The sequence below is a fragment of the Oreochromis aureus genome, linkage group 15 (assembly GCF_013358895.1).
Source record: "Oreochromis aureus strain Israel breed Guangdong linkage group 15, ZZ_aureus, whole genome shotgun sequence".
NCBI classification, from domain to species: domain Eukaryota; kingdom Metazoa; phylum Chordata; class Actinopteri; order Cichliformes; family Cichlidae; genus Oreochromis; species Oreochromis aureus.
Window position 1 is genome coordinate 15,283,041 of NC_052956.1, and position 284,751 is coordinate 15,567,791.

A 284,751-nucleotide genomic window follows, 5' to 3' on the forward strand; every position below is an offset into this window, starting at 1 on the left:
TGATGATGATGATGAATGAAGACATTAGAAGAGCAGACATAAATTTAATCTATACCGTGTATGGACTGATATAACTAGATTTAGAGGTACATGCAAACATATATGATATATACGTTATAGCTGATTCCATACGATTTTTCTTCTTCTTTTTCTTCTTCTCTTCTTCTTCTCAAAACCTAGTGCTTATATCAAGTGGCTTGAAGATTATGGTGTATAGTGCAAATATCACTTATTGCAATCTCAGATTGTTTGTCTGAAGCAGATTTAAGAAAATGGTTACAGATGTCTTAATATGATTCTTTGTAACTCTAAACTTTAACCTCAACTCGTGCATCATTTGAGGCCTTCATCACCCAAATGAGTCTTTACACAACTTTTTCCACCTGTGCACTCTCACTCACTGAGACCTTGAAACCAGTAAAGATGTTAAAAAAAATAAAGATAACATTGAAAAACAGAAAACTATTTACATTTATGGAACAAAATGTAAGTTGCATGTCATGTTGTTTTAAGCCAAGGCTAAGGTGGAGTAAAGGACTTTTTAGAGTTACTATAACAGGAAAAGTGAAAAATGTGGCTATGAAAGATAGTGAAGATTAAATATAAAGTGACTTATATGGGTAAAATAAATTTCACTAATGTACACTTAACAGATTTTTACAGATTTTTTGTGTCCCTCTTTCTGTTTTTGTAGAGCTTGAATTACTGTCAGCATCGCTGCCAATTTGAGTTTTTTGGGGGGGATGCTCACTCGGCGGAAGATATTTTTTTAATTTGATCATATAGTTGAGTTATTCATCTTGTCAGGGGAGTAGCTTTGCAACGAAGCAAGGTTTTGTCAGGCAGAAGAAGTGTGTGCATCCCTGAGAGCTGGGACCAACTGGCTGTTGCCATGGATACTTGGTGCTGACACCACAAGAACTGTGTAGGTTTGTTGAAGATATAATTAATAACAAAGGATTAGAGGCAAAGGTAGCATGGGGCTCAGTATGAGAAACCTCATCACACAGTTACTATAATTGGCACCCTTTCCGTGTGTGTGTGTCTGTCCGTGTATTTGTGTGGACACCGCAACAAAAGTTCTTGAAAAAAAAATAACAGTAGCACCCTCATTCTCTGCTGTCGCATTTATCTTCTTGACAAGCAATTTGCTCTAAATATGTTCCCTTGGTTTGAGTTTCAGAATGTTTTTTGGAAAGTAATTTATTTGTACCTGCATTACCGTGATTGGTCCATTGATGCATATCCTGGAGATCCTGGAACATTTATTAGACATAATTAGATAATTGATATGTTTTTATGATACCATGGCTTTCACATCGATGTGCAGAATCTTAAATATGGAACATGTTTACAAGGAGTAATGTACAGACTTAATGAAGGCAAAAGGCTTTATAACAATATGAATCAATGGATACTGAAAAGAAAGAAAGAAAGAAAGAAAGAAAGAAACAAAGAAAGGATTTGTTAATCTGTAATTTTTCTATCATGTTAGCTGCAGCTTTTATTGCATTTTTCAGAAACTACAGTCATCCTAATATCCTAATCATGTCTTTTCTTCTTAGATAGGCTTATTTAATATAAAAGATTTTCAGACCACAGGAGTGTGTCTAAAGTTACATCTTGGAGTGGCCATGATTTTCCCTATCATATATACCACTGGAGTAGTGCTTCTTGGGACTTAACACATTTCATGCTTAAACTTCAGGTTTAATAAAACAGGTGCAGGTTGCACAGAAACTATGAGAAATCACTTGGTTAATCGAATGTCATAAGTTCAACCAACTGTTTTGCTAACACAACACTTTCATTTTTCAGTGAAATTTCAGTCTTCAGTTGTCTCCAGCATTTCAGTAAAAGTCGCCACGAAACCACTGGCTTACCCATCCAAGCTACTTTTCCATTTTACATTACTGAGCAGTTTACTTAATTTATTTGTTATGTTTAGCTAATACTTAAAACCGTTTGACCCTTTTTTCTTGCAGTTTCAGTTGTTAATATAATAGCCAACAGTCCACAATTTCACAAATTTATTAATTATAACAATCTCAATGATTTACCTATGCTGTTATCTTGCAGTTTTAGAGAGCAGTTTAACTCCTAGCCATATTTTAGCAAAAATAATTAATGGCTTGTAATTCATAATTTTAATTAGCTTCTGTAGCTTCTTAAAGTGTCTACCCCAATGATTGTATACAGTGCATGATTCATCAAGTATGTTTAGCTACCACTTTCATTGCTTATTTATACTATTAGCTGATAGTTTTTTACTATTAGCTATACCTGTAGCTGGTGATTTTAGCCATATATTATATATTCCCTTTATGACCTTTCCTGTGCCTGTTTTTTGAGGCTTTTGGTCTTTCCTGTGACTTATTTCTACAATCTTCAACTGAATAAGCAGATAAATAAACAGAAATGACAGCAGTGAGTTGTCCCTACTATTTTAATTGAAGAAAAAAAGATAAATTAATAGTCTAAACAAGACAGACTTATATAGCAAGCACTGAAGTGACTTGTTATAAAACACTGGGTGATATAATTTCCTTGTGCAGTAATGAGCTACAAATATATTCTGTCCAAACAAATCCTGTATATTTTGGTACTAGAGTGAGGACACTTTCAAACTGCAGGAATCATTTTTTTAACAGCCATTACAAGAAAGCTAAAAAAAATCCCCTTACTGTTTGAAGATGCCATGCATAGATAAGCCATTTAAAAGAAAAGCAGATATGGTCGTAGGATGTGCTACACATAAGAGTTTGGATAATTTTAGAGCTTCTTCTTACCAGAAATATGCCAAAGGCAGGAAATCCCACACCATATCAATAAAAATGTCAGAGGCCTGTAAAGAGCAAAGGGTGCACATAGGGGTCACTAAACTTGCACATCAGGTGCATCATAGGAGGTGTTAAGTAGGTTTTTTCAGTGATATAAGCACTCAGAAAGTGTAAAAAAAAATTTGCAACAAAAGTAGCTATTAGCAGATATATTATTTTAGTGAGTTTTTTCAGTGATTCTTTCAATTGGCTAGCAAAAGTTGCAAAAACGGTGAGAAATGTGATCACAGTAATTCCTTAATATTCTGTGAATCTGCAAAATAGTAAAATTGTTAAAAGGAAAAAGCAGCTTATCTTCACATTTGAGAACTGCAATTATGGAATGTTTGACATTTTTACATGAAAAATGACTCAACAATTGTACTCACGCTCATTGTCAGGTAACTACTATAAACTACTGGCAAAGCAGTGCCTTTTTGTTTTCATTTACTTTTCAAAGCTGTCATATCATTGTAATAGGCTGAAACATATAGTGTTCCCTGCTAAAATGTACTTAGGCAAAAGTATTGTGGCATGAAACTAAAGTAGTTAAAAATGGTACTCAAGTGGATTACTGTGAATGTACTTTCACCACTTTTTCTGTAAATACAATTATAGTGTGAGTTTGTGGTGATGAAGTTCGGATTTCTGCAGGTGGCGCTCACTTCTTCGTCTGTTCACCCGTGAAGATGGTCAGCACTTGCGATAACAGCTCAGTGAATCTGCTGCACGATGCCACGCTCACCATTTGCTGTGTGACTGAGTTTGTGGGACACAGTAAGTTTTGTGGCATTATTTGTTGAAAGAAGACTGTCGTATAATAATCGCATGTATTGAGGTCATCTGGTCCCCCTCCTCAGAAGCATTACGCTTCTTATGGAAACATAATGCAGAGTGCATACACTCTCACGCAAAGCTATAGACGGAGATGTTGTTAATCTACAGTATTCACATGAGGAATGTAGCTTTGCAGAACAAACTTTGATCAGGTGCAGAACTTTTGGTGGATACCTTTTAAAGATTGCTGTTGTCTATGCTAACACACTGCCTGTTTGAAACAGATGCTCATCACCCTTGTGATATGCATTATGTGTTTCTGTAATTGCTGCCTGACTAGTGTTATTGCAGACCTAACTGTGTGTTCTGCAGGGATCCCAGGAAACCTATTTCTACACCTCCAGAATGAGCTGGCTCTTATTCAATTTAGCCTATTCTCATTTGATTGCACAGTGTGGTTCTCTAAAAGCGACCCCACAGGTCCGGAGGCATTGACAAGTGTCTCTGCATGAGATGGATAACTGAAGCCACATCGGCACACTGTTTCCTCCTTTTGGCCTTTCATGAGTGCACCTGTTAGATATTATCGGCAGGCTCACCTAAGATACAAAACACAGTTAGGAAGCTCTAGGCCTGAGCGTCTAATACACATATCTAATGATGGGAAGAGTTTAAACGATTCTCTGAAAATGCTTTGAATGATTTGAAATCAATCACTCATCACAGTGTTGCTTTGAAAATCCAAGGGGGACAGAGAGGGAGTGAGCTTGGTGATAGCATGCCGCTTTAAGACTTCCTCAGGAGCTATTAATTCACTGGCACATTATATCAGTTTGTAGGGTAAAAACATTAAATAGTGCAGAGTGGAAATAAAAGATTTGCTTTTCTTCTAGCATTTTAGATTTATCTGGTCCGAGTGAATGGCCCGCTCTTTGTCTCTGACGTCTTTGATGCATGTACCCTGCATTTCTTTTTCATGTAATTGAGTTACAAGTTAAACTGGCTTTTGTCATCTTGAGAAGCATCACACTTGTTTCTCGTCCAACCAGTGTTTAGCGTGAGGTTGCGTGGGCAGAAGGGAGAGCAGTATTAGATCAGCCGTAGTAACAGATGAACGGCGTACAGTCATAGTACTTCATGGTCAGTGCTGATCAGCTGTGGCATTTAGACTGCTCTCCGGGCTTAGTAGAGGACACAGAGTGTGGTCCCGGCAGGGGCTCAACCCAGCCAGGCAGCAACACAACTAGCCGGCAAGGGAAAGCAGAGTGCAACTAGTGAGCAAGGAAGCATCACCAATTATCTCCACCTCTGCGCTTGTAGCAGGAATCCATTTCAGCACCATTACCTCTGGGCAGCCATGGGCTGACAGTCTCTCCCGTCAGGGCGATAGTTCTAAATTGGCTCCCACCCCTCTCCTCCTCCAGAGATTGAAAAGAGATTATTAAAGACATTCATCATAGAAGAAGCCTGAGCCTGTCTGGAAAGTCTGAAAATGGTGAGAAATGGCAGCACAATGGAGAAGGCCTGAAGAAAGAGGGGGAAAGAGGGATGGAGCAGGAAGGAAATGATGAGGAGATATGTCTTTGCTGAAGGCTAGGTGCTCCTAGGAGACAGGGTGGTCCCATGGGTAAATCCGATGGGATGCAGCAGTAGACGGGGTGTGGGGCCCAAGTCTGAGGGAACACATGCGAACAGCAGGCCACCCAGTCATGGCTAAAACCCTACATATCGGATGCAGCACTAATGATACCCCTTGAGACCGTAACAGTCTGGCTACAGCACAACAAGATGCTCCATAACAATCTGGCTACAGCACAGTGTATTATTTCTGTCTGATCCAAGTTGAAATCTTGGAGAAAGACTTTGCAAGCTGGACAAGCTGAAGGTCTGCTGTTGTTGTAAGCTCAGACATTAATTTACATCACAATGCCTTTGACTATTAAAACACTTATGATCATTCCAGCCAAGAAGACAACCACATGTTAAAAATAACGTGTCCTGCCCTGTGTCCTAGCCTTGAACGTGTATTGTAAGACAAATTTTCAGACCAACTTTGTGAACTTTAATGCAGTGCTTTATATCTGTCAAACACTCACTTGCCAGTCTTTACACTCCACCCATGCACAGACTAACAGAGGTGTTATTGATGTAGTTATATAACCACCTGAATATTGATGAACATTACAGCTACAGTATACCCATAAGAATACATGCTCCAATATTGGAAAGCTGTCCTCATGACACAGATTGCATGCATATCAGAAAATGATTAACCTGAGAGTTAGAAGACAATGAAGTGCAACAACAAAATGTGAAGAAGTGAATTTAAAGAGGAATTCTGACAGCAGCAGTGTGACAGCACACAAATGTGCATATTTTACTCTATACATATGCGGACAATTTTAAAATTGCATTTGGTAATAATAAAAAAAAAGAAACTCCACTTTTGGATTTATTCACTACAAGTACAGGTGAGGAAGAGGGTGCAGGCAGGGTCGAAATGAGTGTCAGGGGAGATTTGTGACTGAACGATACAAGAAAGAGTGTAAGGGAGGGTTTACAAGAGGGTAGTGAGACCTGCTGTGAGGAATGGTTTTGAGATGGGGGCAATAACAAAAACATAGGAGGTGGAACTTGAGGTGAAAAAGTTGAAGATGCTAAGACTTGGACAGGATGGGAAATGAGCATATCAGGGGGCCTGTTTTATGCTGAGGGTACAGGACAATTCCACTACACTGAGGGGTCAATGATCGGCCCCATACCACAGAATATTGGATATAATTTTGATTTGAGTAACTTTTATTTGATGTACTTTGGTTGATCTTCTGTCTCTCTCCATGAAATGAAAATTACCATAAATATTAGACACTGTTTATTTCTTTGGATGTGAGCTTATTTAAAAATTCAACAGGGTATCAAATAACTATTCCCCCCACTGCAAATAATCTTTGTAATAGAAACGACTTTCAGCTGCTCCTTTGTCACATATTTGATTCTGCAGAGTTTTACACCAGATTCCCTTCAGAAGTACAAACCCTCAAATTTCTGCAGTCTGCTTTTGATGTAGTAGAGTCCCATTTAACACGACTTGAGTTGATATTAAATACAGGCAAATCCAAGTTAATGATGTTCTTAAATAACAAAAAGTTGTTGTCAAAAAGTTCCTAAGATTAAAATCATTTAAGGGTTTAAAACTGAAATAGTTAAGTATTCAGGGATCGTAGATCAGAATTTCTCATTTAAAACTGACATTAAAAGTATTGAAATTTAAATTTCTTTTTTAGAAATAAAACTTTTTTCCCTCTACAGTTGAGGAAAGACTTGGATACTGTCTACCAATGTTCCCTCTAATTTTTCACGTGTCTGAGCGAACACACAAACTCCCTGAGCGATCCCTTGGACCACTGTGAGCGACATCAGACGTGTGCACTGTGGTCACGCCGGCATCTAATCCATCCAAGTTACATGGTTTATTAAAATAATCAAATTACAGCATTTACATTTATGTTAGACTACTTTTAATTAACTGCTTTAGCCCACTTACAATGAAAATGTAAAAAACTCTTGTTCATGACCTGTGTATTATGTTAACACTATTGGAAGTAAAAATAAACTCCAATTTTGAAAACACAACTTTCTTTCTTTTTAAAAAGAAGCTCTGACTTGTATTATGAGTCTGTGGTCTGGGAGAGAGTCCTGTAACTCTCTGTCTGCAAAATATAGTATATAATGACCAGTGCTGGGCAATTAATTATATAGTTACTTCTTCAAAAAAGTAACTCAGTTTGGCAAACAACAAAGATTTTTGCAGCTATTTTTTTTAAATGCAGCCAAGGCATTTTTAAACAAACATTTCAAACTATTTACAGAACAATCAGCTGTTCTGCATCAAATCTGATGCCACACAAATTATTTGTGCCACTCCAAAAAATAATTTCTGTCCCCTATGAGATAAAGGAGAACAACAGTCTGATACCTGCAGGCCTGACAACAGGAGATGTATCACTCCTGTAACACCTGTAACATTCAGTACTCGCCTCATTGTTCTGACACACACAGCAAAACTACACTACACACTAACTACACAAGATTTGCGCTAAACGTCTCAAATCTCTCACATCTCAGAACACCGCCGTCACTCCTAAAACTTCCCCCCGTTTCTTAACAACTAGATGCCACGTTGCCATATCATTTTTTTGATTGGTCGACATGGTACTTTTTTGGACGAATAGGAAAGGGAGAGGGGGGTGGAGTTTGCTTTTGCTCACAGGCGGAGAGTGCTTTCGAGCCTTTTTTCTTATAAAACGCCGTTTTTACCGTTCATTCCCGCAGTAAATATAAACAACAACAGTATTCAGGAAGAAAACCAAACATTGCATATTTTTCTTTTAATCACAACTCTGGTTTTACGTGGCCTATCAACACAATTTAAAAACTGGTATAAAGTCCACACTTTTTCCGTCAATTGTTCCGTCTGTCCTGCTGACATCTCCAATGGTTGTACACGTTGTCAGTAACGTGGCTTCACTCCACATCAGCCACGCCGCTTTGTCAGCTAAAAGACCGGTGTCAGCACATAAGGACGCTGTCATAGCCTGTCAACCACGTTGATTAGCTGCGTATATACGAATGTAAATCGCATCATTGGCTGGACTATGGGATAAGGTGGCATCGTTCTAATCCCATACCGGAGCAGCCAGTCACTTACTGACTAACACTGCAAAACAGAATTGTTAAAGTATTAATTTTAATTTCAATTCAGGTAAAAATTTTTTGTGCGCAACACAGATTTTCTGTGCGCAGAGACCGTGCCAGCAGTGTGCAATTGCGCACGTGCGCAGCTTAGAGGGACAGTGTCTACCACTGTGCCTGTAACTACATTTTTATTGATGACTGTGGACACTGTGTCCATGATATACCATGCCTTTCTCACTATGACAGCTGGTAAACTGGAGTTTAGGTTAGCTTAGCATAAAGACAGCATCTAGCTCTGTTTATAGTTTAACACTATGAATATCTCAGAGCATTTGGCTTGGCTCAGTTGGATAATTAACAGGCTGCATCTGGCCACTGAGAAGTAGAGAAGACAAGAAACCCCTGTAAAACAACAAATTAGTACATTTATTAAGCTAAAGCTTGTTACGCTAATAAATTAAGCTAATCCCTTAGTTGAGGTTTCTGTCTTTGTAGCTACTTCATCCCTTTGTAAGACTTTATACTCCACTCCACTCTGCTTGCAACTTTTATTAATACTTAAAATTTGCATTATTATTATTACCAGGGACCACAGGCAGATGCAGTCAAGCTGTAGCCAACAGCTGTATGGTAGCTAACTAAAACGATCCTCGTGTGTTTTTTGGTGCATTTTTAATATAGTTAGATTCCTCTTCATTCACCTTTAGTAAAAGCCTGCTGCAGTTTTGATAATGGAAATTCTTGCATGTTATTTCCTGTTAGTGACCAGTAATTAGCAGGCATTTGAATCTATGTTATATGGATGCTTTGCTAATGTTAGTTGATGGTAAAAGCCATAAAGCTAAAATCAGGACTTTGGAATGCAGGTCCTTCTTCTAACATACACTATGGGATATACACATAACACAGAGACATTTGAGAGGTATCGATTGAATAAAACAGTATAATTGCAAACTGTAAAACAATTTCTAAAGTTCACTTGCTTACTTTTGGTATTATTCCGTAACAGACAAGTCAAATTCCAACTTGTTATTTCTCTTAGAATTTCTTAATGATTACGGCTATTCTTTTAATGAGATATTAATGAGATCCCAGCAATCAATTACTCGACAAGCCCGTCTAGTCTGTGTGTGTGTGTGTCAGCTGCCATGTGCTCTGTTGGATCAATTCTCTTCTACAACCACTGACCTGGAAAAAGCTGAAAAAGCTTTGCCTGCTCTGCTATCAATAGACAGTCTAATTAAGACCAGCACTGTCTGCTCAAATAGTAAAGACACTTGCTAGGATTGTATGAAAATTCCCTGTCAGTAAACCTAAACCTGGAGCTTCTGCAGATTAACTGTGACTCTCACTGTATTTGACTGTGGCCTCAGACTCTGGATGCCCTTGCCTGTCATAGCAGGGAGTTAGCCTGGCACTGAAGGAGGCCATCTGTTCAGCCTAGAGTGAAATGTATTGGATCACTGTAAGGTTGCTTGCACAATAGTGAGGCAGGATTGGGTTAGAACTCTTTAAAATTGGAGCTATCCATTGGACCATGGATCATCTGCCATTTAAAACAATTAGAGAGAGGACACATCTGTATAGACTGGACTTAAGCCAATGGATGGGACAAGCAGCAAAGCCTGCTCCCTCTCTCAGAGAGGCACAGCAAAGAAGGGCCAGCATTTCTCAAAGTCATGGGCCCCCTTGAGTCCGGCTACCCCCATGTTCAATGGTGATCAAGTCTGGCTGGAGGAGCTGATAGACCCTGCTTCTAACCAGTCCTCTCCCAGTCAGCCATCTAGCCCCAGCGATCCAAGCAGCAGTCCAGGAGGCAGCAGGAGTAGCAGTGACGGCACTGACAGCCTGCACAGTTGGAACTCTGGGGTGACCTGCATCCTGCACAAGTCTATCAAGAAGCAGAGCCAGGAAGCTTTTCAGACTCGGCTCAGAGGAGACAGAGAGTGGGAGAAGCTTGCAGCAGTCCCTTCTACCAGGCCTCATGGCAGAGGACATCCACAGGCAGAGCAGGGAGGAGACAGCCACAGCAGAAATCTGCATCAAGGGAGGGGCTCTGTACTTTCACACACCAGCTCTAAGAGCGGAAAACTACAGTGTGTACTGGAGGAAAAGATTGAAGCCAAACTGAAGTTTTCGCAGTTCCTGGATGAGGTGACGTCTAATGTGCTTGACCCAAACAGCATGCAGGCATTTGGAAAACCAGCATCTCCCTCTGGCTTCACCAATACAAATGCTGATCAGCCTCAAGCAGAGATCCACGTGGTGAGCCCCAGGCTACCCTGCTCAATGGCCCAGCAGCAAGGCCCTTTAGCCGAGCAGAAGACTCCGGAAGAGCGGACTTCTCCTGACCTGGTAGAAAAAAAGTATCTGGAGACGGACATCGACACTGTAAGGAAGGGCGATGAGCTGCACGACCTGGAGATAAAAGCAGACACACCAGAACAAATAGATGAGAAATATGTGATTCCACCTCCTCCAGAGTTCCGTCAAGGATTTAAGATGAAGAGTCACTTTCCTGAGTTTCACTATGACTTCCCCAGATACCCCTACAGATCTATCTCTCTGCCCAGGGGCATCAACATGGTGAGTGATGAAAGTCTTCCCAGTCTTTAATCAAAGCCAGGCCTCTGAACATATGTTGTGATTGGAACGGAAATTGTTCCTCTCAGTTTTTGAAGAGATGTCTGAGTAAATCAAGCCTTTGTATGCTCTGAGTGAGCCATTCCTGATTTTTCTGCTCTATTATTAAGAGCGTAAAGAGCTCAAGTAAACACGGGCATGTCAAAGAGTTACAATGTCTTTGTCTAGTGCAGTCTGTGGGGTTTTGTTTGAATAATCCAAGAAGCAGTTGCATATAAAATGAATGCTAGAAAAATAAATAAAACAATAAATTATTAAAGCCAGAGTTATGGGGAGAAAATATAAAAAGAAACTTTTATAGCCCCACTACAGAACTTTGTTATCGATATCTGAACCAGAAAGCCATTCATATACTTGACATTCCTGCCTTTATCCAATTTTACAGTCTGTATATTATATAGAGGCCTAGTTGCATACACATATAAGATAAAACGAAAGATACAATAGTCATTCCAGCTTTTTGCCCACTTGAGGGCAGTAGAAATGAACTGCAAACACCACACAGACACCTTAAATGTTGTTGAGTTTCTGACCTCCAACCTATGCGCTAATTTTAGCTCTGATTTGCTCTCCACCATGCTGCTTGATGAAGCACCAATGTGATTATTTGACTCATATGCAGTTTTTTTTCGGGCTTTTTATTATTTTGCCGAAAGGAACACTGGGATAAAAGCAAAACATTTAAAGTTATGACCACTGAAACACCTCTAGGTCTAAAAGAAGTTCGAGCTTTGGGCGATGATTCTCTCAGAGTCTTACACAGAGTCTTTCAGTTTACTGCTAATTATAAAAATATGGTTTATGATTTAAAGCCTCTGCAATCGACTTGGGTTCGCCCAAGTCAAGCCCTTCAAAGTTGTCACCTCACTGGTGATTATTGAACCTAGAATATGTAGTCAGAAAGCAGACAAACCATGTCATCCTGGTGATGACATTTTGAGTGTTCCACGCAAGTTCTGCTGAGCTAAAGCTTCCAATTAATAGTAAAACATTTGGAGCAAGAATGAGCTGTGGGTGTACGATTTCTCCTGCTGACCCACATAGACATCCTCAGCTGATTCAATAGACTGGGTATGCTGATGTCTGTAAGTTTGCACAGGAGCACAGCTTCATGCTGACCAGTAAGCAGACTTTTATGGGACTCCTCATTAGCATTCTACCCATTAGCAACTCCTCCACACAAACAATTTGAACTGAACAATGCTGTCATTTACTGACTCAGCCCACTCACTCGCATTTATTTTGTGACATCCATCATTTACTCAGTTTGAAACATAACCTTGCTAAAATGAAAGCAGCGAACCTTGTTGCACAACTGTTTCCTTCTCAAGTAGCAACCAGTGTTTCCACTGGCTTACACCACTACAGTGCATTACACAGGAGGACAAGCCTAAGGGCTCAATCAGCAATTACTACAACCAGCGAGGGTATTTTTGCAGTCTCAGCATGACATCCATGTCAGTGGTGGATGATGAGGATGATGAAGCACCTGGCTAAGGTTACCTAGTTGCTAAATGTGCACCGCTTTGCAGACTAGGAACCGTGCAAGCTTATTGTTTTACATCTCCGGGTTTGGGGTCTGTTTTTTTTTAGCAGTTCTCACCCCCAAAAAACAAAACATACTTGACAGATCTTCAAACTCTGTGTCGCTCCCATTTAATAATAAAGGAGAAGACCACATTGCCTTAATTTATTGTCTGATTAAAATTCAGCCTTTGCCGTCACCTTAGCAACTGCTTGAAAAAAGGTGGGTGGTGTGTGGGGGCTGAGAGGCAGGCATGTGAGCCTGTTGGCGTTCATCTCAGTGTGAGTGTCTGTGTGTCGCTGCAAAGTTTCATCTCCTCACACAAGTCCTTGTACTTGTAACGAAACATTCTTTGCACTTGACCTTCTGCTGTGCACACACACACACACACACACACTCACACACTGAACACGCATTCCCCCCACCCCCCGCTTTAAGGTGTGTTTTGTTTGTACTCTGACTCAAATAATCTCTTCGCAACGACTGCTTCCTTCATTAATTACAGGGGATAAATATGGATGAACCTCTCCTCTAAGTGCAGATGGTAAAATCTGCTTTCTAGCATTTGTCAAATTATGAAACATGATAACATAACAGCATGGATACCACCCTCGATCGGGCCTAAATTTGAATGGAGATGGGGGAATATTCTCAAATCGATGCATAATTCATCGCTCTCGGAAAAAGAAAAAAAGCAGCCGATTCATATAAAACCTAGTCTCCTTAACAGCCAGGGACTTGAGATGTAAGATTCAACAGATTGAACCACCTGTTCCCCCCACTCTCCACCCCCCCACCTCCCCCTTGTTTCCCCTTCTTTCTATGTCTCTCTCCACATCCTCCTCCCTCTCTTTCCCTCTTTGCTCCTTCTCTCCGATTCAGCACCTCGACAGAGATACTGAGTCGCTGCCAGTATCCCTCATGGGGGGGCTTGCCATGTATCTGCAGTCTGGCTGCAATGGAGGTTTTCACTCTCCCTCCCTCCCTTCTTCCCCTTTTCCTTCGCCTCGCTTTCTCACTCTCTCCTCTCGCACTCCCGGTATGGTACGATTGTTCTCTTCTCACCTCAAGTGAGCGCAGATGTACACATCCGGGCGCAGTCTGATGAGCGTTGCATGGGGTTTCTCACTAGTAAGGGAAAAGGGAAGAGGAGTAGATGAGGGAGCACGGATGTGAGTGGGGGGGGGAAATGTGGGGACATAAACAAACACATAGGGAAACAGAGAGAGTGTGCTTGCTGAATATGTATGTTTCTTTTCTCGTTCTTTCTTTTTCTTTTCTTTTTTTTGTGGAGGGTGTTTGTGCTGCAACGGTGCTCCACTTGGCAGCTTCTGGGCCAGTTTGATGGGTCCGCTCCACTAACATGCTGTCATTTCCTTTAGATGCCTGACGAAGTGATGAACAACATAGACACCATCAGGTAAGCTTCACCCTCTCCCTCTCTCCCTCTCCCTCCTTTTTCTGCACATATCTTTCAGCACTCCATCATCACGCCCCCACGTTCTCCCTGTCTTCTTCCTTTAAGCTCCTTCCCTCCCACTCTTCCTGTCTCTCTCTCGCTGTCTTTCTACTCTTGCACAGTCTCTCCCTCACTCCCTCTTGTCTTTCCTCCTGGCTCAGCTGCTGCCGCTGCTGCTGCTGCTGCTGGAGTGGCGAGGTGCTAGTGGCGGCGACAGTTTTAGTGGTGGAGGAGGAGGTGGTGGGGTGGGCGCATGTGTTGGGGGTTTTCTCCGAGCTTTAAGGGAAAGCTGGGTAAACCAATCCAGATAGCATATAGAGAGGGGGTTTTCTCCATCCCCGGCGAGGCTCCGGCAGCAGGATTTTTATCTCTCGGTCTTCAGGATGAAGCTCTGCGCGAGCGGAAGGTACTGCTTCACTGTTTGCATCTTTGATTTGGATTACAAAGCTGCTTTTGGTTGCGTGTGAATATGTGTGTTTGTGTGCTCATCTGTACGTGATGTGGCTGCACTTGCCATGTCAGTTCGTGCTCTCTGTTTACTGATGCAGTGCTGTTAGGAATGATGTCTCTTCTCTGATACTTTGTCAAAGATAAAAGGGTGTATTTTGCAGAAGAAGGCTGACACGGTTCCATGCGGGGAACCTCTTGGCTGGAAATTCGCTGCAGTGACTATGGCGTTACTGTAAAAGCTTTTTCCCCAACAGATCAATCAGGAGGTTTTTTTTTAAATTTTTTTTTATTTTAAATAATCTTGAATCTTTTAAGGTTCCCAAAATGTCCATCCACGACTGTTACACATTGGTTTCTGTGTGATTTTTGGACTGTCACCTGTCGGAATGCACCTGTAACACTGATTAATTACTCTGCATGATAACGCTGTTTTGCCACCATGAATACTTAAGCAAGAGCAGCTCTGATCTGTATGTGTTTAAACAAGCCTGGCAGTCAAAAAAACACAAACGTGAGCGCGTGCTGGTGTAGACAGACTTTAATGAGCTCATTACAAAATTGCAGGTGCTCGCCCACTTTTCTGATTTAAGTATTTCAGAAAAATTAGAGCAGCAGAGGAAACATGACGAGATGCAGGGGCCACCCCCCCCCACCTCCCACTCTCTGCTTTGTACCTCACTGGCCTACAGTAGACATGTTTTAATTAATACTAGTACTAATGAACCATTATTAATCCGGCTCAGATGAAAACAGATCCCAAGCTTTTCCTTTTGTGTTAGATTACCGATGGTGTTATTACGATTTCAGGAAGATTACAGTTTAAAAGCCATTTAACCAGGCGACGAGGGGTAATTAATCTTGACGGGGTGTTTCTCTAATAGGAGGCATCAATTGTCCTCACCTCTGTGTCACAGCTTTAATTGAATTATAGCAGCTGTGCCGAAATAAGAGGGGGGTAGCCCCGTGTCTATTCTGCTCGCTCTTTGCATAGGAAACCAGGTCACCTGTAGCCTATAAGCAAGCTGTGATGGGGTTAAAGAGAAATCAGGACCCACCTGAGAGTCTGACCCTACCTCTTCATCTTCCCCCCCTCCACCATATCTGCGAGATGCCTTCGAGTCTAAATGATGAAATGTCCTGAAATCTCTCACACTCCGTTGCTCCTGCTCTCTCTCACTCGCTCTTCCTCTTTCGCAATCCCTGTCCCTCTCTTGTCCGGGCTCATGTGTCGGGGCCCTGGAGGTGGAGATGTAAATTTTGCATGGCGACACATTGGAGCTCCAACGCAGAGGAGACCTCGGGTGGATTAAACAGATTTAAAGTTTCAAGGAGTTTTAAAAAAAAATCGTCGTCAGAATACTCTAGCGGATGAATAACAGTGTGAAGGGTTTTATTTTAAACATAAGATTGATACCGCTTTTTAAAAAGCATGATTGACAGCCAAAGATTGAGCAAAATTATTATGCCGCTGTCTTGGTGAGTGGTGATGGAAGTGATGTCCTTGAGAGGCAGTAAAACAAAAGTCTGGGTTAGTTTTTAGATTTTTAGGATGCTGATTGATGACATTTTTTTTCTTCCTTCAATAATTCCATCAAACCCACTGTGACTGGATATAATTTCAGAATAATGTATGCACATTAAGTACCCTCATTATACAGGAAGAGAAGGCGATTAAAAGGTGCTTCACACTGTTAAGTTTCAGAATGTATCCTGCACTTTACATCTTGGTCTCTTTAAGCCTGTTTTTAAGTAGATCTTTTTAGATATATACAGATTAAAGAAAGAACAACATAACGTGTCATGAAGAGGCCAGATAAGAGCTTAAATGCTCACTGGGATATGAGCTATAAATAGGCACTCACTCATTTGATGTGTTAATGATGGTGGTGGAGAGAGTTATCCAACACGTGACCTGCCAGGTGTTCACTTGGCTTGAGCTCTGGTGACTTTGAAGACCACAGATCTTTTTTTTAGTCATTAAGTCATTCAGTGACCCTTCATGCCCTAAAGGGAGGGATCTGTATTCATTATGTTTCTGCACTATTGTTTTTTGTTTTCTTTTAAAAGAGCATTTTGGCATTTTGGGGAAGCACCCTTAATCACTGCCTCAGTTAGTCCGCTATAATGTCTCGGCCTCAATCTGAAGGTAAACCAAATCTTCCTACTCCTCTGAAGCTCACTAATTAACATGTCCCGTCTTGTTCGTTTAATCTGTACAAAAGCCAAACGTGAAACAGCAGCTTGTAGTTTTTATAGCTTGGTTATTCCACAGCTCAAACAAACACGATACATGTCAATTATTGAGCTTCATTCGTGCTGCTTTGTGGATTTTGTTGCTTGCGACAGAGCCACGCTGCCTGTTTCCTAATCCAGACTGGCTGCCAGTGGTATGAGAGTGATATCAGTTTTCTCATCTAATTCTTGGCAAGAACACAAATAAAAGGCTCTCCCGAAGTCTTGAACTGCCGTTTAATTTTAACTTAAATTTGCCAACTGGAAGGTTTTTCTCTGCTCGTTCACATGGTAGTCGCTGTTTGTGCTGTGTTTCAGTTAATACTGTTTCTATTTGATGCTAATAATACATGTAGAATACTGGACTCTATTATAAATGAGTCAAATGGCCATGTTTATGTTGTAGCAAAGGCACCTGTCAGCGTCTGGGATGTGGTCGCAGGTTAGTGAACACTTTTCAAAGTCGACATGGTGGATAAATGGTGCAGAAATGGGGCAAGGTGAACACCAGAGTGACTCCGACAAGGGCAAGATTGTTTGCGTTGAAACATTTCCAGAACAGTGATGGCAGGTTGTGGGAGTCAGAGGAGTGACAAAAAGATCTGCTGCTTGTGATCATATTCATATGTGTATTCATAGTTTTCACACAATATTACATCGCTATAGGAACGCCTACATAGAGGACAAATAGGAGCTTTCCCCGTTTGTTCTGCCAGCTGTTAACTTGGATGCACTTGGAAGTCCCTCAGTCCAGTTTCTTTCTCGCAGTGGCCATTTTGTACCAATCCATCCTTTTCCATAGCAACTCTTGTTTCGTTTAAACTGGTTTATTTCATAGAGATGTCGTCCATTAATGGACATAAGTCTCAAAATACTGTATGAGACAGAAACATGACAGATTTTAGCAAAATGGCTAGTTTACATCCTTAGTCCCAAGGCAGATAACCAAAAATATAGCCTACTATATGCAAGACAACAATGGTATTTAGAGTGAGTGAGATAAATCTAAAAAAACAAAACAAAACTTGTTATCAAGCTGTTCAAAAATATTACTACTAATACCCATAAACTGGATCAGCGTGAGATACACTATATGGATACAATCTCTTGTCCATATAGGAGCAACATCTTTTAATCGTTGAATTCAGGTTTTCAGTCTCAGGTATATAAAATCAAGCATGTGGTCATGTAGTCTGCCTTTACAACCATTGGTGAATGAATGAGTTTCGTTTGTGAAAGCGCTCACTGAATTCAAGCGTAGTACTGTAATAGGATGCCACCATTGTGGCATATTCCACGATCAACTGTTAGTGGTATTAATGCAAAGTTGAACCACAAAGCAGTAGACCACGGTCATCACCAAACCTCCTCTGGCATTAACATCAGCATAAAAACTGTGCACTGGGAGCTTTGTGGTATAACTGAGCAGCTCCTTTAGGTATAATGTGTATGTGTACTTTTTTCCACATAGTGTTCCTCCTTCCCCCTCCAAACAGCAACATTATTGACCCATCCAGCTCCAAAATAAACAGAACTGTCTGTACTTTTGTGCACTTCCATCCTGTTGGCAGTCTGAGGAATTCTCCACAATAAACACATATAAAACGCTGCCAAAATGAAGCTCTGGCTGGGACCTCACTGTGGTGGGTGCTGTTTATTGATCGCAGATACATAAAACTTGCAGTATATTTACATAGCTTTGTTTTTCTCCTTCTCAGAAATGACTATTTGTGGCTTGAAACAGCTGGAAAATTAACAGGCTTTTGTTGCAATTCTATGGAGTGTCCCATAAGTCAGAATGGTGAAAACTACGAAGACCTCAGGGCACCTTCAGATTCCCTGAGCTGTTCCGAAAGGGGAGTTTTGGCTGATCATTATAGATAGAGAGATGTTAGAGCAACAGAGAGGACGTGTTTGAAAGCGGCGTGGGAGAGAGGCTGCTCTGAAGAGGCGAGAACTTAGTTTTGACCTGCTGAAGTGGACAGTGTTGCTCTGACAGACTGATGCTCTCCACTGTCCTCTGTGGTCTGACCAGTCAGCCTCTCTCTCCCACACTGTCTGTAGGTCTCTCCATCCTGAAGCTCTGAGAGCTCCCCCGGGGGGCCATTAAGCCTATCTTATTATCTTAACCCCATTATTTCTCCTCCCCTTTGCCTTCTTCAGCACCAGCGGTCAGGTTGTGCTGGTCAGATTTATTCCTCATTGTGATGAAGCCTGCCTAATATGACAGCGGCTATAACTCAATTTTTTTGTAATTTGACTTGAATTGGACATTTACATAGTAATCTGCATTGTAGGTCAGTTTGTGGTCAATGGAAGTGACACCACTTTAATGAATTTTAAAGCGAGAGTTAGATTTTTTTCTGAACAGAAGCCACTGTGAATACCAATGACAAAGAATGGTAATGCTAAATTATAGCCGGTGAATGAGCTAAAATAGTGTTTAGCGCAGAACTATAATGCTAAACTTGTGTATTATTAGTAGAAGTGAGGTAAAGCGTCTATAAGCATCTATATAAACATGGATATAGCCACTGTGGTAAAGCATACTCTACTTTATGTTAACTTGAACCCTAATTCTGAGTTTACTTGTATTCAGTAAAGTGTGGAACTGGAGATTAAGGGGACAAACCCATCAGTGAAGTGTTTACTGAGGTCATAGAGCAACAGAGCTCGAAGTGTTTTTTGTAACCAGAGGGGTCGTGTCCTGCTGGCCATTAGAAAGAGTGCTTCAAGCCACTTCCACCTTGAGTTAATTTTCAGACCCAGAAATCTGTTTTTTATATACAGTCTATAAAAATACAGCAGTATTCACCAAATGGTTGCTAACCTTTGCATAACCCCTGCATAAGAGTTGTTTGTAATGCTTTTCATTTGCAAGGGAAGGAGTTTTGGATAAAATTCTCAAACCTGTGTTTTTAGAAGTTGCTGGTGTCACATAGATAAGTACAAGGTTTCTGTTCTTACCATATGATGGAAGTTTGATAGCCAGACAGCAGGCAAAAGCTGAGGCAACAAAATTCAACAACACAAGCAGCTGTGAAGCTTATTATCAAATAGGCTAATTTGAAGGATTTCTAAAAAAGGTGCATGTAAGATGAATTGCCAGGCTAAAAATGACGCCAGCCATCGGGACATTGCACTGGATCTTTTGGTTCCTCTGGGTTGTGATTTTGGGCTCTATGGCTTGTTCTGTCACGTCTCATGGGTGCTTGATTGGATTGATTGGATCTTCAGCTGCTTTCTCAAAGCAGTATCAAATCCTGCTGTTTTGTCAGATGTTTCTGGTATCACAGAGATACATGCAAGCTTACCTTTCTTACTACTAGATATAAGATGTAAAATCCGGCAGTGAGCACAAGTCATCAAGACGCTGAGGCAAAAAAAATTATAAATCCCTTTTTTTGTTTTTTACCCTTTCCATAAAAATAGGGCAAGCGTACTTTACACTACATGAATACGTGACACCACTCTGAGACCTGTAGGGGTTTTCCGTCATGCCGGGCATCAGGATATTGCACCAGATCTTTTGGTTCCTGTGCGCTGAAAGGGTGGCTTGTTGGCTTGTTGGGTGATCAAATTGGATTAGGTTCTGGATCTGTTCCTGTCCCTTCTTGAGCAGTTTTTTGCAACTTGATGGGGTATCTTATCTGTCATCGTTCACTTAACCTCTCTGTGCTTAAAATGTTGCGGCTGATTGGCATATAAAATGAACACAACATATAAAAAACATGTTTTTGTACTAATTGTAGGAATCATGCAAGATTTTAAGATACACAGCTCCAGATGAGATGTCAGTTCAGTGGCTGTGGGCTAAATATCTAGTTAGCATGCCTATGAAAATAGCAGACGCCATGTAAAATCCCAATCTGTTAAAAGTCTGACACAAACTCATGACTGCACAAGAGGTTACATTGCTGTTGGACAGATACAATTGTAGAACCCATCTTCTCAAATCAAATAAATGCATTTCTTAAAATGTTGAACTGTTATTCGAAACCTTCTTTTTTAGCCAAGCCATAAAGGATTTAAAAGCCAAACTGCAGGGACCTTTGTAATAAAGAGTATCAACCTGTGAGAGTTTAGGAGAAAATTAAACAGATAAATTAAAGCTTTTCAAGCAAATGTCTGCAGCTTGTTTGCCTCGGTCAAGCCGGAGGTCACAGATTACCCTTGTTTTCTTTCCAAGCCACTACATTAATGGGGCTATGCTGGAAAGTTATTAGTGCTATATTGTGTCTTCCCAATATAGTGCCTCTCTGTTTATTTTAAAAGATCCATTCATGCATCCCTGAGTTGAGGCTTTTTAGGCAGCCTCTTGAGAGTTATGGATGGACCAGTAAGTACATCTGAGCCACTTTCTATATGTGTATAAGTGCACGAGGTAAATGCTGAGGAAACACACACACACACATACACGCACAGAAACACAGAGCACTACACTGCAGGCTAGATATGCAGAGGTTGTTCCTTTGTTGCATCTAATCACTACCTGTCCGTTCGAGCACCACTCGTAAACAACATGCTGCGATGGTGGGTGGCGTGCTGTGCGTGTGTGTGTGTGTATACACATGTGTGCACGTGCATCCATGTGTGTTTGTGTCTGTTCTATTTTTAATGAGCTGAACCCGTTTGAAAGACGCTTGTGTTTTTCCATCCCGTCTGCTTTTGGTTGTGGTTGCAAACGTGGCAAACACTGGCCTTGTTTTTTGCACCACAACAGCATTTTCACAGCTGTATTTTTTTCTCTTTCCAACCAGCAAAATAAATAAATAAATGGATAAAAATGAAAAGACTGTGGACAGAAATGCTTTTATTTATTTATTTATTTTCTGCTCTCATCCTTTCTGGGAAAATTTAAATTGTGAAAGTAATTCAGAACCACTGAGATGGAACGAAGTAATCAGCGGGAAAACTTTGGTTTCAACTTGTGAAAGAGTTCAAAAGTTGTTTTTTTTTGTGAGAGGGTGTATTCTGGGTCGAGAAAGTCGTGATCTCAGCGTCTTTGCTAGGACACCTCTCGGTAGGCTTCACTGGCACTATGAATATCTTGTCTGAAGGATGAGCTCATTTTTTTTGTAGAGCAGCATGTTTTTATGTTTTTAATGCGCTCTGTGTGTGGGTTTGTTTTTTAGGAACGTGTAGGTCATTGTTTTTGCCACTCTGAGGCTCCTAGCTTGAATTTTATCTTTGTTTTTTTTTTATTTCTATTTGCAAATTTGAAAACTATTTCTGTAGTTCCTCAAGGTGAAGGAAGTATTTGCAAAGTCAGTTTATTGATCTGTGTCATGTATTGTGTTGTTTGCCAGCAGGATTCTGTAAAAACTGCAAAGCCATTAAATAAAACTTGATCAAGACTTGAAGCATGGGCAAGAATAGAAGCAGTTCAGTTCTGGAGTGGATTTGATCACGCTCTTTAAAATGGCAAAGTAGAAAAATGTCCGTGGCCGAGGATGTGGCTTCTGATTTTTTAAAAATTTATTTTGCATTCAAATATCAAATTTTTGATTCGGACATGGAAAACAAATTTCCTCCAGGGACTGCCCTAATTGCACTCAGTCAAAAGCACAATAAGCCTCCGTAAACCCAACATACCTACCTGACCACTTCATTAGGTACACCATTCAACTGCTCATTAACAGCCAATCAGATGGCAGCAGCTCGAGCTTTTACGTTTGCAGGAATGGGGTGAAGCTGAAGTTGAAACAGAATCAGAAAGGGGAAGAAAGAGGGTTTCAATGTGACATGGTTGTTCATATCAGCTGGACTTAGTATTTCAGAAGCTGCTGATCTACTAGGATCTACTGAGAATGATCCAAAAATGAGAAACAAAATCACCACCAGCAGCCTAAAACGTTGATACAAGGCAGGATGGATCCATGCTTTCATGGTGTTTACAACAAATTCTGACCCTACCATCGTACAACATTTCCTAATCTTCTAATGGCCATGTCTACATGAATACATGCATTGAGTTTCTGCCAAAAGAGTGGCTGGCAAGATACTTGCATTAACAAGCAGCTGAACAGGTATACATAATGAAGTGACAGCCGAGGGTATTTTGTGTTTATATATTCCCTGAACAAAAATGCTGTGGGGAGGCTTGAATAATTAGGGAATCACAAATGAGTGGTATGCTGAAAACAATACTCTGGTAGGGAAAGCGTTAATGTATTAAGTGGTAGAGGCACTCTTGGAAGATAAATAAACAGATAACATTCAAACCAGTTCTCTAGCTTTGCATTTCATCATTATACCGGTGCCTGTATCAAACCCTCTTTTTAACGCGGTGCCATTTTCTACGTCTAAATGTCTGCCTGCAGCTTATTCTGTGGTTGATGTTGGACTCTGTTGTCTGTGTTCACTCCTTCAGTTTTGGCAGAACAGAACTGTTTGTATTTGGGATCGGCGAGCCTCCATCACCTCTTCCGCTCATTCTAAAATCCTCTCGGGATGTTGTCGTGATTTCACACTCCCCTGTGCCGGGTGCCATCAGCAGCACATGAAATCCGTTCAGCGGGTCATTATCCCCTGCTGCCGCTAATGATGTTGGTAGTTGCTGTGAAACTACTTAGGTGTCTGCTCCCGAGTTAATCAATGCAGGACCGAGAAACAGCTAAGACATAAACCCACACACACACTGACAGAATAGCACCCTAATTTGAAAGCTGATTTTTGTCTGTGAGGTGGTTGAGTCATACTGTACATGCCATTGGACTGAGTGACTACTGCAGGTTGTTAATCCGAAGGCACAGGGGCCAGAAAGAGCATCATCTCTGCCTTCTTTCCCTGCTGCTGGATGAGTCAGCCACTCGGGTTCCCCCGCTCTAATGCTGAGGTCTGGGCCTGTGATAAGGGTTTTTCCTGAGAGCCAATCTTGCTGAAAGGTAGACGCGATCAGGAAGCCAGAAAGGAAGAAAGAGATCAACGGAAGAGGCAAGGAAAAGGAGAGGAAGGAGGTAAAGAAATGATGACTTTTCAGCAGAGACTTCACACCCGCTCTCTTTGCTTTTCCTTTGTAATTTGGCAAAGCTCGCTTCCTCTTTAATGTCTTTGGCTTTATTGTAAATACTCTGGCTAGCAACCCCCTCCTACAAACACACACACACACACACACACACACACACACACACACACACACACACACACACACACCCCTCTGCTTTTCCATCTCCCTCATTCCACAACTTTAATGCCCTCCTCCTCTTTTACCACCTCCCTCTTCCTCTTCTTTTCAATGCTCTCGAATGTCAGCGTGGCACGAGTGGGTGGCAGGCACCGCCATCCGAACGAGCCCCTTGTAAGGTTTTGCTGCAGTGTGAGGATGGGCACAAGGAAGACGAAGAAGCAAGCAAGCGAGTGAATGAGCGAGGGTGCTGCGTGCGCGGTTGTGCGTTGGCGGTTTGACAGCGGACACCTGATGGGGCCTGAGACGTGTCGCTAACAGCTGTCCTTTTTCACTTTTATGGCAGACAGCGTTGCTTTAATTCAAGCCTGGGAGAAGGAGGTTGAATAGGCAGAGCTTGTGCCGCAGAGTAAACACAGGCACGCACACATACGAACGCACAAGCAGGAACACACCTAGACTTATAGATGCAAACAAATGTGTACGTATGCGTACGGACAATCAAGCGTTCACCTGCATGGATAAACTCACAGATTTCTGCCACTTTAATGCTCTCAAATACATGCTCGCACCTGCCAAATCTTAAACACACACACACACGCGCGCACACATATTCGAAGCTGGTATGACTCAGAGGGGAGCAGCTGGAGTGAAGGCTCCAGTGGCGGTAGTGAGCTGTCACCATCTGGAGGAGTACATGTCTCCCTGCCTTCTCAGCCAGTAGCAGAAGTCACCTCCCAACAACTGGGCATTAGTAGATCAACATGTTTCTTTATTTCATAATACGTGTATATGTGTACATAGTATCAGTGGGTACAACACCCCAAACATGAGCTGTAACCCGCTGCAGTCCCATCCACAGTCGGTCATTGCTTCCTTCCCGGATGGTCAGCCCACTGCTCGGATCAGAGGAGCTTTGATCAAGCTTTGACAGCCTGTCTCATTCAATAACATGCGCCATTTGTCTGTGTGCTGAAGGCTGCACCTGTGCTGCGGACGCCACCAAGACGCAGAGGACTGGAGGGACGGAGGAAATATTTATACAAGAGACTTTCAGTCTTTCAGGCTTGTCAAACTCCTTCATTCACACTGCCTGGATGTGTCAGCTCCTCTTCTTTGTGTTTGGACATATACGAGATGAAGACACTGAGTCTGCAAGGGATGTTTGTTTTTACTGATGAGTCTGATATCCGCCTGTCACAGGAGACTTTCCTCCACCACTAGCGACACGAAACAAGTCTATGTCCTGCCAGGACCCAGAAGCAGTTTTTTTTAACCTTCAACAGATTTTGTCTAATGGCTTCTGACCACAAGCAAAGGGATTCAGCATTAAATACAATATTTAGGAATGTAGAAAAGGTTTGTGAACATTTGTGTTCTTTAAAAAGATATAGACAAATGTTTCAAACATTTCATTTTTTGTATGAAGGCAGTTGTGGGGGTTGTTTGCTTATGTTCCAGAGTGCTTTCAAAATTTCATCAAACCACACTCACACAGTGTGTGAGTGATGAGGCAGCTTAGTGCTTCTTTGTGTGTTTTTCCATGTCAAACTGTTAACATTTTTTCTTTTAATATACAGCATTTGTGGACACAAAAGAATACTTCTCATTCAAAATCAGGTTTTCAGTTCCCCAAATGTTCCCTAAACTGAGTGGGGGGAACCTAGATTTAAGAAGAAAATGCAGACAAGCTGTTTGTGGGAGCCTTTAATTTAAGAAATAAAAATATACACAGAATGTACTCACCGGGCGCTTTATTAGGTACATCTTAATATTAATTGGTTGGACGCTCTTAAATCTTTGTGGCACAGATTCAACAAGGTGCTGGAAACATTCCTTCACTGGTACTAAGGGGCCCAAAGTGTGCCAAGAAAACATTGTCTACACCGTTACACCACCAGCCTGAATCATGCAAGGCGGGATGGATCCATGCAGTACGCCAAAATCTGATCCTACCATCTGAACGTCACTTTAGTAATCGAGATTCATAGACCAGGGAATGTTTTTCCAAGCTTCTGTTGTCCAGTTTTAATGAGCAAGTATGAATTATAGCCTCAGTTTCCTGTTCTTAGTTGACAGGAGTGGCACCCAGTATGGTCTTCTGCTACTATAACACATCTGTTTAAAGGTTTGATCAGTAGTTTGTTTATAGATGCTCTTCTGCATACCTTTGTTTAATGAGTGATTGTTGCCTTTGCATCACAGTCAACAAATGTTGTCAAATGCTTTCTCTTTAAACCCTAGAGATGGGTTTGTGGGAAAATCCCAGCAGATCAGCAGTTTCTGAAACACTCTAACCCAGTATCCTGGCAAAGCATGTAATAGACCCACTAGTCCATCCTATGAATGTCACGCTTTACTTCTAGGCATGAAATGGACAGGCATGCTTAAGTTGCAGTACCTTTCAGTGCCAGCAGAGGGCGATAATGTATTTAAAGGCAACATAAAAACAGTCATGGACGAACTTTTAATGAAACACATTTACACGTAAACACTTATCAGCCATGTAGCTTAATATTACGTGGAATAGAAGGAGCCTGGATTGTACTTCATACCTTCTTTGGTCAGTTTAACTTGTTGGCTTTAAATAAACTATCGCCCTCTACTGGTACTACAATTTAATTCCATTTCACACCTAGGAGAGGCAAAGCGTGGCATCCACATGATGGTCCAGCAGGTCTATTACATGCTTTGCTGTGATATTGGGTTGATGACTCAGAAAACCCTGCCACAACAACAACTAACTTATGTTCATAGTACCTTAAATTACCTTTCTTCCTCATTCTGATGCTCAATTTGAACATCAGCAGGTCATCTTGACTGTGTCTACATGCATAACTACAATGATCTGCTGCCATGTGATTGATTAGATATTTGAGTTAATGAGTGTTCAAACCAATGCAACTAACAAAGTGGCCGGTGAGCGTATATATTGCCTCTCCTTTAATGGATTCCTCTCATATGGTAGCTGAACTTTGCTGGAAAGCTGAAAGGAATCCCTTGCTCTTTATGTCTGAAGGACTGAGTCCAAAGCTTGACATTTACGGCTGATGTCTCAGACAGTTTTACTTCTCATTTTCACTTCCGCTGTTTCTTTGCAGGAAACGCTGTGCACCGTCAGTGGAAGAAGTAAGACAAAAATGGTCTTTACTCTGAATTTAGTGCCTTGAATTTAAGGAAACGGGACAAAACTCGTGGGATATTTGCTATTAAAGTGTCCACATTATGCTTAATGGGATTTCCATGTCATTTAGTCTTCTACACAGGGGTTTGCACAGTTAAAAAGACAAAAGTCAACACCAAATAGAGTAATTCTCACCCACAAAGAAAAGCTATTGAAGTCCTTCTTATGCCTCATTTGTAGTCCAGACTTTTCCAGACTTTCTGTTACTCATCTACATAACAGTGGTATAAGAGTGGCTAGTTTTGGCACATATTTTCCAAAATATCTCAGCCATGAGCAAAGCACACCAAATGTTCTGGTGTCGGGTACAAAGAGTGAACGCAAGAATCTTCACGGCATCTGAAGACCCAGTGAATTATTTTCATTTTGATGCAATATCTGGAGGGGAAAGTTACAAACGTTGCTATGTGTGCTCTGTGCTCAAAAGGGGTTTTATGTAGAATGAGAGAAAGCGAAAGTGGGATCATAGCAAATTCGGCTTTTTGGGGGGAGAGGCCTTAAATAGACTGGAGCTAAAGAGCATTTCAGACAGAAGGTGAGAAGAGGAGGTGCAGCATGTGAGAAAAATTATGAGAAAAATAATGCATTTATTTTATTTATTTATTTTTAGTAGCAGACCCCCTGCTTGTCCTGCTTGACTTGTCCTTACTAAAAGTTGCCATCCTGTCTGTTTGCTTTGTTTGGCAGGGTCAACACAGATAGATCACTCACTAATTCCAGACTTAGCTGGTCTCCTTTGGAAAACTAACATAAATGCTGTCTCCCTGTGGTCAAGCCCTTTAAACACATGAGAGGGAAGGAACACAGACAAACCATGAAAAAGATATACATTGGCAAAACCGCCTTAAAAGTCCCCCGAAATGGCGGCAAACATCCGAAAAAGAGGTAAGAGTGAACGTCTCAGACGCCATCTTTCCATCCATCCTCGTTTTTTATCTGTTTGTCCGTTCATCCGCCCACGAGGTGTCTCCTCTCGCCATCCAGAGGTGCTAAAGCAGCCTCATCCCGCCTCTCCAAGCCCAGAAGTCACGCTGCCTCGTCATCTCATCTCGCTGGAATGAAAACACTCATTATGTCTGACTCAGCTCCCGTTCACCGAGGAGGTCACTAATGGGGGATTTAACATCCCTGGAGCTACTTCACATTAACTCATCCTCTACCAAACAACAAACACCTGTTTTCCCCTGGTGATTCCAACCAATCACAGAGAAGCATGAGGCGAGGAGGTGGGGGCTGCTCGGATAATGCGGCACTCAAATGTCACTCAGTCATTTGAGACATTCATTGAATCACTCTGTGGGCAGGTTTTCTCTACTCACTGACACAGTTCCATAAAACATAAACACTATCCCACATTCAGTCTGAAGTTAAACTGAAGCTAGAAGTTATTTAGTATTTAGCATTTTTGTATTTACAGTTGAGTAAATGCAGACTGGAGCTGTGCTCGAAGCAGGATACTCAATCTGAGTGCATAAAAAAAGCACAACTTACCTAACATGAGAAAAAATAAGTTCTAAATTTGATAAGATATTATGTTGCTTTGCTAAAAAAAGTGGAAATGAATAATTCAGATGCTCAGTTTTTCATGAAATAAAACTTAATTGGTTTAAAAAAAGAAGAAATCCATATCTGATACAGAGGAATCAGAATATATGAGAATATGAGCACTGAATTATGTGCTCATATTGCTTTTCTTTAGGAAAAACAAAACATTGTGAGTTTGTGCAAGGATCTAGCTGCATTTATTTGTGGCAGAGAAGAGAAGAAAAGGTAGAAGTGAGGTGATATTTACAGAGCCACAAAGTCTACGTGCAGAGGAGATAGGGTGGATGGATGGGTTGACAAAACACTGGACTTTAAGACAGTAAACTGTATTCAGCTTTTATTATTGTAACATTGGACAGTGGTGGTATTCAATGTTAATCCACCTATGCTTCACTGACACAGGCCTTGAGCTCCTGGCAACCTCTGGTTACTAGGGCAAAATTAATATTCTCCAGCCAGTTGCTGAGTGCTTGTTGACCAGATGAAAGCTGCACCAAAGAGAGCGCTGCACCACAAACCTTGCTGTGATTGCTGTGTTGACCACATGTAACATGCTGACTTGTCTGCAAACACCCTCCGAATAATCGCCAAGTGGTAGTGAAGCTAAAAACATGATACACAAACCAGAAAAAGACACCATTCCCCTTCAAAATAAAACCACTGCCTTACTGCTCCAACCAACACATTTCAAAAAGTGCAACTCTGAGCAGCTTTTGAAAGCAAATGCAAGGAGGTTTTTGGTACAGCTGGCTAAGAATTACACATTTTTCTCTAGCGACCTGTAGTTGCCAGGGGTTACCAACTGGTCTATAGTCCTGTGTGACTGGGTTCTTATTTAGTATCCTTATTCTTATTCCCCTGAACCACACAGCTGTTGTAACACTTCTATCTAGGTCAGAGGATAGGAACACAATATGGTCATTCAACCCTTTGAAATGAGGTAGCTGCTAAAAAAAATGACACTAATGCACAAATGATGGCTTTTAACCATAAAAAACACTTTTCAGTACACAAATAGTGGTCCATAATACCAGGTGTAATAATAATGGTCTATAGTGGCCTATAATAGTGCTCATGAGTCACCTTTTTTAGTTCAGTTCAATGATTTTTTTTCCTAAGCTAAGTGTGGATATACCAAACATCGCTACTTTAACCAAAGAAGTCATGCGCATCAAGTTTAATCATGTGAAACATCATGTCGTCCTCTGTGTCCATGTCTCCTGCACATATCTGGTGCATCTGTGTTGTAATTTGCCTTTAAATGGGAAATTAAAAGAGACATTTGGACAAAACCACTGAGAAATGATAGAGCGGAAATATTCATTTATACCCAATGAGGTTCCGTATGAAGTCTGGTTTGACCTGTTCTACTTTTCATCTTATCGATTGCAGAAAGATTATCACGCATGCTAATTAGATTAAACTGGGTGATACCTTATTTTAGTGTCCTGAAAAACAAAATCCCTCAAAGGAACCTGTCCCTGTTCTTTTTTTTCGATGTCCCTGAGCCCTCGACTCCCTGAATCTATGATTTCGTTAAATAGTGAGAAAAAGAGACAAAGAGAGGAAGTGACAAGAGCGTCGTGACCACATCTCCATCCACTCTGCTATCTGTTATCCGGTCTCAGATAGAGTCATTACCCTCCTTCCTCCATCTGTCCGTCAATATGAGGTCCATTAAGCCCCACCGTGCACATTCAGATCCATCAAGGCAACAGACATTTCCTCCTTTCCCACTCACACTTGCCCTTTTATTAGATTGAAGCTCAGGTAATGCACATACTCTAAAAATAGTCATCATTGTGCTGTCTTCCTGTATTACATGTGGGGAATATCGTCGTTTTGTAAATCTGAGCCTTTGGGGTCTATTCGCATGACATATTAGATTTCATTGTCTCATGTTTCATCACTGATTAAAACCTCTTTTTTTCTCCATTGGGCCTGTATTACTTTCTGATGAGGTTTCTGTGATGTGCTGCAGAGCTTTAATACTGAAAAAGATTGACTAATGCTCTAATGTCTTAAAAAGCTCTGTATCCTTACTTACCCCAGCCTGGATTCTTAATTAGAGATCTGTGTTTTGATCCCATGTTTTCCTCGCACCACGCACTTTTGCAAACAAGTTTTCTACTTTTATCACCCTCTCATGACGCTCCCATCATAACTGCACAGCCATTCAGGGGTGCATTAAAAAGATCTGTAGACTACTTAGATAAGCATGCACTCAAGTTAGGAGCCTGTTTCCTCCATCATGTGCTCTGAACCCATGTGTGTGTGTATGTGTGTGTGTGTGTAGCTCATTGCTGGAGCAGAAGGAGGACTTACGGAAAAGACTTAACTACACAACACACAAGCTGGAGCTACTGCAGAGCGAATTTGACTCCACGCGGCAGTACCTGGAGACGGAGCTGCGCAGAGCACAGGAGGAGCTGGACAAGTTTACTGATAAACTGCGCAGGTAGGCCCCTCAGTATGAACTGTACAACACCCAGGGGGCAAAGATGGTGGCAGTGTGGCACAGAAGGTTTCACAAATTGTTTGTGGACTTTGTTTGCAGTCAACATTTCTCATTTTCAGAAAATTAAGATTCTCTTTTTTTTTCTCCACTCGTGAGAGCAAACATGAGCAGAGAGAATAAAAGACAATAACAACACAGCTCTGTCACAGGAATGTAAACAGCAACAGCAAATGTTTTACATCCCGTCTTTTTCACAAATGCTCTGTGGTGGATAGTGCTTGCACTGGACTTTCCACATTCAGCACTTACCCATGGGTATCCGCAGTTAGCCAGGCTGGAGTTCTGGTCCACTGAACACAAGCTTAAAACTGAGGAAAGATAAAATATACTGAGGGAGCTGTAGGAGAAGCCCATTATAGCCCAAACAACACAAGAAGTACGTAGCAGTTGTTTTAGTGGACTTTTTATGAAGTGTGAGATCAAACTTTTTATTTTATTTATTGAGCAGGAAAAAGTTAGGCCTGTTGGCATTAAACTGGCCTGACTAAAACAGGGTTAGCACAGGTTTCTGTTCTGCAGAACAATAATAGGAACAATCATAATAATATACAAATGTATTCTTCAATCAAATACTGTTTATAAGTCTGTATAAATCAAGGATGTCAAACTCATTTTACATCGGTGGCCAGCTGGCCTCCCTTTTTTGTCAGTGTAGGGAAGTTAAACTGTAATCTCTTTAATCCCTGTAAAATCTCAATACAAGAAAAAGAAGCAGAATTTCTATAATACATCTTAGTTTTACTACATGATAAAAAAAAATGCTGTTCTATTTAATTAAAGAAATCTATCAGCATGAGTCTTTGGGTTTAAACTGTGAAAAATAAATATTAAATTTCAGAAGAAGCTCTGGATGCTCATGGTCTAGACCAGGGGGCCCTAATCCCAGTCCACAAGGGCCGGTGTCCCTGCAGGTTTTAGATGTGTCTTTGATCCATCACAGCTGATTTAAATGGATAAATTACCTTCTCAACATGCCTTGAAGTTCTCCAGAGGTCTGGTAATGAACTAATCATGTGATTCAGGTGTGTTGACCCAGGGTGAGATCTAAAACCTGCAGGGACACCGGCCCTCGCGGACTGGGGACCCCTGGTCTAGACTGTCCTGTAGTAATAAAGAGGAAAGTTGTTATTAATTCCCAGAAAATTCCCTGTTTTTTTATTTATTCTTTTTATTGTGGAAACATTGTAAAAAACTGAAATTGAAACTGAATAGTAGGTAGTAAAAAAAAATTGGATTTTTTTCTATTGTTTAATTGTGTAATTATTACTTTATTACACTGTTGTATGTGAATTGCTGTGGGGGAGGTCTTTATCAGTAGGACAAATTGTAAAATGTGAAAATACAGTTAGAAGTCCAAAATCTATGCCCTCATTCACATTTTCCAAAGACATGCAGTGAGCTGGATTGGTGTCTTTGGCGGGTCGATTCTGGCCCCCGGGCCTTATGTTTGACACCCCTGATATAAAGCATAATACAGGACACAATGATAAACTGAATGCTAAACAAATAATATATCAGTTTTAAGCGGAGCATGGTTATTCTGTCACCTAAAGGGAAATACACAAAATAAAGAGATCAAATTAGACGTTGGCAGCAGATTATTAAACTCTTTCCAGAAAAGTGTCACCAAACTCACTGCTTCCTTTCCAAATTCATTTCCTCTTTCTCTTTCAAGAAGAGAAAGAGGAAATGATGATACTTGGAAATTTGGGTTCCTAAACCTTTTGAGCTTATGTCAGCATTTGACAGATGCATTTAACGCCGCATCATTGGTGGTGTAACACAGTGCTACGCAAAACAATGTTACTTTTGAAGATTAGTCATATTTAAATAGTCAGGGCCCAAGAATGGCACACTGCAGTGTGCCTTTAAAGTACTGCTCAGCTCAAATGTGTTTTGCTTGGATGTTTGACATTTACTGTACATGATGATGAACAATCAAACTATGTGTCAGAAGTCTACAATAATACTTTAAAATTCCACTTCAGGGTGATTGCTTATACAAAAATACGGATGGGTGGACGAGCCTATGTTCAGCATCAGACTTCTAAGCTGAAACACAGCTGTACCAGGTGTTAGGATTAATTGGAAAAGCCACCCTATGAATAACAGAAGGTGCAGTGGCCACCCTCAGAAAATGGCGTCGCTTACGCTTCGCCGTTTCCAACTTGGCGCCAGGATAATAATATACGTTGCCAAAGAACATGAAAAGAAGCCTGATGAATATTGGCAGCACATTCTTTGGTCAGAAGAGACCAAAATAAATTTGTTTGGATCAGATGGGGTCCGGATTGTTTGGTGTGGACCTGGCCAAGACGAGTGACTGCACACAGTGCAGATCACGAGAAAGAGAAGTGGGAGGGTACTAATACGAGGCTACGAGACAGAAAAACTTCCAGGCAAGATGAGCTGCATAGATGGTGCTATAACTTTCCCAAAAATCTAAGAATGTGAGGATATTTCCAGAAATGGCTACAAAAGGCTTTTAATGTAAAAAGCTGAAAATGACTGAATACAGAGATTGACAAAATTCCTCTTTACACTTGTTTAAAACAACTAAAAAACAATCTGAATTCTGCTTTTGTTTTATCTAAAACGTGTAGGATTCGTCTCATCTTGACTACTCTAAATATAGCACTTCATTCATGTGCCTAAGGAAAAATGTTTAATACTGCATCACTGTTTAAGGAGTAGACATATGAGGTGATTTTCTGAAACCACTTATGATCCACTCCAGAAAGTATACCAATGTGATGTAAACAGAAAATACCCGGAGACTCAAACATAGTGAAATAATAAAGATTATATGTCTACCATGAGCGTTCTAGATTTTATGTGAGAACCAAAGCGGGCTGAAGCTATTATTAATCTCTCTTCAATATCGAAATGCACGTATTGAGGGGGTCTTAAAGTCATTATATTAGAGATCATCATCCAATTAAGATCTAAGAATTTAATTGCACAAGTCAATTGTACCACAAGTGTTTGAGAGATCTGCAAATTATGCAGTGCTGCAGTGCAGTGTTTCTTATCTGGGTAACTCGCAATAAATTACCTCCTGGAAGGTATTTTTTCTATTATCTTCACCTGCTGTTTACACGAGTTTTTACTTATGGTATCTTAACTGATCAAAAACAAATGCCAGTTTGTGTTTTAAATAGATTTCATAGATTTTATAATCCAACACTTTAGTATGTGTTTATACCTGATAGAGTGCATGGTTTCCTCTGGACATGATGTAAGTGTGAAAGGCCACACAAGCGTCTGAGTCTGGTGTTGAGGAATTGCTGTCCAATTCCTGGATGGGTGAAGGCTGCTGTTGTGCAGTGGTCATTGGTTGTAGCTGTTTCTGATGATCACGTCAACACGGCGTGTCTCAGGCATCCTCAACAGGAGCCATACTGGGACTAAATGCTGGCCAAAGAAGTGTCTGAATATACCACTGATACAGAAAGCCCTACTCTGTGCAGTGTACAGGTTAGAGCACCTCATCTCGGTACATCTGTCCAGTTAGATTTCCACCAAGAACCATCAGATTGGTGACGGTGCTGATATCACTCAGTAAAAAACAAAAACAACAAAAAGCAATTATGGCGCTGACTCAAAACCAATTCCCCAAACTAATCACAGTATCTGCTTTGGTGGTGATTAGACAGATTTAAAACAAAGATAATAAAATTAGTTTCATGACATAAACCTTGCTTTTATGCTAGTATTAAAATGAAAAAAGGAGTTGCATTTTTATATTTGAGGTACTTTTTAGAAACCCCGAGAGGTGTAATTATAAAATATAATCAAAACGTCAGCTTTTTCCCTTCATTTTAATTACGTTGACATCCTCGGGCTGGGGTCCTCTGTCAGTCATAGTGGAGCTGCGGCTCAATATTTATTACTGGTGCCCAAAATCTTTCCATATATGTTACCATGCCTTGTGGGAAAAAAAAATCCCTGTATTACGAGACATATGACGTGTTATTCAGCTTTGAATTGTGCAGTGCATTGCTGAGCCTGCCAATCTGCTTATTTCCAGTTTGCAGAAGTCTTCGGCTGCTACTGTTTATGTTCAGTCTATTACCTGCAAGTGAGCGCTGTTGTTTATTGTGTCACTTAGAATACAAAGTAGCTACTCAGCACTGCAGAGGATCAACCAGGATCTGGAGGAGAAGATCCACAGAAATGTGAGTATCTGAACAGGTGTCTGTGTGTTTTAAACCCTGTGTACATGCTGTACAATAAGCTCTCAGGTTTGCGGTCAACTATTTGCAGTATTTGTAGACAGAAAAGAAGCAAGTAGGCAAGCCATGAGATTTAGCGATGATACAGAGCACTTGGTGAGCTAGTTTGAATATGAATGCCCTTCTGTTGGTACCACTGACGTTAATTATGGTTTATTACAATTGGCTGTCCTCCTTCCAACAGCAGAGTGATAGCAAACCCATTGTTCCTCAGTGCTCTGCACCTCACTTCATTTGTCAGACATTGCTTTTTTTTGCTGGTGGAAAGATATAATTAACTAGTCTGCCGGAGAACACTGTATGACCATCAGGTGTCTTCGCTGTTGAATAGACAGCTGAAAATGCTCGTCGAATGGGTTTGTTACAGCACAAGATAATAATCATTGCTGTCGCCATCATTTTGATGACAATGTGAGATACCAAGTACAGGTAATAAAGAGCTGAAGGTCACCCAGCTTTTTGTGTAAAGAAAATTGGTGATTTTTAAAATAAAGGCTGGCAGCCTTTTTTTTTTAGAAGTGTTCTCATCAGCTGTTATTGATTCATTTCACGTACACTCTCCTCAAGGGTGAGAGAGGTGCTGAGTAAGTCTCTCTGTAATCGTAAAGCTTGTTTACTCCTGAGGTGCCACAAACCCATCTGACCCCTTGGCCCTGCACAACTACAGAGAACGTAATTACAAGACTGATAAACACTGTGATATAGTTTGAGTCTGTTAAACTTTTCAAAGAGGCGGAACTACTGTACGCTCAGGCATTTTAATTACAGCTTCCACAAACCCAAAGCCCTTGGCCAAAATACATTTTACTGACAGGTGATGAAGCTAACGGAAACTCTGCTTTTAAAAAAATGCAATCAAAAAATGAAGATTTAACTATATGGAAGCTCAGTTTACTGACATTAAAGTTTCCCATTCATCAACAGTAGCTAAGAAATAAGTGTATATAATAAACTGCTGTCATATTCAGCTGTAAGCAATATGGATTAGGTGTGACAGTTGAAAAATAGGATGCAGGAGACAGAAGTAGAAACCAAAGCAAGCATTTAATCTAAAAAGTCCAAATTAAAATATCCAGAAATGCTTAGGTTGGGAAACACAAAGAAAAGCTACTGAGTTAAATGGACAACACAACAAAGGACAAAGGAACACTCTGGGAATATATACATGTGAGGTATGTGGAAATAGAAGGGGAACTAAAGACAGCTGAAGACAATCAAGACAGCAACCACGAAAAGTAAAACTAAACAAGATAAAGTAGAGCAACAGACAAGCACAAGCAAAAGGGAATTAAAACAGCAACACTCAGAACAGAAAGCAGTTACAACTGGCACCAAAATCCAAAAGAGTTACGTGAAAGGCTAAATATATATAAAATTGCCAATATAAACAGTACCGACGACCTAGATCTCAAAAGAAAATTAGAAAGATCTAACCAAAATTTTCTGTTTATGTTTATCGGGTTCATATTTGAATTAAAAACATGCAAGAATCAATTTTGAAAGTTTGTCTGAAAGGTCTCTTATAAACGATCTATTCTATAAATTCTATAAATTTAATTCCTAAAAAAAACACACAAAAAAGAATTACACAGAGGAAAGTACTTTAAAGTAATCTTTAAATCCCTGTTTTGTCATTGTCAGTCACAGCACCACGACGATGAAAAGCGTGCTCTGAGCAGAGAGATCATCGTCCTCAACAACCACCTGATGGAGGCAAAGCTCACCATCGAGAAGCTTCAAGAAGACAATGTAAGTAAAGCAGTGCAGCATTCAACTCTGCAGAACCAGATGATGAGTATGAAGTTATTGTTTGAGGCAAATAAAAAATGTGTGCTTCCATACATTCCATTCATTACATTGATTTTTTAATTTTTTTTATTTTAGTATTACAAGCTATCGGGGAGGGGGGGCAGTTTGGGGTTTTCATACTCTTGCCCAGTGACACTATGATATGCAAACTGGAGCAAGAAAGGGAGCTGCAGATCCCCAAATTAGCAAGCTCAGTAGTAAGATGACCTTGTTGCATTAAAGTTCAAAATGGACTCATGATTTTACTGTTCCATCACACTGTTGTTGTTATAAAATGAAAAAAAAAATATGACTGGTAGGCTCTAACTTTGATTTATAGGCAGCGGGAACATCAATGGATAACTTCAAAGTTGTTGGGGTTTTTTTTTTTAAATTTTGTTTGTATTATTATACATTTGGTCACTAGGGGTCGTAACCTCATGAATTATGGCATTTATAGAGGAAGTGATTCATTCATTCAGGTAGGTATCCCACTAAGGAAACTCAACACTTTTTACCATGTTCTCTTATGCTCAACTGGGACAAGAACTACATGTTGTGTCTGACAAATAATAAAGAACAGAAATGTTTGGTGTGTTACTGGAAAGCTGTTATGCATTTAAATACATAAACTTAGACAGATATTAGCATATCAACAAAAAAGATGGGATTTACCAGTGTGAGTGATGCAACTTTGCACTGACTAAAGGATAAAAGAAACAGCAATAAAGAGCTGAAGACTCAGCTCAGTGAAGTTATGTAATGAAGATTTCTTTGTCTCCAGGAACAAATGGCAGATAAACTACCAAAAACTAACATGCAAAATTAAAGCTACAAGGAGTGATGATAGGGCCCTAACACCTTTGGGGATATGGAGATGTGCTGCTATTGCTGCAGTTGACACTTTTCTTGCAGTCGTGACAGCATTAATCCCTTGACAAACTAGTTGCTTACAACAGCCTGTGCCCTCTAGTTGGTGTTAGATTACATCCACTAATAATATTTGACATTACATGTGTGGAACGCACAATGAAAACATGATCCTCCGATGATGCTTTCAGACAATGCTGATTTCCTTTTGCCATAAGGTGGTGTACAGTGTGCATTGTTCTGTGGCGAATGATCAGAATTTTTCACATATCCTTAAATGTAAACTCAAAGGCTTTGTAATTTAGCATGGCCAAGATCTTTGGACTGAACTTTGGCTACCAAGGGCTTTGATTGCTAGCATTTTGCTATGGTTGCCTGTAGTTGCATGGAAGATGCTGACTTGTTTGCAAACACTTGCTCATTACATACCAGGCAGTTGTAAGACTTGAAAAATGAACTGCAAACCAGAAAAGGTGAACATTCACGTTCTAAATAAAAGTTGTACCTTCTCAAACATCTTGGCTGCAGCACTATGGCACAACTTTGACTTTAAAAATGAAGGTTTGCCTTTTCTGGTTTGTATTGTATTTTTCACAGTTTCGCTACAGCTCTGAAACTAGTTGAAGAGTGTTTGCAGATAAGTTGGCATCTTCCATGCAATTAATGGGCAACCATGACAATCTGCTAGCAACCAAAAATTTTCTACGTCTTGTTATGCGTGTGCACAATTTAATGTTGTAATTTCAAGGGGGGGGGTCCCAAGCATGTTTAGGACTTCAAATAAGCAGTTAAATAATAAGTTTTGTGTTTCTGAAGAAGGAAAGTAAGTCTTGGGAGAATAGAGTTTAAGCAGTATTGATCCAAAAGAGACCAGAAATTTAGCTGGACAGGAAAGTTTTAATATTCATTCTCTGTTCTTTCCTTTGATTGTGGCCATTTTGTACCTCTGCAGGAAATGTACAGAAAGGACTGTAACCTGGCTGCTCAGCTTCTGCAGTGCAACAAGTCTCTTTACAGGGCCCAACTCTCAGAGGTGAGCTGTGCACTCACTTTTACAGGCTTGAAACCCGATTTTTCCAGTGCTCTTTATCCTTTGTAAACATACATTTTATATGTTCCTCAGTTTTAGTGAGGCCTCCGTCTAATCCCTGGTAGTTTGAATAGAATGTATTTAAATTCTTTCTTCACAAAAATCGCATACAACCAAGCTTAAGAACTGTATGAGCTTCAGGCTTTCTTGCACTGACATTTGATGTGAACCCAGAAAGACAGAAAAAACTGTAATTTTTGAATTCAGCGGTAGCCGGGTAAAAGAAAAAGCTTTGATAAAAGCTAAGGGGGAGGAGAGGTCTGAATGAGGTGTTTCTTCAGCAGCACTAAGCTGAATTTTCAGCTGATGACATGAGATGAGCGAAGAAAAATTTGCTGTCTTGACTGTAACATGAAGGTCATCTTGCCCTTTGTGAGCCAGAAAAGATAAGTCTTCCCGAAGCGATGAGTACTGTAGGTCACTGGAGGAAGGACAGAGAGCGAAGAATTAAAGCTTCATGGTTTTTTTTCTTTAAATAACCTTCACCTGAGCGAGATGAAAGAGGCAAGTTTTCAAAAAGTCGATGGCTCTGAGTTTAAAAGACTTTTTTAGCTAGATGCAATCTGGACATATACTATAGAACTATCTATCCTGTACACAGTGACTATGCATTGAAGGACATGAACCACAGCTTGATTTACAAATTTTTCTTTTAAGTATAGCAAATCAGCATTAACATCTTCCTTTATAACAAATCAGATTTTTACCTTATTTCTATCCAAACTACAGTGATGTGCATTTACCATATATCATGCGAGAAATATTTAGTTTAGTAAACATAACTGACTTCTGCTTTTTCTCAAATGGAGTCCATTTGGCAGATCATTTGAAGGCCTGACAATAAAAAGTTGCAATAGCACATACAATCAGATCCATAGGTATTTGGACAATGACAATGAATTCTTGTCATTTTGCCTCTGTACAGCACCACAGTGGAAGCTAAATCAAACAAGCAAGATGTGAATAAAGTGCAGACTTTCAGCTTTAATTCAAGGGCTTTAACAAAAGTATTGCATTAGCTTTTTTAGGAATTATACTAATTTTATGGATAATGGTCCAGTTTTATATACTCAAGTATTTTGACAATTAACTGCATCTAGTTTTATGTCTAGATTAAGCCTATTTTCTTGTTCATTCATGACAATTAAGTAGATAAAAGGTCTGGAGTTGATTCCAGGTGTTGTTTCATTTGAACTTGCTTTTTACTCAATATGAGCCCCAAAGATGTGTCAATTCAAGTGACAGAGGCCATCATTAGGCTGAAAAATCGAACTCGACCTATTCGAGAGTCAGCAATAACTTAAGAGAATGAAGGCTCTTTCCAGCCTAAAAGACCGAAAAGGCCTAAAAGACCACTGAAGACAACTAAAGTGCATGATGACAGAATTATTTCCATGATTAGGAAAAAGAAAACCTTTACAACAGCTGATCAAGAACCCGTTTGAGGTGGTAGACATATCATGAGAAAGACCTAGAATCAAACCTGTGTCTATGGAACTGGGCCACTACTGCGTACTGATGGCGTGACTGCTGATAGAAACAGCAGGATAAATTCTGCAGTGTGCAGGGTTGTACTCTCTGCTCAGATTCAGCCAAATGCTCCAAAACTGACTGGACAGTGCTTCACAGTGCAAATAGATAATGGCCCAAAGCATGCTGGAAAACCAACCAAAGCATTTGTCACATTAAATAAAAGAGATATTCTTCAGTGGCCAAGTCAGTTATCTGATCTCAACCCAACAGGACATGCTTTTCAGTTATTTAATATGAAACTGAATGCAGAAAGACGTACAAACAAGCAGTGAGTGAAGATGGCTGCAGTAAAGGCTTAATAGAGCATCTTAAAAGAGAAAACAGAGTACTTGGTGATGTCCATGGGTTCTAGACTTCAGGCAGTCAAGGATTTTCACCAAAGTGTTAAAAGCTATCATCTTATTTAAAATTGTGTTAATTTGTTAGGGATAATAGAGGGATAATAAGACACAGCTGAAGTCAACAAGAAGCGTCAAAAAAGGCAGAAAGATGGAAGTAAACAGAAATGGGGACACAAAGCAACCCACACAAAAAGGGAAACATAGACTGGGGAAATGCAGAAAGCAGCCAGAAAGGAGAGGGCAACAGTGTTTGTTCTCTTTAGTTTTAATATTTGTGGTTTGTGTTGGATGCAATGTTTTAAGGTTTTGGTGATGACTGTTTTCCTCCATGATTTGAAACTGTGACAATAACACCTACACCTCTAGTCCATGCACGCAGACTGGAGTCTTTGTGCTCCGGTCACTCAGTGTGCAGTCTAGACAGAGTGCGGTCACACTGCACCGGTTTTGTTAATCACGTAAAACCACAAAGCAGCATGGGAACTACTTCAAGGCACATTGTGAGCAATTCTGAAGGACACTCAACAGAGGAGGTAAAACTACAGTATGTGGCAAAATGTAAATGGAGAGCGCAGCGCAGCCTCATCATAGTGTCCTGCTGCTCCTTGTGAAAAGAATGCACGCGGGTATTGATGAGTGTTTTAACACTAGCCCAGCTTGGCGCCACTTTCCGCTGCATCAGCCGTGGGCCTTGTGCCTCGCCCATGTGACAAGGGTAGATTTGAAACTGGCAAGCGTCCACGAGGTTAAAGAACGCCTGTCCACGTATTTTACGCATATGGCTGAATGGAAATATCAATGCAAACTGCATTTGGTTGCATAAGACTCATAAAATATCCCCCAACACTTGCACGGTACACACATTAACACACGCACGTCGGCACCGTTAACAGTATAGGGTCTATCATAAAGTGAAAAACTGTTCTGCAGGCACATTGCCAAACATAATAGAGGTCAGAGGCTATACATGCACTCACTGTATGTCCACCCGTCTGCTGGTCCTGTGGGTGGGAGCTAATCGAAAGTGTATTGATGAATGGCGCTGCAGCATTTTGAGAGGTGCAGTGGCTCTTCAGCGCCTACAGAAGCGCTTTAGTCATTTGTTTTGCTGCAAAACAATCACAGAGAGGGTGTAAAATGATCACGCTTGGATTTCTGAACACCACATAAAAGCTAATTGAGATCTTGTTCAAAACAAGCCCAAATGAAAAAAGTGTGTGGACAGTAATTAAGTGGCATTTAGTTTTGTCCAAGATGCAATAAAAGTGCTATGATAAACCGTCTCTTTCATGTTCTCTGTAGTGTTTGTCTTTTCTCTATCTACAAAGTTATAATTAGCTTCCTTCTCATTGCCAATTAGAAACAACTGACTAGATTCCTGTTGATGATGTGCTGCAGTTAGCTTAATGCTTGTTGCTATGGAGAGGTAGAGATAGTGGATGGAGGCTTTTTTTTTTATTAAGAAATGCTTGAAATAGAACAGCTTTTTTTTCTAAGGAAAGCGACTTATTCTCACTTAAAAATCAGGTATATTGTTCTCTTTGGTTGAGGTTCGTGACACTGAAAATTACACTTTTTTCCCTGCAGCTGTGAACACAATTCATGCAGTGAAGGCAGGTAAATGTGAACGTGTAGGTTGCTGTGTCGTATTCAGAAACCACCTAAAGTACAACCTAACATACTGACACACATACTGCATTGTGCAGCGATAACAGAACCTGTGAGCAGCTTGGATAAAATGCTACAATGCTGTGAAAAGTGTTTGCTCTTTCTTTCTTTTTTTCTAAAACATGTTTGTCACATTTAAATGTTTTAGATAATTAAAGAAGTAAAAATACAAAATGCAGTGTTTAAATCATGATTTCATTTATTAATGGAAAAATAAATACATCATGTATCATATTAAATTAAACTGTAAATTTAATTTGACACAAAAACCAGACTTTACACCAGGGATGTCAAACTCCTTTTATATCGCAGGCCACATATACATCCCGACTGCACATTTAATCTCTGAGATATCTTATTTAGGAAATGAAGTGCTATTTCACCAGAAAGAAATCAATCAGCATGATCTTTGGGCTTAAATTCTAAGAAATAATATTTGACGGAATAATGTGTTAAAGATAGGACATTTCATTAGTTTGGAAAGCCTTGTTTTTAAAGCCTTGCTTTTTAGGAACTGTTCCATGACTATGTTTAGATGAGAGGTGGCTAAGTTATCAGCTAACACTAGATAGCTTGGTAGCCACCAAACCTACAAGAGGTGGTCTTGGTGCCTACCAAGATGGAAAAAGGTGGGAACAATTCAGACATTCATTATGTAAATTGGAGTACAAATACAGAAACTACAGAAAAATAGGTATAGAGAGGGGTTAAAGTAAGATTCAGCAGGTAGGGGGACCAGATTAGCTGTGGTGGCTCAGCGTGGAGAAAAGTCGTGAGCTCCAGTAAATTGTCTTTGTGTACACGCTGTGATCAGCTAACCTATACTGCTGCTACTGCTCTGAGGTTTACTGCTCTTTGTAGATTAACACAGCTGAATTTAACAAGATCATAGCAAATGTTTCACAAGTTATCTTGGCGGATTTCACCGCCTGAGCTATTTACACTGTCTTTGTACTAGATAGTACAAAGTTGGTATAAAGGTGAAATTTAGTGAATAAATCTAAGGATCATCAGCTTAAATTCAAATTAATCTCTGCTACACTTCATGTAACCTAACCTAGCTCATAAAAAGCATTGCATTTGAAATTACCCAAAGAAACACATTACTTGTTTAATGCTAGCTCCTCTTCTGTAGCACTAGCTAGATGCTAAAGTACCGCAACCATAACGTATGTAGATATACACCAAAGATACAGTTTTGGCTCACTTTAACCTCTGAGTAAATCCTAGAAATGATGCATAAAATATATGTCTGTTCCTCTTTGTATGTGAAAAGTCTGGTGATGGATACACCAATAAGAATATTTTTTATGCGTTAGCATTCCCTCTATTTAGGCTGAAATTGGTTTGGTGTTTGAGGGGGCGCAGTGATGTTTTACTATCGCTTAATGAATTAGAATAAAACTAAGTAAACAAAGCATTCTCAGTAGAAAGAGTGAGGACAAAAAAACCTCAATGATGACTCAAACTAGTGATTTCTTTCTTTTTCATTTAGTCCATTTAGGAACCAGATTAGTTTTCTGTTTTTAAAAACACCCAACACAAAACAAAGATGGATTCACTGCAATAATCTGATCTAGTGTCTGTTGTTTGTGGAAGCAGTGTCAGCATCCATCTGTGGTTCAGTTTTGGAGACAGCATCAGGGTGTCAATCATGTTTGCTGGTCTGTGTGTGCATCCACCTGCAAAATATTAGTCTCAATAAAAACAATGGACGAATAATAAAGACATTCACTTGTGTTCTGTTTTCATATAGAAAAAAGTAGTTATAGAACCAAACAAATGACCATGCATTTAAAAAAACTACATTAATTTTACACCAATCAAAATGTGCGAGACAAAACTAATAAAGAGGAATGTTGGATACATGCAGATGACACAGGCTGATGACTTGACTCAACTTTCACTCCACGATGCAAACAGTCTGGTGGCTGATGTTGTACAGTCTGACGCAGATGCCTCAAAACCCAATGCTGAGTGTGACATGCAATATACTTAAATTATTGCTGCTGCTGCACAGCCTTTAATGTCGACACCCTGATTTACCTACTAATTACTCGAGAGAGAGTTTGACAGTGCAGTGGAGTGTACATCAGTTCCTACACTGCATAGAATAAGGTCTTTGCTATAATTTATAACTAACATTCACTGATTTTCCCTGCCTTGCCCTTGTTTCTCTGATACTTTTAGCTGCCTGCTGACTTCCAGGAACGCCTGACCATGCACCTGGAGGAGTCTCCCCTCTGTCACACCTACTCTGACTCTGTCCCGACCTCTCTCATTGCCAAAGTGCTTGAAAAGCCAGATGAGGCTTGCAGCAGCAGCCAGGCCTCCCGCTCCCCCAGCCCGCAAACACAGGAACATGCCTTTATTTTGGAGAGTTTGGGTCCCGGAGAGCGTTTGGGGCTACGCGGAGCCTATAAAACTGACCTGTACAGCAGTGACACAGCCCTGTATTGCCCTGATGACCGTCACCGTGAGCGGAGGCCCAGCATGGATATTCACGGCGAGAGGAAGCTGCTGTACGGGCCGCAGAACTCCACCGACAGTACTCCAGAGGAAGGTTCGGTTGGGTTGAGAGCTGGCTTCTCCCAGGAGCACTTTGCTAAGTTCCCTCCCCCACTGGGTGCAGCCTCCAGTTCTTACTCGAGTTTTAGTGGAGGGGGGTCTGAGGACAAAGGCAACGGACCGCCCAGCAGTGCAGCTTCTTCCCCCCACCATCACTCACTCTACATGGAATGGAGGGATGCAGGGGACTATGAGAGAAAGAGTGACTCATCCTGGGAGAGGGACAGTCCACGGGGCTTTGCCAATGCTCATCCCTTCCAACAGACAGAGCTGAGCCACCATCAGAACGGCAGCTCTCCCGTCTACAGCCGTACCATGTCCTCCTGTTTCAGTGAGCCCTATGAGCCGCTCCCCCCGTCCTCCTCCCCAAGCGTCGCCTATGGAGACAGCCGTAGAGGCAGCACATTGGCCCCCGAGGAAGAGGAGCTGATTGGTCGGTGGAGACAACTTAGCGTGGAGGACTTAAGTGCTCACACCTACCGCAGCCCAGGACGGGCCTCACCTTACAGCTTCTCGGAGCAGCACTTCTCCGTCCGTCCCGCCAAGATTCGACTTGGGCCGCTCTACAGCAGTTTCCAGGAAGGGGCTGACTACTACCACCACGGAGTGGATGTCATGGACCCAGTGTGGGTAGCTGCCAGCCCCAGCCCCGAATGCAGCCCAGGGCTGCGCCAGGCTCACAGCCAAGCTCACCTGTACCGAGCTGAGGACAGTCAGGGGTCAGAGCACAGCTTGTACCACTCAGGGAGCTCTAAAGACAGGGAGGGAAATGTCGCATCTGGAGGCCAGAGCACTGATTATGTAGACCCCAGCCCCAACAGCTCCACTGAGTCTCTCCACCAGAGATCTCTGGAGATGGCCGCAGAACTGCAGCACTATCAAGTGGAGATGCACAGCGTGCCTGCACAGGTGAGCCAGTCGCCACCACCAGCCCCACCCCCTCCTCCTCCGTACAACCAAAAATTTGGCTCCCTGGGACTTTCCAGGAAGGACAGTCTGACTAAGGCGCAGCTTTATGGAACACTTCTGAACTGAAGGACTTTCCAATCAGGTTGCATCTTCAATAGTAGACACAGAGCCCTGGTTTGTTCAGCTACACCTTCTCGTAGTGCAGCCATTGTGATGGCTTGAATAGCAGCCAGGAATGAGTTATTCAGTATCATGAACATGTAACTATTGCTGATCATTTAAAAGCACTGATGGCGTGGCAGTGGATGGCGATTGTTTACATTATAAATTTCTCAAGGCAGTAAGTCAAGTTAGGGGTCAGATGTGGGGAAACGGACAAAGAGGAGCTCACAGAGTCCTTAAAACTTTTGAGAATGTGTATGTGTTAAACTACAAATGTACAAATATATACTAACTTAAAATTGAGTGATATATTTTGTATGTAGCTGTTAGCAAGAGATACATTTAAAAAAACAGTGCAAAATCCTATTGGTAATTCTGGAACTTGTAAATAAAAAAAAAACTTCCACTGCTTTATTCTAAAAACCCTGAGAGAGGTATTTTAATTGCCCCTTGATGTGCACAGAGATTTGTTTCAGTCGTTATTTTTAATCTGCTGGAACAGCGATGGCCTTGTGATGATTTACATTGAAAGGAAGCGAAAAAACAAAGGCAAATTAGTACCTTAAATGAACCATGAGAAACATTTGTTTTGTTTTTCCTTCTGTTAAATGGATTTGACAGTATTGATGGGTGTGTTTTATTGTTATTGATGGAACGTTTTGATCTGTTTTAGCAGTCAGTATTACTTTCTTTTTTGCTCTTCTATATCCCCCAAGAGAGAGGTTTCCTGTCCCCTTTCTACCTCAGATTTGGATGCCCACACCCCACCAAACCACTGTAACCCCGTTTATTTCACAATGATGCATGTTTATATATTTTGGTTGTTTTGTTTGCCTAATAAAGCACAAATTATACATACAAACTCCCAGCCTTTAATGTACACATTTAGGGATTTGAAATGCCGCTGAATAAAAGCGATATCATGTTTTAATATCGCTCCGCTTTCACGCACAGTTGCATAGCGATCGGTTGTTGTTTCAAGATAATTACATGTCTGCTGATCCGCAGTGTTCAGCTGACTGACTGAACCGAGTGGAAGACCTTTCATTATTCAGACTCAGATTGCTGAGTCACTAAGTAGCTCTGCTTTTTCACTGTTGGGAAAAAAAATGTAAAAATAGGTTAGTAGAGAAGGATTTCTGCCAACAAATTCAGAACAGAGAGGAAGTTTATTTGTGTTTTCCCAGGAGTCATCATCAAGAAAATACTACAGTATAAGGAAATGGATCATATTCTGTGAGTGTTTGTGATATCTAACACACTAATTTAGAGCTACTAAGGAAAAATATATCATGGTATACTCCCCTTTGATGTATTAAAAGTGCCACGCCAAGCACTAAATAAAGAGGGATTGGACAAAATACCTAAAAATAGAGAGTTTGACTGATATATTAGTCAGAAGATATTGACCAATTGCCTGACAAGAAGAAGAAAAAAGTCACGGTCTAATATTTTGCTGGACCAGCTTTAGCTTTGGTGACAACACATAATCACAGTGTTGTTTTTTTCATTCAACTTACACGATGTGAGTTCATTTTCCGCCAGGGTCCTGTACTGATGATGGGAGTCTCCAAGAGATTCTCAGTGGGGTTAAAGTGTGGACTCGGTGATGACCAATATATGTGTAAAAATTATGTTTCCTGCTCTCTGAGCCACTGTTTTTCAATTTGATCCCCATTAAACCTTGACATTGTCACCTTGGAATTTACCGGTGTGGTCATGGAAGAAAAGTACTGATGGACAAACCAGCTCATTCAGTGTATTCAGGTAGTCAGCTGACCTTTTGGTACACTTTTGGGTACATAGCATTGCCTAACCTAAACCTGACCAACTGAAGCAACCCCACACACTACCCCCACAGACCTGTAAGGTAAGTGCTTCATCCACGTCTGTTCTTGTCCTGATTTGTCAATCACCAGAGTATAACCACTCTCACTAGACTCATCACACCACATCACCTTTTTCCATATCTCCAAAGTCCAGCTTTGGTGTTTCGATCTTGATTTCACGATCATTTAGGTTTTTTTCCCCCGACCACATTTCTTCATTGAAGACGATGGCTCACCACTACTTCCTGGTTTTAATAATACACTGATTTTAGCAGTTTCATCACTCTTTTTAGTAGTATTCTTTGCCTGATGCAGGCCAATAATTTGTGCAAAAGTATATGCTTGATGCTCCCTGATAAGTGATGAAGCTTGAGATTATGGCATCAGCCTCTTAAATCTGAGGATTTGAGTTTTTTCTGTGACATCACTGTAGCCTTAAAATATTTGAATACTGAGTATATGCTGTTTGAGAAATGTTAATATCATGAAGGATAGTTTTCATTTGATCGATTAACTGGGAAAAATTGATTATTCTGGTAGGAAAATGATTAGTTGCAGTCGTTCTCTAAATACCCTTTGGTATCATTTGAAAACTGGTTCTTTTAGCACACATAGCAATTGAGTAAATGGTCTGGAAATGCTCTTGAATTTATTCAAATGCCTTTGAACTTTAAATAATAAAAATGAGGTAAGAGGACTCTCAATCCATCCACAGGAGGGAGTTGCAGCGCAGTGGGAGCTCACCGATCCGTATTGCTAACCTTACTGTCCTAGCAGAAAGCATTTACACTTCAAACACATCAAGATGAAGGGAACTGGATCAACTGTTATCACTCCACCACCTCTCCTTCCTCTGCACAGCAAAGCAGATGCTAAAGCATGCAAAAATTTAGCTTTCCAACACCACAGCTGAACCTGAAACAGATACGTGTTTCACTCCAGGAACTGCAGAGCACAAGCACTGACGGGAAAATGTGACAACTCAGCGTGGCTTTGAAGAACTCTATGAGGCGATGTACCTGAGAGTTTGCTCCTTTTGATCCGAGGCTGCCTGTCTGACTCTAGGTCAAGACACAAAACTGGAATCTATGCATTAGATTCATTACAGAATATAATAAATTAGCAAGTTTAGAGTTAATTTTCACATCTGGTTCTATGAAATGTTTTTGTCAAAGACAGGGAAATGTTTCTCCCCCTACTGAGCCTTTCTAGGGAGTGAGGGTTTGTTTACATGTACTTATATAACCCTGCTACGGCTGTCTGCAAGCTGATTTCTTAAATGGTGTGGAAATTGGAAAGCTATTTAGCTTATTAAAAATTAGGGGAGAAGCAAACCTGGAGGGTTATTGAGAAGTAAGCAGATTATTTCACATAACACTGCTTCATTGTTTTTTAAACATCACTTTGAGAGGCACACCTTTAAATTCAAATCTTTATACAATCTCTAAGCATTGTGGCGCTCTTGCACACACACCACTATCGCACTTCACTCTACAATATGCTGTTCAATTAATGTTCTTATCCTCAGGATGGAAATAGTTCTTTTATTTATTGCAAGTGGACGCTTGTAGAATGGTGTCTGTGGGGCTGCAAGAGATTAGCTATCAGGTCCAAGAACACTTAAGTCCACTCCCCAAACTCCATCCACAGAGCTGGACTCTGCTCAGTCAGCGAGTCCAACCATCCTCCTGCTTATGTCCCAGAGTTTCTTGGCTGTCTCCTCATCTGTGGCTTTGGGTAACAGCTCCTCCTCCTTGCAGTTAGCAAAGCACTTCCCCGACACTCCTTCCACCTCCGGGGAGCAGGCCAGATAGAGAGGAGTCTGGGCCCCCTCCAATGGACTCTTGAAAAAGACCAACGAGGCAAGGTAGAACAGCGGCTTTGCCAGGAGGGGGATTTGGATGTGTCTGCCTAGCCTGGTCCTCACGATCCCCGGGGTGAGAGCATTGACTGTGACCCCCGTCCCCTCGAGGCGACGGGCCAGCTCGAGCGTGAACAGAAGGTTGGCCAGTTTGCTCTGACTGTAGCAGAAGGCCTTATTGTAGTTATTTTCACTGTTCAGGTCATCGAAGTTGATGTGGCCATATTTGTAAAGTTTAGAGGAAACCACCACGATGCGGCTAGGGGCCGAAGCCTTCAGGAGGTCCAGCAGCAGGTGAGTGAGGAGGAAGTGACCCATGTGATTCACACCGAGCTGCATCTCAAAACCTTCGTCTGTCTTTGTGTAGGGACACTGGTAGACACCGGCGTTGTTGATGAGCACATCAACCTGGGATTCCTCCTGACAACAAAGATACATTTGAAACATTTAAGACCCCAATTAAGGTTTTATTACAACCTCTCCAGCATCCAGAGGCATTAACTGTCCATATGCATAACAAAAGATCAAATTTCAACCAAACAACTTAACTAAGTTTTTTCTTCCCTTAGAATGGACAGTTATGGTGGGACAATGCACATGAGCAGGGCTGGTCTGAGTATAATGAAGGAAATCAGTCTGTATTAACTTATTTAACAGACATGTATGCATTTTCCTGTCAATTTTCACTCATTTGACACACACAAATGCAATTTATGCTTGAATAAATAACCCCATACATGCTTGTAAAATGGGCCCAGCGGGCCCGTGGTAAATAAAGGGTTAAGTTAATTAATATAATACCTATTTTAATAAAACTTAAAGTATAGCACATTCTGGGTTGCAGAGACCTGCCTGAGACACCCAGTGGTTATACGAAGTATCTGCCAAATTCCTGAATATACAAGTAATGTTTTACATCTAAACCACTTTGACTTAAACTATGATGTGTACTTATAATGACATTATACCTGAATGCTAATAGGAAGGACAAAAATAAAGCCCCAAAGCATCTCAGTGTGTTATATAACAATCCAGTTAATCTGTAACTTTAATTCTAACTTCTGTAAGAAGCTAAAGTTTAATATGAACTTTGAATTACAGAAAAAATTGGAAATTATAAACTTTCTAATGGTGGAGGCTATACTGAATTCTATTAGATTGTATGTCTTTATCATTTAATTATATTAATTATGGAATGGTATGCTATAATAGCCTGTGGTTACAATTTTTCTTCATCAAACTAATACAGCATTATGAATTTACTATCTTGAATGTCTATTACAGTACTGTGCAAAAGTGTCAAGCCACCCTTTATTTCTTAAAAGTTTGCTCTGGTGAAGAGATTTATTGAAAAATGTGTATAACATACAGAAAAACACAATTTATAGAGCAAAAACAGAGTTTGCACTATCCTAAAAAGCTTGAAAGTCAATATTTGGTATGACCACCTTTATTCTTAAACACAGCCTGAGCTCTCTTAGGCTAGCTTTCTTCTCATTTCTTTAGGTAGTCTTCAGGAATAGTTTTTCAGGCTTCTTAATGCACATTCAAAGCTCTTCTTTGGATTGTTGCTGCCTTTTGTTCTGTTCTTTGCAATAATGTTGAGGTCTGAACTCTGGGGAGGCCAGTCCATGACTGATAGTGCTTTTAATGCACTGGCAGTGTATCAGTTCTTTCCTGGATGTTTTTCTCCTATTTCTTCAGTACATTATTTTATCTGCTGTAGACAGGTTTTTTAGGCCCAACGCTTTTCCCCTCCACTTCTCCAGTTCCCTCAAATTTCTTAAGGACACACTGCTGAGATATGCCAAGTTTTCAACAAACAGCTCTTTGGCAATCACCTTGTTGGTACAATAATATTATTTTATGCCTGTCAAACTGTGTTATCTTTGGCATTTTTGTATATTCAACTTAAGAAATGGGAAGAAATGTTACATTTTGTTATGAAAGACTGACAGTATGTGCCATTATGTGTAGCAATAACACTGTATCATCTCTTGAGTTAGGTGCTTTTTTATGCTACAAAGAGTCATAGTTCTGTGTTAAGTGACTAAAAAATATTGCTCTGAAAATTATCAGATACAAAGAGTGAACTGAAAATGAGTGAAAAGGCAAATCTCTAAGGAAAGACTTTCAAAGACCTTCAGAAAGCCTGGAGAATTATCAAGACCACTTTAAAAATGTCTGGCTCATTGGAAGCATAATATAAGAAAATGAGTGGTGGCTCAAAATTTGGCACAGTAATTAATGTATAGGAAGCTTTTTTGTGTTTGACCATCCTTTGTGGCTCCTCCTGTGTTTACTCTCATTTGTGACTCAATAGTCTAAGCACACAGAGTATTGTTTGTTGTATGAAATGTAAAGCCACCTGAGGAAAATCTGTTATATCGGACCACATAAACAAAATACTTGAAGCCTTTCAAAGATCACTGCTACACTTAAACAGTATCGTCTTTGCTGAAGCTTACAATAAAATAGGATATTAACTCTTAACATCTGCCAGGGGACCAACATTTCTAGACTGGCCCCTGTTGGACAATAGTTTATTTGCATCTGTAGTAAATGTGGGTTTGGGGTCCAATACTTAATTTCAGCACCAAGGACAGTCCCCTTGGAGCAATGCTCTGTTTTTTTCTGCTGAGTTGGGCTCAATAACAAACTGCACCACAGCTGGTAAATAAACTACAAACATCTCCACTCTTGCTTTGTTTGGGTTCTCATTTACCTGAGTCACCTCCTCACAGAAATTTCGGACTGATCTAAGAGAAGCCAGGTCCAGGTGTTTGATGACCACCTCCCCATTTTCTGGTCCTGCTTGCTTCTTGATGTCCTGGGCTGCCTCCTCGGCGCTCCGCAGGTCCCGGCAAGCCATAATGACCCGGGCGCGGAGCTTCAGAAGCTCCCCGGCCAGGGCCTTCCCTATCCCGCTGTTTGCCCCGGTCACGATGACTGTCTTGCCTCGCATAGTTTCTCCTGAATAACGGAGCAACTTAACGGCTTTCTGACGGGGGAATAAACGCCGCATAAGAAGCAGGACCCCACCGCCAACAACAGCGGCAATTAGCAGAGGAGCGGACATAAAAGCTGTGACGGGTGACAAGTCGTTGAGAGAAACGGTTATGTATCGACGGTAAAAGCTGACCCCGGAAATGATTATAGTTTAAGAGTTCACAGCCTGTCAGGCAACAACACATAATATAAATATTTGTTATGTATGTATATAGATATATGTATATATATATCTATGTATATATATATCTATATATATATATATATGCATGTGTATTTTTAAAGCAAGCACACGACTGAACGTATTGAGTAGGCTGAAACCGTTCACACGCTAACCAAGTTAGCAACATTAGCGACTTCAAATGGTCACACAAAATATCTTCCGGGTTATTTTCGTAACGGAACAAAAATAATCACGATATGCTAAACTAAACTGTACACCAGTTTGTTTTCACCGAAACAAATATAGTTTTTCCTAAAGATGTTTTCTATCGGCTACTACTTTTTAATTGAGCTTATAGAGGTCAGAAATATTACTTTACCTTTTTGTTTTTCATAATGTCATTTACCGCGATACCTGTATCAGCCACTAGATGGAGCTACATGAAAAGCCAAAAAAACTGCACAGACGAGATGAGACCTATTTTATTTTTCCCATATTCCCATTATTATTATTATTATTATTATTATTATTATTATTATTATTATTATTATTGTTATTATTTGTTCCAGCAGTTGAAATGATTATGAAATAACAAGTAATAAAAAATAACATATCTGACAGATGACTCTCCACCTCACATATATATTGCATTATAGTATGTGATCATATGTGGTGTAAAAGATTTTCAACTTATGTCTTAGTGGAGGTGGAAAGAAACATTTTCCACCTGGGCCTGTTCAGTAAGAGGTGCAGTGGTGGTCAGGATTGTCCATGATGGATAACTGATGTTACTTCCTCTCCACCGCAGCTTCGATGGGTGGGTCCAGTTTGCAGCCAATTACAATTTAAGATCCAGGCCTCCTGCTCTGTTTACTCAGTTTCTTAGTGTCACCAGCTCCAATGCTGCACCCCGAGAAGACCACAGTTAAGTACACTGTCCTTGCCACACCAGAGTGACAAAAGATCTCCATAATTTTGCTGCACGCATGGAAGGATCTCAGCCTCCTTAGGAAAGCCCCCTTTTTTGTGCACTGGCTCTGTGTTGGTGTTCCAGTTTGCCTGTTGTTGGTGTGGGTGCCCAGGCCATTTTGTACCTCAGCAAATACAAACTTCTATAATGATCCTGACAGGCTAGAGGTTTTTTCTTCATTCTTTCCTTTCTCTCTCTTTCTGTCTGAGAAACCTATATCTTTAACTCACAGGTAGAAGGTTGTGGGCAGGGATAGCTCAGTAGGCAGAGTGTCTGCCCCATGATCGGATGGTCGGGGGTTCGACCCCACTGAACGGCTACCCTGAGGTACCCCTGAGCAAGGTACCGTCCCTACACACTGCTCCCCGGGCGCTGCACTGGTGGCTGCCCACTGCTTCACTGGGTGAATGGGTTAAATGCAGAGGAGTAATTTCCCTTCGGGGACTAACACAACACACTTTACACTTTAGAGTTTGTTGCTGGCCTCCTTTGTCAGAGTCTCCTTTCCTGGACAGTAACTCCGTCTATCCGTCTGCAGTTTGAAAACCACTTTCTGAGCCTTTCTTCCTGGATCCAGACTCTCCTGAGGAGATTCATGAACACTGCCAGCAAAACGTACCTGAGACCTGTCAAACTCTGTCCCTGCACTTCTACATTAACAGCTGTTTCAGAATCTTGCCTGCCTGCCAGTAATCCCTCCAGAAACTGTCCAAGAAACAGAGAGATAATGCCTCAGAAGCCAATTAAAAATCTTACACAATAACTTTGTTCACTGAAACCATACCAAGCAAGCATACTCTACCAGTTGACCAGCTTCTTAATATAACACGAATACACATTAGAGCATGAGTGCAGATTTTCAGCATATAAGTGGTAACAATGTTTCAATCCTTTACAAAAACACACACTACTCACCCAGAACTTCATTTTTCAGGTCCTGCACAGCTCAAAGCCAAAGTCATGGTTGGTAAATTTATCATGCTTCCTACTCTCTTTCCTCTTTGGAGATCTACATTTTTGCTCTGGCTCATTAAACACAGTTTATAATGCTGCTGTGCCGACAAACTGCTCTATAAGGACAATTACAGAAAAACAAAGTGTTGCATAGTTGATGTCAACACAAACATTTTCCACAAATGACAGACAGACGGGTCAGAAAAAAAAGTAATATTCCCAGCATACTGTTTTCCCTAGAAATTGCATTTATCATTAATAATCAGTGGAGTCGAAAATGACTTACTACTGAACTAACATTTTTTAAGTGATGGCTATTGGGAATGTTAATGTATTTTTCATGGAGCCTGTCAGTAAACAATGTCATTATTTTTTTCCCCTCAGTTTTACTTGTTATAATTAAATTTTCTTGCCCTTTGACAGTTGGAATGAGCTTCTCTATAGATAGGTCGCCCTACCCTGAATCAGTTAAGCATAAAAAAATGGATGGATTAAATTTTTAGCCATATATGTTCAGACCATTAGATGGAACTATATGAGCACAAAACAAGAAAAAGTGACTGATAAGGGAGCTCGAGCTTCATATTTCTTGTTGGAAAATATGTCTTCTAATATTTCTTGTTGGTTTAAAGACATAGAAGAAGACTCTAAAAAACCTCAAACAGGAACAGACAATAACAAATAATCCTCCTGGGGCTTTAATTTGTTTGTTGAGGTGCTGACTCATAATCCATCCATGTATCGATCATATTCTGCTATACAAAAGGACTAGCTTCCTTTATAGCAGTTACGCTAATAGAGGAAATGACACCACGGTTGATTATTCACTTTCTCTGTAGATTCTCTCATAGCACAGTGAGCAATAACTGTACCTGTTAATACATATTTTGTGTGTTATTTTTCTCCTGTAAGAGGTTTGCTTCTTGGAATGAATTTGCCATGTAACCGGTTGAGGTTGTCGGTTATAGCCGGAGTAACTTAGAATTTCTGATTGGTGGACTTACTGCATACTGTAACATATGCGCATATGAATTTTAGCAGTAACACATTAAGAAAATGCTTACGCTGTTTCTAGTGCTCCATAATAAGGAGAGCAGTTCTTATCGAGGGAACAAGATTTCAATAGAAACATGTTTTATTTACAAAGAAAGACAAAATGATTCAGGTTTCGTGACCTACAGTGTAATGGTCCAAATGGCTGAAGGCCAAAAAAAGGTGAAACATTTAAACTCAAGAAATCTGTCCTCTCTCTATTCTTCTATTACACTTGGGGCAATTGCTTCACTCTTTCCGGCTGCATCTGAAACAAAGGCCCCTGAGTTTCACAGTGCTGAGTTCTGTAATGTGTTTTTAACAACTGCTCACAGCTAAACCATTCTTAACCTGTTATTAGTGATCTGTTCACCTTTTCTTTTGAAATAAATGTTTCGTAACAACCGACTACTTGCCCTTGCTTTTTTGGAAAAAGACATGACTAGTGTGCATTAGTAGTCCTAGACAAAATAAATTAGCTGTTTGTTTGTTAGCTCGTTTAAAAACTAAACATTTCCCTCCTAACCTCCAAAGTTTGTTGTTTTCATCTCACAACTCTCACTTAAAGTAATCTAAACACATTTCATAATATTCCTTTACCACATTAACTTAAAATATTACAGATAGCAGTTTTTTTGATGTCCCCAGAGTGTTATTTAAGTTTAACTTTAAGGACCTGGAGCTGATCCCAGATCACTTGTAGCACCCTGGACAGGTCGTCAGTCTCTCACAGCGCTGACACAGAGAGACAGACAAGAAATATACATCCTATGGCCAATTTAGAATCACGACTCATAAGTACATGGAAAACAAACAACACACAGAAAAGTCTCAGCTGCCTGGAAGGTTCAAACAAGATCATTTTCTTGTGAAATATTCGATTTGAAACTCAGGTCCTATAAAGCCCTTAATGCTCCCTGTGAATCTCCAGAATACTATAGTCACTAAAAACTGACATTTTATCGCGATGGCATTAGAGAAAAATTCATGAAGTCACTAAAACTGATTCAGTTTATTGACTGACACAACAAACAAAATTTAGCTGAGGAACTTAGTGACGACATCCTCTATTGTCTCTTGGTTCTACTTAAAGGTTCAAGTCATGTAACATTAGCATAAAAGTGGCTGCCTCTGTCAATGTTGTGAATAAATGACATTCATGTTCTAACAAAATTATTGTTGATAAAGTTATATTAAAAGAAAATTACCTCAACTTTGATATGATACATGTGATAGTTTAAAAAACAAATGCGTATTACATAGTGTGACCTCAATCTTGCAGAAAAGTCTATGTGTAGTGTGGTGTTTTTGCAGCCACAGAGCAATGTTGTCACAGTGTCACCACTTGGTGTCACTTGATGTGGCAACAGCATAAGAAATGTGTTTGTTTGCAGGGCAGGACCGCAAATACTATCAACATGCTTCATGGTAATCTAACCAGCATATTTCAGGAGTGTAAGGATGAACAGAGTCACACGGGGAGGCCTAAAAACATTTTTCAGTCTGTTACCCAAATAACTCAGGGAGCAGGGAACATTGCCTACATGTCACTCTTGAATATTTGAGGTACTTTTATCATTTCAAATAACATGTTTAACTGAGGCTTAAGATCTGTTGGGGACATTACAGATTATAAAAGGTCTTTGTTCAGAATGTCGATGTCAGTCTGTCCACACTTAAGCTCTTTGATATTTCAGATTTGGTATTTTCACATGCAGTGGTGCACACGGTGGTGTAGTTGTTAGTATATACTCATCTTAGCAAGAACCCAGACCTGCCTATTAGTTTAAACTGTGATTCTAAATTAGCAATACCTGTGAATGGTTGTGTGACTTCCTGTATTAGGCCTATTGTAGACTTGCATTCTGTCTAAGGTGTACTCCCCCTCTTCACCTTGTGAACCTATTAAAACGATCATGAAACAGAAAAAAACAAAACGTTATTTGAGTGAATGTACCATATACATCAGAGTTAATGACTATGACTCACTGTTACAGGTTGATACAGATGTGCATATATGAACACACATACCATACCTTTACACAGATGTGCTACAGCAGCACAAGAGCAGGGTGCCACTCCTGTCGCGTAAGAACAGGAAATTGAGTCTGCAGTTCACAAAGGTTCATCAAAAATGAACAGGGTTGAGAAAACGCTGCCTCGTTTGGCCTGCCTCAATTTCTTTCTTTCTTCCTTTTTTTTGCCTGTCCCGTTTGGTTCTTTAGCCGTCAAGAATTGTTGTCTGAAGGCCGACAAAGATACCCAACGGATTTACTTTACCAAGTGGATCATCACGACTTTTGTTGTTATTATTATTTATTTAATTTTATTTTTATTTTCAGTTGTTACAGACGGGACAGACGTGGCTGGGGGAGAGAGCAGCATAATAAACACAACGCCATTGCATTAATCCAGCTAAGTGTAAATAACAGTAAATACTAAATAATGAATGTTGTTGTGCAACACGCAGGACCGACAGCGCACAATGTGCTTTAAGGTAGCAGCCAAGAAAGGTGTGGTTTGTGTCTATGAACAGTGAACACCCGTGTGTACACCTGTGTGCGCACCTTTGTGGATGAGCGCGCTTGTATTCAAAAGGTTTCTCCATGTAATGATCTGCTAGAGGGTGTAGGGAACCATAGCCCTGTCCCCCAGGGCATGAAGCATGCATGGAGAAGATCCAGGCATCCAGAGGCCCCAGAGTATGAGAGCCCTCTGTCTGCCTGCCTCAATTTCTACTACAACATTCAGGATTTAACATGACATGAAATCCTGGATCGATCAGTGGTTCAGGCTGCTGGTGGTCGTGTAATGGTGTGGGGGATATTTTCTTGGAGCATTTTGGAACCCTTAGTACCAACTGAGTGTCCTTTAAACACCACAGTCTGCCTGAGTGTTGTTGCTGACCATAATCATACTTTTATCACAAAATATCCATCTTCTAATGGTTTCTTTCAGAATAATGTGCCATCTAACAAATAGAAATCGGAAACAAATCTGAACCAATAGAGCTTTTTTGGGGGATGCGGTGGAAGGTTTCCATCATCGATGAACAGCCAAAAAAATCTGTGAACCAAAATCTCTGAGGAAGGTTTCCAGCACTATGGCACAAACAATAAAGGCAGAGGGCTATGGATAGCCTTGGCTATGGGAAAATTAATTTACTGTTCACTTAAATCAAAATCAAAACCAGACTTGATGTTACAACATGCATTCTGAATGATTGAATTACTGACACACACCCTCCATACTGTAATAAGGAGAAAAGCTGTAAGAGTCAAGAGTCAAACACATTGAAACAGTAACAATTAAACTGAAACAGACACAAGTCAGGAAACTGAAACAAAACCCAATAAAAACTAATGAGAGAAAAAACTAATTAACTCTGCTTTTGAGAGTGTTGTTGAGGTCCAGGTCATAAAATGCTCTGCTGCTATTGGCTGTGCGCCAGATTATACATTTACGAAGTGATTTACCGGCAGTCACGTGTGGTTCGCGTGTCTCCGGAGCGGATTTAAATGCGCTCCCTTTCACGTCGCCGCGATAATAACAGACTGAAATAATCAAAGTTTGAAGGCGGTTGACGAGTTACTTCACTTCCTCTTTATCTCTCTGTCTCTCCAGTTGGGTAATACCTCCTGTTTAGTTCAGGGTTTGCTTCAGTTCCTGTTACATGATGGCTGAAATAAAGCGTTAGTTATGAAAATGTGGCGGAGGGTCGGGTGCCGTCTATCATAACAGCCTCGGTTGAAGCCGTTGGAGTGCTTCAGTGTTGCTCAGCGGAATAACTGTCAGCTCTAAATGCATTTGAACAGCGGATTTGTCTGAGGTCTGATTACAGGATAAAAAGATGTACACTTTCCAACTTCTATTTATCCTGGCTGGAATCTCATCCATTCGTGCTGGTAAGTCAATTTTAGCATTTTATGTGTCGTATAGTTGAAAAAATAATAAAGTATTAAAGGGATTTCCAGATATGCTGACCAATAAAACTCAGTTCTGGGCTTTATGGGAAATGCCCAGTTTTTGTTCTACTTTCAGTTAAGAAGGGTGACTACTCTTGCATATGTGCTTTATTTGAAATAAATAAAAAACCAAATTTACCTGGAAATATTCTCACTTTGATAGAATAATACCTCCAGCATTTAAATAATTATTATCTGAAACAGGACCTGAATCCTAAACTTGTTAACTGTATCAGTGTTTTGCTTTGAATGGTGTTATTTCTATTTGACGATACATTACTAAGAATAACTAATTTTTCTTCTAAAAGCAAAGATCCAGGCAGGTGGTAACCATATGTGGCTCCATTTATTTAATAAAACACCCCATTTTTTTAGCCAAAGTGAACAGAACCTGATGAAATGTCTGACAATCCTTCTCCGATTACTGACAATCAACAAATATTCTACATGGAAGTGTCCCTGCTTGTCTAAATATTTTCCATGATGACTAGGAGAGAAAAAAAATAATAAACTTATGCAATAACAAACCTAATCAGAAAAGTTACAGTGCTTTTCCTTTCTAACTTGTACAAGGTTACACCTATTCTGAGAACTTCTCTAATGGTCTGTTGGTTTTCTTTATAACAGATGATCGCATTGTCCTTTTTAGATAAGTTAAAGTAACAACACAATAATTACATATTGAAAAAATAGACCATCCTTCTTCAGTGTAACAGTTTTATCAGGAAAAATGTGCTTAAATAATCTAAACTATCCAAACTACTTATTAAGAAGTCTTTATACATGTATCCCAACTTGGGGGTTAGGTACCTCCAATGGACCAGAGAGACCTCCGATGGTCTCATTGATTCATGGGACTCAAACACCATGAATCAAAGGTAAAAAATACGTATTAAAAATATAAAATATAGCTTAAAACAAAGAAACTCTGGCATAATATTCTTCACCGGTTTCATAAAACTACTATGAAATTATTTGTTAATGTTAAGGTTGTGTTTCTGTCACGCCACCACAGGGGGCCCTGATCTGTTTATGAGTGTTGCAGAAACTATTGGAAAACTCTTGAAGGTCAGGGAACAGGCTACATATGGTGCTACGCATGAGAAAAGCAACTTGATTCAAACCAGATGCAGAACTGTGCAATGGATGTTTCAGACAAAATAGTTTTGGTTAACAAGCAGGAGGGCTAATAACAGATTATTCATACTCATAAAGACTTAACTTGAAGCTGGTGGCATATGAATTTGTAAAAAAATTAACGATTGCCAGACTCGATTCACTGTGCATTCCAGTTAAGTGTTATTGTTTCCAGGGTTATGGCATTACTAGCATGCTGTGCTGCTTATCTTACTGTAGCTAGGAACACCTGGGATTTTGCTGCTATGACTCATCAGAATGCCTCCAGTAAACACAGACATGACAGTAAAAAACTGTTTAAAATACTGAAGATATGTCCATCCTGCTTTGATGACTGAGCCAATGAATGTTTTCAGGATAATCACATTTAAGACTCATTAAACAAAACAAAAACCACATGATTCATTGCTGGCTGTCTAAAATTGAAACTTATGGTTATCAAAAAATAAGCTTCAAATGTTACATGGAGCGAACCTGTTACAGCTGAAGCAACTTGCACAAGCTTGCCAAATTAAGTAAAGTTGTGAGCAAGCTATAAAGTCATCGTATTAGAGGGTGGAATAAGCATGATGAGTTGTTCCAGGTAAGAAAACTAACCTGGGCATGGACAGTGCTATGGTGTAGCATGCTTTGATGGAATTACAGAACAAGTCATCAAAGAAAGTGTTTCATATCGTATTCATTTTAAACTGCTGACATACTTGACTGACTCATTCATCTCAGTTGTGAAATTCTACGTTGCAGCAAACAGTGCAAGAACAGCAAGAATAAGAACAGGATTTTTCTTGATAGCTGTGCATTATTCTGGATGCTACAGTAGTTATTTTTGAATGCAAAAGATTGTTTTCACATTTTTAGCGATCATAACTTTATTACATTTAAATCTTTGCATGAGATGCGAAGCCTAATTAACAAAACTTTCTCTTGTATCAAAGTCGGTCTCCAGTTTGCATAGATTTTTCTGCTGATTTAAAATTGTGTTGGACTAAGAAGTGGGATTAGATTACGGTTAGGTGTACAGTACTGAGTAAAAGTACTGTACTTTTACTCCTCATTTATTTTTATTTTTTTGAGAAAATGGGGAAATAACAAGCTTAAAAGTCAACATTTGGTATGACCACCTTTATTTTTCAGCACAGCCCAAACTTTTAGGAATAGTTCTCCAGGCTCCTTGAAGAACATTCAAAGCTCTCATTTGGATGTCGGCTGCCTTTTTGCTCTGTCCTCTGTCAAGATGATCCCACACTGCTCGATAAAGTTGAGGCCGATCCATGACTGATAGTGCTACATTGTGTGTTTTTATATCCTGGTATGCATTCACTGCACTGGTGTATTTGGGATTATTGTCAGGTGCTTTCCAGATGATACTTCATGGTGGATCAAAATTTAGCGGTACTTTTCTGTGTTTGGGTTCACCTCTCAGGTCCTGTTTCAGGTTCTTGTTTTGTTTTTCCTATTTCCTGAGGACACATTCATGTGATCATGTGCTGCAGAGTATCTTTTTAATGCTTGCCACTTCTTCTTTTTCTCTCCACTTGTCCAGTTTCCTCAGTTACTTTTTAGGACACACTGCACACCATGCTGACATATGCAGAGGTTTCGACTAATTGTGTGAATGCCTCACTATTGTGATCCTGTTTCTCTTTAAACTTTATTCTACCTTATTCTAGTTGCTCCGACCTTTGCTGGTTAACTACTTCCTCAGTTTTCAGCCGATTTCCACCATTCAAATTTTAAACTGTTCTGCTCTTTCTGCTAATGCTAATATCTTTTGGTACTCATAACTTTTATACTTTTTGAAATATTAAGCTTTTTATGCCATTTTTTGGCCCATTTTGCTGAATGGGACGACATTATCAGTGTGATCACCAGTTTTGCTTGCCAGTCTGAGCCATGTTTTAGCTCAGTGAGATGAGCAGCCGTTCTCAGAGCAGGAGGGCCGGGTTCGAATCCTGCTTATGGCAACATTTTTTTCAGTAAACAGTTCAACTGTTTTAACTCTTTTCAATACAATTTTCAGTTTCTTCACCTCTTTTCAGCACAATTTTCAGTTTTTCATCTCTTTTTTGCTAAACATTCAGCTTCTTCACCTCTTTTCAGCAGAAAGTTCTACTTTAGCTTTTTTCAGCAGAAAGTTCTGCTTTTTCACCTCTTTTAAGCACAAATTTCAGTTTCTTCTCCTCTTTTCAGCACAAAGTTCTGCTTCTTCACCTATTTTCAGCACAATTCAGCTTCTTCTGCACAGTGCACATTGTTTTTCTTATTATATATTTGATTGGCACCAGAACTGGTTTGGCTCAGTAAGCTGAGCAGCTGCCGCGAGATCCTGTGGTGAGGTTTGAATCCTACCTGTGGCGGTTGCCGCACGTTCCCCCACTTGCATGCACTCAGCTTTCTTGACACTGTTCACTGTACCCTTTCAAATACAGCCATCTTCAGCAAGCACTTTAGCTTCTACAACTCTTTTCAGCAGATAGTTCTGCTTCTTCTGCTGTTTTCAGCAGATTCCACTACACGGCATTCACACTGCATTTTCGCAGGAAATGCAACTTTTTCTAGTTCACTCTTTGGGAATCACTTGGTTCATGCAAAATCATATTTTATGCCTTTCAGACTGTGTTTTTAAGACTTTCCGAAAGCATAGAGAACTATTACTTTTTTTTTTTAATAGAAAATGACAAGAAAGTCTGATTCCCTGAAAGCAAAATATGAAGAAATGAGAATTGGTTCAAAAAAAGAAAGGAAGCTGGGTAAGAAGAACCTCGTATTCTCAGAGAAGCAGACTATGACCCAACCCAAGTGTAAAAAAACCCTCTGTGCAAGAGGAAGTGTGGGCTAAATACAAAAAAAAAGTGAACAAACAGTCAAGGCTGGTATTGTGGCAGTAAGGATGCAGACCCAAATGTAGCACTTGGAAACAAGGGTTAAAACTAACAAGCAGCTTTATTGCTGAACTTCAACTAACCACAAAATAATGCAGGTAAAAAAATAAATAAATAAAAAATACAGTCTTTAAAGACGGAAAAACTACAAGAAGCAAGGACACAGCCAAGGGGAAGAACTGAGACAATATATACACACAGAATAATGAAGGGAAGGGAAACAGGTGGGATCACAGCTGGGACTCATTACAGCTGACAAAGGAAATAGAACTACACACAAGATACGAGTAAGAACAGACAACAAAATAAAACAGGAAGAAACAAAACACAAAAGCGCAGGCTCGACACAACGACAGAAAGGTGAGCAAACACTGAGAGACCAGACAGACACGGGGACACAGGTGAGGAAAGGTGTAAGAAAAGATGATGAGTTAAATAAAACCAAGACACATGGACTCAATGAGACATAATCAGAGAAGAAGAACTTAGAAGTTGACTGCTGGAGGAAATAAGAATAAAATGAAGTGGTCCTTATTGAGCGTTTTTCTACTCTACCTGAGCACTCAAAGCACTTTATACGACATGCCTCAGTCACCCGTTCACACCCATCCATCCATCCATCCATCCATCCATCCATCCATCCATCCATCCATCCATCCATCCATCCATCCATCCAACCATCCATCCATCCATCCATCCATCCATCCATCCATTTTCTTCCGCTTATCCGGGGCCGGATCGCGGGGCCAGCAGCCCAAGCAGAGAAGCCCAGACCTCCCTCTCCCCAGCCACCTCCTCCAGCTTACCCGGGGGAACTCCAAGGCGTTCCAAGGCCAGCCGAGAGATATAATCTCTCCAGCGTGTCCTGGGTCTGCCCCGGGGCCTCCTCCCGGTGGGACATGCCTGGAACACATCACCCAGGAGGCGCCCAGGAGGTATCCTTGTCAGATGCCCGAAACACCTCAACTGGTTCCTTTCGATGTGGAGGAGCAGCGGCTCTACTCTGAGCCCCTCCCGAATGCCGAACTTCTCACCCTATCTCTAAAGGAGAGGCCAGCCACCCTTCGGAGGAAACCCATTTCCGCCGCTTGTATTCGCGATCTCGTTCTTTCGGTCACTACCCACAGCTCGTGACCATGGGTGAGGGTAGGGACATAGATCGACCAGTAAATTGAGAGCTTCGCTTTTACACTCAGCTCTCTCTTCATCACAACAGACGGGTACAGCGTCGGCATCACTGCAGCCACTGCACCAATCCGTCTGTCGATCTCCCGCTCCCTTCTCCCATCACTCGTGAACAAGACCCCGAGATACTTAAACCCCTCCACTTGGGGCAGGGTCTCGTCCCTGACCCGGAGTGGGCACGGACGAGACCAAGACACCCATTCATGCAAGCGCTTTTTTCCTATGCTTTAGCGCTTTCTGTGAGCCAGCTGTTTTCGCTGTTTCTATGCATCTGATAACCTAAGCAAATCATCCGCCGGCTTCAGTCTTTGCTACAGAGACAAAAGAGTTTTTTCAATTACCTTAATTAAAATGATCATTTCCTCCAGGCCCCAACAGCAACACCTGCAGCGTTTACCCTAAAGATCCGTACATCAAAGCGGGAGAGAACATCACGCTAACATGTCAGAGCTCGTGTGTTGGCACGAGCAAAATCTACTGGAAACTGAACAACGATCGCATTGATGATAGCCTGTCCAGCATGTTGAACCGCACACACACAGTCTTGTCACTCAGAAATTTCACTCACCCTCGTGCGACATTGCAGTGCTATACTGCAGTTACTCAGCAAGTCATTGGAGGCACCATTATCGAAACGTACTGTAAGAAGTCATTTTCTTCCATTCCCAACATGAATATGGCCGAGCATTCCTGCATTAAAGGGAAATGTAGGACATTAATAACTTGATTTCTCTTCAGCAGCAAAACCCAGAAATATTTCGTGCGTCCAGCATAGGCTTAATCAAGAGGAAAGCGGTGGCTTAGACAGCCTCACATGCACATGGGAGCATCACATGAATCCCCCAGTGAACTATACCGTAAAGGGGTAAGTTCTGTATTTTCTTTCTCTTGTGTATAACAACTAATGTAGATTTTTTCTTTGTTTTAATGCTTGTTAAATTCTTTAATAGATTTTTTTTCCTTCAGTGTTTTTCATAAACAAAAGGAAACTGTACGATGCCACTCAAAGAAAACAACATGCACATTCACACAACTAGTCACACTTCGAGATGACAACATCACTGTTACCGTGACAGCCACAACTCATCATTGGAATGTTTCCTCTGAGCCTCGTACATTTGTGCTACATGACATAAGTAAGTGACATGGCTTACATTGTCTATAACTATATTTATGAATGTTTTTGATGATGTTGAAATGTCTGCTACTCAGGTAAAAGTCTTCCCCCAAAGGGCCTAGAGGTGACTGACTCTGCAGGTCTGCTCTCGGTTAAATGGCGACGTCTTTCTCCCTTAGAGCCGGGTCGGTGTGAAGTCAAATGCAGGAAGGTACACTGCTCTTTCATTACATGCACAGCTGCTCACTTTGAAGCAATAACAAGAATTAGTTACGACACTGCCATAAAAATGCTGAATGAAACAACAGTTTCAATGACGATGACCACAAGTTACGTCATTTTCATACATTAAACAATAAGTTACATAAACAGATTTCCAGGAAGACAAAATAAAAAGGAAGTCACAAAAAATGTGTCATCTCGATCTACAGTCATGTCAAAAAAATATTCTCCCACAGGATTTAAGAAGGTAAGCAGCAGCCTGATGCTCCTATACAAATGACCTAGATTAACTGATGAGCAAGTGTAACTAGCACTAACATAATCAGACAGTCTTTCTAGGAATTCATTTCCAAGTAAATTCACCTCCAGGTCAAACTTTGAAATGACTCTTCAGGAGTCAGTTATAATGTGAGATGTTAAACTTAATGACAGCAAAATTAGAAAACGACTGAACATGTAAGACTTGTTTGGAAGGGATGCCAAGAAAAAGCCTCTTCTAACCCTCTCTAAAAGGAACGTGGCAGCACAGAAATGTTTGGACATAATGCACAAGACCACCAAACACAACATATCAGCACAAACAGCTCATAGCAGCTGTCACAGGACCTGGGCCCCTTGTAGTCATTAAGTCAACTATGAACTCCTCCAGGCCAAAGTATTCTAGAGTCAGATGGGACGAGTATATCTAATAGTTCAAGCTTTGCTGGAACTGGGCTTGTGCAACAGGACAGTGATCCCAAGGACAGCAGCAGATCTACACAAGAATGGCTGAATTTCTTTGAAAAAGAAATTAATAAAGCTGTTGCAATGACCCACTCAATGTCCAGTCCATCTGACTGAAATGCTGCGGCGGGGCATTACGAGACAAATTCCCGATGTCAGAAGCATGTGAGAGACTGACGAAGTCAAACAGAAGATGGTTACTTTGACTTGTTGGTGTTAAAGTTTGTTCTACAAGCTATTAAATCTTGGGCTGTACTTATTTCATCTCATGTTGTGGAAGTTTAATTTAAGGCCGCAGACAAACGGTGAGCGTAGCTAACATCCTTTAATCAAAAAGAACAAAAAACCCAAGCTTGGTGAGAGCAGCCATCGCGGGGCAAATGACCAGCAGAGTCTCTCATGAACCCAGAACAGCCCTGGGTTTAAATACCTTCCACAGAAACAAAAGGCAGTGCACAGCTGTTTACACTCCCTTGCTACCGCTTACAGTGTTCGAAAAGAAAAGACTCTTCCTGTGGAATTGTCTGCTTCCCCCCAACTTCCTAAAATAAAATCATAGCTGTTCAATGGCATGAATAAGGTGTGAGACACTGAGACGTGCTAAAACCCAGTGGCACCGAGGCATTATACAATAAATAATGTGAATAATACATAAATAAAGGAAATTCTAATACACGTTAATAGTTTTTCCTAGAGTCTTGTGAAAGTTAATTTAGTTGGTTAAGCATTAATGTTTTAAAATAGTGCCCAATATGTGCCTTGATTAAAGATTTCTGTCCAGAAAAAAAGTTATATATCTAGTCATAAACAGTACTTGCTTCATCAGACACAAAAGTGCAGATGGTATAAACTGCTATAAAGCTGTGGAAATAAAATACATTAATTTGTGTAGACACTATATAAGCTCTTTTTGTTTCTGCCAATATGTTTGCAATATTTAACCCTTCATGGCTAACTGGGGACTTGTTTCACTTCCAGGTTTTAGCTGGAGGAGAAACTGTCGAGGTAAGGAAACGCTGGTCTATCTCAAACCCCTAATCTCTGTGGTATTTGAGGAATGCAGAAATAAAAACACATTTGCTGCACAGGAAGTGAAGGCAAAACACAAATTAGATAACCTATAATCACCTAAAAAATCATATACAGTGGTCCCTCACTATAATGCAGTTCACCTTTCGCAGCCTCGCTGTTTCGCACATTTTTTTGGTGCAATTTTCCGTGGGTTTTTTTGTTTTTCTTTTAGCGCATTGTGTTCTGCATCCTGATTGGCTGTAGACCATTGTCAATCAATCTCATGCCGTGTCTCCTCTACAGTACAGAATGCATTCACCTTGTCAAATTTACGTAAATCTTCGATCGCTAGCAGTGTGACTCTGAAGAGCTGTACTGTACGTTTGTTAGTTTTCTCCCCAATGAACACAACAATGTCGATGAAACGTTTTGCACCGTCAAACGCAACCGCGGGTGCCTTTAGTTTCATTCTATTAAAAACAACCCCCCCCCCCCCCCCCCCAAAGTTGGCTACTTCGCGGATTTCACCTATCGCGGCTTATTTTTTGAACGTAAATCCCGCGATAAACAAGGGACCACTGTATAGACATGTTCTTAATGGACATACTGTGTTAGTTGGAAGAAACAAATAGAAAATAAATAAGCAACATGTGATATTTCTATAGCTGAATATTTAGGCTGTATCCATAGCTGACACTATTGATTTCTCAGTATATTCATTTTTAACTTCATTATAAAATATTTTCAGCATTCAATTTTGACAGCGATTTGATTCAAAAAGCTTCTAAGAATTAAAAAATATTATAATACTAATATTATAATTTTCCTTTTGATTAAGTTACAACTAATTATCTTTAGATAAGATTAAACATTACTTTTAACAAATAAAAACATTCAGCTAAAGGATGACTTCTGGCATATAGTGGTGACATTTGGCAAGAAAAGTATTTCACTTAATATAATAAATTTTTTTTTTTTTTAAAAACTCCTCAACTTCAAAAAAGTTCCTTGTTGCATGGAATTTTTCCCTGGATAATCAATTCAACAAAATAAAAAATAAAACCTTTATAAATCTCGATTCTTTTTAAACATGCACCCTATAAATTTAGTGACTGTTGGTAAAAGCTTTGAGTATTTTCTAGAAGTGAAGTGATGTTCCTAAGAGGAAATGTATGTTTCTCCTAGTGTGACCACAGTGAGACTGGAAACAACACAAGACCATATTGTCTACTAAATGATGAAGCTAATGGGTCCATCATGATCAACAATGTGGATTCCTGCATTACCTACAGCTTTTCAGTGCGCTGTGTTTTGGAGAAGGCCATCTGGAGTGACTGGAGCAAGGAAATACTACATGTGACCAAACTAAACAGTAAGCATGGGTGTAACTTTGTGCTGAACACTGGGGGGAGGGGGGGGGGTCAAGATCTCTGTCTAAATAAATAAATAAATCTGGGTAAAATCCCAGATGATTAAACATGCAACTATTTTTCTGGGAATGCCTGAAATGAGTAAAGAAAATCAACAGCCTATTTATGCAAGATAATTCAAAATTTTTCGGGGGGTTATATTGGCTGGGTCTGATTACTGGGGGGGGTCATAACCCCCCTGGAAATTACGCCCCTGACAGTAAGAACAATGTTCACTTAAAACTGCTTCGCAGATCTGAGTCAGTGTAGTCACTTCAAACGAGTGCAACTGAATGTACAGTTGACCTTAGCGATACAGAACAAAAACTATGACGTTGCAACTGAAAACCAACGAAGACCACCAGCTTAGTTATTTTAATGCATCTTTTATATTTGTGATATGAATGAAAAGTCAGGCCACATCAAATCGTTTTCTTTAGTTAGAGCTTAAGTTCAGAACCTATATCCAAACCCTGGTTTCTCTTTTCTGTGTGGCTTAAGTGTGATTGGCTTAGAATTGAGGGATCTATACTGAAACAAAGAAAGATGCCTCTTAAAAAATAGATAAATAAATAAAGCCATCTTATGATGGCTGAAAATCATTACTTACAAGTGTAACACTAGTTTAAATTACAGGCAGGATCACACCTGAAACATTTGCTTTGGCTGTTTTTTTGTGAGTTTACCTTTAAGAATACAAATCCTTTATTTTCTAGCTTGAAAAGTTTTGTATTGAATTTAAATTCTAATGTGCATGTGTTCATTAAATTGAACCTTTAACATGTGCTAGTAGTTTTATACGGTGATACAACAGTGACTGCGTTTGAGGCCCTGAGAGGGAACATAAACAAGGAATGTTAAAAGAATGAAGTCTGAAACATTTTGAGTTGCAGGTTTGGACTTGAATGTGAAGATACACCTAATACAAAGTCAAAGGTTTAGTCTGTTATGCTGTGTAATATGACTGTAATGTTTAAAAAGAAATACCTCCAGAGAACCGATGGCATGTAACACGAAGATGAGGGTCAGTCTGCAGCAGAATTACTAAAAACAATGAACTGCAATGGACTTGCGGTCTTTGACGTACCTCGCAGCTCACATCGAGAGAGCTTGGATAGGCTCCAGCTCCCTCCGTGACCCTGAACTGGAGAGGCAGTTCACAAAGTGGATGGATGATTGAATTATTCGCTGTAAACACGTAGTTGTTTGCAGCGGTTACCATGAGCTCCAGGATATTATTTAACGTGTGAACAGTCACACTGCTTTCTTGGCTTCAGACCAAAACCGTTGACAGTTTTCAAACATAATAATATTCCTGCCTGCGTAAAATAGTTTTTCTTATTTTGACTTTTTACAGAGAATCATGTCAACCTGCGCCTATGGAGAAAAGTGTCTGAACCGGGAGAAAATGGACTTAGAAAAGTCCGTGTCATGTGGATGGTAAGGAAATATCTCATTGGTGCCTTTAAACAGCAGATTTCTGTATGTTCTGTTTAATTTTTTATGTGACAAGCTTCAAATTATCCACACAGGGTATTCCTAAGGACTGTGGAGGCACATTTACCTACGACATAAAACAAACTCCTGACAGTGAACACATGACTGGAGGGAATTATACCTTCTGTGGCAACACAACTTGCGATGTTGTTGTGAACCAAGATGCACACAGAATAAATCTCACAGTCTTCCAGAACAAAGACGTTCTTGTGGTGAAGTCACTTTATGTTCCGGCTGTTGGAGAGAGTAAGTTTAAATGCTATTTACTGAGCATTTTTAATGGGCAATTATTATTGATGTAACAGATTGCTTCAGTTTAATGGACAAAGGCTTTGCTGTGTTGTCAAGCAATTTGCTTCTTTTTTCTTTCACTTTATCTAATCGGCAGGCCTTCCTCAAGTTACCAACATCCAGACCTTATCTGATGACAACGTTATTAAGGTCAGCTGGATGGCTCCTATGCAGCCAGTCAGTGGGTATAAAATTGACTGGACCCAGGATGGAAGTCAGTACCACTGGAAAGAGAGCGAGTACACGAATGTAACACTCAGCGGTACGTTACAGAGCAGTGTAATAACGGTAAATTGATGACAGACTGATAGATGGATGTTTAATAAATTCCAAGGGAGCCTTGTGGCTGGAATCTTGAGTCATGCCAATTTATCGGCAAAAACATGATCCATTTGTATCTTATCTTCAAGCATCACTGGTTCATGGGTGTAGCAAATTATGCATAGCCTGGGTGAGATAGATGTTAAAAGCTGCTCTGTAATCCATTATACATTCTACAGAAAAATAGTTAGTTCTTGAAAACTGTGTCCTAAGATGTGTTGCAATTTGCGGTGTTTCTTTGGTTCCACGGACCGGGTAAAATCTGTTTCGTTTTTTTAAAAGTATCAGAAAAGACACTATTTTTCAAAGGTTAACAAATAGGGATAATCACCCTGTATTTGTATTCTTCATTTCCATTTAGTTTTTGGAGGTCTGCTTCAATAGCATCTGTGTTTACTTATGCTAAGAAGCTGCTTATTGTGAAGCTATTACTTTATTTCTTCTTGTTTTCCACAGTTCTCCCCCAAGTGCCTTTTATAGTGTCCTCACTTTTATTTCTTCTACATTCCTAACCCTGTAATCATCTCAGGCCTTCTCAAATCTTCTCTCATAACTCTTTGGATGGCTTCAAACCCCAGATAAGGAAACAGATGAACTAAACTATTTAATTGTGAACATAACTGTTAAAGCAAATCCATCATTCTTATCCATTGTTGCACGCATATTAAATCTGAAAAGTATACTAGATCATAATAGATACTAATCCCAGGAAGCATTTCATCATATAAACAGATCATAAGAACCACTTCACTTGGTGCACTTGGAGCTTTGGTATGTTTAGATTACACAGCTTTTGGTACTGTAGTTATATTCTTGAGAGGCTTCCAGCTGAAATGGATACAGATAAAACATTACGATAGCAAAAGGCGGTATCATATAAAGCATGGAACAAATTCAAATTTGGCACTAACAGCACAAAACTCCTCTAAGGGATGCACGTAATCACTGTTGAGCTAAACAAGTATGCTGGAACTGTCACTTGCTAGTTCTCTGTCATCAATTTTCAGACCAGTCTTCCCCCTCTCTTACAGGCCTCCAGGAAAAAAAGCCATATAATATCACAGTAACGCCCCTCTTTGGTGACAAGACAGGTCAGGGGACACAAGTCCTTCATGTTTGCTCCAGTTTTGGAGGTATGTAATTCAGATGTTTGGATATATACACTACCAGCAAAGTTTTGGACACACATTATGATTTAATGATTTTTCCTTATTTTCATGACTATTTACATTGTTCTCACAAAAAAAATTCAAAAAAATTCAAAAAATGTTTTATATTTTAGATTCTTCAAATTAGCCACCCTTTGTTTTGATTACTGCTTTGCACACTCTTGGCATTCTCTCGATGAGCTTCGCAAGGTAGTCTCCTGAAATGGTTTTCCAACAGTCTTGAAGGAGTTCCCAGAGATGCTGAGTTCTTGTTGGCCCTTTTGCCTTCACTCTGCGGTCCATCTCATCGCAAACCATCTCGACTGGGTTTAGGTCAGGTGACTGTGGAGGCCAGGCCATTGGGCGCAGCACTCCATCACTCTCCTTCTTGGTCAAATAGCCTTTACACAGCCTGGAGGTGTGTTTTGGTGTCACTGTCCTGTTGAAAAATAAACAATGGTCCAACTAAACGCAAACTAGATGGGATGGCATGTCGCTGCAGGATGCTGTGGTAGCCATGCTGGTTCAGTGTGCCTTCCATTTTAAATAAATCCCTAACAGTGTCACCAGTAAAGCACCCCCGCACCATCACACCTCCTCCTTCTCCATGCTTCACGGTGGGAACCATGCATGTAGAGATCATCTGTTTACCTTTTGTGCATCACACAAAGACATGGCGGGTGGAACCAAAGATCTCAAATTTGGACTCATTAGACAAAAGCACAGATTCCCACTGGTCTAATGTCCATTCATTGTGTTTTTTGGCCCAAACAAATCTCTTTTGCTTGTTGCTTTTCCTTAGTCATGGTTTCTTAGCAGCTATTTGACCACAAAGGCCTGATTCACACAGTCTCCTCTGAACACTTGATGTAGAGATGTGTCTGCTACTGGAACTCTGTGTGGTATTTATCTGGGCTCTAATCCAAGGTGCCGTGAACTTGGAATTTCTCAGGCTGGTGACTCAGATGAATGTATCCTCAGCAGCAGAGGTGACTCTTGGTCTTCCTTTCCTGGGGCGCTCCTCATGCGAGCCAGTTTCATCGCAGCGCTTGATGGTTTAAGGCGACTGCACTTGGGGGACACGTCTATTTTTTGTTTCTCTTTACTTAGCTGGTTGGTTCTTGCACAACTGCAGAAACCAACCAACTGATGGTCCCAACCCCATTTAGAAAGCAAGAAATTCCACAAAGATACCCTGACAAGGCACACCTGTGAAGTGAAAACCATTTCAGGTGACTACATCATGCAGCTCATCGAGAGAAGGCCAAGGGTTTGCAGCACTGTCAACAAAGCAAAGGGCGGCTACTTTCAAGAATCTAAAATATAAGACATATTCAATTTTTTCTTTGCTACTTAATTCCATATATGCTTGCTTCATATATTTGATGTATTCAGTATGTACAGGGGTGGGCAACTCCAGGCCTCGAGGGCCAGTGTCCTGCGGGTTTTAGATCTCACCCTGGGTCAACACACCTGAATCAAGTGATTAGTTCATTACCAGGCCTCTGGAGAACTACAAGTCATGTTGAGGAGGTAATATAGGCTTTTAAATCAGCTGTGTTGGATCAAGTACACATCCAAAACCTGCAGGACACCAGCCCTCGAGGCCTGGAGTTGGACACCCCTGATGTAGAAAGTAGTAAATATAAAGAAAACTCATTAAATTAGAAGGTATGTCCAAACTTTTGACTAATTCTGAAACAGTACTTTTTTAAATGCTGTGCCACTCTGATGTTGCCCATGTCACTCCTACAGATCCAGACAGCATTGCTATCACAGTTGTACCTGGCCACCGGCAAGCCTTTGTGAGCTGGAATACGACATCGCAGAAGGAATGCAGCGGTGCTGTTCAAAGCTATACAGTCAACTACTACAAGGCGCAGGATGGACCGCATCTCAGTGAGTACGCCGCTCACTTGTGCGAAGTTTGCACACTTTCATTTAACACAACATTCATGGCATTTCTTTAATGGGTTTCTTCCAGATGTTACTGTGGATAGCAAAACGAGGAACGTCTCTTTGAAAGATCTGAGTCCAGACACCCAGTACACCGTCAGTGTCGATGCCAGGGCTCTGACCGGAATAACAACAAGCAGTGATGAGAAATTTACAACCAAAAAATTTGGTGAGTGATCTATAAGAGCTCTGACTTAGAGGAATGATTCAGAATGAGCCTGTGAGCAGATTATCTTTGGTTTGGTGCACCCAATACCACCCTGATAGTAGAGCTCAGAAGCAGTTGGTGAATAATCAGCAGATGCATCAGCACAATAATCATGCTTTGGCATGTCAGGCCAGTAAAGATTGTTATTTCAGTCGATAGTGACAGTTTAATTTTTTTGTTTTGTTTTCTGGATTGAACAAAATACAGCAAAAAAAATGTTTTTGCTTAGTTTAGTCCATTCAGTGTCTGTGTAGTTTTTTTTTATTTTATGTTTTTTAGCAACCTTTATATTTAAATCCAGTCAAAACATTTGTGAGTTAAATAACTCAATGGCTGTTGTTACCAGTCGTGAACCTGTGTTTTCCTGCAGTCGAGCTTTAACCAAACACAGCTCAACTGACTCATAGCAGTAATAACAACCTAATCCCGACATCAGTGCCAAATATTAAAATTTGATGAGCCTTAGAGAAAATCTGTTTATGGCCTCGATCCAAAGTCTTTGTGTTTTCCAGCAGTTACCTTGGCATGTTTCTAAGGACCCAAACAAATAGAAACATTCCTGAAAGTCAGAAACAGGATGCTGCAGATTTACTCCTCTGAGACCCACAGCAGCACTTATTTGCTGACGGCAGAGTTGACAACTGCAGAAAAAGTTTAATAATTAATGACGGATCATTTATTTTCCATAAAATATTAATTGTTTTTACTGACAAAAAGGCGTGGCAGGATTTATTTTGCTGTTGTAATATTAGCTACAAGTCTATGACCATGGGCATTGGCATGGTCAAAACTGGTCACAGCACAACGGCAAAAACTGAACCAAAAACCTAAAAATCAACAACTACTCTGGTTGTTGATTTTGTGGTTGTGAAAGGAGGTTGTGAATCTCCACATGCAGTCATGGTAAAAAGAAAGTACACCCTCTTTCAGCTCAGGTTTTTTTGTATCAGGATATAATACAAGTAACGCAGTCGTTAGTAGGTGTTAAAATTAGGTAAATGCAACATTAAAGCAACTAAAAAACATGACATATTATGCTGTGCCATTATTTATTTAACAAAAAATAATCCAAAATGCAGTGTACAATTAGACAGTGCAGTTAGGAAAATGAACAAGTATGGCTTGCTTAGAAGAGTTGCACATGGCAATTAGCTTAGGTATGAAGTTGCACCCGAACAAACCGAGACTTCCTGTCCTTTGGCCAGATGAAACCAAAGTGGTGTCATGAACTGGCCATATGAGGCAGGCTGGAATGGACCTTAGATGCAGACTCGTGCAGGTGAAAATGAACTCAAAAACACAGTTTTATTGCTGGACGGCAGTACTACAAAACTAACTAAATCAGGAATATACATGAAACTAAACACACAGGTAGGCAGAACACACGGTGGGGAATGAGGGAGAACGCTGGACAAAGGGAAAAAGAGGGCTTTAATATGCAAGGAATGACAAGGGAACAGGAAACACATGGGGAACACAGCTAAGACAAATTAGACATGACGAGACAGAGAAAGCAAAACTAAACACAGACGATGGTGATGACAATGATGACAGGCTGAGGAACAAGGATAAACATGAAAGGCGGGGAGACATGAAATGAAACACAAGGATGGGAAGCCAGACACAAACACACACACAATCCACATAAACACAGACACAAAGAGGGACACAGAAGGACACAGACACAACGGGAAATGTAATACTCAAGGAACTAAATGGGGAATATAAGAAACTCAAAACCAAATGACTAAGACTACTAATGAAAGTGACTCAGGTCTGTTGCCCCAAAGGATACAGGAAATGTGCTGATTTCCACGACATAATCATGTCTGATTTTAATGCATTTTCCTCTAAACGCTTGATGATCACTGACATCATGACTTTTAGCCTCATTGTTTCTGCAGAGAGATTTCTCCAGAACACAACTATAAAGCATTTACAAAAACAATATATATATTGTTTTTGTAAATGCTTTATTTTGTATATGCTTTATATACTCTCTGCAGAAACAATGAGGCTGTATCCTGTATCCTTTGGGGCAACAAACCTGAGTCATTCTTTTAGAGAAGTACGTGGTGCAGCGGGTTGACAGGAACAATGAGGCGACTGCTGAATGTTACAGGTGCCACCAAAAAGCCACCAAAGGCAGATTACAGTGTAAACAGTGTCTCCAGATAGAAAACAGGAGGAGTGATACACGTCCTGTTGTCAGACCTGCAGATATCAGGCTTGTGATGTTCTCCTTTATAGTGGACAGAAATGATTTTTTGGAGTGGGACAAATAATTTGTGTGGCATCTTATTTAATGCAGAACACCTGATTGTTATTTAAATAGTCTGAAATGGTTAATTAAAAAAAAGGTAAAAGGTAAATGGCTGCAAATAACTTTGTTGTCTGCAAAACTTGTGCATAGGATTTTAAAATTTGCAATTTATATTTGCATTTAAAGTTATGAAATATGATTCGTTAAACATGTTTGTGGTTTTTACAGTAAAAAATATAACTTTGTCTACTCGGATTTTGTGTTTTTTGACTGATTTTAGATCTATTGTGTTACTACAGTATGTCAAAATGAAAACATAACTGTAGATTCAGACACGTGAGGTTGTGCTGAAAATAATGATACCAAACAAGGCAAAGTAAATAGTTTTTAAAGGTGAAATGTAGCAGTAAAATCAAAAGTAGTCAAAAACGGCCAATTATACCCTGGACCCCAGAGGGTTCAACATTTTTTTTAAAGTAACGCAATAGTTACTTTTCCTAGTAATTAATTACGTTTAGAATCTTATAACTCAGCTACTAACTCAGTTACTTTTTTGAACAAGTAACTCGCAACTATAATTAATTACTTTTTGCCCAACACTGGACATGAGAGACTGATAAATTCAGACAGAAAACAATTACTTCACATTTGTGTTGCTAAATGTGTCCTACGAGCTACTTAGTCATGAGGTATACTCGGCTTTTCACACAGTGCTTCTTCATTTTCACTTTTGTTAGACCATTTCACAGTGTTATATGTCACGAGTTGCTGTTGATCTCGGGATATATTTACCTAATTTCGAGACCTTGTAAGGATTAGATATTTGCTTTATTATGTCCTGATATACAAAACGTTATAATTGCGTTTATTTTTTACATGACTGCACACAAACTGGTATTACTGAAGCTTGATTTTGTTACTATAAACAACACTTTAAAGTCATTTATTTTTATGTACACTTAAATTCTGGGTAATTTCAAACTTTGATGAACTTAAAATGGTACAAATGATTTATGTCTGCTGCTGACGTCAGCAATTTAAACCGTGAGAAGCAAGTGTTTGAGTGTGAAGTTGATTGGCTCATTAGGGCAAGGAGGGCTAGAGGTTTGAGTCACCCTTGCGTTAAACACTTGTCTGTCTGGGTAGAACGTCACCCAGATAACAGTTAAGAAGTACCTGAAGCCGCCTTGATGTTGATTCACCTCCCTTTTGAACTATTTTTCAACCATGAGAAGACACTGTGAAAGACTGCCAGCCGACGGTTGATCAGTGTCAAAATATTTGTTTGCGTGCTAAGAACTAAGATCCTAACCTCTAATGTTGTGACTCACTGCACGAGTATCTGAATTAAACCGAATGTTATGAACCTTTTTTTCGTTGCTGTGGTAATACTAGTTATTTAAACTGTATAAAAATGATTATTTTTTTTAAGAGTGTTTAATCTCTGTTCTGCAAAGTGCTCAATGTTCAATTGAAATGTCTTTAACAGATCCGGGGCTTGTTACTGCACTCAGTATCGCTGGAAGCGTTATCATCTTTCTGGTGTTATTTCTCGGATTATGCTTTGCTATTCAGTAAGTTTCAGTCTCTTTTTGTTATTGATGATTTGTTATGAGCTCCTTTTAAAAGCAAACACTGAACCAAGAACATTTCCAGGCCATTAATAGTGGAAGACAGGCTCTGATGTGTTAAGACACTGTGGTCATGTTGTGATTAAATTTTTGGCACCGTACACTTCTCCAGATTTCTTTCTGATGATGTGTTAATGATGTGTGTTATTTGTTTAGATGGAAGAAATTCCAGGAGAAGCCCGTGCCAAATCCAGCCCTCAGCTCTGTGGGTGTTTGGGCGTCGCAAAGTCAACAAAAGGTGACGAGGATGTCATGGCCGTCGATTTATGATGATGAATTTTGCGGGATGGGGCGGTGATATTTTCACATGTAGTTTAGATTTTTGAGTTATTGTTTCCTCTTCTCGTTTTTACTTTGTTTGTTTGTTTTCTCATTTGTCTTCTTTTCGTTTTTCAGACTGTTTTTTTGTCCCCACCATCTGTTTTGATTATGTGCACATCTGTCTTCTTTTTCTCCCGTTTCTAGTCCCAAATCACTCCTTGGTGTATAAATAGTCCAGTCCTTGTGTCTGTTCACATGTGTTTTCTACATTTTCTTTGTGCTCACGTGTCTCTGCTTGTTTTTAACTTCATGTGTGTTATTATCTGAGGCTGTCCAGTGGGATACATTATATCTGCATTAATGTTGCTCAAGAAGTCACATGATTAAATTGTAGGTTTTTCATTGTCAGGAGAAAAAAAAGGTAGAAATACAACAGTGTGCTTTCTTGAATTGTAGAGAAGCTGAATGTTATTCTGTATTTCTGCTAAAGTGACTACTCAGTAATTTACTTTAATTTCAGATTTTACAGTGTGAGGGTTTTCTGTTTTACCTTGTCGCGTGTGTCAACAAACTGAGTAAAAGCTGTTTAAGATGTTTTTTCTTGATCATTGCACATTTACCTCAATTTTCTGAGATCTGAAAGAAAGATTCTGTGACTTAATCAAAAAGTTAACTACCAAAATCTGGCAGTCGGATTAATAAAAAATGAAAATAATTGGTATTTTCAGTTGTCCTGAAAGTGGTTTTATGAATGTCATCTTAAACAGTTTCCCTCCAGACTTCCTGAGGCCTATATTATAAAGGAAGTTCAACACAACCAGGCTTTCTTTGCCTTAGCTGGCTTGACAAAACATAAAACCCCAGTTGGAAATAAGCACTATTATGATCAGTTTTATTAAAAACTATAAAAATTAGTATCCCACGGAGACACAAAAATCCCTTTAGTTTGTCATAAATTAGTATTATGAAATTACTTTGACTGAACAAGTATTTTTGGTGTGTTCTGTATTTTTGTAGTCACAGTTCTAGCAGTGAAGACAGATTAGGCTCAAGTATAAAAATATGCATATATTATCTGTATTACCAAATCCATATATGCATGTTTACAATGCACTGATGGTGCGATACATAGTGTGCCTCGCTGTAACTTTAGAGCTGAGCTTAGCTTTACCTCTAGGGGCAGATGGCCTCACATTTGACTCTACTCAGTGACCCCAAGGTGACTGTAAAATTAGCCCACATTAATATTTGTGCTGATATGCTATGTTTGCATAACTGCAGAGAGCTCTAATATGTTCTGATAGCACTTCGGGCTTGAATATAGTCATGCACTGAAATACAGTCAAATGACATTGAGCAACATTTAGTAAGTGCGATGTCTGTAAATTCCTCAACTACTCCCACTGATAATCTCCAAAATCACTCTTACTGGGTTGACTGATATCGCAGGTCCATGAGTAAACTGTCTTATGAGTTTGCTCCATATCTTCAGTTTTCGTTTTCTGTAATTTGTCAGATTACAACTGAAAAATCTGATCTAAAAATCAAATGTAAAATTTGGTGGTATTCGAGCTTCAGCGATTAAAACAATTCAAGTTGGAGGATTTTAAATGACTCTTTTCTCCCCTCATGTTTTTTTTATGATAGCTATCACGGTCCAGATTCAAAAGCATTCATGTGCTGCTCTTTATTTACCTGTTGCCATGGGGAATCCTGGTATCAGAGCTTCACCGATGATCGCTATCCTCCTTCATGCATGCATTCTTAACTCAGGGTGAACATAATCAGGGCTGTTTCAACTCTCTAAGTTTATCGCAACTCAGAGTTTATGCTAAGTTCCCGATTTTGTTGAACCTGCTTTCTGGAACGGCACACTGGTTTTTACAGATGTTTTTTGTCCTAGTTTGAAGTTTCTGTCATGAACTCATTTATGTGTCCATGCACTTTGACTCCTTTAACATCTTCCCTCTTCCAGAGGTCCTCTATCCTGAGTTATCATGTCTATGTAGGGTTTAGCTTTCACTGGCTACAAAAACAATCCATGCCCAAGTCTTGATAATATATAAAAGCTGCTGTAATTCATCCTAGCTTTTTGTTTTACGGCTCCCTTCTGTCTGTGTGTTTGTATCCATAGGGAATCTGCTTCCAGCCATTCAGAAATCCATCTGAAAGCCACTGTGATACAGTATACCCAGAGAAAGCGCAGAGCACATCTACCCCTTCACCAGTTATAGGCTATGATACTCACACAGCCAGTGAATACATTGTGGACTACGCAAACTCAGGAATGACTCTTGATCTTTATACGGAGGATGAAAGTCCAGTTGAACCTGCAAAGACTCCTCCCTCTCCTGGAGAATCCACAGCATTAATTTCCTCAGAGAGCAGCACAGCCAACCCCTATCGAAGTCAGAGTTCTGTGGAGAGTTCTGTCCCAGAGACTGCTAAACTGAGTAAGCATGTGCCAGTAAAACAGCAAGAAAGGGCATTACTTAAGACCATATATGTCACATTAGACATGATTGAACAAGATCATAACAGGTGAGAGCAGTGAAAGTAAATGATGCAGATAGATTTGCTGTCAGTCAGCTGTGACAGAAATAGATATGGTTTGATATGACTGTGTTTGTGTCATTAAGTTGCCTAGCACTGTGGAACAACAGGACACAAACATATATGACTGTTTTTGTGTACGTAGTAACTGCTTTATTAGGTCATCTTAATGTATTCAGCCGTGCAGCAAGAATAGGTTTCATTTAATGTGAAGTGATGAAAAGATTTAAGGATATGAGTTATCAACACTGATAATATGATATAGTGTTCCCAGGATTTAGCATTCTAGACATGCTTTGCTATGACACTGATCCTGGTTTTATGTATAGTCTGTATTATAGTATTGTGATATTTTGTTGTAAATATTTTAGCCATGTATTATATGCTTGATGTTTGTTGAGGTGTGACTCACTGCATTTTTTTTGCTTTACCGCTTTGTGTCATTTGTAAACTGGAGCAGTCATTAAAATGTAAATTTTGTTATTGTGTTGATAAATATTCACCGCGCAGAAGCGTCATAAGGACTGTCATATGTCTCGTAAACAGACAAAAACAAAAAAGTATGAAATAAAGTGAATAAATGTTGTACTTGACACCCTTTTTTGTTATTTGATGACAAAATGTTTGAAGTATTCTGCATGTAATCATATATTAGTGTGAGCAAGGCTTTGTAATGTGCATGGCACTGAGTGTAATTGGAGAAACCACAGTACACGTTCATACGGAAGGGAGCCAGCTCACTTTTATTTTCCACTAATGCACTGTTAGACTGGTGAAAGGGAAAAAATGTGTCAATATTTCAAGCTAAATTATGCACACATACACCAGTGTTCTATGGTGTTGTGTGGTGTACACTCACCTCCTGCATGAATTTGGCATAAACAACAGGATTGGATCTATCCTGTCTTGTATCAGTGGTGCAGGCTGCTGCTGCTGACGTAATGGTTATGCGGGACACTTTTTCGGCAAGATATCACAAAGCTCAGATCATCTCAAACTTATTTCTTCAACATGACAGTGAGTTCCCTGCATTCAAATGGCCTCAACAATCATCAGAACTCAATCCAAAAGAGCAGCTTTGGGAGGTGGTGTTGCAGGGGATTTCCATCATTGATGCAGTCGGCAAATTTGCACCAGCTGTGTGATGACATCATGTCAATATGAACCAATAACCCCAGAGCGATGTTTCCAGCACTTTGTTGAGTCTATGCCATAAATAATTAAGGTATCTCTGGATGTAAAAAGGGAGTCCAATCCACTACTTCATATGGATTTCAATCTCTGTTTATTGTACTGCATACTTCTCACTTGATCTGGTTGGTGTAAAGAAATCTCCTGAAGTTGCCAATAAACTTTTGAAAACCTTTAAACAGAGCCACAAGACATGAGACAACATGCAATAAAATAAATACTAGAGATACAGGATATATGTATTTTTTAAGCCAAGTAATATCTACCCCACAGCTAAAACAGATAATCAATCAAAGACATGTAAAACTGTCAAAATATATTAAAAGAAAGGTATGAAATATAAAGACAGAAAGAAACAATTACACATTTTTGTGTATTGTCAACAGGTGGGGGAAATAAAAAAAGAACTATAGGTCTACATAACGAGGAGAGGAGCTAAACACATATAGAATAGAACAGAACAGAATAGAATAGAATAGAATAGAATAGAATAGAATAACCACTTTATTGTCCTTCAGAATATAAACCAGTTAGAATCAGAGTTAAATTTTGGAGCATTTACTCACCATCGAACTGTAGAATATAAATAACAAATAAATTAAAAATCTAAAGCAGTGTTGACAAATAAATAAAATAATAAGGTAAGAACGTTTGTGGGGGGTTTTGTGTTTTTTTTTTCTTCTTTGTAAATAAATGAATTAATGAACTAGCTTTCAAGCTGCTGCAGCAACCATTTCAGTCCGAAGGGTGGCGATAATGCACAGATACGACTTGCCGCCGTAGAAAAATACCAGTAGAAGAAGAAGAAGGATCAGTGAGGTGTTGCTAGCTGATTGCTAAAAACCTAGATTTATGGTAGACAAATGAAAAAGATAGCTGAATTTCTTCAGAGGCTGATCTGCAGTGGATCGGAACAGCCTGCGTTTCGTGTAAAATGCCTCCTGGTCTGTCAGAAGGTTAACCGGGCTTAAACTTGCTTGGTGATTCTCCTGAATTAGGAGCTAAAGGGCCCTAAGTCCGCAGTGCTCGGGTGAATATCTACCCAGCATCTGCTGTAGGGGGAGAGAGGCAGCATCAAGCAACGGGGTTATTGATATTACAAGCTTTTAGATATTACCAACCTCAACTCAACATGTCAAATAACGGACCTCCTCCTCGATGGCGCAATTGTCCTAGAAGAGGACAACCTGTGGCAGGTTAGTGTAAATTTAACCAAAAGTGTTTTATTTACCAGATGAAGCTATTGCTACTAGTTAGCTTCGTGCACTGGTGTTGCTGTGATGCTTGTTGCCTTATATATATCAGTTATTTATTATTTTAGACTGTCAGATTTAAGTAGCAGTAATGGGCTGTCTTGGTTCACGTTCGGTCTTTAAGTACAGACAGATTAGCACATATTTAGGCTCTGTTTCTCTGTTGTAAAAATGAATGCTTTATCTTTTAAATGAGGTGTAAATCAAAGCGCCGATTTCATTGAATGACGTCAACAAATTTTTTAAGCTTGATTTAGTTAAAAAGGTTTGTTCATTTAGTATTTATATGAAATTAACTTAATTTTGGCATTTTTTTTAATGAAAATTTCTCTGACACTGTATTCGTGCGCGCTCTTTTTGCTAGGTCGCTAACGGTAACTATTTAGCAACGTTTTCCGCTTCTTTTCAGCTTTTAGTGTGACTTTAATGTTGAACAAACACCAAGTATGGGAGTCCATTACTTTTAAAAGAAAACGTTTTAAAAAGAGCTTCAGAAAAGTGCTGCTAAGTTGGTATGCTTCACCGTCAAAGAATCACGTGTCCAAACAAACCGGGGCTATGGCTTGAGGAGCTCACGGCGAGCATACTGTACGTGTGTGACACGTTACTAGTGCTGAGAGGCGTTTAGCATGAGAAGCATTTTTTTTTTAATGTATTTGAATGCCACCTTTCTTTCTCTTTTGTTTTTTATAATCTATAAGCTCTTAACTGTTATTCCAATTGCTGTTTTTGTCTGATAATACTATGATTTCCAGTAGGTATTTTGGAATTATTCTGGTATAGTCTTTGTATTCTTCTGCTATCTGTACCTGAGCTGTGGTAACACACAAATTTCCCCGCCGTGGGATCAATAAAGTCTTATCTTATCTTATCTTATCTTATCTTAGGTATGCACCCATCAGCTGCTACATCTGTTTTTGAGCTTCAGGTTTCTTTTGAGATCCAAAATAACTGAGGAAAAAAAATGAACCAAAGTATCGGAGAATTCACTTTCCACCAGTTTCATACAGTTATTAGACGTTTTAACTGACTGTAGCTGGATTTAATTTTAGTTGTGACTGTTTCTATCATATTGCGCAAAAATCTGTGTAGCTTGTAAGTCTGTGGTCACTTGATGTTTTCTGTGAAAGACTTGTTAACCTGCAAGAGACGGACAATGACGTTCTTTCTTTGACCTCCGAATCTTTCATTAAAAGCCAGACTTTAGAAAAGTGTCTGATTTGTAGTGTTGCCTTTGTAAAACCTAAGCCAATCAAAAAAGGTGGATCAAGAGCATGAGGGACAGAAATGCTGTACAGCTGGGGTATCTTTAAAACTACCTCCCAGCTTCTTTTCCTTGACATTGATGAAAATGTCATTGAGGTTAAGGAAAGGAGCTGTTTCTTGGAGTGTAGTGTCTTGGAGCAAAGACAGACAGGTGGACAACTGTACTTCATAGCTAGAAGTGTACCAGTGTTTTCTGGGACTGGTCAGTGATAGACAGCCTGAGTATATCCTAAATAATTCAGTGGTCAGTAACAGACTTTGGGAACGTGTGCAATTTTTTCTACATTATGTTCTGTATTAATAGTGCAGCTGACTGATGTGACAGGCTTGAAAGGGTAGATGTAGATAAAACTGTGTTGATACGAATGGCAGTATGGACTGTGGATATAGATCTGTTCCTATATTTATTCCTTATTGCAATGTACAACTGTCAGTATAACAGCTCAACATAAGTAGAAGGAAATTATAAGGTCAAAAGTAGACAGTGCAAGTGGATTGATCCAAGTTCCCATGCTTAAGTGATGCAAGGCTGTCTTGTTAACACTTTATACAAAAGTATTGATGTTACGGTTTTATTTTGCCCATTCATCATTGTTATCATTACAGTTATGTGATGTTAAGACATTTCTGTAAGACCTGCAATTGCAGGCTTGTCTCCTCTCCGCCTCAACTTTATAACAGTGCAACAGCTTACACAGATGCTCTGTTTGAAGGCACAGCTGGAATTGGTGGCACTTTTATTCCAGGCTTTTATTCTAAGAAATTCAGTGTAGTTTACACAAATGGATTCACAGTTTTATTGGCTATTAACCAAGTTCTTTACAAAACAAATGCACTTGGGGTGCTGTCTAATGCTTAATTGAATGTGACCTTGACAAATACTTAGTCAGTGATTTGATTTTTTTATTGATTTTTCTGAATTTGTAGATTTGACTTGGTATGAAGTTAGACTCTTAGCCATAACCCTAAAAATTAGTCATTAAATTAGGGACAAAGCTGCTGTCCCTGCTCATACAAGATAGTTTTCATGCTAGAATACTTCAGGATTTTTGTTTCATTCATTACATTTCTCCTTCCTAGGTAAATTCCTGCCAATGAAAACGATGTTAGGTCCCAGATATGATGACCAAGTTGCAGAGGAGAACAGGTTTAATCCGAGCATGCTGTCCAACTATTTAAAAAGTCTAAAGGTAAGTACCCTCAGCAAGGACTGAAGTATTAAAGTGGCACAGAAAACCTTCCCTCACAGTGCCCGTTTCTCTCCTCCTCAGGTGAAAATGGGTTTGCTCGTAGACTTGACGAACACGACTCGCTTTTATGACCGCAGTGAAATTGAAAAAGAAGGGATAAAATATATGAAGCTTCAGTGTAAGGGGTAAGATTAAAAAGCACTGTTACAAACTAACTGTCCAAATTCATCATTTTGCAGAACTGTGGATGTTAATGTGTTGAATACTAATGTCATCCTGTACCTTTTTAGCCACGGGGAGTGTCCTTCAAAAGAGACCACTGAGATGTTCATCAGGCTCTGTGAACACTTCAATGAGAAGAATCCCACAGATTTGATAGGTGAGTATTTCATCATGTGGATTTCACCAATCTAATTGACAGACTAGGTGCACTTTTGAATCTAAGGTACACCAGCAGAAGGTATACCTCCCACAGCTTGCTATTGTAACAGGAAGAGTAAAAGTTGTACTGATCATTGCCGACAGCAAAGTAACAATTTAGCAGGTAGCTAATGAGAATGCCAGGGTTCGTTTGCTTTGCTTTCCCCGATATCTGTTTGCTCTTTTGTGCCTGGGGAAACTAGGCTTGGGCGATACGTAAAAATTTTCCAACAGGCAATCGTCAGTCCGGCAATCGTCAGTCCAGCAATCGCCGATGATGGAAAAGTATTCAGGTTTAACAGTATTTTTTCTCTGACTAAAATGATACCAGAAGCTGAGTATTTGGCCAAGAGAAGCCTCTGAGTGTGTCTATGTTTTTCATTTCTTAAGATATCAGATGCGCCAGTGTGACTGGAACCCATTAAGTGCTGTGTTTATCACCTCTGCTCACAGAAGGATATGAAATGAGACAGAAATAGACTTTAAGTGTAAAAACATCTGGTGCTGCAAATGAGTTTGCACTGTGTGTAATTTAGTCAGACAGTTGTAACAGCTTCTGCTTCAGCAATAACCAAATTCTGGCTATGACTTATCCCAGTCAGTTTGAATCTTAATGCCTGAACATCATTTCAAAAACCCACACTTAAAGTACACAGAGACTTTCTGCTTCATTTACACTGACACTTTTATTTTGCAGTAAAGAATAAAGTGTCACTGTGTCCTTGTAAGTGTTTTTTTTTTTTTTAAGAGTTTAGTGCTATGTAATTATAATACTAGTGCAAAAACTTTGCTAGACCCCTTAAAAGTAGACATCAACATAGTTTACTCATAAATAAGTGTTCTGTAATGTACAATTTCTAGCTCATATTTTAACATATTGATCATATTCTTGCCTATGTACTTTCAATCTTTTTTATTATTACTTCGTAAAAATAATTTTATTCTTGGCTTGTGGGTTGTAAACCCCAAAGAAACTGCTGTTTTTGCTTTGATTCTCTGTTGTAAGCGTGGTTCAGCATTATGCTGATGCCTAGGCTTAGGAAGAGAATGAAGATCTGTATCGTGTTGCAGCTAAATTCATACACATACTCTCAATAGAAAAGTTTGCTTTTGGAAGAACTGCCTTTGCACTAAATGATCACTATATTAGGCATACCTTGGTAGTACTGGGTTAGATCCCTTTTTGCCTTCAGAACTGCCTTTTTTAGTTGATTCTTTTTTCTTTCTTTTTTTTTGGTCTATGTTAAAATGTTAGCATCACACAGCTGCTGGAAAATTTTGGACTGCATCACTGATGCAAATCTCCCGTTCCACCACATCCCAAAGGCGCTCAATTGGATCGATATCTGGTGACTGTGGAGGGCATTTGAGTACAGTTAATTTTTTGAACTTCCAAGAGCAGTATGAGGGGATTTGAGCTTTATGACATGGCATATTATCCTGTTGGAAGCAGCCGTCAGAAGATGAGTGCACTATAGTTACAAAGGGATGGACATGGTCAGCAACAATACTCAGGTGCATCGTTGGTGCTAAGCTGTGCGAGTCTCCTACACTATTACCATTACCAGCCTGAACCACTGATAAAAAGCAGGATGGATCCATGCTTTCATGTTGTTTACTCCAATTTCTGACCCTATCTCAGACTCGGAACAGACAATGTTTTTTCACTCTTCTCATATGCAATTTTGGTGAGTGTGTAAATGGTAGCCTCAGTTTCCTGTTCTTAGCTAACAGGATTAGCACATGCTCTGGTTTTCTGTTGCTTTGGTGTTTGCAATGTTGTGTGTTCAGAGATGTTCTTTTGCATGCATAGTTAGTGGTTATTTGAGCTACTGTTGCCTTCACATTAGCTTGAAGCACTGTCCTCTAACATAAACAAGGCATTCTGGCCAGTGAGCTGCTGCTGACAGCATAGTTGATCTGTTTCAGACCATAAACTCTAAAGACAGCTGGACAGGGAAATTCCCTTAGATAAGCAGTTTCTGAAATACTCAAAGTAGCCCGTCAGGCACCACCAGCCACGCCACGTTCAAATTCACTAGAATCATCTTTCTTCAGCTCAGTTTAGGCTTCAATGACTCATCTTGATCATTACATACATTAAATTAATCGAATTGGTGTTGTGTGATTGGCTGATTGGTAACATGAGCTTTTGTGTCCAGCAGAGGGCAGCCTTACTCCGGGATTGGTTAAACGCAAATTGGAGCGAGGTCTTGTCAGAATATATTTTCACTGTTTAAAATTTCAGCAAACACATTCGTACACTCATGTCAAATATCAAACGGCTTCCCAGTACAACTAGTGCTCTTCTGATGTCTGCACAGTAGCACCATGTTCAGCCCTCACAAGGAGTGTCTTTGCACATTTTTAAAATATGCAGTCCTGTGCAAGTCACTATTTTGTCAGCTTGTGGAGGAGTTGCATATCGCAAACAACACTCATCTCCCAGTGAACACTGTGTAGGTGATTTATAGGTGAAGGAATATCAATGAGCACCTTGGCTAAATAGATTTGATCTAAAAGGGAACGATGTAGATGCTGGTGTGTGGGAAGGTTTTTTCCACTGTTTTTTTTTCCTTTTTGTCTCAAACTAGATTTTTTTTTTCTCTGTAGCTGTTCAGCTTGTTATTATGAGCTCAAAACAAGCTATTCTAATTTCTAATGCAGATTGTAACAAATTAAGTTATTATGTGTTTGGTTACAGGCTGAGTATAGACACAGTTAATGGATAGGCTTAAACACATGTACAAGGAAGGCGCATGTTGCTGTGCCTCTAAATTAGGCTTACACTGATACTGGCTGATAATGGCTTAGTGCATGCATATCTGTATCAGGCCTGTGTTTATAGTTGTGCCGAAACACCTTGCTGTATTTTACATTTTTACATAATAGTACCTCATGTGCACTATACATAAAAAAATAGTTTGCCTATTGCTTTATTTGAAGTCTTTGGAGTGTTCTTTTGGCTCACATGATTTCCTCAATTGTCGTGTAAATGTTATTTAGTGGGGAATAAAAAAAAAGTTATCTCCATCTATTGTAGTGGTAGTGATCTGTCATGTCCTTTTGCCTGAAGGTTAGCCTAGGGTTGTACTTATCAGCTGAAGACGGGGTAACGCCGCTGCACTTTTATGCTACTGGCAGCAGGGTGCTCTCTTACACCTCGTCCTGTCCAGATTTGCTCTTAACTTGTAACTGCTGCCCGACTTGTAAATCAGACTGCTCGAACATCAGAGCAGAATGTGTGAATGTCATCTCAGCAATCTCCTGCCTTTAGCCAGCTGGTGATTAGGCTTTGTTTTCTCCACAGTACACATGTCCAAATTAGACAATTGGTCTGTTAAATGTGATCTCGATCCGCTGACGTTTATCTTTGTTATCGCTGCCGTTGCCAGGCAAACATCCTAATATATTGGGAGACATGCGAGTCAGAAGGTTTGATTTTATATGTATTTTTATATATTTTTTTTTTAATCCTGCTGTGCACCTGCTGAAGGGATCTTGTCTGAATAAATGTCAGTTTGTCACAAATTGGGAGGATTTTTGTCAGATATGATTACAATCTTCAGAGTGCTTTTTACCCCTTGTGGAGGGTTTCCTTTCCAGAACCTTTTCTTCTGAAAGAGCAGAATTTTCTCTCCTTTTTTTTTTTTTTTCTCATGCTCTTTCCATTCCCTGAATGTTTCATCAATCCCTGGGTCTTTTCTGTGCGTGCAATGGCTGGTGTCAGATTTTTGATGTAGGTATAAAGGCAGGACCCCCCCCTAAGGAGAAAAGGATCTGCCTGTGAGTCCTTTGTGTGTGACTTGATGCCCCTCCTCAAAACATCCAGTCAGCCGCGGTATATCTCAAAGGCGAGCTGGGTTTATTGATGTGAGAGATGTTACATTGGATGAAATTGTGCCCAATGGCTTGGCTGTTGAAATAAGGGGGTCTCGCTCATAATATGCCACGTTGAATTGATTGAGCGTAGATTGAGGTGACGGCACACGCGTCCAAAAAATTGTCAAGCTGTGTGAAATGGAAATAAAAACACAATTCATCATTAAAAAATAAATGTATATCTAATATTTATGTGAAAACAATAGGGATAGAAAAACAATATATTGTGTAAACTTGAGGTGGAGTTCTTGAAAGGTTTGCATATTTTTTTTTTTTCTTTCTTTCTCCTGAAGGTGTTCACTGCACGCATGGCTTCAACCGGACAGGCTTTCTGATATGTGCGTACCTGGTGGAGAAGATGGACTGGAGGTAAGGGCTGACACGCTTCAATCACTTACACTGCTGGGAGGGCAGTCTCACAATCTTCAGTCGTCTTGCATGACAACACAAACCCTACAACGTGGAGCTCCCACCAGTGTTACTCTGGTTTCACTCTCCCAAGCGTATCAGTATTTTTATTTTTTAAGCTGATATTCCCATCTTCTTCTCAGCATGTGTGTGACTGCAAGAGAGGTTACTCTGTCACTACCAGTCTAAATAAAGCTTTACAAAGAGGCTGGCTGGTTTTGAGTGACCGAGCAGCCGAGATAAATAATTTAGAGCAGCTGAGCAGGAGGGGTGAGGATGCATCTTTTGTCAGAGGTGGAGCAGCAGTCTGTGATAGCAGAATCCCTGGAAGCTGCAGACATGGAGGCTGGATAAACACCCTCCCACCGCCCACTGCTTCCTGTGAAATGAATATCCTGAGAACATTTACAGCTGTCATCCACTATTACGTGTTGGAAGATAAGTAACAACAATGGGCCTTTTTAATGCGTATTACCACACGTAATGTTAAATGGCTTAACGTTTTTGAAATGGCTTGAAATTGCCATTTCAAAAATTATACATCCTCTGGGAAAAAATTACTATATCTGAAGGGAAAATAACATGGCATATTTAGTGCACAGTAATTGATACAGTATTAGCATGCTTATTCTGTGATTAAATGCACATAATAACTTTATGCAGGAATGTCTACTGTCTGGTAAATAATGCAGTTTTATTTCTTGTAAAAGTAGGTTTAATTCTGAGTTGAGAAAAATGATTTTTTTTCTCCACAGTCACCTTAAAATTTTTATTCCTAGCAGAGATTGTTCTTGAGAACAGACAATTTGGTAGTTCTTGAGCATACACGAAAAAGGTTAAAAGCCTCTCCTTCACCTTTAGTCAGAATAGTTGGCATGCAGTCCCTCAACCTCCCGTCTAGGCACACAGGTCAGAATCAGACCTGCTTAATTTTCAGCTATTTGAAGCTACTGCGTTGAATTACATGGATGTTTTTGTAAAATCCAAGCATTACACAGCCTGCTTTATCATGTTTCAAGGTCACTATTATTTGCTTCAATAAATTTCACATTTCACATGTCACGTGTGCGTATTTTCAGACAATTTTAACATCTTTAATCTCGGAATCAGACAGATTAAGTTCCCCTTTTAGAACCTGACACCAGCAAATGCTCCTGTAAAGTGGATTCAATTATAATTTGATCATTAGAATATCTGCTTCCCTAGTTTTCAACTGCAAGTAAGTCACTTTTGTAAAAAATATCTTTATGCTTTTTAGATTTTTGATGAGTACAAGGTGAGCATGAGTTTTCATACGCCTAATAACAGTTTAAACTAAGGGGCTTTTAATGACTACAGTCATTAAAGCCCACGTGTAGAAGTGTTTAACAATCAAACTGCACTTTCTGTGTTGAAAGGTCTTTCAAACTTGAAACGATTGAATATATTTTGAAGCAGGCCAAAGTTTGGAGCTTACATAAACATGTTTACTTCAAGAAAAGTGTATTTTCTTTTTTGCCTCGACTGATTGCAAATGCAGTTTGACATTTCATTTAAAGTGGTAGCAAAAATCTCCTGTACAGCTTATTCCTGAGGGTGATTGCTTTAAGGAAGGGAGGGGGATGGTCAGCTTCTCCAAAGTAATTGTGTGCGTTAAATTATTTTTAGTTTGTGTTATTCTGTAAATGTGACTGTTGTTTTTAAGTGTTCCTCCATCCCGGCCTCTGGTTTTTGTCGTGTGGTTCAGCTGTAACTCAGCTGCTGCTGCTGTTCGAGTCAAGACAGCTGGTTGGCGTCCCTCTATCATGGGTTTTAGACAGACACTCGTTTGGAAACATTTGTTGTTGGTTAAAGTCAGCTCACTATCTTCTCTTTTATGCTTGTTCTACTCCACCCCTCTCTCACACATACTGAAGTCTAGTTATAGATACAAATTAAGAGACACTAAATGATCATAACATTAAGGAAAATAAAGCAAATTAAATATTTCATTCTTTTTGTGTTTCCCTTTGGTTTCATGGGAGCTTCTGCTTTAGACACCCTGGTATAAAGATAGTGCCTCTACACCATGTAAAAGGTCCACTTATTGTACAGAAAATCATCTATATACCCATATCTTTCACCTGCTTTCATGATGGTTTGGTCAACTTGAAACTAGTCTGAAGGTCTTTTAAAAAGACGTCCTGTCTCTGTTATTCGTTCTTATCAGCATCGAGGCAGCGGTGGCTGCTTTTGCCCAGGCTCGGGCCCCGGGGATCTACAAGGGAGACTACCTCAAAGAGCTTTTCCGTCGCTATGGTGACGAGGAGGACGCACCACCTGCCCCCGAGCTGCCAGAATGGTGCTTTGACGACGACGACGGGGACGTGGACGACGATGGCAACGCGCTTGGGCAGGAGTCGGGCCCCAGCTCCTCTGGGTCGGCGCCCGGCAAGCGGAAGAAAGAGAAGATAAAACTGGTAAGGCCTCTGTGTTCCAGGAAATGGACTCTTAAGTAGAAAATGTGTTGATCCCTTTGCTGCGTGACTGGGTGATTTTGGGGTCTACGGGGAGGCCTCCCTTTTAAGAGGCACAAGTATATAATAATCCTGTAAATCTGTTGCTGAATCCAATAAATCTGATGCTTAAATTTAGAGAAAATTACACTTTCCATTTTCTCAGCTGCTGACAGAGGTGTAATTTTGATTAGATAAAAGCTGCCTGCCAGTGTTAATGTAAAGTATTCATCAATGCCATTCTGAGAAATTAGAAACCTCGAATCATCTCCTCTTGCTTATAATCTGTTTTTCCTTCTGTTTACATTGATCTAATGCCTCAGAGTACTTCAAGGAAGTGACTGTATAAGAAGGCTAAATCTAAATGGTGCAACAACACGAGTAGCAGCCAGTGTAGAGGCAATGAAAAGACAGAAGCGGCACTCGTATGGTGGAAAGTATTAAAAACATATTTATTGGTGTGAAACATTTGTTCAGATTACAACAGCAGAACATCTGTTTATTACTTTTATTGCACACAGAGCTCACTGACAACCTGAATGGGGCCAAATCTAATATTTGAGAATATGATACAGCACAGGCGAGGTCCAGAGGAGAGAGGAGGAACAGTATACTGTCTCTTGGTTGAGTGGTCGGCTTTGCAGTCAGACTAGTTGGCGGCTATGTACCTATCATGATCAGGAAGATATTTCGAAGGATCAAACATTTCCACAGTTTCTCTATATGTAGATTTTAATGGGTGAGCCACTTAAGGATATTTGGTGAGTCATTTTGGCATGTGTTTATAGAGACACATAACCCAGAGTCAGTTTTCCAGAAGAACCGCACCCCTCACACCCACATTCCTATGTTTGAAAAATCATTTGTTGCTTCCTTGCTAGCCCTCGTCCTATCTGTCTTGGGTTTTCTTTACCAGATGGCTCACTGGCCAGGTAGTTGTTGTGTTGGTTCTTGATGATTATTCAGCTTCTTCCTCGGAGATTCAGAGAGGATCTCTTCCCACGGTTGGACACGTCCAAATGCACTGTCTTGGAAGTGCCGCTGGAAACAGGAGTTCTGTTCTGCAAGCCAGAACGTTATCCCGAGCCAAACCTGAGGCAGGTGGAGAATATATTCATGTGCCTCAATGCCAGATTCACTGTGGGTGCAGAGCAGAACAAGACCTACAGTCTCCAGCTGTTAGTAAAGTTTCCTCACTTAGGTCAAAGACATCTAAGGGGAAGGATAAATTAGATTCCTGTCTCCTATGCACTTAAGAACTAGCATGGATATATAGCTGATCTTAAATTAGGAAACATGACATATATATATTTCCACATGTTTTGACTGAATGAGCTAAAACGGCACCAAATAATCGCTTCATTATCATTTGCTAATCAAATTGTTGTCTTGATCAGACCATTGTTAAAGTTTAATGTGTTATTAAATGCTGTGTTGTCTCTGGCCAGCTGTCCAAAGTCTCCCAAAGCACAAGTCATTTAATATCTCACAGCCAGGCAGACATCATAAAATGACCACAGTGGAAGCAGCAAATGACCAATGTTACAATCAATGATATGACAGAATAAATTAATCTATCTATAGTTGCTGCTTACTTCTTTATTCGCTGGACGAGATATTGAGGTGATCCTTTGGACCAGTTTGGATCAAAAACAATCTACTGCTGTTGGTAAAATTAAAAAGTCAAACAAAAGTCATGATTTTGTTTCTTTTACATATTACTACACAATTTTTGCATAACAGTCTGACTGTTTTTACTACATTTTTTGCAAGTTATAACGGCAAATTCTTCTGAAACCATACAATATGTCCTGACCTGCACCTCGCTAGAAATATACACTTTGTGTTAATGGAGCCAACAGCTACTGTGATTGGCTTTTTCAGTACTGTTAATCCCTCCTCCTCATCACTGTTCCTTCCTTGGAGCATTTTTCATAGATAGTGACCATTGCAGACTGGAAACTCCTCACACGATCTGCACAAGAAAATCTTTATGCTTGCCCATTTTTGATAGCAGGGCGTTACAAACCTACAAACCTTTGTAGCAAATATAAAAATGAGCTCAAATAAAATAATTCTCCATTTGTAGCTCAAACTTAATTCCACTCCTTTCACTCATTAACTTTATGTCCAGTCCAATTTAAAGTCTTCGTCAACTCAAAAATGTACTTGACTTATTTTTGTTTGTTTTGGATTTGATTGGATTCTTAACCTTTTAAAAGGCTGTTTTTAAATTCCTTTTACCCAATGAGAAATTCAAACAACTTTCGCAGAGACTTTTTTGGGTGAAATATGAGACATCTTGTCTAACCTGACGCACAGATGGTTTTTTTACACAGAACCATCTGGGAAGTTATCTTTGGGAACAGTGTGGGGGAAAAAAGGCAGACACTAAAAATAAAATAAAATAATATATATGGCAAAATATTGGACCATATTAACCATCTGTCCATTACAGGCTTACTTTGACTAATCAGATCAATAGAGCAGAGCTGCCTGGTATATCATACTTATACAGAGCCAGTCAGGAGACAACAAGGGGAAAAAATACTTGTCCTACAAGAAATCTGCCTAGAAGTAGTTGTCTCAAGAAACTTATTGTAATGTAAAGACTTTACAATATTTATGTGAAAACCCCAACAAACAGATGTTCGCTAATAGAGGAACTTGGAAACAGTGGGAAGGAAGAACTCCCTTTTAAATTGAAGAGCCTTAGAAGAAATGAGGAGAGCACACAGGTACCAAAGCAAAATGCAAAGTAAAGGAGAAAGAAGGCAAGATCTTATAAACACATGACTATTATATGCGATATTAAACAAGCCTTTTTAAAAAACCGCTGATTTAACTTTAGTTTCAGATGTCCTGTACTCTGATTCGCTTCACCTTTACAAGGCCATTAGGAGATCATCTGGTGTGAACGTATCAAGAGTCTAGAATATATGATAAATGTATGTATATGTGCAGTAGCCCTAATATGAAATGCACATAGTCCCTCCTAGATTTAAAGGTGAATAATGAACTTTATACAGGGAGAAGCTCATACACCAGGTGAAAAGTTTGCAACTGAGCTGAAGTGAAAAACGTGCACATTAAATAGTAATACTAATAAATAAATAATTTCCTTTATATTTGTATTTTTTACCCTTCAGTTTCTTGATAGGTGCTTGGATACTGTGTTGTCAAACTACAGAACAGAAATCATAATTTAATAACTGTTTTAACATGAAGTATATTAAATAGTATTTAGTATTTATTAAAGCGTGTAGCACAAACCTTCATCATCACATGGTTATGTGATATCAAGCATTTTGTTCATGAGTTCCCTAGAAATAACCGGGAATTGCAGATTTCTCATAAATAAGGTAACACAGACCTTTTGCTATATCTTTATGCAGAACACTTGTGCTTACGTATGTAGTCAACCCCCACAGGCTTACTTTGAGCCAGGAAAAACCCTGCATCTGTTTCTATCACTCATACTGGGAAAAGAGAGTTGATCCAGAGTGAGATGCAGATTCTTGAAATAATTAAAGTGAAAATAACATTCAAAATAGAGAGCAGTGAAAGCAGGATTTTTAATATTTGTAACTGTTGTCTCGCACAGGGATTCATAAAACAAAGAGGCAGGTGTTTGGAAAAGTATCACCGGCACTCAACGTGTTTTTCTTCTCTGTGTAGGAGGGAATAAATGTTTCTTAAAATTCATTCCAAGTTTAGCCTTCTGCTTTTCTTCTTTTATCTTCCCAGGGTGCAGTATTTCTTGAAGGTGTCAATGTGAAAGGCGTCACACAGGTCACCGTACAACCCAAGTTAGGCGAGATCCAAAGAATGTGCCAGGAGATGGCCGAGTGGGACAAGTAAGAACCTTCCTTTTACCTTTCTTTTTTTCCTCTGGGAAAGTGTGTGTGTCTGTTTACACACATGTGGGTGTACTGTACTGTGCTATGAGTGACTCATTTGTCTTAAATCACCTTTTTTTCCCAGAAAAAAAAATCTTTACACTCTCTGACAGGCGGCAAAGTCAGGAATAGATGTTGCTATTCTGGAGAAATATGCTGCAGCAGCTTTTTTAATGAAATTGCAGAGCATCAGCTCGACTGCAGTGGCTTGTCACAGCGCAAGAAAACAGCCCATGCTGCGATTTTCATGGCCTGCTGTTAAAATTGTTATTTTTGTTATGTCTTTGTTTGCTAATATACTAAAATCCTCACATATTTATAGTTTAGGAAGTTTTTCAGTGTGTAGAGCCAAAGTTAATTGTTGTTGTTCTCTTAGTTTATGACACCTAGTGCACTATATTATGACTTAAGCCACAAAGTCAAGCATCTGAGAGGTGTTTCTTTAATGCATCCGGTTACTTTTGCAGAGACTATATTTGTTTTTGGGAACCTGTGTGTGTGCGCGCACAAAAACTCTTTAAAAAATGTCTTCCAATGTTCTTGAGTTAAACAATAGATTTGACTGACTCTGTCAGAGGTTATATGTCAATGCTGCATCCCAGCTTTAATATATTGAACATTCAAGACAAATAGTTCAGATGTAGTTGCAGTTATAAGCGTCTACTAGGGCTGCACAATTAATTGTTAGAAAATTGCGATCTCAATTCATACTTATGTGCGATCTCATTTCCAAATGACAACGATTTAAAAAGAAAAAAAAAAAAAGATGACGATTGTACCGCATTTTGATCCGGGACATAATTTGCATGAAAACAAGCTCAACAAATGACAAGGGCAGAGCCTTATACCACGTAATACCGAAGCCAGCTGGCAGGGAAAAAACAACGGAGAGCGCTCCTCATTGTAATACTACAGTGTCATCTCTTATGTGATCTCTGTTTTTCCTAACTGTATGTCTAAAATGTGATAAATAAAGTTTATTTAAAAACAAACAAACAAACAAAAAAAAACGAGGGATTTAGGAAAATGATCAACACCCTAGACAAACGCTACACAGTGCCGTCCCGCAACTATTTTTCAAATGTTGCACTACCTGCTCTATACACGCAGTGTTGAGCAACGGTGGAGACGGAATTACAAGCAGTACAACATTTTGCGGGAACGACAAAATGCGAGATTTAAAAAAAATTTATTGTTTTTATGTTCATTTATTGTTTTTATATTCAGTCTCAACTGTTGCGAAGTTTATGTGCAGTTAATAAGTGCAATAAATATTTATACTGGAAAAAAAAATCGTGAGAGAATCATGATCTCAATTCTAAGCAAAAAAATCGTGATTCTCATTTTATGCAAAATCGTGCAGCCCTAGTGTCTACTATTAGATTTTTTTTTTTAAAGTGCATTGAAATCCAGTACTTGTTCTCTTTGAACTGATGAGAGAACTATTAGGTTTGCCAGCTGCCTGTTGGTATCCTATCATACGTACGCATACTACACTGCCTGGCCAAAACAAGTCACCACTGTAATTAGGCAAAGGTAAGAGGCTTCCTCTGGGTGACTCCTGCAGTGATTCATTTTTCGCTGGCAACAGGTGATGTAACCCTAACTGATGCAATGATTCGCTTTCTAAACAACCATGTATTTAGACATCGTTTTCACAACCATGTGATATCTCATTTCAGGAGATTCTAATTTTTGGTCTGCTTTAAGCAAAAAAAAAAAAAAACAACAACAAGGATATTGCTGAAACTACTAAAATGCGGTTAAGAACTCTCCAAGGCATTACGTGGTTGGAGAGGATTTAAAAGTTTGAAATCATGTCATCATAAACATTAATATTAGAACTTGTTACTGTGTTTAAGAGTAAAAAAATGTGATAGTATATTGGCATGCACGCTGCAAAGATGGATTGGGACTAAACAGCAGCGCAGCTAAAAAAAACCCCCCAAAAAACTGAAGCTAAATCAAAAAAGGCTTCAGTTTACTAGTGAGCTTAAATATTTAAACATGCACCCATCATGTCTCGTGCCTACCATACAAACCTGTGGATGGTGGTGTTATGATCTGGGGTTAGTCAGGTCGAGGTTAAGCCCAAAAGAAATCAGGACAGCTGACTACCTGGATATACTGAACCACCAAGTTTGCTCGGATTTTTTTCCCCTTCCCGATGGCACAGGCATAGTCCAAGGTGATGATGTCAGGATTTAAATTGCAAAGGACTCGTTCAGAGAGCATGAGACATAATTTTTAGCCCCACTGAAAATCTTTGGGATGTGTTAGAAAAGACTTGACTCCCTGATCATTAATAGAAGATCCTGGATGGAATAAATGTGAAATTTCGTAAGCTTACCGAAACAGCCAACGAAAAATCTTAAGTGACGCTCACAGGAGGTTCTAAGCTGTGTTTACAGCCAGGCTCAAGACCAGGCACACATGTAAGGGCTGTTTTTGCTGTTTTTGCAGGTCTGGTTTTCCTGGTGCGCAGCCTGTGTCCATGGACAGGCAAAACTTGCGTTTCCTCGAGCAGAATCCATACAAAGTCAGCTGGAAAGCCGACGGCACGCGGTGAGTTCATGAGAAATGACTGCTTCTCTTAATGTGTCAGTACAGGTATGAGACTGTGTGTCTCTAACTTCATTGGGTTCAAAGTTCAATGGGTTTTCTTTTGTGTCAGTAGGCATACCGTAAGTTTATGTCCTTAAGAGTTGTCCATCAGGGATGCTCTCTTTCTCATTAGGTTTTAATTACAGTGATTTCACATGGCTAATCAGCAGGAGTGCTCTTTGATATCAGTGATGTTCCCTGCATAATTACCTTCATATAACCTGAACAGGATGACTGACTCCAGTCTCTTACCCCATATAAAAGAGATGGCATGGGGCACCTCTTCTGTCCGGTCACATTTTAGGTTGAATTTGTTTTTCTTTTGTTTGATGTCTCTGTTACGTAAAGCCAGTGCTGAGGGAAAAAGAAGTGTTAGTATTCTGGTAGTCCGCTGTGAAGCCCTGTTTCCCTCGCTGGTGCAAATGTGCAGTGTGCTGGTGAATATTTAATGACTGCAGTCACTTTAAAGAATTTTACATATCGGTGCTTTAGTTTCCCCTAAGAGAGAGACTAGCAGAGTACAGATTTGGCCTCTGACCAAGATCCTGCTAATGTGTGTAATCAGCTTCCATTATTTTCAGAACATCTTGAAATTGTTGTTAAGCTCTGCTCTGACGTTTGACTAAAGAGGGACACTGACCTCTTCCTCTGCTGCCTCTGCTGCCTCTGGCTCTCGTCTGTCACCTTATGTCCCTCCAGCACTTGATTTTGAAAAGTAACCTGATATTTTTTTCAGTTGTGAAAACCAGATGCAGATAGAGGCTCCGTATGCTATGAGTCACCACTCAAGCACAGGATATATTGAGGATATAATGCACTACCTTCTCCTCAAATTCAGCGATTTAAAAATGGTAAAATACTCTATTTTTTTAAAAAAACCCAGAGGACATATTGCTTGAAATAAGATTTAAAATAATCAAAGAAGGTAGGAAAATCCATCTTGGTGAAATATGCATGATAAAAACTTCAACTGGTGAAATAAAAGGTGTGCAACAAAAATCTATGAACAAACCAAAAGATGGAGCAAATATTGAATTGGTACATTGTCTGATCTTTGTACTATACAGAACTATACTGAACTATACTATACTGAAGCAGTATAGTTACTCATAAAGGATCTGTTGCTTTCTTATGAGGTTTATCATTTGATCTAATTTGTAGGTATAGACAGAAGGCAGCAGCTACACAGATCAGCACCAAAAGCCCTAATACCTCCTCCCAAATGATTAACAAGTATCAGGAACTATGTCTTCATGGTCTGGTCTGGTACAGTCTTGACTTAGGCCAAGAATTCCCTAAACTGCATATCAGTATACAGTGTATACATACCTGTCGGACATATGAATTTAGAATGTCTGACATTTAATAAATAGATGATTAATGGAAAGTGTATTTTTATGTCTTACAACACTCATTTTGGCAGGAAAAGCATGAAAACCTGTCAGCCATAATGATTTAATTATATTTGCACTATTCTGTGCATTGAAAGTAGTGGGAGGAATGCTTGCATGTATGGGATTCCCATGTGTTTAACCTCATTTAGCTCAGAATAATTTTTGTTAGATGTTGTGGCTACTTTTTCTGGGTAACTTTAAAATAATGAATTTAGGGCATTTTTACTGCTGTCACATGTCAAAACTGGTTAGATTTGACCTGAACCGTATCTAAGGGTTAGTTTTGCTATTGCTTGCCCTTTTTAACAATGTGTTACTGTCATAATTGATTATGTCTTAATCTGCATGTGGTAATAGTCCTAAATGGCTCACTGTTGTCTGAAAAATGCTGAAAACAGCAGTGACCACAGTGATCTAGAGTTGATAGTTTTACACAGATGGTGCTGTGGTCTTACTGCACAATCTGGCTTTGTATGGTTGATGTAAGTACTGTGGAACACAGGGTGAGTGTGGAGGGCTCTAATCCCATGTATGGCAAATTTCTAGGCAAATGGATGGGTAAACAAAGTAAACTCTGCTGCTAGTTTATTTCCAACACCACCTTTTTAACAGCGTCGACTTTCCTGAGCTGTTTGTTCATTTAGAGTCTGCAGATAATCCAGCTGACTGCGTCTTTTAGATCCTTTGGGTTGCTTGCTTGCTTGTTTTGACCCAGTTAAAAAGATAGTAGACTGTTGGAACATATTCTACCCTAGTAGGATCAAGACACATTGTTCTGACTGAGGTCACAGGAAAGTCACAAAGTATTCACAGACACATATAACTTTGCTGTATTTGGTCTTTTATGGCTTTTGTTGAGAGAAGGAAAAATACAAGATAACACCTTTAGCTTCAACTGCAGTGTGTTTGAGGTTGAGGTGAGCGACAGCAGCTTGCTCTCTTGGTAAAGCTTATATTGGCTTGGGCTGTGTTACAGCCTCCTGTGATACAACGCTGTATTCAGACAGTGCTTTGCTAGATTAGAAGTGAAAGTGATTTCTAAATCCTAGGTGTAATGGGATGACTAATTCAATCGGTGTGATCCAGTCACTTTGTTTGGTCTTGATTTCATACTTCCTCTAACCTCAGTCAACTCTTTCTTAAACTCTCCTAGTGTAATCGGAGTGAAATATTGCTGGATGTCCGACTGTCATGTTTGGGTTGTCCTAATACATTCAGCCTTCTTTCAGTTAGTGTTTTTCCGCTGCGATTGCTTTCCAAACAATTGGGGCGTCATGTAAAAGAGGAAGCTTGGAGATGTTATGTGTAGAAGTATGGTATAAAAATGTTGTCACTTTTCAGCCATATGAATTAATGTCTATTTCTTTAGTTGTGGTAAACAATGTGCCCCATCTTATATTAATATATAAATAAAATGTTTTCTGGCTCCTTTTAGAATACCTGCAAGTTCTTGAAACTTGTTGACACTTGGCTACAGACATACAGATTTATTATTCACATCCTGCTTTGTGTGTGCGTGTGCGTGTGTGTGTGCGTGTTTTGCATGCGCATGTGTGCGAACAACATCAGAATGCAAACCACAGCATATTTACACGGCAAAAGGTTTGATATGGTAGACTTTGATGGTCCTTGTTGTCAGCATAGTGTCAGCCTGCTGTTTGCGGTTCTCATGCTTTTTCAGCAGTTCTCTTTATTTATCATTGTTGTCTTTTTGACACACGGTGCATGCAGTACGTCTGACAAAAGCAATGGGGTTTTTTGTAGAAGGATCGTGCAGCATTGTGGATATTCACAACGCAGTCTTTGCTTTGGTCTACATACAAGTAATAAAGTTGCGCTTGGAAAAGAGAGGCTTTTATTCTCTCTGCGAGGGACAGCCTGTTCTGATGTTACTTTATTCTCCAAAGCCAAGGGATGGATGAAAGCAATCTAAAATCATGTTTCCTTATTAGTGCCCGTGCTTTTTAATTTATCCAGTAAATAGCCATGTGTGTCATACAAGTTTATCTTTTGTGTGTGAAATTGAATTTACACAAAAGAAGTGATGATGAGAGGCGGTTTGGTGAGAAATAGATTTTTTTTTTTTCTTCTTTTTATTAAATCAGTGTTATTAAATTCCAACAGTGCAGATCTTCATTGAATCTGGACTGTAGGTTGGACTGGACAATATTAGTGGACTGTGATTGTGTGTCTTCTGGAGGGTGCAGAGCAGGGCCATGGCCCAGTCCTTGATGAATTTAATTGGTGTGACAAGTCTGGCTTCAAAATAAATGTGGCAAAAACCAAATAAATGTTTACTGGCTTCTTTCCCCCGTCTGTGCGGTGAGCTAAATGTTTGGCTTCTTGTTGACGAAGCGTCGAATATGTGAATAATCTAATGAACAGTTCAAGGAGTTTTAATGTAGACATGACACTGATGAAAATGTTTAATTCTTCCTTTGCTGGCTTTTGGAGTCTGTCGTATTTCTTTACTGTGCTTGAGTCAATTTTGTTCCAGTAGCAGTAGTCAGAAAACCTAGCTTTGCCTCCAGTAAGGTGTAGTCATTAAGTTATTCCATTTAGAGTAGAGGATCAATGTTTCTTTGTGTGTGACATATACAAAAATACAGAACAGTGGGAGTACAGATTATAAGTTCTACAATTCCAACAATCCCACTCTTGCATTGCAAAGCTGGGATTGTTGTGACTTGTCCAACAATCAAGTGGCAAATCTGACTGATGGGGGAGCACTCCAGCTGAAAATTCCAACTGGCATCTCAAATTTTTGGCTGTCCACTTCAAGTGCAACACAGCATTAATCTGTTTGTCATCTAATTGCCATGATGTGCTGTAAGATCAGTGGTACCTGCCTTGGTGACCATCAGTATAAAATGGGGATGTGTCCCGCGGTTATTCTTACATTAACATTCAATTCCCGAAATTCTCAAATGCAACTGTATAAGCTTTTTTATTTATTTATTTGTTTATTTTTTGGTACTGTAGTTGTTGTGGGCCACATATGCACCCAGATGGCAATTCTTCAGGAATTGAAGGGAACATGCAAAAGGATCTAGTCTGCTGTTACATGCTGAAAAAGGAGAGGATGCAGGAGGAGGTCCACAAGCACAGGAAAAAATACAAGTGGAAGATGACAGCTAGTGCACGTGCTGCACTATGCTGTGGTCCATTTACCTCAGAAGGCTTCACCCCAGATTGGTGGTGGCAGATAAATGTATTTAACAAAATATTAATATGTGGTGTCCTTGTATTGATATAATACTGCCACACAAAGTATAGTGATACAATACTGTATATTTTTTTGTTTTGTTTTATACCCACTCCTGTTCTTCACCTTACAAAATAGTGCCTAAACTGTTTTGGTGTTATAAGGGTAAGATTGAACTGAAACGGGGAAAAGTCAAATGTTGGAGCTGGGAATGACATCACTCCCGATTTAAACACATTCCAGTAGCAAAATTGGAAAAGCTGGATTTGTTTCATTGATTTGAGGTGATATAACTATTGAATTCCGACTCGGAAACCTGGAAATTCTGACTTCCATGCAACACACTTGTAGCTCTGCTCTGACTCGTTAATATGAAAGGCAAAGTAAATTATGGAACTGCTTTGTTGTTGACATATTAATTTGCAACAATTAAATATGCAATTTTGCATTATGTTGGATGATAATTGTAAGTAATGAGCTAGGTGTCAAAAACGCATGTATTTCTAATGGTATTGGTACTAACTACCAAATTTCTGATACTGTGACATCCCTAGTATGAAATCCCTTTGGTCATTTTGGTCCTCAGCATCCCCTACATATTGAATTCCAGATGTTTCTGCCAGGGGCGAAGGTTTGCCCTTCTCAAAACTAGCACAAATAGATTTGTGGTCATTTGTTCGATGTGCTGCTGGGGTCTAATTCTAAAATTTCTCAAAGGATTAAAAAAAAGTATACATAGGCAACAGCAGGACTTGCAGTCTAACATGATGGAAGATTGTTGAGTTGGTGGGTTTTCATTAAGATGGCAGTGGTAGGGCGTGATCTTAAATTGTCATTCTCTTGATGCATTACATGAAATGTGCAGAGCATTTCTTATTAAATGTCCCACTTTCTTTCCAGTGGCATTTTTAAGACCTGAAATGGACTTTTAATAGGAAATTTGTCTCTCCAAGGTGGCCGTGAAAGATTTTTCTCTTTGCATATTGCCAGGGGTCCTCACTTTAGTTTTACATATTCTTAATCCCTTTGTTACCCTGGTGAGGATAAAAAAGTTTCCAATTCTAATGAAAGCCATTTTTACTTTTAAATGAGTAATTTCTTTTTTTTTTTAAATATCACATGCAAGTATAATTTTTTTTTACAGGAAAAGGTTAAGTGAGGAAGAATGTTAATTTTAAGCAGCCTGTAATGCTCTAACAGAGTTGCTGTCAGGCCCAAATCGGTGATTCTGGCAGTTTCTTCTTATGACTACAGGGCAACGCATCAACGTCTGTGACAGTTAAACTACCTCATTCAGTACCACGATAACATACGTGACGGTGACAAAGTACTGACGCTTCCCCACTCACCTAAAAATATTATATAGCTTTTCTCGATGCAACCAGTCATACAGTGAAGGGAGAAAAACAAGACAAAAAACAAACTTGTCACTTGCCTGCAATTTGCCAAGAGGGGAGACATAAACTGAGTTGGGGGTTTTTTCACCTCTTCTTATACAGCCTTCTGTCAGGGCTAGATTGGTTTGTGCCCCAGAGATGAAGAGGAGAAGGGCAAAGAGGAGGGAGAGGGCCAATTATGTTCTTAGGCATTTAAACAAACAATGTTGCTCATCTTGGACTTAAAGAAACTGCACTTGAGAAAGTCTTTGACTTTTTTAATTGTCTCTTTAAAGTCCTGTTCCATCCCTGATTAACACTTCAGTGATTTATTTAAAGAGAGGACACCAATCCAGTGTTTTTCTTTTACATCCCAGATGAAATACTGTCAGTGAAAGAGACTCCAGTGCCATCTTTGCCATTTTTTGACTCTTTGTTTTTCTCAGTAAGACTGCCAGTGTTTTATATAACAAAATAAAATAACACAAAGATTAAAACATTTATTTGTTAATTCAGTATGCTTAATAAATAATTACAAACACATATGTGTGTGTTTGTGGTTTATAGTTTCTGTTGGTTATTTAGTTAATTTCTTATTTCTTACTATAACACACAACATCTTTAAGTGTGTGTATCTGTGTGCCTCCTGTGGGGCCTACACAGTCAAGAGTTCAGCTGACAAATGTGATTCAAAGGTGAAAATTATTATCTATGTCAGAGTATTTAAATCAGATTGATATCCACAAAACTTCAGTAATGTATTAGGTATTAAAGTGCCATCAGGTTTCCAAACAACCACCTCACAAATGGCTAAAATTGGAGGTGGGGGTCTTGGTTTGTTGTGGGTTTTTTTTTTTTTTGCCTTTTGTGGACAGCACAGCAAGCTGCGTTGTATCATTGTAATTTCACAGAAACATCTCATTTATATTAACAGAAGCTGACTTTTACATGATATAAGGTCATCATGTTGTCCTACAACTACCTGTCAATTAGCTGATTTTGCCCTTACGTTTCTACACTTTTCATTTCGTAACAAACAGCAAAAACAGGCCAAACAACACTGTAGCAAGGGCGTGTAGTAGCCTAGTGTTTGTGGTGCTACTCAGCTGACCTTTTATATAATAGACCGCACCAAAATTCTGTCTTGTAAGTTATTGAAATTTTGTTTCAACAGGGAACTTGTAGGTTACCTTACTGGTGTTCAGTAAGCTTTAAATTAGGGCTGCTCCTCACATTTAATTCACTAGTCTCCTAGTCAATAAAATGGATCCCCAAAAAATGTTTAACCAGTCAAAAAAAACTATCAAAACTGAGCACAGTTAACATTGTCTATACAATTATAGTGTGTGTAGTTTTTGAACCCATAGTACTGGGTTCCTTAATCCTTACCCAGGTAGTGGGCAACAATAAAGGATTAGTTGCCTTTGGCTGCATATGTAAGCCTCTTTATAAAAGCTTACATTTGTAAGTATTTAAATAGTATTTTGAGTCACAAGAGTACTGCATCAAGCAGACAAATACAATATGTACATCCATTTGTTTTGCCCGCTTTTTTTTTTTCTTTTTTTGCGCTTCCGTCTAAAATGAGAAATCACCCCGCCCTCCCTAGGGGGGAAAAAGAGAGCACCGTCCCTTGAGCAGCCCCTTGACGCATCACTAATGATGTGCAAAGCTGTTGGATCTGATCTAAACCCTCCCCTGGAAATCAGCTGCTGTCAGTCATGCCTTGTAGACTTGCAGAGCCGATACAATGACCGTCTGTGCCTCATTAGGGCTAAAGAGCTTGGGGGATGTGGCTCGGGAATGTGCATAACATGCGAAGCACCCAGAGAGCTGACGAGGAGGCGGGCAGAAACATCCACTTGTCTGAATAAATGAGCATATTATATTTCATAATTTCCTGTTGTCCATAAGAACAGAATAAAGTGTCTGTTGCCACCATAATTTAATAGAAGGAAGGAGGGGAGGAATGGTATTGGTATGAAGGTGTGACTGTGACGAGGAGGACCACCACTGGGAGTTGCACAGAACTAATGGTCTCTACTTTCCTCTGAACGTACTTGACAGCCGTGGCTAGTTGGCCAATTAGACAGCGGGAGAACCTCTTCTGCTCTGTGCAGACCTGTTGTGTCCCCACTGGTTGACAGATCTTCTCTGTTGTGACACTCGGCGTTTCTGTTTGATCTTTTTAGCCATTGTTCCTTTTCTGAGATAAAAGATATTAGCCCTGCGCACAAGTATATCTTTCTGTCTGCAGGAGTTATCATTTTGCCTAAACTAGGCAATGCAGGCATTTCCTGTTCCCTTTCTTACCCTGCTCCATCCTCAGTGGAGCTGAGGATGGAGTCCGTCCTCTCCCACCCAAAAAATGTAAGTGCTGGCCCACTCACCATTTTTTCTTTCTCCACCCACATTTCTTTTCTTTTTTTTCCCTTTTCTTCATCCCCCTGCAGTTTCCACAGAACATGTCTCCACCTGCTTTATATCTCAGGATTAGTGTGTTTTTACGCTTTCTCCTGTCAGGGGAGTGTGTGTGTGTGTGTGTGTGTGGTCATGCTCTACACATAACACCATCTTATGACGGCCACTTTTCTTGACCAGCGTATTCCAGAAGTTGTAGTTCTGGGTTCTCCATTCCCTTCTCTCAACTTGAACTAGGTACAGATTTACAAAAATAAAGTCCCTAACTTTTCAAGTTAGGGACTTCGAATATTAATGTCTTTAAAACTAGGAAGTTATTTACACCAGACAGAGATGTGATGAGATGAGGAAAAAAAACAAAACAAAACGATGTTACATTAAACCTCCACCCCCCCCACCCACCCCAAAAGTAACACATATGGTCTTGTATTTAACTTGTATACCTATTCCAAAGCAAACCTAACTATGTGTGTATGCACATATCTTACATAACAAAACTGTTATTTATGATTGTAATGTCTTGATTGGGATGGCTGTAGCTCAGGCGGTAGAGCAGGTCACCTACTGATCGGAAGGTTGGTGGTTCGATTCCTGGCTTCCCCTGCATGCCAAATATCTTTGGGCAAGATACTAACCCCAAATTGCTCTCCGATGCATCCATCAGAGTGTGAATGTATGTGTGAATGTTGGTTAGAAAGCACTACGAACATGTGCTTGTGCGAATGGGTGTGAATGGGTGAATGCACAAGTGCTCAGAAGAGTAGCAAAGCGCTATATAAGAACGAGTCCATTTACCATTTAATGTATTATAACTTATATTGTCATGTAAAAGTGTCCTGTCTGTGCATTATAAACCATTTGATTTATTTTAATAAAATCCTGGTTCTCCACAATATTTTAAAAGGAGTATTTTTTTACTTGTTTCTATCATGTCATGGATAATAATTTAATTTATTTAATGAGACGCAGGTGTCTGCACAAGAGGCATCCCACACTTTGTTGAAAGATTATATTGTCATGTAAAAAGTGGTCTTCTGGAAATATGAGTAGGCATATTGTGACAAATAATCATAATGCCCCCTCAGGGACTCCTGCAGTCAGAAGTCAACTCCACCTTTTTGGATGGGAGTAAACAATGGTAGTCGACATTTTGCTCTGCACCCTTAGTAAACTTTGCGCAGAGTCACGTGAACCAGAACTACAGCTGGAGGTAGTTCTGGTTAGTGTGTCTGGGCAGGTTGTCAGTTATGTAGGTCATGGTAGTCTTAAGCACTTTAGTTGAAGGCAACTGCATTTCTTTTTTAGGGTCTTGAAAGTGGATATAGAGGCCTCTTATATGAGAGATAAAATGTCTTCAAGAACCTACAGAAGAAATCCACTTGCCTTCAGCTCAGGTGCTTATACTGTCTAAGTACTTTGAGTGCTTAGAGTGGCACTGCTACTTACATCAGACCTCTAGCGCATGAGGACTACTGCTTCACCATACTGTGGCCCAATATGGTGACAGTGAAGTCCATCTGACCGCAAGAGTTTAGAGGCGGCTGAATGTTATCTATGGTCTCCACAAGTTTTCTGTCAACCTGCCTTTAAGACATACTTCAGGGATTCATCTGAGAATTAAATTGATTGACTTCAATTTTTCTTATCTGGCACCAAATCACAACAATAGTCACCTTAAGGCACTTTATATTGTAAGCTAAAGGCCCTACAGTAATACAGAGAAAACCCCAACAATCAGACAGCAACCTGTGAGCAAGTATTTCGCGACAGTGGGAAGGACGAACCCCCTTTTAACAGGAATAAACCTCCAATAGAACCAGGTTCAGGGAGGGGCAGTCATCTTGCATTATAATACATCTATTACAGATGTGCCCCAGCCGCTGGACTTAAAGCAGATTTTAAATAAATATGACCAGAATGACTATTTGGCTAGCAGCTCCCCAGATGTCTGTGTGTGTATCCATGTCTGCAATGAAGATTAAAGCATTAGGGATGAGAGGGGCTAAGGCTAGCTAGGGAATTATTAACTAGTAAATTGGCTGATGACCAAAATAAAACAAAACCATACATAAAGACACTCATATATCATTATATATCACCAGATATACTTTGGTGGGGTCCGTGTAGGAGGTCCTGGGCCAGACATCTCCTTTGAGAGTCAGCAAGGGTAAAATGGCAAAAAAACCTGGCATTGGCACATTACTTGTATAACGCACATCACTGTCGCTGGTGTTAACTTCCACACACCCTCACTCTTGGCATCTTGACAAGTTTCCCTTTTTGAACCAGCTGGTATTGGTGGCATATTTATTAGGTTTAATCCTGTTGTTTATAATCGCGGAGAGTCACAGCAGGTATGAGAAATTTGTGTCTTTGTCCTTTGGGAAGTCATTAATCTCAAATTCATCTCTGCCATCCAAATTGGCTTTCCGACAATGCCCACATCCCTTCAGTGTGTGTACTAGCTGTAAGTTGGTACCACATGAAAGCCTTCTACCAATTTTCTTCTGGTTTGAAATACAAGATAATTTGCTGCAGTTTTTACTCGCATTGATTAGGATACTTAACCTTTCCAAATACAGCAGGGCTTTAGTTGCTCATTACGACATATTAGTTCTGCTTTATTCAGCACTTGGTATTTTGTTTTAAAGAGCAGCCAGCAGACTGCAGAGTGTAATTGAGTTCATAAGAGGTGTGTAATGAAGCCACCGGATTCTCTCTCTCAGTGGAATTAACAAAGACAAGCCTACTTGACTCTTAACTAATCAACCATTAAACAGAATAATGTCATGCATATGGATGGATGTTAAGTTAAACAACAAAAATAAGTTGACAGTGACATTAATGGGACTTAGACTATGATTGAGTTTCTGGGTTTTGTATTTCTGTACATATTGTTCTTTAAGTAAAAAAAGACAACAAAGAGAGCCTAATAAAGATGTGTTTGACATGGAAAATCTAATCAAAGCAGTTGGGTAAAAACAGTGCTGAATGCTCACACCTGCTGTTACACTTGGAGACTGTTCTGGAGGAAACACAAAGGCAACAATGGTGTCTGTGTTTTTGGGTGTGGCCCATCTTTTTTTAGCTCATTTTTGGGGAACCAACAGAAGGGAAGATCAAGGATTTAAGTCTGTTTAATGTCCCTGTTTCGAAACTGCTTTTAATTATTTGCCAACTCATTGTGTTTATTGATAAAGCAGCAAACACAACTGTGTCTCTCTGGGTATTCTTCAGGTATTATTTGGTACTGAAATGTATGTATTTTATATCTATATAATATTGTAATATGTATAATATCTTTAAAACTAGCACCCCAAAACACATCATTTGTTAGCATTTTGTATTTGAATAATTGAAAAATCTCAAAGATACTGGAGTTTGACAGGAAAAAAGCATATGTATTAGCTGTAAACTTGGCATATTCTGACAGCGGGGTGTAGTGTGTCCTGGTACCAGGTACTACTATCTAATAGAAAACCCTAAAAACTGAGTTAAGTCGAGTCATGGATTGGCCTCCTCAGAGCCCAAAATCATTTTGACAGAGAACAAACAGCCATCATCCAAAGAAGAGTGTTAAATGCATGAAGAACTATTCCTGAACACTGCTTAAAAAAAGTATATAAGAAAGTTTATCTAAGATAGTCATACCAAATATTGACTTTCAAGCTTGGTAGAATTGTTCAAAAAAAGTTTTTGCCTTATTTGCTGCATGTTTTGATAGATCCTTGCACCTGTTTCTCATTTTCCTAGTAAAATGAAAAGAAATGAGGAACGGCTCAAGGCACAGTATTTTCAAATATTGTTTGACCTCAGTTTTATGTATCTTAATGAAACAACTGATAAAGCAACCTGGCCTAATACACATAATTCATCTAGCACAGTTCAATTTAGCCCCAATAAGAAGAAAACATCTCATTAAATGCAATACATTAGGTCAGTTTTTCTAAATTAGACAGCACCAGCAGAAGGATGGATCCTTAAATTATAACTGGGTTCCAAATAATTTGGATGACTTATTTTCCAGATGGGGTGTCCACAAAATAATAGATTAACATGCATGCTGTGGGAACCCTTATCCAGTTAATTTTACAGCCCCATGGCTCTAGAGAAAATGCCTGAGAGAAGAACACCTTAGTTCACCTGTAGTGTTTACTCTGGTTATTCAAAGATGCCCCTCACCCCACCCTTGTAGTGGTACAGTGCAGATGGAGAAATAAGGGTGATAAAAATCTAAAAGGGGTCTTATCCTTCATGCGCTGGCAATCCGGCACACCTTATGAGGATAGTGTGAGTCAAACTAATACCAGCCACATGCTCATATCGTGACCCATGTTTGAAAGCTGGCCTGTTTTAACAGCTTTTAACAGTCCAACAGTCACTGCTCTCAAGTTGTTGAATCTCCCAGATTGGTCTACTCAAGGGTGGAAAAGTAATTTTCCAGCAGTGGATTGTCTTTTCACTTTCTGTTTTGCTTTTACTTAATATTACTTTTGAAGAATCCCAAACCAGAAAAAAATAAAGATTATGATGGACAAAATACCAGCAAATCCCTTGCAGTGTAATATCATTTAATCCAATAACACAAACAATGTGTGACCCCAGACTGACCATGTTGGTTTTCTTTGAACAAAACCAAACAAAAAACCTTTAAGCTGGTAACAGTAATAAATATATACTGTAGAGACGACGGCATGAAATCACACAAGGTATGTTACGTTGTTTTATTGCTGCAAAAGTTTAACTTGAGGGAAACAGACTGTTGAAATGTTGTTTTGTGCCTCTTTATCTCACCTGCAAAGGCGTGCTGTGGATTAGCTGAGCATGGGCCACTGGTGATGTATGCAGTTTGAAGATAGAGTAATAACCTATGTGCTAACAAAGTGTTTTTGTGCTAGTGGAAGACGCTAAGGGACTTCTGTAATAGGAAAAAATAATTTGTTTACCATTGAGTAAAAATTTTATTAAGATGCATTTTGTAAAAAGAAAACAAGTTTTAGTATCAGCCACCTTTTATTGTTTTGAAAAGTAAAATAAGCAAGCTTTTATGTGTCTGTTCAGTTTCAGACACACTGATCACAGCTTTTAGTTTGCAGTTCTCGTTAAATGCAGCTAGATAAAAGGAAAAATGGGTGCTTTGGCAATTATTAAGCGTCTGTTTGGTGATCTTTCCTTTTCAGACACGATTAAAAGCTCTTGCACCTTTACCTTGTTTTTTTTGTTTGTTTGTTTGTTTTTGTTTTGCTTTTTCAATTGAACACAGCTCATTTGCACTTTGGAGGCATACGCAGACTGTGTTGTTTCTCTTTGCTCACAACTATTAAGCTTTAAAGTATTATTATTATTTCCAATCTTAATCATCCAAATAAGCTAATGAAAGAAAATTATAGGCCTCTTTGCTTGTCTGGAGAAATTACATGAAAACGAGCAATACGAAACATTTTAATAAAGTGGCACGAAGGCTGTAATAGTTTGTGATTACCCCAAAGAAACAATTAAACATACTTTGAGTGAAATGGAAAACATGTACATGTTGAAACAGTTATGCTGAGATGCTGTTTTTCTAATCTATTCTGTTCCTGTTCAGTGAATGTGTTGTGGAAGAGCTCTTGATCGACAGGGTCGCACGCCAAACAGTTGTTTTAGTAGTAAAGATTCAGCCAATCAGCCAATAGGTGATTCCAGTGCTTTGCTTTTTTTGGGTTGAAGCTGTCTTTGTTGCGATTTAGATCCTCCCTTTTGTGTAATGGAAACAAGGAAATCATCATTATAAAAAATCATTCAACTACTTGGGCTAAAATTGATGGGAGACACGCATAAATATAAAGCTTATTTCTGTGGGGCATGTTATGTTAAAAGATAAAAGCTACACAGTACTAAACCTAAGCTAGTTTGCGATGACCACCCCTAGTTGGGCTTTTTCAACACATACAGAAAACATACCATAGTTAGAAAACAACTGATATCACATAATTTGTGCACCAGCCAGGATTTTGCAATATTTAAATCAGACATGTGTGACAGCTGGGAGGCTGTTTAATCACTGCTAATTAAATCTAATCTAATCAAAGCTCCCACTTGTAGTTCTGATGAGGATTAGCTTCATTTATGAAGATCCCAACCAAGTAGTCCCCAACAGTGTTTTTGATTCATAGCATATAAAAAAATGTAAGATTTATTGCCAGGATTTTATTGAATTTATGACAGTGTTACAGTTTCCAATATATTCTTTTAACTATTGAGTTTGGGGTTTCAGTGGTTCTTATTATTATCATCATTGCTATCACAGCGATTAACACAAATAAAACTTGTTAACTTGTGCTTACAACTAGCTAAGGATGCATCCTGTTTTTCCACAGGTACATGATGCTCATCAATGGAAAAAATGAGGTGTACATGATCGACAGAGACAACGCCGTCTTCCACATATCAAATCTAGAGTTTCCTTTCCGGAAAGATCCACGTGTCCACCTATCAAATACTCTGTTGGATGGGGTAAGTTATGCTTTTCCCGTTACCTTCTTTGGAATGGTTCTGTATTGTCCAGTGTCCCCTCCAATTCCAAATTCACCGTCATCCTGCTCCTGCTGTGTAGTCTTTTTACGAAATTAGAAAAGGCTAATTGACACCAGCTGTCAAACCTGGTGTGAGAGGTGAGCACGTTTCAGTTTGAAACAGCAGACTCCAATTGTACACATCCTGGGGAAAGCACTAATGAAATGTTTCAGTTTTCAGTCTTTGTTCCGCGTTGTGTTTTTGTTGTTGCGCTCTGCTGTGTGCTCAGCAGGGGTCGGTGACTTATTCTTCCACTGTAATGCCAGGCTCTGACTTCCACTGGGGTGTCTGTGCAGCGTGGGTCACGCAGGTCCCAGCCGCACCACTGCAGCAGGTGCACATGTATGAGTCATCATGAAACAATAGGAAATTGCTTGCACGTTCATGCCATCAGTGATTATAAATCTCTGGCAGCCAGAGTTTGTTTTTGTCTTTCAAATACTGAAGATTACAAATAAGTTCCCTTTCATTCTTTATGTTGCTCCCGGCTTTGCTTTGTCAAAGTTTTGAGATTTTATGCAAACACTAGGTTTGCGCTTCCTCTTAGCTTAACAGTTTCTGATTGATGCGGTGAATTTTAAGTTCCTCACTCAGGCAGGACGTCTAATTGCAGCGTGTTAAGTGTTCCTTTGAAGAAGCAGTGTGGCCGTGTGTTTAGATTGCTGCAAGGTTTGTTTTGACTCGTGTTTATTAATCTGTTGATGCTTCTGGCTCTTAGCTGATAGAGGCTGTATTTTGCAGTTTATGAGGATCCCTTTAGAAGCCCAGCTGTGTTGTCTGATATTCTTCATCTTTAGCCCAGAGCCTCTGGTCTTTGTCTTTACATGCTGTTTTGTGTTACAGTTTTTAATGAGCTTTACATCAACTTGGGTTCCAATTTTGGATGAATGCACAGTGTAGATTGAATTCCTGGCAGTTTCCTTTGGTCACATTAATGTATTCATCCGCTGCTGTCTGTCTGCGCCATGGTTCAGTGCACCAGATGCATAATGATGGCAGCCTCCTGGAATTACATCATTTCTACTCTCCAAATCCTCCTTCAGAGCTGTGCATGCCTTGCATTCATGCCTTTTCTCCTCTCCACCAATCTAGCTGTGGAAATTTAGTTGTGTTGTCTGGTCCTTCGTCCTGTGAGATGTGAAGTAAAATTACATCAGCCAGCAGGGGAGTTTTTATTGTAACACACTTCAAGTAGTCATTAGGATGCAGGTACTCAAGTAGAAGTTTCTCATCTTGGGAAAGTGGCTGGTAGATGACAGGTCTATAACAATTTTCCATTCACTGAAGGCTGCTGTTCCATGTTGAAATGTAAAGAAATTCATGCCTTCGGGTTCTTTTAAGTCAAATAAATGTTAAAAGAAAAGTTTTGACATACTTACTTTTTGCCAAGAATAAAACGACAAGAATAACACTCCCATGTCTGTATAATACCGGTAATGGGCAATTCGCTCAGCTCATCACATAGACCGCTTTTACTGGTTTGAACCAGTAGAAGAAGAAAAAATAAGAAAATTTTCCTCCTACAGTCAATGGAGTAGTCGGTTGGTTTCAGAACAGTTATAGAATCTCCCCCCAAAAAATAACGATATATATCGGATGACGATATAAAAACATCTATCGTTTCATTTTACGCTATCGTTTGTTTCTAAGTGTCGCAAAATAAACTGCTTACGGCAATAGTTTTTCACCGTTTTGATGGTCACTGTAGTGGCTATATTAATTTCTTAAAGTTCTCTCTTTCTCTTATATTTAATATAACCACACTACAGACGGACAAGCGCCTGTTTTTATGCGTTGTCGTTAGCAACAACGACGGTAAAACCATTGCGTGTCCGCTTGTTTATTTTCCACATAAACCTTTCACAATAAAGCTCAAGATTCTGTTGAGACTTTTCAAAATAAACTGAATCACGTGAAAGCGTATGCAGAGTGTTTACGGATGAGAAGCAAAAAAGAGCCGTCGGGTGCTAAAAAATAAACCTTAGACTCAAACGTTAGAACAGGCTTTTCCCCGCAGCACGCTGTGTAATAAATACTCGCAAAGAAACAACTTATGTCTAAAAATGTATAGTTTCATGCATCGGTTAAAACATTCGACTCCAGGTACACGACGCCCAGCTGGAAACACTTCACGCAAGTCGAGCTGCCCAAGATTCACAGAATTTTCAGAAAATGTAAAATTTTGGTGATTTATATCGTTATCGGGACGACAGATGTCTTATATCAGGATATGGGATTTTGGTCATATCGCACAGCCCTAGACTTGTATTTTTATTCCTTGATAGACTTTGATTATTGGAATGTATTATTTGCTATTTTAGCCCCCCCCCCCCTTTATTCCCAATCTTTACGCTAAGTAAAGATAAACTATTTACGAGACTATGAAACAAATATGTTCAAAGCTAATAGAAGGTAATTTCTGATCTCGGTAACAGAAGCTTCATACTTCATACTGTTGGTCAGGGTGTGGATATGAGCCTCCAAAAATACTCCTTTTGCGTAATAGCTGTGTCCTTGAGTGATGTCTTACCTGTTACTCATTTATCTGTCAGGTACATCACTAGAGCACAGTTAGGTGCCTCTATATTTTATGAGGGGCGAGGGGATAAATATAGTTCTCTATACGTAGTGAGTCAGTCTCAAATTTTTACCGGCTAAAGTGTAAAAGTTCGACTTCCACTCCGACTTTAACCTCATCTTCACTGTTACTGTTGTGGACATCTTTTAAAACTAATCACGTGTTTCTTATGAGTGTCAACCGTCACGACTGCACCTGACCTCGACCTGACAGCCTTGCATAATAAATGTGCAGTGCTATTTCTGCTTCATGTCCTCCTTGACCACACAGACACACCCATGTGCACGTACTTACACACCACACACCTGGCTTACTATCTTTTGCACTGCCGCAGCCATCTTCCTCTCTCAACATGCATCCTCTAGAGAGTCCCCACACTTTCTACATAACACATTTCAAACAGGCACCTCTTTTATTATGCTGTAATGTTAAGACCTCACGTAATTCAGAACATTTACTTTCTATCCACTTTCTGCATCTTCTCCCCTTCCCTTTGTTGTTTGTCCATCCCCCTTGACCGAGTCTTTGTCTTACTCCCTGCAGGAGATGATCATCGACAAGGTGAACGGTCACCCCGTGCCTCGCTATTTGATATATGACATCATCAAATTCAATGTGAGTATGAGAAGGTATCATCTTTTCTTATGATTTTTATTGCAGAAGAAGTGCCAGGTCAAGATGTCAGGTAGAATAAACTAAAAGGACATTGGATGCATTCTATTAATGCTGCGGTCCGCCTGCAGCTGCTTCTGCCCTCTGCTTTTTTTACTTACTGTTTACTTAAGGTTCAGCAAAAAGGGTTTCTTATTTTGTGATCTTAGTCGGTAGCCGGTTGTGTATAATCCAAACGGTGCGCTGTATTACGTGAAGAAGCACTGACATGGTTTAGCATTTGCTTATCACTTATACCTGAAAATTCAAACTCGTGGTTGAGTTCCTTCAGTGCTATAATGCAGCAGGCAGCAGAGCAGTGTTGATCCAGGCTTTGCAGTATTTGCATAGAGATGACAGAGCTTCATCATTCTGCATGCTAAAGGGAAAAGCGTGGCTCCGTTTGACCCTGCAACATGTCATGACTAAAGCCTGACCTTAACAACAAAGCTGAGGCTGAACTGATTTTGACCCATAATTGAATATTTATTAGCAAAGTTTTTTCCTTGTGTTTTTTTTTTTTTCCATGTGCTTTCAGTTGAAATTGGTTTTGCCAGCTACACTGACCTGTTTTTGCTAACCACTTAGACAAATGTTATTAAATATTAACCTTTAACATTGTCGGTACGATGCATTGTGCAGGATTGACCTGATGAGCAGTCTGTTATTTGCTTCAGTGTGGCAGTAAGTGCCTGGTGCATCTGTGTGTTCTTTTATATGTCTAACAGCATGTTTCTCCTGTTAGATTATTTTGACCTTTTTGGTGAACTGCCCGGGAACAACACTGCGAAGCTGTTAACTACTAGCACTCTTTCGAACTCTAAATTTAATTTATCCCTTTAACATGTCTGCATATTGCTAATGGGATGCAGATAGTCACGGAGACAAACGAGCCTGCATGTTTACCCTTAGGAGCCCTCTGCTGTCTTCTTTAAAAAGAACTTGATGAATACCTTGGGATGAAGTGGGCGAGGGGGTTACCTCTGCTATTATGTTTCTCTGTCGCCTCCCCTTCTCTATCGATCAGAGGATCACACAGGCAAGCGGCTCGATAGAGGGCTCCAGTGGCGAGGGGAACGTCTGTGTGAGATGTTGTGGAGGTTAGCAGCTCCCCATGACTCCCCACCCCGCTATCAGTAGAGCACTGTATTGATCCTTTCTGGCCTTCTCTATTACCTGGGGTGGGCTGCTCCTTGGCTTTATTCTGAGATTCTGAGATTGAAGGTGGAAATGCAGCAAGGGAGAGAACACAGCACCTGCCTGGCCCATGGCCTAATGTGACCCCCTGCTTATATTTAAAGTGGGGTTGCAGCTTAATAGAGGGATGCTTTTGATTTGAGTCTAAGGAGAAGAGTGTGCCCTCTCGCCTTGTTGGGTAATTTCAGGGTGTCTAAGAAGTTTTACTGACGTTTTAAAAAATTTTGATTGGAAAAATAGTTGTGCCTGGTTACACTCTGAAAATGACCCTAAGCTAGGGCTAGGGAGTTCTCTTACTTCACTTGTTGTAGATAATTACAAATATTTTTTGTCTTTCTTGAAAGTTGTTGCAGCTTGTCAGTCACTGTCAGCTCCCCCACAGTGGGGGAACAGACAAGACAACAGCATTTACATACGTGCCCCCCAATTTTCTGATTTTGTTTATTTATTTTTTGGTTGAAAGCTGTTATTTTGAAATAAAAGCATCGAGGTTTGCAGTTGACATCGCCGCCTATGTGCTGACACTTTGATTGACCTCATTATCTTTTATGCTGCTAAAATAATCTTGCTTTCGGTGCATAAGTAGACAAGATAATTGGCTTAACTTGATTAACGGTTGAGCAGAAAGGAGTGCTTATAGCATTCACCACAGAAATGCTATCTGCCGAGGCATGGGCAGGTTTTACAGCCGTCAGTTCCATTTACTTCTGCTTGAAAACTTAATCTGCAGGTACAGTGTGTAGCTATTGAATCTGCTCCATCATTTCTTTCAGATCAGCAGAATCACACTGATAACCTGCAGTCTCCGTTTGTGCAGTTGCTTGAAAATGATACTGCATTAACATACGCCTTACATCTTTATCAATAATGACTGTTACTTACAGCAGAAATGAAGAGGTGCAAGTTGGACAGATTAACACAAGACCGAGAGCTGGGTTAGTGTTGGCCTCTAACTAGTAGTAGCTTCCAGTCGATAACTGTGCCATCTCAGTTGACCTCACGTGCTGTAATTTGCTCATAAATCGCATCCATTCTGCAGGGACCACAAGCCCTGGCTGCCTTTATTGAGTGTGGCTTACTCAAACAATGCTAATCCACCAATTCATGTTGTTCTACCATGTTAAATACAAGTGGATTATGCAGTATATTAAGAAGAGTAGTCATAATTCTAAATATGTTGTAGAAATACTTATGAAGTATCTTGCAACCCCTTGTTAAACACAGCAATATGCTTAACTCATTTTTTTCCTGGTTTTGAACTCTGTCTGTGAAGAAAGCTCGTGACAGTATTGCAATGACTCATAAAGGCGCGGGAACTGTATGCTTCAGGGATTCTTCTCGTACACTTGGATAGAATGTCGTCATAAAATCTGGCCTAAGACCTGCCAGTCTACAAATTTAGACACAAATGTACTCCCGAAGCCAGAGGGAGCGACCCCAGCTCTCAGTGATGGAGGTGGATGACAGGAAATAAATTTTCCGGAACTGTAGGCTTTTGTGTGTGTTCAAGGTTTAGATCAAATCTGCCCACATCTGTTGAGATGTGGATGTAAAGCCTGAATACTTGATTCTTTTTATATCAAGTGTTCGCTCATTAATCCGACTGCTTCTAGTCTCAGAAAAATATATATAGAAAAAAAGTGTTACTCATCCTCCTTAAAATCTAACTGATGCACTGTATTAGCAGTAACTGATGTTGCCTGTTAAAATAATCTAAGATCAAATGTGTGTATATATATAAATATATCTATTTAATAGGTTGCTCCAATATTGCTTTAAAATGTTGTGGGTTTTTTATTTTTCCTTTTTTATTAGTAGTGCTGTTGTCAAACAGGATGCCGAACAGTTTTAGTCCAAAACATCCTGAAAGCCTCTGTTTTTGTTACGAATATCCCGAGGGAAGCTTGGCATTAAACTTGCTTTGACATCTCTTATTTTGTCACCGATGTATAATGTAATTTATCCCAAATTATCCGAGGCAGTCACAGTGCTTTCAACAGGATTTCAAACACTTTCACTGTTTTTGCTGTATTATTTTAGCCTTGCCAACCAGCAGAACCGGTATCTCCTTCTTTGTGCAAGGACAGCAGGATGAGCACTGCCAAACCCAACAAAATGACCTCCTGCAGGCCACTGGTGTGAATGACCAAACTATTAGAAAAAGACTTCATGAGGTTAGCCTGAGCATCTAATGTTATCTGTTGGGCCCTTTGCTCACAGTCCAGCACCTTGGCATAGAATGCCAAAACTGGCACACTGTGGTTTTCACACATAATAGCAGGTTCACCCTGAGCACATGTAACAGATATGAAAGGGTCCAGAGAAGCCTTGGAGAACAGTATGCTGCCTGTAACATTATTCAGCATGACCGGTTTGGTAAGGGGTCAATGATGTTCTGGGGAGGCATATCCATGAAGGGACGCACAGACCCCTACAGGCTAGACAATGGCACCCTGACTGCCATTAGGTATCAGAATGAAATCAGTGGACCTGCTGTGGTGCACAGTAATACCCAGGGTCATGTGGTGAGAGTATGGAGTATCCCCCCCCACGCTCTCCTAAATAAATCCATTAGAACACCTCTGAGACATTATGTTTTCATCCAATGCCGCCAGGTTGGACTTTAGACTGTCCATGAGCTCAGTGATGCCTGGTTCCAGATCTGGGAGGAGATCCACCGGGACATCATCCTTTATTCCTTTAGGGGCATTCTCAGGCATGGATATAAGGACATAGGGGACATGCATACTACAAAAACCATTTTTGAGCTGCTGCAATGAAATTTTGGCAGAATGGGGTAGACTACTGCATCAGTTTTTCACTTTGATTTTCAGGGTGTCTTCGAATTTGGGCTTCTGTAGGTTTTTATTTCCGTCAATGTGGCATGCTTCATTCTTTACATTATCCAGTTCATGTCAGCATGAGTTTTTTTTTCTCCCCCATTGCTACTCTAAACCGTGGTTATTATTGTGACAGCAGTATCAATATGGAGGATATCAGAAATGGCATATTAGCATTTATGATATTCTCCGTGACAGATTAACCCCTGGAGATTAAGCCCAAAATGATATTTAGCCCTAGAAATGTTTGGTTAACAAGGTTTTTGTCTGCTGTGTTTCCCTGTTGAACAGTCGTGGACAGCACATGCCTTGAATCATCCACACTTACATCTTGTTCTGTCCCGATGACACGGCTGACAGATGGTGCCGAATGTGTGGGACATGATACCAGCTGTTGCTCCAGGAGGATGTAGTGCGGTTTTGCAGTCACCCTAAAAGAAAAAGAAGTCTTCAAAGAAATGTTTAAACAAGAGTATCTTGAACTTCAATCTGTCTGTGACCTTATTTGAAGTTCCCAAATTGCCCTTATAACATTGTTAAGGCTACATTAAGCAAATCAGAGAGTCTATCACAAGGACACAGCATGACTAGCTTCTCGTTTCTCAAGTTGTTATGGCTAATCTGTTTGCAGACAGTTGGCAACTTAAGCATCCTGCAGACACAGAGCAACGTGGGCATCCTAATGAAGTCACATCCTGATGAATGCAAAGCTAATATTCACTTTATTTCCATTTATTTTTTTATTTTTTTTTGACCACCAAAAGATTAACGGGATGAATTATTAAGTTTGGACCTGCAATAAATAATTATTTTTATTTCAAATTATTTATCTGATTGTTTTCCCAAATAAACGATTAATTAATTTGTGCTCAGGAGGTAGAGCACCTCATCTACTTAATGGATGGTCAGTGGCGCAATCTCAATGTCCTCCAGTCCAGTCTAGTCAAAGTGCCCTTAAGCAAGATACTGAAACCCAAATTACCCCTTATGCATTGTGTGTGTGTGTGTGTGCGTGTGTGTGTGTGCGTGTGTGTGTGTGCGTGTGTGTGTGTGTGCGCGCGCGCGTGTGAGTGTGTGTGAGTGAGAGAGAGATTGGTTAAAATGGGTTTATATTAAAAAACAAAACCTTGAAGTGGTCAGTGTGCAGTATTCACGCTCTATATATGATTGTGTGTGGAGACGCTTTCCAGCTTGCAATCAGCTCAATTTCCTGGCCAGTGTAAAACTGCAGTTTACATTTATTGGCCACTTCATTAGTTACATCTTACCAGTACTGGGTTGGATCCCCCTTTTGCCTCCAGAACTGGCATGGTGCCGGTAACATTCCTCTGAGATTTTGGTGCATGTTGACATGTTTCCTATTCTTAGCTGACAACAGTGACATCTGTAGCACCTGTAGCCTTCTGCTGCCGCAGCTCATCTGCTTCATGCTTGGATGTGTTGTGTGTTCAGAGATGCTTTTCTGCATACCTTCTTTTTATCGAATGGTTATCTTTTTTTTCTTGCTTTTGTGTCAGCTTAAAGCAGTCTGACCTTTCTCCTCTGACCTCTGACATCAACAATGTATATTTTCTCTTTTTCAGAGCATTCTTTGTCAATCCTAAAGACGGCTGTGTGTAAAAAAATCCCAGCAGATCTGCAGTTTCTAAAATAATTAGAACGCCAACAAACATGCCACATTCAAAGTCTATTAAACCATCCACTCTGTTGAAACTTCAGCAGGTTGTCTTGACCATATCTGCATGCTTAAATGCATTGAGTTGCTGCTATCTGATTGGCTGATTAGGTATTTGTTTTGATCATGAGCCTAATAAAGTGGCCAATGAGTCTACGTACCATTATGTGGGTCAGATTTTACCTGTATTTCTAAAGGCATACACATCATAGTGTAAGGAGTTGTGTGCGTGTGTGTTTGTGTGTGTGTGTGTGTGTGTGTGTGTGTGTGTGTGTGTGTATTAAAATTTGTATTAAATATTAACAATATGCCCGTTCAGTTAATTAGCTCTCTGAAATGCTCTCCCCTGTTTTCTCCTATTTTCCACCCTGTGAGTTTTTCTTCTTCTCAACTTGGTTACCTTCATTCACTTTACTCCCTTTCCTTTTCTGTGCACCACCATGAGTCAGATTGCTGGGGAAAGTCATTTAGTGCTGCTGCATGTGTATTAAACACACTAATTTTTGCTACCAATCTGTCACCCATGGAAGCCAATGAGATATTTTGCCATATCAATTTTGTCTCACTTGTAGCTGTATGTAATCTATGCAGCGTACATAATACAGAAGTCTTTGCAAAGTGCCTATTTGAGAAGGTATACTTTTCAACAGGGCTCCAATCTTCTTTTCTGTTTTGCTAAAAATCTGTGTGACTCACAAAATAGCACACTCTAGTAATTCGTCTAATCATAGCTAATTCTTTGTCATTCACTGTCTCGTCCTTTTATTCAGAAATCTTTTCCCCTGCCATTTCCAATAATTCCTTAGAAAGCTGTTGAGAAGAGAAGTGGCCTTTACCAAACACTTCGAGCGGAATACAAATGCTTAGGTCCTAAGCCTTTGGGCCTCCCGATACACATGAGAGAATATTGATCCATCCTGCTGGTGTAAGAGCTGTAAAAATTGCTAATGTTTCAACGAATTGTTTTGATAAATTGATGTTCTGTGTCTAAGAAGCTAAAACCTCGTGAAATGGTCCAATACTCAAATAATTGCTGCTTAAAAACTGGCTTTGCATTAGGCTGTACAGTAGACCTGCAGCAGTCAGTTAATCAATTTGTATATTTATTTATTTATTTTTCATTCATATTCAAAAACTTTCGCCAGTTTCAGTAGAAAAATTGGCTGTTGAAACCTTTCTTTTACCCATTTTTTTTCTCGTCTTAGATTGCCATCCTTTTAGAAAAATGTGTTAAACTTGTTGGCAATCGTCATTTGACAAAAATAATTATCTAATTAACAAAACATAAATGCTTTCAATGTAGTAAAGATCATCTACAGTACATTGATAATTACAATCATGGGCTTTAAGATTGCTTATTTAAGCCCTACAAAGGAAAGATTATTGTATTTTCCATAAGCAGATAGAATGATGTTTGGAACAACATGTTGCTGTTATCAGTGCCAAACACATTTTTAAATTCAATTCCATTATTCTTTTTATTTAGTGGCTGTACCAGAGCCAGTGATTAGCATAGAGAATACTGTTGTGTAACTGCTTGGTTAAAAACAAGTCTATCTTGCCAAAGTATGTAGTTTTCTGGCAAATCATAAAGTGGTTTGAAAATGGGTTGTCTGCTTCGTCTTTCTTTTCTTTCTTTTTTTTAAAAAAATATCAATTTTAACAGTCAAGGAGGTGTTTGGGTTTGAAATTAAAAAGTATTTTTGTGCTTATCACAGCCGGGTAATTTAAAAAAAAGCTTTCTGTGATTTATGATGTGTTTTGGCACCAAATAAATTGCAGCTCAGTTGGAGTTTCAGCTCATTTTTTTTCAATTAAATTTCAAATTGTTGTCATGCATTTGGTTCATGATCATCTGGCAGATTTTCATCACTAATGTCAGGAGTTTTGATAAAAGTGAAGTCTGTGAGTCGTCGTTTTTAATTGCTTTGTCAGCTGAGCAGCAGAAATATGTGACGGTAACTGTCAAATGTTCGAGCCGTATCAGGCTGTTTTCGTAGCAAACTCCTCGGCACCCTTTAACACTTTTTAAATTTTCCACCTGAGCTTTATTATTTATAACCAGGGACAGGAACAAGCTTTGTTGTACTTTTTCCTGTCAAAGTCACAGTGGACCAGCAGATGGCTGTGGCGGAACCTTTGCACTGTCTCGGTGGCCCCCGTCTGTGTAAACGAAAGTAGTGGCTCAGGTTGAAATGCTTGTCTGTGTGGAATAACAGTGATTGACTAACACTGTGGGGAAACTGTTGTCATGGTGACAAACAAAAGCTGATTTACCTGTACTGTGTACTTTTTTGGGACGAGTTCAGCTGATGTTAAAGTAACCTTTTCACAGGTTTACCATATATAAAAGTATTGGGCCACACCTCTTAATGATTGAAATTAGGTGATTTCTCGCCCATTACCACAGCTGTATAAAATCAAGCACCTAGCCGTGCAGCCTGTCTTTATAAACATTTGTGAGTGAATGAGTTGTTCTAATAAGCTTTGTAGCAAGCCAGTATGTGAAATTTCTTCTCTCCTAGATATTCCACAATCAACTGTAAGTCGTATTAATGCAAAGTGCAAGCGTTTAGGAATCACAGAACCTCAACCGCAAAGTGGTAGACCATGTAAAGTTACAGAGTGGGGTCGCTGAGCACTGAGGCGCACATAGTGCGTCAAAGTCCCCAACACTCTGCTTACTCAGGGGAATTCACAGTTTAGATTTCTATGGCACGCATGCGTAATGCCAAGGGTTGGATAGAGTGGTGTAAAGCACACCGCCACTGAAGTCTGGAACAGTGGAAAGATATTCTGTGGAGTAATAACTCACGCTTTTCTATGTGGCAGACTGAGACGTCAAAAAGAACATTACCTGCCTCACTGCATTGTTCCAACTGTTAAGTTTTGTGGAGGAGGGATATTGCTGTGGGGTTATTTCTCTGTGGTGGGTCGAGGGGAATTTTAATGCTTCAGCTTACCAAGAAATTTTGTGGGAACCATTTGGGAATGTAATTTTCTGTCCATAAACTCATGGTTGCATGAGTTTTGGTGTTTACTGGCACACACAGACTCCTGACTTGAACTCCATCAAACACTTTTGGGATGAACTAGAGCAAAGATTGTGTTCCAGGCCAGCTCATTCAACATCAGTGGTCTGACCATACATACACTCTTCTGGATGAATGGGCAAAAAGACAGACACATTCCAAACTCTTGTAGAAAGCCTTCCCAGAAGAGTGGAACCTGTTATAGCTGCAAAGGACGGGAGCAACTCCATCATTACGCCGATGAATTTAAACACTCAATATCGGTCAAATATTGGTGAGATATGTAATTGCATTTACACATTTATGGAGTATTGTTTTGTGGTCTAATGTCTGATTGAATATACCTAGCAGTTTGTTTGCAGTTGACTGGGTCATCATGAAAAAAGTCCCTCGTCCTATTTTCATCAGTCTGTTCATTCTGAGGAAAGGATTCCAAGAAGCACCTCAAAGTGTACTTTACAATTGGTGTGACAGTAGCATAAAGTTCTTTTTGTTCCCCTTTTGACAATGCCTGCCTTGTTCAGATGTACAAAAGTCCTATTCCTCAACCTCACGAAAAGTATAATTACCAGTGTTGCCATGGTGACAAAACTGGCATTTCAGCAATCTTCACATATCTGTAATATGTTTTCACAAAAGAAATGCATTTTAAAATGTATGCGCTAATCTAGCCTTGGAAGAACTGCAAAGTTAAATCCAACTAAGTCCAAATAAATAATACTGTATTTGTTGCATTCATATAGATGTTAATTGTTCTTGTTTGTGAATAGCAAAGCATAGAATAATCTGTGAACGTTTGCAAGAGGGTAGAGTTGAATAACTGATTTTGTTTTGTGTTTCAGGGACAGCCTGTTGGCCAGTGTGATTTCAATATCCGGCTGTTATGCATAGAAAAGGAAATAATTTCTCCCAGGATGGAAAAGATGAAGACTGGACAGATTGACAAGACCAAGGAGCCCTTCAGTGTCCGAAACAAGCCCTTCTTTGACATTCATGCTTCACGCAAGGTATTGTAATCAACGGTGCTCTTTTCCCTTTCCAGTCCATTTCCCTCTCCATTTCTTAGACAGATGGTGCCCAGTTGAAGCAAAATCCAGCTTTTCAAACAAAGAAACACAAACACAGACGACCCAAATTCCTCACATATTGTTTCCTAAAATGAATTTGTTGAGCTAGTTGTGTCCCAGTTATATCCCTAGACGTTGTTTTCCAGGGCAACAGTAATTCATGAGCAAATTGGTCTGAGCTGGTGGGGGCAGACCAAGAGCAGCTGAAACACATCAATACACCGACTTCTTAAAGCAAGCCCAGTCTCATATAAGGAAGCAGGCGCCCTCTTGAGGTTGGGCCTAAGGGAGGGAACTCACAGCTACCTATGCTGGGATGGATCATAATAGGTCTCAGGTGTGTGGTAGCTGTAAGCGTAACAATACACTGCTGGTGTTGCAAACTCTGACTAGGAGGAAAAAACAAAACTTCACTTTATAACATTTTGGAGTGGTCGTCTCCTAGCATTGCTTTAATTAGCACATTAATACCATGAATAAACACAAAATACATTTCTATGTTTACTCAGATATATTTATTGTCTATTTTGGGTGATGTTTTTATGCTTTTGTCCTGTCGTACATCTTCATGGCTCAGGTTAGAGTACTGTGCTGTTCATAGGCTGCAAATGGCAGTGATTTTATTTCTCTCAAAAGATGTTAAGCCTCTCTCAAAGGCCTGCTCTTGTGCCCTACAATCAGGTCTGTGGGAGGTCAGAGCACAATTAGTTTCATGTTTTGCTCGGACAAAGATCAGTTGGGAATGTTGGCGCTCCATATTCGGCAACGATCAAAGTGTTTGGAGGGGGTGAAGTTTCTGACATTTCTTCTGCTTTTTCCACTTCTTCTTTTGCCAACATTGATATCTTGGTGTTTTTGTGCTTTACAAAATTCCTAGTATGAATGGTTGCGTTACCTCTGGTCTAACCCTTTGCTATCGTCTTTTCTAAGAACCTTTGTAAGGCATAACCTCTGCAAGCTTTGGGGTTCATGCTGATCGAGATTTTCTCGAAATGAAGTCAGCAGAGCTGTCTGGTTTCTGACTGCTCTATTGTGTTTTTCACTGGCCATCTGCTCCCCATACAGGCATATCTCTGTTGTATGGGACATTAAGAGGGAGAAGCTGGAATCTGTCTCATTAATTCATAGCAGCACAACCATCTACTTCATGGCATATCAACCAGAAATTCCATTTTGGGGATATTTCAGTCACAGGCTGGAGTTGTATGATAGCTTTTGTCTGTTGCTAGGCTCCTGTTTTTTATCTCGCACACTTACACATTCATGTCGCCATTTCCCCACCAATTGGGAACATTTATTCTTTTTGCTTCCTCCACTTTTCCAATTATCTTACAAAGAACCCTTTTAGGTTTACAGAATTTGTCCATCGGGGCAACCAGATAATATATTTTTGGAATTTCCCTCTTATGAGGATTGAGTGGACTTGGCTGACAGTAGCCAATAACTCTGATCTTGCTCTACAATTAATTGTATTCATAGCATGTTTAATTTAGTTTGATGTGATGCACACTGCTTCTTCATTAGTTGAAGAAAAACTGTGGGCAAATTAGATTTGCTTACATGAATCTGATATAAATCAGGCCCTTCAATTTCAACTATCATAAATTACAAAGCTTGTGAAAAGAAATTGTGTGTAATTTGTTTTTTCATTATTGAATACAACAAAATAAAATATAGAATTATAATTTTAAATATCTTTATAAACTAATAGTATTAGTTTTGGGGTTTTTTAAAATTGTGATATAATTTTTTTTTTTAATTGAAATTCAGTCACGGCTAATATTTATTGTGGTATTGCTCGACAGAGACTCTGTAGGCCTGCCAAAACTAAATGTGAAGCAGCTGCGATAAGTTTTAATGGGGGGAATTAGATGTTATTGTCTTGAAACTAAAATGAGATGTGTTTATAAGGTTTTTCTGGGTATAAATGCTAGCAGTTGGTCATTTTTGCTTGTTGCTAGACGTCATGACGATATCATAATATTTAATACAATATATATACCTTCAGTTGCCCAAGATGTAAATATCTGCCAAGTTATGCTGCTAAACTCATGACTGTGTTGGAGGAGTTGCCAGACAGACAACGAGCTAGTGTATTATAGTAATATGCATTTGTATTTACATGTATTTTATATACAAGTACCCAAGTTGTCAAACTCCAGTCACACCCACTGTAATAATCACCTGCAGGGAGATGGGGAAAGTTGCAGTGTCTAATATTGCTGTAACCTTGAATTCCTGCACTTAACTGTAGCTCTTTGTTTAAATGCTGCAGTTTTTTCCTGGTTGTTATAATGAAGTCTTTAAGAAAGTGCACGAACTATCAAATATGCTCTTATCTCAAGTTACTAATAAATGTTCACAAGTAAATTAGTTTGTTCTGTACACTTGTACAATATTCTAAATATCATTTTGGGATGGCTGATGTTTCACAATAAAAACAAAAATGCACAATATTCTTAATGCATTAAAAAAAATCCTCTGGTAAGAGGTACTGCTAAATTGGACTGAGAATCTATTCAGCAGAAATCTCTATATTCCCTTCATGGCATTAGAAATCAAGTCAAGACTGGAATGTCTGGTCATTTTCTTGCTTGCAGAGTTTAAGAGTATTGGCAATTTCCACAGAGGATCAGTTTACAAGGTAGAAATTCATATTCCTTCCTGGATTACAGAAAAGAGTGTTACAGTCTCAGCCCACTGGAAGCTGGCAAGTTTCCCTTAAGAGTGAACTAATCATAAAACTCAAACAAGTCTAAGTTTTATTAACTTTTTGGTGTCTGACAGAACTTTTTCTAACAGGCGGTTTTTGACCTTGATGTCAGGAACTCCTAAAAAGTTGGAGCTTATCAGTATTGAAACCTATTCATTCCTTAAAGATGTTTTTTTTAATGTCTGAATGGTTCATAGGTGAGTGTTTATGGGCTTAACAAACAACTAACACAAAAGACAAACAGCCAATGTCCAAAGAAAGGCATTGAAAAACCTTCAGAAAGCCTGTTGCTGAAAACTCAATAATAAAAAAAAGTATAGAAGAATTTTTTTTAAATGATTTTTATTTTTTTTAGCTACCAAAATCCATGTTTTTAGTAGCCAAAAGAATGCAGAATTTCTTTTATTTTAATGAATAACATGAATAAATGAGTTGCTGTTGTGAGCAGATGTCAGACGTCTTTTGGTGGAAAGGTCTGTCTGGAACAAGAAACAAGTTACATCTGTTCAACTCAATTCATTGCTCTTTAAAGAAGGAATACATTTAAACAGGCTTTTCTTTTTTTAATTTCTTTTTTTTAATTCAATTTTTAAAAAGCAATCATGCGGTGAGGCCTTTTGTAAAGCTTGCAGTAATTAAATGTGGTTCAAGGTGTATTCAGATTCAATTAAGTCACAGTTTAGTAACCTTAACATTAAAAAAGGAAATTAGAGGGTCTAGGTTTGGCTGTGCCCTTTTTATAGAGTTTCTAATATCCCACCTTCATTTATCATATTTTAGGCCTAAGATGAATAAAGATTCCCTACAAAATACTGATATCTCCAACACAGCTAACATCTTCTCCCTGGAAACTAGAAAGTCATGAAATGGGAAGAGAAGAACCAGCTTTCTTACCTAAACTCAATGTCATCTTGAAACACCTTTTTTTTTTCTAACTGAGATTGAATTTGGATAGAGACCTGAAAAATGGTTATCTGGATACTTTTTTTGTGAGAGATTGCAGTCTTTTCACAGAGCACGAACCTAATCACACTGGGTGAGATTAAGGTTTAGAGTAGCATGCTGAATATAAAAAAAGCAATGAAATTGACTTCCCTTTAAAATGTAAGTAGTGAAGTGAAATAGGTTTTAGGGAGAATACTCTATAAAATCACCAAGGTTGATTTTGCATGAAGGCAGTTTTGTTTGGCTGCTTTTTGTTTGTGTGCTGCTGTGATGGCTGCTTTTCTATTGCAGTTTCCTGATGACAAAATAAGTTGAAAAGTTAGACTGAAAGTATTCAGAGTAGTCGCTTAGAATATCTGTTAGTTTGTGTGCAGTTCATGTTGTACAAGTGGCCCGAATAGTTTCCCTTGTTGGCAACATTGTGCTTTGCTTTAGATTTCACTGGTATTCCTATTAAATGGTCAGTGAGTATAAATTAGTAGTGCACTGATTGTCAGCAGTTGGTGACATATGGCCTTGAGGCTGCCTACACCTGATAAGCAGCTGCAGAATCTGTGCTGAGAGTTTAACCTAACATCATTTGAGTTGTCTGCTTTGTACTTTAGGCTGTGAAAAAGGCGAACTGAAACACGTGCATGTTTTAAATTATACCAGGAATTTATCTCTGCAAAGCCAGAAGGAGACTGAGTTTCTACGTAAGGTGTTAACTAAATGGATGCACTTTCAAAATTCAGTTGGAAAAAGTTAATCCCCGATGGTAGTGCTGCAGCTGTGCGAGACTGAAGCAAGCTACACCAACATTTCTCTTGTCAAATAAAACTAGTTCATGGTCAGAAGGCCAAAGATACGCTTTCAGATGGCTGATGGCCAAAATGTGATGAGAAGCCTTTTTATTCTTTCCCGGCTCCCCTTCCTCATTATTAATGGTTCTTGATTTCATGTAAATGTCCTCCCTTCATGGTGCTCTTGTTGCATTTCCCTGACTCATGAGTCAGAGTCCATGTTTGTCAGTCGGAGCAGGTATACGGTGGTGGGGCCGGAGGAAAGTAACGCCTCCGGAACAGCATGTCTCATTAGCTGAAGGCTGTCAGTCGGCTGGTTTCCCGTTGCTCCCTGACCTCACACCTCTGTCAGTCGAGTCTCCAGCTGTTGGTGCTGAAGAAGCAAGCACTCAGGTCTCAATCTTTTTTTTACCTCCTTCATGTGGGTGTTTTAACTTGGTTTAAAAAAACACACGCAAACACGCTTTAATCACAGCTTAATATAAAAGCTCCTCTGTGGTGATCTACCCAACATACTGGATAATGGGTAAGCTAGTAAGGTCAAATCTACATTATTGACTGTCATATCTACAAGATTTATCCATCCTAATTAAGGCCAGAAAATTATCTAATTTGAGGGTGGGGGGAACTCTTACAGCTAGGCTGCATGTCCCACCTACTTTATGAAATGCACTGCAAAAAAAGAAGGAAAAAGTGATTTGTCAGCCTGCACCTAAGGCCATGGTAATACATCCTCCACGGTTAGGTTCAAGAACAAGCTGCACTTCATAACCTGTGTCCTCACTCTCTCTCTTCCTGCTGTGGCTGCTGCTGCACCCACTCATAGAGGGAAACATGTTGACTGTTGTATAAGGGCTTATGCTGCGTGGAAGAACACACAACATGGACTGGATGACTAATGTTTGTTTACCTCAGTTGCTTTGAGATTTTTTAGTTTTCTTCAAAGCCTCCAAGACATTATGCAAGAGCTGATGATGCATGGCATATCTATACAGTAAAGGTCGGATTCACTGACGAGAAAGCAGCTGAATATGTGGCAAAATCAACTGAGGCAGCTTCTTTTATTTGTTCTGCTTGCCTGCTCTCCTTGTACCTTCCAGGCTCAGGGCGGATGGCGAAACACGTGTCCTCTGGGTCAGGTCAGCAGGTGTTCTTGCATTTCGCTACTCTGCTTTTAGGCTGCTGGTTTCTTCTTCTTTTTAAACCGTGGTTGTTTCAGGGTGTCCTTGTCCCCATCCACCCTAATAAAAAGCCCTTATCAAGTCAGCAGCACAACTTCTATTATGTTAAAAAGCTGATAATTTTTTTTTTTTAAATAGAATTTTTCTTTCTTCCTAAATTTTTAATCATTTCTGTGCTGTGAATTTTAAAGTCAAAATTGTATTTTTTGTAATTTTTTTTGTACAAGGACATAAAAACCTGAGTGATACTGCAGCTATTGCGTTATTTCGTTTTACAAAAGAGGAAAAAATGTTTTTGAACATAACCATGGAAACAGCATCTAAGCTTCAAGCTCGAAGTTGACATTTCCCATGGCAGCTGCTGGCTGGCTTGAACCTGAAAGGTGAAATTATTACAGACACACTAAATTCCTGTGAGGCACTATGGACTACAAAATGTCACACTGTGTATCTGTATAGAGAATGTTTTTCACCCTCTTTCTGACACATGATCCTATTAAATGCATCTGTTTCAGAAGAAGGACCTACATAAAGGTAAATGTCAATAAAGTCTTGTTTAAATTGCTTATGTAATACATGAGTGATAATCAACAGGAGATGAGAAGCAGCCAATAGACGGTGCCTGTTTGTTTAAAACTCTCACACGTGTACCGGTCCATTTTGAAATGCTAACTAAAAGAAACTGCCCAAAATACATTATTACTACTCATCTGTGTAAGTTTGATTTGTATACAACATATGTGTTATATGCCACATATGTTGTTACTGCCACATAACATTTTTATAAATTTTTAAAAAAAAATAGACATATTGTCTTCATGTAGGTAATCAACCAGAGAAATTTCGTTGTTAATCTAGTAATTTAGGCCTTTGGAAGTTTCATGAGAATATCATGCATCATTAGTTGCACTTTCATCCCTTATAGAGGTATTTTTACAGGTCTCTGTTACAGAGTTTTTGCAGACACATTATGAGTGTGGTGCATTCTCATACTTTGTAATTTTCCAGGAGCAAAATATACATTATTTAGTATAATGCCAGTATTGCTACATTTGTTAGTGTTAAAAGGTTGAATTGTATCCATTCTGTTTATGCATATACATTTTCTCCACAGCCCAATTACATATAGAAAGCCAGTGCACTTGTTTTTCCTCAACAAGAAGGGTAGTCTAAAATATTTCTGCTCCAGCGTGAAGCAAGAAATTTACTCAACTAATGATCCAATTAGTAAACAGTATCTGTAAATATTTTAATTGATTAGAATAGTTTTATTTTATCTGAGAAGTAAACCTCCTTTTTTCTTTTAGACTTTTAGTTTTCTAGTCATTGGACAAACACACAAATGGAATGACTTTTTGGTTGACCAGGATTATTTGCCAGTGTGAGCTGTATGCCTGATTGTTAGGAACATGGCCTGGGTTTGATTCCTTACATAAGGGGATCTGTCTCTTGTCTACACAGTCAACTGTCAAATAAAGTGAGCAGTTACTTAAATCAATCTTTTTCTGCTAAAAGTTATAGTTTTTTAATGCTTTGGAGTATGCCTTTGCTATTCAAGGTTTTTGTTTAATATCAAAGTTTAAGGTCAGTAATAGTATAATCACATCTAAATCCTGACATGTAACTCCTTTGAACTCTTCTACACAAAGTCTGATCTTTTACCTTTCAGATATGCAGCCAACTCCAAAACCATCACACTCTCCTCTCTTACTGACAGCACAGCATGCTATCGGAGCCCAGTAAAAGGCTGCCTCCTGGTCATTGCCTTTTCACACTGACACTCTGTCTGCTGTCTGTATGAATGTGTCTGAGTATGTGGGCTGTGTTCAGCACTGCTGTGCGTTCGCAGTAGTCAGTTTATCTTTCCTGTCTTGGAGGCAGGCCGGTGATGTGTCTAACTGGCAGTGGTGTAGCTTCAGCACAGACTTGGACTGGCTAAAGTCCCATCTCTTTCCTATGATCACTTAATTAATGCCCAAAATATTGATATTGCTCAAATATTGTCATTTTTACTGTCTCTTTGCAAAGGTTTCCACTGCTTGTACCAACTTGTAATTTTGTTTTTTTTGGTTGTAGCCCAGTCTTTAGACCCACTCCATACTCTTTTACCTCTTGACCAGTCACTGATCAATATGCAAGTATTGCATTACCTAACCATCAATAATACCGGGTGGCTTTTTAAAAATAATGACTCACAGAGTTTGCTTAATTAGTTATCTATATTTTACAGATGTCCTCACAAAGAAAGCCAAGTAAATATAGTTGTGTGTCTTAATGACCTTCCCCCTACATACTGAGTGGAGCAGGTAGGACACTGCTGTGGAAACATTGATAACAGATAAAACCTTCTAGCTAAAATATAAGAATGACTCATGGGTACTGCTCTTACTCAAATTCAAAGCAGCATAACCGTTTTTAAATAATTAGGCCTAAGTCACACAGGCCTGATTTTGACCAGTCACTAACTCCCTGACACGGTCGCCAAGGAAAAATGTGTTCCTAAACACCAGTTGAGTCGTTAATAGAAGTCACTGAATGTCACTAGGTGAAACCGGTCACAAAGTGCTGCACTGAAAACCACCTTGTGGTTACTTTGCCACGGTTGCCCATAGTTTGCATGAAAGACACTGACTTCACTGCAAACACCCACAAACGACCCGCTCAGGAGCAGTGAAACTGACATAAACCAAAGTGTGTTGATTGCAGCAGATTGGTGCTTTTACTTTGAAGGTGAATGTTTGCGTCTGCTCTGCATGTAGTTGGTAAGTGGTTGCAGACAAATTGTCAGTAATCTATCAATGACCAAAATAATTACAAAGAGGCTTTTAGTACAGCATCATCCAATAGCCAGCAACCACTCTGTGGTTTGGAATTACTGTAATCTAGGTGGTTGCCCAAGAAAAGGCTGTTACACCATGCCAGGTTTAAACAAAGTGTAGGTCTCTGTTATCCTCCCTCTTGTATTGTTTTGTTTTGGCATCTGTTGTTTTTTGTCTGTCAGTATTCTTTTATTTTCCTCTGTGATTAAATTTGAAATAGAATACCACTGAATAATAAATTCTCAAAGGTCTTTGAGGTGTGATTTATAATAAAGCCTGCTCAACAGTCTGTGGCAACCTATATCTCTAAAATAGAATTCAGTCCAATGCAGAAATAACACTGTCAGAGAGGTGTTAACGAAGCTCTGTGTTATTAATGCTTTAGTCAATAGGGTTACCGAACCAGACTTAATATTATTCATTATTAAGCTCAATTTTTTTTATGATCTTGTAAAAACTTTTTCCAATTTTGTGGCAAGAAATGTTGGACCATGTCCATCAGTCATCAAGACACCTGTCCGGTTAAACCAAATTCCCCTCATAACACAGTTTAATTTCACGCTGTGCCCTTGTGATTTTTCATCATCTTTGGCCTGTTCTAGTTTAATCCTCCAAGTGTTAATAATTGAGTTCTTCTTTGCTCTGTCACGACAACTGAATGCGTAAAGCTTTATCTTGATAATGTTTTTTTGGAAGTGTCAAATCAAATACAATCAATTTTCTTTCTTTCTTTTTTTTTTTAAAGAGACTGACATTTTCAAGACTGCATAACTGTGTTTGACTCCAGGCCAGCCAGTGGTTTAGCTGCCTTGCACACTCTGATGTGGGCTTTTCATCTAATAGGCAACTGCACACAGCCTTTATAGAACCATTCACATTAGGGTTGAAAGGAGCCTCCAGCAACAGCCCCACAGTCTGACTGGAATATCAATCCATCCTTTCCACCTTTGATTCAGCCCCCGCACCTAGACCTTAGAGTAAAGAGGATGAGCAGGCTGCAGGAAAATACAAAGGCTTTAGGAAACGAAAGTGCATAATAACAGTCCAGCTGTGGTGAGGAAGAGATTGTTATATTGCACAAAAATAAGCCAGTGTTACTTTAATAAGAATGAGCTGCATTATGCTGAATGCTTGGATTATTTCTATAAAAACACACCATAAGATGCATTTTTCATACATTATCCTATTTGTAGACTTTATAAAATGTCACTGTAGATATTCTTCATTACTTCATTACAAACATTCTGGGACAGATTCCTTATAAATGTTTTTACACGTAGCTCTGTTTTGTCACTTGCAACCTTCGCAGTGGAAACATCAATTCGTTTGTTTGTTTTTATAAATTAAATAGGAAGAGTTCAGTACACCTTTAATGCCTCCTGGTTTATTTCATCTTGGTAGGTTTTGACTTTTAGTAGAAATGCACAGAAAATGTTTCTACCTTTTGTCCGTTTCATTTCACTTGGTATTTCATACAAGCATTTGCAGTTCAGCCCAATACAGTCCGATATTCTTAACCAAACGGGGATGGGTCATTCAAAGTCATCTTGTAGCTCACAACTGTAATTTTGACCAATGGGATATTTTGTGGGAGCAGCAGAAAAGCTAAAAATGGTGCAAATTGGAGAAGATAACTGGATTAAATAAGAGTAAAAGGTTAAAATCTTTACCACAGTAGTGATTCCAGGTTTTTTAGACCAAAAAATCCCCCCAAAAAAAGCAATTTCGTAACTTTTGCAAAGGTTTCATTTTAAGTTTGTTTTTGAAGGTGAATCTGACTTTACTGCAGTTATATGGATGAGAAATTATGGCGACAGAGGTCGAAACAGTCCGATATCAAACTCCAAATGTATTTGATAAATTTGTTTGTTCTTCTCGGTTGACTGGTGCCATTTGCACATTTATTTCTCTGGCACTGTCATTTTTCTCCTCCAGCATCAAGTCATCAGAGCGTCAGGGCCATTACCTAGCTGGCTGTCACCAGCTGTCACTAGAGCTAAAATGATCAGTAGTTCGAAACAAAAGCAATCTGCAACACTTACAGTATCCGCATTCCCAAAGGGCAAATGCCCAGTATTCTTTTGGTCTATTTCCCCTCATAAAATTAGCTGCATCATAGTTTGTATCATCAGGTAGTGAGTATCTCTAAAAGCTTTGGAGTGTTGGTCAAAGCAAACAACATCTGAAATTATAAAAAACTTATAATTTATATGTATACTTTACAAAACAAATGATTATTAAGGTATTCATGAAAAATATTAGTTGAATTCTAGTTCTGGTGAACTGAAATTAAGCTCTCTCACATATCTCTGTGCTCCCAAAAACGTTCTAATCCATCAAGGCATTGACAGAGGACCTACTTGGTGTCCTGTGCGTTTTTACACTGGGATATTTGCAGTGTATCCTTTAGATGCCTTGGACTTCAGGGTGAGGCCTCCTGCTTGTTCCTGCTTTGGGCTCATTGTTGTGTTTCTCAGCTCGTTCCCGAGCCACTTTTGAGGTGTGGTAGGGCCTAATGTCCTGCTGCGTCATGTTGTTGCTCTCTGGCAGAGTCATAGTCATGGTTGGTCTGCCAGAACTGAAGGATTCTCAGCAAAGCATTGCATTCTTCACCAGAGAGCAATGTTATTCTATTTACCTGGGAGTGATTTTACTGTTTTGACTGGTGAGTGTATAGTTTCTAATAAATATCTAATATCTATGGTCTGACCATTATGGTATTTTTATTTTATTTTATTTTACTGAATCTGTATATATTCAGGTACCTGAAATGACTTTCTCCTGTGTCCTTTGCTTATATAAAATATGCCTTTTACTCTGTTGAAGACAAATCACAGTAAGAAAAAGAGGGAAGCAGAGTAGCATACTTCATGTCATTTCAATCCTATCAGTATTTGCTGGATATCATTCATCACTGTGTCCCTTTGTGAAATGAGCTCGAACGTGAAACACTGGTGAAGAAAATGGTCTGACTTCCATCACTCTGTCATTCAGTCTCTCTCAAGGGGAGAAAAACTGCTCTGTATATTACTGGTTGATTTATCTCCCCGAGCGCCTTCGTTGTCCTGTCTCTGTCGTGGAGTCTACGATAAAGTCCTGATCTCTTAATGGGGCTTTGCTATTCACCTCAACCTACTTGTCCCAGGCTCAGCTCTGTGTTTCCTTCCTAAAGAGGTTTAACCATAAAAGCAGGGTCGCTGCCCCCTCTCTGCATTATCACTCCAAGGAACTTCCTTACTGTAGGAGTACGTGTGAGTGGAAGTCTTCTTTTCTGCTCATCACTCCATCCAGGGTTCACTGTGCTTGCCGAAGGTGGTGGGTGGGTGTGCTAAGATGGCAAGAGAACTGAAATGGAACTCCCAGATCTTACCGCCTACGTGCCGTTCCTTCATAAAGACACCATTTCTTTTTAGTCTGGCTATCTGCCTTCTCCATGTCAGCATGGTTGTCAAGCTTTGTGTGATCTGCTGTGACTCATTCATCATTCTGGAGAGCACTGATGTTGCTCCACTTTCTTTGCAGATATAGCAGGGAGTGAACACTTTGCTGTTGCTTTAGATAAATGCATCTGCGCCCCTCTAAGGCTAATGACTTCTCTTACTGTCCTGGAACACATCGTCTGAAAAACAGTGACTGTTTAGCCCGAAAGTACTTTGTGGAACTCCTCTAGTGGTATAATAGACATGCTATTTGAATGCAAATTCTTTGAGAGTTTTTTTTTTTTAACCCAGAAGAGCTGTATGTTGCTATATGCATTATGCTGTAAATTACCCAAGGATCACACCATTTTCCATAGCATCCATATCACTGAGATCGCCATTTCAATAAAGGTGATGAGTTATTGTGTAAATCAAGTGGTATAACAGCAGGACAGAGATCTGTGGATGAACAGAAGAATAGATGACCGCAAGGGGAGAATATTGATAAAAGTCACAATCTCTAGTCCTGCCGCGCTGGTAAAATTTCAAAGAAGCTGTCAGATTTTTTTTTTTTTTTATGCTACCAAATGGATAAATTTGACTGTGGAGCCTTTAGACCACAAGTAGTGCAATGGGATGTTTTGAGGTTTTTTTTTCATGAGTGGGTCCCCTTTTCATTTTTACTGTGCATACAAGTATATGAAAGCAGGTTTTTGCTTCCAGCTTTACATACTCCACTGTCCTAACTGCTGGTTGCAGCACTGTGGAAAGAGTCATAGCAATATGTGAGCAGTAGAGGTAAAAAAAAATAAATAAAACTGGCTTTGCAAATGTTCAGTGGAAAAAGAAACCCCTCAGGGACAAACACTAATTATAAAGCATAATGTTATTTTAAACTTTAACTTCTAATAACAAGCACTGTAGTGGATGTCAGAATGTTTTGGCACCATGAATATATTTTTTTCAGTAAATAAAAGGTGATAAAACGCTTTATTTAAAAATTAGAGGATAAAATACTGCCATGCATGTGGTATAACAGGTAATTTCTATATTTGTGTCTTAATATCAGTATATTTGTATCCCCATTTCCTTTTAAAAATGCAATAAGTGAATAAGTGTCCTCCTTCGCAGCAGATTTTTCTGATTTATTATACAGCAGAATCTGCTCTCTTCAAAGAGAATTTTTGTGACAGCGTATATCATCATAGATCACAGAGCAGCTGAGGCAAATCTGTTGGTCTAATGCTGGACAAAATACTCAGGTCAGCGGGACCTTAGCAGGAGAAACCATCTATATAAGAATTTTATGGTCTTCTGGTTTTAGCAGGCTTTTTGAGCCCTGCGCTGAGTGGAAATTTAGTTGTCTCATTCCACACTTTCTTGTATTTGTGATTGAGCTTATAATTTGGTTTGTCTCCAAGCAGCACCAGGACAGATGACAATCTCTCATCTCCTGTACTACGAGTGTGCGTTAGCTCATCTTGGCTCTAATCATAGTTGGCAGTCTTCATATCTACTGAGCACTTTGCTATCTCCTAGTCAACAGGCACTTTACAATGTTCATGGCTGCTTATTGAAATGTCAGAGCTGGACAATAAGTAGAGATGTATGCTGGAAATGTTAATTAAAGTTTAATGACCTCACTTTATTGTCTGTCATTACAGCGAAGACATGATAGAATATATTATAAAAGGTCACCCCTGTTCCACCTTTCAGTACCTTTCCGCATGGCCGAAATGCATTGCTTTCTGCTTTAGCACATCTTGATGGCTTTGATATGATACCTGATATCTACTGCAGTGCACTAATGCATTTGCTTTCTGTTTTATTGACCAAAGCCATTTCCTGCTTGCCGAAATATATTTACACTCTGCATGAACATACCAAATGCCAAAGATCAGTGAAGGTTTGCAAAAACAGCATAAGAAGCTTCCTCCAACATAACTACAGCAGATAATGATGACGCAGATTTTTTTGTTTTGGAGTTTTTTTTAATGTTTCCATATTTTTATGCATTTGCTCTTGGCCAGCACAGTGAATTAAAATACAATACTGACACAAAGATGTGGGCCACGATGAACTGAGAGGAACTGCAAATAATTCCCTGTGGGTTCATCTGTATGAGTCACACCTTTCATAAATAGTCACATAGCTGATCATTCATATAGTGCATATTTTTGCAACAGAGAGTGTGACATTTCTTGCTTTGCAAGCCCTCTTTCTCAGCTGATTCTGTATTTTCTGCTACTGTTTGGCCCTTGAAATGCTTATATTCAGTTCTGCAGTGTGTAGCTGTGCAATCATATATTAGGTTTGACAACTGGCAGAATTTTCCATGCCACATGACACGTTTCTATATCGATTTCTCCCTTTCCCAGCAGTAGCAGCAGCATTAGTGGGTTTCGCTTCCTGCCACTGTGAACATTGACTTTATATTGGCAATATTTCACAGCGAGCACAACACTAACATCCCAACATCACATTAAAGTCTTTGCACAGTTTTATTTTTGTGGAAGGTTGAATTGCCACGCGATTGCAGTTTCATCTCGTTTCTCTTGTTCACTCTTGAAACATTCGTTTGAAGGTCTTGCATTTCAGTTTCCTACATTTTCAAATATCACTGAAGATGGAGTACTCGGCTAACCCTGGCTGGCCTCTTCACATTGACCTCCCCCCTGTCAAGCACACAAAAGCCTCAGGCTTCATTTTTATGCTTGACTGCACATAATTTTTTGGCATTTTATTTCTCTGCTTTCACAGTGTTTGGATTAAAGCACTTAAAAGCTGTTTAATTTTCACAGTTACAGAGTTGTATGCTTCCATTCTCTACATTAAAAAACAAGGAGGCAGTACAAGAGAACATAGCTTATAGTGAACCTGCAATGAGGCACTATATTTGTATTGCAAAATATGCAGGTTTATGAATTAAATACAAGTTTAGTGTGCAATAACAAGAGTAAAGAGTATTACATGTTTCTTGGACAGCATCCTAATAGGTATTAAACTAATTATGTTTTTGAGTTTTTCAGAGGTTTGCCTTGAGACAAAACTTGAGTATTATGGATTCAAAAAGTGAAGTTCTGCCATGACTCCAGCAGATGAGTTGTTGGATCAGCCGAAATCATTCTAAGCATCCACTTGAGAAATCTCATGCAGAGTGAGCTCATGAATCTGCTTTAACTGCAAACACAGCAATCTTCTTTGCAACTCACCTTCACACCAGCTTCTCTTTTCAGGATATATCTGACTGAACCAAGACCATTTGTCTTGCTCTCTAGTTGAAGAGGTGTGCTAATCCCTCTTTATGCTTTACATAGATATGTTTGAAACAGGTTTAAAACAGCATTTGGATACCTCCATCAGCTGACTAAAAGGGGAAACAACTGATAATGCTATGGGTAATAAATAGATCTCTCTACGCCACTTAATGGACAGGCAGTGGAAAAGTGGAAGCTGATACAGGAAATCTTTAAGTCATACCCATAGACAGTATAAAAGATGAACGTAGCTACTGTGACATCATTCACCAGTTTGTTGAGTTTAATAGCCTTGAGATGAGCATTTTTTTTCGTCACCATCTTTAAATGTGATTTGATGACAAGAGACATGTCTAACTGTGAAACCTCACACTCATTGGCTAATGGCTTTCAAACACAAGGTGGAAGCCAGTGAGCATATCCCTGATAATCCTTGTTTTTGATGCTTAGATACTAAAACCCACACTTAATGAAACCGTGGTATTTCTCCCCATTTCTCCTCATTACCCTTCAGTGATGTTTCCAAGAGTCATCTAATAGGTAAACTGTGTTTTTACTGCAGCTCTGGAAGTGTCCAGTGTAAGAAACTACAACCGACTGTAGATGGGTAACAGTATTTATTTGAAAGACAGGACAAAAATTTAAATTGCTCTTGAATTGGGAGATTTTCTCATATGTTCCCAATGCAGCTGGTATATTCAGCATTAATTTAGAAATGCTAATATCCTTGCTGTCGTTGCCATGGCAGTTGATGTGCTTCATGATGTAGAAAATTTGCTTTTGCTGTACAATGACTCTATCTCCCCTGGGCATCCCTCCTCAAGTACGGTGCCATTGTTCTCCTTTTCTTAGCAACAGCTACAGTGGTTGGTGTTCATAGAAGAGATGAAATGCTGTCTTTCATGTCATCAGAGACCTAATGATTTCTTGCTATTTTTGTCCTTAACCTAGTCTGTCAAGTTATCTGTATTGATCTCTCAGAGATGCATTATCAGTCAAAAAAGATTAGTGCTTAGTCTCAAGGCTACAAGGAGAAAATAACATATCAGGCTTGTCCTTGTAACTCTGAGTGATTTGCCAAATTTAAGCCTTCCGGTTATGCTGAAACTCGATACTTCATTGCTTTTAGAGTGTTAGTTAAGTGTTGGCAAGCTCTATAGCTTTAGAAAACTTCATAAATCAATGTAATTTCCTGTATTTTAGCTAAAGCTGTCAGTTGTCAATCTTATCATTTATCTGTTTTACTTCACTCAAACTGGGCTTTTTTCTTGTTTTTTTTCCCAGCTCCTAGAAGGCAGTTTCACATCCCAGGTCAGCCATGAAGTCGATGGGCTTATCTTCCAGCCATGTGGGGTAAGCCTTCACCAGAGTGTGACAGTTTGTCATTTTTCAAACCCTTAGTCCCGTTGCTGCAGGTTGATTGTCAGACTCTGCTTTGTCTTCCTACATGCGCCTACAAAAGAATCGAACAGCTTGTCACTACCACCCACCGTTTGTCACTCTCTGTGCCAGTCTTGCCCTCGGTTATTGTAAAGGAAACTGCAATACATGAATTCACAGGACTTCCTGTAAGACAGTACGCAGTAAACTTGACACACAGTGTTTTCTGTTACAGCCTAAACGAACTTGGTTGAAATACGGATTTGCTTGGTGTTACGACAGCAGAAAATCCTATGGTGGTAACACTAAAACACCTCTTTTCATCATCTGCGATTGACTCAAGGACTTCTAATCCACTGCAGTATATTCTACTGTAGCGAAATAATATACAAACATTAATGCAGAAAGACCCTGGAGTGAAGTTTTTATATTTTACAAAAACTTCTGTCCAATTTTCAACACCATTACAGAACAACCATGGTTTTATATCGTCTACGCTAAATTCTGACCCTACCTTCCTAAAATAGCAGGAGAAACCGAGACTGATCTGACCATGTAACATTTTTCCAGTCTTCTATTGTCCAATTTAAGTGAATTGTAGCCTCTGTTTCCTGTTCTTATGTAATGGGAGTGGCATCCAGTGTGTCCTTCTGCTGGTGTAATACATCAGCTTCAAAGTCTGATGTTTTGTGCATTCAGAGATGATCGTCTGCACACAAGGACTGTGCCATATTAAATTGTCCATGAAAATACCAGTATAAATGTTTACATGACATAAATGTCATTCTCCAACCTGGCTATGAAGAAGGAGACACGAAAAGCTGCTGATGTGTGACCCAAATGTAAAACAAGTGACTCCACTTGTTTAACTAAAGGGTTAAGGAGTTATTTTACACTTATACTTAAAATTTCCAGAGATAACACTTCCTAGGCTACTTTTGTGCTTACATTTGACTTTGTGCAATAGTAGTGACAAAGCATATTGCACTAATGGTAGCTTGTGGAAATAGATTTATGCTTTGAAATGGGTAGTGTGTCATCAATGACAGCAGCTCACTCGAAAACAAGGGTGAAAAGCCCTTCATGTTGTTGGCACTAATAAATAAATGCTGCTGCCTGTAAGCTACAGTCACGATAATGTTGCTCCGTTCTTTTTTCTTTTAAAGATATATATAAATATATATTGCCAAAAGTATCATAATCACACTATATCACTCACCCCTACTGCATTCATTGGATGTAACGAGTGTTTATTTGAGTTACTGTTCCTTCCTGTCAGCTCCAAGCAGCCTGGCCATTCTTTTCTGACCTCTGACAACATTTTCATCCAGACAACTGCCTCACTGGATATTTTGTCTTTTTCATTCTCTGCAAACCCTTGAGATGGTTGTGTGGGAAAATTTTAGTAGGTCAGCAGTTTCCGAAATACTCACACCAGACGGCCTGGCACCAACAACTACGCAACCAAGTCCCTTAACTTGAATTGGGGCCATGTTGATTGGCTGATTAGGTATTTGACTTCACAAGCAGGTCAACATGTGTACCCAATGAAGTGGTTGGTGAGTGTATGTTGACTAGAGGTGTAAAAGTTGCAAGTTTGTATTGTGACACCCCACATTAGCCACGTGCTTATGTAGCTTATGCTGTTTAGTCATGTGGAGCTGTTAATGCCTGGTTTAAAATAGGCCCGTCTGGTAAAAGCTGGAATGTTTGTTAGAGAGTGAATGGCAAATAGATCAGAGTAATAGAGTTTTAGACAGATTTTTGTTTATTCTGTTTATAATATACAGAATGACCCTGCTGCCAGGTCGCCTCTGATAGCATTGATTGCAAAGTGCAAAAAGAGAAAATGAAATCCATTTGCAATCTTATAATCCAAAGTGCGTGACCAAGATGAGTGTTAGTATTGTCTAACTAAATGTAGCTATGAATATTTTATTGTTTTGAGTCATGTACCAAGTAATGTTTTTGCTGTTTCGTATTCTGGGCACAATTTCGAGCGGTGAGGGAGTTTTTCATAATTACAGCAAGAACAGCAGAATGTTCTTGGCCAGATTGAATCCAGCTTGTTTGCATGTAAAGAACTGGGCAGCCGTCAGTTTCATTACAGGGATAATTGGTGTTAATGTTTTTTGTTTAGACACCTGCTTATCTTTGGTTTTGACTCTGTAAATATTTACCATGTGTGAGTGAGTCAAGGGTAAATGGCAGGGGATGCAAATTTTACTTTGCAGTTTTGGTCACAGCCTGTTCAGGAATGTTAAATACAACGTATTGACATATATATAGGAACATTTTGGAGAATTGCCTAGTTACTCACAGATTACAACTCATGATTATCACGATTTCTTCTAATGAACAGTAGATCATTTACATGGAAGTTAAAAGCTTCTGAAAATCCATTTCTGAAGGTTTTCCTGAAATTGGTACCATAATGAGGTTCTGTTCCCGTTAGCATAGCTATGTGGAAGCCATTGAATTGCAATTAAGCTGATTTATATCAGAGCTATCGTAGTTAAAACCTCATTGTTTCTTAACAAATCCAGTCAACGCACACAAAAAAGAGATGTAAATTGTGTAATAAAAGCCAACATTTTTCATACAAATATGAAACTATTTAAAAGAAATAGGGTGACACTGGAAAGCAACATTGGATTGCTTTCTTTAGGCCTCAGACATGCAAGACTACAATTCAGTCGGTCGCCACAAGCAGTTTCCATTTCCTGGTTTTTCATCTTAGCTGCTTACAGAGTAGTTAGCAAGTGTTTACAGACGAGTCACCAACTAGGGGCAATCAAGGCAATCTGCTCATGACCAAAGCAATCTCAAGGAGGTTTTTGTTGCAGTACTTAGTGATTGCCAGCAACCTTCAGCAGTCCATCGCCATCTGGTTGAGGAATATATGTTTTTCCTACTCCTCCCTGCCAGGGAGTAGCTGATCGGTCTCTGGGCCTGTGTGACTGGGAGCTGAAGCTGGAATTGTAATTTCAGACAATGAATGCAAAGGTCCATATAGATGTCCTTATGCCTGCCTGTTTTTTGTGATCACGTGGACTCATCCACAGACATTACATTACAGTGCATCCGCTACCCAGTGCCCCAGGAGGTAGACTTTAAAGTTCTAAGTATAACAAGAACGACTACCTGGCCGTCGGGTCTCCAGCTGTCTGAGTCTGAATCTTACATATTTTTCTCTGACTACAAAAATTAAATTCAAACTTAAAATTTAGAGAACCATGAAAACTAAACTTCACTGGCTAATTGTTGGTGAGCATAACTTCTCTTTGCTAGTCACAAAAAAATAAAATATTAACTCTGTTGTAAAGACTGAGATTGTAGAATCAACACAATAGGGCTGCAAGCCTGCAAAAAATAACCTGAATTCCACATTGATCATAGATTTAACCACAAAACATAGTCGGTGTGTTTCTCCCTCTTGCTGTTTTTCATGATTTAAGAAGTAATTATCATTTAGGATAACTGTAGCTATACCCGTTTTATAGCCACAGTTCTCAGGAAATCTGGCAAAGAAATTTGCTGGAGGCAGGTTTACACAGCTGCACTTTTCCTCCACCATCTGCATTTCTAAGTAGTTTCACGGAGCCTGCTTAATTGATGCATCACTGTCTCAGTCAGTATGGCGCAATAAATTTCTTGTGTTTTGCAGGTGTTTTGGTCCTTCAGCAGTATCATCTTTCCAATTTCAGTTTTCTTGTTTTTTAATTTGCATTTGTATTTTGGTTATTTATGAACATGCTTGGGTTACTATTTTCTCTCTCATGAAAGAAAGAATCCTGATTAGATTTAGGGTTTTTTTTTTAACTCTTTGAAAGATTGTTCTGTTATATTATATTATACTTATCATTATTTATAAATTATTTACAGTCTTTATCAGAAATTGTTTTGGAATCAGAGCACTACAGTTTTGTTTTGTTTTTGTTTTGTTTTATTGTGCAGCTAGTCATTGATTTATGATCATATAGTCATCTGCAGCCTCTGTGAAATGTGATATGGAGGAGGGTGTTGAAAGCACACTGGCTTGTTTGACGTCACTATGTATGTGTCTGAGAATTTGAAAAACCTTCAGAGGAAACAGCCACATCATCTGCATCCCAGTCATGGATTAGGATGATGCTGTCAACTGGGGTTTGTGATTTGTTTTGGCAGCCGTGGTTTACAGAATTGAAATGATTGCTGTTCAGCAGCCAGGAAGGGAATCATCAGGTGCAAATGATCTCCAATGAGAAAACTGATTGCATAGACAGGTCATTGTTCAAACAATTTGGTTTTGTTGTCAGGTGCCTTTTTTCACCCCCTCCCCTGTATAATTCTCACCTTTGAATTGGATAGAAGTCCTTTCACATCACTGAAAGGCTGTGCACTGTAAGAGAGATTTTTTCCAAGTGTCTGTACTCAGTTTGATTTGTGATTGAATCGCTGGTCTTTTAAGTAACGTTCTTCAGCTGTTTCACATATCTGCGAATGAAATCTCGCCAAACTTTGAAGGTCAGCAGCTACTTCCTCCCTGCAAAGCCAGGCAAACTAATGGGCTGGGACCCAAAAAGATGACAAGTGTTTGACTAAATGATGACGCAAATAGAAGTGAAATGGAAAATATTATGTAACAATGTCTGTTTTTATTTATATTGAACAAATTTCTTTCCATCTGCTCTAGATGGAGAAAAATAATTATGATATACTTCTGCTTTAAGAGGAGTTGATTATTTAGCATGCATCTAACCACTCCGAACAGCGTGATAGTGGCCTGGGTACAATCTCAACAGTTAATAATTAAAGCTGCCATCACTAGGGTGGGTAACAGACACAACGCTGACAACACTTTGGACATAACACAAATAGGAAAGATGTGCACCTGCTGTTTTGAGGTCTATTTGAAAATAGTCTGCTGATGTCTTACTGTGTGCTGAAAGCACTATCGCTCCCAGTTTTACCATTTTATAGCAGCCTAGAACAAAAATTATAACTAAAAAAAACAGTTATACCACTTCAAGTTGTGTCTTTCTGTGTTCTGGATATTAGAAAATAAAAACAAAATTTTTCCATGTTGCAGTACTTAGATTTTGGATAACAGAAGCGTCTTTTCTTCTAGTGCGTGCAGTATAGATGGAAATCTACCATCAAGGTGGAAGTGAATACCAAATAAAACATGTTACCATAGAAGAATTTACCTTAGATGTTTACGAGGAAGAATTAAGTATAACAGCATGGAAAGGGCAGATAACCCTAAGTTGTAGACATCTTGCATATTAAACCTACAGGACCTCCTCTGCCATGGAAACCATATCATGAAGCTCCTGACACAGTGTTATTATGCTGATGTTAATGCCAGAGAACGTTTAAAGCTCTAAAGTTACTGAGTAAGGCATGTATGAAGGACTTCAGGACATTATATGGTTCCAAAATGCTTCCACTATACAATAATACCACTTATGTTTGATCGAGGACTATATAAGGGAGGTGGCAACCTTTAGCAATATCATGCTCAGATTAAGTGAAGTCTTTAGAAAAACTCTTTCTTTCATAAATGTTTGTGAAGACAGATTGCATGGCTGGATACTTGATTTTATATACTTGTGGCAGTTGGTGTCAAAACCTCTGAATTCAATGATTAAGAGGTTTGGCCCAATAATATATCATTCAGTACTTTAATGTATCTAAATTCATTATGTGTTTCAAAAAACACACAAAAAAAACCCAGAGTCAGTCTGGTGTTAAAGCTTTTCTAGTTCCATTTTCATGTGAGGGTGCTGCCAACTAGGAGCTGGCGACCTGCACATTAGTCAGATTTATGGTTGGGATGCACACATTCGCTTCAGGACTAATCTTATTTAGAGGATTGCGTGCTGGCCAGATGTGATTAGCCTGCTTTAGTGAGAGGTTTGTTTGTTTGCCATTTGACTAAGAGAGCAGCATCTGCCACTCGTATACTAAATTTTGTAAAAAAAAAAAAAAAGATTAAAAAAAAAAAAAACTAACTAGGAAACAGTGCAAGCTGTGCCGTTTGTGGATTTCTAACATAAAACAAAAGAGTAACTCAAAGTAGTTTTTACTATATATTTGCCACTTTTTTGAGTCATGACATTGATTTAATGCTTTAGACATGCTAGCAGCATTGTTCTGCTAATGTATAGGTCCTTTTTAACTTTTTTTTTATTTTTTCATTTTAATGGAAGTCAATTTAAAAATGTTAGATGTAAATCTGCCAGATTTTAGCAAAAGTTCATTTACTTTGGTAATAAAAACACTCTTCAATCATTTGCTTTAAATTTGAAATATTTTTAAGTTTGTGTGTACCCACTTCTGGATACTTTGTGTAAATTCATCACTAAAAGTCACTGAATTTTATTGACATCTTGCATTAGTGGTTGCCACAATTCACCGTCTTTTTGTGTATGTGTCGTTTTTTTAAATAGTTTAATTAGCATTAGCTCAAAGTGCACCTCTGCTCAACACACAAACACAGCCTCATGGAGCTCCTAGCATGGTGTTAAAGTTCAGGTAAGAAGAGTAGGTCAGACAAGGAGATGAGAAGGACTGCCATTAGAATTTATTAAAGATTAATGACTGGAGAGAAGCACTTTGGAGAAGTTGTGTAATATTATCTTTTAGTTTGTAAAAGGGAAAAAAGATGCAGTCATGCACTACGACAGAGAGAGCACTGTTCTCTCATGTGTACTGGTTGCCTCCAGATACAGACACATTATGGGCTGTGAAATTCCCTTAAATAACAGAAGGCCAAGAGTTTAAGTTATGCAAAAGGCTTCTGATCTTTTGGTCAGCATTATCCTCAAGGTACACAGTCTTTTAAGTACATTAGTCATTCAATAAAGGCATATTCACAGAGGTTGAAAGCAAAAAGCATTTATTGCCAACAGCTCCAGTGATCATTAGTGTGCAGGGAGCCAGTAAAACTCCTTCATATTGAAATTGTTTTTCTAAGTCATTGATTTGTGTTCGTGTCTACAGAACCCTTTGCAACCTTAATCTCTTCTTGTGCGAATGGGATTAGGGTGGTCTCGGGGTTAATCTCAGCGGGGTCTTACTTCAGTGAATGCCCATTAATGTTAGCACAAAGGTTAGCGCCACAGCAGCCATCGGTCACTGGTCGCGTTATCTCACCCAACACATGGTGTCCTTGGGATATGTTTTCTTTGTTTAGGGAACATCGGAAAGAGTTTGAATTAAAAGATTTTGAACAGAATTGCCACAGATGGCAGAATTGCTTATGGGAACACTCCAGATGGTGATCTCGGTGCAAAGAGTACAAAGAAAAATGTTTCTCTTCTCTTATTTTTTTTAAACCACATCATTTAAGCTGTATTCAAAAATCTAAGGCAGTGCAAATACTGTGATTCATATACAGTTTGGACCCGGTGAAGTTAAAGCTTTTGAATCATGTTGCTATAGATTATCTGAGACAGATATTTGAGTTTAGAGGGTGCAACATTCATTAATGCGCATTTTATTTGCTCCATAAATCAGCATAATCGGTTTCTGTAAACTCACTTATTCTTCAGTCTGTGTCATAGCCACAGACAGTTTACCTCAAGATTTTCCCCTGCCCTTTATTTCTCAAGCCAGTTCCTCCCAAGAGAGTTTGTTTTTAATGCACCGGCACCATTTTGCATATCAACACTCAAACCATGCATCAGTGTGACTCACAAAGAAACAGACCAGTGTGTCTGAAGCTTTACTCTTGGGAACAGATTTATTGGACTTGTCCCGCCTTTTGTCTGTAATCCATGGCACACTCGCCTCGAAGCACAAGGATGTTATTAAATTGAGACATTAAAAAAACAACTGTAATCAAAGTACTTACGCGAACCCTTCAGTAAGCTTCCTTTTACAGTAAATCAGGCATTATACATAAATTAATATTTCATTTATTATGAATGATTTCACTTCTAATTTGGCAGATTCACTTTGATTATGGCGGTGTGTCTCAAAGCACAGCAATCAGCCTTTTTTCAAGATGCACTTAAGTGTTGATGGATAATTGTGTAGCAATCAGAGGCTGGATTTGTTTTATGCTTTCTGTAATTGTCAAATAATCAGTTCATAGATGACAGGATTTGTTTATTTAATAAATGCCGTAACTCTCAGGGTAAATATTTACAGTATGTAGATTTTAGTAGCAGTGCAATCATATAAACTCAGACGTTCTAAACTTTAGAAAAAAAGTTGATGTGGATTTGCTATATGATGTCATACCTGGGGAATATTACGCTAAAGTTGGATGAAAATGTGCAAGCTTCTTCTTTTATTTTTTCTTTTAATATTCAAGCTTTAGTGTCTGTGAAATCATTCATATGATTTGGACGCTTTTAAAGAATATATGTATGAGAAGCTGTAGACAGAATATCCCCTGCTTCAGTTTAAATGTCTCAGCAGCAATCAAATAGCTTCCCATGAAACATAGTACAAGCATTAACATTTCTTTGACATTTGATCGCAATTTTTTAGTGATCCTTGGATGTTTCATCTGGCTAGCCATCAGTTAAAACTGCGTTTTGTCCAATATTTGTTGGATTTTTGGTATTGTTGTTTGTTGATATGCAACATGAAAATGATCCCAAGTCCAGCAGCAAATCTTCAACTGAATGGCTGAAAGAAAAGATTCAAGGCATTGCAATGAGTCTGTTACATAGAGACCTCGGCGTGATTAAAATGCTCCGAGGGGTCCTTAAGAGAGCTGTACATACATAAATGCCTGCACACCTTTGAACTGAACCAACATTATAAAGAAAAGTGGGGGAAATTCCTCCACAGTGGTGTGGAAGACTGATATAGTCATTCAGCTTATCGGCTATTGAACCATGCACTTAGTTTTTCATACATTGCTTCCACGTTTCTGCTTGGTTTGTGTGAATTAAGTAGAGGTACTGTGTAATATGTCATGTAGTGTTGATCATTTGAGATTAGGTTTTTACCTAATTTTAAGCTAATTACCAGATAATTTTCATGTGCTAAACATAAAAATATTAAAATAAGAGAATTGAATTTGAATTAGTTATATTTTCTTTGGGGAAAACGTGTTTAGGTAGCGTGTTTACATGATAGTGTACATTAATTTTCAAAAAAGCAGGGGTTCTGAATATTGACATTCAGCTTTGCTGTTTTTCTCACAATACTGTGCCACAGTGAAAGTGACAGAGGTAGATTTCTCTCAGTGAAAATATGATTGCACAAGATCAAATACAAACATTTATTTCTAGACTGAAAGGGTAACAAATCTCTGATCTGCAGCAATTCAATAACTTGTCACATTGTCTGTTTGCAGTTATTTTCTTTAAATTCTCATGTGGCTTCCTTCCCTCCTCTCAGTTTATTTATTTCTCTTTGCTGACATCAGTGAAGGTCAATGGTTAAGCACCAACAGTCACAACAAAGTGTTTAATTGATGTTAAAAGTAGCTTTATCACAATAGCATCCAGAAAGATATTTTTCTGATAACATGTCAAGTTCTTATAAAAAGTAATAGTTAATCATGTTTGTTTTGGTGACTTGTATGAGCTCAAGATTTCTCAAGGAGCTGAAATTTTAAGCTTAGGCAAAGACTGCAGGTGCATTTTTCTGTCTTTCTCTGCCTGTCTGTCATTTTTTTTAATATTGGAGGTTGAAAAGTTTTCTGTGGCAGTTTTGTAGACTCCATTTAATTATTTATCTTGGTCCCCAAAAAGCTGAAGTTTGTTAAAGTAGAAAACTGCAAAGTAAGCAGGCCTGGCTGCGTTGCAGCCTGCAGTGTCATCATGCTGGGATTTCCGAAAGCTGGCCCAATTATAATGTTTAGTATTTTTATCCAGAGCTTTCAGACAAGAGATAAGGAGACGGAGTCCAGGGCAGTTGAGGTGTAGAGTTTAAAGAAGAAACCAAAACGTATTCAAATAGAGACATGAGCTGCATAACATCTATATATTGTTTTCACATAATAGACATATTTTCATTTGATTCATCACTGACGGTGGAAAAAATAGGTACATCATTTTCCTGGAGACACATAAGCTGCTGACTATTATTTAAGTTTGTTGACTGACAAAGGCCACATGAGCTAACAACAGCACAATAACAACAAAGAAAGGAAAAGAAAAAGTCTGAGTAGTCTATTAACATTTAAAGTATCTTCATGACAAACTTGTTCCAGCACGAAGAACTAAAGCTACCACTGCAATCTGGAGCAGTTTTTGGCCTGAGCTGATTTTGTTGCTCCACTTTCCCCAAACGAATTTCCCAATACTTTTGAAAACAGTCCTTAATGGCTCGGATAATCACCGTATTATCACAAACAGATTGCATGTCATTTCCAACTCCAATCACTCACAGAATGATAACAGACAAACTCTGTGTCATTGATGTCTGACGCGCCAAAGTCATTTTGAAGACCACAGCTGACTATGAGTGGTTGCAGACCTGGTCCAGGTTTTCGAAGCAGCCATTGCCGAGGCAATGAGATTGCAAATTCATCACACGCAGTAGCAATCATTTGTCCAGTCACATTCCTTTTTTTCGATCGATTGCACTAGTCTGTAATTAGTGCAGGAGAGTTTTGGGAAATTTGCTATAAGTAAATATGCATCATATCTTCGGGCTTCTGAATTCCAGGTGCCACATCTTACCAAAAAAAAAAGAGTAAGAAAAAGCAACTCTGGTCAAAGCCCAGACCTGATTCTTCAGACATTGACGAACGTTCATGTCTGACAACTGCTTTGAAGCCACCTTGCTTTACCGTGTGAGTTTCTGACATAAAAAGGGCACCAGTGCAAAGAAATGAAAAAAGTCTTGGCGTTATATGTGAGCAAAAACATTGTACACAAGTTTGAAAGTAGATTTACAACACTAAACTTAGGCCATGTTTTGTGCAGTGTGTTGGCTAATGCAAGATATTCCTGGAGTAAACATTAAGCTAATTCGTTTGTTCCACACTCGATATAGACATTTGTTTTGGTTTTATTCTGTCCTTTTTAAAAATTAATGACACTATACAGCCACTCGTCTGCTTTCAAGCTGTGCATCTCCCCCCATTTTTTTCTTCTCCTTCCCTTCACTCTAACACCGACAGCCTCTGAATTTCTAACTTGAAACAGCAAGCAATTTGTATGCAATGGAACATCATTACCTGAAAATGAATTTGATAGATGAGAGATGTGTTCCTCAACGTACGCTCGGGTCTGAAGGTCTGTTTTGCACTTCAATAATAAAGCTCTTGTTTTGCGTGTGCAGTCACTTGTTGACAAAACTGCCAATAGTAATGAAAGCACAGGTTCAGCAGGCAGCACTTTTTCCATTTAGAAATAAATTTAAAGGTTGACTCTTTATTTTATCTTTGATTGGGCTTTCATGAGGTTGTTGCTATGGCTCTGCTGGCATGCATTCATTTAAAGCAAATATAACTTCGGTTGAAAATGTTAGCGTGCACATTTTAGTATGCAGAGTTGGGAGCAAGCCTCAATGGATCCCAAGGGGCAATGAGTTTTATTGGGGTCCGGCCATTCATTAACTTGACAGGTTCTGTCAGTTTTAAGACCCACAGTACCTGCAAACTTTGTTGCCCTTCTCTATTCTAGCACTTTACAAGTTGGCACCATGTTAATTTCTCTTTTTTTCAGCTCACTTATAAAGTCATTTTAGCAACAGTTGTTGACCATGTAGTTCTTAGATTCATGTTTTATTTTGCACAAGTGATATAAGTAATTTTCTAATGCTTATTTAGATACCTGTGCTGCATAGCATAACTAATTATGCTGAAGAATGTTTCTTTCCACACCCACATTTTCAGAAGAAAAGATGTACTCAGTCGAGGTTCTGTAAAAGAGACACTCCGTCTTTTTCCTCCTGTCTAGCTCAATACCATGAAAAGCTTTTGTAGCGTGTGCTGGTTTCAAAGGCACACGAAGGCCACCTCCCACACTGAGAGCTCCACGGTGGACAAAGCTGAAGGACGCCCAACACTTGTGGTCCCTTCTCTTTACACCAGAAATGACAAAGTCAATCTGACCTCATGTCAACCAGTTTATAAAGTTATCTTCAGAATTTTCCATCAGTACAGGAATCTCATAATGATGCCCACACAGTACGTTACATTACGTTCTGGGCACAGTGACAGAACATGTGCTTAGGCTTTTTCTAACAATCATAAAAGTGTTGGATCAAAAATATCCCTAATCCTAACGGGCCGTGTGCTAAATAGCTTTTCTCTGTGTTAGCTCTAAAGCACATTTATAAGATGTACGATAGCGACTCGGTCACAAAGTAGCTCAACCCTAAACCGTACCTGCTTTATCATTTATTTGACTCTAGGTGATCTAGAAAGAATATAAGTTACAGGGACTTTCACATTAGCTTCACTTTTTAGACCTGGAGGCTGTCTACAGGACTGAAAGTTGGGTTTTTTGTTTTTGTTTCTTTGGGAGTGTAGGGAGCAGGTGGAAGAGAACCTGGAGAGGTGGAGGTATGCACTGGAGAAAATAGGGATGAAAGTCAGTAGAAGCTAGGAAGAATGAGAAGGAGGCAGGTGGAAACATGAAGTTGCAAGGAGTAGAAGAAGTGAGGCTGGATGAGTTTAAATACCTGGCATCAACCATCCAAAGCAATGTCCAGTGCACAGAGAGGAAGAAGTGAGGCATTGTGGAGTGAGTGGAGACGAGTGTCAGGAAGGATTTGTTACAGAACGTAGCAGCAAGAACAAAAGGGAAGGTTTATAACATGTTGTTCATGGTTTGGAGACGATGGCACTAACAGACTAAAGACAGGAGGTGGAGCTAGAGGTGACAGAGTTGAAGATCCTCATATTTTCATTGCCGTGACCAGGAAGGATAAGATTAAATGAGATCAGAGACAGCTCAGGTTGCGTAGTTCAGAGGCAAAGTAAAACGTGAGTTACACTTCTGCATCAGATCAACAACGTAATTTCCACGATAACCAGAACCCAGTTTTAAGTCTATGATGCAACTGCAAGTCTGGTCAACACACACCATAAAGACTTGAATGGCATGGAAGCTTGCGGTGTAGGGATAAAAGGAGTTTTCAGTTGCTATGTAAGTTAGGTAAAAGAGGGCATGCACGGGGTTCTAGTGACAGAAGATGAGGTTAAGGATAGAACCCTGTCTTTCCAAAGTGGACCCTGGTTTTCATTGAATGTCAGTTGGAATACAATTCATCCGCCTTCAGAGGCTTTCTAAATGGTGGCACAGTGGTTAGCACTGTCGCCGCACAGCAAGAAGGTCCTGAGTTCAATTCCACCATCAGGCCGGGGTCTTTCTGTGTGGAGTTTGCATGTTTTCCCCGGGTACTCCAGCTTCCTCCCACAGTCCAAAGACTTGCACTTAGTGGGGATATGTGAATTGATCAGTCTAAATTGCCCATAGGTGTGAATGCGGGACTGAATGTGAGTGCGAATGGTTGTTTGTCTCTGTGTGTTAGCCCTGCGACAGACTGGCGACCTGTCCACGGTGTACCCTGGCTCTCGCCCTATGACAGCTGGGATAGGCTCCAGCGTCCCCCGCGACCCTGAAAAGGATAAGCGGATGGATGGATGGATGGATGGATGGATGGATGGATATTTGTTGTGGTTTATGCTTCTTTATTCTCTGAGTGTGTCCCCTTGCTGTGTGGTTACATGACCCCTCATGAATTTGCACCTATAATGATATCTCAGCTTTCATTTATAATTGCCAGCAGAGGCTCTAAAATTCTTGACTGAAAAGTTTCAGAAGACGTGCTTAGATAACAAATATCTGGGGAAAATAGAGCCCATATCACAAAGATTCACATTCACACGGGGCTAATGTAAGCGGAGGATCTCCGTGTTTAATAAATTATGGCAGGTAATTGGAGTTCTTTAGCTTTTAAATTACAAACATGAAAGAATTGCACAAAATGTGGTTCACACACAACCTCCACTGTTATTGCAGATAACTGGAGCTCCCCAGTTAATGCTAGTCCTGTGAGCAGAGCTTTAGTGTTGGCACATTATGCAAAGTCTTTGCCTTTCTATTCTTTCTGCATGTCTTTCTCCTGCAGAACATAAAAAAGATAATTGGTTTGTATTCAACCTTTAGAGAGACACAAATTACCCTGACCAGAATTAAGATCTTGCAGTTAATGGTCAGAATCGTAACCACAGAGCTAAGGATGTACTTCAGGTATTTTTTTTTTATTCTTTCCTTTTTCTTTGCTTTTTTCATTCTTCAAACAACAAATAAAATAATGCTCGTGCCGTGAGTTTATGAAAGGAGAGACTGCTCAAATCTCTGAACACGTTACCCCTTTTGCACATTTATTAAATTACTTAAATGGAGATATAAAAGACAGCTCTTGGAGAGAGATCCATGAGGCATCATTATTTGGAACAGGTATAAATGTTTTTTTTGCCTTTGCACAGGCTCAGAAAACATATTGTACAACCTGCTACTTCCAGCAATGGCCTTGAAAATTGACCACAGAGTCACACGATTTAGGTATACTTTTATACTTCCTAGAGATATCGGGTTGGCTTGATTGAAAACTGTTAGCTTGCTGAACTCAGACACCAGGCTTCTTGTTCTTGTTCGCAAAGCAGCAGGGCAGGTTTTAGTGATGATTCTCTCATACTGTGTTAATTTACATTTCTTTTCTATAGTACTGCCATGGGGGCATTACGTGGGTTGAGCAGGAACTCCTTATTTAGTAATTTAGTCATGTGTGTGACGGTGCAGGCTCTCCTGAGGAATCCTGTCTGTTTTCCACACATTTCCTTGGAGTAGACTTCTGTTACTGGGCAACCTGACAGTGACAGAATCTGGTCATCTGTTCCCGCCTCCACCCGTCATGCCTTTACATTTCTCATGTTTCACTTCTCTTGATTCATGTCCTTCTGAAATGTCAGGCGTGCATGAATAATCGAAGCGATGGAGGGGAAGCATGTTGTTTGGCGTGTGTCATATGTTGCTGCGCAGTGAAACGCAGCAGTGATGTGAAGAATGTAATCGTGTTGAATCACTGTGCATAATACTTTGTCATTTTTATATTTACACTTCTATTCTGGTGTTCCCACCCTAAATTTTTCATCTTTAATCATTTCTTTTCAAATTTGGAGTGCTTGCAAATTTTCTAATTAGTTCTCTCTCTTTTCACTCAGGCGCTTGTTTGCATTTCATGACGTTTTTGATACTCGAAGGCTAATTTTTAACCCGAGATCAATTAGTTGGATGCCAACAGTGTGTCTTAATAGAGGTTCATTTGTATGAGGGTTTTCATCTCATTAGCTGTGACTGTTTGAAAAATTCTGCTCAGCTCATGAATTATTCAACCGTTAATTCTCTTGTGTTTTACGCACACATAAATTTACTCCACATGGACCACGCCCCTTCTTTGAAGGTACATTTCATGTATTTTTATTCCAAAGTGTCTGCCACATTGTAATTTTCTTGGGGTTCGGCTTTCTCCACAGAGGTACAAGCCTGGAAGGTGTGATGACATCCTCAAATGGAAGCCCCCCAACCTCAACTCCGTGGACTTTCGTCTCAAGATCACCAAAGTCGGAGGAGAAGGGTACGTCACTGTTGCCAGGGAAACGCTCTGCCTGAGGAATCCAATAGCACCTATGATTTTGTGACACACTGGAGTACTTAGAGACAACCACATGTGCACACATCTGTAAAGTCCAAAGTACACACAGTGAATTTCCTTGACATTCATCTTTCAGTTTCTATTTCATCCCATTTTTTTCTCCTTTCAGATTTCCCTTCTGCCTCAGGGTTCACTTCCTTTTATAGCAGCACAGTTACTGCATGAAAAGTTCATTTCTTTTTCCATTTTGCCTAAGCACATTTTTTTCCTGAAGTGCCAGAAATTTCGTATATGCTGTATGTGCTTTGTGCTCCTCTTTTTCTTGCTTTTTCTTTTTATTGTATTATCCTCTGCTACATAAATTATTCAGCTCCACTGATGCTCGCTCTAACCATTACCCAAGTATACATTACAGCTCTGCAGAAAACAATTCTATACTGGGGAGGGGGAAATCGGAAGGTAATAAAAGCTTACAAATGTGTTTCTAGGGGGGCAGGGTGGTGCAGCGGTTAGCACTGTCAGATCGCAGCTAAACGGTTCAGAGGTTAAAGATGTTGGGTGTCCAGGGCCTTTCTTTTGTTGAACAAAGTCTTTTTATTATATTTTTGCCATAAAAGAAAATACAATAGAAACTATAATAACACAAAATAAGGAAATTATTTAAACATACTTCTCAGACCTCCCTCACCTTGCCCCTGTAATATCAGATCAAAGATATGAATATTGTTAGATATCATTGACATTTTTTCTCAGTAATATATCAAAATAAATGGTCGTTTTGTTACAGTAATGACATTACGAGTATGCGTTAATAATAATAACCTGCCATGCTTTTAAGAAAGCTTATAGATGAAATAGAATAGAATAAAATTTCCCAACAGATCCTTTAATTACATGTCTGAACTTTTCTATCATGATATGATATGATCCTTCTTTCCAGAAAGAATGCAACTTTGGCAAACAGAGCTGACAAACCAATCATGTTCACATAATCACCAAGAGGGATGTCTGATGGGACCATCCCGAACAGTGAAAATCAGCAGAGATGGATATACATTTTGATCAAATTTTAGAAAAAGTCTCAAACATTGATCTCTTTGGACATATCCAAAACGGATGCAACAATGTGGTTCGAGCCCCTCTGCATTGATCACATTTAGGATCCAGGTCTGCCTGGATTTTCTGAAGAAAACTTTGAACTGTCTAAGGCACACTGAAGAGGTGTAAATCGTCCCTATGATTTCGTTGCCAAATTGGGTCTAGGATGGGTTTTCCCAAATCAATTTCCCGTTTGTTTTTAGGATTTTCTAATCTGGTCAGTGGATGTGTATTGAGAAATTCTACTCATGAGTGTCAGGCCATATCTGTGTGTAGTTTGTGTGCTTTCCCTGTTCCAGTTTTCATTAGTTCTCTCCCATTTTTTCTCCCATTAAAACTATATTTGCTCAAGAACTTGAGACTCTTGACCAGGTTTAGAGATTCACGTATGTACTTCCTTTGGTTTAAGTAAGGGTGCCCGGATAGGAGTGCAGGAAGCAGAGTGCATGATGCCCATGTGTTCATTATGAAGTACCTGCTATATTCTCACATGAGCTGCATAAGACATCACACTGACTTTATGCTGGGAAGCTGGCAGGTTAAAGACCAGCTGATGGCCCATCTGACTTCACCAGACATTTGCACCTCCATCTGGTAACGTCTAAATAAGTTCTGGGCTCCAGAGCATGTGTGAAAATGGCTTACAGTAGGTTAATTCATCATTGTGATTCAAAATTGCTGTCTAGGAATTACCATGCTTCTCCCCAAATGTCATCTCAGATGGGCCCCTGGTCTTTCCACTTGGATAAGTAGTTAAATGGATTTACGTTTTGACCACATTTTATTCATCTCAAGCTCAGTATTTTATTCTTGGACTAAAGGTGTAGTTTTGCATCACTCACAGTTCAAAATATGGGACCTTAGTGAAGTCCTGTATTTCAATTATTGACTGAAAAAATATGCCCTCTGTAATGCTGGGCTCCTTTTAAACAGTCTTCCTTCTGATTGGCTAACCTTTGCAAACAGAAGGTTGAATCAGTGGGTGGGGCTTCTGTGCTCTTCTGTGAGTTGTGTGCCTGGGATATTTGCGGTCTTTGACATCGACCTGTTTAGAACAGAGAACGTGGAGCAATCAAAGCAATTATATGCACATACAATGACCTCATCATTTGAACCTTAACAATAAGAGAATATATTATATATAAAAACAAGAAAAAGCATAATACATTGCCTTGAAGAAAATGAATGAAAGGAATGTGTTTCCCTTGTCACACAGGATGCTGATGCGAAATCATTGTCTTCAAGTTTCATGCAGTTCATTTTAAAGTACATTTGATTTTGAACAAAATCTAATCATGCACCTGCAAATCTACAGGGTAGATATGCACAAAGCATTGTGTTTATTTGTTGTTGTTTTTTTTCAAGAAGACAAATTCAAATAACTGTTCATCTTTTCAGTTTGTCCTCTTGTGCCAGTAGGAGGCTGGCATTTGTGGTTTGGAGCGACTTAAAAATTATTGGATGGATTATTCTCCAGTTTTATAGGTGCTCATGTCCCCTCCGGGGGGAAAAATTCATCACTTCAGTGATTCTTTCAACCATCATCGGGTCAAAATTTTATTATCTCCAAAAGCAATGGCATTCTCGATAGCTTCAGCTCTGGTGTTTGCAATTTACCAAACATTAAACCTGCAGAAACATCAGCTTGTTTGCCTTGTAACTTTGACTTGGCAGTTGCAGTAGATCACCGCTGGGCCTGGGTAAAGTCTCACAGAGCTGCTAGCTTGGCTGTAAGATCTAGTGCTCTTTTTTTCTGTTTCTGCACATCCTTCAACTCTGTGTTCTTTTCTGCTGTCCAGTCTGTGAGTGCTGTCTGAGTCGCTGTCAGCTTTCTGGAAACACTGCCTTTTCCTTCGAGAGCCAGCTGACCTTAGTGACTGTCCCAGCTTTATAGCCACGAGCCTGCTACCATTTACCTACAGCAGACTGAGAGGATGGCAGCAGAGTACAGTCACTCATTCTACTCTGAATCCAGCCAGCAGGCCCACTAGTCAGCGCCTTGAGTCCTCCCTGTGTGTGTAGGAGAACACAGACGGTTATTGTTGCCATTTGAGAATGTTCTGATATTTCCCCAAAAGATGATTTTTTTGTTTTTTGTTTTTTTGCTGGCAGATGAGCTCTCAACAGACCTCGCTATAGCTTTTCAAATCTCTTCTTAGTCAGAGAGAGAGAGGGAGAGAAAGAGAGGCATGTAAGGAGGTAACAACTGTTTATTCATCAGCCCACACAATCAATCTTTGAGCACATCTTTGCGTACCACAGAGGCATACAGCCTTGCAAGTTTTATTGCCATCTCTGAAAGCAAGCACAGAGGTAGACGGTGATTATTTTGTGACAGGAGAGGTGGAAAACAAGGAAATGGAAAGATGAAGCAGCAAGTTGTGTTGGTGGACATTGCCAGTGCCCCTCCCAAGCATGGAACAGTCTCGACTATTGTATAGATTACTTGAATTATGGATAATTCGAGTCAGTATTCTCTCTGAAGGCAGGATGAGTAATGGTTACATCATCTCTTATTAGGTGTGCAGTGATTTTAAGAACTCAAAAAATGGAGAATGGTCCAGTCTAAATGGCTTGGATTGTCTCTGTAGAGCCCAGAGCCCAAGCTTCTCATTACTACTCTTGTACTCTGGGGAGTTGAGTGTCATTACAACATTGCAATCCATATTTTGTGTGTGTAAAGGATCCACAGTCAGACCTCAGTCAAGTACCTGACTTGGAAATGCACCAGAAAAGTCAAGAGCAACACAAAGTCAATGCTGTTGAATTTTTGTACTTTACTCTTTTACTGAACTGTTGAGAACTATCCACTTTTGCATCCAGAGAGGAAAGATTTAGACCGTAATGGAGGCCGAACACGGTGTCACAGAGTTTGTGTTCAGTTATTATGTACAAACAATTAACATACATCGCTTTTTAGAAGCAGCACAGAAGGGTCTGGAATATACACCCACTATAAATCACCAAGTCTGCTGTGAGCTTGTAGCAGTTCATCCTTCAGCACAAAGACGAAGGATTCTGCAGAACTAGCGTGTCTTTGAATGGAATTCTGTAGATGGCATCTGAAGCGCGGGCCACTATCGTTCTGCTCTCACTATGATCACAAGGACATGCAGCTGTATACAGCTGTTACATTTAGACTTCATTTACTGAGGTAAATAAAGATTTATCCGTGAATCGTGCTAAGCTATACAAGTTACCATAATATGTTAATTTTTAACCTTTATTTTTATATTGAACAAATAAACACATGATCATCAATTAGTCCATCTCTTTATATTAGTTTTTTATAGATACAAGTGTATATAGCCTGCACTAGTCCCATATGTTATATCTGCTGCAGTTTGCAGGGCTGTGTTGGTAGGTTGTAGATGTAAGAAATAAAGAAATTAGAAGATGACTTTAGCAGTTAGGAGATTAAATGTCACCATAAAAAAAATCCCATGGTCATTATAGGATTTTAAGAGCTTTATAGTTTCACAGCAATACCTAAAGTTACTGCGAGGGGCCTCCAATGATCTCTTTGTTTTATGAAGGCTCAGTAATTTCTAAATATAGCTGTGGAGCGTAAGAAAACATCAAAAGTTGCATTTCTGATAACTTTTCGTCTGACAACAAAATCTTTAACTACAACATATGAACACCAGCTAGGCTGCGCTCTGGGTGGATCTGAGTGTCATGGTAATGAATTACTAATCATACTTGAGCTCAACAGAGCCCTTTTCGCCTATCAATCTGTCAAGATGTCATATAAAAATTTATATAGTACATTAGAATTTTAGATCATTTTTGTGGAGGCTGATTTATGCGACAGAGTAGTGTTCCAGTGTCACCCCTAGATATATGTTGTAATAGAGTATCTCATGAAGACAGTGAAGCCATATTGGATAAATTCAGGGTTGTTTTAAGCCACGAACCCAAGAAATTACTCTGGAGAGAAACGTTTAAATTTTTTCTTTCTCACATGTAGCACACAACAGGAGATCGTTTGCATTAGACACACTCTCGCTGCTGAAAATAGTTTAGTTTAGGTGAGCCAGCTGCCTGAATGGCGCATGCGACGCCCACTTTATGACAGTGATGAACACTGTTGTGACATCAGAGGAATCGGGCATTGTAGCTGTCTGGTTTAAGTCATATCGCGGTCTGATTTGACTGAGTGGGGTATTTTGCACCCGAGGTTGTCCAAATAGGTTCAGCCCTGCCATGCATGTTCAAAAATGACTCTCTTTTATAGTTGTTTGCCCTAATAGTGTTTAGTGAAGCTCAGTTCAACCTAAGAGCATCTAATGGCTTTCCATTGAGGAAATAGCTCATATAGAGTGACCAGAGTATTGGTATGAGTGAAGTCGTGCATGATGCAGTATTTTATCATGCTTCAGTCCTACTATTAACATTTTTTAAACATATGTTTGTTTGTTTTTCATTGATACTGAGTGCTAAGACCATTTCTAATCTCTTGCTTAATTTACGCTTGATGTTTTGCTTCCAAAGATTTATAAATCTGTTGGAATAGTGTTCAGCTGCCAGGTACTATAGTTCTGATATCATGCTGTTTGCAGATGTGTTGACATTTAACAGCGCCTTGGTTGTTTTTACAGAATCTCCCGCCTTGTTCTGTGTTGAAAACCTTGTATTTTTCTTCTGTATCCTTAAGTTCTCTTGTTGTAGCACTATTCGCCTGACCCCAGCTCAGAGGAAAATTGATGCTTCAGTGTAATTTACACATGACCCTGTGAGTGAAACATCAGCTTAGAGCTGTGCAGTAGTCTGTGAACCACAACAAAAGAGTCTCTGCTTTAGAGACTGTGTTGCAAACCGCAATCTTATCTGTTTCTGCACCTTTTGTATGGCCTCTGGGACTTTCTCATGGATGCTTTAGGAGAAATGGTGTCAGCACAAGGGCACTTTTCTTGTTTTTGAATCCTGCATGTTTACAAAAGTGGTCACAATGTGTAGGTCCAAAGTAATAGTTGAAGTAATGATGGGACTGGACACGCTGTTGTAAGATCTTGGCACTGGACAGTGTCCATCACTGCATGGCTATTTGGCTCTTTTAATGTCTCCTGCTGCTTCCTTCCTGCCTCTGCTAGCTATCATTAGACCAGAGGGGGTTGAAATGGATGGAAAGATGGTCTCCAATTTCAGCCCCGACTGAAATCTCTGTGCTGCATCAGGCTGCGTAACTGCACTGTTGTTTAGCCGTCACTTTAGCTCAGCGGCCCCCTTATTTTCATTCTAAAAATGGTTAACTAATATGAAGCCAGTGCCAATGCTTGTATGCGCAGTCTGTGGCACACATAGCATCAGACAAAGTGTCTGGAAATAACTACAGGCACATGGGGGTGTTTTTGGTGGAGAGTGCTGGGGAACAGTGTGTGATTAAGACATCTGTTGGTGAGCTCTGAGACACATGTTTGTCGAATTGAGAGCTGCGCACGCAAGATCAAAACCTGCACTTTAAAACCCAACAGCCTGTTAAAATGACAGTCACCTGGAGATTAGATTTATACAATGTCCATGATGTTGTGTTTAGTCTGTATGCGATTTAGAATTTATTATTGCATTGCACTATAAACACGCCTATACTCCAGTTTAAAAAACATCAAGCTGTGCCGAGTGACAGAAGGGCTTCGAGAGGTGTAATCTCACGTCTCTACCATTCTGTTACTAGCTGCAAAATGCAAGCGACGTAGTGATTTCTTTGCAGCTCTTACTGAGATCCTGTGCTGAGTGTGTTGCTGGTGTTAACCGGGATCATTTTGTCTTTGCAGGCTGCTACCACAGACCGTTGGCTTCCTCTATGTTGGCAACTACGACAGACCCTTTGCGTCGATGAAGGTGAGAAATAAAATAAATTCAGCATTGTACCAAAAAGCCAAAGCCTCCATCCTCATCCAGCTTTAAATTAGCTTTGTGTAAAATGTCTGATTTTTTTTTTTTTTTTTTTAAAGGTGTGTGGTTAGGCAACACTGCAGTTGAATATAAATTAGTCCTCCAACCACTTTGACAAGTGTAATCTTAATTTTCTTTTTCCATTAACACATTTTCTCATACTTTAAAATCGCCGGTTTCCCAGTTAGCTTCAAGTTTTACTTCCAGTAGCTCCATTGTGTAGTGGTTTGTGCAAAGATCCCAGGTTCAATCCCCAGAAAAAGCACAAATTCCTTTGGAGTTGCATCATTAAACAAATCTGTGGCACAACCTGCTGTGAATAAGGAAGCAGCCGAAAGTAGCTTTATTTCTATTTCTAGAACCTCTTATGTCTTCACGTGTGGTTATTAGATACATTCAGTGTAATATTTAATCAGATAATAATTTTTTTCTGCCTACTGCTCACATTTTTAAATTAAATAGCTGCAGTTTCCTTTTTCTTACATAAAATACCTAATCTCATTAGTGAAGGTTAAACTGTTTGCCCAGATATTTCAGTAAACTTACATGTGTGTTTGATAACATGGAGTTTCAGTGTAGCAGAATTGCATATATACATTTAATATATCTGCAGTACCGTGCTGATAAAATGTGTTAGACCTTCTACCATAAAACAATAAAATAACAATATTTTAGAAATCCCAAATTGGACATTTTTGTATCCAAATTGGAACAACTACACTCGACTTCTCTGAGAAGAAAAAATGAATCAAGCATAACATTCAAATGCAAAATTTTGGGCAATTTGGTAATTAATATCAACACCTTTTCTATGAAAGTTGTGACCTTTTTTTGTTTAGTATCAGACATAAATAATTTGAATTTATGTTCCAGGATGCAGAAAGTTGATAAGGCCATTCTGGACTTTCTGACTTGCAAAAGTTAAAACAATTAATAGGATAATGCATTTACCTATTAGAGACTGTGTCGAATCATTGGATGCTTGACAGATGTTGAGCTGGTAAGCATAGAAGCAAGAAGACAACAAATGCACTGTTGGAAAGTTACTCTAACAATGAGTACACACTATGTGGCGTTTCATCATGCTCATGTTTAATTTGATGCATGTTGCTGTAAAAAGTGGTAAAAAGATGCATTTGGAAGCTCCACACAACAGTGATGTTCAGTTCAATGGGTTTCATAGTTGCATAAGGTCTGCTGTGTGTGAATACACAGTTGAGATGACATCATGAGACATTTGACCCACAGCAACACAGACTCGGTCCTGTGCACTCCAGTGATAACTACCATCTCATCAATATCATATATAGGTTAGGGTCCATTAAATTAGAATGAAAATTTGCCAGTGTGAGGCAGCTGACAAGCAACCTGTGTTTGCATTTGTTTTACTTTGCTGTAAATTTCCACTAAATGACTTGTAGCATTTGTAGCCTTTCCAGTCATGGTTCAAAAACACAGTAAACAAGCTTTTCTTTTCCCTCTCGTATCGTCTTGTCGTGCCAGATTCCCATGTATCAGCCCTGGGCTCTGTCACCAAACACGGCAGATTCTGTTTACTGCTCGGTCTCTAAGCTTCTCACGGGGTGTCGGAGCAAAAGCTGCAGCCCTGGGGTCATCCTCTGTCAGATTACATGTTGTTATTTTTGTGGTAAAATGTGTTTTACAGTAAGTCCGAATGTGAATATGCTAAAAATGGTAATTACTTGTCATCGCAGGACATGATGACTTGTGGTTTTAATCAGAAGGCTGTTCCTGATAAATCTGACACCTCTACACAGCCTGTGTATGCGTTTGTTGTCTGCTGTGCTCTGTCACTCTGTCACACAATGGTTTTGACATTCATCGCCTTCCTTGTGGCCATGCTAGTAATTTCAACGTGCCTATTAGATGCAGTCGGAGGCATATCCAGTTTCCACTATATTGAAATCCGTTTGGCTGCTGTTGAGGGAAATCAAACCAACTTTGTCTGTGATAGGAAAAATGTAATCTTCACGAACACTTGTTTTATTGGCTCAATCTTCCAATTTAGTTCCTTATTGTTGTAATTTCTTACATTGTTTGCACCTACAGGGTATAAGTAAAGTGAATATTTGGAAGGGATGTTGTCTGAGAATTTATCAGCTGAGCGCTTCAGAAAGAAGTCTGCTGTCTCACAAATATTGCGAGACAGCAGACTTCTGGAAAACATTTGTGTGTCTCTCTAAACGCTGTTTGGAGTTAATGAGTATTTACTGAAAAATGGTCTAATTATGATAAGCATGTCTGGAATAATTTATGACTTGCTGTTTGTTAAAAATTCAGTTGTAATTAGAATTTAGAAAGAAAGTATTTGAAACCATGTAAAATGTAAATAAAAACATTAATGTTCTGGAAACAGTTTAAGTCAAGTCAGTGCAATTACAAGCTAAAAAAACAAGTATTATTTGATCATATTTGTTTATTTACAGCAGTATTTAAGACGTTTTTTTCCTGTACTTTCTTATACCCATCCCAAATTTTGCAAACATGTTGCTGCCATTAATAATAATAATGATAATAATAATAATAATAATAACAAATTTTATTTATGAGCGCCTTTCAAGTCACCCAAGGACACTTTACAATAGGATAAAACACTTAGTAAAACAATGGCAGAATAAGAACAATAAATTAAACATTAAATTCAATATAAGCATGTTTTTCAAAACACTACAAAAAATGTTGGTTTCTTCTTTTTGATATGTTGTTTTTATACTTTAATTAAATGCATAGTATGAATCATTTGTAAATTTGGGTAATTTTTCTTTATTTATTTTATCATCTTAGCTTTTTTGGAAACAGGATTTTATTTGTGACCAGGTTAGGCCGCAGCCACAGGCCTAGGCATAGAGATTGGTTGATGACTCCCTTGGAACCGCCACTTGCTTTGAAATGAGTATTCTCCAACTGGTTGCTGGAGGTTACCGACAGTCACTGTGAAATCGATTGCTAAAGCCCCTTTCACTAAGGCTGAGAGACCCATCAGTGACCCCCTGACAACCAATGGTTGCTAGGAAACGATGGGTACTCCTTGACCGGTTAGCAGGTGGTTGCTGTAGGTTGAGTCACCAAGAGTGTGCTGCACTGAAAACCTCCTTACGATTGATTTGGTCACTGGCAGATTGCTGTGGGCGCCCATGGTATGCATGGAGGATGCTGACTTGTGAGAAAACACTCAGCAACTACTCACCAAGCTGTGATGAAACTGAAAACGTGTATCAGAAATAGAAAAGTGGAACATCCAAAATAAAAGTTGTGTAGTTTGAAATGTGTTGATGGCAGTGGTACAGTACAGCTTTTACACTTTTTGAAGTTGCGCTACCTTGTATTCAGTGTGTTCAGTATACATACAGTAATACAATTCATCACCATTTTGTCTTTCGCATGGTTTGCAGTGAATTTTGAGAAGTTATTTATTGATTTTTTTTTTGTCTACTGCTGGTCTAGTTTGAATAATACTTAGATGCGACTCCAACTACAGTTGGTGATTACTACAATTATTTTTGTACACTGATACCATAGTTTACAACCAGTAGATAAAGCTACAAAAATAAAACCCCGTTTTTCCTGTAAATTCATCAGTAGTCCACCCACATTGGTGTTTTAACTTGTGTTACATAATTAGACCTTTATTTTTTGACTATACAGGTTGACAAACTGGGGTTGACTCACACGCTTGGGTTGTTGTTGTTCCTAGACTTTCAAAAACATTTCCACCGTGACGTCAGCATTCGGTTTGCGGGTTGCCATTTTGAAGCATCAAGTTTGCGTTTCTGCCATCGCCATTTTATTTTTGAACCAGAAGCGATCATAGTTGGACAAGAGGATGGAGTAGCACCCAAGACCTGGTTGAAGAAAAATACTTAATACATTTGAACTCTGAAATTTGTCACTACAGGATTGCCTGGACCACAATCTAGGGACAACCCACTGGTCCCACGTGAACCAGTGGGAGTCTGTTTAGCTAATGTCATTCATTTAAAATTACAAATGATATTTTGGCTCATGGAAAGAATATTTATTTAGTATTTCATAGAAACACTTTATGAAATGACACTTTTTGGGACTCTGTCGAAGCTGGAGATGTTTTGAAGGCAGTCATATTGCATTTCTGGACTAGCTTGATTTTTTTCCAACACAGTGGATATGTGGGTTTTTCATAGAAGTATGGTTTTGATGTTTTTTTCACATACTTAGTCTGTTTGAGTCAAACTCTGGTTCATTTTCCCCCCTTGTTTTTTTTTTTTCAGAATATGCAGTAGTTTTGCCTGAAATATTGCAAAAGAAATGCATAAAAAGAAAAGAATGCAAAGTAGTAAATTTTACAACTTATCTGCCCCAAAGCAGGACATCTTCTATGTGTGTGTTTTTGTTGCTCCTACTCCAGATGCATCTTGCTAATAAGTGCATTGAACTTCTCATGTCGTTTGTATTGATGCATTTCGACTCCTTTGAAGTTTGACTGGAGTTGCGAAAATGAATCAGATGTCATACATTTTTGTTACATGACTTAATTTCAAGGCATTCAGACTTAGGGTCTAATCAAAACACCTACGTCGGTGCACTATTTTTGGTAGAGCATGCTAGCGGGCCGTCGTTATTACCGTGTTGTTTGGAAAATACGGCACACTTAAAATCAATCCTTTGATTTTTCTGAAAATCGACAGTGCCCCTTATAATCCCGTGCGCCTTATGTATGAATTCTGGTTGTGTTTACTGACCTCGAAACGATTTTATGTGGTACACGGCGCTCGAAAATCTGTCAAATGTTTTAGTACGACTTTGCTAAGCTACGAACCCGCACCGCTTGATGGATTGTCGGAGCATTACGGCTATCGTAGGCAGGAGCCTCGCGGAGTGATACGTACTGTGCTTCAACATAATATTACCTTATTGTGTGTGTATAACCTCTTTTTACGTTTTGTGGATATTAGAGCTGGGCGATATAAGATTTTTTCATATCATGATATGTTTTTTTCATTTCAGGCGATAACGATATATTTCACGATATAAGCCAAATAACTATATTTGTAAGATTTAAATGTGCCGTTGCTCACAAGTAAAATGTGAAATAATTAGCAGCTTGTTTTAATTAAAATATTTATTTCCCATAATAAGTTCAACCGGGCAGATGTACTTAAGGAACATGAGACTTCAGTTTCAGATAAATAAAGGCAAATATTGCAAACTACACAAAAGGCAGCCGCTAAAGCGTTTAAGTTTCAAAATAGAACAAACAAAACAGACCACTAAATTGTCAATTCCACTTAGAAACAAAATATTAATTCTAAAAATAAATCTTAGTTTGTTTTACAGAAGAACAGACAAAATTGACTAACTTTTTTGTCAATATCAAATAAACTGAGAACTAAAAGGAAATTCTCAATCTCTCTTTGTTGTATAGCTTAGCTTTTCAAACAGTTTTAACAGTTACTTTAGTCTGACAAAAGCCGAATGACGAATTAGCGCTTTCAGTCAGAGATTGAGCATGCACCGCTTTATTGTATTTCCAGACTTGCTTTCGGCACAATTTACAGTGTGCGCTACTCTGTTTTTTGTCAGACTTGAAATAGCCGAAATACCTTCACACTACGGAACTTCTGTGGCCCTTCCGTTCGACAAGCTCTCCGGCATTGGAACCATCATCTGTTTTTTCTTCGGTAACCTTCGCTCACGCTCTCAGTTGATTTTTCTCTAGTCGACAAACTCATTTCCTTCATTACCTGGGCTGCACAGCTGCAAAAACAAATACACATGTGCGCCTTGGCGCTTGTGCTGTACGTAACAAGTCACGTGACGTGACGCTGCGGCTGTGATTGGTTCGGCTCTGCGCTACTTAATTTGGATTGGCTGTTCTTTTTTTCTTTTTTTTTTTTAAGAGGACAAGAGAGATGAGGCCTATCGCAATAGTTTAATTTTTCTATCGAGAAAAAGTTATTTCGCAATACATATCGTTATCGTTCTATCGCCCAGCTCTAGTGGATATTATACATGGTTATATAACTTTAATGCACATAAAAACAGCTGCTTGTTTAAGTGAAAATACATTGATGTTTTGGGGTTTTTTTGTACTAATAAAGTTGTGGAGTTGTAAAGTATTTAGTCTAGTGTCAATTATATCGTCAGTTATATCGTTATCACAAATTTTCAAATGTATATCGTGATAAATATTTTTGGTCATATCGCCCTGCTCTACTGTTGATTCCTCATCTAGGTGTAGTTTCACCACTTCATGGAGTCAGTTCCCTGTGCAGAACTATATGCAGCCTGTGCTTCCGGCTCATTTATCCTACATCGTTCGAAAACTGCCACAGATGTAGTCACCAGAGTCGCCAATAATAGCAAGTCCCTGTTAGCAGAGGCTGGCTTTGGTGAAGTTGTGAGAGTTTGTCAGCGTGGAATTCACCTGCTGAGCACTGAATTGTATTTTATATGACTTCTTATGTATTTCTAAGTAAGCGAACAGTTACGCAAAGACATATTTTATTGTGTTTAATCTGTGGCAGGACTTTATTGAAATGTTATTGAAGTGATTTGGATTTTTCAGACTTTTTTTTTAGACTTTTCCTAGATATTGTTGAATCGAAATTGTGGGATTTTAAAAAAGAGTATGAATACTGTGTAATTAAAAGTGCTGCCCACAGGAAAACAGTCATGCTGCAGACCAAAACAAACCAATCAGTTAAAAGTTTGAGAAGTTGTTGGAGCAGTTGTTGTTTAACTGCCAGATTTGACAGTGCGCCGCATGCCTGCTCGCCTCATTTACACATTATTACCTTGTTGTTCTCATCTTTCTTTTTCTATGCGGCAGCCAATCTGAATGTGTGGGATAATGATTGTTATTATACATATTCACCAGAGACCTCAATCCTGATGTCATCTCGCGCATTCAAAAGGAGTCGTGGAGTGGTCGGAAGTCCCATTTGTTTGTTCTGGCACAGCTATTCAAGGGCACATATAGCTGTAATTACATAGTAGATAATGCAGCTGATCTGTGACAAATATTTTAACTTTACTACTGAACATTTGTCTTGTGAGTCATCCTGTTGAATTGTGTGTATTGTAGTGGAAGCTAATATTAATAGGGAGGAGATGTTACCTTATTGTTTTTGAGCATGCATCTTATATTAGGACTGAATATTGATACAGTCTATCCAGAATCTTATTTCCTTCGAGGGTGCGTTTGTTCATAGTCGTACTTTTGCATCTTATATCGTCTCCCCACTTATACGTTATTTCATCCAGTTTCTCGTTATTAAAATGGGCCCGGGTGCTGCAGTGCCGCAGACCTCCGGGCCCCTTCTGATTAAGTCTAGAATGAAACAAAGGCAGGGTCAGTCGCAGAGAGGCGTGATGGGGAAAATAAAACAGCTATTCAAGGAAATTACAAACTTTGTTTATTCGTCTGACATCATACTGTAGCGCAGTGCGCTCGTACAACAGTCCCCACAGGATCCAGTATTTGATAAGGAAGCAGGGCGACTGCCTGCGTGCTGTGTACTGGCTGGTAAAAGGTCAGATATCATAAATTCCAGTAGTCTGGAGCTAATTTTGGTCCTGCTGCTGCTGCTGCTCAACAGTTGGCTATAGACACTCCAACCTTGGTATGCTCTTCTTAACCATATCAAATCTTCAGGCTGGAAAGATTTACTAAAGACAAGTCCAGATCACTGCAGATTTCCTTCTGTGTGATTTGTAACTTGAACTGCCTGAGGTCAGCGCTACTATAAACTCTCTGACCAGAATAATAAAAATTGAAACACAGGACCAGATAACAGCTTTGTTACCTTAATGATTGGCTATTTTTCTTTTTTTACTGCTGCATATATGAAGCTATAATGCCTTAAAAATTTGAAATCAAAATTTCTAAACTGTGGGAGACAGAATATATTAGTGGGAAATTAACATTGTACAGTCACAAGAAATCCTTAGTGGGATTATCAGATGACACACTGGCACTGTACCACTAATGTGAATGGAAATTGCATTCATTAAGACATAATCACGTCACGAGTAATTAGTGTTTTTATGAACATGAGCCTGGATATTAAAAATACAACTCTCCAGCATGCACGATGCAGTGAAAAGGTTTCAGGAATCAGATTCAGACTTTAGTCACTCTTCTGCAGTGCTCAGAACAGCAACCCTTCAGCTATAGTGTCATTTTATGGAAGTGGATGAACTCGCAGGTGGAGGGAAAAACAAAAAATGAGTTATGTGCAACAGACACATGCGACAAAGGTACACGCCATGGTTCATGTTGTGTCATCTGAGTGTTCTCCTCAGGACGCTGTGGAAATGGAGCTCTCGTCAACAACGATGATGCTTGACATGAAACAAAGTCGAGTCAGTTTGAAAGAGAAGTTGTTTCTCTCTTGCAAGTGATCATAACAGTGGTTTGATCGGTCAGTTCCTGGAACTTTTTCAGTATGACCAATCATACCCTCCGTGTCTTTTCACTGAGCCTTGATACTCGAGAAAAAAAGAGCTCTCTCATCACGTTTTAATTTTAAAAAAAAAATTGTCCACAACAAAGAGCTGCTTTTCTTCCTTGTCAGGCATGTTTATATTTGCTGTATATATTTCTGATCATTTCAGGATTTGAATAGAAGGCAGGCAGCAGAGCGCTTCTGCTCTGCAATAGTGCAACATTGGCTGATAAAGAGTTTGACTGCCAAAGTCCCTGATAACTGGTGGCACACGTGTGCTGCCATAATGAGACAGATTTGGATGGATTAAGCACCAAGTGGTGATGAAAAATGGCAGCCAACATGTCACCCTTCACCAGCAGGAAGAGATCCAGCCTGTAGCAGCACGTCCCGCCTGCCTGTACTGCCCTTCACAGCTTGCTGGCAGTTTGATGTGTGGAGCTTTAGGAAAGCTCAGAGATTCTGTCGCTGCTTTACATCATCTGCAATTCTTCTAGTAAAAAAAAAAAATGTTTGACTTGGCTTCAAAATCAGAATTCGGTAGTTTTGTCGATATTTAACAGTTACAGCTGCAAATCAATTTAGAGGCCATTTAGTGTGTTTATCTAAAATGTCATTTTTAAAAAATGTCTGTGTAGTCTGGATTCTTTCTCTCGCTTTCTGTCTTCCTTTCCTCACAAGCTTTCTTGCTTCCTGTGTGAATTCGACCCCCACTGTTAGCCCAGATGCACCACGCTCCAGGATCACATAAGCTCTTACTTTGTGTTTTTAGTGTCTTGCCAAATACTGGTGCTTTCCTGGCAACGCCGGTCACTCTCTGACCTCAGCTAAAGGTCGCGTGTTCACGCTGAACCCCGGAGGTATTCGTCATTTTTACTCTCTGCGAGGCCAAGGTGAAAAGTCACATCACAGCACCTCATAGCAACTCTTGTCATTGCTTATTTTATTGCTTATTTTAAAAGCGTGGAATTGCACGTGACCGCTTCAGCTGCACTTTTTGTCTTCCACGTTCCCAGTAGCTACAAGATTTGCATTTTTCCAAGTCTCGACAATCCTCTCAGTCCCTCGACAAATAAACAACAGATGCTCAAATGTCTTCTTTGACTCATACTTGATCTTCAGTATCGTGTGCCATTTTCTTATACTTCAGCAGTGTTACAGTGTGCTCAGTGTGTAGAGCTGATTTTGTTTTCAAAGCAAAGTGTGATGTAATAAGTCAGTGATCCTGTGTAGCTCAGTAGGTGGAGCAGGAGCTGTTGCACTGCTTTATTGAGAGATGAAATACAGACACTCATGTTGTGTTAGTGTTTGTATGTGCTGATGTTTTATCGTAGGTCCTTATGAAGCAACGCAGCTGTGTTTAATGATCAAATATAAAGATTAACTGCATGATTAGCTTCTGTCATACTTCTGCATGAAGCATCAGAGCCTCGTCTTATACTGAAACAGGCATGCTTCCTAAAGTCACACCACAGTTGATTTCTATTTATTATGTCTAAACTGCAATACTGTATAGCCTGTGCTTTTGATACTTTCATCTTCTAAAAGGTACAGTTACACAATTATTTAGTACTGACATTGAAAATCAATTGAAACTTGAAGGAAATGTGTGACACAAGCATTTTCTGTTTATTATTCTCAATTAAATGTATTTATTTACTTACTTGTTTTTATTGTTTGTTAAACAAAAGTAATCTGAAGATGTCACATTGGGTTTTTGATATTTCATATACTTAAAAAATTGGTTAAACTATTGATTAATCAGAGATTAATTTTCTTGTTTAGTTACAGCTTTGGTGTATCCGAGCTGCCTCCATGGGTGCTTATATTCTATTATTTTTTTTCTCCTCCAACCAACAGAACTTGGTTATTATTTATTATTTGGATCTGAGCAATATGTGTCAGAGAGTTGCACCAGCATTACAGTGTCTAGGATAAATTAACTGATGCGCTGAATGACTTTAAATATTCCCTGCAGTAAATAAACTTTGTGGCTCTACACATTAACTCATGGTACATTTATCCTTTGATATCAAAAATGCCACCCAAAATATTTCCGTATAAGACTTCTGAGTCTTCTTGAGTGTTTTCTCTCCTAGAGAGATCCTTGGTCTCAGAAGATTCCCACAAGAAATGTCAGTATTTGCTTCAGTCAAATGTTGCAGCTATTTGAATAAGACATTCAGTTAATCTGCACAGTGAGCTGCATATTTCTGCGTTTCAGTGAGGAGCAGTAAAGTCAAAAGTAGATTATTTCCATCTGTAGTAATTTGGTGGCATGGCTCTGTGCTGGAACCTCCCTGATGCGCAGAGACCTGCAGCTCACTGGATATTTTCTCTGTAAACCCTAGAGATGGTTGTGGGAGAAAATCCCAGCAGATCACCAGTTTCTGAAATATTTCCACCAGCCAGTCTGGCACCATCAACCGTGACACATTTAAAGCCACTTAAATCACCTTTCTTCACCATTCTGATGCTCAATTGCTCCATGACTATAAACAAAAATATAATAAGTCCTCTTTAAACACCGTTTCCAGAATTAGTTGTGCCAGTTGGATGTGTAGAGTGATATCTGCTAAGCCATCAGCTAATGTGGCACTGAGATTAGCTGATCTTTGTGGCCTGTATGAACCAACGCTGTGCTCAGTTTAATCCCAATTTAGTGCTCTGTCATTGCAATTTGCTTTGCTTTTGTAGAATTTAATGCATCGGGCATAGAGCAGCCTGAAGCTTAAGTCTTTTTCCTCTTGATGTCTTCTAAAAGTATCTAATTAGTATCAGTAATGACAACATTGATGATGATGATGATGATGATGATGATAAAGAAAATGTGAAGAAATTGCAGTTGTGTGTAGCTGCATTGATCAGTTGTGCAGCATGTGTCTGAAAACTTTTACAATGATTCAGATCAAAGTAAAAAGCAAGGCTGTGGTAAACCAGACCATAATACCCTGCCTAGATTCACGATTTTTCACATGTGATAAGAGAAAAGAATATGCTTTTTATTCGCTCACATTAAAGGAAGGCACCGTCTCTCATCTCTGTCTGCGCAGGCCACTAAAGAGCTGAAACAATACGACAACAAGATCATCGAGTGCACCTTTACCAACAACAGCTGGGTGTTCATGAGGCAGAGGGTGGACAAGAGCTTCCCCAACTCCTATGACACAGCAATGGGTGAGTCTTTGTCCTTCTCCTTCCAGCCGTTATTTTTAATATCCCACTGTCTCTTGTATCTAAGTCTAAATCTGTGCAAATAACAGCCAGTCAGTCTGTGATTAATGGGTTATTTTATCTATTTTTTTTTTTTTATTTGCAACAGCCTCCCGCCTCAGTTTTATTTCTGCATTGTGAGACTGTGTATGCGGAGGGGCAAATGTTATGTTGTGTACTCTCCATTAAGAATGCACACTGACACTGTGGCCTTGTCTTTGGAGCTGAGGACAACTTGTTTTCTTTAGCTCCTCACTGTGAATAGAGTAGCTGACATTTTACCACACAATTTCCAATCTTTAAGAGGTTTTACTGTCGTGAATGGGAATGCGTGATATATTATTGGCTGATAAGCGAGAAAATGAAATCATTGTTACTGTTTCAATAATGAAAGTTCAGCCGATAATTAAATCTGATAGCACGGTGCATGCTGCGGATGTTAGCAATCATTTTTTACTTTTTGCTTTTTTTTTCTTCTGCTCTTTGCTTGCTGCCTGAGGGCAAGGCTGAGCTCCTCATGCAGAACAGAGGAGCTAAACAAACTTTAGACGACGCTCGTTCATCTGTACGACGAACTCTACGAACAGTTTATCAAACAGGTTGATCAAAGAGAATATAAATGTCTTTAACTGTCCGCCGAGATGTTAACTTGCTGCCTCTGCTTCATCCACAGCCATTTTCACACATTACCTATTATGCCTCTAGCAAATTGTTATGAACAATCTACAGACTAATAATTAATCTCTGTACCGACTAAGCTTAATGTACAGTGTCTTTTTGGTTTTGGTTTTTTGTCTTAATATTAAAATTAAACGTTTTGTTTGTTGCTAAGAAATCATTAGCAGCATCACAGTATTTATGAAGACTTTCTGGGTGAGGGGGCCTTACAAGACAGCATTTTCCAAGCACCTGTTTACAATCCCAGAACCAGTTAAGCTGGTTTGGGCTCAAAATATTTCCATGTACTGTTCAGCTAGCTACCTGGGTTGCTAATAAGCCAAGCTGCTAGTCTGCAGGAAAGGTTCACTTGAACAGACGCATGATAAGAGCGAGACATGACAATCAAAGGAAGCTAAATGGAAAACTGTAGCAGCAAAGATGGCCTTTCTCTTGCCCCTGACCCCAAAGAACCAATCAGCAGGAACCATAAGTCGGTCTTGTGGTTGTGCTGATTAATGCGCACAGTGGAGGGTCACGCAGCTTCAGCCGTGTGATGCATCCTATTACTTGTAGGTAAAACTACGTATCGTTTGTCTTTGTAGTAAAGCTTACTAGGAAAAAAAATAAGTTTGACCGCTTTGAGCATTGACATAAACTGTGGTTCTCTCCCTGTTCAGTGAGATAGGGTCTTGTGTGTTGGAGCCAAAATGGCTGCAGAGGGGCAACGCCGGCTTCTCGAAGGGCTTTGATTGTGCCCTGAGAGATACATGCAGTAGGGTGGTGTGAGTTTCTATCAGCTGTGGTGCTTAAATGATGCTCAGTTTGAACTTAGGGCCCCAAATTGTGCTGAGAAGAAATCCCCCTACTATTAACATCACCACCAGCCTGAACCATTGATAGAAGACAGGATGAATCCCTGATGTCATGTTGCTTATGCTAAATTCTGAAAAATCCCAACCATGCAAATGTAGAAATGGAGACTCATCCGATCAGGCAGCGTTTTTCCGATCCTCTATTGTCCAATTTTGGTGGTCCGGTGTGAATTTCAGCCTCAGTTTCTTCCGCTGCTTTAAGGCATCTGCTTTGAGGTTCCGCATTTTTTACGCTGTTGGTCTTCTGCACACTTTGGCAATAAAGTGTTTTGACGGAAGAAGTGCCACTTGCTGTATAGTTTCTCTTTTTTGTACATATAATGATGCAGGACACTGTAATGATTTATAGCAAATCCCTGTTTATGGATGAGATGCAGACTCAACTTTGAGAGCCAAAAGCTTAAACTGTCAGTGCTTTAAATAAGCATTTTTTACCTTTTTTTTTTTAAGCACAAGGATTTGCTTGTCTTGTGCCTGTACATTAAAGTCTCTTTAATGAGTTTTTAATGAGCTTTGTGTCTTAAAGTTAGAATAAATCTTGAGTTCTCAGTCTGAGTAGCCTTTCGTCCTCTCCACCAGCAGCACCTCTAGAGCAGTAAAGAGGTAGATGTTGTGAGAGAGGATAAACGCTACCACAGAGCTGTCAGACAATTTATTAGCTCAAGGGCTTTAGGTAACCATTAATCTGGCCCGGGTTATGGTCTCTCAGACCTACTTCGGTGCAACCACATCAGTCAAAAATCAAATATGTTTGCAGTCGATTCACACGGCCACGCTAGAAGGTGGAATGAAAATCCAGCTGTGATGGACTGCAAACGTTATCCATGCACATTTTTAGGCCATCTCTGCAACCCTAGGCTTTCATTTCACCTCCACAGTAATGGCTGTCTTGAAGACAGTGCAGATGTGGCACCACTTCTAATATATTTTAAAATAATGGACTTAATAATGGGAAATGAATAAAAAGGGGGAAAAGTTTACACATTTAATTACATTAAAAATGCTTCAATCAAATTGGGTTTAATTTCACTAGTTGTATGTTTTGTTGTAAACTTTAAATACGTGCCACATGCTATGAAAATGCACAGCAGCCACAACAGGAGAAACAAATGGACACAAACAAAGCAGAGGAAGGCGAGGAGAGAGAACGCAAAAATAATAGATAAACATGGCAATAAACCATGTTTGTGTAGCACTTAATCTAAATGCTGAGTTCACAGCACTATGCAAGGAGGAGCATAAAAGTACATATTGAAGCAATAAAAACAAGAAGCACAAGCGAGGGAAAACACATTTAAAGAATGAACGAAATTGATTGAAGATGATAGAAAAGATGGTCCTGAGTTATTGAGCTTTAGATCCCGAGGCGGACTGTTGTACAGCCTTGGAGCCCAGATGGCAAAAGCGCCTTTTATCTCAAATCTGGACAGATAGTAACACATTTGTCCCCAAGCTGATAACATTTCGCTTCATTTAGAGGCTGGATATAGTCGTCAGTGTGCTGCTGATGTTATGGCGCTGTCATAACCGTGCAGAGGGAGCTGTGGAGCAGGAGGAGCTGTTTTTCTAGCACCCAAAAGTAAAAAGTCCATATCATGTTTCCATAGACAGTGGGAGGTGACTCAAATGTTGGTGCGCGTCTGTGATTAAATAGTGGTTAAAATGTACTTTAGCAGCTTGGATGCGTGTCGAATCCTCTCTGAATCGTATAATTATGAATCATCAATTTAGGTCCATCACCCGTGGACATGAGAGAATACAATTGTTTCAGGTGCCTGAATCTTTCTATTATGCACAAGATGTCTCTTGCTTTTAATTATCGAGAGTGGACGGTCAGTGATGACGTTAAGTTTTTCGTTTTTTCTACCAGGCCATCTTAGGTTGTAAAAGAAAAATGGCTCCATAGTATAGCGGGGTTGTGTTAGGATAGACAATGGGCACACAAAAATGTGGCAAATGAGACATACAGAGTTACCTGCTGTGGCGACGTAACTTTTATGCCAGGACATCTCTGAGGCGGGCGTGGCTCAGGAGGCAGAGCAGGTCATCTACCAGTCGGTTCAATCATTGGCTCATCTTTTCGACATGCCCACAAGATACTGACCCCTAAATTGGTAAATCCTGGTACAGCCACCAGAGTGTGAGTGTGTGCAAGTTAGAAGGTGTGTGAATGGATTGTAGGACTTTGAGTCATGATGTAAACAGGCAGTTCCAGTTTACATCATGACTCGCCTTTGCACCTTTGTGTTTTGCTTTACTTTGACTCACTGGTTCTGTTTAGGAAGAGATTAGCAAGAGACAGACTGCATTATTCAATCACCTGGGAATGAGAGCGTGCTTTAAAGAACCATGAATTCACTGTTGCTGGAAAAGCCTGTCAGCATCTCTGTTGTAACTTCCTTTCTCCTTTTTTTGTCCAGCTGTGTGTCAAAGCATCCGGGAGCCCGTCACTAAGGAAATCCTTTTTGAGTATCTGGACCGCTGTGCTCAGGGAGCACAATCCCAAAACCGGAAAAACCCGCGAGACCCAGACTCTGAGCTAATGCCCCCTCCCCCTCCAAAGAGACCCAACCGGGCCATCCCGTAGCCCACAGCTACGCCTTTGGGACTGCTCCACGGTTACGGTGTACATCCAGCCACTCACACCCAACAGATAAAGGACATTTCAAGGCTTTCTTACCTGCAGCACGTTTGCTTTATCAGCCCATACATGTCGGGGGACCAGAAAACCTCGATGTCATTAAATTACATTGTAGACCTCTTTGTAGCTTTAATTGCCTGTGTTCTTATTAAAATGTAAAAAAAAAAAAAAAAAAATTACGCTTAGGTAATTTTTTTTCTTTGTTTTGCTGTTTATAATTTTAAACAACTGAGCTAATTGATATTTATTTACTTGGGAATTGTTATAGCAACAAATAACACCTGACAAACCGTGTTCATGTTTTGTCAACTAGTTCCTTAATTTGATTTTGAAAGAGGAGTAAACATCTTTAAAGCTCAGTCTGCTGTCTTGATGAGTCTACACTACAAAAATAGTTTCCACCATCAGAGGTCTCATGTAGATTTACACAAAGCTGCGCGGATGTTCAATTAACAGATTAAGGTTTCTCATTGAGTTCCACCTGTAAGACTCAGGCGGGGGTTTCCAAATGTTTTCATATCTCAGATAAGGATTAGATCTCAGTACTCTGCCTCAGCCCATCTGTGTGGACTTTTGTTTTAAAGGCCACATGGGTGGGCGGGGGAGATGACAACGTGATTACACAGTCTCTACAAAGTAACTACAAAGAAGTAAAACCAGTGAAGTCAAGCTGCAGATGGGTGGCACACAAAAGGAAACAAAAATCAACAAATTGTCTCGCAGAAGTAAAGAAGCTTCAAACGGAAGGATAAATACAACTCTTCCAGAAGATTAGAGCCTCAAATCGCTTGACTTTGATTTTAATTCGCCATGCGCTCGTGGTTCCGCAGTTTTCATATACACCGAGGCATTAAAGGGGGCTTAATAAGCTAAAAGGTTTATGCTATATTCAGCATCAAAGTGAAGAACACTGTTTTTTGTGTTTAGCCAATTAGGATTTTGTTTTTAAAAAAATGTCTTGCCTGCCATGTGATTTGGCTTCAAATAGGCAGAAAAAATCTTAGACACTTTTCAGTCTAAGAAACAGCACATCTGTGTGAAAAACACCATTTTAAGGTTTATTTTGTTTGTCAAGGACCAGGTAAAAGTTTAATAGAAAAGTCGCTTCATTCAGATTTAACTGATTTTTCCTCTGAAGGCCTCGGGCAGGAGGACAAAACACAACAAAATGCAGTTAAAGTAAAATCAAACAGAAGCTTAAAGAATATAAATGCTGACCGTAATGTGCTGTAGTTACAAAATGTCTATACTAATTGTTACATAACCACCTGCCACAGAATAACATCTGTGAACATGTGAGTAGGGATACTTTTAGTTGGGTCTTTTATGTATTTGGACTATAATCATGGATGATGTTACTGAATTATGAGTTTGCAGCATTAATTCGAGAGGTTTAACAAACATTAGATTAACAGTTCGGTCATTTTTCACACATTCCCTTCATTTTTTCAGGGTATGAATTGATTGGACGTTTCACTGATGAGCTCTTTCAAGGCTAGGTGTGACTGTTTTCCCTCATTATTTCATGATAAGTCTGTTCAGACTTCTTTGTACCAACGCTCCAGAGCCTGGTGTAAATTATTTAATATTTTAGGTACAATTGTGAGATAAAATGCACAAAAAAATCACCTTCAGTGAAGGTAATAAAAAAAAATTTTTGTACACACTGGCAAAAAAAATCTGTCCTCTTGATCTGAACTTTTGGGGCTTCGACACATTTGTAAAGGTGGCTGAACTGCATTAACAGTCCCTTTTACACCATCAGGACATGTAAATTACAGTTTCAGTCCTGAAGTAGTCACCCCTGACATTAATTTAAGAAACAGACCAAATTTCTACATGTGACTTTTAAAAAAAAAAATGATAAACTGGTCCTTGGTGGACCTTAAAATGATAAAATACAACTTCAGATGAACAACAACACATGACATATTACACCATGTTATTTATTCATTTATTTAAGAGAAACTAAGTCAAAATGAAGATGGTTTACTGCTTCTATTGGAATGAAAAAGGTAAGTGGCAGCCAGCTGACGCTAATCAAATGCAGTTGGTTAACTGATCATCTGCTGCACGTGTGATCACCTCTAACTTGCTACCCATCAATCTGGGAAGGGTTTTAAGGTCATTTCCAAACAATTATTCACAGGTGGAAAACGATACTGATAGTGTCTAGTCTTCCCAGGAGTGGACGTCAAAGTAAAATCACCACAAACTCAGACTGTGCACTTCTCTGAGAAACTGCAAAAAATTGAAGATTCTACGGGCCTCAGTTAGCATGTTAAATGTTAAATTTCATGACAACACAGTTGGAAAAAGACTGGACAAGAATGCCGTGTTTGGAAGGTTTATTAGAAGAAAACCTCTTGGGTTTGGTTTGTAAAGTTGCATCTGAACAAACAAACCGACCAAGATCAAAGTGCTTTAGACAAACGAGACCAAAGTGGAAAGGTTTGGCCATAATGCACAGTGAAAACCAAACACAGCGCACCAACTGTCAAGGTCAGGCTGGTGGAGGGATGATGATTTGGGTTTGTTTTGTAGCCACAGGACCCGGGCACCTTCCAGGCCTCGAGTCAGTCATATACTCTTCTGTACATATTCTACAGTCAAAATAGAGGGCATCTGTCTGACAGCTAAAGCTTGGGCAAAACTGAAAAACCCCAACCCCAAGTACAGCAGCAAACCTGCAACAAAATGACTAAAAATGGGGGAGAAAATCACTGTCAATGCTGTGGTGGGACCTTAAGAAAGCTGTGCCTGCGAACCTCAATGAACTGAAGCAACGCCACAAAGAAGAGTGGTCCAAAATCCCTTTACAATGATATAAGAGTCATCATGTGTTTAACAAAATCTAGGCCAAGAATGAAGAAGCGGTGCATCCTGTGATTCAGTTGCTTGTAGAACCTCATTTAAATAGCAGTATTGCTGTTCATCTTAGGTTGTTTAAGAACCTAGAAAGATCCAGATGTACGTAAACCTCCACAATTTAATTGTGTAATATGTGAGTGCTGTAAAGAGAAAAAAAAAAGCTCCACACTATACCTCAGCAAACTTGAGTGAAACATTAATCCTGTCTTTTCATATTAGCGCCACATATGCAGTCATGTTTCTTGGCCAAATTTCAGTGGAAATGTCAGTGAAAGCTTGTGCCTGATCTGTATGCTGCGAGCATAGAGAGTCACAGGCTGTGGCCATGCAGAAAAAGCTAATTAAAACATTTAACATACAAGATTAATCATCGGCCTCGAGACAAACAAATATTTATCTTTTTAATTAAGTGTCCTGCTGAGGGGTATGACAGGAATAACAAGTCATCAACCCTTTTCAAAACAGACACATGCCCTGGTCCCCAGGCAGCAGTTTTCCGCTACCTCTATAACCCATTGTGTGGCGCTTGACCTCTGACCTCCCCGTGAGGCCCAGGCAAATGAAGATAATTCCTCCTGCGATTATTAAACGTGCTCAGCGTCGACGCTTTGTTTTAATCCCTTCGGTAAAGCCTGTTGCCAGGAAACATATGGATTATTTTCTTAACCTGTTGCCCACATTGTTGCTTTGAGTAACTCCCATCTGCAGCGCTGATCGCCCACTGTTGTTTTTGTAGAAATGATTTACACAGAGGACTATGTAATCAGCTATATTTAATTGTTTATTACGGGTCTCTCTATTGCTCGCTCATAGTGGATGATACCACTTCGACGTTCAGCGACTCTATTTCTGCTTCTGTGTGACTAAAAGTTACCATTTCAGAACAATTGTGAGGTGGAACTTTGTTTGAAACGTGTCTCTCTGCACCCCCATGCTGTAAAGGATTTTTTTTTCCTTCTCTTTTAGGATCAAGAGTCAGAATTTGTGCTTATTTTAAGATTAGGGTGACGGTGAGCGGTTAGTCATGCAGGAGAATTTAGAGCAGGAGTTAGGAAATTAATGTAAGTTAGGGGAGTGTAACACACGAGTGTAACAAATCATGCGTGTGTGTTTTGAGTTCCTGTCGGTTGGCGCCCGAGGCGCCCGTTCTCCTTATAGCGGGGATGGATGAGCTGCACTCCCAGGGCTCTCTTCCCCTCCGGCTCCACATGAAAGCTGGCTGATTTTCATCAAAGCCTCCCCTCACCTTTTTGTCGTGAGGTTGCTGCCGCAGAGACGCCGCCGCTCTCATGCAGCAGGTGCGGGATTCATACCTGTTTTTCTGTTTTCATTTCTTTTCTCTACGAGCTTAAATTTCATTCAGTTAAATCCATCCTTGCAAACTGTTCTTCCAGATTTAATATTGACCCAAACCTGTTTTATTTTTCCAAAACCCCTTCGGCGGCTTCTGCGTCGTGTTCCTCATGAAAACGTGGCGGAAGACGGAAGCTCGAGGAAACGCAGACGGACACATGAAAAGGAAGCTCCTGCTTCGTCAATAATGCGTTTCCTCTGGGTGTGTTTGTGCCCCAGAGTGGAGGAGGTGAGGAGGGGAGCGTCGCCGCGGCTGTATGGATCTGGAAATCCAAACACACTCTGTCTTTGTATGAGCACAGGTGGTGTAGCAAAGATTACCAGGCTCTCACTCTCAGCTCAGGTGTTGGAGGCTGAAAGCCACTGAGCTTCACTGCAATATTAATTCAGTAGAGACGACTTGCGGGTCATTATTGTCTCAGTATTACCTGCATTTTGAATAATGCATGTCTGCGGCTCTCACTGTTGAGAGGTGCAGAAATGTTCTGTTTGCAGCTCAGAGCAGCTCGTGTACTGACGGTGTTTGCAATTACTGTAAACTACGTTTTTGTTATCTTGAAAAAAAAACAATGTGTGATTCAAATTAATAATAATTAAACGATATGGGGAAATTAATTAATTTTTCATAATCAAACCACTCCTTGTACAGTAAATTCATGATGTCATCATTTAGTTTATTCTTCAAGTGATCAAATAGTGCCAAATATGGCCCCAGCAGTATATTTAAATGTGATGCGTTTATTAGTAGCATGATTTACTGCTGCAGAAACTTTGATTGTCAGTATTTCTGCACAAAAAAATTAAATGTAATGCATCTATAAACAAGATGTATGTTTAGGCTTTGTTTTAAACAGGTAGTAACTAATACCCTGACTCTGACGACTTCATTATAATTTGTTGGGTCTCTGCATTCATGTGGATGTTCCTACAACATGCACCACCCACCTAAACATTTTTGCAGATCAAGGCCACCTCCCCAATGACAACAGCCTTCTCTGGCAAGACGTACACACTGAAACACACCAAAAGCAGCTCAGGAACACATCAACGAATATAACGAAGACCTTCGATCTCCACCGAATCAAGAACCGGTGCCAGATGCTACAAGACACCCCGAGAGTGCCCTGTGTCCACACACGGAGCTGTTTTGGACAGGACCTAATATTGGTTTGATTGGTATATGTCATAATCCAAATTTCTGTTGGTACTATACAAATCTTTACGTTTACCCTATATGGACAAAAGGATGGGATCACCTACAAATTTCCCCTAGACGAGCTGCTTGGCTACAGAAATATAGGCCATGAAGCTCCTGGAGCACAGCTGTTGTGCTGATGTTAATGCTAGAGTAGCGTTGGAGGTGGTTTCTGAACACTTCTACTTTGCAGTAACACCACTCACTTTAGATCAATTCATTCTTTTAGAAATGTTTCTAAAGGCAAGGTTCACAGTCAGGTGCTTGATTTTATATACCTGTGGCAATGAGACTGAAACACCGGAAATTAATGATTAAGGGCCAAATTTGCTAAATGGGTCAAAATAGCAAGTAAACTCTCATAGTTTTGCGGAGTTTCCTACACACAGACCCCATCAGTTAATTTTAATATCAAGTGCCAAAAAAGATTAATTTTTTCTGTGTTAAATTTCGACACAATTAGCAGTAAATTGCGTGCCACAAACGTCAGAAAATCACTTTGCATGCTTGATTTAATACCGCTCTTCCTATATTTTTCACCTTGAGAAAGGAACTTGTAAAAATCTCTGACTTCCCTCATACACACAATCTTGTCACTACGCTCTCTTTGTAAATAGCGACAGTAGGCTTCTTTCGTTACTCAAAAACCCAATTTGCCCTGGTGCCACATGTTAGTAATTACTTTTGCACATGTAGTGAAACCAGGCACTGCATCCAGTTCTGTGTACCCATCAGAGACATTTTTACACTTTCCTCAATCTCTTTCCACCTCCTCTCAGCCTGTACATCCTCACCTTGACTTTATTCTGAAATCTTAGTTTAATTTGTATCATTACTGAGAGCGCAGTCCTTCTTAAGATCCCGATTAGGTAGTGCAGGTTGCTCATCGACTTCCCTCCAGTTTCCAAGCTGCGTTATTAGCCTCACATCTGATGATATCGGAAACATTAAAAATAAAAAGTTTGGGGACTTCACAACATCATCAGTGAACCCCAAAGTCACGACTGTGAATCAAGTCTTCATCCGACTGATTTTAATAACAGGCTTTAGTCCTGATAATAAAGTCAGACAGTCCTGACCTGATTACCCCGATGAAATTAAAAATTTAATTGCATAAATTTTTCAGCTGATGGACTCGAGCAGGCATTGCAGCACAAATCTATTACTAGCAGATTCTCAGCTTGATGCCATGAGGTAACAAATGACTCCCATTTGGGGCGTCGGCCGATGAAGCTGCAGCACAGGTCTTCAGTCTCCATCAGAACAAGTGATCGGGGGGGGGGTCTTTGTTTGTGACACCATACAGCTATTCTGTGTGCTTTGTTTCTTACAGCAGCACAGCGAGGCTGCCAGTGTAGTGTCAGCCCACTCTGTGATCAGCTTTCCAATGAACGTGACACACAGAAACTGCACTTATGCCTGCTGCTGCATTTTCAAAGACTCCCAAGCCACTAAAATACCTGTAAAGCTACTTGGATATCAGGCATAAACACCGATCCTGCTCAAAGCAACCAGAGGGGACAAACATCTAAAGATAAGTGACATGGCAAAAAAGAACATTTTTATTTATTTTAACTTGATGTCACCCTGAAATGTTCTTTTGTTTTGTTGCATCCCAGAAAGACACCCATGGCCTTTAAGTGAACTGCAGTCAGTGTTACTTGCATTTGCTTGTGAGCATCAGATAAAACAGTTAGGCCTGCACTGTTGTATGCAGTGTATGCCATTCATTTAGCTGAGCATATATACTTGTGTATAAGCTTGGTGTTTTTAGTCAAATGCGATACAAATGTTTGATATAACTGTCAATTTGACAGAATTTGACAAACTAGTTAACCACAATTTACACTCAAATATGAGCTTTGCAATAATGTGGGCAGGCAAGCAAACTGAAATTAGCAATTTTGATCCCCAAAACCAAACAAATGTCTCTCCATGAATCAAACACCCTGCTTGTGACCAGCCTAGTTTTTCCTCAGCAACAGACATATTTGGTTTAGGTCAAAATGACTTCACTAGATTAAATCTGGCTGCCTTGTGACCTGTTATCACCTGGCACATGCGCCAGGTGTTACTAGGGTCACAAAAGAAAGCTTCCCAGCATGGGGATGATTTGCTGCTCTTCCTGTTCTAAGCGCAGCCTCATCACCAGACTTGAAAGCGGTATTCCGGTACTTTTAGCTTTTCACTTACCTCCTGCATCATCCATGTTTTTTCATTTGCCCAGGTGGAGATGTTCTTCATGACATAGACGTCCTCTGTGCTGCATGAAATATAGCAGCAGGCTGATGAACCTCGGCTTGAGTTGTAAAATGTGTGGAGTTGCTTTGTTTATTTAGCACACGCTCTGTTAAAGCCACAGTGAGTGGATAAAAAGTGGTAGCAAGTACGCACCAATGTTCGCCCACATGCTTGCATTTATACTGAAAAGGTCAGGCCTTTTTTTAATTCCTTAATGAGTTCCCACATTTTCCCCCCCAAAGGATTTCTTCAGTGGCTAACACTGAGCACTGCTTATATCAGAGAGCCAGTATTTGTTGTAATCAACATCAAATCACAATAAGTTTTGTGCAGCTCCACCAAGTTAGCACAACGTCAATGAATTTTCCTCGCTCCAGGCTACAAAGGAGTAAAACCACAGAAAATTAAAGAATGAGATGTGATTTGTGTTTTTTTCCTTTACTCCATTAACTTGGTGAAGTGAGAATGTCATCGCTTGAGGAGAAAAGGTGGAGGGACGCCTTTAACCAGAAGGTGTAATTTTCTGACTGACATTTTACAAAATCTTTCAGAGTGACTGCAGGTTGACCTCACAGCTTCTTTTTTTTTAATTTTTCATTTATTATTTTTGTTTTGCCTTTTTTTTGTTGCCCTTTTTGTCTTTTGATGCTGCCTTCTCAAATCGCTTACCAGACGGTCTGATTTACGGGGTGTACCAGCGCACGGACAATAAAAAACGAATTGTTCTTCAGAACAGCCAGACTTAACGAGAGGCTGAAAGGCTTGCGATTTAATACAAGGATAACTGCCCAGTGAAAGACCCGACAAAGTGATGAGGTAAATGTGAGAAGAACGCTAAAAGAGAGAAAGTTCAGACCCTTTGTACTTTTTCACCTTTACCGGTAAAGTGCCTGTAAATGACAATAATAACCCACAAAGGGCACAGAGTACACAGTGTTTGACACTTCTCCCACATACTCGGGAGTAAAAGTCGTGATTTCTCAACTTCTCAACTCAATTTGAGCTCCTGCTTTTTGTAGTCTGTGAGCTTCTAAACTGCCGGAGTGCTCTTTCAACATCGGGAATTTTTTTCATCCAGAAAAAACGAAAACAGGTAATTTTCCTATTTATGTGAACATTTCACAGAACATTACCTTATTTTCTTCAGGAGCATTAGATGATTCAGTTTTTTGCTATTATTGTATTTTACAGTACAAAGTTGGGGCATTCTTTACCTCAGTGCTTGAACAGTCTCTTCCATCTCCCACCAGTGTTTAGCTGCCTCCCTTCTGCGACTGTATCAGGTGGCTTTTAATGAGTAAAAACCAGAACATGGGTTAAAAAACTTTTCAGATTCCTGCAGAGAAAAAAACCCCTCAAGAGATGATGATTCCTTCAGCTTCATGACTTGGACAACATGGGTGAGCTTATCAGCTTAGATGTCCACAAAACATTTCTCCCACCTGGTAGAATACTTTTGTCTGTATATATTCGCTGTGTTCTGCTTCTTGTAAACTTTCGGACTCTTTAAATTAAGCTTATTTTCTTGGCAGCACATTGACTAGCACTGCGGGTCCTGGGATTGATCTAAATCTAAATTGGCTGTCGCTCTTTGATGGACTCGTGACCTCTCCAGGGTGTACCTCGCCTCACAACCCAGGACAGCTGGGATAGGTTCAAGCCCCCCGTGACACTCAATGGGTAATCTTTAAGAAAATTAAAGGATGGATAAATTAAGTTTTTGTGTGAGCTTTCCCGTGTTCCTTTGTTGTATTTGATTAAACCCAGAAAAGCTTGATGCCTTAATCTTTTCTCTGCATTTTCCTGCTTTTCCTCACATAATTCTCACCACATTTATGTTTTGTTTTTTTTTTTTACATACTTCAAACTGGTCTTCAGCCTGAAGAAGGTTTTTCCTTTTATTGCCATCTTATCAGCCTTGTTGCAGCAGTAAGGGAGATCATGTTTGCTGTTCACATGAATTGTGAAAAACACTGGGGAGAATCCTTTCCACTGACGGAAAGTAAAACATACAAACTTGTGGAACATTTTCCAAATTAAAAAGTGTCAGTGGAGAGCTCTGTCCGCAGGAAGCTGGGCGAGGCTGATATTGTGGGCCTTTTGTCTTCTCAGCAGTCATTTGGGTTGCAAAATGTTGGCTGTGTGCAGCTGGCAACCTTTTGTGCAATTTTAAGTACAGGAATTCTTAAATTTAAGCTTGGTTTGTATTCCCTGGACAACCAGATTGAGCTCAGTTGCATGCACGATAATGTGTTGGTCATGTATTCTGCGAGGTCAACACATTCTCTCTTCTAACTTGGTTAGCAGGTCCTTCGTTTCATATTTAACCTGCAGTCTCACACTGTCCATTTTAAATATTCAAGGTCTGCTGCTGAACCCTGTCGAGCTGCTTTGCAGGTGGAAGAGTTACACTGAAAAGTGAAGCTCATGGCTCCCGACCAAGAAAGCTTATGAGACGAGCTGGGCGTGACAATGGCGTACCGAAGCATCTCTTTCGCCACACTTTCAAAAGTTTAATCAAGATGATTTTTTGAGGAAAACACAAAACTGTGCAGTCATGAGGCCTTTCTTCATTATAAAGTTCAGCTTATCCAAACTATCTGTTTAGCTCAAGTGATTCTTCATATTTCTTGGTCTCATTGCTGGTAAAGTATTGACTTGAATTTTTAAAAAGAAAAACAAAACCCCCCCAAAAAACATCAAATCGCCGTCTCTTTTTCTCACAAAGAGCTGAAGGATGAAAACTCATTGGACTCATCAGACCAAAGTCCAGCTTTCCACTAGTTTAATATCCATTTCCCGCCTAAGCAGTTCTGTTGTTCTTACTGAGCTCTCTCAGCTGCCATTTCTTTGCAGCAGTTCAACCATGAAGGCCCAATTCAAACTGTTAGCTCCCAACAGCTGACGCTGAGATGTGTCTGCCACTTGAACCCTGGTAATCACTGATGTGGGCTCTAATCTCAAGTGTTAATTGTTGATTTGTGAGGGTGGTGACTTTAATGAACTTGTTCTCTGCAGCAGCGCTGACTTTTTGTCTGGTTTTCCATGATAGCTGACGGTTGCGGCCACTTTCAGAGTTGTTTAGATCTTCCAAGCTGTCTGGCCATGCTCAATTAATGAATGGTTAATCCCACATAATAGGCTAATAATAATAGTAATAATAACAATAGTCCTCATTCATGTACATCTTTCAATTCTGATTAAATATAAAAAAAAATCACTTGGTCCTTACCAGGTTCTAAAACTATTTAAATGCAACCTCACATGAACAATATATGAGCATATTACACCGTGTCAGCTAAGCACAGCTCATGATCCGGAGGTTTGTAGAACCAGCTTTAGCAGCGATAGATTGAAGTAATGGTTTTCTGACATCTTCAGTCTCACTCATCATTGTAAAGGAATTTTGGTAATTTTTCTTTCCATCGTTGCTTCAATTCATCGAAGTTTGAAGGCTTTTTTTTATACACAGATCTCTTAAGGTCTGGCCACAGCAATTTAAATCAGGTTGAGGTCTGGACATTGATCGAGCTATTACAACACCTTTTTTATTTTCAGCCATCCTGTTGTATATTTCATGCTATACTTGGGATCAGTTTCCTGTTGCATGAACCAGACTCAGATGTACCAAAGCTTTAGCTGTGACTCAGATGGCCTGATATTTGACTCTAGAATACTTTGGTATACAGAGGAGTTAATGGTTACTTTAATGACTGGACATGTGCAGAAGAGGGATGATGGACATATTGGACAAAGTATGTTGAATATGGAGCTGCCAGGGTGAAGGAAAAGTGAAGATCACAGAGAAGATTCATGGAGGTAGTGAAGAAGGACATGTTGGTGCGATAGAGGAAGATCTTAGGCAGAGGGTGAGATAGAAGCAAATGAGCCGCTGTGTTGACCCCTAAAGGACCAGTCACATTGGTGGTTTAGGGGTTTTAGAAGCAGATAGGAACTCTGAGTCCAATCTCCACCAGTCTGCACGTTGAGGTGTCCCTGAGCAAAATAATAAACCCAGATTGCCCTAATGCATCCATCAGTGTGTGCCTGTGTGTGTCCGTGATAGATAAAACACTGTGAATAAAGCACTGTATGGGTGTATATCTGTGTGTAGGTGGTTTGAGTGCTTTGAGGAAAGTGCTATATAAATGTCAGTCCATTTATCTTGGCACAACACAAGAGATGGTCTCAAATACATTAACAAGGCAAAAAAAAAAATAAATCAGTGTTTGAGGTTTACCTGCTAAACAAAAAACATTCCAGGTGATGACCTCATGCACCTGGTTAAAATAGTCGGGAAAGCTTCAGTACCATCATTAGAGCGAACTCTGATCTCTTCAGTATTGATTTGCACTGTAGAAAATAGTAAAAACAAAAAAGCCTGAGTTTAAAGGGACAACATGGACATATGCTGACCTCTTTATTTTTTAACCTTTGACCATGTTACTATATGCATCGGCCACTTTAATAATTATAATAAATAAGTAGAAACACAGTCGATCCTGCTGATATGTGGTGAGGAGATTATCATAGGTGGGGCTGTTGCAGTTTGGTGCAACAGCACTTTCATTTTTCCTGAAATGTAATAAACCTAATAGTCTGTGAAAGAGTAACATTATATCTGCCTATAGAGAAGAGTTGGTCTATAGGCTACACATTTGCTGCATTTACATGATTTCTGATATTTCTTTGAGGGATTTACATCCACATTGCTGCCAGTTATGGATGATCTTGTAAAACCTGTATAAAGCCTATTTGTTGCTCCTGTTTCCCAGTGGATAAAACACCATTTTTACATAAATGTTTGACGCTGCCTAGATTGAGCTGTATATTTACCATCTACAGAACTCCATTGTTTTCTTTCAGGTGTAATTTACAGCCGTAATAACCCCCAAATTCCACCTACAATTGTACTAAAAATATGGAAGCGTCTCCTTATCATATTCAGAGAGGCAGTGGAGTGATTTGGAAACTACTAAATTGGATTTGGTGGAAGTGAGGAAGGAGGGGGCAGCTTTTGTCACAGCAAAAGTCATTTTTCATGTGATATAGCTGCAGGAGTGTGTGCTGCGGCTTCTGCTGTGTATGGAAATGATGGAGGGAAATGGCACAAGTCCCTGCTCATTGGGCATTTCCATAAACTTTACTTTTTCTTTGACAAAGTTTCATCCTAAGAATGCCAGAAGGTACAGGTCTCATCTTGCCGCACCTCATTATGTTCAGGCAACAGCGAGGCGCGGGGAGTGCTGGTGTGTGTCCTATGAAGAGCCGTAAAAGCAAATAGACTCCACAAAGTTTCCTTGAACAAGACGGCAATAGTAATGACAGAGTTGACACGGGAGATGGGCTTTGTTGTCTTTGGAGAGGCTTTTTGGTATACAGTGCTTCCTATAAACTGGCAATCACCACCACCCAGAGACAAAATACTGATGAAATATCTATACATTATTGATATGGCTCCCCTGCGCGCCACGCTCATTTCACCACTTCGATCTCTGTAGCTCTCGATCTCTGTCTCCGGAGCTCCCTTTAGGCTCCGTTTTATGAAGCAGTGAGGCTGAATACAGCCCCATCTGAAACCACAGCCCATTCACTGACTGGCTGGTGTAGATCCGCCTGATTCATCACACTGATGCACAATAAAAAATATTAAAAAAAAACGCAATAGAAGAGTCATCATTATATTATATGTCCAACTCTGAGGGGCTAATTAAGATCAATACTGCAGTGGAACTCCATCAGAGAAAGACTCATAGTTTACCTGCCTCATAATGACTAATAAATAATCAATATTTCAATAAAGCTCCCATTTGTGGTGAGATTGAGAGGCTTAATTATTCTGTTTCTCCAGTTCATGGGTGGTCTTAGCCCATAAAAGAACACTTAATCCTTAAGTGTTTCTAAAAACATGTAACTATAGATTTATCACTGAAATTCCAAACAAAGGCTAATCTGCTTTTCCCCTCTTTGCATCCATCTATACTGTGAATTTTTTTTATCCCTCAAATTACACTAAGCGGATTTTACAATTCAATAACCATGTTTATGTGATAATGTCATTCTGTCACCACAAACTCAACACTTCTCATTGACTTTTCCATTAAGGGACTACCACATGTTACATTAAAACAGCTGGAAATAACAGCTGCACTTACAGTGTCATAAAATCAGTCAAACATTGGGTATCAAACGTGCAGCCTGGAGGCTCAAGCTCCAACTGGGTCCACTGGATGGCTTTGCAGTTGGAGAACTGCAGTGAATTTTTCCATAAAAACGAACTCTTTCTTTTGTGGGGATTCCAGCTTTACACAGGACAGAAAATTGGTGGAAAATTTAAGAGTATTTCTAAAAGACAAGTTTAAATCATAAAGATGTAAAATACTATTGCCATACAAAGTGACGTTTGAAGCCTTTGTCCACCTTCCACATTGTAACACAATGTACTTACAGTAAACGCAACAAATGTGGATAATTGAAATATGAATTATTGTTAAATTATAAAAAATTATTTGCTAAGAAATAATACTTTTTGTTGTTGGCAAATTTTAGAGGAAAGCAGGAAGGGGTTCTTCTTCACTGAGTCTTATGGTTTTAGCTTGTATAAAATCTTGGCTATGGCTCGAGTGAATACTTTAAGAATATACATGTACATCTTAAAAATAAAGTAAAGAATAAATGTGAAGGGCTGTTTTTTGTTCCTTTGTTTTTATTTTAGATATGCACTTCGTTTGTTTGTTTTTTTTAAATTTGTCTTGAAAAAAAGACTACTTTCTGAGGGTCTTTCAGTTTTTCTTTACACTTCAGCTGCTTTTTCACCCATCTTCAGTCCAGTCCTTGTACCTGACTATTTTCAGAGGAAAGCCTATGAATCATTCAAACACTAAAAGAAGAGCTATTAGCTGAAAACTTGGCCTGGTGTGCGTAGTGTCCTTAAAAAACTGCACAAATGAAGGACAAAGTAAGAAGCAGCAGACCTAAAAACTATTTAGAGCAGATAAACAATATCTGAAAGTTATGTCCTCAAGAACCAGGAATAAAAACAGCAGACCTGACAGATGCATCTAGACCTTCAGTTGACTCGCTGAAGCTTCATCAGAAATGGTCTCAGTGGAAGGCTGACAGTCAACAAGCCATTCTTGAAGAAGGGGAACAAAGAAAAGGCTGGGGTACGGCAAATTACACAAACTCCGGACTGAAAATTAGTGGCAACAAGTATTATAGACTGATGAACCCAAATTTGAAATTTCTGCTTCAAATTGTTGTCGCTATGTACGATGGAGGTCAGGGGAGAGTGAAAGTGAGTGTACACAGCCAACTGTAAAACACAGGAGGCTCTGTTATGGTTTGGAGCTGCATTTCAGCCAGTGGTGTAGGAGGTCTTGTCAAAATAGAAATGACAGTGATGTCAAACACACTGCCAGTGCAGTAAAAACATACCTGGATAGAAAGACACACAACAGGACACAGTCAGTCAGTGATGGGTCTCCCCAGAGCCTGGACCTCAACATTACTGAAGCATTGTGGGATCATCTCGGCAGAAATCAGAACAAGAGGCGGAAACATCCAAAGAAGAGCTTTGAATGTCCTCAAGCCTGAACTATTCCCGAAGACCACTTAAAGAAATGACGAAAAAGCAGGTGGTCATACCTAATATTGACTTTCCAGCTCATTAGAATTGTACAAAGTCTGACTTTGCTTTATAAACTGTATTTCCACCTACTTCCCATTTTATGAGCAAAAAAATAAAGAAATTAGGGGTACCCCAAATGTTTGGCCAGTATACATTATTATGAAATGATGTAACTGGTTTGGCCCACATGGGATCAAACTGGGGTGCACATTTTGTGCCCCATGGACTAAAATAAGTTTGAAACCCCTGAATTAGACAACAGAGGAAAGTGGAATTAGTGGATTAATTGTAACAGACACAGTAAAATGAACACATGAAAATGAGAACATCAGCAGTTCAGACTTTGAGACATTAACCTGCGAAACTTTGGTATCAGCACTTAAGAATGTGTTCTGTTGGCAGCAGAAGACAGGCATTAAATGCAAATTTAATGTTTGAGCATTTTGAATTATTAACTACTTTAGAAACCAGTCGATATCCAGTAGGCAACTTATGGAAATGTGATGTGGAAACTTAAAGCCCTCCGGGATCCACTGAGAATGGACGTTTAAGTAGGAAAACTTTTTTATGAGCTTTAATTAAAATGATTGAAGTTGCTTTAAAAATAAATCAGACAAACTAGAGGTTTTCTAAGCATAGCCTGAAAAATGACAGAATTTCAACTGTGACGCCTTTCCATAAATCCACTAATCCTGTCTGCGAGACTTTGACTTTCTCTCAAATGTTACTGCTCTCAAAAACATTACTTGGTATGGCTACGATTGCTGCCATCTCCTGTATTGGTAGTTTTTGAATGTTTATGTAAAAAAAAAAAAAGTGTTAAAACACTGAAGGGGATCCAAAACACACTGAAACCAACTGTTTGACAGATAGATGATTCTGTAACAGGTGAAAATCTGATGTTTATGCTGCATGTCTAAAGTTTGGGAAATCATCCCCGACTTTCCATCTCACTACATAAAGCACACACTTCTTGTATTGGTGCTGAAGGCACTTTTTGCATTATGGGCATTATTCTGAGGGATAATGGGCTGTAATCCACAGACCTCGAGCTTCTTAGAGACTGCTTTCAATCTATAATCGTCCCTGGAATGACTTCAGGTTAATTTTTATTGAATGAAAGCCATTAACTGGAAATGTATTTTATATTAAAGTGTTGTAGAGCCTCAAATTGCCTTTTTCCCCCCTATACTATACCATCATTACATTTAAAATAGTGCTAATATAATAAACTTCTGCTTTGTGTTTAAATGCTATGTCAAGTCACTGCAGCAGAGTTATTACCAACAAATGCCTGCAGCCAGAGAAAATATATGTGCGGCGAAATTTAGCGAGATGTGCAAAACTAATGAGTCACATCTAGCTTTAGGACTTTAATATGAGTGCGAGTCAGGGGGATTTGTCTGAGTGTTAAATATAAGGTGATATATGTATTATCAGATCATTTTTCATGAAAGCTGGCAGCTCACGTTGCCAGCATAACCACAGAAAAGGCGTCACTTGTTCTGCAGTACATTTAGTTTGTTCTCTGCAAGTGTTCAAGGTGAAAGAAAATAGGGATTTTAATAGAGGGTTTTATGAGTGCAACAGCAACACTCGACCGTATAACAAAAACAGCAAAAAACAAAAAGTCAATGCAGGCTTTGCATCATTTTTTAGTTTTGTCTTGTAGCTTCTAATTGCATCTGTCTGGAAAACTGAAGATCTGAAAGGGTGTTTTTTTTGTTTTGTTTTTCTGCCACAGACTTCAAAATGACCATATTACAAATTTCTGTGTAGCTTTTAATCAATACCAAACATTTCTCTCACACAATGGATGAACTGTATACAAGTAGTGGGATTTAAAGACACATTTAACCCTCCATTCTTCAGTCTAGTGCTAAAGGACAATGTTGCTGTAAAGGTTTTCACAAGCCTCAAACCTGTTATCCTGTATGTAAAACCTGATAGTGAGTCTGTCTTGTAGCGTCAAAGCCACTCAATCTAAATCCCAAAGGGGAAAGCTGGGGACCAATCATGCTTGTTTTTTTATGTCCAGGGAGAAAGAAGTGGAGAGCTGTTTACTGCCCTGCTGCTAAAGTGGAGTGGGAATCCAGTAAAGTGCAGACACAGAAGCACAGATTGGAAACAAAGCTCCATTATTTTGTCCTCTGCAACACACAGTCTGAGCTAAAGGTTCAGACCAGAGTCTATTTTACATCTTTATGCGTGAAGATAGTATGTGAGTTAAGCCAGCTCCCTGAGTCCATACTTAAGCATGACAGTGCTGATGCTACCAATAGCATGCAATTATCAAGTGGCCACCTCCAAGGGAGAAAAATCAAGCTAAGATGGAAATATTAAAAACAGCTGCTCCTCTAATGGCCACCTAGGGCTGCCACCAAAATAGACCCACACCCCATAGACTTGCATGTAAAAATGTCCAATGTTAACCATGAAGTTCAAGGTCGATAGCGTGGTTAAAGGAAACATTTTGGTCTATATGGGTCCCTTTGGTCCCGTCTACTGGGCTACACCTCAATGTTTTTGCCTTTTGAAGCATTTTCTCATCCTGTTATAAAACTAATAAAATCCCCAACTAAAAAGACAGTGCTGAAGTTTTGGTTGTTGGGACTTTTTTAAGCTAACTTATCCAAATATAGTATCTTCTTTTTAAAAACCCAGGATGTTATGTTGAGGCTTTGAAATGTCTAAAAACCAATGGGTGACGTGATGGTGGTCATTTTAGATACTCTTAAATATAAAAGAGGCACATAGCCTTTGGTTTGCCATGAGGTGATCTTTTTTGTTGTGTCCACGTTGGTGTTTGGAATTTGGATGTAATAAGTGAGGGGCAGATTTGACTGGCTAACGTGCAAACTCATTGGCTAACAAGTTGTCAATCACAAGCTGTAAGAGGATATGAGCGTAGGTCCATTAATGTTTGGACAGAGACAGTACATTCCCACAATAAATTTTAAATGGAACAACTCAGCCGTTACTCTTCCATGGAAATGATTCTGCGATCATCCACCACTACTGTCTTCCATGAACATCCAGTTCTTTTTGCGTTGCGGAGTTCAACTGTGCTTTCTTTCTTTCTCAGCATGTACCAAACTGCAGATTTTGCCACTCATACTATTGTAGCAATTTCTCATATGATTTATGTTTTTGCAGCTTAAGGATGGCTTGTTTCATCTGTAAGGAAAGCTAATTTGACCACGTTGTCTGTATACAGCTAAATCTTCCAAATGCAAGCACCACACCTCAGATCAACTCCTTTATCTGCTTAAATGATGATGACATAACGAGTGAACTGCCCACAACTGTCGATGAAACAGAGGGTTAAAAAGAGAGTGGCACAGGTTAGGGAGCTGAAACTATAAACCCTTTGATATTAGACCTTTGATATGAAGACCACACTTGTTAACAGGGGAAATTTGCTGTTGTTTCCTCTTTTTATGGCGCTTTACAGTAAGGAAAATATTAAAAATCACCTAATTTGAAGCCCTTGAATGCCAAGAAAATATCTTCTTTTAACGGTTTCTTTTAAAGCCCTCTTTGGGAAGATTTCTGGTGTCAGTTACAGTCCAGTATAACTCAAAGCAAGAGGCAATCTGGTAGTCTGGCTGCACTTACCCTGAGTTAATTTAATAGAAAACTCTCCTAATGTAGCAGCCAAAGTGTTGCAGGTTCGTGCCGCTACTACAACTGTCACCGCAGGGATCCATTTGATTTCTGTAAGGTCCGCCTCCCTTCAGCTTCCAGTCTCACTAATGACATGACTCGATGTCATTTGAGAGGCATTTGAAAACCAAGGATGAGACTCAGTGTGGGAAAACGCCAAGCTTCATTTAGCCAACAGTTTATAAGCAGCATGTTGAAAACTGCTGTGAGGAAAGTGACACTTTTAAAAAGGCCTGAGACAGACTGATTGGCATGTGGATGAAAACATACAGCAGAGCCTTTATCTGCATTTCTCTGAACAGAGAAAGAAAAAATAATAAGCCAGTTTTCATGCTCTTGAATATTATAAACTATGATTGACGCAAAAGAAAGACAAACCCACACAACAGCGGTAATATTGCAAATTGTTTTTCAAAAAATTCTATGCATCAAAAAGACATTTCAGCGCAATAAATCATCCTGTTTGGCCACGAGGCAGCGAAGAAAATAGACGTTGGAAACAGCACCCCAGCTGCTATTTGTAATTATGCATTTTTTGAAATCCAAGAGCAGAAAATTGAGTCAGGATTTTAGTGTGAGGGGGTGTTTGTAATTGATATAATGGAACTAGGGGAAAAGCTTTGAAATGGGAGCTTTAGGAAGGAGTGCGGAGAAAAGCCTTTGTGGCACAGCAGCAAAACCTCTTTGTCTATATTTGAAGCAGAGGCGACACAAAGCACCGCTGATCTGAGTTATGGCATCATTCTGTAAGGATTTAAGAGGCTGAATTCCCCGACAAGATCGGCCTCCGCCACATCAAAGAGTGCCCTCTAACTCAGAGTAAACAGGCTCGCTGTTGTTCAGAGCCTGTAGTGGTTTAATAGTGTACAGCATTAATGAATGTCTCCTTTCGCTGTAACAGCTCAGGTCCAAATCCTTTAGAGCAAACATATACTCAGTCTGGTTTGGTTATTTTTCAATTACGCAGAAAATACTGTGCCGTGGTTGAAGATAGCAGAGTAGCGTTAGTGATCCCATTGGATTGTGGGGAAACAATTTAAAAGTCCACTCCTTACCTCTCTGCTTTTTGCCCAACTTATTTACTTAAATGTGGATGACATTTTGGTAAAGTCAGTGGTACGCTAACTGGGGTGCAGGGCTCACAGTTGGGGTATTTAAAAACTAGACATGGGGCAAGGAGACAGATATGGACAGAAAAAAATGTGATTTATGCTATAAAAACAAGGAAATGAGGCTTTTCTGATGCTACAGTGCTATTAATAAAATTGAACTTAGATCCTTTATTTGGGGTTATGATCATGGTAAACATAATATGGTATAAAGGTTTAGATGCAAGTCAGTGATGGAATTCAGACTGCATTGAGATCTGATGTATTCCTGACCACTAAAATGCACCATGTGCATAAACCGGATTGATGGTTGATTTAAGCCTTTAACTGCTGTCATGCCTTGGTTCAGATGTCTGTGGCACCACCACAAGGATTTATAGTGCCCAAGGTAATGAATGGATCTGAATCCTACAGTGAGTCAGCCTTATTTCATTAGAGTCAAGGCTTAACTCCTCTTCTGCTTTACTTTAATGGGGAAAAAAACGTTTCCTCTGATAGCATTTCCCCTTTTTACGAAACACCAGATTTGAAGACCAGAAGGTTGAATGGGGACAGTTTTGGAGGTTATTAGAAATAAGTGGGACACAAAAAACATGAACATAAACATTGAATTATGTGACTTGAAACTGAATTTTATGGTTTAAAAATTTTCACAGGTGTTTTTTGAGGTATTCAAGGTCAAACGTGGTTCATGGTTTTCAAAATGCAGAAAAATATGCTGAAAACATGCCGATGGACCATGTTTCCAAAAAATATGTCTTAAATATGCTCAGTTTATTAAAGCTAAAATTTCACTACTAATTCTATACATCCAAACTTTACACCACGAAATTTTGAGGCAAATCGAGCAGAAGGCCCATTGGTGATTTTCAAGAGGTGCCAGGCTGTTGTGCCTGTGTACAGTTCTTGTTGTGCCTGTGTACAGTTCTTCCACACCATTTATGCAATCTATGTGACTCCTGCTGTACTGTCAAGTGAACATCCTGGGCTTTCTATTGATGCCATATTGATGCCATGTGCACATAATAATGCACATGGACTTTAAAATGACAGAAAATGCAACTTCTGTATTTTATGGCCACGAAGGATATTTTTTGCAGATATTATGATTCTGTTGCTTAAACTCAAATCGAAATGCACAGTAATTTGACCTCTTCCACAACTAAACTTTTATTCAGTGTCCTTTGTAGGACTTACTACATTTTTAACCAATGTATATACTCTGAGAAGCAGAGGGTAGGATGATACAGAAAGGATTTTACTCAAAACTGATGAAAGAGGTGGAAGAAGGCCAGACATCAGAGCAGGAAGGTAAAAGCTCAGAGGAAGACATATCAGTTTTTTTTAGAGACTGAGCAGGGACAGCATGATGGCATCTACTGCCCATAACAGGAAGAACTGGGTTTTTAGGCATTATGATATCCAGAAGGGGAAATAAGAACCTTTTTATAAACACACACACCAGCCAAGAGTTGGATTTCTTCTTTTTATCCTATCGATTTCTGTAATCATAAATATCGTAGCAGTGCATTAAACTGTACATTTCCTGTCTTTATCAATTCAGTTTCAACCATACTGATATTGTCATTTATTTTTATATTATGTTCCATGAAAACAGGGCATGAAACAGGAAATAGTTTCACACATGTGTTCACCACCAGATAACCTAGGATCCGAACTGACTGTTTCCTATGAGCCAGTTCAATAAGTTGAGACAGATTTTAAGCACAACCTAATACAAAAAGAGTTTTATAGATGGAAAGTTTTTATAAAGAAAAACCATTTGAATTGTCCATTTGGATACTGGTGAGGCTGGCATGGCACAGTCAGTGTGGGAGTGATATGGTCAGTGGACATTAAATGACCCTGTATGGCAGTTATTTGTCATTCTCTGTGTCTCACAAACAAACTCTCTGTCCCGGCTCCCCATGAACGACTTTGGTTCAATTATCACTGTATTGATGGAAGACATGAGGTCCTGTGGCTCATTTATCAGTTCATGAGGTTTCCTTTTCTCTGTCCATTAAGTGCGATTGTTCTTTTTGTGAGCTGTTCAGGGTTATAGCCTCTTTTCTCCACCTTTGAACACAAAAACCCACAAACTGCCCAATAAGGAACGTTAATGTTACCGGGATTTAGTTTTTACAAATTTTATTTAGTAAAGATGTTATGGTCTAACATTTATAATAATAGTCTTAGACCACAATAAATCTGATATCTTAACAGTTGTAGTTAAAAGGAGACACAGCTTTATTAAAAAGATTTAAATGAGGGGAAAAAGGTTGAGAGCCTTTTTCAGTTTGTGCGAGAGCAAAGTAAATTTCACATTTCAGATCAAATCAGAACTAAAAAGCAAAACATTACATCAACCCGTGAACAATTTGAATCGGCTAGTCTCACAGTTTGCTTCTGTAACATCCATATTTCACTCCTCACGCTATCATTGATGGATAAATTCGGTCTATTTATTCCATTTCTCTTCACACTTTTTCTCGTAAAGTTTTATCTTTTAAGTCAGTTACTCTAAAACATATATTTCATATATTCATATTTTCACCCTTTCATCTTGTGTTGGTGGATCTGGTTTGCACTCTTTGCGATAGCTTCTTACAGGCAGCTAACACAAATATCTTCTCTTGAAACGATATTTCCTTCAATGTAACCTAAATACTATTTAAATACTAGTAGAATTGCCTAAATTTTGGAAATTACACAACTACCTCCAGTTCCCTTTTCTGTTTAACCTATAGTGGTGTATTTCCTTTGCTGGTTCTAATTATGCCGTTTTTTCTCAATTTGATCTGTTCTCAACTTCTTGCAGCATCTCCATTTTCTTTTGTTTCCACTGGAGATATGATATTTTAAAGCAAGACGGATCTTAGAACAGCTGGTCACTGAATGTTTTAGCTGACTTAACCTCAGCATAGTGCATTCCTTTTCACCTGCAGAATAATACACGTGACTAAGGGACAAATTTGCGAGTGCAGCAGCACTTCTGAAAAACTAACTCTTATATACTTTTGCAGATTTAGTTGGTTAACTGAAATTAAGTGAAGGAGTAGAGGGGTGAAGGGTGAAGGGAGGGGTGAGGTTTGGCAGAGATTAGAAAAAGATTTAATGATGAGGAGATGAAGCTGCAGAACAGATGAAAGTGAGAGATCAGGGTGGCTCGAGGTGGGTGCAAAATTTTGTTGATGAAGCATGTCGAAAATACGTCTTTTCCTCCCCTGATGTTCTGGAATGGGAAGAAAGGAAAAGGGGAAAATGATTAAGAAGGAAAGTGAAAGCAAAGAAAAGCATGATTAAAAAGGGATTAGCTATTCCTATATGACGTTTTGTGGCAGGGAATTCAGTGCGATGTGTGATATGCGATTTAGAGCCTAAGCTACAGTATGGTGATGTATTTTCTTGTGTAAATGTAAGTGGTTTTAACAGCTTATACCCAAATTCCAACACAAAATCCAGAATTAAAGTACAGACAGTGCCAGTGCTTTATCTCAGTTAGACAGTGCTTTAGATAACAAACACCTCAGAGCTGCAGTCTCATCTGATTTAAATCCCCAAATCTGAAACTGAAGCACGGGGCCACCTGTTAGGATACAGTCTCCACATTCCTGGCTTTCATTGGACTTCATTTGATCCCAGTAAAAAACTTTTCTTAAATCTTAAATTCCCTTAAATTTTAAACCCTAATCTGGCTCTTTATTATCTAAGTCAGCGATGAAGTAAATCTGACCAATCTGACTCTCATGAATGATCAAGGTTTTACACGAATATTCAACAGTATTTGCCTTCACTTCTTTCTTTGATGTCTGTATTATATAATGCACGAACTACATAAGCCCATGACTCGTGTTTTATGTCTAGAGTCAAAGGCCTGCCAAAACATAAAGGCAGCAAAATAAATCTGTACAAACATCCACGCACAATCCATAAAGTACAAAAAAGATTCTTAAACTTAAGCCAGTGTCGCCTATTCATCAGCAAGTACTTAATATTGCTCACTAGCTATGCTATACATGAACAAACACTGGTGAAACTCTAATACCAAGGTACCAAATGATGTGTTTTGTGAACCCTTGCCCGTTCATTTCTTTTCTTCTTTGAAAGCAGGGGAGGAGCCGAGGCATGGCCATAAACAGCACAGACTAAATTCATTCAAGCGAGGGTTATATTTAAAGCTACATGGTTCCCAAAACGGCTCTTCTTCAAGTCTCCAGTAACATTTTAATGAGTAGTGTTATGGTTCAGCAGGTTTTTTTGTAAACTTTCAGTCTTAGTCCCAGATGGAGTTCCTGGGCTGTCATTGATTCTTCATACACTCATAGATGGAGTTTTCCTGCCAGGGCTGACCTTCCCGCATCTGCTTCTCATGGTGTAATAAAGTGCTGGTCGTTTCGAGGTTGATGGATGCCGCAGTTCTCTGCTGGACTGCCCTCGCCACTATATTGCCAATACCTAACTGTTCCCAGAAACCAGCTACCTCCAGGCCACACACACTCATGATGACTGCAAACACCATCATGCACCTTTATGGTGCTAAAGATGCAGCTAAATGCTGACATGCCACCTACACACATTAGAGTGCATTTAATATTACTGAATATTTGTGTATTTTTTTTTTACATAGTTTTTTTTTATATTTATAGTGATTGAATATAAGGATAATAATTTAAACAGGGAGCTTCATATTTTACATGTCTGGTCCTTGTATTCTCTAATATTGATGTATTTCTGGTAGGTTTTTAATGGCGGCTGGCACCAGTGAAAGTCAGCTTTCTATATCTATATATCTATAAATGTGGATCAGTCCTGTATTTTGTATCTTATAATCTGAATAACTTTAATCTCAGATAATCATAATCCTCAAACAAATTGTCTGTCTATGGGATTAATAGTGTGCCATAATCAAATTAGGTAAATAATTTAATGGAATTAATTCAGTGGAATTTTGAGTTTTAACATGATTTTTTTTATAAACACTCAAGGTACTGCACAGGAATTTACAACAGAGAAAGCCACATGGTGAGTTTCAGTTCACAAGGCTGGGACAGGTGTTTGAATTTCTTTAGGGAACAGGAGGCAGAGAGGGTGACAGACTGGAGTCTTTCACAGAAGATGAGGAGACGTTAAAGGGCGGACAGGCAGGTGACTTTAGTAAGACAAGTGACAACTTCCTCCTTTTTCAGAAATGGACCAGCTCAGGATTGCAGGTGAATAATTTCCACAGAGGGAGAGCTTCACCTGACAAGGAAAAAGGGAGCTCAAATTGGTCCTTGACAACTGGTAAAATAGTAACAGGCGTGTCGGATAAGGAGTGGGAAGCTATGGGGTGGAGTCCAAGGCTGGACCTGTCCATCGCCACCTGAGAGCAAAGGAAAGACAGGAGACAAGAGGGAGAAAAACTCTAACCCACCCTAGACCACAACCCAAATTGGATGAGAGGAAAAGGATGGATTGTGGAATTTTTCCATTAAACACTTTTGCACATGGTTTCAGAGAGATCTATCAACTTTCCCGCACTTGTTTTCAGAATTCAAATCATTAAGGACAAAAAAAACAAAAGGAGACAAAACAGGTGAAAATGACTGATGATATTATTATTTTCGTTTTTAATATCGACAGCTGTCGTAATAATTGTGTCCTGGGCGACATGGGTGGGAGTCAAATTACCACCTAAATTATTTTGCAAGTGTGTCACTGTGTACTTCTGCATGGCAGTCATGCCTGAATATGATAAGAGTGAGTGACCCCAAAATGTTATATTTACCTTACAAGGCCAGAAATAAATAAATAAATAAATAAATGAATAAAAATTTCAGTACCATGACAGTTTGAGTAATGTCATTCTCAGCATGGCCACATTAACAAAAACTGTGTGGCTGTGTAACTGTTTGATAGCGTAAATGTGTTTTTTAAACCACTTAATTGTGTGAATGTTCAACTCTGAAAACTATACTTTCTATTTACTCTGCGAACAGAAGGCCTCTCCGAGTGCTCCAGATACTAGAAAAGGTCAAACTAGAACCAACAGCACTATTATAAAATAGAAACAAGCTTTTACAATCTCGCTCTCAGATGACACTTGTCTTAAAGGAGCGTGCTTGAAATCTTAAAATCTGCTCCTTAATATTGCCCCGGCACTTTCTTTTCTGTCCTGACAAATGAGCACCTTCAGCTCTTCACTCCTTGTCAGTTCAGTCAGAGCTCTGTAAAATGGTGTCAAACCTCCTCCTCCTCCTCTTCCTCCTCTTCCTCCTCCTCTGTTGTGATGAAGAAATGTGATGAAGTCAGTCAGTGTGTGCGTGTGTGCCTGCAAACTCTGTGAAAGATGTAAATAGCACATGGGGAGATGACAGTCCTTTCTCCCCTCCTCCGGGTTGTCCATCAGCTTTCTTCCCACACCAGCCTCCACTAGCAGCCTGCCTGCATCATTCAACCTAAACTCCAGCTTAGACAACACCTCCCACCCTCTGGGTCTGCATCATAGTTTCTGCTGCACAAGCTGCAAACACACATATTCACATTTCAGTGCCCGGGGTTCATCTCTATTACAGGAGATTGGATCTTTATGCATATGTTTGTTCTGTGTACATATGTGGAAAATAAAGGTTTGGAACAATGAAGTAACTTTTTTTTCCTTTATTCTGTGATGCTCTGTACTTTCATGCACATGAGCCTGACAAAGTGCTGCTCTGCATAATTTTCTATTTGTTAAAATGAGGACCAGAGACAAATCTATAACTCCGTTCAGTCTGTAAAACAAACACGCTTGCCAGCATGTGTGTTCATGTAGAAAAAACGTGGTTAAGTTTAGCTCTGTGTATTATACGCTGTCGATGGAGCTCCCTGAAATGAAAACACTTTGTTTCTCATGTAATTTGGATGAGATAGAAGATTAAGACAATTTCACATTTTATTGCTCATCTGTTCTTCTGGTTGGATGTTTATAACAAGCATCTGTTATGTGTTTGGAGGAGCAAAGTCCTTATTATACTCACCACTATGTCGTATTTTATATTTTTGAATTGTATTGAATTGAATTGTACTTACATGTAATGCATACAGTGTGTTGCAAAACTGTTGGGCCACCCCTCATTACAAGCCAATATTTGGTACCACCTTTTATTTATCAGCACAGCCTGATTTCTCATCATCATGTCGTTTCTTTAAGCCTTCTTCAGCCTTTTGTTTGTTTCTCGGTCAAAATGAACCCACACTGCTTCTACAGTGCTGATGTTCGGGCTCTGGGGAGGCCAATCCATGACTGATAGTGTTCCACTGTGTGTTTTTCTTTCCAGGCATGCTTTTACTGCATTGGCAGTGTGTTTGAGATAATTACTATGCTGAAAAATGAAGCTGCTGCCAATCAGACACTTTCCAGATGGCATTGCATGGTGGATCAAAATCTGGTGGTACTTCACCAGATGTGTCTGGCAGGTCCCGTATCAGGTCTTTGCTCTTTACTTTTTGTTTTTTCCCTATTTCTTAAGTACATAACTCTCTGATTGTGTGCATATGCTGTACATAATTTTTTTTTAGGGCTGACACTTCTAGTGTCCTCCACTTGTCCAGTTTCCTCATAAAAGAAAAGAGGCCCTGCACACCATGCTATGCTATTTTCACATAATATTTTCACTTAACGGCTCTTTGGAATTTCCTGGTTTGTACTTGACAGGTTTATGACTGTCCAAGTGTGGTATCTTTGGCATTTTTCACAGCTTCAGGTAAAGAAATGGGAACCAGGTATGTGCTTTTGTGTCAGACTGCTAGCAGCAAACAGGCTATGATACCATTTAAATTTGGTTCTTTGCTTAGTTCTCTATTCCTTGATTTAGGGTATTTTTTATGCTTGAATGATTCATAGGTAAGTGTTTAGTGGCCTAAAAAATTAAAAGCATTTCTCTGAAAATGTATAAGTGCAAGTACTGAACTGAAAATGAGTGAAAAAGCATTGAAAACTTTGCACCATACTATACAGAGCTAGCAAAAATTTTGAGCTTGAACAAAATCGCTCTTTTAAGCACCTCCCTTCTGTAAAAAAAAGATTCTCTATCTATCGTTCATCCATTCCTTCATGTGCTTCTGCTTCCAAAGTTTATTTCGCTCTCATCCAAGATCAAAATCCCATTTGTTCTGTTCTTTTTTTCGATTCCCCTTTGCGGTGTTTTATTATTGTTATACTTTCTGCTGCAGCATCCTTGTTTTCCCCAAAGAGTAATTAAAGTTTTTCTCTATCTTATCCTCATCTTCATTTCAGCAGAGAAAAATCAGATTTTAATGCGTTTGTAGATGGCAAATGCAATCAGCGCAGATAAATCATACCAGGAGAGCGTGGATGCAACATGAATACTAATGTCAGCTCTGAAATGAGCCTCTGTGACGCTGAAGTTTTAGACTTTTCACCTTAAAGCTGATGGATTTCATCAGCACACATGGATCTGGAGATTTCAGACTCAAAAGCCCACAGAGTATTCTTGCTCTAAAATGTATAACTTTTAAAATATTGACGTTTATGTCTTTATGGTAAATATGAAGCTTGCGCCAGCAGCAGCAATGGTTTGTTACATCATGAACTACATAATTTTGCAGTAGTGATTTGTATGAGATGGTAGAGGGCCCAATGGAAAATGTACCTATCCTCCTTTTAATAATGTCAGATGTTTTGATAGACTGGATATAAAAGATGGACATCTGCTTGTCGACTGATAATTTATTAACCCTGCAATTTGTTCTTGTTTTTGAGATCCAAATGAGATCCAAAGAGAAGAAACAAAAGCTTTCTCTCTCTGCCTTTCCAGCTTTTTATCAACACTTTTGATGTGCAGCACATCTTTAAACTACAGTTTTAAAAGCTCATGGTTTCCTGAACAACAAATATTTTAAACCTCTCTCAGTATGAAGATTAAATAAGGACCATAACTTTTCTTATGCCAAGTAATCTAAACCACAACATTAATGACTAACCTCGTGTTGTTGATGCCGCCTCAGCTATTGGCTGAGGCTCAAGTTTGGCTCAAGTTTGCTCCTGTTTCTGTGTTTTCTTCTTTCTATCGACAATGATGCTGATTGGTGATCCTCAACATGTATTTTTATATTGTCAACAGTTTAACCCTCATTCTGTTTGTTTGTTTACGCTACTCAAGAACATTAAGGGAGCGTGTGATCATCACAGTATAACACAAGCACAGTTAAATAGAGACATAATAGAGACACCATTCTGTCCAGGTAGGAAGCATAAACTGTTGTCAATCCGCTTTGTCTGCTTTGGAGCAAATAAAAGTGACAACAGGTGCACTGGAGAGGCATCAACTAGACACCCCCACCAAAGAGGAAAGGTTTTGCAGGTGGTGGCTTAAGATCATTGATCTCCCCTTAATCCTCTTGATTGAGTTTTCTCTAGTTTTGCTTTTTCTTAGAATCCTCCACAATTGCTGCAGTTCTTTACATTTTTGTATTGCTTTTTTCTTCTCCCTCATGAATCCTGAATTGAACTGAAGTGAATAGAAGACATTCCTACCTAGTTATTGACTTTGGGTCATATCCATCATCCATCCATCCATCCATCCATCCATCCATCCATCCATCCATCCATTCCATCTGTCTGTCCGTTCATCCACTGCTTATCTAGGCAGACACGCCCAGCTGGGGAACCACCATGGTGTTCTCAAGCCAAGCCAAAGATATAATATCTCTAGTATCACCCGGGTCTGCCCGAGGGCCTCCTTTGAGTGTGACATCCCTCTAACACCTCAGCTAGTAGGCACGTGGGAAGCATCCTAGCCAGATGCTGGAAACCACCTCAACTGTCTCCTTAAGATGCATAGGAGCAGTAGCTCTACTTGAAGCCCTTCCTGAACGACTGAGCTCCTCACCCTAACTCTAAAGCTGAGCCCACCCACCCTTCAGAGGAAGCTTATTTCCACTTCTTGTATCCACAGTCTCATTCCCTACCCGGAGCTCGTGGTTTCATATTTTCAGTTTTCAAAACACCAAGAAGGTGACAGCCGAAATACTCAACTCAGCTCAAGGCTTCAAAATGGGACTTCACAAACCAATCAGTAACAGCATTGAGGCTAAGTGCATCTTTTATATACAGTCTATGGTCATTTGACAAGTTATTTAGTCACATAGTTTGTAGGAACTGTTAAACACATCCAGTCTTACCTAAACAGACATGAGAGTGCTTGCATTGCTGGGCTGATAGTGGTGTGTTAAATCTGCACCACAGCACTGTGTCCTGCAGAGTAGCGCATGCTGTAGCCTGAGGTGTATATTTCAGAATCATATCTACACATCTCAGCAAAGCAGACCTCAGCAACTGTGAGAAGTCTGTTTAGTATGTGCTGTGTAAACACAGTATATGATTAGCACAAGGATAATAATGTGAAACAAGATGTAACATGTAGGCTGTAATTGCAATTGTGTAACATGCTGTTTTTTTTGTTGTTTTTTTTATCAGACTCTGTTGGTTCAAGGTTAAAGTCTTCTCTTTTTCCTAGTAACTGTTCAGGATGTATTGGCTCCGACATAAACAGCTTCACTCATGGGTGAGCAATGCAGACACTCGAGTGCACATGTATAAATGCAAACAAGGTAATTGCTTACTACAGCATGGACTTAACAGGGTCCAATGCAATACTGTAAACAAAGCTTAAGAAAGTAAGAATGCATAGTTCATTAAATGTCAAACAAATGTGTCATGAGTAAAAAGTACACTAGAGAAAATTTAAAGACCAGAATGAGGGCCTTTACTCCAGAGTCTCAAACAAAGCTGGGTAAATATTCATCTTTAATTCTGTTGTCCCAAATGTGATTCTGGAGCTGGGCAATAACTGCTGGCAAACTGAAACATTAGAGAAAAGAACTTACACAGAACTATGTACAAGTAAAACTGGTGAACAGCAGCAGCCAGCTCCTAATTTACTCCTCAAGACTCACTTTTACTGATTTTTTTAAAAAATATAGTAAATCTGTGTTTATTCCCCTCCACTATTACTTTATTTGCTTAATCCTCTCTATGCCCTCCTGTATGATAAAGCTGAAAGTTTGAGTTTGTGCCGATGAGGCAGGGAGAGGAGGAAGGAAAAGGTTATCGTGGGGGAGGGAATAAGTTTGCTAAATTAGTCAGAAAACCGAGAAGAATACCAATGCAATCAAAGTGCCTCCATCTGTGCAGATGAGACACATATCTGTATTTTCTCATTAAATGCAAAGACAGACGGCAAACACAAAAGACGCAGCGCAACAAACTGCAGTCTGCTTTGCTCATTTTCAGCTAGAAGGACATCGGATTTCTTAATGTCATGTACATCAACATAATTGCTTTGAAAAGTTGCATTTAATTTTAAAAAAAGTTGAAAGTTGGTAAAAAGTTAAACTAAGCGTCTAAATCAGTCATTCAAATGCTATTCAGATGGACAAAAAAAGCTTATTTTTAATGTTTTAACATTGTGTTTTGATGTTGTTTGTAGTTCAGGTGGAGCCAATTCTTTTCCCTTACATGGGGTAATTTAGTTGATGACATTTTGTAGGGTGATTTTTTTAAATATATGTTTTATCTGGAAAAACCAGCTGTCTCACCCTATGACAGCTGGACCCTATCCCAGTTTTCATAGGGCAAGAGGTGGGATAACCCCAAGCATGTCTTTAGATTGTGGGAGGTACCCAGAGAAACCCCCGCAGACACATGAAACTCCACACAGACTAGATTTGAACCCAGGATCACTGTGACGTCCATGTAGTAAAATAAAAGGGATTGAGGCCTACATATGCATGTTACAGTATATGTAGCATTTAATACCTTTTATTCTAGGTTTATAAGCTAAAGTAGCTCCTCATAAAAGTGCCTCTGCAGTGTCTTCATAGTTTTACTTTTTGCTGTTACAGTTTCTTCTATTTCATTTAATGGAATCCTTTAAATTTTAACCCAGTAATTCAGCATGATTAGTTATGTGAAACTGAAGCAAATAATAAAGTGCAAAAGAATCACTAAAAAATGAGAAAAGTGCTCTTTTGGATTCACCATTGTAACATAAATGGCATGCGTACACGGTCTAATAAAAGTCCTTAAAGAGTCTCATTTCTCTGGTTGAATTCTGTTTAAACAAAGCCGTACATAAAGTCACCTCATATGGACAAAAAAGGCCCATCCATTGTGTTTCTCATAGCACTGAGTCTTTTAATATTCCTACACTCTCGAGGGACAGATGTTGGACAGTATAGTGTGAATGACTACAGCCCCTGTGTGTACACACTTCAGCTGGGCTCTGTCCAGAGGCCTGCTATTCAGCCACATGATGCCGCACCACCAACATCTCATTCAAAGGGACTCAGTTGCCATGACAGCCAAGCTTAGCCTTGGTTCAGATAGCAGATGTTACCCATTTTCTGCTCATTTTTCTTTTGTTCTTTGTCTCCTCACCCTTCCTCAAGGAGCTGTAATGCACCATTTGTGCACAGTTCAATAGCACTTGTCGGATCACGATGTGCTGGGCTGGAATAGACACCCACTTCAGATGCGCTGCGCTGCAGAGGAGGCATGCTTGCACCCACTGGGTGTCCCAGGGATAATTGGCTCAGAACATCTTGTTATTGGCCCCTTTCTTTGATGCACTGTCTGAGGTAAAATCTTTACCCTCCAGCAAAAATTATCATGTTCCCGTGTTTTGTCTGCGCTCAACCTTGGCTGTGTCATGTGACTAGCCATTTCAATCCTCACTGGTTGTCATGCCAACCGTACATCTAAGTCAGTGTGCTTGTTCGGTGTTGAGATGGGATGCTTGCGCTTCACAGAGAGGCAGGTAGGTGCATACAGAGTGTAAGCTTCGTCGTGCACTCTCAAAGTACACTTATGTGCTTGTTTTTTTTGCACTAAAGTTTTGCAATGATTCAATTATTTGACATTTGGGGTAAATTTATTGGGCAAAGTTACAAGAGAGTGTACTAGAGCTCAGAGAAACCTGGACTGAAATCTGTAAGAGAGTTCAGCAGCAAACATGCTGGTAGAATTTCTATTCTATGCAGGCAGTTTTTGTATATTGGTGAAAACTAAAAAAGTTTGTAGATACTCGATTCCTCTCCTTTTATCCTCACCATATCCCTCCCACCAACAGAGGAAGCAAGGAAGTTAAAATAACTTCTGAGGCGTACAGAGTATGATTCCCGCGTCACAGTTGGGAGGACAGAGGAGGTGAGGAAGTACAGAGTAGAGGAATGAGAAAAGCCTCCTGTCACGTTTTCCCTCTTTCTCTGTTTCCCTGATGTCTGTTATTGTCACTTCCTGTTTTATTTGGGTAATAGTTTCATGTGTCTCCTGTTGTTTTACTTCCCATTTTGTTTGTTTTTCCCCCTTTTGTAATCCTCCTCCTCACGACCATCATTTTTACCTGCGCGTTCTTAGATCCCTGTGTATTTATAGTCTTTTCTTCACTTTGTCAGATGTCTGTAGGTCTGTAGTCGCTGACTGTGTGCTTTCACAGTGAGTCTGCTTTTCTTATATATGTTTTAACCATATTTTTTTTCCTGGTTATTGCTTTGTTTGGATTTTTTTAGTTGTCTTGTGTTTTTTGCAAGTTATTTTAAAATCATGACACCTGCTAGCTCCGTCCTGGATTTGGCTGCTTTTTTTTGTACAAGTGAGGAGCCCTCATCAGTTTTTTATTCTAATGTTGTTCCATATTTGTCCATACGAAGACACGCAGAATGCTGTCATGCTAAATAATCACATATGAGCTCATTCCTGCTTTTCACTCATCTGAATCATTTTATTTTCATCATTTTGATTCCCAGTTTTAAAGCTGGCATAGCCTCCAACCCACTGTGACCCTTAATTAGATAAGCAGTTAAAAAAAGTGGGGGGATGGATGTTTTTTTTCCTTTAATGCTGCCTTTTTTGTATCAAATATATAGAGGAGATTAAACCTAATTAAATTAGGTTGTCCTTTACTGAAGAAAGACTGATAATGACGGTGATGACACCATAACATGAGTGACTAGATTAAATATTATGGGTAAGAGTGCTGCCATCAGTTTCTGGAGAGGAAGTTAGGCATCACTTTGTTTTGTTTACAGTTTATTGGGGCAGTAAAGTTTGTCTGGGGTAGTTCATCATCACCTTAATTGCAAATGTTACTGTTGTCTTTTAAAATGAGTATTATTATTTTTGAGCAAAACAAAGATCCCAAGATTTATTACTAAGTTTTATGAATAAGGATGATTTCATGTTGGAACCCTCCTGGATTTAAATTTGTGTATCACTGATTACTAATTAATTTTGTCCTGTTTAGACTGATTAAACATCAGAACTTCTGCCTCTAATGCTAATTCATATGCAGCTACTGTTGTTGTGAGTGGTACAATTTAATGAGTTGAAGCCTGAGGCAGTCCTGGTCTAACTGGGATACTTTGTCCTCCAGTGTGTCTTGGGTGGGCCCAGGGTCTCTTCCCAGTCAATCTTGCCCAGAGCTTCTCCAAACAGGAGGCACTCGGGGGCATCCTCACCAGCTGCCCCGCACAGCTCAGCTCCCCAAACAGTGTGACACAAAACCTCCACGACAGGCTGCCAGGCTCACAGTGTTTCTTAAACTCTCTAAAGAAAGAAGCTGCAATATGGCTGCTTTCTCTCACCTGGATGGGTCGGGCTTCTTTGTCCAGTGAGAAATGTTTCAGAGGTGGTGATCCCCATTTGAACGGTGTCACAACGACATGCACACTGCTCTGGTCGACTTTGAGCATCAGTCCAGGGAAACCTTGAGGAAAAAAATCTAAAAGTAAAAGAAAAAACTGTTACTAACCCACAGAGAGACTCAGTAGTGTGTGATACCCAACAAGATTTGTGGAATGCAAATGCAAACATATATCCTTGAAGGTTATATTTTTTTCCCTGATTATAAGCTTTGCATACCAAAGTACTTTTCCTTGTTTTACTTTTGCAGATGCATTTTAAGGTAGCTGAAATTTCCATGATTTATGCTGTTGTTTTAGATGTAAGATTTAACATGCTGTCACTCCTCGAAGCATTTTTAAACTGTCCACTGCTGGGCAGGCCAACAGGATTTTGGATGATCCACTTATATTTCGTACTCTCCATATGTGCTAATAAATTCTGGAAAGATTCACAGGGTCGGCTTGTGTAAGCATAACCATTATAAGCCATCATTTGCCCCTTTCTCAGTTAAACAAACAGCTCCTGCAGGACAGACAGAGCAGTGTGCTTTTATTGTAAAGTTTTCTGTTGTCTTGTTTTTATGCAGACGTTTCTCAATCATCCTTTGGGAGCCAATAAAGTAACCTTAACCTTTTTTGGTAGACAAATGTTCTCTTGAGGGCATTAAGTCAGAAACTAAGGTTTTAAATCAGTTGTGGGAAATTCATCACACAAAATATGCAAAGTAAAAGCTTCTAATGCAAAACAGCGTTAGTTATTACCAGACATTTGTGGCCGTAATAAATTGTTGTCACCGTGGGAGCTTTTAGCATGCAGACTTTATTTCTTTGTTTCTAACCTTGTGCTTCGTAGCTGTTCCTGAGCTTTCCATTATTTAACAGTAATCAACATCAGTTTGCTCAGTTTAACTGGCTTATACCAAGAACACACTCAGAAGCAGGAATCAGACGCTACTCAGGATAAAAGACTAATCATTAATAATTACAATTTAATGTGCAAAGCGGGGAATCACGCACACAGGTAGGCAGTCAACAAAGGAAAAACTGAGCAAAGGGGTTGGGAAAATGTATAGTGCAAAAAAACCTGTCTGAAATACAAAATCCAAGCAGTGCAGGTAAATAGGCGAAAGCAAACTGCCAGGAAGAATACAAGAAAAATTCCTGCTATGTTCAAGCTATGTTCAGTGAAAACCAGTGGAAGGAGAGGAGTTTGCACTTTGGGTTGTTATCATAGATCTGACAGGAAAAGCAGAACTAATAACAATTTAAAATAAATATTTTCACAATAAGAGTGTAAAAGCATATGTCAATTCACATCATCGCACAATCAATTTACTGAAGAATTTTAGAAGAAGAGACAAGAGGCATATAAGTCACATGGTCCCTAAGAAGAACTCTAATGCAGGTCAAGCATTAACAGTCTCCAATAAATAGCGTTAACAAAGAGGGCCAGGTTAAAATGTACCAGAGGTCCAGAGATGGACAGGTAGGTCTCCACAGAACGAGTTGAGGCAGGCTACTATAACTGGCACAAAGGATGAGGCGTCACACATTTGAGATGTAATGATCTGATGATGAGTGAATTACAAACTGAAGCTTTGTACTGCAGGTGAGCAGAAGATGATAAACAGGCACCATGAAATACACATCCACACATGTGCACAATAATCTTTTGAATCACAAGATATTATTTTTCTAAATTGATTTTCTGGGCTTTTCAGCCTTTATTGCAATAGGACAAGAGACAAAGAGATAACACGAGAAAGCTGGGAGAAAAACACGCAGTAAGACCTCAGGGCGCATTCAAACCTCATGCTTCTGCATTAGCCTTACAGCATATGAGTCGCCTCCTCAGTCCAGTAACATCAACCAGCACCCTGTTATTTTTGTACTTAATAAGAGTAAACAAATGAGTGTGAAATGCTACATTATCAGCTAAGCTATCAGCTGAACAAGTGTATGGGTGCAAACAGCAGACACACATTTTTTTTTTTTAAATATTTTGTTATATCTTTTCATGGGACAACATTGAAGATATGATACTTTGATACAATGTAAAGTAGTCAGTGTACAGCTTGTACAACAGTGTAAATTTGCTGTCTCCTCTAAATAACTCAACACACAGCCATTATTGCCTAGACTACTGGCAACAAAAGTGAGTACACCCCTACCTGAAAATGTCCAAATTGTGCCCAATTAGCCATTTTCCTTTCCTGGTGTCATGTGACCCATTAGTGTTACAAGGTTTCAGGTGCAAATGCAGAACAGGTTTGTTGCATTTTGTGTTATTGCTCTCACACTCAATTCAATTCAATTTTATTTATACAGCGCCAAATCACAAAAACAGTTGCCTCAAGGCGCTTTATATTGTAAGGTAGACCCTACAATAATACATACAGAGAAAAAACCCAACAATCATATGACCCACTATGAGCAAGCACTTGGGCGACAGTGGGAAGAAAATACTCCCTTTTAACAGGAAGAAACCTCCGGCAGAACCAGGCTCAGGGAGGGGCGGCCATCTGCTGCGACTCTCTCTTACTGGAAGTCTAACATGGCACATCAGAGCAAAGAATTCTCTGAGGATCTGAAAAAAAGAACTGTTACTCTACATAAAGATGGCCTAGGCTATAGGAACATTGCCAACACTCCATACAGCATAACAGGACACGTTCCACTCAGAACAAACCTCGCCATGGTCGACCAAAGAAGTTGAGTGCACGTGCTCAGTGTCATATCCAGAGGTTGTCTTTCGAAAATAGATGTATGAGTGCTGCCACCATTGCTGCAGAGGTTGAAGCCATGGAGGGTCAGCCAGTCAGTGCTCAGACCATACACCGCACACTGCATCTCATGGCTGTCGACCCAAAAGGAAGCCTCTTTAAAGATAATGCACAAGAAAGCCTGCAAACAATTTGCTTAAGACAAGCAGACTAAGGGCATGGATTACCTGTGGTCTGATGAAACCAAACTTATTTGGTTCAGATGGTGTCAAGGATGTGTGGCGGCAAAGGGTGAGGAGTACAATGACAATGACACGAGCATGGTGGTGGGATTTCATTGTTTGGGGCTGCATGACTACTGCTGGCACTGGGGAACTACAGTTAATTGAGGTAACCATGAATGCCAACATGTACTATGACATACTGAAGCAGAGCATGATCCCCTCGCTTCAGAAACTGGGCCACAGGACAATATTCCAACATGATAACAACCTCAAACACACCTCCAAAAAGGCCACTGACTTGTTAAATAAACTGAGGGTAAAGATACTTGACTGGCCAAGCATGTCTACAGACTTAAACCCTATTGAGCATCTGTGGGGCATCCTCAAATGGAAGCTGGAGGAGCGCAAGGTCTCTAACATCCACCAGCTCCATGATGTCATCATGGAGGAGTGAAGGAGGACTGCGGTGGCACCCTGTGAAGCTCTAGTCAACTCCACGCCAAACAGAGTTACGGCAGTGTTGGAAAATAATGGTTGCCACACAAAATATTGACAGTTTGGGAACAATTTGGACATTTTCACCTAGAGGTGTACTCTCTTTTGTGAGATACTGTATATATAGATAATTCCATTAAAGAGGCACCAACAGCACAAACACAGTCGAGACGTCCAGCTCATTGATTGTAATTGGCGGAGATGAGGCCTAATAAACAGCTGCTGGCTGCAGCTGCCTGTGTTCGGACATCTGTCAATCAACGCAACCCCTCCACCCCCCACCCTCACCCCCATCCTAGTTCACAATTTTTATAAAGAAGGGAGCTACTAATAGAGGACAAAACTGTGAATGTTTGATATGATTCTAAAAAAATCAGCTTAAAAAAAGAAAATTATCCTTGGTGCTCCAATAAATTAAAAGACTTTCTGTAACACTGAGCACTCCTGACAGTCCGGCTTGATTTTCATGAGCAGCACACATGCCTGTTTCAGTAGATGGAAGGCTGACTTCCTTAAGAACTTTTAAAAAAAATCCTCATATTCAGCTCAGACTGCAGCGTGTTCACCCACATTAGGTGTTTTGACATATAATTCATAAAATGTGTATGAGGATGCTTAAAAAGGCAGTAGACTATCATCAGTCCGCATGCAGCAGCATCAGCAGAGCGCTGCGGCGTTCACCCATGTGAGACATCCTGACTTCATTGCATTTCATATAAGCAGGAACAGGGAGATAAACAAATGCTGATTCATTTTTTTTCCTGCTTGAAGTGCATTATGTTTGCTGTTGTCACCACCAATATGCTTCTCTCTGCCACTTTTGACTCAAGTTTAAGACAAATGAAAAAATATTCTGTGTTGCCTGCATAAAGCCTCCTATATACTAACATAATGAAATACTTTTAGTCTACTGGGTTTCCTTTATGCATTCATTATTTTCACCTTTTGAATATGAAGACGGTTTTTAGTTACAGTCAAAAGAAGCTTTTTCAAGAATTAGAAAACAATGATGAAAGAATGCTGGGAAAGTTACCTTTCAAACCCAATAACCCAGTTGCCCTGTTTGTCTTTCTAACATATGTTGAGGAACAAAGCATAAATTTAAATTCAGTACTTTAAACCTTAAGCAGAACTCAGTAAAGATTATTTTAAAACTGAAGTTAAATAAACACAACAGAGAAGGAGGTATTGTTGGTGACTGCGGTCTTAATAACTTACCTGTAGACTTTTCATAGCAAACAAGTTTTACAATGCTCACCTTCCTTGACGTGGTTGTTGTTTTGCAGCCTTATTCCTTCATGTTAATAAGATTTGTACACATTAAAATAAATTTAAGAATTTAGGAAAAGCATTCATCTAAATGGCATTATTATGAGCAGCCAAGGATGGGTTCATTACTGACCAACAAATTTACCCTTAATGGTCTTGATGACTTAGATCATTGAACTATATGCCAAGAGAAATCATTCCTGCATGGGGTAAAATGCAAAAACAACAGAAGGAATGTTATTATTAACATAATATTTTAAATCATGTATTTAAAATTAACACCTTCACAATCACATTTCAGTTACTAAATATAATGAAATTGCATATCCTTACAAGGTAGCTGATTAAAATCTTTCTCATTGCCTAATGTCTCCAATACAATTATGTCTATTTTATACTTCAGTAAGATTTAACTGTCCAACACTTTCTGTCACAGGGCTCCTCTATTTTGTTTGGTGATGAAGTCTGCAAAATAAATGACAGACTGTTAATGCAATGCTCCATTTTTATTTAGCACTGTATGTTGGTGTGCAAAGAAACATAATCTTTTCTCATTCAAAGACAGACCCTTCTGCTAAAGGAGACAAGTTTAGGCTGTAGTCTACACAGCAATAATTTAACACAATGGTGTACGCAATGTAAGCATAGCAAATTTTGCATTTTCCCATTGTTCAGACAGAGGTTTTGTGAGCCACTCACTGTGAAGGATCTTCTGGCATAAAACTTGAATTTTTTTCAGATGATCCATAATTCCATAGCTCAGTACTTATAATATAATTCAGTACTTTGCTGGGATTAAAGGCAGATGCTCCTTGGAGTGGTTTGTTCTTGGCATGGTTTAGTATGTTTGTGAGCCTCAAGTTTCTGGAGTTGTAGTGTGCAAACATTAACTAATTAGCACTAATCACAATGTAGGCTGATGCAAATGTTCTTTTGCAATGTCTTCCTATATTATAGCAAATGCCTTTTTGTCTGTTTGTTCGTTTCTTTGTCCACCAACTCGTCCTAGATCATCAGGAGTTGAGTAATCAAACTGGGGCCCAAGGTACGTCTTAGGCCCCTGAAGGTTCTTATCTATATCAGATATTATGATATCAACGTGTTGCCTAGCAACTGTCTAATAACAGGCTAAAAATACATTTCTAGCATTTATATACCTATAACACCTTGTAAAAGCATCATATAATTTTTATTTCTCAACAATAACATCTCATTTCTATCCACAAATCTTGAATTATGCATGATGTATTATGACACCATCATGTTGCCTGGTAACCACCCAGACATGGGCTAAAATAACCTGTTTTTAGACTTTATCTTACAGACACGTAATGAAAACATCCCACTGTTATAATTTCACAGCAAAAGCATTTATTTTATGACCACATGATTTGAATTTCAAAGCCTAGCAACCGCCTAACAACCACCTAACAGGCTAAAATTTTCCCTTTTCAGCATATAAACAACATCGGCTATGATTGAGTATTGGGAGTCCAAACAGGCCAAACAAACACTAGCATGGATATGTATGAGTTAGCAAAATTTAAACCTTGATCTGATGCTTAGGCTGTATGAGGAGTTCATGCACCTCCAAGGTTACTACAATTCAGCCTTAGGGTAGTAAAATTGTGTACCACATTTCACCCAGTAGCTACATAAGCCAAACTCATGAGAAGAAAATTCAGAAACTCAACAACGCCAGTATGATTTATAATCTGTTTAATAAATTGTGACAGTACATGCACTGAAGTCTGGGCCAAAGTGGTGGCCTTTAGCCAAACACTGCTGCCAAACAACAACCAGGCAAAACCCCCTGTTATAATAAAATAATGGAATTATGTGTACAGTTGTTTAAGAAAGTGAATGCTAATTGTCTTAAACTGTAAAGCACATGCACACACAACGGAGAGGAATAAAAATTTACATAACCAAACTCTTTTTAAAATTCAACGCATTGCCTGTGACGAGAAGAAAAACATGCAGGAGGATCAAACTGCAATCACTTGTTCTCTTTCCTATTATCAACCTTTTATTTTCTGTTCTGCCGTTTTATTGAAGCAAGGTCACAGTGAAAAGGGTTTTCAAATACAAACAATCACTTCAGTAACGACACAAACAAACGTGATGTTTGCCTGACAGCATTTCAATGTGGGTTGTCCTTCTGAAATGACAGCGCCTCTCAACGGGGAAGAGCTAACAATGAAAACATCCATCTACCAGTAATGTGAACAGAATATGGCCCGTTCTTCGGTCATAATAGATACAGATGGGATTCACCAACAAATGACCCATAAATAGTGTCATAAAACTAATCAGATCTATTCATCACAATTTTATTTATTGTTTAGCATAAATAAGAAGAAGTTTGGTTATTGCTGCAGAGCTGGAGTAAACTGTAATTTATCATGAACTGATGGTGCAGCTGCAGCTCTGTTACATACAGATTTTATAGCTGGTTTGGGTCTATTTATGGAGAAACTAAACAACGGCTCATTTGTCTCGATAGGTTTCTAAGCGTATTACACGGAATGATGAGTAAGTGCCACATAGGAAAAATATAAGCTCTAAGTTAGTTGGACTGCTTACTGGCAAAAAGGCAGAAGTATACATGTGGCCTATTTTCAGATGACTCATCCACATGTCATGCGATAACCTTACTCACTGGTTTCACCTATTTAAGCAAAAGCATGAGCAACTGAATGCTCGTGTTTCCCAAGGAGAGCTGGAATTTTTAGGATTCAGATCAGGGGAATACCACTGGGAGACCAGGATCAGACGAATGCAGGAATGTTTTGATTTTTGATGTTCTGTTTGTTTGTTTTTTAGCTGGATATTGATGAGTTTGTTACTGATGTATTAGTGAGGTATCTGGGATTTTCTGTTAGAACTTCTTCCTAAAAAAATTGCTGAATATGGAAAAAACCTGCAGGGAAGAGGCAGGAAGTTAGGATGGAGTAAACAGCCTTGATGAACTTTTACCTGACAACTTCAAGTCCTTTTGATTTACATAAATATTCAAGAAATGTGTACAATCAGAATATAATTTCTAATTTATTATTTGGTTGTTAAACTTTTGTAATTGAGGTATTTTGGTCTTTTTTTGTGAAAGTCTTCCAAGCAGATTATTTGCATTGCTGTATTTAGATCGCATGTTAGCTCAGATATGTTGACCATGTTTCATATACAGCTTTGAGTAAAGTGAGTCAAATTCACACAATTGTATAGTTACACCTGTCAGTTACTAGTGAATATGTACATGCAGGACTGATAAGAAGCAGTGTGATGCAGTCATTTTTGAGGCTCGCCAAAAAAACGAACCATTAAAAAGTTAGATTTTTTTTTAATCAATTTCCCAGTACATGATTTTAATCTCTTGGAAAACACAGACATATTCTGTGAGTAGTTTTCTCGTTGATTGGTTTTACTCAGTGGTGGGAATTTAAATTTGTTTATCAAACACAAATGAATGAATCTGTACACACGTCAGAATGTGTTCAGTTTGCTGCATTCTTAAGCCAGTGGTCTCAGAAAACAAAACAATAGTTTGTGCAGAACGCTGTCACAATGCCACGATGGCACAACTGAGGGCTTGCTATTGGCATGCTGGATGCGGACTTGCATGCCATGAGTCACGATTTGCCATCCCAAATCTGATCGCTCTTGGGGGAAAACTGAGACACCTGTACTTGTGCTATTCTTGTGGTAGCACCCTACCCTGTGGCTTTTTCAGCAGGACAACTCCTGTCTCCATACAAGTTGTGCTAGTGTAGCACAGGACTTTCTGGATCAGAAACATATCCGGACACTTGTCCTGATACGTCGCCTACTGAACATTCCTTAGACAGGCTGAGCCACAACTAGTGACCATTGCACAGCTGCAGGGTCCAACAGCAGGTGCAGACACTTGTACAGTCTATGTGCAGACTATTTGCATTACATCCAGAAAAGGCGGTACCTCGTATTAATCGTCTATCTACATATTATAGTACTGGCCTATAAAATCAAAATCTATTTTTTTCACTAGTCCTTTTACTGGGTTAACACAGGCTCTACAAAACTACAACAGTGGCTTATTTCATGCACCGTAATGTTTGCATAAATAGCTGTTTCCTATTTTCAGCCTATATTATGATGTAGACAGTTGTTTATGCACCTTAATGTTGAAATAATGACTTCATGCATTTGGTGAGGTAACAAAATTACTTCTGACTAAAAAGGTCGTTTTCCATATACGCTTATTAATGGGCTTAAATGGCTGTAAATGTACCTAAACTGGAGAGTTTGACATTTTGTACTGAATAGCAATTATTTACTTAAATTACATCTAGTAAGACTTCCTTCCTCTGACTGTTTTTTTTTTTAAATTTCCCCCTGAGCTCTTTGTCTGGTCCATGGACTCGAAGTGAGTCACTGGAGGACAAAATGTTATGTACCACAACTGAAACGCAGATGGCCGTGAGCTTTGCTTCAGCCATCACTCATTGCTCACTCACAGGTTAGCATGCCAACCAAGTCAGAGAAAACTGTCACAGTACACCCGTCAGTTTGGCAAACCACCCTGCTGCCTAAAGTCTAACTGCTCCATGTGGTGGATATTACAAAGTCTCAGAGATTGGGAAGAGAATAATAAACAGATGAAATTCGCATGTTGGACATTTTTGCTGGAACATTTTGTGGTGTCTATATATTTAGAGTAAAACTGCAACATACTAGTGGATGTATGTTATTTTCACAGGTGCTGAATTCCACATAAGAAGGCAGTTAGTATTGTTGCATATGAGTGATATATCAGTATTTTGTTGTTTCCAGGTGTCAGTCAAATAGCTGTTGATGCTTAAAGGTGAGTTCTGCAGAAATGATGCATAAAAGAAAGAAAAGTCTGCCTTGATCTTAAATTTATCCCCTTCTGTTTTATTATTACAATCTGTTGCTGTTGTTTCCATTCAAGTGGCATCAGTTCCTCAATGGCCACATGAAGTTGGCTTCAAAAGTGAGATGGTCCCTATCCATCTGGGAACCCACTGGCCAGTTTATTGACTTCTCTGAGTTGCTTTCATGTGCAGCCACAGCCAGGCCATGATTATAGTTTCTGTCAGCTGGCCATTGTTTTCAAATGCAGATAAATTTTTTAAAAGTAAATAAAAGGTTAATCATCAGCGGATGATAACTGATTGTTATCTGCTATTTGTGTTTTGCTTGTCACACAGGTTGTTTACCTTAACCAAAGCCTGCTTAAACCTGATGTTAGATGAAACTCGGATAACAAAGAGAAGCCTGAAAGCATCGCGTAGCAGATTCTTATTATTCATATGAGGCAATATGTATTCATGATAAAATACCCAAAGCTTACAGCCTGAACATGTATCCTAGTCCACAAACTAACGCTGTAAACGTCATACTGACATTCTGCATCCCACGAATACAGTCCACCCTGTCAAAACTGCCACCTATAGCGCAGAATATCTTAACTCAGGATCAACTGTATCTTTCCCGACCTTTTATCTAGCACCACCCTCACCCTAACGTTTCAGGTTGTCTGATACTTTAAGAACAGCTGCACAGTTAATCACACTGTGCCCATCCATTGCCTTCAAAAGCTCACTTGGTAGTGCAGAGGACTTTAGAGTGATCACAAAAGACACCCTTGGGTTGCTAGTTTGATTCCATCTTGAAGGATGTGGTGTTTTGGGTGCCTGTAGCTCAAGCGGCAAAGCTACATGTAAAGAATAAAAGCACTCTATCAGTGTGTGGTAATAGATGAATGTATCTTGTACTGTAGAAAGTGTTCTGAGTAAAACTAGAAGCACTGTATAAATATAAGTCTATTTACCTGTGTTTGGTACATTATAACCTTTGCTGCTGAAGATGGAAAGCACCTACTGAACGTCAACATTTTGATTAATATGAATATTTTGCTTAAGGCACAACTGTGCTTTGTTCCCTATTAGTAATTACACCTGCCAGGAAATATTTTTATGCCCTTGACTTTAATTGCATCAAACTACTTCTGCTACTATTAAATTGTAGGAAATACAGCAAGGAAGTTGACAAAAAGATGCAGTGAAAAGGTGAAGTACAGCATATGATCAAATCAGAAGTGCATAGGATATACTGCAGCATCACAGTCGGAGGCTTTTTAGCAGTGAAAGTGCATCTGAGGGAACCATTCTCCTTTCAGAGGGAGATTAAAAACAGTAAGATCATTACCTCAAGCTTGTGTACCAACTGAGAAACCCTGAGCAGACGACGTGAAGCAGTGTTTCTCTCCTCACACTGCTTTGATGTTTCCTAGAACAAGGCATTTATCTCCCAGTTAGTCTTTTAAAGCTTATCAGTTATCAACAGAGGAAGAGGGCTTTTATTTTGGTCTTCACTCAGGTTTCAATCAGTATGTGAAGCTCAGATCTTATCAAATCTAGTCTGGCTGATTGTGACTGTAAATAATGTGTTCTTTCTCAGTTTTTCTACAGATTATTGAGAATTAGCTTGGGGAAAATCTACAAGTAACTCACAGGCTCATACTAACAACCTTGACCTCATTTTAGCAAGAAGACAAAAAAAAAAATCTAAGTTCTTTTTGGCATTTCTGTCATTTCCTCCCCATGACAATAAATGAATTCACACTTTGTGAAACAGTACACTTTGTTCACTTCAGACATCACTGGCCGCCATGGCGGAACGATATTAATAATTACACCTGTGATGATGACAGAGGCACAGTCTAATTTCAGTCCCAAAGAGCCAGCAAGTTGGTTTTTTTAATGGTCTGTCTGCCGAGGCAGTCTGTGACCGACAAATGTCCAATTTTAATGCATCTATTCTGATTTTATCTGCAACAATACTGCTATCATCTCCTGCCTCCTTGGCCTGCACTGCTAATTCTGCCATTGTGCTGGCCTGAAGCCATGTGGGGAGAAGAAAACATCACTAAAATGTCTGAATAAATGGAAATGAGATCATTCATAATCAGTGAACTGAATCTGTATTTATTAAGACCAAGCACAGGGCAGGGCTTTGTTATTGTGATTCATAACAGGATCTGACTCTTAATTTGTTGGTGAGTAATCTGATCGAATGTGCTGATAACTAGTCGGCCTGTCCAGATGAGAAGGGACACTGGAGCAAATCTGAAGTGTACAAAGAAAAAACAAAAAGAAAGAAAATGTCCGTGAATCATCACCGATCAGGACTGTGTGTGAAATGTGAAGTGTTTTAACGTTAAATGCGACTAAAACTTACTTTTCTTTATTTCTTTCTCCAATTTTCTTTCTCCAAATCGGGATCTTCGTGTTGTTTTTTAAGCTTTAAAAATAGCTGGAAGGCAAACCCGGTTGGATAGGTGGGGATGATGGGGTTCAACAGTTAGAGATAGCCAACAAAATATATGAAGTCTGCTATCTGCGCTCTGAGGTTGTCAATCGTGGTTAATTATTCACAGAATAAACAGGCATGGAGTGACTATCAATGAAGTCTGCAACCTCCATAGTTAAGCCTACTCAAGGCAACTGAAACGTGCAGCTATTTGTTCCTGCACAATACAAACGATTGTGATCACAATAACGTCATGAATTAGGAGGACAGCAAGCTTCTACTAAGCTGCTATTTATCTATTTGTTGTGCTGTGGTGATGCTGGTTTTTTGCCCGAGAACATCCTCTGCAAAGAGGAGCTTTGGGAATTCAAAATTCAAAATCCCTTTTCTTTTCTTTCTTTCTGTTTTTTTTTCCACATAAGAACCCTCTGTCGTCTGCCTTGTTCCTATGCACCGCACTTGACAGCTTCATGGGTTGGGCAGATAACTCGGTATGGAAACACGTGACCGGGCTTTGTGGAAGCTACGCTTCATAAGTGTGAAGACAGAGAGAAATAGATTGGAGAGACGCTGGAGGCGGCAGCAGCAGCAGTAGCAGCAGGAGGAGCAGGAACAGCAACCTGTTTCCACAAAGCAGGAGCGCACTCCAAGAGCGAAAAGGCACTTCTGCAGACACCCGAAAAACTTAACTTGCGCAGAGAATTTGAAAACAAACTAATTATTATGATAAAAGTGATGATTTGCGTTTAAACCGTTCACGGTGCTTGTCTCTCCTTTTATGTAAGATCTGAGTTGGTTGGAGGATGCGTTTCTGACTTGGACTAACGCGCGGTGAAAAAGGGCGATTCTGTGCACTTGGGAAAATTATGTAAGGTAAAAATCAGCACTTTTCTCCTGTAAGCGTTGCATTAATACTTAGATTAGTACTTCAAATGCTTTTTTAATGTTTCTTCCGCTATCAAAGGGTTGGTTTTTCTTTTTCTTTTTTCTTAAATGTTACGCATTTCCAAATATTAATTTACGCACCGGAACACAGGTTCCAATATACATTCCCACATTAAATGGTTAAATTCTTTTGGGAGTGTTTAAAACTGTACATTGAAGTTATTTAATAATTATTATTCTGTAATTTTATATGTTTATTTGTATCCTGTGGGCTGTTTTTTCCATTATCTGCTTAGCCTTTTTAGCTCCCAACCTCTAAGAGAAGAAGAGACGTTTTTTGTTGTTGTTGTTATTATTATTATTGCAAAGTAGGAGCCCAGTGATGAATAATTGTGTTATGCCCATAAGCTTAAAAAATGTATAAAACAGTGCTAAGAACAACGTGAGCTACTATGTGGGTCATGCCTAACTAACGAACTCAGTAATACGTGTGGGAAAAAATCTGAACTGCACAGACTTTCAGATATCTGCAGTGGAAAATTCGAATAATGCGAGGGTTATCCATCTTAGAGAAATTTCAGCCCAAATTTTGCACTGCTGCAAACTTGTTTCTGTTTATGGCTTTTATTTTCTTAGATTTTCAAAAATATTTCTGAAATTTTGTTGTTGTTTTGTTTGTTTTTTAATCAATTTGTAGGTTGTCCAGACATCTTAGACTGCAGTATAACCCTCAGACGCAGCCATGAAATCTGTGTTGGATGGTGTGGCAGACACCACCTTTCGGACTATTACATCTGGTTTGCAGTATCTGGGCTCCAACGATGCTAACTATGATGACCCGATCAGTGATGTAGACTTCAAGGGCAGCTTCTCTCTGCAGAAGCCTTTATCTGCTTTCCGCAGCAACTCTTTCCCAAACAAAGTACCTCCAGACGAGGAGCTCATCCTCAAGGGCATCCCCTTCTACCCTACCAATGCCACAGACTTGTTTGGCAACAGGAGTACATTCAAAGATGAGACTAACAATATACAGTGTGGGGAGAACTTTATGGACATGGAGTGTTTCATGATCCTGACTCCTAGCCAGCAGCTGGCTGTGGCTGTGATGTCTCTGACCCTGGGCACCTTCACTGTTCTGGAAAACCTGGTGGTGCTCTGCGTCATCCTGCAGTCCCGCACCCTCCGCTGTCGACCGTCCTACCATTTCATCGGCAGTCTCGCTGTGGCTGACCTGCTGGGCAGTGTTATCTTTGTCTACAGCTTTTTGGACTTCCATGTTTTCCACAGGAAGGACAGCCCCAATGTTTTTCTCTTCAAGCTGGGTGGAGTCACGGCATCGTTCACGGCGTCAGTAGGGAGCCTTTTCCTCACTGCTATTGACCGCTACATCTCAATTCACCGGCCTCTCGCCTACAGGCGCATTGTGACACGGACCAAGGCTGTCATAGCCTTCTGTATGATGTGGACAATCTCCATCGTCATCGCAGTGCTACCTCTGCTGGGCTGGAACTGTAAGCGTCTCAATTCTGTTTGCTCAGACATATTCCCCCTCATCGATGAGAACTACCTGATGTTCTGGATCGGTGTAACCAGCGTGCTGCTTATTTTCATTATCTACGCCTACATATATATCCTGTGGAAAGCTCACCACCATGCTGTCCGCATGCTGAGCCGTGCCTCCCAGAAGAGCCTTGTTGTCTATTCAGCAGATGGGACCAAAGTGCAGACCACACGCCCTGATCAGGCACGCATGGACATCCGTCTGGCCAAGACCCTGGTGCTTATCCTGGTGGTGCTGGTAATCTGCTGGGGCCCATTGCTTGCCATCATGGTCTATGACCTCTTCTGGAGGATGGACGATGACATCAAGACAGTGTTTGCATTTTGCAGCATGCTCTGCCTGCTCAACTCCACTGTCAACCCAATCATCTACGCCTTGAGGAGCAAGGACCTGCGGCATGCTTTCCTCAGCTCCTGCAATGCCTGCAGGGGCAGTGGCCAGCAGTTGGACAATAGCCTCGAGTCAGACTGCCAGAACAGAAATACCCACATTTCTGCCAACAGGGCTGCAGAGAGTTGCGTGAAGACCACTGTGAAAATAGCCAAAGTAACAATGTCTGTATCAACTGAAACTTCTGCAGAAGCTGTCTAATTGGCCATGACGGGGAAAACTGTGTAAATGTCATCTCTCCCCTCCCCAAACAATGCCATTCCACAACGTAAAGCAGAAGTTAGGCATTCATCTCCCGAAAATTCCAACTTACATCCTCACGTAGATGCTTTAGTGGTTGCATAATTTACGTTTGTGTATGAGTACATAGTGTGCCAAAGTGCCAAATGGTATTGCAAGGTCATGTAAAGGACTCATATAACTGGAAGGGGTCATTAAAGACTATCATAAGTCTGCTGTTTACCATAGACTTCATGATATCCAATTAGTGAAGGCATATTATATTTTTGTACTGTGAATTCAGGTTTTGAAAACAATATTTCATTTATGGGATAAGGGGCTACTGACATTTTTAAGTAGAGATGTTTTACTGTGTCATTTAGACTTTAACACGTGTCTTGCACCATAAAAGTACGAAATCCTCGCGCCTTGACTTTCTACAGGCTTCATGTACATGTTGCATATCGACATTTCTATAAGCAAATAGAAGGAAAAAAAACAAGTTTAATTGATGCAAACTGTCTTTGCCATATAACATGTTACTTTTGTATTTCTGACAACACTCAGTGAGTGGCAAATGTGTGAGGAGATTTTTGAGAAATCAAAAGGTGGTTTGTGTTCCAAGACAGAAAACATTATCGCCATAATGAAGCAAACTCTAAGGCAAATAGATTCACAGCTTTTGGCATCGGGAAATCTGAAATGGCATCTTCCGCGGCAGAGTGACTGTCCCCGATGTCTGTTCTTTACTCGCTGGCTGTTACACCCTCAGAGTAATGTGTCTTTGTTCCGATGTATACCTAACTGTACAGTGTTTTCTTGCAAAATAAAGTGTTCAGATTGACTCATTCAACTACAAAGCCGAGACAACAATAACAAAAAAGCTTTTGTTCGAGGCTTGAACAGCTCAAAAACTGAATTTGGATGCAGTGTGCTGGTCACTACTGTAAGAAACTGACTCTAGCTGCTTTCGTCAAATGTATGATTTTACTGGATTTAGCCTTGTACGTGTGTGATACCTTGTGACTTGGTGATATGTTTCCAAGCCTTTTGATCATTGCAGTGAGGTGTTTTAGTGCTACTGTTGCAGCGGGGCATCATGTTGGAAAATAACCCATGCACGGGGCTAGTGAAGTAGTTTTGGCGTAACTCTACATTAAAAAAAGTCTACTTTTATTTTATGTATGAAAACAAAGAAACTAAGATCTTTTCATTAGCTGGTACTTTGAATGAGAGTTTTTGTGTATGCGTTCTGTGGAGCATTGACAACTGACCTTACAAAAGAAGCTCAGAAGATGTGATTTTTCTAATAGGTGATGTAGTACTTTTAATCTAGAAATCTCACAGCACAATTGTTCTGTAGACATTTATCTCGGTGTAAACTTATCCAGACAGCTGTTTATCAGTATGCTTTGCTGCCTCTTGTAATTTTGAGTATTGAAGATCAAAATGTCAACTGTCAAGTGGCTTCTGTACATTGGTGGCATAATGAGGAATCTATGACTTTAAAAATCCCAATCAGTCAAGTGTTTTTAGTATTGCTGTTCTCAAACTTTTGAATAAAGTCGCAGCTGGTGGTCACTTTGCCTGCAGTTTGTTTGTTTGATTGATTAATTAATGATGGAAAACAGCACATTTTTGCTTAATCTATCCACTGATTCGAGAGGGACCAGACGCTAAGAAAGCAGAGCGCTGAGCTCCTGAGCATCTGTGATGCTTCAGTGCCCCCTTGTGGAAGAATCTGATGATGTGATCGTCAGCCTTTTTGAATAAAGAGGACATTCCTCCTGTTGGATTTTAGCTTTGTTACGGTTACTTATCGCAGCCCTAAAAGTGACAAATTGCAAATCACTGGCTGCAAATCATCTCCTGACAGAAACATCTGCTCTGATCTTTTTATCTCTTGGCTTACATGAAGAAGGAAATTGAAACATCTGTTCACACAGCTGTCCTTGGGATTTTGTTTAATGCAGATGCTTCAGTCTTCAAAAAAAAAAAAAAAGAAAGAAAGAAAGAAAGAAAAAAAAGCCATGAGGCAGCATACATGAACAGGCCTCTCAATAGTCAGCATGGTGATTCAACGGTTGGCACTTCTGTTTCACAGCACACAGGTCCAAACCAAAACAGGACCCTTGTACCAATGTATGAATGAGATTCTTAAAAGTTTGACTTCCTGTTTAAATAAAAGTTAATAACCCTGTCAAAAAACAAAAGCCTTTATTCACTTACATTTTTCTCCTTTTTACATATTAGATCGCTGATTACGCAACAAGTCATACAAGACTAGTGAAAATAGGTCTTTTCTACACCCTTTAGCACTAATATCAGTCTTAAATCAGAATAATAATAGTTTATTGAGCCTCACAGCAGCACAGTGGCACAAAGAAGAAGTGGTGAAATAAACAAAGCTAGCATATCCTGTTGTACAGTTCAAACATAGCATATGTGTACAGAGGTTGCTGAGGAAGTGATGGATGGGAAATGTCTTCAGTGTATCTGTGCAAGAGGTTGGGGGTTATTTCAAAACTCAAACCGCATCTCTGACAGACAGACTTTTGCAATCTGATTGTTAGAAATTAAAATACCATATTTTCTAATAATTGTTTTACAATTTTTATTATTCTTAATATTATATTTTGCATCAAACAACACAAGGCTGAAGCAAAGAGAACACAAGTCTTTGTGTTATAAAAAAAAAAAGGCAAAATCAAAGTGCCACACCCAAGCTTTAAAGTGAGTCCTACAGGGTATCATTTGCGGAGCATTTTATGGCTTCCATATATTCTCAGTAATAAGGAATGAGAAGAATTCAATTTGTACTTGGGGGTTTGGGTTTTAGCAAGCAGCAAGCTGTCTGATATTATATCCGGCATAAAACACATATCCTAAGGTATCTTATTAGCCTAACAGAGCACTTTTCTTCCCTAGAGTTTCTAAAAGTAGAATGAAAGGCAGAGCCTTCAGTTATCAGGCCCTCTCCTGTGGGAACCAGCTTGAGTTTGGATTCAGGAAGTCTTTTTAAAAACTAAACTGAAAACTTTCTTTTTTGATTAAGCTTATAGTTAGGGCTGGATGAGGCGACAGTGAATGATCCCTTATTTTAAACTGGTGCTGGGCTTCTTTTGATGCACTCATTTCTTTTTCATTTACCTCTTTTCACTCCCTGTGGATTCATACATCACAACTGCATTTAATCACTAATAATGATCAAACTCTACTTTCACCCATTGTTTGGATTTAGTCTTTCCTCTTACCTCCAACCAGTTGCAACAGATTCCTGCCAAATTCCTTAGGGATTATTAAAGTGTTCCGATTCTGTTGGAGGCTTTCTTCATGTTCTGTCACTAAGTGTTTGCTCACTTCTGGTTGTTGAGTTTTCTCTCTAACATTTAAGTAACTTTACCTTACAGTATAAATTGCCTTGGGGGTGACTGTTGTTGTGATTTGGAGCTATACAACAAAATAAAATTGAATTGGGTGAAACCTTAGGATTCATTTAAACAGAAGACTTTCTTCATTTATTAGTAATGACACAAGACGACACCTCTTTTTCTGAGGCACATTCTCAAGTACATAATTTAAACGGGATTATATAATGTATGAACGACAAACAACGCATAGAAAACATAGAGAAATCGGAGTTCTTCACCATTTAAGTAGCTGAATTTTAACTACTTTAAATATTTTTATTAGCCAGTTAATTATGTTAGGCAAGCTAGTGATGATTTCGGTCAATATGTTCTCACATATCCACGACTGAATGCTTTAAAATGTGTACTTTGAATGGTTTCTTCTAGAAAACAACTCGTAAATGTCAAGTCTTTTGCACAAATACTTTTTAAAATGTATTTGATATCATATCCTAAAGTTTTACACGAAACTGAAACTTCGCGTGGGTTTGGTACGTTTTGTGAATATACAAAAACAAATTTAAAAAGAGTACGTTTTCTGTGTTTTCGGGAAATGTAGTTTTCAAAATGTACAACCAAACGGACGAGAATGTGTCTAAAAACTACAATTACCTGCAAGAGCGTGTCTTCTTGCACATGCGCATTACCAAACAAACGCAAACTAATAAAGGTAGGCTTGTTCAGACCGTTGTACTAGTCGGTGCTCTCAGCTAATGTGGTAAAATCTGTAATCATCTGATTTAATGCGACGTTTTTGCTACGTTATTTTATCCTGGTCACGGTAAAATATATTCGTTAACGTGAACGTTGTGAGATTTATCAGTGGAAGACAACGGGAGACGAAAAAAATCCGTATTTGTCTACAGCCCGGAAAGGCTTCTACCGATCGACTTAGCTAATACTAGCTAGCAAAAGCGGCACATACCCAGGCCCAGGCCGGTGGCTTTCTCGGATACCAAGGAATTTTGAAGTTTCCTGGCTTTAAATATTTAACTTAATTAAGCGCAATGGCTTGTGGAGCGACTCTAAAAAGGAGTTTGGATTTTGATCCGTTAATGAGCCCTGCTTCCCCCAAAAGAAGGAGATGCGCCCCGGTTATGTCTCCGGTGTCTTCACCGCAGAAATATCTGCGCATGGAGCCATCGCCTTTCGGGGAAGTGTCGTCCAGACTCACCACGGGTAAGAAATGATGTCTACGTTTGATTTCACGGCTCTCTAGTTTTCTATATTTATACCGCGCCATATTAACAAGTATTTCCAGTGGTGTACATGATGTAACGCTCCAAACAAGATTGTGTAAAGTTAAGACAAGCATTGTTATATTTAGCGCAGCATGTGGTGGTAATTTTGTTATAACTTCAACTTCCATCGAACTTTTATGGCTTTATGAAGAAATATTGTTTGGTATTAATGTGCGGGGGGGGGGAGGTGATAGTAAAAGAATAATCTTACAGTTTAACTGATTAATTGATTTAATGTATTTGTCTACAGTCGGGATATACATTAAAATAATGCCAAGGCCATACTTACCGGTAATGATCATATCTGAATACTGCAGCGACTCTGTCTCCATACAAGGACAGCACCTCTATGTAAAGATCTCATTTAATGCTGCTTCTGTCTGTTTCAGAGCAAATTCTACACAACATTAAACAGGAGTACAAGAGGTTTCAGAAACGGCGACACCTAGACAGTGCTTTCCAGCAGGCTGAAGGCTGTCCTCTGGACCTGCAGAACATTCCCGGTGGATCTGCCTTACCAGGTAGCTATACCTGGGTTGTTTTTGAATAGGCTTGTTTTGCTGTAATCCATCAACTTCATGTTTGAGATCAGGGTTTAAAGGGTAACATAAACACGTAAGTCAGTTGCATGGAGTGTGGATGAGCTTATTGTGAGGGATTGTTTTGGGTTACAAGCCTGATTTTTCTCATTTTTCACAATAAATCATCACTTTTCTTTCTTTTCCATCACTGCTTTGTTTTTTTTTTATAACATTGTTTGCTTGTTGGGAAATCCTGCTGCCTAAGGCAACTCTGCAAAAAAAGGCAGAGGGAGAACAGATGACATTCCTTCCTTATCCTTTCGCTTTCTTTTGATTGTGAGGTGTTTTTGTAATTCTCCCAGATGGGAGTGTAAAGCAGACATTGGAGTCTACCGATGGTAGAGGCCCTCTGGGTCTTAAAATCATAGTTCACTTAAAGCGTATTTGCTGTACTAATACTTAACTGCAGTCAACAGTGGTGTTAAGTCTAAAAATAAGTGTCAGTGGCACATTTGCGTGACACTGCTTACATACATCAGGGTATTCTGTCATCAGACAGTTCTTTATTTGAACTGTTCAGCTTCACTAAAACATTTATCAAGACATGCGATAATTGTGTTTAGTGTTGTGTTACTGGTAACATAAATGGCCTTTTATTCTACCAATAACAGTAACAGAAATATACATCTTGGTGGAAGGTTGGGATGTGGGGGGGGGGGGAAGTAGACGGCAATCACAATTGGTGTATCACAGATAATCTGTCTTGTATATGCTTAAAATGAGTGACAGAACCCATAAACTCCCCTAAACAGTGTTTACATAGGACTGTTTGGGAGGGGGGGTGGCGACACATCATAAAGTGAAAACCAGTGAAAACCCGACAGCAAAGCATATGTACTTGTTTGTTTTTTGTTTGTTTTTGTTTTTTTTAAACAAGATTTAGGGCAGATGAGAGGTGTTTTAAACTGTATAATTACAGTATCAGGCTCAGGTTAACGTATTTGACTTGACAGCAGGCCTGTTTTGACTATATTTTAGTTTTTCTCATCAGTTCTAAGTTGCTTTGTTATAACCCTCTTTTCTATTAGCGATTTTTGGTTCCTAGCTATTATCAGACAGATTTAAAACAAACTTATAGAAAAACATGCTGGAATAAAACTATTGCGTTGCTCTGGTGTGTTTAACAAAGAGAACCTGCAGCCTGCTCGTCTCCTACTTTCCTGAGTGTAGAGAAAACCACCACGAAATCAGTGTATATATAAAACCCATAAACATCACTGTTTGGAAAAAGCAGTACTTTCACTGGACTGTATAATGCTTACTGCACTGTCACACTTTCTGAAGTAGTCCACTGGTGCTGCTTTTATACTGTTGTCATTAGCTGGTCTCATAGCCCACCATGAAATAGTCTACTTCCAAAAGGCATTTGCAGTAATGGTTCACGATTATGGACACAGTGACTCTTATTTTTTTCCCCCTTAACTCAGCACAATTTTGTTAAGTAATAGGAAATATCTTTGGCCAGAATCTTCAGTGGGGAGGTGTCACCATGGCAACCAGGAAAAACAAGCTTTAAAAAGAGCATTATTTTGTTCCCCCAGCAGTTGTTTTCAAGAAGATAATCAAGTTTGTTTGTTTTTCCTTTGCCTAAACAAAGTCATTTTTAATGTTAATTAATATAATAATGTATTATAAACCTGTCATCTGTCTGGTGTGACTCAAAGTGTGGCCTCTCTTGTCAGCAGCGAAATGGTTTACTCTTCCACAAAGCGTGCCAGCCTCCAAATGTGGACATTTAAAAAGTGGAAAAATATGAATATATATTAATTTTGTGTGGCACTAATCAATAGATTAGGGGTCGTGACTGTTTCACTAACTGCCGAGTGACTGCGTTGCATTAATTATGAACGTGTCGGCAATCTGTCGCTGTCTGTGACACAGCCTCTCAGCCGAGCATCTATTCACACAGTGAGGGCACGATTGATGCAGCACATTGCTGCCACCATGCTCACACTGTTTTGGAGTGGTTCTAAAACGTACAAGCACAACACGTTACAGCTTGTTAGCCCAAACTCTATTGTTAGAAACAAAAATTAGAAAAATAATGTCGGCATGACCTTGAGACTTGTAGGCCGTTTTGCTGGCAGCAGAAATGCCTGATTCATGTTGCAGTGGTATCAAATTAAGGCAAGACTGACTGTGCTTCTTTTGCTTTGTTTGAAGCAAGGCTTTGATTTGTTAGCATGAAGCTGGCAATTTTTTATTTCTTTGTTGCTGCAGGCTGATTCTCTGGGCTGTATTTTGCCTGTAGTGTTGTTGTTGTTTTAGTTTTTTTAGTTTTTTTCTTTTTTCTTTAATATATATATATAACTTGCATGTGAAATACTGACTCTTTCAACAGGTACGTCCTCAGGTGCTTCATCTCCTGCCAGGAAAGAACAGCCTTTGTTTTCCCTCAGACAAGTTGGGATGATCTGCGAAAGACTACTGAAGGAGCGAGAGGACAAAATCCGTGAGGAATATGACGAGATTCTGACGACAAAGCTTGCAGGTATAGTTTCTTTTTTTTTTTGTTTTTTGTTTGTTTTTTTAATTTATATGTAATGTTATGTTCACTTGTAAGTAATCCAAACTGAGTTTTAAAAAAAAAAAAATATTCGATTTATTCCACCAGAGCAATATGACGCCTTTGTCAAGTTCACCCATGACCAGCTGATGCGAAGGTTTGGAGAGCAGCCTGCAAGCTGTGAGTGTATATTTTTGCTGTTAAACATTTCTGTCATATTAGCGATAGCTATGGTATTTGCCTCTTGAGTTTAAAGTGCATAATAAGTAGTTAATATTAAAATATAATATGAAAGGAAACTTGCTTTTCATGGCAGAGCTCTTGTCACAGTCTGTGTACATTTATGCTTTATCAGCAGTTACACAGCTTCTTGGTGCATGTTTACATTTTCACAGCAGACTGAAGCTGTCAGAGCTAAATGGAAGTATAATGATGTGAGGCTGAACTGTCTAAAATGACAAAGTATTTGCTGCAGTAGACTGTGAGAGTGCAACCTTTTCAGTGTGCCCAGGCATATCAGCTTATGCTGATAAAAGCCACAGAGTCAAGCCAACATAAATGAAATTCAAATCGTAGATGATGTTTTAGCTTCTTAGGGCTATTTGTGTGAAGGAAGAACTCACATTTTAAGCGGTAGCAACCAGAACTAGGCTGCCTGTTAGTGCTCGCTCATTTTTCCAGAATTTGGTTACAACTGACACGTAGTGACTCATTTTCTATATTGAAGTGCTGCAGAAGTGCAGTGTTTGGTGGGGATGTCATTCAAACAGCCCACCAATCTAAAACGGCGAACCAGTGATGGAATAAAGAAGAACTGGACTTTGCGATATTTATTTTAACTTCTTCATCTGCAAACATCTCTCAAAACCTACTTTTGAAAAATGTTTCTGGTGCATAAACTGTATATAAATGATACACTATTCAGTCCCTTGTTGTCCACCGAGCCCCTCTATTGAGGGGAAAGCCTGCAATATTTGCCCCCCTTAGTGGTGCTGGTGACTTTTCCACATCTGCTGTGTGGATTGTGATCAGTTGATCAGTTTCTTGTAGACGCGCTAGGGCTCGACTTATTTATTGACAGGTCGATATAGGCTATTTGCAGCTGTATTTGTATTTATTAATGGCCAATAAATGGTGGGGGTAAAAGCAGTAGAGATGGGGCAAACACCCTTCAACCATGTTATGAATATTGGCTTTGCATAGTTTGTCCACAAGAGGGCGCTCTGCAACTTCCATGCCCACAACATGTGTGTTTGGAACACCGCAAACACAACAGCCATTTAAATCCTGTACTGGTCAGGCTTTTATTATTAGCTTAATCATTTACAAACATGCTACAATTACTTTTTTTTTCCACAAATAAAAATTCATAGAAAACAAAGAAATCTGTGAAATCTGTTTTTTGCATGTTAATATAGAAGATGTTAAATTAAAAGTAATATTGAAAAGTACATTTTTAAAAACAAAATGCAAACAAAATTTGGAGCTCTAGCTTGGTTTTTGCATGCTGAATCCCATTTATGAAGTTGTCAGTGCCAACATTTTTAGCTGAATTTTTGTTAAATGTCTTCTAGCTTAGACAGGATTTATAAACTGTCTTATTAAGAACAGTTCCTGTCTGCCAGCTCATGTGTGTAATCGTTTATTCCTTTTTTCCCCTCCGTAGATGTTTCCTGAGGTCGGCGCCCAAATGGAGTACCATTTACTGCAAACCAATCCCGGACCTCACTGGGTCTAGTTGGACTTTTCTCCTAGCTGTGCCATATCGCCTCTATGTGGACTCTCTGCCTCGGGCATCAGTTAGTGGCACTGATGTTTGCTGTTGCCTCCAGAGTTTGGAGGGCGCCCTGCTGCCTTCATGTCTGAGGACCCGCTGTGGCTTCACCCGTGGCCTCTCCTCTGCCGCATCGATATTTATTTGGCGTTGTTCTGATGCCTTTGTGAAAGGCTGACTGCCACCACTCATTTGACCCTTTTGATTTCACTTTATTTTTATCATATTGAGTCGTTCCACAGAGAGGATGTTACAGTCGCGGCTTTTCTGTATGTACTTTTTTGAAAAAAGGGATGGCTGAAGGCAGCTTTCAGACTGACTTGAGGAACAGTTGTCTTGGCTTGTTTCAACATAGTTTAAACTGTACTGGTGATTACTGCTTTTACACTTGTATACACTGTATATTTTTATTTTTTTGCTTGATGTTTGTCCATTGTACCATAATTTCATGGTTTTATTTGCTGTAGGTATAAAGGGGCTTTGATTCAAAAAAAGCAAACAAATAAAAGTCTTTACACAAATGTTAATTTTAGATTGTGGGTTGTTGGGGTTTTTTTGTGTTTGTTTTGTTTTCTAGCCTTTTACCCTTTCTATCACTTGGTAATGGGCTCTACCATTGTGATTTGTTACTTGGGGGTAGTTGTTGCCTCTCCTCCCAGGCCACAACCAAACTCAAGTAATTCATAAAATTCATATAAATCAACTACTGACTGGAAGGTTGGTGGTTCAATCCCTGCTTGCTCCAGTCTGCATCCCAAAGTATCCTCGGGCTAGATACTGAGCCAAGTTGATCCAAATGTGTTCATCAGAGTGTGAATGTTAGATAGAAAGCACTTTATTTAGAAAAGGTGGCTGTGTGAATGGGGCATGTTGTACAAAGCACTTTGAGTAGAAAAGTGCTATATAAACTGCAGTCCATTTACCATTTATGTAGTTGTTGCATTAAACACTTATATAAAAACCAACTTCATGTTTGTTGAAATAAAAATTTTGGGGAACTAATTTATTGATTCATATATAAACAAGGAGCCCCAGGCCTCCAAAAAGTACTCATGTCATATTAGTGTTTTGGTATGTTCATTTATAATTACTGGTCATTCATAAATATCTTAAAATGTTATATTTTGTCAAGTTCTGTAAATGTATTTAAGGCTTGGGGCAATAACATTCATTAGGATAATAAATGAGAACACTCTAGATTACGTCAAATGCAATTTAGCAATATGGCTTAACACAAAATGACAATATTCAGCTGAAACGTTTTTTTTTTTAAAAATATGTGGCTCTTATATTCTGATAGGACCCATAAAAATTGCAAAGCTTGCAGTACAGTAGCAGAAAGCCTAAGTAAAAAGAAAATTACATTTGGTAATGAAAAAAGTAAAATCACGGTGATGCAGGGATTATTGAATCATTGTATGTCTATATAGTAGTTATGGTGGGGTATCCTATGCTTGAATTTAACGCATCAATTTGACATTGTTTGGTCTTGTTTATATGCATAAAGTTCAGAAAAAAAGCATCAATTTTGACTTTGAAAATGACGCAGAAGCCCTGATATTGATCGGATGTTATCTCCTCAGTGATTCAAAGATGAGAAGACTTGAAAAATGGAGAAATGTAATTTCCCAACTTCTCCTTCCAGAGATGATATTTGGAATAAATCACAAGCTTTCCAGTAATCCGCCGGACTATTTTTCCTCCATATTTCTATCTTTCATACCTCCTGTTAAAGGTCATTTAAAATCACCGGCGATCTCGATTATCAATAAATTTGAGAAACACTACAAATATAACTTAATCCTTCCCTCAGTCTTTTTAGTGAGGATTTTAATATTTTTTCGACTCGTTACTTATGGAAAAAAGTTTTCTAAGCTTTAAAGCTGCATTTAACAATATGAAACTGAAGTCACGTGAGTCCTCGAGCCAATTGGACCCTCTGTTACCAGCTCTTGTTTTAGAACTTGCTCAGGTGCACAGATTTTATCCAGGGACTTGAACTTTTGTCTCTTGTAGTCAGTAAAAAGCTACAATTAATAATAATAAAACTTTTTTTTTTTTTCCCCCGCAGGAGCGTTGTTGGTCATTTTTAAATTCACCAGCTCCCTCGTTTTAAGATGGCTGGCGATGATAAAACTAACCGCAGTCATATTGTTCGCCCTTTCACTTCCACTTTAATTTGACCCTTTTCCGTCTCCATGCCATAATATGACCGGGAGCACCCTAGAACAAATTCGAACGAACCTTTTCTTTTATTTACGCTATTTTCTAAAGCGAAGCCTGTGATTGGCCGATGAAATCGGAAGTAGTAGCAGTAATACGGAAGTGCAGCAGCAATGTGTCAATGTGAAACCACCCTGCAAGGGCTTTTTTTTATTTATGCATAAAGGTTAAGTTAAGGTTTTGTTCGTGTGTTTAGAAAACATGGCTTGCTTTTTCAGGAGAAAAATCGCGGAGAAGGTAATGCGGCTGGGAGTCTCAGATTTTCACAAACCTGTGTGCTAATGCTATCATGTTTTGACCCTGCAGGGCTGTGATGGTACACTTACAATGTTTATCTGGTGTTGTGTTTTAATGTCTAGCTGGGTAGAGCGCTGCAGCAGTCAGAGGATGTTTTTATTCCAGCTCTGACAGCAGTTCCAGTCCTGAAGAAACAGTTAAGTCTGTTTGTGTCGCTCACTGCTAACCTGTAGGATGCTATAAGTATGTTTTGTCCTCTCACCTGTTTGTCAGAGACTTAAAAAAAGTTGTGATCCTCAGGCAGGGAGCCGATTTCAGGCTTTTAATTGGAACACTGAGAGCCAGTGGGATTTTACCATCCAGTGGAGACGTTCAGGTGCAGACAGAAAACTTGGCCACTCAGGTGAGATTAAACCACCCTTACACAGTAACCATTCCTCTTCACGTGTAACTGCAATGCATGTATATATTTTTGGTGAAGGTCATGGTAATACCCGCGGCTTAAAGTGAGGCCCTGTTTGCCCCGGGCAAAGGCGTTAAAGAAGCAGACTGGTTTACCCCGAGGCCTAACCTCTGACATGAACTGTAAAACTGTGACAAGCAGAACTGCCTGTAGCTGAAGCACTCACTGTTTGGGATGCATTTCATTCCTCATTGTTCCAAACAGGCCAGTCTTTCAGCTTTGTGTGCATCCAAGCTTATCAGTTCCTTTAAGCACTGTAACCCTATCTTTATGGCAGTTGGACATTGCAAGACATTCATATAGTTGTATAATCTGTCCCTACAGATTATACAATTAATCTTCCTCAATTCATTGAGTTCTAGTTTGTGTTTGTCTCATATACACTAGATGAAGCTTTAATTTGTTTTTAGTAGGTAATTCACACTTTATCTTTCAGTTGAAGCAGGACAATGTGGTGGAAGACATCTCAGCTGCACGTGGAATTATCAACTTTAAAGTTAATCGCAAGCTTCTCGCTCAGGTTTGAGTTTCCACTCACACAGTAACAGCTTAAACAAACAAAACAAAATGAAACAAAAAACTTCCACAGCTTCTGCTGTGATCACAGTCCCTCTCCACTTTATCTGTTCCAGAAATTGTTGGAGCCATTTGGAAATGGGGAGGATGATAAATTCGGGTTAAATAGTGAACTTTTCAATACTCTCACGACAGGAACGACATTAGTGGAGTACAGGTAAGTTTGTTTTTCAGTTTTATTTATATAGCGCCAAATTTAAATGCGGCCCCTTTGTTAAAACAGGGGAAGGATTCTGTATGTCTCCACCTTATTTTAACATACACCCCCTGGCTATGTAATTAGGCACGCCTGTTCAACTGCTCATTAGTGTAAACATCTAATCAGCCAGTCACATTACAACAACTCAGTGCATTTAGCCATGTGAACATGGCCAAGGCAATCTATGGAAGTTCAACCTAAGTGTAAGAATGAGGCAGCATGATAACACAGCTTGTCACAAAGCTCAAATTATCTCAAACTGGTCTCTTGAACATGACAGTGAGTTCACTGAAATGCCCTCCACAGTCACTGAACTCAATCTAATAAAGCAGATTTGGGATGTGGTAGAACAACATGGATGTGCAGCTGACAAATCTTTAACAACTCTGTCATGTCATTACTTAAATATGGACCAAACTCCCTGAGGAATTGTATCCAGCGCCTTGTTCTTTTGAATAAGAAAAAGTGGCTAATGTAGTACTTAGAAAGTGTACCTAATAATGTAGCTATTGAGTGTATTCATTTCCACTTAACAGACAGAGTTAATATGTTGATATGCTTACAGCTCTCCAAACATTGCCAAAAAATTCCATGCTGGACACTTGCGGTCCACAATAATTGGTGAGTATAAACTAAACTGATGATGATAATAATAATAATAATAATAATAATGATGATAATGATAATAATAATAAAATAATAATAATGATAATAATAATAATAGTACTATTATTATTATTATTGTTATTAACTGAAATGCATGTGAGCTACATATTAAATCGAGCCTTACCAATTAACTTATTACTGATTACAGAAATGTGCACAAAAGGGTTTAAAATTATTTTTATTTTGTCATCTTGAGCAACAAGTTTAGTTTTTTTTTTACCGTGAGTCCGCACAGTTTTACCTTTAATTATCAGGAAATCTTCAAAATATTTATATTGTTAGCTTGAAGAAGAAAATTAAGACCTGATGTGTCATTACTAGATTTTCAAATTCTTAAATATCAAACAGTTTTTCAGCAAGTGTAAAAAATATAAACTCTATCTTCAGGTAACTTCATTGCTAACCTTAAACAGTCACTTGGAAATGATGTCATTCGAATGAACTACCTTGGAGACTGGGGGATGCAGTTTGGTGAGTTGGTCAGAAAATTACTCTACAGTGAGGGATTATCTTTTGTTTGTTTACTTGTCCTGACATTTTAATAAACAAACAACCTGTCTTGGTTTTCAGGTTTGCTGGGAGCTGGATTTGGGCAATTTGGAAGTCCAGAAAAATTAAAACAGAATCCCTTACAGCATTTGTTCGAAGTGAGTTCAGAGAAGGACCCGATAGATGCTCTCTGTCTCTTAAATTTATATTTAACGACTGAATGAGCCTCAGTTGCACGTTTAGAAGATGTTGTTTTTGTGTTATATTCTAAGTGCTGTTTAAAAAGGCATTTTTAAACAGCACCAGTGTTTTTTTTTCCTTGTTTTTTTTTCTTTTGCTTTGCAGGTTTATGTTCGAGTAAACAAAGAAGCAGAGAACAATGAGGATATGAAACAGGCTGCCAGAGACTTCTTTAGACAGCTGGAGCAGCACGAGAGCCATGCTGTCTCCTTATGGCAGCAGTTCAGAGACATCACAGTGAAGGAGTATCGGCACATTTATGAGGTTAGAAAGCTGCCAGACAGCTTGAGTCTCTAAAGATAGAAACTTGAAATGAGAAATAGAAATGTTTAACAGTTGACTGCCACGGAGCACGACTGAGATTGATTTAAAATCTCTCCAGCGGTTGGGGGTCCACTTCGACGTTTACAGCGGGGAGTCCTTTCACCAGGATCAGGCCCAGGAGGTGGTGCAGCAGCTGCAGAGCCGGGGCCTGCTGAAGACATCTGAGTATGTGGCGACCTTCGATTGGTAACTGGTGTGTCTAACACTAAGTAAACATGTGCTAAGAGGCCACTGATTAGTCAGAGGCACAGAGTTCAACTTCCCTACAAACAGAATACAAATAGATTTTAACAGATGGGGAAGTTTATTTGCAAAAAATGTGTCCATCTTTAAGCAAGGCTTTAAACTGCAAATAACATATATTTAATTGTGAAGGTGTCGTAGATCCTTGATGCATCAGTTCTTCATTTTGGAGCCATTTGGAGATGCCACTGAACTTTTTATAGCTCTGTTTTTGATCTCGTTCAGCTCTACAGGGAAATATCTGGCTCTTTGGCTAATACATTCTCCTCTGTGCTCACCTGTGTCTGTCAGCTCTTTGGTGCTCAGCAGGTTGTGTCCTGTTGGTTTTTAGGGCTTTACTTTGAAAAACGAGAGCAACGGCTGAACCAAAACAGTTAAGCTGGAAGGCAGAGAGATTAAATTTGAAAGAAAATACAGATTCACATAGTTATCTACCAGTTTATTGCTACATGCCACCCCTTGTATAATGATATTGTTTTTATATTGTTAAAATGTTTACCTAAGCCCAGACTTCTCTCACCCCATACACCTTTTCCAGCTCTATCAGATAACCAAAACACTTCAACTGGCTCATTTTACTGTGGAGGAGCCAGTTGAAGTGTTTTTTACAACACACTATGTTGACTTAAAAAAAAAGAAAAAGATCAAAGGTCCAGTTTATCCTTTCCGATACAGGATCACCTGCATCCCACCCTAGAATCAGGTCCAGGGTACCGGCTCAAGGCAGGGCATTTGGAAGCTACTTGGGTCTGCCCTCCCGTGAACTCACAGGAGGAGTGTAGGGATTCAGTGCTTAGTAGCTTAAAATTAGTAGCTTAAAAACGAAATACAGTAAAATATGCATCGATACAACAGCTGAGCCTGACCCTATGTCTTCTGGACATAATGATTTTTTTTTTTTCGGTTGACAGGAAGGGCACTGGTGTGGTGGATCTTTCCCCCAACAGAGACATGACCAACGTCTGCACAGTGCTCCGCAGCGATGGTACAACTCTCTACATCACCAGGTTAGCAGGAATTGCGATCGGTACAAAATGGTGAAAGCTTTTAGTCCTCAGGATTTAAGTTTATGTGAGCCCACTGAAATTGTTAGCTGCTTTACTCTGAAAAATCGAGTGCACCTGGTAAATGATGTCTCTCCCTCTGATTTGCAGCCATAAGCACTTATTTTGTATTTTCTGTTTCAGAGATATCGCTGCAGCCATTAACCGAAAGGAAAAGTACAGTTTTGATGAGATGATTTATGTGGTAAGCACACCCAAGCTCTCCTTTTTGCCGGTTGCTTTATTCCAATAACAGACGAGGAATAGATAATATGGAGCCCAGTTTATTTTCTGCATTATAATTTTTGTTTTTTGCCGTTACTTTTTTGAGCTGAAAACAGAGCAGAAAAATAAACTACTTTCACAACTGGTCATTTAAGTAACTTAAAGCCAAGCAATCTTTGGAAATGTGCTTTAAAAAAAAAAGCAGAAGAAATGTAGTGAGAAATACACCTGGACTTTTGTTTTAATGAAAAATAAAGAAAAAATAATTTTCTGGTAATTTTCTCGAAACAAGTAGTAAATAATCAAGAAAAGCAACTGGCAGATTAACTGTGTATGGTTAGTCTGTATGATATTCATATTTTGTATTTAATTCAGTATTTAAAACAAAATACTGGAAAAAAAAAAAGTCTTTATAGGGAAGACTTAATAAGAAATATTGTATTAGAAACGCTAGCAGGACTTTTCTATGGAAGCTTGGAGTTATCTCAAAATTGTAACTCAATAACTTGACATTTCAAAATTTTCTTTTTCTAGACAGATAAAAGTCAAGAGAATCACTTCTCCCAGTTATTCCAGATCCTGCTTGCGATGGGTCACTCTTGGGCAGATGGGTAACGTAGCATTACATAAATTCACCCATAATGCACAGGTTTAATGAAAAGTAGTTAATGTCAGCTCTTAATAATCTTATTTTTGCACATTATGTTTATGAAAGACTTGAAATTAAAGATGCATTTAAGGCTGGAATGACAGCAAACCTTGGCTCAGTAATTACAGGATTTCCACTGACTCTCTTGTAATTCGGTCAAGATAGGTTCAGTATTACTTTACTCCTCCCACCCAAAACAGGCAGCTGTTGTAACTGAAACAGGATGGAATTCTGCTGTTTCATGATGTCTGTGTGATGGTGCAGGCAACTTTGTGTTGGCCTTAATATTTAAGCCAACTTCAGGCTTCTATTCCACATTTCACTTCAATTTTCTGCCACTTGTAGTTATTGCTTTTTCTTTTAAAGTTACACTTAGAAAAAAATAATAGGATACATTTGTGAATGTACATGCATATCAAGAGTTTATAAAGTGCTTAAAATGAGTGCTTCTAATAGTATTAAATACATGATTTTAGGTGTCGGCACGTGTCCTTTGGTCTGGTGCAGGGCATGAAGACCAGGACCGGTGAGGTGGTGTTTCTGGAGGACGTGCTGGACGAGGCTCGGGCCAGGATGCTCCACAACATGAGCCAATCAAACAGTAAGCCTGTCACACATTAGGCAGTTATATAACAGTAAAAGAGTAAATTAATACTTATGTGTCCTTTAAGTACTGGTATGTGCCTTTCTCCAAAAGTTAATTCTTTTCATCTGGGCGTTTTCAGTGGGAGAAGCGTTTCGTCACTCATTCAAGTGACTTATTCAGTCTCAGCTGACTGCAGGTTTCCCCAGTCTTATAAACTTGGATGAGTGACGAAACGGGGCGACCGTGGCTCAGGGGGTTGGGAAGGGCACCTGTAACCGGAAGGTTGCCGGTTCGATCCCCGGCCTCTCTGTCCTGGTCGTTGTGTCCTTGGGCAAGACACTTTACCCTACCGCCTGCTTGTGTTGGCCAGAGGGACCGATGGCGCGATATGGCAGCCTCGCTTCTGTCAGTCTGCCCCAGGGCAGCTGTGGCACACACTTACCTCCACCAGTGTGTGAATGTGAGCGTGAATGAATAATGTCATTGTAAAGCGCTTTGGGTGCCTTGAAAAGCGCTATATAAATCCAATGCATTATTATTATTATTTCTCCCACTGAAAATGCTACGTCCAGATGAACAGAATCAACTTTTGGAGATTTACTTACCTGGATGATTGAGAATGCATCAAGACGTTATGTGCCCTTAAAAACAAAATCAGCACTTCAGTCCTCAATCGACTGGTGTGCAGGAGTTTTGCTTTCATCTTTAATTGTTGTCAATTGCATTTTGCAACAAGAAGATGGCGCTCTTCTCCAAAATGAGCTTGATTTACATTTTTACGTGATGAGCAGTGTCCCAAATCTATCCTCCTGTAAGCAGCTAAGCACATTTTTCTCCCACAATGAACTACACATGCCAAAAAAGGCATTGGTCAGAGTTGACAAGAGCTGAAACTACTTGTAGATGGTTAAGGCCTTTAGAAAAATGCCTCCAAAAAAGAAGTACAAAGACTGGTATGTATTGTGACATATTATGGAACTGACACATTTTTAATGTTGACTCAACACTTAATTATTCCTTGATTACTGTGGGAGTGGCAGATGTCAGAACAAGGGCTGTTAGTTTTGTTGTGTCACTGACTAAATTTAAATCTTTCCACAGCAACAAAGGAATTGGAAAACCCAGAGGAGACTGCAGAAAAAGTAGGAATCAGTGCCCTAATAATCCAGGTCGGTTATTACAAAAGATGTTTACTATTTTTATTTAAAAATACTGCTAGTATTTAGCAACCAGCAGCTTCATTCATTGGTCTGTGTGTGTGATTAATGTTATGATTGGGAGTTTCAGGTCTTTTTAAGTCAGACCAATAATAACACATTGGCCATTAACTGATATTCTAAGTTTGCTAAATGTTCAAAATTAGTGGTCATAAAGATCTAAAAGACTAATGTAAATCACATATTTGTTAAATAATTAAGACTTTGTTTCAATAGTACAAAAGAAAATAAACACGAAAACAAGATTATGCACTGTCAAGTATAATCTTCCACCACTGGCTGCTTCATTTCTCGGTCTTAGTGATGATGCGGTGACTCCTTCTTTCAGGAGTTGTAGCATTAAAGCAACATTTATTTATTTTTTATTAGTTTCTGGCCTTCATCGGGCCTATCACGAGCCAAAACCCATCAGTCAAGCAGTAAAGTCCTGTTGATGCATTACCTTTCTCACACCTTTCCTCCTCTCTGTGCACTTTGTAAGTAGGCGTTGACGTGCCTGAAAACTCTGTTTTTCCAGGACTTCAAAGGCCCCCTGCAGTCAGACTATAAGTTTGACTGGGACCGGATGCTGCAGGCTCAGGGTGACACTGGCGTCTTCCTTCAGTACACACATGCTCGACTCTGCAGGTCTGAGATATTCTAGTATTGATACATTTTCATTTTGGATCCTCTATCCATTAATCTATTCAGTCATTTATTTTGGAAAATGAGAAATAACAGAGAGACATTTGGAAGACATCACACTTTAGATGCATGTCTGACATCCTTAATTCCAAAAGGTCGACAGGATATTTGTCATGTGATTCACATGTAATCCTGTTATTACAGTTTAAAGCAGACGAAAAAAGGTGTAGACGCAGTTGCGTTCGACCCATCCCTTCTATCTGAGCAGACGTGTACTGCCATCCTGCAGCACCTCCTTCGGCAAGCACGCTTTCTAAACATTTGTCAATGTCAATATTTGTTCCACGTTTACAAAACTGTCCCTTCTTCATTTGCAGTTATGACGAGGTATTGTACCAGTCAGCTCAGGATCTGCAACCTAAGCACCTTGTCAACTTCTTGCTGAAGCTGTGGTAAGGAACAGGATACCAGTCTTGCTACTTGGCAAGCCCTTACAGTCATAAAGTTTACGTTAGTAGTAAATATGTACAGAGGTGTGTCCCTACTCTCTTTCGTGCCTTCCAGCCACCTGATTGCTTCGGCACACAGAGATCTGCCAGTAAAAGGAAGCCCTGAGGCTGTTGCACAGGTACAAAAAAAACAGAGTTATGCAAACTTCTACCGGTTTCTCCTCTTAAATTGCCAAAATACTACATTGAACAGCCACAATGGAGTGGATTTTTGTATAGCCTTTTAATGCATTGTTATATAATTTCTTACGCAACAACCTGTTCTTCTCACACATGAACATGTTAAGAGAAACCAGTTGGGACATTGTCTGAAATCGCCAAATTAGCACAGTCACATGCACCACAAGCTTTGTACTGAGGAGGTGACAGGTTGAGGGGCATTTACTGTCTGATTTGACTGTTTCGGATATTTTTCAAGATTTTAAAAGGTCTACAAAATTAATTATAGCTACATTCTGGCAGGAATACCCAAGAGATTTATACCAAGAAAATTACATGAAAATGAATAACAGAAGTGCTTATTAGTGGGGTTCAAAGCAGAAATTTGGACAAAGTTAAAGATGCCTTACCCCTCACGGGACTCTTGACTAATCAAACATTGTGTTTGCTTGTAGAAAACATTGGTCAGCCAATATAATTTCTGTTTAATAGTAGGAGCACTGCTTACAGATATCAGCATAATGACAAGATAGATGGTCTTTACTAATATCAGTGGCAGATACTTAAGTTTGTCAGCGCAATTGTAAGCCTGACAAATGTTAAAGTGTAAAAAGCTACTTTTGGCTGCTACCTTATTATCAAGGGATCAACACAGTAGCTTCACATATTTTGGCAGGTTTTTTGTTGTTTTTTTAAATACAAACTTAATACAACAGTTTTGCAACTTGAAAACGGCTTCATTCTCCTCATGTCCACAGGCAAGGTTACGACTGTTCAGCGGAGCATGCTCAGTCCTGGCCAACGGGATGAGAATCCTGGGCATCACACCAGTTAACAAAATGTAAAAACTCCATCGGTGTGTATCAGTGTTCTTTTCAGTGCTGCAACTATTGTTGATTTGTATTCTAAAAACAGAGCCTTATATTGTCAAAATAAAATTATGCTAGTCTATAGGATTGGGTCTAGTCTGTATTCAGAAAAAACACACTTCTCTGCTAATAAAAGCTGTAAAATTACCTTCATAACGAGACAACACTGAAGTGATTAAAACAAAAAAAAAATTAGAAAACAAGGTGTGGGGGGGATTATGCATGCAGTCTGATTTGGGCACATTCAGAGTAAGGACTAGGTGATTTGGAGCTAAGTCACTCGTATTGCACAGTTTAAAGACCAATTATTAACACTGGATTATTAAATAAAATAAAAAGACAATATAATACTCGCGATTTAAAAAAAAAAACCAAACTTCTTATACTACTTATTGTGGCTGAAAATGAATTCCAAGAATTCACTGGTTAGGGTTTAGATTATTCACGAGCTTACTGGTAGCTAGCTATAAGCAGTTTCCAAAAAAAAACAACACCCCCCCCACCCCACTGTTTATAAAAACAAAAGAAAAAAAAAAAAACACTAAGATTCTTCAGAGTATTCAGAGACTCAGTTCACAGTTCTATCTGATGACGTCGACACGAAGCAGATCCAACTCCAACCTCAAATGAGGAAAGGCTTCCTCCATCCTGGTCCAGCATAGAAATGTCTGTCAGTCAGCACCTCACACAGAAATTAGTTTCTGTTTGTCTTCTAAATTTGTATCCTTCCGGGTTAATCTGGATGTGTCTTGCTTTGGAAGTCCATACAGGTATATGGAAATGATGACAAGGAATGCTCCAAGGGCAAACGTCATAGCTGCAGAGGAGGGTAAAAAAGCAAAATGACATTTCCATTATTAAAAAAAAAAATAATAAAGGAAGATTAATGGTTTTAATCAAAGCTGGTGTATACCAAATCATTTCATATAAAAACATAGTCAAGCCTTCTGTTAGTTTCAAAATGGAAAGAAAACATGCTAGGAGGCTCAAAGGTAGCACTGACTGTTGCCAGTATTTTTAATTATGTGAATCTAAGCTGCTGTGCCCAGTGTTTTAAGCTGTTAATGTCAATAATAGAGTATAATTGAGGCTTTAAGCTACTTTTCAAAACTTTTCTAGAAAGTTACAGGAGACTGGGATCTGCAAAGTATTACTGGATGTTTTACACAGGCAGTATAAAAGAGGGACGAAGCAACACGATTTTGACCATTAGTAAAGATTTGTGTTTATATATTTAATATCTGATTCCAAGAGTGATCTACTCTATATTTGATCCACTACTTTATCAAGTAGTAAGAGAGGTTTACAGTTCAAATAAAAGAACAAAAATCATGAGCCACAATATACTCTTACTTGATGAACTGGCTGGATTCAAACTGTGGTTATGAGAAACTTACTTATTTGTAGTCCAAACAAGATTACAGATGCCACCATTGAGAGGACAATCGCAGCTGCAGCAGAAAAGCCTTTCATGATGTTATCTGTGTACTTCACTACCACTGATGTGTACAGGCCACCTACACTGGCCAGGACTGAAAGCACAAGCAGAGCAGAGTCAGACAAAAGGTACAAGGAAAGTAAAAGAAAGGTGCTTCTTCCTCAAGATGTCATACTTACATACTACAAAGCACACCCAAGGTGTGTAACCAAAGAAGAATCCTTTCTCCATGACCCTCTCTCCATCAGTCATGTAAACACCGATCAAGGTGATCACTATGCCGGACAGGTACATCTGAATGTTTCTCACCCACAGGGATGTCTCTGAGCTCTTCAACACTTTCTCAAAGTACACACCTTAATGTAAATACCAGACTGTCAGATTCAAAGGTTTAAAGTACAACAGCAGTAAAAGTAAAATCCATCTACTTTAGAGAAAATATCATCTTATCAGTTTCAGACATGTGTGCAGATCGTGGGTTTTGTTGGCGTTTTCTTAGCTGCCAAACGTATTTCTGGATTTTACTTGACGGTTAAGCCAATACTGAAAGTGAAATCATCAGCACTGGTCTTACCTGCAAAACCAGAGCAAAGGACAGCAACTGCAATGGCAATGAACCCAATAATAGGATTCTGTTCAATCTGTGAAAAAAGGATCAACAATAAACTACAGAACAAATGATACAGCTTGTAGATTAAAGAGATTTTTAAAAAAGTAATGAAATGTTAATTTACTGCTAGTGGCACCATAGGAAATTAATAGTGGTTTACTGAGTAACCAGGATGGTGTAACATGCTGCCCCACCTCAACTTTAGTGGCCTCCGCGGGTTTCCACTGAACCAGTGAAACGCCTCCACAGAGCATAAAGACGGAAAACCATTGCAGCCGGCTGAGAGAGCGGTTCAGCATGAACACTGTACACAAGGCTGTGCACGGGATCTTCAGCTGATAGGTGACCTAAAAAGGATTTTGAACTAAATATTATAACTTCACACATAGATGTAGAATTAGTTTCCCTAAATATGTTGTACACTATTAGCATTTCAGCCTGAAAAGCAAAAGCCAAAGTGATCGTAAATTCACTGCCTATAAATCTCTCTCAAAACTGTGTCAAAAATGCAATTTACTGAACGCTTTCTGAGGTATAAACTGCAAATAAACTGAGCTTCATTTTGTCACAAATACTTGTGCAACAAACCCTTTGACTATAAGGGGAAAGTCCCACTTGACATAAGGAGGATATCAAACTTCTTGGATCCAAAATATACCAAGTACTTAAAAAATAAAAAACAAAAAGGAAACTTTATCAAGCAGTTATCTATAGAATTTAGTTGCTACTGATATAATTAAATGCATGTAACAAGATCTGTGTAAATGATGACGTGGACTGTCTCCACAAGAGCCACACGTCAAACCCAGATTTCACATAATACCTGATAAACTGCTGCATCCAGATTACTCAGGGCGATGAAAGCCATATTATTCTGAACTGCATACACCACCGAAGGCACGCTGAGTTTTAGCAGTTCTTTAGGGCTGCAGAAGATGTGTTCCTGTATGGTGGCTTTTAGTTTGACGAGACTTCCCGTTTCCCTGGGAGAGGAAACGTGAAAAACAACGGATGAATGGACGAAGAAGAAATATAAATGGCACTGATGCTATTTTTTTTTTTTTTTAAATGATCAAACCATTGTTATTTGAATGTTCTGCATGACATGGCCTGCTTGCAATGAATAAACATGATGTTTGTTTTATCTGAGGGGTTTATTCATGAACAAGATTAACAAGTCACTTAGGTATGTTGATAGTGTGTCACGAAGGTGTGTCTCTATTTGTGTGACTACAATGGCACGGCAACATATGAGGAAGAGGTTCAGACTTTCAGTTTGAAGTGGACTGGAAATGGCACATATTTTCTTTTCAGAATCACCTCTAATTACTCTTTAGTTTCTCTTGAAGAAATCCAGTTTATACGTAATAAGTTACTGTGGTACATTTTACTGGCACTGACAAACGAAAGCACGCAACAGGAATTTATACACAGTCATATGTGTTACAATGCTGGAATTGCAGCTTATATTAGACAGATTAAAAGACGGATCAGTTTATTTGTAGTGCAAATTACACTCATTTGGACAAAAACTAATATAATTTCCATATTACTGTCAGGTTGCAGCACAATACAGTTTTACCTTCATATTTTTATAGCCTTTTTAAAAATAAATCTCAATATTGTGTTTCTCTGACAAATTCTGACTGACACTGATTTATTTTGTGTGTAAAAAGTTAGGTATAAAAAAAGAAAATGAAACAAAGACCATTGATAACCACTCTGCTTCTCTTTGACTGGTCTTGTTGAGCCAGCTAACCCAAAGAAAGTCTGGATATGCTGAACCTGCTTTGTAATGCAATGGAAATACTTCATTCTGTTAACTTATGTGTCCATGCTGTCATTACTGTAAGCTTTGCAATTCATATTTTGTCCCCACACAGAGCAATTAATTCTCAAAAGTGTGAAAAATATAAAGGTGTCTGAATAGAGCTCTGTAAATAAAGTTACAGATTGAACTACAGTCTGTCTAAATATGTTTTTCTATTATTAAAGTCTTCTTTGCTGTCTCTTTACAATTTGTCACTTGTGAGAAATTTCTGCTCTTCTTTTTCTTGGCAGCCTTTATTATTTGGCATCAGTCTGACAAAATGAAATGAAAGCTATAAATGAATGCTATAAAGTCAAAATACTGGGAGTAAATAAGATGAAAAGGTACAAGTTTAAAGGAAATGTTATATACCAAACTATAAATCGATTTACTCGGAAAATGAGTGGCAAAGAAGATTATCTTTAGGTAAAAGCACATACATATTCTTAATGAAGCTAAGCATCATCTATTATATCTTCAATCTTAATTATCTCTGGGATGTTAAAAGGTTTATTTAAAGTTTGCTAGCTCTGCCCTAACATAAGGTTTTAAAAAAAGTTTATTTTTAAAACTAAGATTTATAGCCCTTAGATTTAAGTTAAGGACTCTTTGAAATATCATCTCTCTCTTGCTTATATTGTGTCTCGATAATGGATTTCTCGAGCTATTGTCCACTTTTAGGGAGTACTAGACAAAATCTATTGGCTTATTTATAAAATGAAATTTCAATATAGGCAACCTTCATTTATTAATATAAAGATTTATAGAGAAACATTTTTATGTGCACACACACACACACACACTTGCTGATTACTTTATTAGGTAAACTGCTTGGCAATAAGTGCATTTGGAAACCAAGCCAATCCACTCAACTTTAAACTGAGGAATGAGGAATTAAGGTGATTTACTTGACTCTCAACATGGCATGGTGGTTGGTGCCAGATGGGCTAGTCTGAGTATTTCAGAAACTGAAAGGGAAGAGATTTTCATGCACAATTATCTCTTGTATTTACAGAGAATGCCTCAAAAAAGCAAAAAAATATCAGCGTAAATGCCTTGTTTGAAGTCACATGTCAGAGAAAAATGGCCAGACTGCCTCGAGCTTATGGGAAGGAGACATTAACTTAAATACCCATTCATTAGAGCCACAGTTTGGAAAAAGTGTCTCTGAACACACAACATTTCAAACCCCGGAGCACACACACACACAAAAACGGAAAAATGTTTCCTGTTGTGAATCTGAGAGAGCCAGAATTTGGCATAAACAACATGAAAGCCGGGACATATCCTGCTTAGACTGAGGATATTGGATATTGGGCCCCTTAGCGTCACCACAGCCTAGCTGAACGTTATGACCACACTGTACACATCTTCTGAAAGCTGCTTCCAACAGCATGTCATAAAGCTCAAATAGTCTCAAACGCAATTCTTCAGCATGACAGTGAACTCACTGCAATTAAATGACCTCCAGAGTCACCGGCTTTCAATCCAGTGGAGCAACTTTGAAATGTGATGTGCAACCGAAAAATCTGCAGCAACTACGTGATCCTATCATGTCAACACGGACTAAAATCTCCGGTATGTTTCCAGCAACTTGTTGAATCAATACCGTGAAGAATAAAGACGGTTCTAAAGGGAAAGCGGGGTCCAAACCAGTATTGGCCAGTCATGTGAATTTCTTAATTCCATACCTTACATTCTGTGGTCACTAAGGAAATAGCAGGTAGCGCCTCAAACACTTACTTTGTGAGCATCCCCAAGCTCAGCACTAACTTAATGACCTCGGCGATGCACACTGCAGTTGTGGAGAAATAAAGCTCCTCAGTTGAAATGGTCCTGGTGTACCGCAGTGCCACTGTGTAGGTCGCTGCCACCAGTGTCATCACCGTGAGACAGTACACTTTGAAGATCACGCTCACATTTTCTGAGGAGAGAAAGGGGAGAAAATGTTAGCTACCGCTCGTAGCACAAAATGGTATGAAACTACATTAGCGACCGCTTCAATAATTACTTTATGAGCAGAAACGACGCGGTTATGAGAGCTTATCTGTAAACTGTTCGGTTTTACATTTTAATGTTTTGCTACCTAATGTTTCTGTCGCTCTAACGGGGTCTTACAGCTAACATTAACCAGTTGTGCTAGCTTGTGTTAACAAGTAAACTCACCGTTGGCCATGGTTGGTCCGTTCAGCTACCGTCCGAGTGACTGGAGAAGTAATAATGCCGTTTATGTTACATGTCATCAAAACAATGCGTGTTGCAGGCATACAGTCACTTGGGGAATGCCGCTCGCCCTGCAGCACATGAAACCCGTTTTCTTTTATATTCCCAGTTCCAGTGAGTCGTCATTCGTTCTGTATTACCCAGAATGCAGCGTAAGTCGAGTTTACAAATGGTGCGTTTGTTTTCCACACGTTGACGTCAAACTGTTAAACACAAACCATAACAACATTGCGCAATAGAATAAAGACAATTGCTCATTCTCAATAAAGTAAAAATGATTGAAAAGAAGGAGTATTATTAAAAAGAGCATAAATAAATAAATAAAAGAGCATCACGTGACCCCCCTTATTGAGCAAGCGTTATTTTTCTTTTGTTTTTTATAAATTCTTCAAGTAATCTTCAGGATTAGTTCTCTAGACTTCCTGAAGTACATTTTAAACGCTCTTCTTTGCCCTTTGTTCTTTAATCTGTCAAGATCCCCTAGAAGTGCCTAAAGATACAGTTTAAAAATATTTCTTTCCTGTTATGTGTAGACATAACACTGGTTCATCTACTTGAATAATTCATAGATCAGTGTTACAAACTTTGGAAAAACTTTCAGAAAGCCTGGAGAACTATTGCTCAAGAGCACTTTAAAAATTATAAGACATATTGTGTTTCTTTGAAGCAAAATATTGGCAGTATAGTGAAACATGTTTTGCTTCTTTGAAGCATAATATAAAGAAATGAAGGGTAACTCGAGACTTTCGCACAGTCCTGTAGGTTCCTAGTAGTTAGCTGTGGTAAAGTGAGAATTGTTTGTAGATTTTACTTTGGTGCCTTGGGCTTTCCATTACGACTGGTATGCAGCCAAACAAGTATGTCTATATAAAGTTCAATATGTTAACTTATTTAACCTATCAGACCAGTTTGAAATGCTTTCAAACCTAGAAATTTGAACAGTCTAATACAATATTTACAACAGTTTATTATATTAAACTGTGTGCGTCCTTTGATTGAGTCGATATCAAAACTGAGCTGATAGTCTACAAAGCAAAAAAATAATCTAGGATTTTTCAGTTTCATTTTCTTTGCCCTTTGTTCTTTATTCTGTCAAGATCCCCTAGAAGTGCCTAAAGATACAGTTTAAAAATATTTCTTTCCTGTTATGTGTAGACATAACACTGGTTCATCTACTTGAATAATTCATAGATCAGTGTTACAAACTTTGCAAAGACTTTCAGAAAGCCTGGCGAACTATTGCTCAAGAGCACTTTAAAAATGATAAGAAATGAAGGGTAACTTGAGACTTTCTCACTTTTGTAGTGAGACTTGTTTCTAGGATTGTACTTTGGTGCCTTCATCACGACTGGTATGCAACCAAACAAGTATGTCTATATAAAGTTCCATATGTGAACTTAATTAACCTATCAGACCAGTCTGCAATGCTTTCAAACCTAGAAATTTGAACAGTGTAATACAATGTTTACAATTATATAATTATTGTTATATTATTAAACTATGTGCATCCTTTGATTTAGTCAATATCAAAACTGAGCTGATAGTCTACAAAGCACAAAATAATCTAGGATTTTTCAGTTTTATAAATGGGGTGGCACGGGGGTTAACAGGTAACCAGTTTAGGAAAATATACTTTGGTCATGACAGTAAATATACTTCATTTTACTGTGTGGTAGATATAAATATACAATATCATTAACATTTGCCAAATAAGAATTTATAATGCACATCATTACATTTGAGAAGGAGACATTTCAAGTAAGTATGCATAATTTTATTTCCATTCTTTTCAGATTGATTTCACTTATATCAGGTAGCTTGTCTACGTTGACTTAGGACAAAGTATTCTGTCACAAAGCATACCCAGAACTCCTTTCACTGGCCACAATTGTAATAAACACAAGGTCTAAGCCACTGGTAATAACAATATCTAATGATAAAATGATTGTTTAAAAAGGCAAATAAACTCACATTACAAAAAAAAGAGAAAACTAACCAGTTTGTGATCATTTGGGCCTGCATATTATGTAAATCTAGATATGCACACACAATTAAAAAAGAGAATTAAATAACTGCATATTTGAAATCCTTTATTGTTTTGCAAATAAACATACCACAAGTCTGAAAAACTGAAACAAAATCATGCTTTGTTAAATAAAGGAAAATAAACTGGATAGATAAAGGTCTGTAGTGAAATATTGGCATTTCTAACTCTGTAGAACATGTCATATCAACTTTACTGAATTCAGGTTTATTTATATTTATAGAGTCAAATAAGAGGTATGGAAAGGTAAAGACCCCACAATAATGTTTTTGTCATTTAATAGATAAAATAAAGTAAGTGACAGGCTTAAATTGCTAACCTGTCTTAATGAAAATAACCTGAATTATAACATTTTATATCAACTAATAACTCTTTTATTAAAGGTAATTCTCTAGCACAGCTAAGCCCATAGGGTAATATATACTTAATGTAATGATTTCCAGCAAAGCATCACATTGAACACTTTGTAGAAAATGATTCTTTTGCAGTATAATGTTTAACAACTCACTCTTAAAGCAAATTAGACCCATTGACAGCCTCAGCTTTCAAGATTCACCGCATTATCTTTACACAGAAATCTGAGCCTCCTGTAAGGCTGCAGGAGCCACATCTCTTCATCTGACAGCAGCCACCATCAGCTACACCTGCTCATCACATATTGGACATGAAGATGATTTTTAAATGGGAAGAAAAGCAACTTTATTTGCCCTTTGAGGAATAATCCCCATCAGAATTGAAAAATATCCAACACCCTGTTGTTAGTTGTTCCCACAAACACCCAGCCTGTGATATTTTGGTGTAGCTGTAGGGAGAAATGGAACACCATCAATGCAAGCCCATGTTCTGCTGCTGCTGCTGGAGGGAAAGCTTTGGTATCCACAGATAAATATAAATGAACTCAGGAATTATCGGTCGGGACGTGCTCGAAGCCTTCGCTCTCCCTCACCAGCGCCCTCTCCAGGATGACGCGGCCCTCCTTGTAGCGCTGGCTCTCCTCTGTGGCGAATTCGTACATCCAACCGAGTTTGCTGTTGCAGTTCTTGCAGCTGACATCACGCACCATGTGCCTCCCCGTCAGCATGACTCTGTCCTGCACCTCGCTGTGCTGCAGATTCACAACCTGGAGAACACCAACCCCATGTCACTGTCACTGTCCCGCATAATTGCTTTTCAACAGTGAAAACATTTACAAAAACAGCTTACTTATGAAGCTTTTTAGTTTATGACTGATTTTGACAGCGTAATTGTAAAATCAAGTCAGTGACTGAACTTCATTGGGGGTGGATCTAGAGCTGCTCAATTATGGCAAAATTCAGTTCTATTAATCAATACTGAGATCATAATTATTCAACATGATTTTTTTCCAGGTAACTGGTTTCAATAAATTAAAAAATATTAAAGGAGTGAAATTGGACTTTTATAGCAAAGCAAATATGAAAGAAAGGAATGAGCTGAAAGACAAAGTGAGAAAATTGTTGAAAACCAACAGAGTGATCATTTCATCTTGATTATAGTGTTTTGTTTGGAAGCCAGAATAGTAACTGAAACTAAAGCTTGAATAATTGCACCAACTTTAAATCTCAAAGATAATCAACAAAGATTGATCCAATAACAGCAATTTTGGTTTGAAACTATTATATGTATTATTTTTACCTTCATACAAAACATTCCTGAAAGAAAATCATCTGGACTATAATATTTATAAGTTTTGTTCACTCAAGCATAAAATATGTGGTTTTTTTTGTTAATGGAAATAACATGAAAATGCCTTCTGTTATGTAATGTACCACAGACTCTGTGCCTTAGCTAATCGCAAACCAATCGTGCCTGCTTACATAGAGCTTTTCTACCCTAACACAGGACTCAAAGCACATTTTACTACAAGCCACATTCACCCATTCATATACAATTTCATACAGTGCTTTGTTCTAACTGTAACAAACACAACCAGTCCAATGCATGAATCAGCAGCAATTAGGACAGGATAACATGCAGACTGGACGACCTGGGTTTGAACCTTCTGGCTGGTGGATGACCATCTACCTCCTGAGTCACAGCCACCCTCAGGAAGGAAACAAATATGGTGACTTTAAAGTTTCCAAATTTCAGTTAACTGCTATGTACTTTGACAGACTTTAACTCTTCAAATACTTCTTAATATGAAAGTAATTAATTACATAGCTGCATTAAATATACTAAACAATCACCCTATTGTTTAAGTTAAAGTATTTTAACTAAATAACATCAATGCTGTCCATCACGTGAGAAACTGATGTACCTTGTTGAAGAGGAAAGCCCGGCCAGTGGCTCCGGTGAAGCGGGTGGAGATGAGCTCAGCTCGGTTGGTCAGGATGGTGTCACAGTTGGCACAAGAGAAGAGGCGAGTCCCACCAATGTGGTCCAAGAAGATACGCCCCATTTTGAAGCTCGGCCTTCATAGTGAAGAAAACAGCCCTGTTGGAGTATGCCTCTCACATCTTTCTTTAGATTGCTCTCACACATACAGTGGGTTTTAAAGTGATGAACAGTGTGAGACTCTTTGATTTTCTTTTCAGGTTTAATGGGCAAGAAATTAAAAAAATAAAATAAAAGCCATGTCTCAAATTGGCCACAAATAACAGAAAATGTTTTTACTGCCTGAATAAACACTATCCTTTCAAATAAAAAAAGTAATTGAAATAGTAACATCACAAAGAGATACATCAGAGGGGTTTGTTTTTTTTTTAATAAAAAAAATATTTATGTGCAAGAAAACTTCCTTTTTGTTGGAGTTGCCAGATACATTTCAATTTGGTACTTTTATACATTAACAGCTGAGTCATTCCATCTGAAATCACAGTGGGCCTTCTGCTCACCCACCTCAAATTTATCGAAAAATGTCACAGTCCAGTGATTGGACATAGATAATGATTGCTGTGAAATATAAGCGTCATATATAAAATAATTTAAAAACAGGGCAATCCACCCATTTTGATCATTTTTTTCTCCCGAAAATTAAATCTTAGGCCATGTTTGAACATGAATATCTCATACGATAACGACAACAGATTGTTTTCCATGAAGTTTATCGTATCACACTGCTATGATAGCACACAATATCTGAAAGACTCGAAAATATGATGATTAGCTCCTTTTAGGTGCTTTTTGATTGTTTGCTTGTGTATTGATAGAAAACGCAACTCAAACACGCTTGGGGGGATCCAAACAGAGTATTCAAAAACGAAATATTCACTACTTATTTTTCTTTCTTAATAAACTCGGATTTTGTACCGTACTTATTGTAAAAGAAACGGTGGGGTTTCTGTTTTTAAAGGGACCCCTTAAAGACATCATCAGGCCGAGAGCTTCGCCAATAACAAGGTTAGGAACATATACAAACTACGTTTCAACATCGACATGGTAAATTATCAAAAAAGGTTGGTTTTTATAATAAACAAATAATACAACTGAAGCGGACTTATACCAAAAACCTTCTCGGAAAACTGTGTGAAACGGTAATTCCAAAATCACGCAAACAATAGCTAAATAAGGATAACCTCAATAGGCCAAAGAAAACCGTTACGTGTACTCCAAATTTCTCACCTCGTCGCGTTAGCTGAAGAAAACTCAAAAAACAAAGGACGTTTCCCTTGTTAATAGTCGCCGGGTCGTCTTTATATTCGAGTATTTCACGTTTCCTCTATTGTTATTGTCGTCAAACTCAGCGTTTGATGCAATTTCTGTTTTTTTACCCAAGCTATCAAGAATGATATGACAGCTTCCGTTTAGGGGTTTAAAAATAAATCCGAATCGAAACTTTATTTTTTAATATTGAAACATTTGTGTAAATAATATTTAATTATAAATGTTAGTGCCTTGAAAAATATCTTAATTGGAACAGTAGTCATAAACCTACTCCCCCCCCCACCGTCCCCCCAGCATTTTCATAAAATAAAGGCTTTTATTTTGAAGTCCTGGTCTCTCCAACGTTTTCCATACTATTTAGTAGCTTGACGCAGCTCCTATCTTTGACCACTAGGGAGCAGCACGTCATACCAAAATAGAAACCCTTTACCAGACCCACATGACTGGATGTTGTGGTAGTTTCGTTCCTGCCAGTTGAAGCATAAACCCACCAGTTCATTGCTAGATAGATTACTTTCTTTGATTTTTTTTTGATACATGAAGTACAACTACCCTGAAACTGTACAGAAAGTGTCCTTTGTAGTAAATTTCTCCTTTGTGAGATGTACTTTTCATATGTTTTCTTCATTTTACAGTAAAAGTAAATATGTAAACGAAGGTTGAATCGTGTGCTTGTGAGCAAAAATTGCAGACCGGTTTATTTTTAGTCAAAGTTACTGAATTTCAAATTTTCCATTGTGCTAATCTTGCGGTAAACAGTCAGTTTACCTTACAACCAAGATTAACCAATGGGATTTACCCAGGAATGTGTCCGACATTCAAAATAGAACCACGGTATTCTTGCACCACCTGCACCAGCTTTCATTCTGTAGCCTCATTCTCCTTTCATGGCACATTATATCACTTCGTCAGACTTTAAAGCCCCCTAAAACCCGTTTCCTATGTTATAGTGAGTCGAGCCAGTTTTCCAGAATAACACGTGTAGCTCTTTATCCTCTGTGAGGACTCGTTGCATCTGCTGTCACATTAGACTAATGTGCTCTGAACAGCCAGAAAAAACAGTCAGGAACACTGATCTGATTGTCAATCATTCCACTTAATGTCATATGTGAAGGCAATCATTTCTCCATGCATTGTCTTTTTTCCTTGTTATCTATTTTTTGCCACTCTCTTGTTTTGCCACTAATCGGGGATTTGAGGGGTTTTATTGTGACTTTTATGAAAACTATTCCAATATTTCCCCGTATCCATGGGTTTTTCCGTAGATTTAGTACTTTAGTGCAATCTGCCAGTTTACTTTTCTCATTTCAGTGCCTGATACAAAGGCTCCGAAACTTTTTGCATTACTTCTGAAGTTGCTTCTTTTCTCCGACAAGTCCAATCTCCTCAATCTTTAAATCTAAATTTACGTCTTTAAATTTAACAGCCTCATTTTGTTTTGCTTTCTCTCTATTACAAAATACAAATAGATCAAATGCATTTTATCTTCTGATACAGTGGTGAAACAAATATAAATAAATAAAGTCATAGTACTACTACTAAAGTTTTAGCATCAAATTATACATTAAATACACTGTCTGAGAGACTGGTGAGTGACTCCTTGACAACCCCAATTATTGTGACCTCCAACAGCCAATAATAAACTTTAATTTGGTGGTGGTTGGTGTTGAGGAATAAACATTTTTCCCTATTGATTGGTGGTTGCGAGGAGGTCACTGGTTGGTTTCTTTATATGTACTCTGACAAAAGTCAACAACAGCTGCTCTATTGGCTTGAGATCTGGTGACAGTGGATCCCACTTGTGACATGGTGCATTATCCTGCAGCAACAATCCCCAGCAATACTCAGGCAGGCTTAAACATTTAAACAATGTTCAGCTGGTACTAAGGATCCTAAAGTGTCTGTGAAGGTTCTCAGTCATCCAGGTCATTGTAGTCAAAGGAGTTTGCAAAGAAAAGCGTCTGGACTTCTTTAAGTTGCTTGAAGACGTTTCACCTCTCATCTGAGAAGTTTCTTCAGTTCTAAGGTCAAATGGCCGAGAGTCACAGATTTAAACCCAGTGGGAGTATCCCCCCATAGAGGGACAACAGGACCCCCTGATGATCCTCTAATCACATGAGCCAAGGTGTGAAAGCGGGTGTGGGTCCCAATCAGCCAGGGTTTTGGGTGAGCTCATTGTGAAACCTGGCCCCACCTTGTCATGCGAATTCCTGAGGTCAGATGGCCCAGGATGTGAGTGGGCGTTAAGGCGTCTGGGGAGGGAACTCAAAACTGGATTATAGATGGCAGACAGTTGGTGTCGTAAACCACCGCCTCTGTTCAAAGATGGTCGCTCACAGTGGACATAGATGGCCTCTTTCACTCCTCTTTCAAACCATCTGTCCTCTCTGTCCAAAATGTGAACATTGGTATCCTCGACAGAGTGTCCTTTGTCCTTTAGATGCAGATGGACTGCTGAGTCTTGTCCTGTGGAGGTGGCTCTTCTATGTTGTGCCATGCGCTTGTGAAGTGGCTGTTTGGTCTCTCCAATGTAGAGGTCTGGGCATTCCTCGCTGCACTGTACAGCATACACCACATTGTTAAGTCTGTGTTTTGGAGTTTTGTCTTTAGGGTGAACCAGTTTTTGTCTGAGTGTGTTGCTGGGTCTGAAGTACACTGGGATGTCGTGCTTGGAGAAAACTCTCCTGAGTTTCTCTGATACACCGGCTACATAGGGGATGACAACGTTGTTGCGTCTGTCTTTCTTATCCTCCCTTGCTGGTGTCTGATCTTCTTTTCTGTGCCTCTTTGCTGACTTTATAAACGCCCAATTAGGATACCCACATGTTTTGAGTGCTTCCTTTACATGTGTGTGTTCCTTCTTTTTCCCTTCAGGCTTAGAGGGAACATGTTCTGCCCGGTGGTGTAGGGTCCTGATAACCCCAAGTTTGTGTTCCAGAGGGTGATGGGAGTCAAAGAGGAGGTACTGGTCCGTGTGTGTCCAGCTACAACTTCTGAAATTGTAGCTGGAGCTGATGTTAATTACTTACATACTCCTGGGTGGCTTTATTTGTAATAAGCCCACAATATTTTTTATATTAGATTATAATTATTATAATTAACATTTGGCTTGATTTGTTAATAGCCATGTAGTCAAAGAAGAGTGCAGGTGAAAGTGGAAGTATATGCTGGCAGTCTAGAAACGTAATAACATTAATATCACTCTTTATTTCAGGAAAGGTTCATTTTGAGCTTATCAGTGTCATTATATCATCATATATCATATATCATCTTCAAGCTGTGTCCTTTGAACAAATAGGATAGTCCCTTCCCTTCCATTTATGACAGCTATAATTAACTGACTAAGTATAACTGATAATAACAGAGAAAGACAGCTTACTGTGAGCTGAGAGAGCAGGAAGGAAAGAAAGCCACACAGAAGATAAATGAAAACAACATTAAAAAACAGGATGCTTCAGCAGCTGCTTCTGATCTCGCTGCTGGGTCTCACATGGACATCAGGTCTCCACTGTTAAAATAGCTTGATATAATGCTCATGTTTCATATTTTTTATGATGCTGTTTTGTTTCAATTTGACAAATTATAAATATATATTTTTGAAAAGGTTCTGCATAAAAAGTAGGAATTATGTATGATTTACCTAAAGAAAATTTTGCAGAAATCAGGTGTGGAAGGACAGTGCACTGAAATATATTAAAATAAACTATTTTTAACTCATTCTGTTAGTACTAGCATTACTACTTGTACTATTTATTTTCTTATTTTGGAGGTTTAGTTTAAATTATTGGATTTTGATGTATATTTGCTGCTATAGTTATTAAAAAAATCATTTAAGTAAAATTAAAATATTCAGTATATGACTGTCCAGTTGGTGAGAGTGATACCAATACAGGAGGAAGATGTTTGTGTTTGTTGTGCTCCTCTTTTCCAACCTAGAGAGGATTTGAGCCAAGTCTGCAATTGAATAAATAGTAATACTTTTGCCAAAAATGCTCCTCAGAGCTGTGAACTTCTGTACTTTGAAGCATTTTTATCATTTGTTATCTCTTCACGTTTTCTAGCAGTCGGACTGCCGTGCTCTCAGATGATCCCTTCACAGGAGCCTCCTTCAACTGGTAAATTAGACAGTCAAATGGTTTTATGAACAGCCTTCGAGGAGAAAAAAGCTCTACAGCTGACACTATAATACTGATCTTTATGATAAACTACATGGACAAACTTATTGGAGCTCACCTTATGTTTTGAATTCAGGTGTTGCCACAGGTGTATGAAATTAAACACCTAGCTATGCCGCCAGCCTTTACAAGCGATGGGGGAAAAGGGGTCATAGTACTGTAAGAGGATGCCACCGCTGCATGAGTCAGTTTGTGATACTTCTTCCCTCTCAGATATTCCAAGATCAACTGTAAGCAGTATTATTGCAAACTGGAAGTGTTTAGGAAGCACAGCAACTCAGCCATGAAGTGTCTGACCATGCAAAGGTACAGAGCAGGGTCAGTGAGTGCTGAGGTACATAGTGCATAAAGCTCTGCTGACTCATTACTGTAGTCCTAAACATCCTCTTGCATTAACAACAACAACACAAAAACTGCACTGGGAGACCGATGAGCAGCTCTTGTAGGTGTAATGATTAAGTCTGAGTAGAGCGTTTAGCATGATTACTAGATTTGATAGTTTTAGTAAACTTTCCTGTTATCACAGTTTTGAATCCAGCATCTTTATGTCAAAATGAACTTTTTAAAACTTTTACTGAGGTTAAAAAAAATAAAACAACTTCCCACCACCTATTGCTGAACACACTAATGTAACACCATCATTTAGCCTTCAGACTTTTACCCACATTTGGTAACTAGGCTAATTTTTATCAGCTGTAGTTCATCATTATATTTTTGCAATTTTTTCAGTTAATGTTGTTAGGCCCTCAGATGTGGGTCTGCTTTCCACCATTGGACTTCACATGCGCAGGTGAGCACAGTTTACTGCTCAGCTGTGATAGCGCAGTGAAAACCTACACAAAATTTGAAATTCACACTTTGGTCCTTCTCTACAGCGCTGAGCTGTCCTCAGTTGTATCAAGACTTAGAGGTAAGTCGATATCTTTAACAGCTTCTGACATTATATGTTTACCTAATTAAGTCGCTGTTGTTTTTCTGGGCTTCCTGTGGGACATAATGTGAGAGCTTCAATGTGTTCAAGTGTCTCTGAGATAATATATAAGCAACCAAATGGCTTGATCCAAGCTTTACCCTTACTAGAATTACAGCACCTTACGGTCTAAATACACTCATGTCACGAGGCTAATAATTTTTTCCTGTTACACCACAGTGCTCTATCTATACAGCACTGATATGGACACAACGTGATAGTTACTGTTACAAAAACACTGCTATCATGTTTACGTCAACCTGGCAGGGCAGATTAATTTTTATGATTAATCTGCAGTCAGAAAGCTTAAACCTAATCTAGTTTTAACAGCCACACAGAAAACACAAAGATACTGTACTGTGATTGAAGGAGAGCAGTAAACTCTTGCATTTAAGAGATTTAGGATAGTAAATATTGGCCTCTTTTTCAATCTTTCTACTCTTGGGCCTGTATGATATTTTAATACATAGATATTATCTAATTTGCCCATCTAAGGCACATAGTTCTAGCTGCGAGCACATATTTTTTGGCCCACATGTTGTTCAAACCTTCTGTTTGTGAGAGGCAGCCAATCAGAAAGGAAGTTGGCTTAAAGGCAGAAGAGCTTAAAAAAGTGTTTCAGAGGGCTGCTGTAGTTCAGTTCAATTTAATACAACTGAATTTATCTAGCACTAACACACAGCCACTTCAAAGTGAGCTACTGCATTAAGGTCCAGTACGGGAGAAACAATTTTACTTTTAGAGCTTATTTCGAACTGTGAATCATGCAAAGCTACCCTAGATGAGTTCAAGATTGAAAATAGGTTAAAAATGAGTGCTAATGTTAAACTTGTGTTACCTTCTCTGAATCAGAGCTGATGGTTCTGTTCAATCCTGAGCTGATTAGTCACCTCTCAGAGGAAATAAACCTTTATGCCCCTCAGCTTCTACAACACAGGTACAACGTGTACTTTTTGGCTCATGAGGAATAAGCTATGATTGCATATGGTGGCTTAACTCTTTCATGTTATTTTATTTTTGTAGCACTCTGGTGGATCAGGCGAAGGAAGTGTCCCTCTATCTACAGAAAAGTCAGGTATATTCTTACATTTTTTATAACCTTAAGGATAAAATTTGATTTTATGCTTTCAATGGTGAATCAAGAAGATATATCTTATTTGGAAATGAGGGAAATATTAAATATTCACAATAAAAGTATTCTAACCAACTTTCTTAGAAAAAGAAATATAATTCAGTATTTGTTAAAAAAAACACACCAGAAAACAAAATATATTCTCTCATTATTGATTTAATTATTAAAAACTGGAGATTTTGCAGAACTATATGTTTGAACAGGTGTTGTTTTAACCTGCTGTGCCCTGAGAAAAATATCTAAAGATCATACTTGCCATACAATTGACTGAACATGTACCAGTGGATGGTGTTTCTTACAGGTTCAAATTAAAATGATTTCAAGTAAAAGTTAAAAAGTAACCAGCAGCAGTGACTTCCCCCATAACAGGCTCGCGATGTGAATCGGGACTGGAAGTTGGTGCTTCTCTTTGTTCAGCTGGATCAGCTTTGTGCCCGTGAGGACCAGCAGGTAAACAGTGAAAGACCTTACTGAGGTTCCTTAATCTTTAAGAGCTCAATGCCCGGAGTCCAAATCACTTATTATTCATGTTTTATAGACTTTGTTGCCTTAATAGTGTAGTTACAGAGCCCAAGCTATCAATTCTTATCAGTTTCAAACTTGCACTATCCCAACTTTCCTTCATATATGCAGATAAAACTTGTTCTGTAGATATGTTGTCACTGTTGCTATTGCAAAGGTTACCTTCTATATCGTTTTTTGGCTACTTAGCATTTCCTATAATTTGATTTACATAACACATTAAAGTATTAGCTGACAACCAAACAAACAAGTAACTGTACTGGTGACTCTCTTGTTGAAAAAAAGTAGCATTAAAATCACTAAGAGTTCATGGAGTCTGTTGTGTTTGTACTGCAGGTCTCATCGGTTATCGAGGCAGTAGTCAAAGAGGTGGATGAGGCTCTGCAGTTGCTGCATTCTCGGGTATGTTTCACATTATAAGCAAGCAATTTTACCTACAATGTGTTAGTTACATTTGCAAAATTTTATTAACTTCACTGTGCTGCAGCTCAAACGGACCATTGTCAGTGTTGCATTATGGGATGGAGAGCGTGACACTATGCAGAGCAAGTAAGTTCACTTTTTCTTCCCTGACCTTTAGAGAATGACATCGAAACAGGTGCTGTGCATGTGTTGAAGATGTAAAAGGATTTAAGATCTTTTTTTCCCAGGAAAATAAATTAATTAGATGACATGATGATAAGTCAGTGTGACAATACAAAATGTCACTGCTGTCAAGTTAGAGAATGTTATGTTCTTAACCCGTTTACTTGTTTCCTTTAATAGTTTTATTTTCATTTTTTAATTATTCACTGTTGGGGCAGTTTGCTTTCCTTTAAACAGGAGGATACATATGAAGTTTAAATTAGTAAATGTGTGTCACTGACAGATCATGCCAGTGTTTGGAAACAAACAGTAAAGGGGAGCTGCGGCTCCTGAGAGCCGTGTTGACTCAGTCTCTGCAGGTTTGTCCATATTTCATGTTCAAATAGTGTTTTGATTGTTCTGATATGCTTGAGGGTATAGCTGACCTCTTGCTGATAAATGTTGTTCCTAAACTCTGTTTTTCCAGGAGTCTTTGGATGAGCTGTTAGTACAGAAACACTGGTACAGTGACAGAAAAGACTTCACTGTTACCCTTCAGGATATACCTTTCATCAGTGACCCATCATTTATTGCTGTGAGTTAAATTCAGATCATGTTATCCTTTTATTCTCCTATAAATCCCTTCAATTGCACCATTTTGAAAACCCAAATCTTTATTAGTGCCTTAGTCACACCACTCTTGAGTTTTGGATTGCTTGGGTAATTTCTGTGTCTCTGCTTTGTGATAAATTTCAAGTAACCCATAAGTGCATCATCACTTGAGCTACTTGTATAACAAACCAAAGCAGATAAGTTTTTATCTTATCATCACTCCCAACTGGTCATGACACAAAGCTGCTACTCCCTGAGCCTGAGGTTCTGTTGGAGGTTTCTTCCTGTTAAAAGGGAGTTTTTCATTCCCACTGTCACCAAGGGGGTCTTTTTTATTATTGGGGTTTTCTCTCTTCTCTTACTGTAGGGTCTTTGCCTAGCAATATAAAGCACATTGAGGTGTGTGTTTTTGTGATTTGGTGCTATGTAAATAAGACTGAATTAAACTGAAAATAAATCTTCAGCATAATTTACTTTATGATGTACACCTAAGTTTTTCTAACTCAATGTGTTAACATGTCTTTTTTGGAAAAGGCCTTTTGGGAAGAATCTTTGGAAGATTACAGTAGACCAACTATGTTGGCCAGAGTTCCAGATAATGAGTTGGGTTGTGTATGGGCTGCAGTTTACTGTGATCATTTCTGTCATCAAAAAATTGCTAGAGCCTATACTGACACATTTTTACCGGCAAAACAAAACCCAAACATTTTTATTGGGATTGAAGAAATTCACCTAACCTTTCACTTTAAAAGGCTTGAGATAGCAAATATTTATTAAACAGTGACCTATTTAACTTTTCTTCATCCATTTTGTTGCAACAGGAGTTGGTCAAATTGAACATGAAGTCAACTTCCTTTTCTAACAGTTTTTTTTGCTCATGGATGTGTATCTGTGAGGAGCACTTTAACATTAGCTTCTGAATATACAAGCCCCACCCACCTTCTCTTTAGACCTTCTGTTTATGAAGGGAAGCCAATCAGAAAGGTTAAAGGGATGGGATAGGGAGCTAAAACAGTTAGTGTAGTAAAAATAAAGAGCTTCAAGAAGGCCCATCAGGGTGATATTAAATCGAGTGTCGTAGTCTATTTGTATGCATTATATAAAAGCTACTTTCAGGTGCTCCCTGCGTCACAAGGGATCACCACAGCAGGTAGCTCGCACAGTGGTTTAGCAGGTGTTTTTATGCAGGATACCCTTCCTGATTCAGTCCCAAAGGGATTTGTGTCTCATCCCAGCATCTGTGAAAATCAACTCCCAAAGAGCACAAAGACTTTGTCTTCTCAGTAGATGATATTAAATGTCTGTGTTTATCTTCCTGAACTGAACTGAAGATATTTTTTATGCACTGTACATTATCTGTCTTTCTTGCTTTTAACAGAGAGGGAAGCATTTCACTGAGTCTGAGACATTACAGCACAGAGATAAACTGTTGGTGCAGATGTGGACAAACCTGGTGAGGCTTGAGACTCTCAAAGTCAAATGCACTGGCATTTTCACACCCAGTTACTCTTCTCAGTATCCCAGACATGAAAATAATGAGCCCTTTGTCTCTTAGCTGCAAGCCACAGTTGCCCAATATAAAACAGAGGACAATGGTAAGATCTTCACATTGCCATGTCCAAGCGAGGTGAGTAATTTTACAGAAAACCCACTTATATATATGGTTTCAATCAGATTAGACACACTGTATTTACAGAAGATGATTCTGTGCAGCATATTCCTCCTCCTTAGTTGTCTGTCTCCCTCCCTTAGGAACGACCCTACCTGAGGACAGAGGGAAACTCTCCGTCATATCACCACAGCAATATCTCTCCTCTCCTGGAGCCTGTGAGTATTGTCTACAATCGACCCGAACCGAGGTGGGCCAGCTTTGCACGCTTCCTGTCAATTTCTGATTGTGCTCTGTGTGGCTGCTCAGTTTACAGGGACAGAAATGCCCTGTGAGGACTTAAGTCCCTCACCTACCACACCCACTTCAGGTAAGATGAGGTTAAAGGTTTTTCTTGAGCACTTGGGTGACCTTAAATTATCAAAAAAAGTAATACAGATTTTATCCAAGATCTGGCTTATTATATCACATATTGATGGTTATTCATTTATTCCACATATTAGCACATGGGAATAAAAACTACAAAGTAATACCTCTGACACTGTACAAACTTCAAGTCACAATCTAAGATGCTTTATGATGGAGCTTTGTTTTTGTTGTTTTTTTGTGATATGTCTTGGTTTCCTCAGTCTGTAAAATGTAAAGTGTGTTCTTTAAATCTGCCCTTTCAAATCATCCTAATAGTATCTCCAGTACATTGATACTATTATACAATATTTGTAGGAAGTTTAATTTTATATACTTTTGTATTTATGTGTATTGTAAATACAATATTATTGTACACTTGTCTTATTACCTTTATTTATTATTCGGACCATTTCTTCTGTTTTTTGCAGTCCACGAACTCAGACCTGGAGACGTCAAAGTTGTTGCTGCTGTTGGCGATTCGTTGACAGTGAGTCATTCTTATCATCTTCTCATTATTTAGAACTGAATAGGTTGATCCTAAAACTTTTTAAAACCTGCTGTTTTTCAGGCAGGCAATGGCATTGCATCCAGGCCATCTGATATCCTGGATGTCTTGCGTCAATACAGAGGTTTATCCTGGAGGTGAGTCTGGACTCTTCAGGTATCCCATAATGTTGCAGCGAAATACTAATATTAAACTTCCTGGGCTAGTGTGTCGCATCATTCAAGTATTTAACTTCATGTTTATTTCCCAGCATTGGTGGAGATGAAAACCTGACTAGCATCACCACTCTGCCCAGTGAGTCATTTAGATAACCAAACACATTGCTGAAATAACAATTTTTTTTTTTATCCTTGATTGTTATTACTATTCATTGTTGTTCATTATTATTGTTATTACAGACATCTTGAAATATTTCAGCCAAAACCTGACGGGCTACTCTGTTGGCACGGGCCAGCAGGGCACATCTCAAGCATTCCTTAACCAGGCTGTGGCAGGAGCAAAGAGCCAGTGAGTCCTTTTTGAAATCTTATCACAAATACCTGCTCGTGCTGTAAGAGATTTGTTACAGGTGATACATGAGTGATCAGCTTGTAGAATATGTTTTTCTATACTGAATGTTGTTTTTGCTGTTTAAAAGTTTTGTTGATGTTAATGGATCAACTTTGATTAAATGACTCTTTAACCATCAGAGAACTGTCTATTACTGTGTTTTTAGTGATGTACCAACCCAAGTGCGTGCTCTGGTGGAAAGAATGAAGAATGACTCTGTATGTTTAAAGATATTTGATCTTGAACAATATTTTTACTTATCAACTTGCCCATAGTAATGAATAAATAATATAAAAATAAATTTATAAATAAATATAAATAAAGTAATAAATAATGTTGCTAAGATCACCATCTTTCATCAAATATCACATAAAATAGAACATCTATCTATCTATTGTTAGGGTTCAATGTTGAGAGAAGAATCCATAAAACCACAGATCCAGGCGTGTGCAATTTAGACGGCATTTTAATGAACACATGTGTGAGTTCAACAACCCAATCAGTGTTGAACTGAACTTACAATCATGAGACAAGGTTTTATATGGGTACAATAACAAAGCCCCCTCTTTACAAAAATAGACAATAGTACAGCTTACGTCAATCCAAACCACAAAATGTTCCCTGACCTTTAACATTGCTCTAAAAACATTGTCTTCGGTCGGTGCTTCCCCTCTTCGCTGTCGCTTGTCGGGTGCACTTCCTCTAAGTACGTCGGCACACTTCTGCATTTCTGTGTGTATGTGTCTGCAGTGTATGCTACGTACGTGTCATGACCTCTCACTATTTGTCTGTCTGTGCGTGCAGAGTTTGCATCTGCTTTTCTGATCCTTAGTTGACCTCAACTTAAGCAACCAACCAGGCTAAGGCCATCCTGTGTGTAATGATCTTGACTTATATGTGAAATATATAAACAACTGTTTCAATCTACCACAACTGCTTAAGGCTTAATCCGCAATAAATGCATACTAAACACCCTTGCACTTAAACTTCTGGCTTCAGTTTCACTTCTGCAAAACATGCTCTGCAGACGCGTTTTGTTTCCTGTCTCATTTTGGCACAGAGAGTATTTTCCTGTCTCTGCCCTCTACACAGAGATCATAAAAGCATTAATAACATTTAAATTATAGATTCAACAGAACCATTTTAAATGGTTCTTCTTTGGACCTGTAATAAAGGCTATAACCATATATTTGAACATCTGAATGCATCTAACTGCAACCTCACTATTAATACTGAAATGTTAATGATGATTATAAAAATAGCAGCAACTAATAGCAGGACAATATTTCTATTCCTGACACTCCCACTCTTGACCTCTTGACCACAAGAGGTCACCATACTGTGTTGGGTCACTCCTTGGCCCATTCAACTGTTTCCCTGTCCACCCCTGACGTCATGGACATTTAGGATCACTGTTCTTAGCTCTGACCCTCTCTTGGCATCCTGTGACTTAACAAATCAGACAACCTCATGTCATCTAGGTGGTCTTAGTTATAAAATGCCCGCTCCCACTTGAGAACACTTCATGCTTAAGTGGTCTCTGCTCCTCTTCTGGGTCCCACTCTAGTGGAAATCTGGCCACCTGCAAAGGATAGAAAACACTTTCTCCCTACTATGCTCTAAGTTACTCTGTTCCTCGATTGTTCTCAAAACATGAACCTAATTTCGTATTTGGTTTTGACTTTTATTCCTATATAATCTTAAACATCACTCATCTCAATCTACAGCTTTCTAACAGTCTTACAGCACTGCTGTCATACGTTTCCTGTTTTTCCTTATCTGATCATCAACATCCTGTGCACAAAACTGTCCCTGCTGCTGCAAGTGCCTCTCATCTAAAGTCACCTCTCACCAGCAAAATCATCATAAAATCATTATAACGGCTTATTCTACTAAAAGGATAATAAAAAACAACCACTTTAATCACTAAGTGTAAGCACCTAGTTAATTGCTCCTAGATAAACTTCATCATAGCTAAAAGCTGAACTCTAACTGTATTTTGAACTCCCATTTTCTGGGTGATAACCTGTTTGAATATATCATTTTATTTCATTTTGCTGCTTTTAATGTAATGACTCCTTCTAACTTAAACTTTATCAGACTTAACCAAAATATATGAGCTTTCTCCCTTTGCTTCTGTTTTCTGTATTTCTGTATTCTGTAACTGCTTTTTATATAAGAGGACTAAGTTAGAGCTGCATCTGTTATCTCAATATTTTATATGTCACTCAGTTTAGTTACAAGCAAAACTCCTATTCAGTTCCTCTTTCTGTCATTTGTTATTGGGCCACTCAAATTCAGTTAAAAGCTAAAGGAATTTCAGGCCCTAGGCCTCAAATCAATACTGTCCTGTGTGTTGATGAACTCTGTATGTCTGTAAGCGTGTGCAATCCTTCAAAACTCAGGTCATTCTCACAGTAGATTGGCTAATCATAACGTTAACCAAAAGTTTATGACCCTCAAGAGACGACTCTCTGAGCCACAACTCCGTTAAAGGCACAAAAATGCAATGTGTATGAAAAATCATTTCTACATATATAATCTCCAATATTATTCATTTGAGTCAGCCTACATTATAACAACATTCTAACATTATGTCACTGTTACAACTTATCCTAAAAATCAAAAAGAAATCCCACATTTTCTACTCATAAAATGTTCACTATTTTCCCCCAAAGCATATCCTTTATTCCCACAGTTTCCCCTTTAAATTTGGTGTACAACTTCTTTTTAACCCCAGCAATTTATCTTCTAAACAGAATTTAGTTCATTTTACTCCTTTCTTTTAACAAGTCCTCAGTTTTACTATATCTAGATTATCAAACAACCCCAATCATTATAAAATCCTAGTAAAACCCCTTTCAAATTAAACAAATTAAATCTTAAATCCCTCTCTTTTGACACATCTCATGTGGCAAAAACTCAACATGCTCCACCCAAGCTTAACAAATTAAAAGGAAAAAAGGTTAGTCATTTCATTTCTCAGAACAGCTCAGCAATTCTCCTCTCCGGTGTTTTGCTCCAGCCCTGAAAACCTGTGTTTAAGGAACAAAATCAATTTTATCATCATGTCAAATCTTCTCCAACTCGTTGCTCCATTGAACTCTGGATCCTTGGAATTTCCTGAAAACAAAACCTTTACTCAACTCTCCCCCTATATGATCCAATCTGTGTCATGACACAAAATAAACTTAAACAGCACAGTTATTAATCATGTGTTACCTCAGTTAATGGTAACTTGAATCTCATCAACCAATGTTTCCCTTTAGCATTTTGCATTCTCCCAACAATATAATGTAATCCCATAATCTAACCCCAGTAAAAGAAATTTTCTCCAAACATACATCAGCAACCCAAAATCAGCATCCCCAGATTTAAGTCTCCCACTTGTCCTTTCATTTATTTCCCCTTGGTCCCCTCACTCACATTCACTCACACGCATTCACACCTGATATTTTTGCTGATACTGCAGCCTTCTGCGCACGTCATCAGATGCTCCACATCAGCAAAATGAGCTCAATCCTTTGTTTTATTTCGTTTTCCTTTTAGGAAAATAGTTCTCTATACTTTGACTGGATTGAATCGATACAACCCATTTTTAGACAGAGACTTGCCGCCCATCCGTCTCTGATTGTAATCAATTATAATTCTGTAAAGCCCACCTGATTTTGTACTTGGTAATTTTGTCAGCGCCGTCCGTCCGTTCTCTCTCTTCCAGGCCTGCTTAGAACAAAATGAAAAAAGAGAGCTGATTATTAGCTCCTCAAAGTACAAAACAAAATCACCTGACAGGTTTTTTCTAAGTGCACTGTTATAAAAACTATGGGCCCTTTTAGACATGTCCATGTTTATCAAAACTCCCTCTATTAAAAATAAAACAACAACCTCAAAAATCTTCAACAATCTTAAATTTCACCCGTTCAACACACCGAAAACCTCGTCAAAAGATCAAAGACCGTTTTCATTCAGCACAAGATAAAACCAATTTCAACCACATATCATCCTTAAATTATAAATTTCCTGTCCAAATCTGCCCTCTCTGAACAGACCTGACCACCGTAATCAAATATCCTGATACTTTACCATTATATATTTCTCCCAATACTCTTCAACAGCCACTGCTCTCTCTTGAACTGAACCGAAAGCCTCCGACACACACACACACAGGAAGTGTCTCTGCTCCAGCTAATTTGCATAAACCCACAGCTCAACAGCCAACTTAACAAGAGGAATACATGTTTAAACCTTATCACATCATTGAATTATTTTCATTTTCTTTCTATACTAATCACTTACTTTGATAAATCAGTGCAAGAGCACTCCTGAGTCACTCTTATAGACACTTTTCTTTTGTTTTTCCATCTATTTTAAATCTTTCCATCAATTGTATTAACCATTCACACCATTTTAACCCTCATGAAATTAGCAGGCTGATTTAATTACGTATGTTTGTGTTCTTAGCCAGGTTTTAAGTCATTATCTGTTCATTAATCTTCATGAGCTTGTCTCTGTAAGGTTAGTGCATTTTCTGTTTGTATGTGTGATTCTTATAAATGTTTCTTTATGATCTTTGTGATCTTGTAAATGTTTCTTTTCCAGTGTTCCAAACTCCTTTTGACAGGGTGTGTTTTCTCTCTTTGGCTCATCACTGGTCATTGTGAATGACATTTCCCCTCTGCCTGTGCCCAGTGGCCTTACCTGTTAAATCCCGTCTCCTCCAGTGACTCCAAGGTCACTCCGGGACTTAGGTTCGAGCAATCGTGACTGCGCCTTGCCTTAGGTTGTCCCAGGGTTTCGAGGTGGGATCTTACCCGTCATGGGCTGTCCAGCCTTCCATGCCCGCCTACTACAGGAGCCAACTGGGCAAGAGTGTTATCAGGCCTAGGGGACACACTGGTTCTGGAAATTAAAGGAGTGTAAACTGCTTTCTTTATTAAACTTTCCAACAATAATTTCACATGTAACAGTTTGTGTACGTGCATTTTCAATTCATTAATGTAATTGTTAGTTCCTGTATTTATTTCTCTCAGTCTGTCTCTTTTCTAAAACCTGTAATTAATATAATTTTATTACTTTATTACTTTTTCTTAAAACATGCATTCGCTTCATCTTCTTAGAGTTTAACTCATCTGTCTATTTCTCTGGGTGCTCCCCTGACATCATCAGTCACACACACACCTTCCTCTCACACACACTTTTAAATAGAGCTCTTCCAAACATCAGGACAACTAACACTTCTCCACGGACAGGACCATTCTTTAGGTCAGTTTTATAGCATCAGTCACCCAATAATCTCTTAACTGGGCTTCCCAAGTACATATACTTATGTATTTTCAATCGGAAAAATACACTCAACCTGTCATAACATCTCTCATGGATTTCTTGAATTAAAAGCACTTTCAAACTTTAAAACATCCTACTTTTCCTCACACAAGAAATATATTTCATACCCCTTCTTTCATACACACTTTTAAAGGTTTTAACCTCTTTAGTCATTCAGTAATCGTCTCACACACTGCCTTTTCTCTCTCAAACTGCCATTTTCCACTCACTCAGACAAATCATGCAGAGTCACTCAAATCAAATACTGACAGCATTCACACAGTTAAAATCACACAAAATACGCTTTCATACGAGTATTTTGGACATGCCTTCCATGATCAGAAAGAGCAAGTCAAAAGAAAAGAAAAAGAAAACTGAAACCTCTCATCATCCTCGCAGCTTCTCCCCACACACATAACTGAAAATAAAACACACCAACATTTATGGCTCACGAAATGTACATCTATCAAAATTCAGTCATTTACTATACATCCACACTAATATATTCACACTGTATTTACATTCTCATAATAAGCTCTTATATACAGGCATTTAGCAAAAGCTCTCAGTCCTCTCGAAAACTGAAACCACCCTCTCTGCGCGTCACTGCTGCTCATTTGCATTTACACACACAATCAGTGCACTTCCGGCTGTGCATGACTGACACAGAGACTGATCCTACTCATAGATCTCATATTTTATATTACAGACGTCTTAAATTACAACTGCACAGATTTTTTTTTAGGCCTTGTCGCTCCTACAAATTTCGAAAATTTACCATAACCGACTCGAACGGGCAAACCTCAGGTTTTTTGCCATCAATTCACCAGACCAGACTCGAACTGCTCTGTCCAGATTTCTAGCCCTAACTTAATTTACCGGTAGCCAAAAAGCGCAAGAATAGGGACTTGAACCCCCTAGCAATTTCGGAGTTTCCCAACCTCTCCCCGTTGTCGACGGTACTATCCCTACTGTCCTAGTAGGCCTAAGGTCAGCGTCCTGCCTTAGTGCAAGCGTTACCAAGGAGAAAATGCGCTTCTTAACAGACGCCGCTGTCGTTCTAGAAAAATTTAGAGTAATTTGAACCAACAATCTACATCCAAACCAGGATTAAGATTGAGGCAGGTCTACCTTTGTGGACATAGGGGACTTGAACCCACGAGATGACCATCACAAGATAGACCCAATGTCCAGCGGGACTTGAACCCCAGAAATGACCAATTTCCTACTTTCTACATTTCTTTGGGACTTGAACCCATTACTTTTACTTATCACTTATCCTTACTTCATCCAGCATGCTCATGAAATTCCCATCAAACTCAAAACAGACCTTCACCAGTAATTACAGTGACCAGGCTTTTAATTTGACATGCCCAATGTGACACCTTTTGGAAATATATTTCAACAGGCAGTGTCTTACCTTTAATGCCCCGGGAATGCCTGCTCACTTTCACCACTGATTACCGTCTGCCCGTCCAATTGCCACGGACCCCGGATCTCACCAAAACCCCAACATTCCTCTCTCTCACCGGAACGAGCCCCAAATGTTAGGGTTCAATGTTGAGAGAAGAATCCATAAAACCACAGATCCAGGCGTGTGCAATTTAGACGGCATTTTAATGAACACATGTGTGAGTTCAACAACCCAATCAGTGTTGAACTGAACTTACAATCATGAGACAAGGTTTTATATGGGTACAATAACAAAGCCCCCCTCTTTTACAAAAATAGACAATAGTACAGCTTACGTCAATCCAAACCACAAAATGTTCCCTGACCTTTAACATTGCTCTAAAAACATTGTCTTCGGGTCGGTGCTTCCCCTCTTCGCTGTCGCTTGTCGGGTGCACTTCCTCTAAGTACGTCGGCACACTTCTGCATTTCTGTGTGTATGTGTCTGCAGTGTATGCTACGTACGTGTCATGACCTCTCACTATTTGTCTGTCTGTGCGTGCAGAGTTTGCATCTGCTTTTCTGATCCTTAGTTGACCTCAACTTAAGCAACCAACCAGGCTAAGGCCATCCTGTGTGTAATGATCTTGACTTATATGTGAAATATATAAACAACTGTTTCAATCTACCACAACTGCTTAAGGCTTAATCCGCAATAAATGCATACTAAACACCCTTGCACTTAAACTTCTGGCTTCAGTTTCACTTCTGCAAAACATGCTCTGCAGACGCGTTTTGTTTCCTGTCTCATTTTGGCACAGAGAGTATTTTCCGGTCTCTGCCCTCTACACAGAGATCATAAAAGCATTAATAACATTTAAATTATAGATTCAACAGAACCATTTTAAATGGTTCTTCTTTGGACCTGTAATAAAGGCTATAACCATATATTTGAACATCTGAATGCATCTAACTGCAACCTCACTATTAATACTGAAATGTTAATGATGATTATAAAAATAGCAGCAACTAATAGCAGGACAATATTTCTATTCCTGACACTATCTATCTATCTATCTATCTATCTATCTATCTATCTATCTATCTATCTATCTATCTATCTATCTATCTATCTATCTATGCATGTTGCAGAGGATCAGCTTTGAATCAGACTGGAAGGT

General features: G+C 39.2%; 9 protein-coding genes across 13 annotated transcripts; 6 read left to right on the forward strand and 3 right to left on the reverse strand.

Annotated features, from left to right (window-relative positions):
* The first annotated feature begins 14,188 nt into the window (after positions 1-14,188).
* si:dkey-174m14.3 (uncharacterized protein LOC563117 homolog) lies at positions 14,189-46,975 on the forward strand. 2 transcript variants are annotated; one of them, XM_031730171.2, is made up of 7 exons: positions 14,191-14,324; positions 27,598-27,795; positions 30,752-30,913; positions 35,085-35,151; positions 36,850-36,957; positions 38,819-38,899; positions 44,689-46,975. In XM_031730171.2, exons 2-7 carry the CDS (start codon positions 27,698-27,700, stop codon positions 46,099-46,101), a joined length of 1,929 nt encoding a protein of 642 aa, XP_031586031.1. In that variant the 5' UTR covers positions 14,191-14,324; positions 27,598-27,697; the 3' UTR covers positions 46,102-46,975. The 2 variants fall into 2 exon arrangements, with proteins under 2 accessions (XP_039454635.1, XP_031586031.1); XM_039598701.1 differs by lacking the exon at positions 27,598-27,795 and having other exon boundaries at positions 14,189-14,324.
* A 2,084-nt stretch (positions 46,976-49,059) lies between these two features.
* On the reverse strand, positions 49,060-53,119 carry rdh14b (retinol dehydrogenase 14b). The gene is made up of 2 exons (XM_031730209.2): positions 52,553-53,119; positions 49,060-50,247 (listed from the first exon to the last, which is right to left on the reverse strand). Exons 1-2 carry the CDS (start codon positions 52,904-52,906, stop codon positions 49,630-49,632), a joined length of 972 nt encoding a protein of 323 aa, XP_031586069.1. The 5' UTR covers positions 52,907-53,119; the 3' UTR covers positions 49,060-49,629.
* A 6,398-nt stretch (positions 53,120-59,517) lies between these two features.
* Positions 59,518-82,328, forward strand: LOC116312741 (interleukin-6 receptor subunit beta-like). Of its 4 annotated transcripts, none has more exons than XM_031730210.2 (16): positions 59,518-59,860; positions 65,493-65,765; positions 65,863-65,989; positions 66,091-66,260; positions 66,337-66,452; positions 68,165-68,191; positions 69,383-69,569; positions 70,964-71,046; positions 71,139-71,349; positions 71,492-71,656; positions 72,747-72,848; positions 74,619-74,762; positions 74,848-74,988; positions 78,780-78,864; positions 79,078-79,159; positions 81,317-82,328. In XM_031730210.2, exons 1-16 carry the CDS (start codon positions 59,806-59,808, stop codon positions 81,725-81,727), a joined length of 2,379 nt encoding a protein of 792 aa, XP_031586070.1. In that variant the 5' UTR covers positions 59,518-59,805; the 3' UTR covers positions 81,728-82,328. The 4 variants fall into 4 exon arrangements, with proteins under 4 accessions (XP_031586070.1, XP_031586071.1, XP_031586072.1 ...); XM_031730211.2 differs by having other exon boundaries at positions 65,866-65,989; XM_031730212.2 differs by lacking the exon at positions 65,493-65,765 and having other exon boundaries at positions 59,519-59,860.
* A 1,363-nt stretch (positions 82,329-83,691) lies between these two features.
* On the forward strand, positions 83,692-183,558 carry rngtt (RNA guanylyltransferase and 5'-phosphatase). Its single transcript, XM_031730214.2, has 16 exons — positions 83,692-84,122; positions 86,526-86,635; positions 86,717-86,820; positions 86,926-87,014; positions 91,231-91,306; positions 93,534-93,783; positions 97,567-97,676; positions 100,182-100,283; positions 115,078-115,213; positions 118,395-118,466; positions 128,089-128,253; positions 144,714-144,782; positions 160,255-160,355; positions 167,246-167,312; positions 178,867-178,990; positions 182,979-183,558. The coding sequence occupies exons 1-16, from the start codon at positions 84,059-84,061 to the stop codon at positions 183,143-183,145; spliced, it is 1,806 nt and encodes a 601-aa protein (XP_031586074.1). The 5' UTR covers positions 83,692-84,058; the 3' UTR covers positions 183,146-183,558.
* Positions 183,559-230,534: 46,976 nt separating this feature from the next.
* cnr1 (cannabinoid receptor 1) lies at positions 230,535-234,589 on the forward strand. Its single transcript, XM_031730215.2, has 2 exons — positions 230,535-230,826; positions 231,536-234,589. The coding sequence occupies exon 2, from the start codon at positions 231,581-231,583 to the stop codon at positions 232,988-232,990; it is 1,410 nt and encodes a 469-aa protein (XP_031586075.1). The 5' UTR covers positions 230,535-230,826; positions 231,536-231,580; the 3' UTR covers positions 232,991-234,589.
* A 2,483-nt stretch (positions 234,590-237,072) lies between these two features.
* Positions 237,073-243,052, forward strand: akirin2 (akirin 2). The gene is made up of 5 exons (XM_031730216.2): positions 237,073-237,597; positions 238,049-238,180; positions 240,582-240,731; positions 240,855-240,926; positions 242,413-243,052. The coding sequence occupies exons 1-5, from the start codon at positions 237,426-237,428 to the stop codon at positions 242,421-242,423; spliced, it is 537 nt and encodes a 178-aa protein (XP_031586076.1). The 5' UTR covers positions 237,073-237,425; the 3' UTR covers positions 242,424-243,052.
* A 1,761-nt stretch (positions 243,053-244,813) lies between these two features.
* rars2 (arginyl-tRNA synthetase 2, mitochondrial) lies at positions 244,814-254,432 on the forward strand. The gene is made up of 20 exons (XM_031730217.2): positions 244,814-244,980; positions 245,103-245,176; positions 245,281-245,383; positions 245,880-245,963; positions 246,076-246,176; positions 246,784-246,839; positions 247,272-247,355; positions 247,455-247,531; positions 247,719-247,877; positions 247,996-248,102; positions 249,092-249,187; positions 249,368-249,428; positions 249,983-250,059; positions 250,574-250,698; positions 251,785-251,852; positions 252,418-252,527; positions 252,729-252,824; positions 252,902-252,976; positions 253,089-253,152; positions 253,951-254,432. The coding sequence occupies exons 1-20, from the start codon at positions 244,945-244,947 to the stop codon at positions 254,035-254,037; spliced, it is 1,740 nt and encodes a 579-aa protein (XP_031586077.1). The 5' UTR covers positions 244,814-244,944; the 3' UTR covers positions 254,038-254,432.
* On the reverse strand, positions 253,238-260,297 carry slc35a1 (solute carrier family 35 member A1). Its single transcript, XM_031730220.2, has 8 exons — positions 260,086-260,297; positions 259,663-259,843; positions 256,933-257,092; positions 256,304-256,456; positions 256,074-256,140; positions 255,679-255,855; positions 255,459-255,593; positions 253,238-254,878 (listed from the first exon to the last, which is right to left on the reverse strand). Exons 1-8 carry the CDS (start codon positions 260,093-260,095, stop codon positions 254,745-254,747), a joined length of 1,017 nt encoding a protein of 338 aa, XP_031586080.1. The 5' UTR covers positions 260,096-260,297; the 3' UTR covers positions 253,238-254,744.
* Positions 260,298-262,211: 1,914 nt separating this feature from the next.
* On the reverse strand, positions 262,212-265,943 carry ypel5 (yippee-like 5). The gene is made up of 3 exons (XM_031730221.2): positions 265,769-265,943; positions 264,465-264,618; positions 262,212-263,306 (listed from the first exon to the last, which is right to left on the reverse strand). The coding sequence occupies exons 2-3, from the start codon at positions 264,603-264,605 to the stop codon at positions 263,085-263,087; spliced, it is 363 nt and encodes a 120-aa protein (XP_031586081.1). The 5' UTR covers positions 264,606-264,618; positions 265,769-265,943; the 3' UTR covers positions 262,212-263,084.
* Between the last annotated feature and the right edge of the window lie 18,808 nt (positions 265,944-284,751).

Coding starts and splice junctions, on each gene's coding strand:
- LOC116312741 (XM_031730210.2), top strand. CDS start 59,806: ATGTACACTTTCCAACTTCTATTTATCCTGGCTGGAATCTCATCCATT. Junction 66,261..66,336: donor ATTTGTGCTACATGACATAA/GTAAGTGACATG, acceptor TCTGCTACTCAG/GTAAAAGTCTTCCCCCAAAG. Junction 74,763..74,847: donor GCAGGATGGACCGCATCTCA/GTGAGTACGCCG, acceptor GGTTTCTTCCAG/ATGTTACTGTGGATAGCAAA.
- rdh14b (XM_031730209.2), bottom strand. CDS start 52,906: ATGTCCGCTCCTCTGCTAATTGCCGCTGTTGTTGGCGGTGGGGTCCTG. Junction 50,248..52,552: donor TCTGTGAGGAGGTGACTCAG/GTAAATGAGAAC, acceptor CTTTGTTGTCAG/GAGGAATCCCAGGTTGATGT.
- cnr1 (XM_031730215.2), top strand. CDS start 231,581: ATGAAATCTGTGTTGGATGGTGTGGCAGACACCACCTTTCGGACTATT.
- rngtt (XM_031730214.2), top strand. CDS start 84,059: ATGTCAAATAACGGACCTCCTCCTCGATGGCGCAATTGTCCTAGAAGA. Junction 84,123..86,525: donor AAGAGGACAACCTGTGGCAG/GTTAGTGTAAAT, acceptor TCTCCTTCCTAG/GTAAATTCCTGCCAATGAAA. Junction 118,467..128,088: donor ATGACATCATCAAATTCAAT/GTGAGTATGAGA, acceptor TTTGTGTTTCAG/GGACAGCCTGTTGGCCAGTG.
- akirin2 (XM_031730216.2), top strand. CDS start 237,426: ATGGCTTGTGGAGCGACTCTAAAAAGGAGTTTGGATTTTGATCCGTTA. Junction 237,598..238,048: donor GTCGTCCAGACTCACCACGG/GTAAGAAATGAT, acceptor TGTCTGTTTCAG/AGCAAATTCTACACAACATT. Junction 240,732..240,854: donor TCTGACGACAAAGCTTGCAG/GTATAGTTTCTT, acceptor TTATTCCACCAG/AGCAATATGACGCCTTTGTC.
- ypel5 (XM_031730221.2), bottom strand. CDS start 264,605: ATGGGGCGTATCTTCTTGGACCACATTGGTGGGACTCGCCTCTTCTCT. Junction 263,307..264,464: donor GGGCTTTCCTCTTCAACAAG/GTACATCAGTTT, acceptor GGTGTTCTCCAG/GTTGTGAATCTGCAGCACAG.
- slc35a1 (XM_031730220.2), bottom strand. Junction 256,457..256,932: donor TGGATGCAGCAGTTTATCAG/GTATTATGTGAA, acceptor AATCCTTTTTAG/GTCACCTATCAGCTGAAGAT. Junction 254,879..255,458: donor CTTGTTTGGACTACAAATAA/GTAAGTTTCTCA, acceptor CCTCCTCTGCAG/CTATGACGTTTGCCCTTGGA.
- si:dkey-174m14.3 (XM_031730171.2), top strand. CDS start 27,698: ATGAGAGGGAAGGAACACAGACAAACCATGAAAAAGATATACATTGGC. Junction 27,796..30,751: donor GGCAAACATCCGAAAAAGAG/GTAAGAGTGAAC, acceptor GTGTGTGTGTAG/CTCATTGCTGGAGCAGAAGG. Junction 38,900..44,688: donor ACAGGGCCCAACTCTCAGAG/GTGAGCTGTGCA, acceptor TGATACTTTTAG/CTGCCTGCTGACTTCCAGGA.
- rars2 (XM_031730217.2), top strand. CDS start 244,945: ATGGCTTGCTTTTTCAGGAGAAAAATCGCGGAGAAG. Junction 247,532..247,718: donor CCTTACAGCATTTGTTCGAA/GTGAGTTCAGAG, acceptor TTTGCTTTGCAG/GTTTATGTTCGAGTAAACAA. Junction 250,699..251,784: donor CAACATGAGCCAATCAAACA/GTAAGCCTGTCA, acceptor ATCTTTCCACAG/CAACAAAGGAATTGGAAAAC.